Source organism: Wyeomyia smithii, chromosome 2 (assembly GCF_029784165.1).
Source record: "Wyeomyia smithii strain HCP4-BCI-WySm-NY-G18 chromosome 2, ASM2978416v1, whole genome shotgun sequence".
NCBI lineage: Eukaryota > Metazoa > Arthropoda > Insecta > Diptera > Culicidae > Wyeomyia > Wyeomyia smithii.
In genome coordinates this window covers 202,419,710-202,708,067 of record NC_073695.1, presented here as the reverse complement: position 1 = coordinate 202,708,067, position 288,358 = coordinate 202,419,710, and the positions used below count along the sequence as shown (strand labels likewise).

General features: G+C 38.5%; 3 protein-coding genes and 1 long non-coding RNA gene across 7 annotated transcripts in view; 2 read left to right on the top strand and 2 right to left on the bottom strand.

The window, feature by feature from the left end:
- Window positions 1-57,424: 57,424 nt before the first annotated feature.
- LOC129721297 (protein CBFA2T2) lies at window positions 57,425-260,925 on the top strand. Of its 3 annotated transcripts, none has more exons than XM_055673723.1 (11): window positions 57,425-58,071; window positions 105,180-105,300; window positions 154,224-154,302; window positions 234,929-235,410; window positions 235,495-235,641; window positions 251,195-251,361; window positions 251,451-251,625; window positions 258,363-258,782; window positions 258,844-259,011; window positions 259,091-259,198; window positions 259,277-260,925. In XM_055673723.1, the coding sequence occupies exons 3-11, from the start codon at window positions 154,224-154,226 to the stop codon at window positions 259,418-259,420; spliced, it is 1,890 nt and encodes a 629-aa protein (XP_055529698.1). In that variant the 5' UTR covers window positions 57,425-58,071; window positions 105,180-105,300; the 3' UTR covers window positions 259,421-260,925. The 3 variants fall into 3 exon arrangements, with proteins under 3 accessions (XP_055529698.1, XP_055529696.1, XP_055529697.1); XM_055673721.1 differs by having other exon boundaries at window positions 258,844-259,023; XM_055673722.1 differs by lacking the exon at window positions 105,180-105,300 and having other exon boundaries at window positions 258,844-259,023.
- LOC129721298 (uncharacterized) lies at window positions 243,946-267,263 on the bottom strand. The gene is made up of 6 exons (XR_008727383.1): window positions 267,115-267,263; window positions 266,989-267,055; window positions 266,819-266,930; window positions 266,566-266,739; window positions 244,154-244,278; window positions 243,946-244,079 (listed from the first exon to the last, which is right to left on the bottom strand). It is a non-coding gene; the product is annotated as an uncharacterized LOC129721298 (long non-coding RNA).
- A 15,583-nt stretch (window positions 267,264-282,846) lies between these two features.
- On the top strand, window positions 282,847-284,323 carry LOC129722789 (6-phosphogluconolactonase). Its single transcript, XM_055676543.1, has 3 exons — window positions 282,847-283,148; window positions 283,206-283,702; window positions 283,772-284,323. The coding sequence occupies exons 1-3, from the start codon at window positions 283,025-283,027 to the stop codon at window positions 283,907-283,909; spliced, it is 759 nt and encodes a 252-aa protein (XP_055532518.1). The 5' UTR covers window positions 282,847-283,024; the 3' UTR covers window positions 283,910-284,323.
- The window catches only part of LOC129722788 (sodium-dependent nutrient amino acid transporter 1), a 45,974-nt gene continuing 41,854 nt past the window's right edge, over window positions 284,239-288,358 (bottom strand). For both annotated transcript variants that reach the window (XM_055676541.1, XM_055676542.1), the window contains exons 5-9: window positions 285,805-285,920; window positions 285,117-285,742; window positions 284,777-285,053; window positions 284,623-284,717; window positions 284,239-284,560 (exon numbers count right to left, since the gene is read on the bottom strand). In XM_055676541.1, coding sequence (XP_055532516.1) covers window positions 284,468-284,560; window positions 284,623-284,717; window positions 284,777-285,053; window positions 285,117-285,742; window positions 285,805-285,920 — 1,207 coding nt within the window. In that variant the 3' untranslated portion in view covers window positions 284,239-284,467. The remainder of the gene's footprint in view (window positions 284,561-284,622; window positions 284,718-284,776; window positions 285,054-285,116; window positions 285,743-285,804; window positions 285,921-288,358) is intronic.

The following is a 288,358-nucleotide window of genomic DNA, read 5'->3' as shown; positions in this document are numbered from 1 at the left end:
ACTCGGAAAGTTGATAGACGGATCGGTGAACCAACTGGAGTGGACCTGAACGAGCAGTGGAAGCACAACCATGATGCGGTCAGCGAAACAGCGCGAGAAGTGATAGGCATGACAACGGGAACCACGCGTAGTGGGTGGTTCGATGCTGAGTGCCTAGAGCTGACGGTGGAGAGAATCCGAGCCTACGCCAACATGTTAGTAGCAGCTAATCGTGTAACGCGTTAGATGCGGGAGAAATACCGGGAGGCAAAAGCTGCCGAAAAAGGCTTCATCGCCGTAAGAAACGTGAGCACTACGATCGCGTCCTCGCGGAGACGGAGAATTGCTTCACCAGGCACGACACGAAGAGCTTCTATAGAACGATCAACGGAATCAGGAACCGGACTGTGCCAGTACCAGCGATGTGCAATGACAGGGAGGGGAACCTGATTACCGATAAATCGCAGGTGGCCAGGCGTTGGAAGCAACATTTTGAAGTGGTGTTGAACGGTGAGGAAGGTGTGAGAGTCGTCGAAGGGAACAGGATAGAAACCGGGGAGGACGGACAAGAATGAAGAATGCTTGCAAAAAGCTAAAGAACCACAAAGCCGCTGGGAAGGACGACGGCTTACCGGCCAAACTTTTCAAAGCTGGGCGCGAGCGGCTGTGTAGTGCAATTCACCAGCTAGGATAAGGGCCATTAGAAGCTATGTCAAATAAAATTATCAACAATTTTCGACAAAAATCGTTGCAATCCTCAATTGCTACGATAAGCTCTCTCTATAGCCAATAACTTAGCAATTAAGTTAGTTATAAATTTACTTCCCCTTTTCTGACAAGTAGGTTTAAATCCCTACGAATGATAAGTCCTAATTGCGAAAGCAAACAAATCCTAACAATTAAAATTAAAAATTTCTAACAGTGTTGAGAAGTCACCATTTGTGATTGGACACACATATTCATTATTTACTAATATTTACAATAAATACTTAAGGTACTAACAAATCCTCCAAAAAAAAAAAGCGCATCCTAAGGGTATGGTCTGAGGAACAACTACTTACGGACTGGTTGGAAGGACTCATATGCCCTATCTACAAGAAGGGACATAGGCTCGACTGTAGTAATTATAGAGGCATAACCCTCCTCAATTCCGCTTACAAAATTCTCTCCCGTATCCTGTTCCAGCGACTGAGGCCGTTGCAGGAAGCCTTTGTTGGAGAATACCAATGCGGTTTTCGTGTGGGGCGATCTACAACGGAATAGATGTTCACCTTGAGACAGGTTCTCGACAAGTTTCGCGAACACAACTTGCAGACGCATCATCTGTTCATAGACTTTAAGGCGGCGTACGACACAGTGAAACGCAACGAGCTTTGGCGAATAATGCTAGAACATGGTTTCCCAACAAAACTAATTAAACTGTTACATGCGACGCTTGACGGATTCACATCATGCGTCCGAACAGCGGGCGAATTTTCTGACGCGTTTGTGACGTTGGATGGTCTGAAGCAAGGTGACGGGCTCTCGAACTTGCTGTTCAACATAGCTTTGGAAGATGCTATACGAAGGGCAGGTGTGCAGACGAGCGGCACCATCTCATATGCTTCTTGGCTTTGCGGACGACGTTGATATGATTGGTGTTAACCGTAGAGCAGTTTAGGAGGCATTCACGGCTCTCAAAATGGAAGGTGCGAGAACTGGACTCACCATAAACACTGCCAGAACGAAGTACATGGTGGCTGGCAGAGAGCGTGGTAGTTCTACGGGTGTTGGTGCTGCGGTGGAGATGGATGGAGATACTTTCGAAGTGGTCGACGAATTTGTTTTTTTTTTACTCTCGTGACATGTGACAACGAGGTGAGCCGCGAGGTGAAGAGGCGGATTGCGGCGGCGAATAGAGCTTATTACGGATTGCGTAGCCAGCTTAGGTCCCGTAGCCTACAGATACGTACGAAATTTGCGCTCTATAGGACTCTGATCCTCCCGGTGGCGCTCTACGGACATGAATCGTGGACGTGGAAGGAGGCCGATCGACGAGCGCTTGGGGTCTTCGAAAATAGAATCCTGCGATCAATACTAGGAGGCAAACTAGAGAACGGGGTGTGGCGCAGACGCATGAATCACGAGCTGTACGAAGTAAACAAACACGCTGATATTGTCAAGCTGATAAAACACGGTAGGTTACAGTGGGCTGGCCATGTAGCACGGATGGCGGATGAGCGACCGGCCAAGATAATATTTAGTAGAGAATCGGATAGAGGCCGACGACTTCGAGGCAGACCGCGCACGCGTTGGATGTATGCTGTCGACGAGAATGCCAGAGCAGCGGGTGTAAGGGGAGACTGGAGAGTAGCAGCCCAAGACCGAGTTTTGTGGAGACGTATTCTGGATTCGGCTTAGGATCTTAATGATCTGTCGCCATAAAAGTAAAGTAAGTATTGGAATAAAATTGTTCACATTGGAGGGTGTTTTGAGCAAGCAGAACGATCGTGTGTATGGAGCATGTCTCCGTGATAATCTCATCGATAAAGAGGAGTGAAACCATTCCAGAATGCATCAGCTATGATGGTTTGGGGAGCAATACCCGAACAGATGAAGGTTGCCAATGCTTTTCAATTACAGTGGTGAGAAAATTATTTAAGTGTACTATCTTCAAAACGTCATTTAGACCATTTGCTGTCTTGTGCCAAGGCATAACTAAAGATATAAAAGTGGTCCGAATGGCCGAATGTTATATACCAGTCGACTAAGTTCGACGAACTGAGCATTTTCTGTGTGTGTGTGTCTGTGTGTGTCTGTGTGTGTGTGTGTCTGTGTGTGTGTGTGTGTGTGTCTGTCTGTGTGTGTGTGTCTGTGTGCAACTTTTTTTCTCACTCACTTTACTCTTATTTTGGCTGAACCGATTTTCACAAAATTAGTGTCGAATGGAGATCTAGTTGCCATATAGGTTGCTATTGAAATACATTGAAATCGGACTATAACTTTGTCCGCTATTAAGTAACATGTGAAATCACGTTATACAAAGAAACACATCTAAAGACTGCATAAACTCACTCATTTTTCTCAGAGATGGCTCGCCCGATTTTCACGAAATCAGTTGCAAATGAAAGGTCTAAGGGCCCCATAGGATGCTATTGAATTCCATTGTCAATGTACTCTTAGTTTAGGCACTGTGTTTCGAAATGTGTAAATCGCGACACTTCATTATCTCCTAAACTTCGTTACCAGTTTTTACAAAACTGGTGTCAAATGAAAATACTAATGAGTGACTTTAATGAAGGCTAGGAATGTGGTTCAAAAGTTATTGAAAAGAACGTGTTCCGGAAGCTGTTGAAACTTAAAGTTATTGATGTTATTAAAAGAAACGTGTTCTGGAAGCTGTGACTGCATCGATTTTCACAAAATAAGTATTGGATGGAAGGTTTAGTTGCCCATAAGACCCTATTGAATTTTATTGTAATCGGACTGTAAATTTGTCCGTTATGTATGAAAATGTGAAATCACGTTTTGGAAAGAAACATATTCCAAAGACTACTTAAACATATCATTTTTCGTTTTCGGTTTTCGGTTTTCGGTTGGATCGATTTTCACAAAATTAGTGTCAAATGAAAAAGGTCCAGCTACTCCATAATACACAATTTATTTATACTGTAATCTGACTGTGACCTTGCTAACCGATGGTTGAAATACATTTGATTTACTAATGACTGATTCTAAAATGGAACAATCAACAATTCTTTTTTAAATTTTTCATAACTAATTAACATTTCAGTGGGTAGAACAAAAACATTTTTAAAATATTTAACCCATTCCCGCGGGGATCCCATATGGCATCACCCGACATATAAACTTTGGTAACAGCTCAACAACTGTACTGTACTACTACTTGTAATTTCTAATGATAAAAATAGTCTAAGCAGTTGGAGTACAGATTGATCTTCACCATGCAATATAGTTTGTTCCAATAATGCATGCAGTTGAATGTCATTTTTCGATGTAAAAAACTGATTTCTCTCCGCGGGGATAGGAATAATGAAGTTCAATGGAAATGCGCCCTAACTTTTTCCAGCAGATGATTCTATTTCTTCGTATTTCAGCAAAAAAATCACAGGAGGGTTGTGTGCAAAGCCACGACCGCAAGGTTGAAGTAGAATACTTTATTTAACCCCTAACCGTATTGCGGCTTGTAACATCAAGCGATTGCGTGTTGCATCATGTTGCAACTTAGCAGCTGGGAGACGACGAAATTCTGTTCATGCTGATTGATTGAATCGACTTCATATTAGTTCTGCATAGTCGAACTAACTGCTTTTGTGAGGGCGTTCTAACAGGGCAGTTTGTTATTCAATGTCGGTTATGCTGATCACAGCCTTTGCGCTGCCCTTACAGTGGGGGGTTAACTCGATAACGTAAAAATTATACAACTGCAACAAAATTTGATTGCATCCCGCACAGAATGTCTGCTTGTGTTGATGCCAGAAAATTATTAACCCTCAATTACTTGTTTATTTGCCTTCAAATAGGTATTTTGCGGTTCAAAATCGGTTAGTGATCGCAGCCATTGAGCTGCCCTAACAATGGGGGAATTAAGATACACGGACAACATGCACTGTGGAAGCTATTTCACATTCAGTAAATTAGACGGACGCGACAGACTTAAATTGCTAGGATTCCAACACAGAACGCTTGCTTGCGTTGTCAAAAATTCAATTCAATGCAATCTTCATGCTGCCCCAACACGGGGGGAGTAATGGCAGTCTGGCGACACACGCTAAGAAGGACCGCGCTGCTCCTGAGACGTGGTGACCAACCACAGGGCTAGTGCTGCTGCTAAGGAAGGACGACTGCTGTTGTCGCTGTCTAGAACTATTATGAGCGACTCCGGCTGAAACAGGCTCTTATATAGGCCAAATAGCATGTTTTCAATTGCAAGGTATATGATTCTGTCGACCGTGCTTGAGAAGCAATCATATAACTACCAATCAGAGGTCGATTTTTTTGTTTTAACAAGGCTTGACTATTTTAAATAGTACAATAGTGTGAATAATAAAATTACAATTATCTGCTTTTGGGAAGAATCTTAGAAGATTTTCCAATCTATTGCTGCAAGAACGAAAAAAATCCATCGAATACTAACCGATTTATTAGCATTTGAAATTGGACATATTAAGATTTTAGATTTTCATTTCACATCCCTATGTAACCGAACTTCCTGAGAGAAGTATTCTACTTCAAAAGAAAACGGTTAAACGTGGTATTGATTCGATCCAACCCACCACACGGTTGGTATCTCTGTCCCCGCAGCAGGGCAAAAAGGGCACGTGGAAATCAAGCCGTGTACTTGGCCACTTTTCGCTGCTTTCAAATTCTGGTGTTAACATTTTGTAGTTCGATGAAGGATTTCTGTCTGCATTTGACTCGGTTCAAGATTGTGAAAACTTCCCAATCTTCCCAGCTTCTTCCCGTTGGCCCGACCGATTCAGTAAAAGGAGGAGAGTAGTGGTATGTACAGCATATGAACATGATAGCGGTGCTGATTGTGCCCTTAGCGCCCTTACAAAGGGAAGGATAGAAGGCTTCCTCCCACCCGTCAGCGGCGTCGTCTTGTTCGGCATCACTAACGAAACCGGTATCGAAGAATCAAGGTTTTCCTGGAACGGTTTTCCTATTTTGCGCGCTGTTCGTTGCGGTACGGGAAATCAACGCGCATCGCTGAAGGGCGCCTTCGGATTGCAACCCTGTCTGCAAATCAGCAAGAAGGAACCTGTCAGTGGCAAGCACGGATGTTACCGTCGTTGGCGCTGCGTGTCTGGTAGAAATTAAATAAGGATCACTGCGGAAGATGTATTCAGAATGGACGGGCAAGGTATACATGATTGCTAAGCTTTCGTTCTTGCGTTCACAAGTTGAATCAAAGAGACGAAGGTTATGACTTGTGTTCAGCCTGTTGTTATGCGAGGTTGTAAACTTTCTACTTAATGAGATGTTAATTGGTGAATCACCCAACTTTATGACTAAACAATGATTTGAAAAAACGAAAGGTACTAACTCTGTGAGATACGAAATGACCAACTTGACATGCAGCTGCACCCAGTGTTCACCGAACCGTGTGGCTGCAGCGATGAATCCATCTTAGCCAGTGATTTCCGAACGCACACTTGGCTGTGGCTTGCATCGGGCGAAGCTGGTCCTTATCACCGCCAAAAGGACAGGACTGTAAAGGGGCCGTGTCAGATACTTACCGGATCTAATTGAAGACACGCACTAACTCACACGAAGAAGAACGGGGGCGAAAAGGATTCGACTTGCGATGACGGGCTGCTTGTTTAGCCGGCTGGCGCCGAATGCACGCACATGCACGGATCTCACTTCGAGGGAAAATTCCAACCTGTTGCTTACTGTTGTAACTGGCTCGAGAATCCACCTTTCAAAGATGTCACGAGCAAATGTGCTCTTTCTAAATTGCAGCAGGGCATCTCAAGCGGATGAAGGACTTTGAACTAGTCATTGTCGAATCGATATATGCACACACCGAGACCCGCTGTGAGTTTGGTTGGCTTGGTAGATTTTGTGTGGTGTATTGGCAGTGAATGCGAACTGAGGTTTGTTCGTTGACAGATGAACATTACCCGGTAATAGATTTCAAAGATGCAGTGCATGACTTGCAATTTGAAAGCATCAAAAGAGACCCCCGAGTGATACATTTCAGATACACCACTTGCTTAGTCATATGAATATTTTACACTACTAACAAAGATTTCACTGCATCAGGACAGCACTAATAGTGATGTTTCAATAAATTAATCTACTTCCTTCTTCAATCGTCTTCAATCCGATTATCAGGAGCAAAGAACCTATTAATCGTAATACGTTCCGCAATCCTACTTGTCAGAGTTGTGATAAGCATCATCGATGGAACAGAAAGTACACATGTTTTTATCACAATGACAGATGTTCGAATAAATTTGCTTGTCAACAGCGGAGTTCAGCTTCCCATCCGTGGTCCGAGTAGCAAATTTATGCCGCTCTCGAGTGCATGCTTGTTGTACTGTTACTGTGTGGTCGAGTCCTGAAGTTACACACTTGGGCAGCAGTAATTTCCGGTGGTCCTTCAGGCTGGCTTTATCGCCGTCCCGCGCTGCCCAATGCGTATGCGAACTCATTGTTATGTTTCCGTCGGGAAATTAGACATTATACGTCAACGAAGGCACAGTATTACGAGGGAAATAATTGCGGGATAGGCCAGTGGCACAGCAAGTAGCCGCTGTTCAACGTTGGCTGTCACATTTGGATCAATTTTATTTCGAAATAATTTCTGCTCACTGGTTGATTTGGCATTTTATATCAATTTGTTACATAGAGTAGCCAGGGTTCTTCTATTTTCTGTGTGATTTAGATGAAGAAACGATTAAATTTTAGTTTTTCAAACAAAAAGTACTTTTTAGCGACTGTAAATTGTTAATTAAGCATTTTCAACCAGCGTTTTTAAAATATCATCGTTTTTACTATCATGTACCTATTCGCCGCATAGAAAAAGTTCGACTTGTTTTGTGATATTTTCTATTCAAACAAAGTAAAATTATCTTTAGATTGTGTGTATTCCTGAGTTGCACTGGGAAATGTGAGACTGAACTGGAAAAGTTGAAAAGCATTCTAGGGTAACGGGGGTATTTTGGCCCACATGCATATTTTGGCCCACCCGGTAACATTTTACGCATTTTATCTGATAAATTCAATGAATATTAGAAAACTATGCATGCAACATTGAATAACACACCTAAGAACCATACTACACTATCATTTTCGGCGAAAAACTGGCTCACGGTAGTGTTGTTTTGGAATTAGTTCATACATATTCAAAGTCATGGCTGCGTCAACCCAAAGTCAAAAGGAAGTGGTAATAAACAAGTCAACGTCCGGAAGCTATTGTAACAAAAAAGTATGCTTATGAAACAATTCGTTGTTGTAGTAACATCAATAAAATGTCATAGAAACAGTTTAAATACTCTAACATGTTGGAAAAAGTTGAAAAAGTGGTTGAACGCATGGCCGAAATATGTTTGCCTTTTTCTGAGGTAAACATATTTTGGCCATGCCAAGTTTTGACATCTCTTTGATTACCGTTCGGCCGTTGCAGGTGAACAAAGAAGCAGCTTGTGACAATTTACAGGTAATAACCTCTTAATATATCACATTTAAAGATATGAAATTAGATGAGAATGCCTGTCAAACCGTTATAAGCCAAATCATTTCATTTTTAGATGCCTAAAATTTACAAAAACTCACAGCAGAAGGATGTTCTCCTCAAACCCACTATTTTTTGGTCTAAAAATACCGATGATGATCTTAAATATAAATAGTCCGAACTATTTCCATGTACGTCTGTAGATATAAAGGTGGGCCAAAGTAAAAATTTGGAGGACCAACATATGTTTTTAGTACTTCGTAGAAATTTCGATATTTCTAGGATATATTTCAATATATTGGATTTTTTTTTTATTCTCGCTTATTTTCCGTCGGTCTAGTTCCGCCACTGTTGTTGTGCCAATCACCGACGCCCAGGGAGGCGACTCCACCCAGGACCCTAGCTTACGACCCGTTTATTAACGGACCGGCGCCAACGGCTTTACTTCCTCATGCGATAGAAGGCGTGATCCCAGAGATTTTTCGCCTCAGAAAATCTCCCGGTGCCGGCTAGGATTGAATCTAGACCAGTTGGGTTGGTTGTGAGTGGATCACGCCACCTCACAACCATCGACACCTATGTCGGCGGTGGAATTCGAACCCAGGCGTCGAGCGTGGTTGGCGGAGACGTTACCAACCACACTAGGCCCCCGCATTGTTGAACGGTGTATATTAAAATAGACACTTAGCTTTTAACAATGATATAATAGAGTGAGTGTTTATGTTGAAACATTGTATTTGTTTTTAATGAACTGTGCGAACACTTCCCAAAGCTGGCCAAAATACCCCCGTTACCCTACTTACTGCTTTCTTTTTCAGAATCACCGTATCATCCGCAGATCAGAGAGGCAGGGCTTCGTAAAATAAATCTTGAAGATCAAAATTAGAGTAAATATTTATAAAAGTGCTAGATGATTTTCATTATTATTAAGGTTATCGAGCTTTTGTATATTACATTGTCAACTGCATCATTATAATACTAAAAAAAATCTTGATTTTTTTACCCTCTCATTTTTGAATCTTCTCTATTATTCTGAACCTAAATCAGTTGTCTATTTTAAGAATTCGAATCTGCTAACCTTTTTCATGACTTAGTCGTCTATCCGCTAGCTGATGACAGAAGGCGCTGTAAGAGCACCTAATTTATCGGTGTCTTTTCGTGTTCGGCTTGACCGACTTCAAAATAAATCATCCTGCTTAGAATGGTCCGCTGGTTGACCAACATTATTTAAAAAAAAATCTCACGGCTTGGGGCATCGCAGAAGTTTCTCGGTTGGCTTAGCTCATACTTATGTGATAGAGTTCTACGAGTACACTTGATTTCCTGCTGTTCGTCACAGTTTTAAAACACCTCTGACGTTCCACAAGGTAGTAACTCAGGACCTTTGCTGTTTACGCTGTTTTTCAATGACGTTGGCGTTGGCTGTGAACTAGTATACGGACACGATCTTAAGCTGTATTTGATCATACGCTCTATCGACGACTGTCGGCGGGTACAAGGGCTTTTGGATCAGTTTGTTTATTAGTGCTGCAAAAACTGGTTGATGGTTAGCATTAGTAAGTATTAAGTGATGACCTTTCACCGCAAAATGAATTCAATTGTCGCTAAAGTCACGAGGCAGTTTGGTTTCGATTCGAAAATTGCTCGCAACTTTATGGATCGTCATTGCATGAAGGCGTTGTATTGTACTTTTGTACGGCCCATCCTCGAAAATGCTAGCTTGGTTTGGTGCGAGCAGATTTTAAAATATATTTTGTATATCATGAATGCAAATATACGCTGCATATCATGAATGCAAATATTACGCTGTTGGCAGCTTTTTCACCGAAACCATGTTTTTCAGCTGGTGGTAAGTTTTTCACAGCATCTACTGAACCGATTTGGCTGAATTTTTTTTTTGGGGTGTAAAAACGGATTATCTAACTTGTTGGGTACTGATTAAGAGAGAGCACCTTTTCAGCTCCCAACAGCGTAATATTCAATATATTTGCATCCACGACATGGGAAATATATCTTCAAATACACCCTAATCAATAACCAAAAGACTCGAACACTTTTACTCTAAATATAAAAAAAAATCACAAGAATTCATTATTTTTAACCTTTAGAGTAGGGTCCCCCCCCCCTAAGACATATAGGTTAAAACTTTTGTTAGTTGTATTTTACCAGAAAACATTATTTTAAGAAAGCATTGGGGCATACAAAACACAATTTTTTGTCGAAGACTACACACCTTGAGGACTTTTCCTAACATAGTTAACTCAGATTCCAGCGTATTTTTTCGATAACTTCAAGAACGTGTAGGGTAAAAAGTGGGTGGACTGGGACAAATGGAACATATAATAGTTTATAGTACTTGAGCTAAACTTTGAGGAAAAGAATTGACATCATGATTCCACTTGCTCCTTTTTACCCTACACGTTCTAAAAAAAACTCTTTGTATATTGTGTGTTTTTGTAGTTTTTGTAATTTTTAAAATTTTTGTCATTTTTCATTGTATTGCTCATTCATTTTCATCATTCATTTTTCATTGTATTGCTAGTAAAATTCAATGGTGAGCCGTCCGTCAGACATTCAATCAGTTTGGGATGAATAGCTGTTTCTACAAGCATCGTAGCGCCTTACGGCCTTCGGAAGAGTTTTTTCCAGGAAAATTTCCTACAAATATCATGTATCGATATATTTTTAGGACTCAACTGGGAATTTCTAGAGAATAAGTTTTGAAAAAGTGAATTTTCCCATATAAAATCGTATGGAAACTTTAAAAATCGGGCGCAAATCGGGCGTTTTACCGATCGATCTGAAAAGTTACACAGTTGTTATAGGATCCATAAGGAACACGAAAAGTGCATGGGAGCGAAAAAATAACACCATCGCTTTTTTCCCATAAGACCGTGTCCCAGTCTAATGTTCATGTTCTTTAGCTAAACTTGCATTTCTTGTTATTCGTTCTAATATGCCACCAATTGCATCACATGGGCCTTTACCATGTGAAGTTGCAAAAAAATGCCACTCTGCATCGACGTTATATTTTGTTTTGAACTTGCAAAGACTTGCAAAGTTTTTTTCTATTTTGTATATTGTGAAGCAGCTCCATTAGACATAAATATCGCTTTCTCCAACTCTATTGTTGTTTCCAAAAATTTATTAATTTGGCAATGAACACCTTAACCGCAACAGTATCATGATGGAGTACTTCCGATATTGTGATGAAGCTGATATTCTTAAGTGTTCCAGATTCTGAATAGTAAACAACGAAGGGATGAATGGTGGCTTGACTATTATTCCAATAACTACACGAATCACAAATTGATAAAGACGTATTAAAATGAGCTTGACTGTTCAATATTTTTAATTTTGCAATAACGTTTTTTTTAATTTGCGTAAGCTTGATGAGCACAGCATTTGGGCTTGGTGTATTCCATTTTCACTTTATTAATCTTCACAAAATGCAAACTGTTACTAACACATCTGGAGTAGTGCACTCGTGTTTATATACGAAAACAGATATTATAGGTAACCCAGTAGTTATTGGTTGCGTACTTTACAAACAGTTATTATTAGTAAACAAGTAGGTAGTGTTGCACGACAAACATATTTTTTGCCTTTCTCCTAGAAAGGTATAGCAATCACTTGCAAAACCGAAAGTATAAAAGTGCTCCAAAGGGCCGAATGGCATATATCACTCGACTCAGCTCGACGAGCTGAGCATTTTCTGTATGTATGTGTGTGTATGTGTGTGTGTATGTGTGTGTGTATGTGTGTGTGTATGTGTGTGTGTATGTGCAGATTTTTATTCTCACTCACTTTTCTCAGAGATGGCTGAACCGATTTTCATGAAATTAATTGCAAATGAAAGGTATGTGTGTGTGTATGTGTGTGTATGTGCAGATTTTCATTCTCACTCGCTTTTCTCAGAGATGGCTGAACCGATTTTCATGAAATTAATTGCAAATGAAAGGTCTAGTAGCCCCATAAGACCCTATTAAATTTCATTGTAATCGGATTTTTAGTTTAGAGGTTATGTATCAAAATGAAAAATAATGAAACATCATAATCTCAAAAACTACACAACCGATTTGAACAAAATTGGTTTCAAATGAACGGGCTACCTAAAATACTCTTAACTTTTGAATTTCATAAAGATTGAACTTGTGGTTCAAAAGTTATGACAAGAAACGTGTTTTGAAGACTACTTAATCTCATTCATGTTTCTCAGAGATGGCTGAACTGATTTTCATAGAATCAGTGTCAAATGGAAGGTCTAGTAGCCCCATAAGCCCCTATTGATTTGTTTTGCAATCAGAGTATTACTTTGCCTGTTATGTTTAAAAATGTGAAATCCAGCTATGAAAAGGAACATATTCCGAAGACTACTTGAACTCACTCACTTTTCTCAGAGATGGCTAACCCGATTTCCACAAAATTAGTGTCAACTAATAAGTCTAGCTGCCTCGCAACACCCTATTGAATTTTACTGTAATCGAACTGTAACTTCGTCTGTAAAGTACCAAAATGTGAAATTCACGAAACTTCATTATCTCAGAAACTACACAACCGATTTGATCAATATTATTATCAGATGAGCGGGCTAGTTAAGGGTTAACTTATGAATTGTGATTGAACACGTGGTTTCAAAGTTTGGCTGCCCTATACGTTCCCATTTCATTTGATTATAATTGAGCTTAAGCCACTGTTATGTATTAAACTGTTATTAAAACAACGAAAGTCAATTATTTCAAAGATTACATGACTTATTTGAACATAACTAGTGTCATACGAACCAGTCATCTCTCAAACTTACAAATAACAAACTTCATAACAATTTGATATGTGGCTCAAAAATTATGGAAAGAAAAGAAATTCGAAGGCTATTTAAAACTATACCTGCTTTGATTGATATATGTGGTCTCAACATAATTTAAATGTGGTTTTGTATTATCTAAACGTTCCAAATTCATTGATTCCTTGCGATGTGTTTAAAGTCTGCAAATGCACGACGAATCGGCCATAGGATATGATCAAAGTCAAAAGACAAATCGTTTGAAGTGATTGGTTTTATCGAAATGACAGCATCCTCGACTTTTGGCTTCTGTACATCGCCCTAATTCTGAATATATTCATATTGGGTGGTATTCGGTCATTTTCAGCAAATTTTCTGGCATCAATCTAATACCGGAAATACCCATATTGGAAGGTATTTAGTTATTTTGGTTGTTTTCCAGAAACTAACAGTGGTCGTCTTTAAATTCAAAATGGTGTCAAATTTCAATGTTTGGTTTCTACGCATCATCTCGATCTCGATTAGTAATATTTGGTCATTTTCGACTGTTTCTTGTAAGTTGCCATTTAGCGATTCAAAATGGTGCCTGAGGTCAATTGTTAGCTCATTGCATCATTCTGGTTCCAGAGATACTCATATTGGATGGTATTTGGTTATTTTAGGCTGTTTTTCACAAACCCGAAGTCGCCATCTTGGATTTCGAAATGGCATTCAAGACAATTCTGGTTGAAGAAACACCCATATTGGGTGTAATTTGATCATTTTCCGCTGTTTTCCAGGAATCGGAAGTCGCCAACCTAGAATCTGAAATGGGGTCTGTGGTCGAATTCAGCTCCTGTGTATCTTTCTTGTAGTTCCCGAGGCTCTCTGGTTAGCGATGTCGGTCGGCTAGCTCTCCCACACGGTTGTGATATCGGGTTCGATTCCCGATCGAGTCGAGGATCTTTTCGAGCTCGTAATTTTAATTTTCTCGACTCAGCACTGGGGAACGGTGTATCGTTGTACTTATCCTACACATGCAAAATGTGCCAAAAACAATATCCAAAATGTTGCCTGAGGTCGATTATGGAACATATTTGTTACCACTAAAAACATTCACCTGCCAAATATGGTTCCATTTAGTTGATTAGTTCGCGAGATGTGCAGAAATTTGTGCAGAAACATGTGCTTCCATAAGAGGGAGGGCGTCGAACCATTATGGACATATTTATTACCCTTTAAAACATCCACCTGCCAAATTCGGTTTCATTTGCTTGGTTTGTTCTCGAGTTGTGCTGAAATTTTTGTTTCATTTATATTGGACCCCTCCTTTCCAGAAGAGGGAGGGGTCTCAAACTATCATAGGAGCCTATATCAGGACCAAAAACCCCTACATACAAATTTTCACGTCGATCGGTTCGGTAGTTTTCGAGCCTATATGGATCAAACAGACAGACAGACCGGACTACATTTTTATATGTATAGTTTACAACATCAATATTTTAGAACCTAAAGAGCGAATATACATTTTTTGGATTGAAGCGTTCATGTAAATCTTTTTTTACAAATAAAAGTTTGAATGAGAAAGGCTGGGTCTGACCGCTAGGTGGATTAATTTCGGTTTTTGTTTGGCTTTCAGTTAGGCCTGAAACAAGCTGTACGCCAACGTGAGGGATCGGGCGAGATTCTTACCGAAGGTTAATAAACAGCCGTGAGTAGAGTTGTTCATTAACCTACGGCAAGAATCTCACCCGATCGGTCGCGTTGGCGTTCAGCGTGTTTCATGCCTTAGTATTGAATATTCCGGCGAAGTGTTTACTATTTCATCTCGTCCGTTGGAACAGAGGGCCGATTGCTGATCGCTTTACGCAAGGTGCATTTTCCAATCAGATTAAACCGACGTTTCGTGAGCCGCGTCTCCTAATCGTCACTGATCCATTGACTATTCACCAGCCAGTTACTGAAGCATCCTACCTGAACATTCCTGTTATCGCTTATGTAACACCGATTCTTTACTGAAATTCATCGATTCTGCCATCCCATACAACACCAAGGCGTCGCATTTGATCGGTTCAATGTGGTGGTTATTGCCCCGAGAAGATCCACACCCAAATTTCTGGATATTCGCTCTATACATGCTGTCAATAAAAATGGAAATATGGCAACCATATTTCTGTGGAACTGCTTACATTTTCCATCTACCACTGATTGATTCTAGTACTAACAATTCTGGTACCTACTTTTTAGTTGGTTTGCCCTAAAATACCTGAAATAGAGCAAACGTTCTTTAATTGTTATTGACCTATTTGCGAATAAATATATTTATCAATGGAGAAACCAAGCCTTGACGTTTGTTTTCAGTACAATGTGCACTTTTAATGAATATCTTATATTGTGTGTAAGCATTTTAAATTTAATTTTGATGCCATGATGAATTTATGATTGGTAGGCAAAATTTTGCGGCAGCACTCCCCTGATGGCAACCGAGAATATCGGACAGCAATATCGAGTCGCAATATCAAAATATCGATAATATCATGTGCAACAGTATCGGTCAAAAATATCGATACTTTGAACAGCAAATATCGATAATATCAAATATCGATAAAATATCAGCAACCCTATTAACAACATGATTATTAGTGGGTTTGAGAAAAAAAAAACTCTTGGTTTATGAGGAAACATAATTAATTGTGTTTTTGATGCACTAGGGGAAATCTTCCATTTCTGCAAATATGAAGAAAATATATCTAGACTCTTTTGCAGCCTACTGCATGTGACACGAAAGGCTTTTTCCTTTTATGAAAATGCTTGTATAGTCACAAAACAGAGATTTTTCACGTCCTGGTTGTAAACCAGGAAGATCAGAAGTAAAAATATTATATAAGACTGGGCCCAAGATACTCCCTTGAGGTACACCAGCTCTAACAGGCAATCTATCAGATTTACTATTCAAATAATTATCCTGACGAGTGCGGTCTGTCAAGTAACTTTGTATCATTTTTGTGATGTAAAGCCAAGCGATAGTGAAAGTAAAACCGCTGCTGCTAAATATAAGTATGGTGATCCCCGTGGCTCTGTGATTACTTCCAAAATTGTACTTCATCAATTGAAAGTAACAAGCAAGAGAAACGTCAAGCGAAAAAGTTGCATGAAAGGTTGCATGCACGGTTGAATGGACAAACAGTGCAGCCTTTTTCACCGTAAAAGGTGTAAATGCAATGGTAATAAAAATAGTTTTTTGCTTGATGTTAAATTGGGCCATTGCTATAATTTGTTTGTCTCTTTGTAATAAATTTTTATGTATTCATTAAATTATTCATTCCTGATTTTCTTTTGATCTTGCCATTCCTCTATTCAGTAAATAAAACATAATATGGGTATTCATTTTGAATATTGAGCCGTAAAAATACTTACCTCCATTACCGAGTAATGCAAGATACACAGTTTACGACTGGATATTAGCGTACGAGCTTGTTGTGAAGACCTCTAATATGATCATTAAATACTGGTCAATTTGCTTAACAAATGAATTGAAAGTCTGAGTATAATAACAGAATTCATATGATTCTAATATTATTTTGAGGTAGAACCGAAAAGAAAATGACTCCGGAATGTACTGCAAGCACTCAATCATTCTATAAAGGATCTCAAGAAAGTCGGTGGAACTGATATCTCCTAGATCTCGAAAAAAAAGGTGTGTAACTGTCTTCTTTTAACCCTCTAGTGCCCAAGTTAATTTCTAGACGGACTTCGGTAAAATCACTATGAATCATTATAATCACTTTTTAAGTATTTATTGAAGCTTTTTAGAGGTTTGACTGAAGCCCAAAAAGGCGGCATTGGGCACTAGAGGGTTAATAATATTACTGCAGACAGTGGTATCTGGAAATAGGTTCCTATATACACACGCGCGCGCACACACACGCACACACACATGCACATACACTGTCTATAAAGTAGGTTCCTCATTCTTCGCTCCTGATTTCTATAATTATAAAAATATACATGAGCCTGTCTCATGGTGGCCGAATATCCAGAGATTAGGAGTAGGTGATTTTTACTAGTTCGCGTCAGTTACTTTCCTCTGTCCCTAGCTATGAAGAACTCGCACCCATGGGTTTCTTTAGCTGGCGCTTTTTCTGTACTACTTGGAAGAAGCAAAATTGTTATCTCATTCGGGACCTTTGATAGCAGCCCTTTGAATGGATAGTTTCGTCGGTCTAAAAGTCGGTCGTGCTAAAAGTATTTGAACGCGATCTGCAACTTTATTGGTCCTGAAAATTGAATATCAACTAAACACTGGTCCACCCCGTTGTCAAACAAGTATGCCGCGTCTAATCGAGCATAAACATCAACCGCTCGAGCTGAAATGCAATATTTTCGTATACGGTTATAAATGTTTGACTTTCGGCGAAATATCTAGAACGTCATTCAACAAAATTCCCAACACAAGCGGACAGAGCGCTCGGCTGCGATAATAATCATCGGCAAGCAACACAAGTTTGTGCAAATCTGTGCATTCGGCTAGGTCAAACAATATCCAACTTGGTGCCACTGATCCGACATGAGCGCCAATCTGCAGGCAAATATTGATATATGTTGCGGCAATTGAGCGGGTGTGCACTTTCGCGATATGCATTTCCGGGGTGACGTTTGCGAGCTATCTGTATCCGGAGCAGGCACAATTGTTGGCCGATTTTCTAAAAGCAAAAAGTCGTCTAAATATATTCTATACTATGAAATTATGAATCTAGTTTATCAGATAATATGCCTACCTGGCAAAGCAAAAAAGCGCAGCCAAGCTCACCATTGACGAGATGTTAATTTTGGAAACGTGAACAATGACAGTTTTGACCGAAAGCTGGAATTTTTGCGCATGAAATATCTAGAGTTTGAATTGTATTTTTAGACGTGCGTTGCGAAGAGATTAAAATGATGCCGTCAATCAAAGCCGTTTTGGCTAATGCATACATGTTGTTGGTAAAGTTCCTTCGAATACGGTATGGAAATTTGCTATGTTTTTCAACCGGTTGACCGTAGTTATTTGGCCATTTTTTGTTGTTTTTTTTTTTGCTAGTCATACCGTGTTCAAAGCGAAACGTAGTGTAGCGTGCACGAGACGGGTTACGGTTTGCTCTATCAAATAATAATAAAATGTGTCAGAAGCAGCCAGCTCGGACGGAAAAATGTAATTTTCCTTCCGTCAGTCACCGTTTGCCAAAAATCACATCACCGCTCTTGCAAACAAAAGCTGCAATCACCTCTCGAAACTTTCGTTAGCAGCTTTGAGCTCTAAATTTTAATTTCCACTGGGTGGAACTAACATTTTGCTTTTTGCACATGGGAATAGTTTTGACGTAGGACTACGTCTAACCGCACTATACCGAGATACATTCCGCGAAAACTAAAACCAAGATGTAACGACGGAATGAAAGATTTCAAACGGTTATACTGATTTAACCACATGATGGACCACAATAATCGATATGTCGTTGGATTGATAAAATGATGGACAATTTTGTGATTCTTCAATTTTCATTATCACTTCATTGTTAAACAGTGAAAATTGAATAAAAGTTTCAAGGTCGAATTTTCACCAACAATGTACCAATCATATGCGAGCACGCCTAGCACAGACTTCATGAATAGACACCAACTGCCTGCAGTGATATCCTGTATAGCAGTGGCAAAAAAAAATTTGACAGAATCTCCCCGTCCCAATAGGTCAACTAATGTTAGCTTCCATCAGCCTAGACTAAATTGATGTCTTGAAGGTAAAGCTTTTTCGGAAAGTTCGTAACCACCTCCACTACAAGACAGTTTTACGTTCTGCTGTTAACAAATATGTTAATGTTAATAAAACTGATGTCTTGAAGGAGAATATGATGGCACAGGCAACAGTACTGCACCAAGTAATGTATGAACAGAGCCCTGGTTACTCGTCGTCTATCAGTGCAGGAAAACTTGATATTCATTTTTGTGCAGTCAAGCCAAGTGAAAACTACATTGCCACTGTTGACGCACAGTGGGGCGTGGAACACAATCGAATTGCCGTTTGAATTGTCTTCTTCTTCTTCTTGTTTCGTATAGCAGCAATAATCAGAATTCAATATGATTTTTCGGATGTCGCAAAATAGGCTGCGCCGCCGGGGACAACAAAATGCGTTGTTTATTTTTGAACTCTACACTCTGCCTTTTTTTAGATTTATTTAAATAACTAAATATAAGGTATTTTGAAGACAATAGAAAACCAAAATGCTCCGTAAAGATCTTTGAATAGGTAGTTAAACGAGCTGTACTGATGATTATATTTTACTAGCTAAATGAATTTAGTCCAATATGACAATACTAGTTGCATCACGCGGTGGCGGTTTAGAGAAAAGCCAAATTCATTTTATCTTGATATTAGAGTTCCGACGTTAGTGTTTGTATTTTTCAATTGAAATTTTTTTGAATTAGCATTTGCAAGAAAATATTACTTTCCATAACCTTACTTGTAATTGAACAACGCTATGCAAACATTAATTGCTGAGGCTAATGTTGTGCATCACTCTAGCCCAGTTTATTTTCGAAGATAACGGACATATAACTTTCAAATATGGTATCTTCGTTGTTCTTTGGTATCTTGAAACTGATCAAATTTTTTTCTGATTGATACTGTATACTGGTAAAATGTTTAAATTGACCTGAATTGAATGTTAACATGTTCATAAAACTCTATGTCAATTTCAAATTTTCTGTTAATATACATTTTTTACTAAAACTGTAATTCGTTATCGATATTTTTTCCACGAGCTTGTAATTAATTGTGATCGGTGATTGAGCCAACTTCAACAAGACAAATAGATATAGAAGGAAGTTTAATTTCTACTAAATCGTACTCAATTAAATATTTCATAGAAGGTTGCCTTTTCGCGCATTAAAGAAAATTCGCTGTATTAGAATGAAAGGTATTCATCAATGGTCCAAAAACCAATTTTAGGGGAAAATCAAGTATCTAACTTTTTTGTTTCTGTAGATCGAAAACCTTGTTTTACAATTTTATAGCTCCAATAATTTTAAGTAACTTTGTAAAATAAAGTTTTTTTCTAAAACATTGCTATAGAGCTCTAGACCCAAATTTTCTCCTAAATTTGGTTTCTGGACCATTGTGAATGTTAAAGAGAATATTTTTCTTTCTAAGATAGAGTGCTGCAAAGAAATAATCAAAATACAGACCCCGTTCGATTTTGGCAACACCTCAGAATTTTTTCTGTTGCCAAAATCGAACCATGCCAATAATGAACGGTTTTTTTCATGACTTTTTTGACTTTTTAAATGGTCAAAGACGACCTTAACAGTAGAAATGGTCACCAATGAACTAGTTTTAGTTCCAAGTCGTTTGAGGTGTCGCTTGATGAATTTGGGCTGACGACCAAGATACTTGATATTACAACCAGAACCAAAACACCTTCCTTTTGGAAGATGTTGAGCTTAAATTGGTTAAAATAAATCAAGCGAACTACGAAAGTAAAACGAGCTCAAATCAAACATAAAAATAAAATTATAAAATTATTGTAGTCCTACGTCAACTATGCGGTCGTGTCTTGGTTACCACCCTCCTACTATTTTTCCCTCCCCTTTTCCCTAATTTTGTTTGATGAATTTTCCAAGACGACGATAAGACTCTTGGGTGCAACCCTCTTTTAATAAATATATAAATATAAATGCTTTGCCAGTGTGAATAACGGAGAGGTACCGAATGCTATTCGCAGCTGCACCGAATGGCTTTGATCCACGCGATGTCTTGGTCGACGGTGGCGGTAACCACAGTCAGGGCGCGTAAACGAATGGAGCCACATTTGCGTGAACATGATCCAGCCGGGCACAGCCGGTAAACCGACGCGGCGCGGTGGCCGATTGAGGTTGTTTGCGGAAAGAGAAGATTTCGCCACCGTTCGGAAGGCGCCTGCAGTCCCACATTCTCTGATGGCCAGGACGACTCAAAACAATGGCCGTAGCAGTGACGGCGGCGGCGGTGATGACATAAATAGTCCTTCTCTCCACTGTCGGGCGCGATGCGCTCGGAGAGTTGGGAATATAACATGTGTTCAGCATTATACATTTAATATGAATAAACGACGACGTGGTTAGTGTGGAAAATGTATAATTATCGGAATAAATTAACGAGCAAATATGTTGATATTCGCACAGATTTGCTTAGCGCCGCTTGTCGCCGGACGGAAGCTATACAAAGCAAACAGAGCGGACCAGCTTTCCGAAACTATTAAACAATTTAATAGGAATTTGGCCATGAGCTAGCCTTTATGACTGATGGCACTAATTATATTAGTTCTAATCGTAGTTTAACTTAAGTTATAGGTTGCAGGTTGATATACTACTTGTGATAATAACTGAAACTTTTTAGTTTATCATAAGAAATCGTAATCTGAAGAATACTTCATTAGAACTCTTGTATATGTTTTCTATTTAATTCAAGTTGATGGAATACACATTAACTTTGAATGATGAGTTGTAAATCTAACGTGATTTTCAGTTATTTTCACCGCCAAGTTCCATTATCGGCATCAAGTGCCATTCCATCTAGCCAAAAATACTATAACATATTCGAAACTACACTAAAATGTTTCATTTATTGCTAATTTTCAACGGATTTCTTTCTTTATTGCAGTATTAGATTGGCAAATTAGTTATCGCCCAAAACAAGAACATTGTAATTTGGTTGTGCGAACTATTGTATTATTGTTAAGCCTTGTTAAAACGCGGATTTGATCAATCTGAGCAGAGTTGCTTACGCTAGTATGGTTGACAGAGTATTAAACCTAATACACCGGAAATGCACACAATAGACTCTACAATAGGCTCTCCCAAAAAAAATCGATGTTGAAAAGGTCAAGGTGCTCAGCCTTTAATTGATATATAAAAAATTTCTAAAAAATCGTTTCCAAGTTGCTAAAAAATTTCTAAAAAATCGTTTCCAGGTTGCCCAAACGTGATTAATGAAAAAATGACTTTTTCAAGCTACAAAACCACTCTACTGCACTTTTTTCCAATCTGTTCGATTCCTAAATTTTGACATATATTTTTTAATTCTTGTGGGGCTGTTTTTGAATATTTTGCGTGATTTGGTTCAGCATCGCATTCAATTATTTGACTCACAAAGCCCATTGAACATCACAAAAAAGTGAATTTTTCTAATAATTTTCAGATAAAACCCTTCAAAACACATAAAGAAAAAAATTTTGATCAAGAACTGAAATTATTACTGCAGAGCGGGATTCAGGACGAAAATTTACATGAAAAAAGATCCTTGATATCTTATCGGGGGGGCTGCGATATTGGCGTTTTTACATGTGATGGAAAACTTTGCATTTTGTCAAAAATGCCACTAACGCTCAATATCTTCATTGCACAGTATTTTATTTCGCCGTTTGTGCGTATAATTTCCTAAATAGTGATTCAAATATTGATTATAGCCATAAGGTATGTTCGGTGAAGTTTCAGAATATTCAAAAATGCATCTTTTAATGTAAAAAGATGGGTGATCAATCCACCTATGAGTGAGATAAAAAATTTACCTTTTAATCAGAATAAGAGAGATGCAAGGTGTCTTCAACAAAGTTTTAGGTTATCTTAAAACAAGAAACTTCACCAAAGACACCATGTTTCTATCTCTTACATATTAGGAGTAAAATCAAATTTTCTATTAGAAGGTACTGAAAATCACAATTTCCGTTGTATCTTTTTTCACAGATTTTTCCGAATTTTCAAACCTTCTACTAAGTTATCAGCGATCCAAAAATGCATTTGTTTTCTGAACATTGTTATATTTCATCTCCCAAAATAAAACAGTTATTTAACATATTTGTTCAAATGCATAGTTCTCTATCACATAGAAAAATACCAATGTCTCAGCTCCCCGATAAGATATCAAGCATTTTTTTTCATGTAAATTTTCGTCATAAATCCCGCTTTGTAATGAAAATTTCAGTTTTGATCAAAAAAATTTGTTTATTTGTGTTTTGAAGGGTTTTATCTGAAAATTACGAGAAAAAAAAATTTTTTTTGTGATGTTTAATGGGCTCTGGGAGTCACAAAACTGAATGCAATGCTGAACTAAAGCATGCAAAATATTCAAGAACAACCCCACAGAAATAAAAAAAATATATGGAAAAATTTAGGAATCGAACAGAATTGTATAAGTGCAAAAGAGTGGGTTTGTAGCTTAAAAAAGTCATTTTTTCATAAATCACGTTTAGGCAACCTGAAAACGATATTATAGAAAGTCGAAATGTTCTACAAAAATGCTATAAATAACATTATATTTCAATTTAGGGCTGAGCACCTTGACTTTTCCAACATCGATTTTTTTTGGGACACCCTACTCTATAAGCATCTGCTCCCGATCCAACAAATCAATTCACTAGCGGACGGTGTGACAGACCGTCACATTTTAGCCGTAATTTCTGATCTATGAATTTGATTTCAGATGAAACAATAAACTGTCCTTTTCAGGACAACCAAACAACGCATCGAAAGAGCAGTGAATTTTGACGTTGAACTACGTCTTTCGGAAGGCTTCTGAAAATGGGCGTGAAATAATAATTCAAAATCCGAGAATCAGAATGAAAACCAGAAGCCGAAAATCGTCGCCAAACGCTATTTTAAAATGAGAGATGGTAACCTCTGGTGTCTGGAAAATGGCACCAACAACCTATATTTGATATTAAAAACAATTTCTTTCACTTTTAATTAAGTGATGGCAATATTTATTTGAGTATTCATTTGATTTATTTCAGTATCAATGAACTGTGTCGCAATACTTCTTTAAAACTCGCTGTGCATAGTTTTCAAAAACATTATACAAGTGAATTAAATTCACAGGTTAAGTTCTTCACAGATATTGGTATAAAACTATTTGAAAAAACATTGATACTCAAAAACATTCGAATAATTGATTCAGTTTTTGAGCAAATTTGTTGAACTTAGCTTAGGTAGATTGCCCGTAATTTGTAATTTGCCCGACAAAATTGCAAAATGAACCAGTTGAGCGATACTTGCGATCTGGGAGAGAGAAACGGATACGAAGCTGTGTGAGCAGGCATGTCTAAACCCACCACACCACCCGCGTGTGTGTTTCAAGCGATGCCACGGAGAGTATTTAGATTGCCCTTCAGTGCGTATACAAAACGGAAAACCCGCAGTGTTCTAGATAAAACAGCCCTTCGAAAGATCCGGCAAACACAAACCCGAGTGTTCTCAGCTTCGTGAGCCCTCGGGAGCCCGCATATCCACACGTGTTTTCACAAACGCTTCATTTTTTCAAAAGTACGTATGAAAAAAATATTGCAGGTGGTTGTATGCGATGGCTAACATCCAACTATCCATTATTATTCCATTGTCAATCTGTTCGTGGCGACTAATGCTTATGTGTTCCCCGAAGCTGCAAGCCCTCGGTTGCCTTATGTGCCTAAGTTAAAAATCCTCGGTTGGCGTGTTTACGAATGTCTCTCCAGTGTTTTGTCTTGAGCTCGCGACGAAGGGTAAGGGACCATCCATTAATGATGTCACGCGTTTAGGGGGGGAGGGGGTTTCGATTATTGTGACATTTTGTGACATATGGGGGAGGGGGGGGGTTAGCTTGAGTGTGACATCACATTTCAACTCAAAAAAAAAAATAAATAAATGAGAAAGTCGCATACCTAACCACAGAGTTTAACTCAGAACTATAGTTATGATATTTGCATCATTCATTTATAGTTCTACGATCCCTTTTTTGCTTAAGATTTGCTTAAGATAAAATAAATGAATTTTTTTTTTCTCGTTAAAAAGCATAATGTTCGTTAGTTCTGTTTTACCGTTCATGTTCGTTTATGAATGACAGCGTAATTTCATCAATTTTTAGTGTCTCTCAATCCAATCAATACAAAAATTGTGACAAAACGTAAATAAGAATGCTTGGCTATTGTGACATGTGGAGAAGGTTTGAATTGCGAAATGATTGAAGAAGGGGAACTAAATATTGATGGTCTTTCAAAAATCAGCAATGATGCTGCAGTTACTGTCTCGGCTTTCTATGTCGTCGACATGCGACTCTATCAACAGCATCCTTGTACTCAGAACTAAACGCTTTTTCTAGTTATCTTCTATAATCTTCTTTTGCTTTTAGTTTAAGTTTTTCTTTCAGTAAAATCGTTCTTATTAAGAAAAAATGCATTCCTAACAAATTTCTCGTTTTCAATCAATTATTACCAAAGAAGGGGGAGGGGGGTATAAAAACGTGACGTAATTAAGTGGGGGGGTCAAGGAAGTTGTGACACCTTGTGACAAGGGGGAGGGGGGCAGTTAATTTTTTCCAAATTTTGCGTGACATCATTAATGGATCGTCCCTAATACGAAATGCCCTGCGTGGTGTGTTTGTTGGCAGATGGGCCACATGCGCTTTTGAGTGCTGTGGTTTCCCCATGCCTGTGTGTGAGTGTCAAAATGAACCAGAATGAGCTGTCATTGATTGTCAATTTGAACCAAGGAAAAAAAAGCATTTTTTGCGATGAGTATTGTTATCCCTTTCAGTTGCTCGAAAAAATATTTATCGCAAACAGTTTTTGTATTCATTGTCGTTTCACAAAATATTTTGGTTTGTTTTTACGTAAAGAACGTAACGTAACGTTTACGTAAAGAAGATGGTTACACGCTATCAGAAAACGATGCATGTGCATGTTCTCTGTTTTGAGTGTAGTATTCGTTTCTCCCTCCCAACTAGGGTTTGCAATCCCGGGAACGATTTCCCGGGAATTGCCTTTTCCCGGGATTCCCGGATCCCGGGAATAGGAATATTGATTCCCGGGATCCCGGGATTCCCGAGCTCCTCGGAAAATTTTCCATACAATATTGCAATAAAACTAAATATCGTTTCAAAACATGAAACTTACGTCATAGAAGTGTAGAGCAGCTCAATAGTGTGCATTATACGAAGCAAATATTTGCTTGAAACGACGATCAATATTTGCTTGTCGTGTAATATCAAATTATTTGCTTAATTAATTTGTCACAAATATATGCTGTCTTATTCAGTAAACGATAAATTAAGAAATATTTTCTTCGTCTCATGTCTTTTTTTGCTAGTGAGTTCACTACTAAGCGGATAGTTGCTTGATTTTTTCTTTGTTTATTGACAAAAAATTTTGAAACCTGTAAATTGATAAAAAAAAATTGAAACCCGTTAATCAATGCGACCAGAAATAAATAAATTAATAAAACTCAGTCTGTGTAACTTGGGTCGTGGCCGCGATTTCACATTAATTACGAAGGCATTCAAATGCTCTAAAATATGGTTGCCAAATACTCAGCTTTATCTTCAGCAAACTAAAAGTATTGGACTCTTCAGTTTCTAATGAAGTGTAGCGAGAGCTGCAATCGGTGATTTAGAAGTATTTTAGAAATCAGACACTAGCGGTGATTCAGCGATCTTAAGCAAAGTTTTACAGAAGGGAACTACATTATTTGGGCCTAACGAAAAATTGTCAGCGGAACTAAGGCGATTGATAGACGATTGCTCATGAATTTCTGGAGTGAACTTGAATGAATTTTGTTCTTCAATTGATAAGAAACTGTAATCGATTGTTTGAAACTTTTTATTAAAAAACTTTATTTGAAATCTCATTTTTGCTAAGGATTTTTACCTTTCCCGGTTCCCGAGAATTTCCGGGAAATGGGGTTTTTCATTCCCGTTTCCCGGGAAATCTATTCTCGGGAATTTTGCAAACCCTACTCCCAACTTTCGGATCGATTGTGCAATATTCACTGGTTCACAAGATTTCAATGAAGGGCTACTTCAGAAGAAAAAGGCTGATGACGCTCGTTTAGTTTAGAGACCGCAGGTTCCATTACATCTATACGAGTATCACAGGATAGGAATAGTTTTTAAATGAGTGCAAAGCTCATGATCACTTTTTAGTAAATAATGCTATTGAAGACCTATCGTTCCAATAAGCAATATGTAATATGCCAAATATTCAAATTCCTATCTATATTCTAGGACTCTTGCCGATGTCTGGAGATATTTTATATCAATTTTAGATAAACATTTCAAAAGGTCCTATCTGCCTACATCGTTTTTCCGGAAGGTCTTTTCATTTTGGTAATGGTTCAGCATTCACAACTCTCCCAAGCGTGGTTTACATTCAGAAGGCTAGAGTGATCCCTCCGCTATCAACTTGTGCAAATAACGTGTCATAAAAGGTGTTTAATAAGTTGTGGTGATTGAATGAAAGTGTTCGACCAAAAATCGATCAAAGCACATAGGGCCTTTTGAAATGTTTCTCTAGAATTTTTTAATATTATAATAAATATTCCGTGTATACTGCAAATGCGAAATATCTTAACATTCGAATGTGAATCGTTTTCTAAAATTTCGTTTATCTCGTTGTCTCCCAAGTACTTTGTGTCCCAAAACTAATTACGATTGGTAAGCGATGCAACCAAATGTTTTTTATTATCTCGGTCGAATAATAAACTTTAATCTCTTCAGTGAAGCTATAAAAGCTAAGCGCAATTTGGTGTACTAATTATCAGTCGATTTTGTAACAAACCCGAAAACCATAAAGACAATTAATAAACACGAGAATAAACAGATATCCCTAATGCTGCCCTTCATGTCAGGTTACTGTACGGTATGCGATCGCGACTCCTATAATCTTCTATACATATAAAAATGGAGTTTTGTCTGTCTGACTGTCTGTCTGACTGTCTGTCTGTATGATCCATATAAACTTGGATACTACTGGACCGATCGACATGAACATTTGTATTTAGGGGTTTTTTGGGCCGGGGAAGGTTCTTATGATAAATTAAGTCCCCTCCCTCCTCTGGAAGGGAGGGCCCCCAATCAAATGAAATACAAATTTTTGTATGACTCGGGAACTATTTGAGAAAATGAAATTAAACTAAGCACGTTGATGTATTAAAAAGCAAGATATATTGCTGTGGTAGTTTGACACCCCTCCCTACTCCAGAAGGGAGGGCTCCCATACAAACTGTATAGCTCGGGATTTAATTAAGCAAAAAGCGCCAAATTTCTCGTGTGGTAATTCACGAGAGCAAGAAATATTTATGTGGTAGATTGAGACCCCTCTTTTCCCTAGAAAGATGGGCTCCCAAACAAGTGAAACACAAATTTCTGCATAACTCATAAACTAATCAAGTACATGGAACCAAATTTGGCATGTGGAAGCAGAGCCTAACAAAGTCATTTTTAATTGACAATTATCAGGTTATAGTGACGCTTTGACCCGTCGCTTTCAATTGAAAACCTGTTGTATCATTTTCGAGCACTTCGTGAGTCACATGACACCTAGTCGAAAGTTCTTGCTGTGATTCTGACAACTGAAGGACTTGAAATTGATACAAACGCTTTTCAATTGAAAGCGGAGATTATCACCATCACTCTCAAATGACGATTCTCAATTGAAAGTGACGATGAGCGCTGACGGAGTCGGAGGCTTCCATACAGCACTTCTAAAGAAAAGAGGGAGGAAATATTAATCGGAACTTGCGTAACGTATTTATTGGATGCCATTGCCGTTCTAACTGTGGCTTGCGGTATTAGAAAACTACCATCAAACGACGCGATGCGGTGCTGATTTCAATTGAGACGCTGAAGGAAAGGAAAGAGTCCCTCTCTCCGTCACTCTCTCCGTCGATTGAAATAGTCATTAGTTGCATTTGAAATGATCCGAAAGAAGAATGAGGGAAAGAGAAAAAGAAGTGATTCGTTGACAGTAGTCGAAAGGAATCAAGTGAAAATGAAACTGTTCGAATCGAAATGACAGCTCGAGTATATCAGTTTCATTGTTTTGTTTCGAAAATGTAGAGCCCTGTGTGGAAGTTTTGGGGGCACAAAACATTTTCATGGTGGTTTGACACCCATCCCTCTTCTAGTAGGGTGAGTTCCCATACAAATAAAACACAAATTTCTGCACAACTCAAGAACTAATTTACCCTCTAGTGCCCAAATTAGTTTTTAGACGAACTTCGAAAAAATCACTATGAAGCTTTATAAACATTTTTGAAAGTTCTTATTGAAACTTTTTAGAGGTTCAACTGAAAGCCGTCTAAAGGCGGCATTGAGCAGTAGAGGGTTAAGCTAATGAAACGAAATTTGGCATGAAACAATTTTTGGGGGCAAAAAATACTTTCATGGTGGTTCGACACCCCTTTCTCTACATGGGGGTAAAAATGTTTCTATGATGGTTGGATACCCTCCCTGAAATCAACCACAGACAGAATTTTGAATTCAAAAATGGCGATTTCTGGTGTCTGGAAAACAGCCGAAAATGACAAAATATGGTATTTCCGTAATTATGATGATGCATAGATACTAAAAATCCATCTCAGACACGATTTTGCAGTCTAGAATGGTGACTTACGGTTTCTGGAAAACAACCAAATATAACTGAATATCATCCAGTATAGGTATCTCCGGTATCAAACTGATGGCCAGAGGCCAGAAATTGATTCCACACGTTATTTTGAAAGCCAAGTTGACGACTTCCTTCTCTGGAAATCAGCCGAAAATAACCGGATGTCATCCAATATGGGTATTTGTAGAATTGACGACGCTTATAGAGTGCGAATCCGTTAACTCTACCTTTCCGGAGGACTAACCATAAACCACTATAAAAAATTTAAACTTTACCACTTCGTCATTAAAGACATTCCATTACACCGGATCCAATATGGAGCTTTACTAAACCCCTGCAGTGATTGAGACACCTCTCTGACCCTCATCTGTGCTGTAAATATAAAAGGTTGTAGCATTTCGGTTTGCAGTCTAATGAAAGGCGTTAATCGCTATCCGCTCACCGCCGACGTTTTGATTTTGTTATGTGACCATTCTCAGAGTCAACAGATTATTGGACATTTCACGTTGCAGTTTGGTCTTACACGAGAAAATACTACAAGGAATAAAGCCCTAGGGTTGTATGAAATGGTGACGTGAGACTAAACACTGAAATTAGGGGATTTTTTGTTACTAAAGACTGCAGACAGAATCAATGTGTTTGCTAAGCGACAGTACGTAGTTTTATTTTCAGCCACCCCTGGAAATCAATTTTTGAAATATATTCAACAACACTCGAAAGAATATCGTTTATATTTGGCGATATTATGCCTGTAGTATTTTTTGTGTAAACAACATGTATTTGAAAAGTCATAAGCATATCGTGCTTGTTGAAGAAGCGCCAAGAATTTCTCCTAATGCGTCAAACTCAGAATGAACTCTATATCCTCAAAAACCAAATCCAATAATACTAACGTTATCATAATGAATGGATTTGTCTTATTTAACTCTGATTAAATCAAATCTATAATATGGATCTTTCAAAATAATATGGAAGCCCTTTCAAAGGTTCACTTATTGGCAAACATAAGAAGAAGATTTTAAACAAAATTGTTAACAAGTTTCATAAAAAAATCGTAGCAATCTACAATTCCATTTTTGTTTTTTGCTTGACAGTTTTCTTTCATTTGCCTACAACTACATTCGCTGTGTTACGAAAACAGCCATTAGGCGTCGTACACAAATTACGTAACGCTAAAAACCTAGATTTTAGACCCCCTCCTCTCCTATGTAACAATAAGTAACGTTCGATATGACTCCCTCCCCCCTAAAATTACGTTACGCTGGACAACCTGTCCCCCCTCTCCAAATTTGCAATTTTGAACATGCGTTACGTAATTTGTGTACGACGCCTCACACGTTTATTATGGTAAAGCTTAGAGTAATAATTTAGATACTATCCGGACACGATTATTTAGTGAATATCGAAGATAAAATAAATAAATATCCGTTGCAAAAATTTACAATTCTTGTTGAGTAATTTATGGTGATCAAATTCATGAGATAAACTTTCAATCACCATAAACAGCCGTATTGCAGTTTTTCCTCGATTGCACACGAATAGAAATGTACGAACAAAAGTGTACCACTGCAATACGAATAGAAGTGTACCGCTGCAATCATAGACGAATAGAGACCTACGGTTCTTTACTCCACTGGTACTGTTGCTTTTACCGGCATGTTTTCTTTCAAGACATCAGTTTTTATTAGGTTCTGAAAGCAGGTTTAGAAATTGTTCAAGAATGGGGATTGTTTCAAACTTTTCGGAAAACTTTTACCTTCGAGACATCATATTAGTCTAAGCTCATGAAAGCAGAAATAAATTGACCTATTGGGTCGGGAGACTCTGTCAGTTTTTATTTTGATATTGATACAGAGAATACCACAGGGAACGGATGGTGTCCATTTACGTCGTCTGTGCTAGGAATGCTCGCATGTAATTGGTTTATTGTTCGCGTAAATTTGTCATTGAAACTTTTTATCAATTTTACCGCTTACACACTCACAAAGTTGTTCTCATTTTTATCTATTCAATAACATATTGGTTATTGTCATCCATCATGTGGTTATGCTGTTATTAACGTTTGAAACCTGACGCAACATTTGCCACTTTCATTTCCAATTTTACAGAATGCATCCCAGTATAGTAAACAAAGACGTAGTCCCACGTCAAAATGCATTATACGACATTTGTTATATTGCCCAGGTGTTTTCTGTACTCCGCACTTCATATTATTAGCAGTAACACTATTGAAGTAAGTAATACGCTTGTCATTCATATCAGTGCTTATGTGTAATTATCTTTCCGTTTCAAGCTTACTGCTCTACTATACCAAGCCTCTGTCCATCCTAACAATATCGCCTAGTTACAATTCCCTGGAGAGAACTTTCATATGTTACTCACACCAGTCTTATTATAATAGGGACTCATTTTGTTAGAAGGAGAGTCAACAGGGGTACGGTAGAATTCAGATTGAAGTAAGGGTACGTGGTGGGGAGCCTGAGAATAAACCCATGCTTAAGGTCCTTTGACAACCAAATGGCCTGATTCTACTAAGATTCGAACCAACGACCACCCACCTACCAAAGCGGACTCTGTAACCTTGCGGCTATGGAGCTCCCCTATCCATGGATATAGATATCTGATGGGTTTTCCACAGGTTGTCTCTGGTAAAATCCAACCAAGCGATACAGTTCGCCTGCATCAACAGATTACTTATCCAAACTGCCTAACTCTGCCCAAACACAAACACAGAAAATAGAAATTATATATACTAAATAGAAGAGTCTAGGTATTCTGTGCAATTTTGGTATCATCTGCTTCGCGGTATCGCTCTAGAGTTGACGATGTGTTTCTAGTCTTTCCGCCCACAGGTTCCCTAAACTTGTTATCAAAACGACTCTCAGAAGGGAATCTGCGAAAATTTACCTTACTATTATAGTGTGTATAATACACACTTAAAAAAACAAAGCACATGGTCGCTGGCAGGCAGCGTGGTAGTCCTACAGACGATGAAGACGGATGGATAATTTCGAAGAGGATGGTGGACGCTGATGCTCCCGGTGGTGCTCTACGGACAAGAATCGTAAACGTCGAAGGAGGCTAATCGGTGAACGCTCGGAGTTTTTGAGCATAGAATCCTGCGATCAATACTCGGTGGCAAACTGGAAAACGAAGTGCGGCGCAGACACATGAACTGATAAAACACGGCAGATTACAGTGAGTTACTCACGTAGCACATGTGCCGGATGAGCGACCGGCAAAGATAATATGTACTGCTCAACACAGGTTTTACCCTAGAGCTCAAACTGGAAAATAGTTCAAGAGTTGAAGGTTAACATAGCATTACAACAGCTTTATATCAATGTATTTTTTGCAATACATTTGATTGGCCTAATAAATTCGATGGAGTGAAGCGGTAAATCAGTGATAGCTCTCTTTCAACTCTATTTTTTGAATAATTGATGGATAACTTTGAAGAGAAGCGTTGATTTTGAATTGCCAATTACCGATGACGCGGGATGATTCTAGTTCTCTTATTATTCTCCGCTCCACACACACTACAAGCAAACAAGATATAACGATTATATACACACGCTACCGACACACTCACAGCTTTTAGCAGTAGTCAAATGGCTGAAAGCAAACGCAAGGTGACAGATCCGGACAAAATTACTAACATGTCCGGACATGTTCAGTAATGCCGTGCAATACTGTAAAGCACCTGTTTTCCGTTCTTTTGCTGCACTAATCGGTTTCACAATGAAGGCTAAATTTCTGTATGCTAGCTTTTATACGTGACTACTGAGAGTCAAACTTCCGGTAGGCGTGTCTTTGTGGACTACCGCGAGTAAATACACAATAACAACAACAACAAATCGGTTATTAAGTAAAATCGTTTGTATATTGAGCATCGGTTGTGCTGAAGAAAAAAGTATTGTTTCAGCTCTGATTGGTCGAACAATTGGCTGGATTGGACAACAAGGCTCTTCATTTTCAATAGTACCATACAATCACAATGTTCTGCATTATGGTGAACGCACAGCAAATCCTCCAATCGATTGCTGCTGAAATGAAAGAAATCCCTTGGAAATTGACTAAGTTTTATCCATTTAAAAGTGTACAATTTTCGTGACATTCTTGATGATTTCGACTTTTTAGTTTGTACTCATATATATATATATATATATATATATATATATATATATATATATATATATATATATATATATATATATATATATATATATATATATATATATATATATATATATATATATATATATATATATATGTTACCGTAAAACGAAATTCTACGTCAAAAAAGAAAGATTCTAGCTTTTTAACCATTCCTGATGATTTTGGTGCTTCTAGTGAAGACCTAACTTTTTTTAGAGGCTTAAATGAGTGATACATTCTTCTTAACTCAAACTTGCGAGCCAATAAATTTGTTAAAATAATCAAAGTGGTTCAACATGTTGTAAATGCTTTGATAGCTAGAAGTTTGGATAACTACTCTTCCGACAGTACTACTATGGAATGTTATTTTTATTGGACAAAAAACTTAAACTCAAAAAAATTTGTTTGAAAGATATTTGCAAATACTATTTAGCCAGAGTATTCATATTAATGATTTCTCTATTGAAAATTATTGATCTAGTTATCAAAGCACAAACAATTGCCGTAAAGAACCAGAAGAGCTGAACCCGAACGTCTACGGTTATCGTTATGAATTTATGTCGTTTGTTATGTTCACACGTTGTTTATCGGTCCCTCTATCCCATATTGCGTACATAACTATCTCAACCTTCTCACCTTCATAAGGTTGCTCGCGTTGCATGGTGCGTACCTGCAGTGGGGTGGCACTCATACTCAGCTTTCCCTCCCGGCTCTCTCTTCCTCTCTCCAACCACTCATTCTCTCGTTCACCGGCATACCTTTACGAACCCCGAGTGAGATACCAAACATTTTCTTCTGCGCCACATGAATTTATAAAAATGCACATGCCTTTCGTTCTATCTCTATTTCGACGCAGCTGTTTCCGAATGTTTCTTTCCCTCCCCGGCCGCTGTTCTTTCTCAACAGTCCTGCCAGACCCCGACCCCGACCCCGACGTCGTCGTCGTCATCGTCCAGACTCAATGCAAAAGAGGTAAGCGGAATAAAATTGTTTTCGCTGCTGCTGTTGTTAATGACGATGATGAAGATGATCGTGGCTGATAATGGTTACATAGTGCCTGCCTACATTGGTACATAAAGGGTAGGTGGTCGAAATGTATGTTTTGTGTACCATTCGCGGAGGTTAACCATGTGGATGCTTCAATCCGTCGATTCGCATACAAATATACACAGACGGACAAACACACAGACACAGCGTGAACCGAAGCGCGCACTTGTGCCCAAACATTCAGCAGCACTAACAGTGGCAGTAGCAGCAGCGGCAGGAACAGCAAACAGGCGAACGCCGTGGCCCTCTCCAACGCATCATCCGTCGGGTTCGCGCTTTCCCGACTTCTGCTTCATGTCGCATTTCGCTTCGATATTTAATACGAACAGATGTAACGCAGATGTTACTTTTGCTAAAAATATTTTAATAAAACTGATCGGAGAGCAACTGTTTGTGCGGTGCTGCCGGTGCTGCTCTGGGGAGTGCACTGCCAAAATTTCATTTTTTGGATGGTGTTTTTTTGTTGTTGTTGTTGTGCCAAACATTGTTTTCAAAGATGAATGTATTTACTTGTCACTGATGTTACGGACAGAGCTGGAATTTCATCGACAGCTGATAATTTTTCCTTGTATACTTTATCGTGGCTTTTCAGTTATATATAAAAACAAGTCCGCACATTTTATTAAATTATACAATAAATATTACTGAACATTTTAACATTCTAACTCTTCAAAGCACCTAGCCGCAGTTTTTAATTACAAAAAATATGCCGCAAAGCGTGCCCAGATTTTCAGCAACAACTCTTCTCAATCTAAGGATCTGTCAAACTTCATAGTACTGCAAATTGAGCCGTTGATTCAGTAGTGTGCCCCGCTAATCGCTGAAGCACTAATCGAAAAGTATACACCCTCTGAAATTTTTGTGTCTAAAGTTGTAAACTCAGAATCTTCGAAAATATACTCTCAAAAAGAAATTCTCGCAAAAACTTGGCGTTTTGTCCTATGATGGCAATGGTAAGAGTTCCATTATGCTGAATCGCTAGCGAAGATGATTTTTGATAATTTTTTTGAAAGGATAAGGTATCTGGCAAGATTTAATTCGTTCTATATATCTAGATTATCGTATATCAATCTAATAAAATATCCACCGTGACAAATATTTCCATTAATTGATCATCCAGCAAATAATTTACACATACTAAGGATCACCACATGCATACGAAGTTTCCTGATAGAATGTTAGTTGTTAGCATCTCCTAGACAGGTTATACTTTGTTTCGTCATGAGATATATTGGATCCTTTTGGACATGATGCTAGACCGACTTACGTTCGGTATTTTTCCTGTTCCTTGGTATCATTTGGCTTATTCTAATCAATAGCATCAATATTGCTTAGGTCATTTTTTTATTGTCGGAAGATGTATTCTCAAAACCGTAGACATCTGCCTCGCTAATTTTGGTATCATCTTGGCCATTTCTGTTGCTGCTCTCATCATCATCGCTGTCCAGGCCTTCGGAAGAAGCGTAATCGTCGTCTTCATCTGATGCAGTTAAAATGGAAACGCCATCAACACGATTTGTTGGGAGAACGTCAAAAAATTGATAACAAATGATGTCTTCCCGAACCTTTCGATAGGTCAGAAAGCGGCAATTACCACTCGTGACCAACTTGCACGTGTCAAGATCAATAAAACGAACTTCAGTTGGTCTGATCGAATCACATTGAGCGGTCTCTTGTATCGATTCTTCACAAAATGCAAGTATTCCTTAATCGTTTCAGCAACTTCCGACTGCTTTTTTAGACAGTATACCACAATACAGTGGGGTTGATCATCGGTCTTAGTTAAAAAGCAACGACAACCCCCTGGTGTTAACATGTTCCTCGGACCCCGCACGTCAGTATGGATGAGGTTCATCGGTTGTTCTGACTTCTTGGTAGACATGCCAGTTTCTCTTCAACGTAACACTCACAAGATACGTAGCATCCGTAGTCCTTGATGCGAATTCCACTTTCCAGACCTGTTTTTTTCATGGGAGGGGAAATCTGCTTGCTAGACGAATGAGTGACCAACTTCAAATAGTGTAGGGTTCGATCCACTAAAACCCCTCCAGTCTCCAATTCATAATACTCCCCAGCACCACCGTTAGGTATTGCTTCGGGGAGCGGCTTCTATGCGCTGAGCATCCTCCTGACTTTTTGGAATCTCTTAGCTGACTACCTTGAGACTGGCAGTTAGCTTACGCCGGCGTTTTGTTGGTCAACCTGACGCCTGTTTTGCAGCTCTGATACTACTCGGGAGGCGACCGCACTTACAGCCCTCCATGTGTTCGGATCTTCGCACATCCTCCGCACTAGGTTGTCCGGAGTAGTGTTGGTCTCACTCACTGCCGTCATGTCGCTTCTCGCGCGCCAGGCGTGGGCATACGAAGAAGACGTGCTCAGCGGTCTCCTCCGTGTCTACATACTCGGGGCACATGGGGGATTTCATGAGCCCGAGCCTATGCAGATACAGTCTAAAGCAGCCATGGCCTGACAGAATCTGTGTCAGATGGAAGCTGACCTCTCCATGGCGTCTTTCGATCTATTTGGATAGCGCCGGGATCAGTCGGTGCGTCCATTTACCCTTCGTGGAAGTGGACCACTCCCGCTGCCACTCTGCCATCGAGGATGGTTTTATGCTACGTCGTATACCCCGCGGGCCGTGTAAGCCGAGGAACTCTACGTCCTCCTCAATAATAATGCTGATATGCATCATGCAAGCTAGGGCGCATATTGCCTCGTACGACGCTGTGCGATACGCGCTCGCAACCCTCAGACACATGAGCATGTAAGTACTTTCCAACTTATTTTGATATTTACTAGTACCTAGTGCTTTGGACCACGCTGGCCCGCCGTACCTCAACATGGACGAAGCCACGCTAGCTAGAAGTTTTCGCTTGCTGCCATGCACCGCTGCACTATTGCACATCATACGAGATATTGCTGCAATAACCATTGAAGCCCTCTTACAGGCATATTCGACATGGCTCCCGAAGGTGCGCTTGTCGTCGACCATCACCCCAGCAGCTTCAGGGAGCGCTTAGAGGCGATGGTGCATGGTGATCAACGCTTGTTGCTTCGATTTGCGGTTATTAACAACTATGACCTCCGTCTTATGATGCGCCAGCTCCAGTTCCTTGAAGCGCATCCAGTCCTCGACGACGCCCATAGGGCGCAAAGTCGTCAACTCAATTTCCTCGATCGATACGCCGTAGACCTCAAGTGTGATGTCGTCCGCAAAACCAACGCTCACGACTCCTGAAGGAAACTTTAGTTTCAGCACCTCGTCGTACATGACATTCCACAGTACCGGGCCCAGGATGGAACCTTGCGAAACCCCTGCGGTAATTGGGACGCATTTTTGACCCTCGTCCGTGCTGTAAACTAGCACTCAAGATCTGTGATTTGCAGATATCAGATAACATCTAGTTCAGGATACCAAAGAATGCGGTACCACGTGTGCAAGCGGGCAAGATTATGATTGGCCTTACTTAGCCGCAGCGTAGCATTAGCTGTCCGAAACTCCCATAGTTCGCATGAAGTGATTGTGTCTCGAATGACCTAGTCATCCTCGGAAATACTGCACCCATTCGCATCGAACACGAGTTTTACTCCTGTTGACAGCCGGTTTCTTCACCGAATTAAGCCGAATTAAGTGTGAACAACAACCCACGGCTTACGCCCACACACGTAATGCAATGCCACGAACAAATAATCCGACCTCGAATGGTCCTCAGATTCCTCGCTAGTTGTCATCGTACTGAGGTGATTCCTTTTTTCATTCTGGTCAGTCAATCTCGCCTCGCGGGTTTGCTTTTCCGTCAGCACCCAGAACTATCACCGTTGGTGGTAGGGTTTTTGGCAATTGAGATAAATCACCGTCTAGTTCTGCTTCTCGCCGATCCTCAGCAAGGATTCGCAGCTCTTTCTGTTTTCTTGTTCTGGTACCTTATTCGTTATCTTGAACTTAATCAGTTCGAGGATTAACTCAACGTCTGACCATGCCTTCAACGCCATCGTGGGTGTGTTGAACGTTTCTGATAGACTTCGCAGCAAAGCCACCAGCAGATTCCGATTCAATACTTAGCCCGCCACCGATAGTCACTCGAAGAGTTCTCCCAGATCAAACACGGGCCGTTCGATATTCTCGTCATCAGTGTACCGTTTGTGGAAGATCTGCTTCAGCAGCGAAATCTTTGACGTTGCTGTAGCTCTCTCATAATAGTTTCGGAGAGTGTCCCAGGGTTTCTCCGCCGCCTTGGAAGTCTTAATAAGGTTCAGCTGGTTATCATCCAGAGGCAGCCAAGTTGTGGCTGGGAATTGTGCTGATGCTAAATTCAACATCAAAATCGGATTACGTTATAATCATGTTCATCATACTTTCTTTCTGTTAATCTCAATAATTCCATTAATAAAGTGACCGTTCTCGAAAAATCTGCAGCAGACAAAAATAGTTACTAAAATTTTATTAAAAGCCGAATTTTTTTTTTAATTTATAAAAATGAATGAACACATAGCAAAGTTGGTTAAATCGACTTCCTCTCCTGGGCTAAAATCCTGCAGCTTGGACCTAACGCTACCCATCAAATCCTGTGCCACACTCGCGTCATCTTTCTGACATATCTTAATCCATAACAGAACTAAAATAGAGTTTAATCTTCGTGGGACCGAAGAAAGAGCAGCTGACGCTTTTGGAGGCATTCTTTTTCTAAATATTTGGTCATTATGGTGCCGGTTCACTGAACTTACCACACTTACAGATCGTCTGACACCCCAACTTCTTGAGCAAATTTGTCGTTCTTCTTCTTCCGGATCTTTTTCTACTTTGCCGACGAAAAGGTCTGCTTAAATGTACGTCTCATCCCAATTACGATGCATTTCGGCTACACCGACCGTTCGCGGAACAGCTTTCTGGCATGGGATTTGGCCACCGGTATTTTGTTTCTCGTTTCGGTAATCTTGAAGGCATTCGGCCCGCTTCATTGTTTGCTGGGCGAACCAGACGGAAAAATTGACGTTCTTGGCCACGTTCTGAATCGAAAATTTTGGATTGCGAAAACGACGCTTTTCTTCCGCTGCCAGCTCGCCGCTGAATCGTCTGGGTCTTCTCAAATAAGGTCGATTCACAACTATTTCACGATCCACCTGTTGGACTGGCTTCGATTTTCCATGACTGCACTCATGTTTTTGTGTCTAAACGCTTTTTTCTTGGAAGCCATCTCGATAACCACTTGTCAGATTGTGCGGAAATTTTTGTTGATATGAACATTACACTCTCAATTAGTTTACCCAATCAATTAAATCAATTTTACTCATACAATGAAAAGTTTTACACGAAAACAAAATGTTGTTTTTTTTTCAGGCATAATCTATATTCCAGAGTACCGTATTTTAAATGTGCGTGGAATGCTAAAGCCATCCGCAGTATCGAACATTTCCATACAAGCAAGCGGACAAAAATATTTTCATTATTTTTCAGCACTTCTGGTTTTTTTCTATGATCGAAACAAATTCTTCAATATCATTTGTGACTAAATTACGATCTAATTTTGATAGAAGCGCGTCCATTTACTTTTAAAAATAAGAAATCATACATGGATTTGTTCGGGATTCCGTCTCTTCCTCTTCCAGTGACTGCCTTCCCAATTCTGATACCTTTTGACTATCTCTAATGTATAAGAAGTATGTATGTGAAATTTGGTGAATATCGGTCAAGGCGTTCCAGAGATATGGCGGAATATTTTCATAGATTCAATTATACTTACAGCGATTCTAAGACAAACAATATTTCTTCAAGTGCTTCAATTTTGCTCAAATTCGCAGAGACGCAGAGAACCAGCCAAAACATGTATGCCCGTATTTTCGAACGGCCCAGGTTTCTAGGGCCCTGTCTTCAAAAGGGTGACAAGAAAAGGTGCATCATTTGACGTTTTTATTTATTTTCAACTATTTCAAACAGCAATTTAAAAAATGAAATAATAATTTTAGGACATAGACTATGGGTAAAGGGTAGGGGGTGCATCCCATGAAGGAATAGGTACTTAAGACTAAATCAAAAGCTGACAAATTCGGCTAGTATTTTGCAAGTATCTCTATGATATAAAAATAACTTTTTTGTCATGTATAACCGTTGAAAGTGTTTTCGATTTTGCTCCAAATTGCATGGTTGCAGGCGATCGCAAAAAAACTCTACAGAACCTGTTAGTAAGTACCTCTAACTTGGAAAAAACGAGAACCCAGCTCCTGGGAGTAAATGGATGCCGACCAATAAAGTTGAAATCCATGATTTTTCTCATTTTCTTCTTTTTTTATGCTTTATCTTCAAAACCGATGACACCCCGTTAAGCATACAGACGTGAGGCCGAATGGACGCAAGGCCATATAGACGCAAGACCGAGTGGAAGTGTGGCGGAATACGGATTTATCGTCAGTATCATCACAGCCCTCTTTCAATAAAATGAATTTCGCATCAGAGTGTCAATTGGAAACACACTCGCGACCTTTGGCCAACTCGCTGTTCGAGCGAATGCTTTACTTATTCGCTACCGCTCGTTCGGACTTAACTAAGGAAAAGAACCACTTTTTGAGTAGACCTAGCAAACCAGTAGATCAGTCGTTTGTGTGTGAGAGGCCGCCTCTTCCGGCGGCGGGCCGGCGACCGGCTCGGACTGAGGAAACCACGGCGGCTTAGTGCCGTCTCGGTTCATTGCCCTCGAATATGCGTCTTCGCTGCATGATTCAAAAGAAGTATTATTCACAACCTTAACTATTTAGGAATACAGTGGGTAGACGAAATGATTGAGTCAGGCAAAATTTTGTCAATTTTTAAAAAGCCAGAACTTCACGAAAAATGAATCAATTTTGATGAAACCGGTTTCATTTTACTGCAAAACTATTCTAGTTTCCTAGGGAATTTGACGGGACAAACGAACACCGGGAATAATCCAGATTATAGAAGTGTGTGTTAAAATGTGGATTATCGCAACGCTTGTAACTTTTTGTGACATCTTGTTTCTTTTAAGTTGATATGTTTACAATAAACTAGAGTTCATTCCGAGTTCATTGGTACCCAAAGGTTGAAAATCTGTCGAAGAACCATCGAGATATGAATTAATTAAGTATGGGTGTTGTTTTTATCAATTTTTTTCTCTTGTTGCGTACCATTTTCCTTGGGCACCCTAGCAGAACCCAATGAAACTTTGTGGGTGTGTAGGCCTTAGTGAACGAAGCAACTTTGCAAACATTTTTTTGAAAATTTATCTGGACTAGCATTAGAAAAGGTTTGAAGTATTTAAACCTCCTTCTTACAAATCAGCATATCTAAATAATGACGAGAGATAGAGAATAATTGTCAAAGGATAACTTCCAGAAAATTAACTGTAGTTTTATTTAAAAATATAAAAAAATGAAGTTAAAAAATATAAATTTTTAAAAACATAGTGATTTTAAAAATTTCGGTTATTTGAGATTTTTTTAAAATGAAGGCTTTTAGACAGACAATTTAGTTGCCTAAAACTCTTTAGAACAAACCACAAACTTTTTCGCGTACTATGTACCCGACAACAGAGAAACTGAAATATACATTCTCAATTAATTCATATCTCGATGGTTTCTCGACGGATTTTCAACCTTTGTGCAACAATTAACTCGGAATGGATTCTAGTTTATTTCAGATTTCAACCTAGTTCGATAGTTAAAATGTAATCGCATTCAGTGAAAAACAATTTTATCGTCACTGTTCAATTTTTCGCTAGAAATAAATGTAGAAATGCATATATCATAAATTACAGAAAAAAATAGCTTTGCTTCAAGAACATATTTGTGGCCATGATAAAGGCCAATTGTTATTTTTATTTGGCAGGAGGAACGAAACAATTCACTTTGCATTTCGTACTAGCTTTAGCTTGGCTAGCTCTCTTGGTAACAGCAATAGTACGGGAGCGTCACGGACAACCGTGTTTCACTGGTGTTCTCGACGCCATCTTAACGCTATCCCCGCGGAGAGAAATCAGTTTTGACATCGAAAAATGATATTCAAACTCTTATTACTTAGCAACCTCATGCATAATTGGCACAAACTATATTGCATGTTTGATATCAATTTTTTCTCTAACTGCATAGAATATTTTCAAGAATTAGAAGAGAATTAGAAATTGCAAGTATAGTTGTTAAACTGTTATCAAACTTTTTATGACAGGTTTGCTGATGGTTGAACAGTTGACAGAAAATTAATGCACTTTGTGCGCAATGTTTGTTCTTATACCTAAAAAACAACGCGCAGCTCAACCCAACTTTTTTTAACTTTTTTCCCTAATACCGTGTGCGTGGCCTCGCCCACTAGTCGCGTTAGCGTTAAATATAGAAAAAGACGCAGAGCCAGTTTTAAGGCTGCCTACACCACGGCCAGTACCCGTTAATTATGCAAGTTATTACACGGGTACCTATCAAACTAACAGCTACAATTTACCTTGTTGTGGAAGTGTTGGAATTTGCGGGGAACGCTACTAGAGATAATAGAATGAGAATCATCCTGCAAGTGGCAATGATGAAAAAACTGAACGAATCTTTATCCGGTGTCACCAATTATCTAGGGAAGTTCTGCTCTGGAGAATACAGGATAAAGGTATTATTAGATTGATTCCCAGCTTCGTAGAAAATTAATCCAACCGTCTTTTTAGGGACGATCACTTGCTTTCAATTTAAGAAGTTGATGAGTTTTACACATCTCAGTACTATACAGTACACATGAATTTACTATCAATATTCACTAACTTATACTACTGCTTATACTTAAAAAAAGTGAATTGAAAAATCATTAATACCTATAAGGCACAATAATAAATATGCAGCCTGCGATAATTTTTTTTTGAATGAGTTTATAGATTTCTCATGCAAACTTGTCAGTTTGTTTAGGAGAATGGCTTGACAGGTTTTTTACTTTAATAAAAAAGGGTTAACACGAATTTTGCAAAACGCAAAAGTTTTCTTTGATCTGGCAACAAGAACACTATTAAAATGTGGAACCGAAGAGAACCTAAACATTATATGAAGCTGAATTATAAACATGTGAGTTCCTTTCACAGTTTTGCTAATCTTCATTGTTCAAAGCGTTTGAACTATTTGCTACCTCTAGCGAAACGAAACGGGGTTTTTCGGAAAGAAAATAGCCATATATTTTTAGAAGAAATGTTTATTATACTTCGCAAGTATCAGTAATGTGCTTTGCGAAGTTATTTTCAAAAGCATAAAAATCCAAAATTAATTAGATTTGCGATGCATTTTTAGTTTCAAAACAAATATACATGATTAGTTTTAACTAAAATGGTTCAACATCCAAGCAAACAAGGTTGTAATTATTTTCTTATTTAAAGCATTTTACTATTTGCTTCTCCGTGGTGGATCTGAGCTAGTGAAGTTTCACAAAAAACCATCGTAAGATGTTTGATTTAGGATAAATTTGCCAACAACAATTCAGTAGTTTCCCGCTTTGTATAGATCACCGTGGATTTTCATTTGTTCAACAAAGTTTCATATTTTTGAATTTTCTACAACTTTGCTGAATAAAATATTCTTCTATCTCTTAACACAAAAAAGTTAATTTTTTAGTTTTAGTATAGTAAACTTTTCATATTTTTTGACAATTTGCAATTATGCGGGTCATTCATACAAACAATTGCTCTGAAGATACTATTAAGCTAGGATGAAGTTGAAAGGCGCTATGGAATTAAGTTCCACTTTTTGCCTCATTGGACCACTGTGCTTGAACAGCGTTTGGAAAAATATTTCTGGTTGATGACTTAGTCGTATCACATCACATAATTTGAAATTATCTATTAAATCAGCTTTTCGCGCGGGACTTCAATGATAGGTATCTAGATATACATAAGGTGTTTTAGCAATCTTCAAAATTGCCGTAAACTTTTTCCACAGTGTGCTCGTACGCACAGACGGAGCCTATCAGAATGGTAACATAGCAAACAGCACACCAAGCGTAACACAATGAACGAAGAACGGTGAGATCGTGACAAGTGTGCCGAGAGGTGCCTGTCTTTTTATGCGATAAATAAAAATATGAATTTCCATCGAACTCCTCCCCCCTCCCTCAACGGTTGGCGGCTTGTCAGCGACATTTAAGCATTTAATGCGTCAGCCTTGAGCTTCCACATTTCCACTGAAACGAATGGGAAATCTCCCAAAATAGTAAGTGAACGTAAAAAAATACGCCAAATCAGGAAATGCTGGCTGCGAAGCGGAGGAGTAAAGATACTGCTGATGATGCGGATCCCAGCCCCGGAAAGGCTGAGATCCCACAGCTGTGTGCCGTATGGTACCGAGTGATAAGGGAAATTTGACAGTCGAAATGCTGCAGGGCTGGCCGGGCGGATAAAAATCATTATAATTAGACGATTCGCATTTTGCCGAGCCGATGGAATTTGTTTTGGGTTTCACGGAGAAGTTTTTTTACACCCCCCCCCTTCGCTTGTCAGTGTGTAAACAAAACTGAAACTCTCTGCACGGGGTGCCGTCCGGTACATTTCCACTATTTCCCGTTCGTGTGTTTGCATGTTTTGTGCAGATGCCCGCCCCGTTTGTGGTGAGAACACCTAAGGATGGGTCTGATGTTTTATTTAAATTGAACTTTTGGGTTAAATTTTGCGCTGGAAGGAAACAAATTGAAATAATTAATTCGTTCGCTTAATTTCTTTTAAGAGGGTGGAAGCTGATGGGATGGATTATCAATAAAACTACTGAGAACATGATAGTTAAATAACATTAATGTTAAAAAACAACAATGAAATTTTGGTGAGATAAGTCTTGAGGTTTTTGATTAGTTCGTTTCTAACGACCCCAACGTTGTTATTGCGAATGTATTTCATACATTCGGTTAGGTTCTGTACAGTAAATCTTCCGATTTATCAGGATCCCGGTCAGCACTCGCTGCTCTTCTACTCACGCAACTTATTCCTGTATGGATCGTGTGCTTCCTGCCGCTTTATCTAGCCCATTCATTCCTCAACTGCGGAATACCACCCAGGTCAAATTGATTACCCTGAAAACCGCACATAATCGATTCCCTACCACGCCACAGAGAGTGTGGTGCAGCGCACTGGGGTCGCACGTATCCGTATCCAGCCGGGAGGCGGAAAGCGGCGGAATCGAATCGGGACCCAGATCAGCTGTACAAATAAATCATCGCCGTGATAAATTATTCACACCGTTTACCGATTACCACCAATTTCAACCCCATTTGTATTAGCCTTTAAAACAATTTTCGCCATAATCCCTTCGTTCGTTTGCAACTGGTGCACTTTTTCACATAGCGGCCACTGAACGAACGACGATGGAAGCGCCGCTGCGATGGCATAGAAGAAACATGGAGGTGCAAATACACATACACACCCCTATCACGGTCGCCGACAGAAGAGGAGAAGAACCACCACCGAAAGCAACAACAAAAACATCATAATCTCTCACTGGCTGCTTCCACCCTCTAGCATCGTAGGCCACAATCCCGTCGAAAGGAAGTTCCTATACTCTGTCCTGGCATTGGCATCGGCACGGCAGACAGTCTCTTGCTGAAAATGCTTGGTGGTTGCTTGCCTGTCTGCTGCTTTCTCAAACTACGTCCGCTTAGCACATGTGTGCGATTGTTTGTGTACGGGACTGTTGTTGTTTCTGGAGAATTTTCCGTTTTCCTTCCAAGGCGACGTTTTTTCCCTCCACCACCCACCATCACAAAGGAGCCAACGTACGTACCCTCATCGGTGAAGCTTCGATATGGGTCTTAGGTAGAGACGGAGAGAAATATCGTGTCACGTGCCGTTGTTCTCATGACAAAACTAAAAAATATTGAGCATAGGGCACTGAGCAGAAACCCGGCTCCAGGCATGCACCTACTTACGTCGTCGTGCGGTTGCTGTGATGAAGTTTATCTTCGGTCCACTTGGTCACTCACTCTCCGACGTTTGCCGGTATTTCGGTTGGCACAAGTACGCGACGGTTAACTATAGTGTCAGCATGTGGTGGGAAGGTGTTGAGTCCTTTTTCGAAAAGAGGATACACCTTTATTGGTACGCTGTTGTTTACTTATGCATATGAGGTAAATTTTCTAGCGCTTAGTACTAGTTTCACGTCGGTTTTAATTCCGCACGGTGAACTTAGCGGTATTTAATTATTGATTGTTGGCTGGCAACGTGCAAAATGCACCTTGCTTGTCATGAAGTGCGGCAACAAACGTGTAATTACATATCTCATCTGCTATGTAATGAAGTAATGTAAGCGCAAATACGCACTTTGCTGCTAAATATGTACATAATTTTTATTTTGAAATGAAATTTGTGCTTGAAGATAGGAAATAAATGTTACTTTCTATGCCAGTTTTTAACAAAAATTTGAAATGTCTCATAGCAGACAACATAATTGTTAGCTATTGATAAATAAATAATGAAAGTTTATATGAGTATAGAAACCAAATTAAATATGACAATGAGATTTGTAAAAAACGGTGCAACCAAAATTATTTCTCTGAAATTTTTGGTTATTATCAACCTTTTAATGATACGTGTCCAAATTTAACAGTCATCGGACGATTAATTCTTGAGTTAAAAGATCTCGTGTGAAACTACTTTCCGTGTTAAAAAAATGTGAAAAATTTCCTTTTAAAAGGTTGTAACGTCAGAAAACTTGAAAATCCCACAATACAATCTATACATATAAAAATGCAGCTCTGTCTGTCTGTCTGTTCCATATAGGCTTGGAAACTACTGAACCGATCGGCGTGAAATTTTGTATATAGGGGTCTTAGGGGCCGAGAAAGGTGACTAAGTAGTTCGAGACCCCTCCCTCTTCTGAAAGGGAGGGGTCCCATACAAATGAAACACAAATTTCTGCACATCTCAAAAGCTAACCAAGCAAATGAAACTAAATTTGGAACGTGGATGTTTTAAGGAGCAACCAATATGCTCATATAGGTTTGACATCCGTCTCGTTTCTGGAAGGGAGGGGTTCCATACAAACGAAACACAAATTTCTGCACATCTCGAGAACTATCCGAGTAAATATAACCAAATTTGGCATGTGAATGTTTTTAGAGGTAAAGAATATGTCCATAATGGTTCGAGGGAGGGGTCTCTTCTGTGAACAAACAAATGAAACACAAATTTCTGCTTATCTCGAGAACTCACCAACTAAATGGAACCAAATTTGGCAAGTGAATGTTTTTAACAGATATATTCGTAATGGTTTTACACCCCTCCCTCTTCTATAAGGGAGGGGTCCCATACAAAAAAACACAATTTCGCACAGCGCTTTCGTGCGTGGACAAAATCCAAAATCTTGCAATTTTGAAAATGCTGTATCTCTGGAACGCTACATTTTGTTTTTGCTGATAAGTGATACCTATGTTAAATCGTCTGCTAAACACATTGGCGTGGTCAAAATCAAAATCGAAGGGGGGGTATTTTGAGGAAATTGCAAGTTAAGTTTTTTATCGAACAAAATGCAATGTTGGCAACACTACAGAGAAAAATTGATCACGTAGTTCGATTCTACATCTAAAACCCTTCAAAATGATATATAATTATCACCTATAGCTCTTAAGGGTCCCGAGATATTCACAAAATAAAAGAGGTGTTTTGCTAAATTCGCAAAAAGTGGGGGGGTCCACCAACGGTACAACACTTTGTACTTATAAGTTCCGGCTCGAAATACATCGACTCACAAATTTTAGTCGAAATCGGAGATGGTCGATGCATTTCCTCGGACACTTGACATGGAATGACCCACGGTAAATTTAATCTATAATCGATGTCAATACATTGAAAATTGATCTCATATTTCGAAAATGCGACTCGACATAAATATTTTAATTACACTCAGAATCAAAGGTTTCTTTATTTTCCAGCAACAATGCGGGCGCGCAGCTATACAGTTCTTCGATGAAAATCGTCGGATGATGGAGAACCTTCATGTTTATTAACTGAAATCCCCATACAAGATGCTGTTTTTTTATCAATGGAGATACCAACTCCAAAACGGTGTGGAATTAATTGTTCATGTGCAAGAAGCAATAAAAAAAAGTTTCCCCCTGAAAATTTTTCCCAATCTCGAACCAGTACGCATTCAAACAACCTTCTGGTTCTCGTCATTTTTTATGGCAATTTACCATGCACGAAGGGCAAACTAAAAACACTTCCTTTTATTTACAATGGGCAAGTGTCACTCGGAACCAAAACAAAAAAATTACATTTTCTAGTGGCAGATAAAATGGGGGGTTGCTCCATTACTCATCTCATGAGGCCGATATTCACGAAGAATGCACGGATTAAACACCAAATTTTCACGAAATCATTGAACAAATAAACAAAATACGCTTACGTGCTCTTATGGAATCGCCCAGCATTGTATATTTAATAAACTTAAAGCTAGATTTATCCTGAATTTCGTTTAAAACAATTTTTCACAACGAATATGCATCTAAAAGTTTAAATCACTGCTCAATTATTCATCTCACGACGCCCCCATATTCATCACACTGTTAATCATGAATGGATCACATTCTCCTGAATGAACATAGCTGCAGCCCGTCGTAGTAGGTTATCTAGATATCCGCTGTAGTTGTTCACGTGCAAAATCGGTAACCTAAGTAACCACTGCAGTGCTGTCGATTTATGCCAATTATGTCGAAATAATTATATTTCTGCTAATTCAAGCTTGTTTTTGGAAATTTGAGGTGAACATTTCAAAGATTAAAGATTAAAGTACACTAAATATTGAGTGATTTTGTTTAGTGATTAAAATAAAAAGCGGTCCGCTAGTCATGAAAAAAATTTTAGTTGGCTGCTGAACGAGTCCCGTTGTAGCCGTATAGAACGTTGCGCAGATTTTGTTTTCTGAGGTAGGTGATTGAATTAAATGAGTTTTCGAGTGCAGATTCCCGACTATAATATCAAATTTAGAGCTTTTAAGTGAGTTTTTGAGGATTCTACTTCATGAGAAATCCAAAGTGATCTAAGAAGAATCCATTCCATGGATTAGCAGATTGGTTTAGTTGGAAAATATGCGTTTTTTGCTGTTTTTAATTGTGTTTTCATATTGTATGAGATGAATATATGAGCTTAGATGAACAATGGAGCAGTTCTCCTATTGTTAGGCAATGGAAACTAGATTTGTTATATCTTCCACGCAGTTTATTTTCTGGAAATAATTTGCCTCATGTAATAGCACAGCAAACATATTTGCAAAAAATGAGCGAAAAGACTTTGATGCCATTTAAGCAAACAGAGTTTTGCACAAATATTTGTTACTGTGTAATAGCGTAACAAATATATTAACTCGAAAAAAAAATTTGCACAAATAAATTATATACCAAATACTGCAAATATGTATATGCCACATATTTTGATTTTGTTATTATTATAATTCATACATTTAAAATGTTGTTGTGTCGAATGGGGCGTGTCTGATCATCGGAGGATTTCATCAGCTTATGTGGATACCATTATAATGCTTGTCTATCTTCTTTCGTGCATACATTTGTGCACCTGGTAATTGGTTTCGTTCCTTTGGGCACCTGGTAGAAGGTTTGGTAAATGCCAGTTCCCTTAGATTGACGATTTTCTGCAAGGTCGAAACCTTTGTCGCGAAAGAACACTTCGTAAAATGCTGCTGAAGTGTACCCCAATTTTTTTTTCATTATAACTTCCGAATTTTTGACTATCTGAGCCCCAACCTCTAGGAAGTAGACATAGATTGTAAATAGAAGACATCTTTCTTTTATATATCGTCTGCCGGGGCGAGATTGTGCCAAAAAAGGACACGTTTTTGTTCCTTAGCTTGTAATGCACACATTTAGGCAACGAGTTTGATCCAAATCACGTCAATGCACAGTTGAATGTTAAGTTAACGACTGCCGCAAATATGATCAAGTTACAATAAACTATAATTTTGCTAAAATTGAATGAACTTTGGCCTAATCTCACTTCTTCTATGTGCCAAAAACAAAAATTTGAATTTAATACCTGTTTAATGAACAGTAGTGTATCTACGAATAATTCACATGAATAACATAAAGAACAGTAAGTGTAGGGACGACCCTAAACAACATGGACTATTAAGGGGCTGCAGGGGGTTGACCAGAAATTACGTTTCATATGAATTATAGAAAAATGTATGACTGGATCAAATCAATATCTTGAGTAACCAGTTATGAGAACGTGGCTCATTGACAGTCTCTAATCTCATAGTGGCGTCTCCAGGTAGCTTAGAAAGGGAAAACATTAGGACATAAAGCCTGAGAAGACTTTTCGTTTCAATTCCTTGCTTTAAAAGTCATCAGTTTATATAGAATAGGTGTACAAAGCTCGATGCATATGTAACAATTTTGTTACATTCCATAAGTAATTTCAGTCATTGTAAATTTACATCTAACAGTTGTTAGCTTACTGTTCTCAAGCATTTAGTCATTATTTCAAATAATACCATAGCTAGATAACATACCCTATGTAAACAATGCAAGCGTTTTGGTGTATACTGATATAATTTTGTCGTGAATATGAATATCGCACACTGTACCGTTCATTATAGCTTGGCACAATCACACCCCAAAAGGGCTCGAAAAGTGTACAGTTTGAAATAACATTTTTTTCTGAGCCATCACAGGTTCAATGCATAATATTTCCTCAACACATTGGAGACGACATCCTAACGTACCATCTGAGCAGTAAATTGATGTAATTTCTTGATCGGGTTGGTTTGCATGGGACATTTTTTGGTAACGTTATTTGCGCATGTTTTTCAGCCTGTACTTTGGAACATTATTTAAGTAAAACAGTTCTCTAATATTATCTATATTCTACTTCAAGTTGTTAATAAATATGTCATGTTTCATATAGTATTGAGTTTGGGGCATTAGGTTCTGGAAATCTCAAGTAATTTAACATACAAACATTTCCCGTTTTGGCTCAATCTCACCCCCGTGGCTTAATCTCACCCCGGCAGACGGTAGCAACATCGAGTAAGTGATTATTGCTTGATTGTTCCTTGCTCGTCGCGATGTCCCACACAGAGACCAATGATCGACCATGGATGCCAAGATGGTGACTTCCGAATTTTTACATAAGCCTAAATTGGTCAAATACTATCAAACATATATAATTTTCTGAATCCAGGATAAATTTCAGCAACTAAGTCTCAACTCAAGATGCCATTTTGAAAATGACAAGTTCTGTTTTCTAGAAAACATTCTAGAATGGTTTAATAATACCCGACTTGGGTGTTTGCTAAACCGAAATGATGCCCAGAGGCTGAAGAGAAACCACAGACATTGTTTTAAAATCCATCATGGAACCTCACGACCCTCATTTTTTTTTCGAAAGCACCGCATTCTTTTCATCTTACTGAGGGTCCGCAAGTTCGACAATGTTGCACTGCAAGAGGTATGCTGGAAGGAAGTATTTGTGGATACGTACCAAAATGGTTACACCATCTACCAGAGCTTCGGCAACACACTCGAGCTGGGTAGGCACATCTTCCATTATGATGGGCAAAATGCAGGAGGCCGTGATTGGGTGGTGGCCAATCGACAACAGAATGTGCACGTTAAGAATTAGAAGCCGTTTATTCAATGTTAGCATTATTAACGTGCACAGCCCTCATCTAGGAAGAAGCGCTGGCGATAAGAACATCTTTTACGCGTAGTTGGAGCATGCATACGATAGCTGCCCAAAACGTTGTCATCGGAGATTTCAACGTTCAGGTAGGCCTATTGACTCCTAACAACTTACAACATACTCTCCCATAACGGTACACCACAGCAGATCGAATCGTAAATCAATCACGTTTTGACTAACGGAAGGCACTTATCGGATATTATCGACACCCGAACCTACTGTGGCGCAAACGTCGATTCTGACCACTATCTTCTGATGGTCAAAATGGGCCAAGGACTTTCGGTTGTCAACAACATCCGCAACCGTTACCTGCAACAATATGATCAGGAATGACTCAAAATGACTTGAGTTGCCAGATCGAGGAGAGGTCATCGGAGCCCCACTAGAGGACTGCTGGAGTAATGTGCAAGCAGCCGTTGGCAGCGTTACGGAAGGTGTTATTTGGTTCGTAATGGCTGTTTCGACAAAAAGTGTCCAGCGCTGGCATCGATGCTGCAGCAATGGATCTGTCAAAACGTGATACGATATAAACAGAAACGAAGACAGCAGACCCATCTTTTCCGGGACAAAAAGCGCCGCCTGGAAGAGCTGGAGTGTGAGAAAATGTGGCAGCTGTATCTTTTTTAGAAAACACGTAAATTCTACCAGACACTGAACGCAACCCACGCAGGCTTTGTACTGCGTGCAGAAATGTGTCCGGATAAGGATTAAGGAATCTTGACGAATGAACGTGAATGGATACTTGGAAGGCACGATAGCAGGAGGAATGCCTTCGCCAGCACAGCGGATGAGGGAGACATACAGCCCTCCACTGTAAGTGAAGATAAGGAAGCTATCAAGTAACTCAAGAACAACAAATTAGCTGAAGAAGATGGTCGTGTCGTAGTGGAGCTTATCAAGAGCCCCGGATAGGTTAGCTTCCTGTGTGCATCAGCTAATAGTCATGATTTGGGAAACAGAATAGCTACCGTAGCAGTGGAAAAAGGGCGATAAATTGGAATGTGCGAACTACCGAGCGTTCACGATTTCCAACGCAGCCTACAAAGTGATCTTTCAGATCATCATTCACCGTCTCTCGCCGCTATCAAGAAGGTTTGCGGGATGTTATCAAACCGGTTTTGTGAATAGGCGATTAATAGCGGACCAAATCTCCACGCTGCGGCAGATCTTCTAAAAGTGTCGCGAATATCAAGTCCCCAGGCACCACCTATTTATTAGTTTTAAGGCCGCTTACGATACTATCGACCGTGTAGAGCTATAGAAAAATATTAACAAGAATGCTTTCCCTACGTTACTTACAAGACTGATTAAGGCCACGATGGATGGTGTACAGTGTTTGGCGAAGATTTAGGATGCGTTATGAAGATCGTTTGGAACACGCCAGGAACTTCAACGAGGCAACGGTCTTTAATAAATCCATCCAGTTCTTCTGCTTCGCTGACGACGTCAACCTTGATCGAAAAACATTCCAGGTTGCTGAGCACTAGCAGTGCACTAAGCTGAAACGAAAAGTAGAAAAGATTGAATTGAAGGTAAAAACGTCAAGGACCCAGTATCTGCTAGCAGAGGGGACCAAGTGCCTTAGGCCTTGCATAGGCAATAGCGTTGTAATCAACTGCAGCAGAGAAATCCGCAGACGTATTGCAGCTGGAAATTGTGTCTACTACGGATTTCACAAAAGCTTGATGTCCGGTAAACTTCGCCCTCCTACCAAGTACACCATGTAAAAGACGTTTGTAAGACCAGTAGTCCTCAACGAGCATAACAGCATAGCAGCATATTTTTGAGCGTTACAATTTGTTACACACGGGTGAGGTTCAGCGTAGCGTAACGAAAAATCTCTGGAGGACTCTCCACAACGGGCATTTTCATCAAGAAAATCCTTCTGCAGCGTTACGTAATTCTTATGGGGGGGGGGGGGGGTAGATGTTGGCGTTATGTTTCGTTACATATGGGGGGTGGGGGTCCAAAAATCGGGTTTTTTGCGTTACGTAATTTATGGATGTCGCCTTATGAAACTGGAGACAAGCTACCACGGATCGAATTTGTTGGCGTGACATGTGACGCAGGTGAAAGTAGTACCATGGAAAATGGTCAATTTTTATAATTTTCCCGAAATAGTTTATATTTAAAACAAGTACTAGTAGTTCCTCAAGGAAACCTGAATGGCTTTTGGTGAAATTTCTACAGTTTGCTCTATGAAATTGATTCGAGAATCAGGTACTATGAGATAAATCGGGGTGAAATTGATCAAGTCATACATTTTTTTGGAAAAGTGTTTTGATTCGATAAGTTAAATTGATAAATGATGATTTCTGAACTGAAAAATATCAATCACAACTAGTTTGGAAAAGAAAATTACGGTGTCGATTTTCATTCATTTTGGTTCACGAGATGCAGTTAACTAAATTTGTTCTCATTTGATCATCGTTAGACCGATTTCAATTTTTTTTTGCATAAGTTCAAAAACTAGCTCTGGAAGTATTTTTTTTAATTTCTTGCGAAATCATCAGTATTAAATTAATTTTATGGAAAAATCATAATTGAAAATTTAATTTTTCGAGCTTTTATTAAACTTCACTCACTTCTTAAAATTTAACGCAATTTATCCTTAAATAAGATTATTACAAGCAAATTCCATTTTTTTTTGTTATTTCAAAACTTGTTTGACGAAATATTATTGAGTTTTGACTGAGCTAGAAGAATTTTTCGCAATTATGTTGAACTGCATAGGGCATGCAAGAGTTACCTTTGAATGGTACATGACTCTTGCAAAAGATGCATTTTAGGACACGGAAACATTGCCTGTGTTGTAAGATCAGTATTTTTTATCATGAATATTCAGCAAATCAACTTCACTCCACTGATCAATTTTGTCCCATTACACGGTAAGTAAGTGAGTAGTAAAATTTTGTATCAAGGAATGACAGAATCTGTTCAAATATGACTAATTGTATAAGTAATAGTAGTGAAACATCATACTGTGGTTACACTAACGTCATTTTTCATCACCCAAAAATTATTTGAATTGCTGTGAGTGTCGTTCCGCATTGATTTAAGAGCAAGATCGCGCCAAATGACCTATGGTCGAATATCGACCATTTTTAATTTGAATGAAACTTTGCGCAGGTATTTGGTCTAGCAAACTGAGCATTTTTCATAGATGGAGAGATTTTTTACACCCATGAGTTACGTTCTAAAAGGGCGTATGCCTTTTGGCATAGGTTTTATTCGAAGAATTGTAGCCCAGAAACCGTTGGTTGTACAGAAAAACTGTCTGAGAATGAGTTGTAGCAAATCGAAAATGCACCATTAAAAAAATATACACTGTACAAAAAAAATTTTTTGGCCTAAAAACAAATTAAGAAAAACGTGTATTTTCCGAAATAATAATAATTTTTCGAGCTTAAATTTGAAATAACTCGAAAACCGATATCTTTAGAATGTTTACTACCAAGAGCTTTTGGATTCAAAATGACTCTCTGCATCTTTTAAAATCATCAGAATACAAATATTTTGAAAAATGTTTAAATTAGAATTTTTATAAAAAAATAATCTATCACAAAAAAAAATATTTTTCATTTATCCATCCTGGACTTTTTTTTAAAAGTTGCGTATTGACGTCAAGTTTCTTCAAAAATAAATTCAATTTTTTTTTAAATTGCAATTTAATGTTTATTTTTAATTTTTTTTTTCAAAAATTTTTTTTTTGTACAGTGGTTATTTTTTTATAATGCATTTTCGATTCGCTACAACTCATTCTCAGACAGTTTTTCTATGCAACCAACGGTTTCTTTGCTACAATGCTTCGAATAAAACCTATGTCAAAAGGCATACGCCCTTTTAGAATGTAACTCATGGGTGTAAAAAATCTCTCCACCTGTGAAAAATGCTCAGTTTGCTAAGCCAAATACGTGTGCAGAGTTTCATTCAAATAAAAAATGGTCGATTAAATTTTCGCGTATTTCCAGGCGATTTGAAATGATTTTGCTCTTTACTTGTTAGCAGGAGGTTTGTAAAATTTGAACGCATGACTGCATCTTCCTTTACCATGCTCTGATACATTTTGAAATTATTTCTAAAAAGATTATGAACTAACATTTTTGGGGAAAATTCGAATGTTAATTGCTTTCAAATAATTGTACCTATTTCAATAATCAATGTTTCGTTGGATAACCGAAATGTTCAAGATTCTACAGCGTATCTGAATGAAAACCCACGAACGTACAGATGGTATAAAACTCCCTGGTATGTACATTTTTGGTAGTTTGAGCCTGTCGTCAGTTGACACGTACGGTTGTATACGGTCTTTGTAGTAATCATTCAAGCTATTTGTTGTATTGAGTTTTATATAGTAGATGTTAGAAAATGTTCAAACACTGAATTTGACTTCTACATCAAAATTCATTGTCTAAAATATTTCTTATACCATTCTACGTCTCACGTTGAGCTAGCGTTTGTGCTCTTTATAAAAAAACTGACACTAAAATAACTGAACAGTAAACACCACATATTTTTTTTGTCTGTTAACTGACAGAGTATCGATAAACAAGGGAAAGCAGACGTTCTATACACGGCTATGCTCTCATCTTCATCATCATAAAAATGCGATAATTTTGACCGATAAATAAACACTGGACTTAAAATATGCTGGTTATAGCATTGAAAATTAAGATGAAAAGATTGCATTCGGCCAGACTCATTGCTTTCGCGAAGATCAATTTCTGGCATGAACCCTTATGATTAGAGTAACATGTCTCAAACTAATTACAGGTGTTTTTTTTTAGTTTCAACTGTACTTGAGGTGCCAGATGTTGGCCATCTGCTGCCGCGAAGCTGTTTCCATTCGATACCATGTGACGGCCATCTGGCACAAAAATCACACTCAATTTCTATTCAGAGGAATCTGTTTTTGTTTGCTTTTTTCCGTTTTTTTAAATTCGTCATTGCCGTATATCACACTCCCGCCATCACTGAACCTTTGTTGTCCTACGGCACTTTGCATTCTAGCCGACTACGTATCGGCCCATAATACCCCAGCATAGCATTATCGCATTCTTCCGACCGAGAGGCATCGTGAGAACCGTCTCGTGCACCTGTATGATACGATGAGAGTGAGTGCGCGACTGAGTGCAGCATCTAACACCAGAGTTATGTGAGTGTCGAACTGAGTGTTGTGAGTAAAACAAAACGACAGATGATTATGACCGTTCCTGGCATTCCATTTGCGTTCGTTGTCCGTGACGGTTCGGTTTCTAAGCAGCAGCAGCAGAAGCAGAAGCAACAGTAACGCCAACAACAGCAGCAGTAGTACTGGCAGCTGGCATCCTGTTTGACTCCAGCCAGTGAGTGTAGCAGTAAAGTTCTATTATCTTGCCGCAGCAGTGTTGTGGTTTGTGTTGCAGTGTTTGGTACCAGTGCGAAATTATTTCCCCATTTTTAGCGTATACAACACATACGGTGGGCGGTTATTATTATTTTGCGAGATACCAGGTGCTTTTGTAATCGCCGGACGTAGTGATCTGTTCAGTGATTAGTTTTGAAAAAAAGAAAAGTTTGGTTTATTGTATTAAGATCCCGAGGCAAATGAGGTGGCGAATCCGGCGATGTTTGCCAATGTGAAATAACTGTAGATGCGAAGATTCGCCAGTGCCCTGAATTGATTGATGGTCTCAGCGGTGTTGTTTTTTTGGCCATTAAAAAGTAGTAAACCAACCGCAAAGTTGACAGTTTTATCACGGGCAGCCCGGTGGGGATTAGCGTGTTCTGTGTCAACACCCCGAAGTCATAAAGAATTAACGATCATTAGAGCGAGGTGCTTCTTTCACCTGTCCTCATCGTCAGCTGGATATAAATAAACACTTTAAGGTAAGAGGCTGCCTGCTTTACATGAACCTAGAAAGTAGTTCGTACCTTTTTTTCTCTTGCGGTGAGGGGGGAAACTTCGTGACGGGACGAATGCAATTTGCCCGACAGTTTAAATGAAAACACACATTAATACCAGAGATCACCGAAAGCAATAGGCGTAATAAATCAAACCTAGAAAATTGCTTCTGGCATAATTCGAGCGTGGCTGGCCGCTTGCCTGCTGGTCGGTCTAGGCTAAACCGAACTTCGCCACGCCGGACGGTTACGTTACTTTCATGGCGCTCCTGGGGCGGACCAGGGATCGCCAAGGAGGCAGCCGCTCGGAGGACTACTGCAGACACTATCTCGCAGCGTAGGTACATGATAATAATTTGCCATGAACACATCAATTCCCATGCGCTCTTTCGCTCCAATCCGATGATTGCTCCGAAACACGCAACCCAAAATAAACATTGGAGCAGCGAACTTCGTATAGGATGTTTATTCTGGCTTCTACATCGATACATGGCTGAAGATGCACAGCGGGGCAAGCGAGTGGAAGAGGTGGCCAATTTCAAGTATTGCCAGTACATAATTTTTACTCATGCTTATTTTATTCATGCTTATTGTTTGATTTTCACACAACATTAATAGTAAAATGCTTAAACTAAGTGAGAAAAATAGTAAAAGGGAGAAATCTGACGAAATTTGACTTTTCAACTATATTTTCTGTATTTCTGCTATTTACTTTTCGAAGAGTATATCATACAAATGTTGACCACGTCTACGTTAGTCCATAACGAAGGTTTAATTTTAAACCAAATTTATTCCTTGGAATTTCCATTGTCTAATTCCACTAGCCAATAAACTACACCAAACTGTTGTAAATTGATTGTTCAATGTTCAACAAAGTAAATTTGGTGCGAAATGTGGTATTAACTCTAGAGGATGGGTTTTACTAGGTCGATTATGACGATCATAAAAGAGCCGTGACATGTAGAAGCAGTAGCGTAGCTAGGGGGGTGCGGTTGGTGCGGTCCGCACCAGGCTCACTGCTCAAAGGGGCCCCAAAATCTTGCGAACACCAAACCGGTCAACATGCCCATCTGAACTTAACCTTATGTATTTGTGCTCGCCACTCTGCTATCGTGATCCACACGGACAAAGTATACGTGATACCGATGTTCATTTTTACCATGATTCGTGATTCGACTGACGCAGAAGTTGAATGTTTCGCGATCGCAGAAAACATTCGATGCAACGTGGAAACACGCAACGAAGGAAGTATTTTTTTACAATGTTGAAAACCAGACTTGGTAAAGCACGCACCGCACTAGAGGCGGAACAAAGATTGAGTTCTTGCTTGCTGGGTATCACGCACTTGAGCTGAGTGCTTCGGTCGATGATTAGACACGCGAAGAATGAAGAATACCACCACAGAACGGATATCTCTTCGTTGGTGTTTTTCTAAAGTTACATAGAGCGCACGGTTCAGCCCCGAATCATTTTGCTTGCTTTTATGCTTCGTGGCATCTTCGTCTCCTTGTACTCTGCTTCTCTTTGGTATATATATTACACGCGCTGACGACGTATGCGGGTGAGTGGGTGAGTATATATTTGTGTTGTTTTTGAATTTAAATGTCATGGATTCAATGAAATGAAATTTAATGTAATGAAGCAAAATAATGCTCTGTTTAATAGGTTCAAAAGAACACACCGTGAAACCTTTTACAGTTTTTGCAACAGTTGCAATTACTTGGATTTGTTTGTTTTGTTTAGCAATTACTTGGATTTGTTTGTTTCGTTTAACATAATTTGGCGATGTCACCGAGCGGTTCGGAAGGGTGCTTTTACCAAGTCTGGTAAACGCTGTCTATCTGTGGCTAACTTGAAAACATGAAACAAAGCGAGGGAAATAATTTGCGTTAACGCGAGACTATATGCACCCGAAAACAGTTGGCTCTAAGTTAAAGTTGATCAAGTTTCTTTAAGTTAAAGTTGATCAAGAACTATTTGAGGTCAACGATGAGTAACTTGAGATTAACAAACCTTGCCATTTTATCAATCGAACGTGAAATCACTGATTCCATTGATTTTGAATCTGTATTTCTGATTTTGTCAACCAAACGGCTAGGAAAGTGAGTATCTAAATACCTAATTATTGATTTTGCGGACAACGGAATACCCTTACTAACACGCAGAGAATCCTGAGTAAGAATCCCCAGGATACCGATTAACACGGTGACGGAATCGTGAAAGGAATCGCAAACACGATCCGGAGGATTCCCACTCACGATTCTTATTCAAGAATCCTAGAGCAACATACAGGGCATTCCTGAGGATTTTTTTTTCAGGAATCCTTTTCAAGGACGCGCACGAATCCAATGTGAGGAATCCTAGAGAATCTATGCGAATCGTATGTGTTCGTCCGGGTAAATAAGTAGAAAAATCTAATTTTTTTGTTTGTCTCGATTCCTTTTATGGAAGAAAAAACTGCCCAGTCATTTTCATTAGGGGCCCACATTTTTGTTACCGCACCAGGCCCACCAAACCATAGCTACGCCACTGTGTAGAAGTTTGAACATACATTTTGAGAATAAGCTACACTGAAAGAAAAAAATTGAAACATTATGAAGTAAGCATTAAAGCACTACATAAATGCGAAAAAAGTAATTTATAAGATGTGCTCTTTTGTTGTTTTTGTTGTTGTTTTTTTTTTCAAATTGCATTTTAAAAGACTAGTTACCTATAAATCATTAAAAGTATTGCCCATCGCAAAGTATTGCCCATCGCCTTTCGAGGCTGTCAACAAATCCAGTCGTTTTTCGACGCTTTGATATTAGCAGAACAGTTGATCAACCAGACCCTGTGCCATCGAACAGAACAAGTAATATTCGAACCTAACACATGGGAAATTGGTGAGGTAGTAATTTCCATTTGAGCATTTCTGTGTAAGTTTTAACATCTTTGGTAGTATGAGGTCGAGCATTGTCATGCAGTAAAATAATTTTTTTATGCCTCTGGTCGTATTATGGCACTCATTTTTCGCCCAGTGCTCGGCGCAATCGCATCAATCGATATTTGGTACTGTCCCTAATAACTGACATTGTTGATACAATTTTCATCACCCGTCACGATGCGATGAAGAAACCCCTTCCCTTTTGCCGCTGGAGCAATTGTTCACAGGCGAAAAACAATATTGAACGTCCCTTGATTTTAAATCATAAGGAACCTAAGTTTCTTGTTTTTGAATCATTCCAAAATATAATATATATATATATATATATATATATATATATATATATATATATATATATATATATATATATATATATATATATATATATATATATATATATATATATATATATATAATATATATATAAATAAATATATATATATATATATATATATATATATATATATATATATATATATATATATATATAATATATAATACCGAAATTCCTGCGTTTGGCATGGATTCTCGCCGAGTAATTACTCCAGTACAGTGTTTCGGAAGGCTTGAACTCTTCATTAACACGAACAGTCGTCAACATGGAAATTCCAGTCTTTAAAGCGACAGAACAAACACGTTTTATACTTAGAACAGCGTTTAAGTAACCTTTTTCAACCCTCGATGCGCTTCAGCTACTGTTTTCTTTCGATCAAATGGAAAAGTGATACTTTCCGCAAATGACGTTTATTTGGTATAAAATCAGACATGACAAAGCGGAAAGCTATACATTTCAACTTAGTTCATAACGTTCAAAACTATTTTCAAGGACATCTTGAGCGAAAGATTTTGATTTGTTTTGAAAAAGTCAAATGAAATTTCTCGTATCCTAGATGACGAAACATAAAATGACGTTTTCTATAAGTTTTCGAAGCTTTCTAGCCACCCGATTAAGTATTTTATAATAAGCACTCGCATTTTAAACATCCTCTTGCACTTTTGTATAGTCATATTTTAAAAGAATAATTTCAACTAGCAATAAAAATAAGCTTTCACCGCACCACTTTAACCCACTGTGCACTGGCGAGGCCACACCGCGTAACCGGACGACTGCAAACGATTGGCGATGATTGCGCTGCACATGTTTCGGTTCACGTGGTTGTGATTTTCTAATCTTTTATTCAGCAACTTCTTCCAGTTAATCGAACGCGCTACAAAGGAAGTCGTGCGTTTTTTTTTTGTTCCCGTACCCTGCTTGTTCTTAGCTTCACTTGCACCCTCGTACCGTAAAGTAACGCACACGGTACATTATGGGAAACCCGTTCGCTATCACCCTTCACTGGACGACTGCGCCCCGGCGGAAACTAATGGCCGGCGCTTAGGAACCCGCCACAGGATAGTTTCGCTATTTCGCCGTCGTAGCAGAAGGGATAGATCGAGTAGCGAAACCATTTATTTACACCTGTCACACGAATCAGTCTAAATTTATGGGATCATATGTTGACATGGTAGCGGTATTTGGTGCCGCCAAGGAGAGCAGCATTATTCGTAGACGCGCTCTCCGCTGTCGTCATCCATGAGTTTTCTTCCCGGTTCCACGGCGGGATCCTCCCGTTGTTGCCGCATCATGTTTCGGTCGGTTCCGTCGTCTGCTGACGCGGGCATTATGTGTGTGTGCATGTGGTGTGGAAGAAAAGCGAAAAGCAGCACCCGGACAGCATGTGTAAAGACAAACGTCTGCCACAGCTGTTTTCCCAAAACATACGAAGCAAATATGCATACAAAAAAGAGCGAGCAGTCCGCCGTAGTGCAGCAGAAGGTGAGGGGTGAGGGCTGCTGCAGGAAAATAAGTTGAACTGGGCGAGTATTGACTTGAATGCTTGTTTTCCATGGAGAGCAGTTCTTGGCTAGTGGCATCTACTTTGTCTTCTACTTATTTTACATTTGTGAAAATTCATGTACCCATTCGTCTAATTAGTAAATGTTTTCAAGACCTCTTGTATTTTTTGACGGAAAAATGCGTTTCTTTGCAAGAAGAGTACCTAAATTGTGCGGCTAATAATATAGAATAATTTAGTTTATGTCACACCATCAAACACACAAAATCAGAACAATATAATTTTTTGAATTTGAGTGAGCAAAAAAAAGTAAATCTCATCAATATTTATAAAATATAGAGTAATGCATAAAAGAATGATTATAATTATATTATAATTATCAGTTATTACCTTGCTTTTAGCTTCAAAAAGTCCTGCCTCAGTTTTTCCCAATCGCTACTCAGTCTGTTCATAAATATAAGTATAATCGAAAGAAACCTAAGCAAACATCCATTTGAAAGCTTCAGTCCATCAAATACTCACAGCTCACAGCGAGTGCGATAAAATCCTCTTTCTGAACATTCTCTAAATTTTTACGACATATTTTGCTCTCACGGCATTACTTATGTTTATTTTTGAAAGGTGATGAAACAATCACGCTACGGAATTTAGTCACAGGACTAGGTTCATCTTCGTGCAACTTCGTTTTTATTCTAAAAATCGCTTTAGTTCAGTTTGGGGGTAAGACTAACGCTTATCTAATTTCATGATTGCATTTCACAGTAAGTTTCCCCAGTTTAGCAATAATGGCCTTAAATATAAAGCCGTTGATTTAAAACATTGTCAAAAACGCATTTCAAAATTAAAGATGTTGGCCAAATTTTTTGCTGAGCTCCGGAAAGCGGAAGCCCCGGTGAAACTGGTTACATTCACAATGGTTCCGAAACCAGGTTTGCGGAATATCGAAGAGCTCGGTCATGGGCGGCCATAAGACGTCTAAGTGGCCAAATACCGCTCGCCAATAGTGTTGTATTGCAAAAATTTGAAGTTTGATATGTCACAAGCAAAGTATCGGTATTTTGAATCTTACCTGTGTCCCCGGAAGAGTACTTATCCCACGGTTCTGCTTTGATAATTACGTAACAACGGAAAACTTCGAAATGTCCTCTACTGTCCCAAAAACTGCGATCTTGTGAAAATTTCGCATTAGATCTTATGAATTGCAGGTAGAAGGATTCGAAATTTTTCGGTTCTGCAGTGGTCAGGTACACAAATGTTTGTACGATTCATGTGCATTCGCCAACATAAACTGTTCGCGTGAAATGTGAATGACTCCAAAATTGTTTTCCATTTTTAAAAACTTATTGAAATCGTTTTAGGCTATTCAGTTTTGTTAAAGTAGCTAAGTTTCACTTCAAATTCATCCAAACAATGATGTGAATCACCCCGGGATGATTGGCGTAAACTTTTTGGAGTATATTCAAAAACAGTAGAATTGTTGCTAGACTTTTGAAGTAGTGACTGGATGTCGCTCAACGCTTGCCAGTACTCATGTCGAAAATGTTAAACAATTTTGTATTCAGTATGATCTTGACATATAACATGTACTTAACATTAATCAATCAAGAATTTCGGGAAGCTAATTTACTTAAACTTGTGAGGCATTTATGGAAAAAAAGAAATTTTGTTCACATTACGGGCAGCCAAATTATAAATGCTAGGCGTTGAAATGTATCAATGCCCAATAATCCCGTATTATTGTTATTATTTTTGCCAGAAAATTAAAGGAAAATTCTCTAAACTTCAAATCCAGCCTAAAAATGATGCAGGAACAATCAATAGTAACTGAGATATAATTCGAAAAATTTAAGTAAATTTATAATCAATTTCCAATTTAAATAATCGAAGAGGTTGTTTATAAGACACGACCGAAAGTTTAACGTTGAATTTCGATAGCCTGTCTTATGCCAATGTATTTTTTGCAATTAGCTTGAGAACACACTCGATTGGAAGAATACACTGCAAGCAAACAACGAGACGATCTTACACACCACCGGCACACTCACAGCTATAAGCAGTGGCAAAATGGCTGAGATCAAACATGACGCAACAGATTCGGACATAATTACTAACATGTCCAAATACTGTGCAGTGCTGCGGTCCGTCGGTTCGTCCGGCTCTAGTCAGTTTCCAGTAAGAGTCAACCGTCCTCTTGGTGCAGCAATCGGTGATAAAATGAAGACTGAATTTTGGCAACAACAAATCGCTTTTGAAGGCAAATCGTTTGTATAGTTTAGCGTCGGCTGTGCTGGGGAAGAAGGCCTTGTTTAAGCTCTGTCTAGATGAAACATGTATTCAACAAGGTTCTACATTTTTCAATAGTACAATACAGTGGCGTAGCCAAAGAAAGGGTTTTAGGGTTCCTCCTCCAAGAGCCTTCGATCTTCGGAAGCCTGATTACACAGGCTATATTAATTTTCTAGAGCTTAGCCAGAAACTTGTAATACATAATGATGCGGTCGTCATTGTTTCTCTAGCGAAACAAGGTGTCTAGTATCAGCACTTTATTCCGGCGAAAAAATGTCGAGAAAATATACTATTTCATACAACGCAACCGAAAGCTACCTAGAAAGTTTGTCTGTGAAAACACAATTTTGTGACTAAACCTGGTTCTGGGAAAAAGGCTGCTGCACGATGGAGTTGGAACTTAAATGGGGTCTTTTTTTCTAGAAAACCAAACTTTTGATACCAACCACTGAACAAAATTCGGAAAGTCGATTTCCATTGGCTCCCTTCTGTTTATTTCAGTCAATAAACAACAATATTGTTCTAGAATTGACCATAGAGTGAACTACGCTACGGTTTATTCAAACAGCCAGTGCGTTGCACGGTTAGCGTTATCACTGCAGATAGTAAGGAAACACTTCATCTTTTACGTTGTTCTTTCTTATTCTCTCTCTTGAATATTCTCCCGCACTCATATATCTACTAAAACGCAACCCGTATTGAGAGTAAGTGATATGAGCGTGCAAAACCACCGTTTTTCTAATCCTGTTTTGCTGCATTATAGTCATTGATTTAGGTTACTCTTATTTTAATATCATAAAAAATCACATTTTTAGTTAAACCAGAAGGACCCGGAAGGAGTTTCTGGCTACGCCACTGGTACAATAATTAGAATCAAAAAATCAGAATTTTCGCATTTTGTTGGACGCAGAGCTTATTTTTCCATCGATTGTCTTAAGAATGAAGAACATCCGTTGGAAAGTGACTGAGTTTCGAATGCTTGCTCAGTGGACAATTTTCGTAAAGCTCTCGATGTTTTCGGTGGTGGTAGTAGCGCTGTAGTGGTAGTAAAAACGAAATTTACATGAGCATTTTGCTTAATTACCGGAAAACTGCTATTAGTTACCCTGTTTTAATTTTTTTCTAACTTTTTAGTACTAACTTTTATCTATTATTATACTTTTATCTATTATTATGCAATCTATTTTTATCAAAAAACTTGATTTACCCATACAACTGCATTGAATCAATAGAATTGTATAGGAGAATCAAGTTTTTTGATAAAAAGAGATTGCACCATTTTAACAACATGATTATTGGTGGGTTTGAGAAATGAAACTCTTGGTTTATGAGGAAAAATTAATAATTGTGTTTATGATGCATTAGGAGAAATCATCCATTTCTGCAAACATGAAGAAAATATATCTAGACTTTTTTGCAGCCTACTGCATATGACACGAAGGCTTTTTCCTTTTACGGAAATGCTTGTATCGTCACAAAACAGAGATTTCTCACATCCTGGTGGTAACTCAGGAAGACCAGAAGTAAAAATATTATATAAGACCGGGCCAAAGATACTTCCTTGAGGTACACCAGCTCTAACAGGCAATCTATCAGATTTACTATTTAAATAGTTAACCTGAAAAGTGCGGTCAGTCAAGTAACTTTGTATCATTTTTGTAATGTTAGAGGAAAACGGAAATTGGACATTTTAGCTATCAAAACTTTATGCCAAAAACTGTCGAATGCTTGTTTTATGTCTAGAAGAGCAGCTCCAATGGAATAATCTTCAGGTTTATTAGTACGAATCATATTAGTTACTTTAAGTAACTGGTGAGTAGTCGAATGCCCATGGCGAAATCCGAACTGCTCATTTGCAAAAATTGAATTTTCATTGATATGTGTCATCATTCTATTGAGAATCATTCTTTCAAAAAGTTTGCTTGTAGAAGAGAGTAAACTTATTGGACGATAACTTTTGCTTCAGCTGGTTTTTTTTAGGTTTAAGAATTAGAGTGACTTTGGCATTTTCCATTTTGAGGGAAAATATGCTAATTCAAAGATTCTGTTAAAAATTCTCACCAAAAAATTTGAAGAGCTTTCGGGAAGTCATTTGAGGAGGATCAAAAATTCTCATCATCTCCTGGTGCTTTCATGTTTTTGAAGTTCTTGGAAGTAGTTCGTATTTCATTCAAGTTTGTTTCCAGTATCTCTTCAGGAGAAAATTCTTGAGTGGTGATCCGATCTGAGCTTTTTGTTCATTCGTAAGAAATATGTGGTCACCATTTTAGAGAGCTGGAATGGGCTTTAAAGTAATTTCGAGAAAAACGAGTTCGAAGTTTACTACTCTGTAAATTTTGAAGATTTTAATATTTCTGCATAATTTTGGTGTTATAAAGTAGAGTTACTCTTTGATAATGTTAATTACGTTTTTTGTAGAATAAAAAAAAAACATCAGAATACGTTTACAACAGTACTACTTTTGAACATTCTTACTTCCAAAATGTCATTTTTTACATTTATTTAAACAGGTAAAAACTATATCTAGTCGATAATTTTCTCAGCTTTCAAATGAAACCAATATAATCACTATATGTCGTACTTAAAGTTAGAGTCACTTCTTGGAAAAGTATCCAAGGAACATACAAGTTAAATAACTCCGAGTAGATTAACGTTAACTCTTTCGTTTAAGTGTTCTAACTTTAAGTGTATTCAGAGCAATTTCATCGGTTCCATTGAAAAACTAGTGAAATTTTCTTCTAGATTCAACTTTTACGTGTCTCAGTAAATGTGAAAAATAACATTTTGAAGGTAAACATTAGAGTGCTAATGAGATGTAGAAATAAAATTGATGTTCGAATATCGTTTAGCGGTAGGGCTCAAAAGTTTCGTCCCCATGCAAAATTTCAGCTCGATCGGACATCGGGAGCACGTGCCTCGAAACGGTCAAAGTTTCAACTTTATTATTTCATTTTGGAACTTTGTCATGGAAAATAATCATGAATGTATTGATGAAAACAACACTCGCGGTGCCAATTTAAAACAACAGAAACGTTTCTGGTTTCTCCTATAAATATCACCAAGTTGAAAATATGTAAATATAGAATGTTTCCAACAAACCACTTTGTGACTATTACTAAAGATTGTATAAGGCTCTAAGCCCCGACTTTTCGACGCTTTTTAAGCATTCCTGACCATTTCTAGAGAAACATTTTAAAAGGTCCTATCTGCTTTGATCGATTTTTTGATCGACCACTTTCATTCAATCACCACAACTTATTAAACACCTTTTATGCTACGTTATTTGCACGAGTTGATAGTAGAGGGATCACTTTAGCCTTCTGAACGAAAACCACGCTTGGGAAAGTTACTAAAGCTGAACCATTACCAAAATAAAAAGACGCTCCGAAAAAACGATAAAAGCAGATAGGACTTTTTGAAATATTTATCCAGATTTACAGAACATGTTCTTCATACGAAAACGAATCTTCTCTTAAAGGTCACCAACATGTCATTTGTGCGGACTGGGAGTCATTTTCCATTAGGGTGGTCATTTTTGTCAAAATTTTGAGAAAAATACGGGAAAACCCGCATTTGAATGGAATGTTTAAGAATAAAGATGCTACTGTGTACAAGCTCGGAAATTTTCGAAAATTACTACCTGTTCTTTTTGTCATCGATGTTTTTCGTGAAATTTTGATCGCTTTGAGGCACGTGTTCCCGATGTTTGGGACTTTTTCCAAGAAGACGAAGCTTTTGAGCCCTACTGCTAAACGATATTCGAAAAATCGATTTTTATTGGCACTCTAGTAAACATGTTTATAAGCAATACTGTTTTAAACGTATTCTGGTGTTTTCTCGCTAATAAACGTGGTTAACGTAATGTTTTTTTTAGCCCAAATTGAACATTTTCAATCGCTCCACAGTTCGTTCTGTGATATGAACTCTCTATCTGCTTTACCCTTCTGGAAACTATCCCGGAATATTTTTTCACACCAATGATCATAAGAAACTTGCAAACGCCAGTCGCAAAAAAAAAACATATTATCTCTTCAGCTCAAGGCAGTCAGCAACAGATTTTTAAACAAAATATAATATTTATGTAATATGAATGCTATCGACTGTGACGTGTATCTATTATTGCTTGGATTTTCGGCTCATCAGTCTTTAAGCTGAACTAAACGAAGTACTGCCTCTTTTCCTTCAACGTTTCGACAGTATATTTTGTCTTTATCAAGAAGTCTACAAAAAACAAAGCAGAGATGTGTTTTCCCTATTTTAAAACCTTTTCCGAATGTCTGTTACTTACTAAAGCTTTTCGTTTTGTTTTCATTTGTAACTTATATAATACATAATTAACTGTGGTCTGTTTGCGTTTATCACATAAAATGGAACTATTTTAAATAATTTTTGTCATTGAATAATCTAGAAAAACTTGTACTCGGAAAAACATTATTTATGGTCACAATTGTTAATCTTCTACTAGTGTGTTGTCGAAATTTTATCTAGATCAGATTGTCTGAGTGCACATGATTGTCAGTTTCATGACGTCTATGAATTTTATGTTGTTTATTATTGTTTTTTACTGTGTTAAACACACCTGCATAGATAGAACTTAACCCGTCTGTATCACTTTTCTTGTTAACTGTATTGTTGTTCGTTGCTATGTGGCATATTTCCAGAATCGGTAGTGCTGTTGTGTTTCTGTGTTGGTCGAGTATTTTAACATTGTTAAGATCAAATGTGTGTTGGGTTCTAATACAGTGGTGCAAGAGTGCTGTCTTTTCACTTAGTGTTGCGAACTGTGGATCTTCTATGTCGGTGCCTGTGTCAACAAGTTTCTGCAGTGCATTCAAGTTCGATCTGGTCCCAGTAACAGAATTATTCAAAATTCCATGGATAGTGCATACAACATTAAAGATTCCTTCGAGTTTTGCGATTTCATCAACACTGTCACGTTACCTGTTGGATATTCGTTGATTTCATTGGATGTGGTTTCATTGTTCACATGCATTCCAAAGGAACTAGTAGGCCATGACGTAATTTGTTACTGGGACCAAATAAGACCAAACGCTAAGAACATTTGCTTGGACCTGTTTCTGGAGCTGGTTGAATTTTGCATCGACGCTAGTTTCTTCAAATTTGATGGACGGTACCACCAACAGGTCTTCGGAACAGCTATGGGCAACCCTTTATCGCCAATTGTAGCGGAGCTTGTCACAGAGGTATTGCTTGATTGCGTACTCAAACAGCTTAAAATCAAAGTGCCGTTCATCAAAAAATATGTCGACGATTTAGTCACTGCCATTCCACTCGATCAGCTTGACTACGTGCTCAAGATTTTTAATAGCTACAACCCTAACATCCAATTTACCTGTGAAACAGAGGAATACAACCGGTTACCTTTCCTTGACATGCTACTTGTCAGACACGATGATCAACATATATCGACGGAATGGTACCAAAAACCGATTGCAAGTGGCCGTTTTCTAAACTATTTTTCGGCGCATCCACCTCACCAAAAGATAAACATAACCATCAATTTTGTTAGTAGAGTGAACAGGTTGTCCACTGGCCTATCGGAGTCTGCAAAAGTCAACATGATGGACCAACATTTGAAGCTGAACGACTACCCTTAGACACTGCGACATCGCCTGATCAACCAGAGAAACTGTAGGAGTACCGAGCAACATAGTTCCAACCAATCGCCGAGTGAACACCTGGAATACACTTACCGGTCAATAGCATACATTCCGTATCTCACCGATAAGATCAGTAAGTTCCTGAAAAACGATTACAAAACAGTTAAGTTAGCCACACGAAAGACAAACATGGCCAAACAATATTATACACAAACAAAAGATAAAATAGCAAAAGACGACCACACCAATGTTATTTATAGTATTTCATGCAACGACTGCAGTTCACAATATATTGGCATGACTACAAATAAGTTAAAAACACAAATTAGCGGACACAGATCAAACTTGAATGCACTGCTGAAGCTTGTTGACACAGGCACCGACATAGAAGATCCACAATTCGCAACACTAAGTGAAAAGACAGCACTCTTGCACCACTGTATTAGAACCCAACACACATTTGATCTTAACAATGTTAAAATACTCGACCAACACAGAAACACAACAGCACTACCGATTCTGGAAATATGCCACATAGCAACGAATACAGTTAACAAGAAAAGTGATACAGACGGGTTAAGTTCTATTCATGCAGGTGTGTTTAACACAGTAAAAACAATAATAAACAACATAAAATTAATAGACGTCATGAAACTGACAATCATGCGCACTCAGACAATCTGATCTAGATAGAATTTCGACAACACACTAGTAGAAGATTAACGATTGTGACCATAAATAATGTTTTTCCGAGTACAAGTTTTTCTAGATTATTCAATGACAAAAATTATTTAAAATAGTTCCATTTTATGTGATAAACGCAAACAGACCACAGTTAATTATGTATTATATAAGTTACAAATGAAAACAAAACGAAAAGCTTTAGTAAGTAACAGACATTTGGAAAAGGTTTTAAAATAGGGAAAACACATCTCTGCTTTGTTTTTTGTAGACTTCTTGATAAAGACAAAATATATTGTCGAAACGTTGAAGGAAAAGAGGTAGTACTTCGTTTAGTTCAGCTTAAAGACTGATAAGCCGAAAATCCAAGCAATTATAATATTTATGATCATCTGTATAAATCAACCTGTGTGCTAGCGGCAAAACAAGTCAGACATCGTTGTAAAAATAACAAGAAAAGCCAATGGACCAAGGTGTTTCTGCGATAAAGGTCGATCTTCAGATAAGAGTTCATCCGGTCAACAAGAGGAGATGCAACTACAAGTCTTTCGATTTTCGCAAATGATAGCATGATCGTAGCATGTAATACACTAAGGTCGCTTTTTACGCGGTTTTTTTTACGCGGGTTTCTTTTTACGCGGCTTTTTTACGTGGATTCCGGAATTTACGCGTTTTTTTTTTACGTGGATTCCGGAATTTACGCGTTTTTTTTACGCGGCATGTATCCCCGCGTAAAAAGCGACTTTAGTGTATTTGTTTCCGAATAAGATTTCAAGCAGCTTGGAACCTGTATATAACCTGTTATACCAGGACAGTTTAGAATGTTTTGCTTGTCGTCGTGCTTAAAGACAGGAAACAAAAAATGAAACTCTGACTGTGCCAATGAGTTGTTGAATATCTATACCTATAAAAATGCAGTCCGGTCTGTCTGTCGGTCTGTCTGTCTGTCTGATCCATATAGGCTCGGAAACTACCGAACTGATCGACGTGAAAATTTGTATGTAGGGGTTTTAGAGACCGAGAAAGGTTCCTATGATGGTTTGAGACCCCTCCCTCTTCTGGAAGGAAGGGGTCCCATACAAATGAAATACAAATTTCTGCACATCTCAAAAACTAACCAAGCAAACGGAACCAAATTTGGCATGTGGATGTTTTTAGGAGTAACAAATATGTTCATATTGGTTCGACATCCCTCCCTCTTCTGGAAGGGAGGGGTTCCATACAAATGAAACACAAATTCCTCCACATCTCGAGAACTAACCAAGCAAATAGAACCAAATTTGGTAGGTGGATGTTTTCAGGGGTAACAAATTTATCCATAATGGTTTGACACCCCTTCCTTTTCTGTGAGAGAGGGGTTCCATGCAAATGAAACACAAATTTCTACTTATCTCGAGAACTAACCGACTAAATGGAACCAAATTTGGCAGGTGAATGTTTTTAGGGGTAACAAATATATCCATAATGGTTTGACACCCCTCCCTCTTCTATAAGGGATACCATACAAATGAAACTAAAATCTCGCACAGCTCGAGAACCAATCAAGCAAATATAACTAAATTTGGCAAGTGAATGTTTTTAGGTGTAACAAACATGTCCATAATGTTTCGACACCCTTACTTCTTCTGGCATATCTCCAAATACCATTTCAATATCTAAGATGGCGACTTCTGGTTTCTGAAAAACAGCGGCAAATGACCAAATACCACCCAATATGAGTGTTTCTTTAACCAGAATGACGCTCAGAGGCTAAAAATTGACTCCTAATGCCATTTTGAAATTTAAGATGGCGACTTCCGGTTTCTGAAAACAGCGGCAAATGATCAAATACCACCCAATATGGGTATTTCCGGAATTGTTATGACGCACTGAGACCACAAATCGACCTCAGACAATATTTGAATTGTAAGATGGCGACTTCCGGTGTCTGGAAAACAGCCGAAAATGACCGAATACCACACAATATGAGTGTTTCTTTAACCAGAATGACGCTTAGAGGCCAAAAATTGGCCCCTAATGCCATTTTGAAATTCAAGATGGCGACTTCCGGTGTCTGAAAACAGCGGCAAATGATCGAATACCACCCAATATGGGTATTTCCGGGATTGTTATGATGCACTGAAGCCACAGATCGACCTCAGACAACATTTTGAATTATAAGATGGCGACTTCCGGTGTCTGAAAAACAGTCGAAAATGACAAAATACCACTCAATATGAGTGTTTCTTTAATCAGGATGACGCTCAGGGTTTCAGGAATTGTCTCCAAATGCCATTTTGAAATCCAAGATGGCGACTTACGGTTTCCCAAAAATAGCCTGAAGTGACCAAATACCACCCAATATGGGTATCTCCGGGACTGTTATGATGCACCGAAGCCACAATTCGACCTCAGACAACATTTTGAATTGTATGATGGTGGCTTCCGGTGTTTGGAAAACAGCCAAAAGTGACAAAATACTACCCAATATGAGTGTTTCTTTAACCAGAATGACGCTCAGGGGTCAGAAATTGTCTCCAAATGCCATTTTAAAATCCAAGATGGTGACTTACGGTTTCTGAAAAATAGCCTTAAGTGGCCAAATACCACCCAATATGTGTATCACAGGATCCAGAATGATGCAAGGAGCTAAAAATTGACCTCAGACACCAATTTGAATTGTAAATGCAACTTCTGGGAAACAGCCAAAAATAACCAAATACTACTACATATGGATATTTCCGTAATCGAAATGATGTACAGAAGCCAAGCATTGACCCTGGACATTATTTTGAATTCGAAGATGACCACTTTCAGTTTCTAAAAAACAACGAAAATAACTGAAATGCATTCAATATATTTCCGGAATAGAGGTGATGTACAAAAGCCAAAAGTCGAGGATGTTGTCATTCCGATAAAACCAATCAATTCAAATGATATAAACAAATCGCATGAAATAAACGAATTTGAAATGTTTAAAATTATTAAATTGAACACTAAAATAGGCGAGACGAAGTTTGCCGGGTCAGCTAGTAATAAATAAAGATACGCATAGCAGTGATGCACATATTTTGAGTACAATGACTGAAATTGGATCTGATCCAGGGGATGAAGAGGACTTCAGTTTTCCTAGAACTGTCAAAACATCCATGTCAGAAAATTGCACATTGGACAGACTAATTAGGTTAGTTGGAACGTCTTGAGAAATGTTTGGCGAATAAATCACATTTTCCATCAAGTGAGCTGGTGAATGCGTTCTCGAGAAACATGGAAGGTGATTTTGCTATATAATAATATTCCACCACACAATAGCACAACCGGTGAAAAAAATGGCTGGAAACGTTTTCACGTTAGATTCAAATACTTCTGAAAAAGTAGAAAAATTCTTTTAATGATTGATTTGTTTTTCTAAAGAAACAGTTCTTTTGACATAAACTTTACATTGTCTACAATTTGATGGGAAAAATGTTTTTATCTTTTCAGGGTCGAAAAATGCAGACACATTTTCATTTGGTTACTGTTTTCTTGCACAGGCCGCTCTGGGCTGAAGGGAGGATTCATGAACGTTTGTCTTTCTTAGCATGTTTTTACAGAGACCTAACTAGGGGCTCTGTGATTCAAACTCAATTTTATTTTTTACTGTCCACTTGTGCGTGAGTATTTAGAAAGCAACCTCTGGCTATGCTATACTGCCCTAAAAACTGTTCACGTATAAATCTCTACAAATTCGAAAATTGGACAGCTAAAGGAATCTTGTCTTGGTTGGAACGATGTTCCTGCCGCAGCCGCTATATTTTAGTCGGTTTCTCACGCGCGCCTGTCTGAAAGACCATCATTCTTCTGCTGCCTGCTGACGACGCTGTACGATACTCTTCTGTGTATACCGATGACGAACCATTTAAAAATAAGGGTTGATGTTGATGTTGCTGTGGCTATCAAGCAGATTGTGCTGCATCAGGATGCGGCTAACTTAGTTCCCCTCTATGTGGGCTGCGGTGCCGGTGTATACATCGTTCTTTGATTTACTCCCGCATTTTCGCAAGCAAATGACGATGCTCCGTCGACGAAGTTTGATGATCTCGGCATCGTCACCGACAGGGCTCGGGCCAATATAGTTCATCCCGTTCACATGTTATAGAAGGGGCGAGTTCTTCCAGACAGTGCCGAGTGTTTCCTCCAAAATGCGAATGCGATATTATTTCATGGAAAGAAAAACATGTGTGCGCCCTCTGCTTGCAGTTTTTCGGTGCAGTAAAGGTTTGTGTTTGCTTTTTCTCCGGTCCCCGACCGAGTGCGTCTGCGACGATGTGCCGGTACATGCTGTTATGGTTGCTGCAGCATAGCTTACAAACACACGCACGTGCACAGTTTGCATAATGCATTTTGGCAGAATCTTTCCACTCGGTTGTGCAAACAGCGTTTTGTGATTGTACCCAACTTGGAGGAAACTCGGGCTGCATCTTTGTGGTTGGGCTGACCTGGTTCAGTGTTCAACCTGGATGGTCACATCTCGGGCTCCGGCTTGGAACGTTGGTTTGTTTGGTAAATTTCTTTCTCTTGGAAGTGTGCACCCATCGAGGGCAGCTGTTGACGTTCGCAATATTTGCTGGGTTTCCGTTCTTTGTTTTGCTGGAATTTCAATTTCCCGATGTTATTATCACTAGATTGATTTATTCGATTCATTTGTTTTTTCACTCAACTAAATTTCAAATACTGCACTGAAAAATTGATTAAAAACTTTGTTTGAAATATTCAGGAGAGGTTTAGGAAACTAAATTGTCTATTTAAAAACTTTAATTCAACGAGCTTTTGATATTACTCTATTTTTCAATCAATTTATGTTTTTCAAATCAATATTTCCAATGTACAATTAAAAATGAAACTTCAGACAATTTCCCAAAAGCTTCCTATTATACTTGTCGATTGTTTTAAAGCACATTCAAAAATTTTAGACCTTCTCAAATGTTAGTCACACACTCACAAAGTTTCACTAAATTCTGAGAGAGGGCTGTCAGTCTCTCAGCCGAGTTGGCGGGATATCCGATAATTCATCCTGTGGCCGATAATATAATCGGCGCACAACTCTAAATCCAACACGTGGACTGCGTGGGCCGCTACCATCAAACCCCGCTCGCAAGCGAACACCTAATGATGGATACAGCGGAGAAGTGGTACACGGCATCAGCATGTGCCAGCAGCTGAGACCAACCCATTTTGTTCTGGGTAAAAGTTTCACTCATCCACGGCCAGCAGCAGCAGTAGCAAGGGGGTGAATAACGACGAGGACTGTCGTGAACCAGAATCGAGAGCTTACACCAATCGGTGCACACTATTGGGCTTTAGTTTTCACCCCTTTGCCCAACTGTTTGCCCAATATATATAGCAGAACCATGTTGGAGAACCATTCGGTAGCCGCTGTTGCTGACGCTGATGCTCGGGCGATCGCATTCGACTCATGTACATAGCTACAGAACTGTGCGGTGCGGTGCGGCGAAGGCAAACCGGCGCTCGAGATTGAGTCTGCCAAGAGAGTTGAATGGGAGAAACACCAGATGCATTGTATGTTCGAGACACCTGTGACCACTAAAAAATTGTTAATGGAATTGGAGATTTTTGTTTTCCTTCCACAGTCCGGTACAGCTTTTCAAAACGACTCTCCTAAGGGTCGGTCCGCCCGGCTGTGAAGAAAATCCTCCGCTTCAGTCAGTTTGCTATTGCTGCTTGTGCCTCGAGTGTTTTTGAGCTTTAGGTGGAATGGGGATGAACGATTGTTAGAAATTGAGTTGCCTCTGCTGGTGCTGCTGCTGCTACTACTACTGCTACTGCCGTGGGGGATTCGTTTCATGTGTACTTGGCTAAGTGTGCTGCCTCGAGTCGCCTCAGAGGCATTATCGGTACAACTTTGGCTATATGGAGAGCCGTGCAAAGAAAGTACTGTTCTTGACAGGTGTGCAAGCCTTATGACTCCAATCTGGTTCGTGTTCGTTTCTGGCCAACTGGTGATGATAGATAGTTATTAGAACTTTTTAGGGTGGCTGTCCACACCACTGTACTACATTTTCCACTGGCCAGTAGAACCCGAAATCAATCGTTCTGATGATGTTGAATTACTGAGCAAATCAATACAATACATTTGTTATCGAGAGCCGCCAATTGCAATTGTTCGATGGCTCACTTTCGTCACAACAAGAGAAGTTAGTGGAACCGAGCAGGCAATTAATCATCGCCCATATTTCGCACACGTGCGGCACGAAACCGCGCTGCATACTCAATATCCTGATGGAACCACATTTTGGCGCTTCTGTTGCTGCTGTTGCCCCGCCGGAGTTCTGTTGTGGCAATATATAAATTGCTTCGGCATGCTGTAACATTCGTGCAATACAGATATTTATACGGTGCATTTGTTCTGTTGTTGCGGCCAGACTGGCTCATTATGTTCAGCAGATGCAATTCCCTGCAAAACCTGGGGGCTCCCGCCGCGCCCCGTTGCAGACTAGTGTGCGGTTTCGACTGCCGGAAGCGACCGCTAATCGTTTTCCAGGGACCGCATGCTGTTGTCGAATCTGGAATTAGTGTTGTCGAAGGCGCACTGCAGCTTACAATAGGCGACCATCGACCATCGGTTTCGATTTTCCAAGTAACTAATGTGAAGCGGATAATTACGTGTTCGAGGCTGCATTCTATCAGCAAGATAAGTACGTCAAAAGCATTGTTGTGTCCGGAATGATAGTGCTTTCGAAACCAATTGGTGGTAGATGAAGTCGGTTGCTCATTGGAGTACTGCTCATTGGAATAATATGAAATATTACAGTGTATAAAATTGTTAAGGTTCCGCTTGTAATTTTCGAAGTATAAATATGTACAATTTCTCGATAAGAAATTTCTAGCAAGGTTCTTCAAGAAATATTGCACCACATTTCTGAAGAAGATGAAAACACAATTTAAAAGAAATTATCCTGAGTTCTCGAATGTTATTTGCGTAGACCATCCCTGTGTGCAGTATGATTTGTACGTGTTAAAAAATTAGATAATTACCCCGGACGGTCCTGGACTGATGACTTCAGTATTCATGACTGCCTCTTTGTTTTGGCTTTTTAATATGTCGCAGTAATTTGAAAAATTCCAAAGAAAAAAGTTAAAGGGTATGTGCCTGAGTGCACAAACGTAGGCTTGCCGTGAGACTATGATGGGTGTAAAGATTTAATTCTGCCATTGCCATAGCATATAACACACACCAAAAGTACAAATACCATACACAATAGTCCATGCTAAATTGATTAGAAAAATATGAATTTTGGTCAGTCCCATGTTACAAATAAACGCAAAACAAGCTCAGTTCTGAAAATGACTAGCATAAAATTATGGTCACTATCATAGAAATACCAATTGAAGTACTAATAGGAAAAATAATTAACTTGTTGCCCATACAAGTATTCTGTCATAAAATATTTACCTCGGATAAATGCATTTTTGCTCATACATACAGGTACACGTAATACACACACACGCTATACACACACAAACACACACACACACACACACACACAAACACACACAACTCACACACACACACAACTCACACACACACACACACACAACTCACGCACACACAACTCACACACACACAACTCACACACACACACACAACTCACACACACACAACTCACACACACACACAACTCAAACACACACACAACTCACACACTACTCACACACACACACAACTCACATACACACACAAACATACACACACACAAACACACACAGATACACATACACACAACTCACACACACACACAACCCAAACACACACAACTCACACACACACAACTCACACACACACAACTCACACACACACACACAACTCACACACACACAACTCACGCACACACAACTCACACACACACACAACTCACACACACACACACACAACTCACACACTACTCACACACACACAACTCACATACACACACAAACATACACACACATACACACTACTCACACACACATACACACACGCACACACACATACATACACACGCACACACACATACATACACACACGTTACTTACACTTACACACACACACACACGTTACTTACACATACACACACGTTACTTACACATACACACACACACGTTACTTACACATACACACACCCACACATACTCACCCACACGTTACTCTGACACACACGCTCGATATACGACACACTGTACCTACACTATCGGCAGTACCCAAACGGGTTCCAAGTCTTCCAATGGTCCTTTCCAACGGCTTCCAATGGCCCCAGGGCCGTTCACGTCTAATTTCGGGCTGTATTCCAACAACGATATCTGAACTAGATTACCACTGGTGGGGTCCAACTAAGATCGAAGGGAAGCCGAACTGTTTGCCTTGACGGTCGACCAGGGAATGATCTTCTCTCAACACGAAATGTCCTTTTATAGCGTCACTCAGTGTGGGGAACTTGGGTGATTGGGAGAAGAACCAATCACGTGGAAGCATCTCTGCTTTTCTTCGTCGTTTACGTTGGGTGATGAATGCGATACCAATTGGCTGGCATTGCTAGTCAATGACTAAATGCGTGCGTTCGTCTATGTTTCTGAAGTCTGCGTTAGGGAAATATACCAATCGTATGAAAAATGTATGTGGATATTCGACCTTTAAACTTTTCCGCAATTTTTACGGAGTCATAAGAAAATGGTAACTAAAATTATCATGTTATGCAAATCTTGTATATTTTAGCTTTCCAACGGTATATTAACTATTGAAATCAGAACAGTTGTTTGAGCGCTATTAGCATCTGAAATCTTCCATTCCGCCAACCAAAAACGTTACATGTTCAATCCAGTTTTCACAGAATGTACCTTAGTATAGTGAAGAAAGACGTAGTCCCACGTTAAAAGCGGAATCTCTGAATCTAACAAGAAATCTGACAGATTTATGGGTCACTCTTGGGAAAATATGTCTACTCTCAAGAAATCGAACAATTTTTATTAGTAATTGCATTTTTCATAAAACGATTGAAATCTTATCTAGGCTCTTATTTTATCTCCAAGCATCTATAGTTCTGAAAACCGCACCATCGGTGCGAGACCACGCACGATAAAGTTTGCTCTCCGCTGTGCCCTCCAGTAGCTGTGCCAGCAAAATATCCTGCAGCGAGCGATGTTAACTGCTGCTGCCGTATGCAGAATAAAGGTAACATGCTCCGCAGTGCCTGGAAGTTGACTCATATGTAGCTCTCGTTTCTCAATGTCGCGTACCTCTAACAGCTGCACTGCACTCGCTATTGTGTAACAAACTAAACTGGAGCTGAATTTTCTACACGCAGTCTTTTGTATCGAGTTCAGAATAGATTTTGCCATTAGGGCGTGGCCACGCAGCTTAGAGAAAGGCAAACAAACCAAAACACTTTGTTGAGTCAGAATATGTAGGCAGTGGAATTTATTTCGTCCATGTTATTGTTATCTGTGCTCGGGAAGCAAACCAATAACGAGGGAAATGTATGAGAAAGCTTGACCTTGGAACTTTTCACCTTTTTCCACCATTAAGCAGTAAAGCAACAATGTTGAACATTATATCAAACAATTGTTACACATTTTATCTATCCACCGACATATAAATGACTAAGATGCATTAAGTCGTTCGCTTGCTATAATCGTTTGAAATCTAACGCAACATTTCATTTTCAATTTCACAAAGTGTAATATAGTATAGAAAACAAAGGCGTAGTCCTACGTCAAAAATCTAAACATTTGCTTCATCCACGCATTTTCTGCTGTGTGCAGGAACCATTTTGGTTTCAATTTTTTTTGGGAATATTTTTAATTTTTTGGTCCGCATTTATTCATGAACAAACAATTATTAATGTCCAGTTTTTCTAGTAAAGTTTTCAGGGAATTTTTTTTTTCAAATAGAGCTTTTTTGAGATAAATAATTATATTTTGTTTTATTTTCTTCTATAGTAAAAAAGTTTTTTTATGATGCATATATTTTTTACAAAAAAATATACAAAAAACACTTGAGAATTGGTTTTCAAAATCGATTTGATTTTGTTTCAATGCTTTTGTTGAAAACACAAATTGTAATTTTTCACGGTGTATTGGTTTTTCAGAAAGACAAAATAATTATCAACAACTTCACTGAAGCAGTCACTCCGTTCAAACCAACCGTTCAAGCTCTAACAATATTTGTAATCATCAATACGCTTTTTACATAGGCCCTTTTCAGAAATTTACATTCAAAGTAATTACCAACAGTACAGGATGACATCTTTAGCTTATAAGAATATCTGTACAAAGTTTCAGCCAAATCAAAAATGACAATTTTAAAGATATATTAAAATTGAGATGTGGCTCTTCTCAAAAATGAATCGCGAAAAAAATATAACACAAAATTACAGCTCTACCCTAAAGAAACATCTTTGAAATGTTCCAGACAGATAAAAATGGTTTATCAAACTCGTTGTCCTATGTTGCTTGGAATTGGTCTATGTAGGTATGTAGGAAACTGTCAATCTGCCATTTTTTCCAAATTGTTCAGGAGTTCCGCAAGGCAGCAATCTTGGGCCACTGTTATTTTCCATCTTTATTAATGATGCTGCACTGTTACTCAACTCAGAAAGGAAAATGTTTTTGATGACGAATTCAATTTTTTTCCTAGTCGTCAGGTGCCTCGAGGACTACAAGGAGTTGCAAAACTTATTGAATTTGTTCAGTGACTGGTGTTCTCGAAACTGCTTGTTGTTGAGCATTGAGAAATGCTTTATTATCAGCACACGAAATATTTTGGTCCTATGATCACGAGATTTAAAACTCGATGCTCCAGACCTTCGAGCAAAAGTCGGATTCTATGCGCTATCCAGAACGTTACGACCCAGAGCAAATGAATTGCCAGCCAACACAGTACGCCGCAAATTTCCCCATCACATCTATGATTCACCAATTCAACGATTTCAGTGAAATGTTTACCTTTGACGGATCTTCACCGTAGATTAGTTTCCAATAATTTGTCGTGATCATTTTATGTATTGATATTTTCTAGTTTGGTGAAGTATGTTTCACACTAAAAGATGTTGAGGTTTTTACGCACATTTGAGGAAGGTCCTCGTGACCACCTCAGGTAAGCATTTCCTCACCCAACATTCGTGGGGACCAATATTGGTCTGATGATAAAAAACGAATAAATATAAATTAAAATAACAGTTTGCATTCCAATGAGGTATATCACACGAACCTGTGCACCCCCAGTAGCATTCTGTCGATCTCAAATCAGGAAATTCAACAATACTTGTGCGTGGCCCCAACAGCATTTTTACCAACAGACTTGTTAGTATAAACCGGAACCAAATTTATTATTTATCTAACTGTGGTTGTCTAATCCACCGAATGACCAGAGAATAAACAGGAAAGAACTAAATAAAAACGAATAGGAACTATATATATGATCGCTTTATTCATCAAGGAATCTTGATACAATGTAACCTTTCCCAATAATAACAATCTCCTTCCTACGATTAACACGGTCTTCGTCAAAAGTCACGCTCGTGACATATCTTAAAATTGGTAGATTTGTATTGTAACTTCAATCCAAAATACGCTAAAGTCGCTTTTCTTGCGGTTTCTAGGCAACCCTTTAAAGTGGAAAATTGTTTTGACGTGGTATATTTTCGATGGAATATAATTTACAAATCTGAAAATGTTTGCTGAGCGTCTTAGTAGAATGATATACGAAATCAGAAATAAGAGCTTTTTTCTGGTTTTCAAAACGTTTATACAGAGTATTAATTGGATTTTTTAAATTGAATTTCCAAATATTATGTGATTTTGCCTGACCATTGGCCCTACTCCAAACACTTACTTTGGCAGAAGTTGTTTTTTACAAGGATTTTGAAAGTTACGTCGATTTCAGAATTCAAATATTGTAAAAGCGATTTATAATTGCAACCGTTCGCGAAATAATTACAAATATATTTCGAATTTATCAATTATAGTCTTAGGCTTACTAAAAAGAAAACAATGTTGTTATAACGTATTCATTCATTCGTGACGTAGTCTCCATGTAGACCAACGCCAAATGCACTGACGAAACTATCCATGCAACATCAATCATAGTAACCCATCAGTTGACAGCTCTTCTGACGAACTCTAACCGTGATGGAAAAAACAGTGAAGCTACTTCGTGCAGAAGTCGTGCACTCAAGGAACCATACCCCACCGCGTCGAAGACGGACTACGTGCGGCACTTCGTGGACGCCGGATACGTCCGTTCTGGCATCAATAACATTTTGACATTATTGGATAACAATCAGAGCATCGAAAGAAAGCCAGGTTCCGGACGGCCAACGACCCTGAGCGACAAGAAACTACAAAAGATGCTGGAGAGGAGGGCTGAGAGAAAATTGGCTTCATCACTGCGAGCGCTTGACCGGGAGGTCGGCAACCGGCCAAACAGTGAAAAAGTAACTGGCGAATGGGGACATACATGTCAGGAAGCGGCTGTCTCGTCCACTGGTCTAGGAGTTGCAGGTGACGCAGCGGCAGCGATTGAATAAGTTGTTCAAGTCGATCTTCCCGGCGAATCGCTACGTGGCTGTGGATGGTAACGACTGGCAGGGCACTTCGTATTCTACTTCCTTCACGAAAGAAGTGATCTTCGAGGTGAAATTTGTTTCACACACCAAGTTCTGTGGCTGCCAATCAGTGAGAAGGGGATGTCAAAGCCGCTCTTCTTTCGCTCCAGAATGACCGTGAACCGAGAAATTTATAGTACGAAGTGCCTGCGGGAAGCTGCGTCGTTTACCACGAAACACCATAAGGACGAAGATGCGGTGTTCTGGCCGGATCTGGCGTCGGCCACTATTCGAAGCGATCGTTGGAGAAGATGGAGCGGCTGAATATCGGTGTGGTACTCTAGTCGGTGAACCCGCCTAACGCTCCCCCAACTGCGTCCCATCGAGAATTTCTGTGCTAACCTGAAGCGTAAGATCTCCAACAATTTGACGCGAAACCTGAGTAGCAATTAATTTCTTGGCTTCAACCAAGAAAGAGCTCAAAAATATGCCTACATGCATGTTAGTACACTTATTGTTTTACCTGTTAAGAAACACTGTCTAACATTTCGGTGCCAGTTTTGTAGTGCTACGCGTCAAGTCCTTCGAAACAGTCGTTTGTTTCCAACTGTACCTCTTCCTTCGAGTGGAATAACTATATTTTTAACCGAAAAACAGAAACAGAAAATAGTCGCTCGGGGTTGAATCTCGCTAATATGAAGGGTGAAAACCCAGTTCGAGTGAACAATTCTTCAAATTTTTGGTCGTATCGCGAACAAGATAGGCGAGAGTGTTGTCTTGGTGAACGAGCCCTTTTTTTACACCTCATTCGGCCATTTCACCTTGGTCTCAATGTCCAATCGATCCAATAATGTATAATCATACTGTTCATTAATCGTTTTACCACGTACAAGGTGTTCTATGAACATAAATCCTAGGGAGGAATCCATGTTTCATTCATTATCACGCCAAAATTCCTTCCTATTGCGCGTAAATTATACCAGATTCTCCGACGAAAATTTGACAAGTTTATGTTTTTGTTTAAAACGCGGCTCCCGTTGTGCGTACAGCTTCTTCATATGTTAACAATTTATTGGTCGCAAGGATGTAAAACAGTTAATATTCATCCTACAATTTTATCAGATTTTTTTTATTAGGAAAGAAAAGATAGAAAAGCAACAGTAAATTACATCTCGTTATCATATGTTTATTTTGCGGTTCTAGGATCGTTATATTTTATCTTTTTCCATTATTTTCCTTTAGTACCAAGTGCAAATTTCAATTACCATTTCCCATACAGAAAATATTAGGAATTGAACAAGTAATTCATCATTCAACTCAGATCTTTCTATCCAAATCCTATAACTTGAAATGCCTCGAATCCCTCGATCCGCATGCGGTACTAATCAGTGGATCAGATATGTTTTACTCAAATCCGCCACCCTTCTGGTATGATGGAATGATAACAACACACACACACACACAGTATATCGTCGTCCGACAAAGGTCCCCTTTGAATTCGCGCAATTGCCGCTACCGTATGCTCTAGACCCATTAACGATGGATAAAGATTTGCTCCATCGCACCGCCACGAAAATTCCACGCTAGCGCGCGAACGTGATTATGCGTAAATGTTATCATTGATAACACCGGCGGGAAGTGCTTTCCGTTAAAGCGCGACAGGATGTCATGAAAATGTACTCCGAAAGCCGATATAGTGCTCCGCTCTCCCGGCAGCTAGAATTATCGGTTTCCCTTTACCACCCGATCTGCGCTGCTGTGGCAGCCGGAGGGAATCTGTTCGCATATTATTTCCTAATCAATCAGATGCCATCATTTCCCGTGGTTTCGGTTGTAAGCCGATGGTCGATATATTAGAGCAAGTTGAAGCTGGAAAGCGAGGCCCTGGGGGGTGAGTAACATATGTGCGATTTTAGCGCGTAATAGTTTGCATCCGCACACGTTTAGCTCAGACCAGTGTTGATGGGCTTTCTAATTCGATGTTGGATGTAAAAGTATGACTAACGTATGTTCTTGGTTCTATTATTTTCTTTTCATTCCGTAAAACATCTGTTAGTGCTGGTCATTCGGCTCTTGATATTGAAAATTCCCGTAACATGACTGACGAAGATTTTTTTTTTCTAAACTTGATCATGTGAGGCTGCTGTAAGAACTTTCTATTATACTATATTTTTAGTTTAATGAAAAAAAAAACAATCATTTCATCAACGTTTGAGCCATCCTCAAATGGTCAAATTACAAAGCAGAACTGTGCAGTAACCAACCTAAAATTTGCAACTCAGCTTCTTAGTTTCCATCACCATTACGTCAAGATGAACTTTTCGGCCATTCATCTTCGTAGGCACAGTTGGACAGCGTAAATCTAGCAGAAGCCCGCAGGTGCTTGAGAGCCTTGGCTCTAAACTTTCGAAGTTGGTAAGCTTTGGTCAGATAGTTTGCCATACGTAGGAACAAGTACTCAACTCGCAAGATTTTATGCTGATGGACGGAACGACGCAGGTGTAAACGTGACGATTGTCTTTCGTTCGTATCTTAACAATCGCTTCAACACATGGTGTAGGCTTCAAAATGCTTTGAGTTATGGGTGAAATTTTTCAGGCAATCCTATGTGCATTTGTGTTTTTCCTGTCTTATCGGAAGTATCTACTTGAAAGAATCAATCATAATCCAGCTAACAGTGAGTTATTATATTACAATACATGAAGCGAATTTGCAATTCAGAGATATGTTAGCTATTAAAGATAGTGAAACCAATAATGAAAGAAACAGAAAAAATCTTTTTATATCCCACAAACCTACCTTCGAAAGAAACAAATTTAAATTGTACAGAATAATAGCTACCTGTGAGTTGAACCGCCAACAAATAATTGCGAGACAAAGTTTAATAACGCCTGCCAGGCCAGCCAGGCTTTCCCTTAGGTAAACACACCGGTGGCTCCCCATTTTCCGGCGGGATTTGCGGATCGGCAATAAATCAAATTAATCACTGGTAACGCGAGCGAACCTGTATCATCATCCTATGAATTTCGGATATTCTTTTCTCCCACCTCCTAGGGGCAGGCTTGGAAAGGCAGACAACGAGCGGTCTGTCCACAATATTTTTCCAAATATAAAACTGTCAAACTACACCATTCCGCGCAAACAAGCTCGGCGATAGGTCTAACTGGCATCGGCACGGTGGCGTCCTTCTTCCTCGCGTATTCCAGCCATCTCTGGCCGGTAGGAATTGACGGTGCGGTTCAATCGGGCGGCTATCAGGTTCCATTTTTTGGTTTCGACGCCCAGGCATCAGCTGTTGTTTGGAAAAAAACAGAATCGTTTGTGTATCCGATTTTCATGAATAAATGAAATCGCTATTATACTCGATTACCCGTACAGAACGATTACGAAGGATTGCGCACCGGGTCCGGCGGGCGGAGGCTCAGGATTGTTTGTACGGAACTGGTTTAACCCGGGTCGGGTACGGTATTTGACGAGTTATGACCACGATAGCAGGGTAAACATTGAACCCGGCAGAAAATCATTGATTGGCTATGAGCGAGCGTCGTTCGCCTAACGTTGCGCCATTCTCCGTGTACAATTTATACATTGTGTAAATTCGTTTTGTTTTAGATAAACAAATTGAAATTCAATCGATTGTGGACAAATATTGGTGCGAGTTGAATTAAAAACCTAAGGTGAAACACTTGCAGGGCGTTCTAACTTTGTTATATAGCAGTTCACTGCCAATATTTCTTTGTCATTATTATATCTCGGTTTTTCAATTTTGACTTTTGTTTCCTTTCAATTGGAAAAAGTAAGCATAACATTAATAGTAGAGATTACATACAATTCGGATTTCCAGACTTGGATAGACGACGTAATCCATTTAAACATATATTTTTGAATAACAATCTCATACCCCAGTTTTTTCATAACCGACATCCGAATCGGCAACCAGACGCACTGGTCCAATTTCGGATTTTCTCCCAGGCCGGAACATGTAAAGCTATTTTTCTAGGACACTGAGGGGGCACGTAAAAAGTTTGCATGCCCATTGCTATGGCTACAGCTCGGATACAGCTTCCCAGTTTTAGCCGTACGGCGGTCCTTGTCGTTTTTCATCGTTCTCATCAGTCTGGCACTTGTTCTGCCATGTTCAAATGTTTGCCTACACATGTTCGAAAATGTATTATCCAACACACCCCCGCGAGACGCTCGCTTCTTCGCCATGAAGTACGGATTCTGCTAGTAGCAGCATCTCCGCATGGGACACATATGTGTGCATTTTCTGTTTCACCCTCTCCCGCGCTCGCACTCTGTCTTGCTTTCAATTATGCTGTACGCCTGCTACCGATCACTCCACAAATGTATCTCCCATTTATGTTTTATTGAATCAAAGGCTTATTATTTTCTGGAAATTGTTTCTTTGTCTCTATTTCTGTTTTACACGTTAAAAAAGAGTGGAAAGTGGAAGGAGAATCCATTCTGTGCTATGCACATGTGAGCGAATTTGGTAAATAATTCAACTCCACCCAATTGCCAAGCAGGAGTAATTGCGGCACAACCGGCGCAGATTCCGCCGCCCTGCCTGAGAACTAATGCAGACTGGCAATAAATTGTCAATTTACCCCATTAACATTTAATAATGTTGTTGTTCCATCGAAGTCATTACGCGACGAAAAGATAATATTCCTATTCAAATTGAGGCACTCCGCATTGCTAGGTCGGGTATTGAAAATATAACAAGGGCACAGACGAGGATCCCCAATGGAGTGAGAGAGACCTATACACTGCCGGATCGGTATTATTTGACGTTACCGAGCGAAATGATCCCTTTTTTCCGGGAATAATAACCGCTGAACGAGTAAGGCAATCGCTGATATAATCAATAATTGTTGTATGTACCTTATATTGGTTCCACTCAGTCCCTGAGATTGACAGCAATCGATTCGAACTGTGGCCCTGCAGCGTTGAACCCACACGGAAGTACGGTTGCCTAGGACTATAAGTTATGATAATTTTCTTTACGTCTTACTGGAAATATACCTATTAGCTAATTGATTATCATTTTGGTTCTCAAATATATGATTTGTTTTTTTTTTCTACATTAAAACATTCGTTAATTTTTGATCCGTTTTTGATAAATTAATTTTTCAAAATTTAGTTCTTAACCTACAAGAAGAATAAATTTCTTCTGTATTTAAAATGACTGTTGTTTGTTGTTGCTACTTTTTTCAACTATTTTGACTAAAAACTAGCATCTAGGTGTCTTAGGGCTATTCCGAATAGAAATTACGATAAGCATTAAGTTTTTAAATATGAAAGAATTATGCTTGAGATTGACCGTTGTTGTGTTATCCGTAATGGATCTGAACTAGTAAAGTTGCACAGAGGACCACCGTAACATGGTAAATTTTGGATTATTTTACCATATTCATTGTACAATAATTCAGCAGGTTCTGCTTTTTATAGATCGATAACGACGCCGGTTACGTCCACACGGTCGGGTAAGGGATGGAAGGAGGAAGTGTTATAACCGTTGTTGGCAGAGATGAAAGTTTCTCGGCCACCGAACGTTCTGATTCTACTAAGATTCGAGCTTATGACCGTTCGCTTGTCAAAGCGAACTTTGTAACCTGGAGGCTACGAGCTTCCTTTTTTAATTTGAAAGAATTATGCTTGCGATTTACATCCAATACTTTCTCTAATTTTTTGGGAGTTCTAGGTTTTTTCTGACGACTGGTGACTACATTAGATTTTAATATGCGACTTTTGAAACAAATCTGATTAACATTTTACTTTAAATCGGACGTTTCGGCCGTTGGATATGGCCTTTTCAGAAAAATTTAAAATGAATCAGTTTCTTGAAAAACATACTGCGAGTGAAAAAAATGCATTTAATCGTTCACCTGCAAAAAAAAGTGTGATACTGAAACTATTAAAAAAAGAAAAAACTATCGATGCACCAAAAGCTAAAGCACAGTAAGATAATGGTAGCAGTGGTAGCACTAAATACAAAAAAAAATAGCAACCATTTTTAAACAAAATTCCTTATCTCAACAATTCAAACCTAGGTTTTAAAATCTTCCATGTAGAACAATAATCGGCAAAACTAATACGTTAAACAAAAAAAAAAACGCTGTCTTTGTAAGTGTAAAAATCACATTTTCCATATAAACAATATTATAGTACCCACTTACTTCTACTTTTGCGGCGACAAGCCGATTATCGATCCAGTGACGAGTAAATATATGGTCGCATCACTTATCAAGGTGAATCCTGATCCAACGTACCCTTCCCAACTAACAAAACCTTCTTCCCGTGACCTTTGTGGAGATGCAGAGGTTAACACGGCCACACTAACATCCCTACCCTCTTCCTACCTGATTGCAAGGACATGGCCGGCGTCGTTATTGATCCTTTAAAATATTGAGTCACTAAAACCTGTACAGTGAGAATGGTCGGTGTCTTCCAGCCCCATTCAGTTGATTCACTGTGCAATTCTACTGATGCGGATCCATCACGGAGTGCAACCATTGATATGTGCAGTCAGTCAAGCTAAGCTAGCTAAGACGGGCCGATTATCGATCCAGTGCCGAACACAGAATACGTGTCGCCATATCACTCGATCTTGGGCTGCTATACTTCATGGCTCATGCTTCTGCACCATTTTCCAATTTGCCTCCATGGGTTATGCGCAAAATTATATGCTCAAAAATAGCAAGAGCTGGCCAATCAGCCTCTTTCAGTGTCCATGCGCCATATCTATAGAAGGCCACCGGGAGAATCAGTGTTTTATGGAGTGCTAGTTTTGATTGTAGGTTGCGGTCAATTGATTACGTAGTCCGTTGAAGGCCCTGTTGTGGTCGGTATTCCCCACTTTATCTTACGGCTTACCACATTTTCGCACGTCATCAATGCACCCAGGTAAATAATTTCGTCGACTACATCAAATAATTCTCCATCAATCACCACCGCAGCACCAAAATCTCACGGGCTACCACGTTCACTACCAGCCACCATGCACTTCGTTTTGGTAGAGTTTATGACAAGCCCCATTCTCACAACTTCCCTCTTAAGAGGTCCAAGACCTTTTCACCGCCTTATGGTTGATACCAATCATGTCGATATCGGCCGCAAAATCTAGGAGCCTGTAAGACTTCGTCTTGATGGTGTCACTTCTCTGCACGCCAGCCCTCCGTATAGCACCTTCCAATGCGATGTTGAGCCCCGTCACCCTTCTTCAAACTACCTACCTTAACAATCAGATGATAAACGTGGTTGCACGTGCTGTAACAAAAAGTTGTCGCCATATTGTTCGGTTCTGGACCATGTTCGGAAATTACCCAGGCGTTTCATCACCCGGAAGTCTCCTTCGATGTGATCGAGCCATCGTGAACACTGCGACCCTGTATTTCTGGTTCCGGTGTGGATGCTAAATGCTCGCGACGTGGCCGGGTCACCGCAGCCCATTGAACTTCGACAGGTGTACAATAGAGTTCTTCTCAAGTATCGGGTTCAAGCAGCTCCGCCATTCTCCATTGTCCGTCTGTACTCCACCGTTTTGGTTCGAAAAAAATTGAGAGCGCTCAGGTCCCTCACGATAAGCGTTATTGTCTCGATTTCGTAGAGGACTAACGGTCTGATAAGGGTGTTGTACAGAATCTGTAAATCTGTGTGTCGTTGCGCTTGAAGGTAAACTAATCTTGTGAAATTCGTGCCCTTTGTGTCGCACCCTCGAAGGCGATGTTAGACAGCAAACAAAAACATCGTTTTGTTACAATGCTATGCGCGACTCAAAGGGACTCTAGAGTATCCTTGAAAGACCTTACTTGCATCTTGGTGGCCTTGATCAATAGTTCATCCGGAAAATCATTGTCATGCATGATTTGCCAGAGCTGTTTCCGATCGCTTGTATCGTAGGCAGCCGCGAAGTCAATGAAGATGGGGTGTGTGGGCACGTTGTAATGCAGCGACTAAACAGAATCTGCGAGAGTATTGTGTAGGCGGCATACGAGGTGCCGCAGTAGTTACGGACTGCAGCTTGTCGCCCTTTTTGTAAGTGGGTCAGACGATTCACTCAATCTACTCGTCTGGTAGCCTTTTCTCCTTCCAAATCCTGGAAATGATTTAATGTAGCGCGCTAATCAGCGCCTCTCTAAAATACTTGAAGAGCTCCCTCGGTAGTTCGTCATTACCGGCGGTTTTGTTGTTCATCGGTTTCCCGTTCGAACACCTCATGTTCAAAATCCTCTAGCTGGAGCTTCATTCATCTAAGAATCGTGGTCATGTCGTTCCGTGCCCGTTTATACTTGGCTTTATTCTCCCTCGTCGACTTGCCCTTGTATATCTCCAAGGTCCGGTTCTTCTCATTCTCCGCTGCCTCACATTCCCTGTTGTACCAGTCGTTTCCGCCGATCGGTTTCTAAAAGCTATGCGAATCCTGCATCAGTCGTCATCTAGAGACGATGCACGTCTTTAGAGCTAAAGACGATCTAGAGTCTTCCTTCGTGAGGGTATTGCACGTTGAGGATGGTGTGGTTGTAGAAACGGCTTTTTATTTTCACCATACACATTCTGTCGCTGATTGCCTGCAACTTGATCATATGACTCTGCATTCTGCTCAGAACTGTTTGGCCGGTACCGAGCTTGTTTGGTGGTACCGTCAGTCTGGAGTGCTGTGCTATGCGGCCACAAATCCATACATACTCCATACTTTCTTTCTTTTACTGCGAAGTTCCTGGAGCGCTACAATATCTACGGTTTGCAAGGTTCCAGCTGATCCAGAAGGATGCAGTCACCCGATTCATCCACGTACCGTTCCATGTACCGAGCTTCCAATCGTCGTCCTTCTTTCGTCTCCTAGGTGGTCATTTTGTTTAAGGACTGAGGATGCTCAGTATCGCGACGGAGATGCCGTCTTGAATATAGTTGGCGAGTCACCGCATTTCATAGTTCAGCCGTCCGCTCTGGATAGGTCGCTGTTTGAACCGCTCCTGACATGGAGAATAGACTCTCAGACAAACTGCTCTCCAAGGAGAACAGCGCCCTTGACCTGTCAGCTTACGACCAAGTTCCTACCGATTTACCGATCTTTCTTGGGTCGCACTGTCGTAGTCAGTACCACGTGAAGGCATGGATAGAAGTTGTTGGGTAATATACCCTGGACAACACTGAAGTCTATTTAATGCCAATTAACACGGGTTTTACAGCTGGTACGCTCCGCTTAACCGTTCACCAACCAAGAAACGTTGGATATGACACACAATGTAAGCTATAGTCTGTAATCTATCTTTAATCAGTCTATTCTATCTATAAAAGACAAGTTTCGTATGTGTTTTGAGCTTTAATCAAACTTTACTCACTTCTCCAAATTTAACGTAATTAACCCTCAACTAAGATTACTTTAAGTAAATTCAATATTTTTTTTGTTATTTGGAAACTAGTTTGAGCAAATTTGATTGAGTTTTGACTGAGTTAGAAGATTTGCGGACAAACTAACGCGACGATGGATCGAGTAATGTGTGTAGTTCGAGTGTCGGGGGCACTCTCGAGCCCCTTCGAAACCCGTAGAGGTTTAAGGCAAAGTGATGATCTCTCGTGCCTACTGTTTAACATTGTCCTGGAAGGTGTCATTAGAAGAGCGGGGATTAACACGAGTGGCACGATATTCCAAAAGTCGGTTCAACCGTTTGGCTTCACCGACGATATCGACATTGTGGCTCGGACCTTTGTGAAGATGGCGGATACGTACATTGGATTGAAGACTGAAGCCAAACGTATTGGACTGGTCATCAATGCATCGAAAACGAAGTGCATGAAAGGAAGGGGTTCACGAAAAGACAGTGCTAACCTCCCACTTCGAGTTCAAGTTGGTGGTGATGAAATCGAGGTGGTCGATGAGCTCGTGTACCTGAGCACACTGGTAACTACCGACAACGATACCTGCAGAAAAAATCATCGGTGCATTGTGAAAGGAAATCGTGCATACTTTGGTCTCCAGAGGACGCTCCGATCGAGCAGAAATCATCGCCGCACCAAGTTAACCATCTACAAGACGCTGATCAGACCGGTAGTCCTCTACGGGCATGAAACATGGACTATGCTTTAGAGAACAAACGCGCCCTTGCGGTTTCCGAGCGGAAGGTGTTGCGTACCATCTTCGGTGGACTGCAGATGGAGAACCGAACGTATAGAAGGCGAATGAACCACGAACCGCAGGAGCTGCTTGGAAAGCCATCTATCGTCTACACCGCTAAGATAGACAGGTTGCATTGAACTGGACATGTCGTAAGAATGTCGGACGACAGCCCGGTAAAGATGGTTCTTGAGACCATTCGTCAGGTACGAGATGGAGAGGTGCACAACGGACAAGGTGGATCGAGCAGCTGGAAGTCGACCTACGGACCCTACGCAGCTTGCAGAGCTGGCGAACTGCAGCCATGGTCCGAGTGGAATGGAGATGACTCTTACGAACAGCAAAGGGACTGTTTGGTGAGGTAAGGTCTTTCAGAGAAGTCTGAACGAGAGGTAGTGAGTTAGGACGGTATACACTTGAACCACCGGTTAGTCGAAAGTTGCGAGTAATTTTTGTCATATCACTTTGAAACAAAGATATTCAGAAGCCAAAGTGTAAGGTTTCTCAGGCTTGTTATACTAAGAATGAAACCTGTCTTGATGCCGCAGAACGAATGAGAATATTTTCAATAAATATTCAACCAAGCAAAATGCATCATCATATATATTGTGTAACCATCATCTTCTTTTATATTGTTTCCTTCGTGTCTGATATGAACATTTTCGACTTTAGGATGGCCAAAGACCACCCAAAATGTGTATTTCCGGAACTCGGATTGGGCCCAGCGAAATCGACTTCAGATATCATTTTAAAATTTAGGACGGCTATTTCCGGTTATTGAAGAACTGCTTAAATGGTTGAATGCCATTAAATTACGATTTCTAATAAACAGCCTAAAATGGCCAAACACCATTCAATATGAAAATTTCCGGGAATGGGATGATACCCAAAGGCCGGAAATAATCTCTAAACGCTATTTTCAAATCCAAGATGGCGTATTACGATTTCTGGAAAACAACCTAATTGGCGAATAGCATCTAATATGATCATTTTCGGAAATAGGATTCTATTTAGAGGCCGAAAATCATCACCAGACTTTTTTGGAAATTCGAGCAATACGAGGGGATCACAGACTGAAGAGCTGCAAAGAGATAGACCATCATTTTCTCATCGCAACCATTAAACCATTGGTACCGAATAAGGAAAAAAATTAAGTCACAATATTGACCGATTACAAGATACCCTTTTCGATTAATGCAGAGTGGAAGCAGATTTAAACCTACACAGGATAAAAGAATGTCGAAACGCAAAAATATATTGGGAATGGTTAAATGAAATATCGAATCTCTCTTTTAAGAATCCGGAAGACTTGCTGTCCATGAATATCGATGACAAGAATTGTCAGCTAAAGCAGCTTTTTGGTTGGTCGTGTATACAATGTCTTTTTAATTATCAAGATTTCAGAATGCAACTTTATTTGAACTAAAAAAAGTATCATTGAATGGAGATGGAATAACAGATGATGGGTGAGAAAACAATTAGGGTAGATGATCCAATAATTGTGGTAGCACCAATAGTTGCGGCATCGCTTTTAAATTCATCGTTTAAACTAATTAGAACCGAATTGCTTATGCTACATGTTGAAGAAAAAATAGATTAAACATAAGTACATATGTTACTACGACAATATATACTGAAAATATCCAAATTACCTAAGAATACTGTATTTTTCAGAAACTTACCCGGAAGGCACCACTCACTACCCATTTTCTTATTTTGACCACGATTGTTTTAGGATATGTGTGTGGTTTTAGTACGATTATTACTCATATAATTATTTTCCCAGATAACAGTTTATTATGGAAACTGTTGCACAGTTGAAGTTCGTTAATAGATGATCATATTATTTATAAATTACTTCCTTCACTATTGGATCACAGGATACACTATGCTCTTATAGTTGCGGTATGTTTCGCAATTCTGATTTAAGTTTATCAGAACATATGTTTGTGGGATTACTTGTGTATATTAGGGACAAGAAGGTACTAGGGGACATACCTAAATGATGTAACTTATTACTATTCAATTGTTGAACCCCACCTTCCCCTGCCACCGTGTATTTACCGATACTTCATACATGATCGGCCACAAAAGCTATCGCTCTCACCCCTAAAATGCTGTATTATGCATTTATGACCTCTTAATCTATGCTTACCCACTGCTTTTGGTCTTGTAATTTATTTAACGAGCCTTTCACACCTTCAGTCGCTCTTTTAGTAAACAGTAACGTCAACAATGTTAGCGCAAACATGGTATGAAGCAGAGGTAATAGACTCTAACTTCCAGTGTTGAGAAGTCACCATTTGTGAAAAAAAATTCTTCTGAATATTTCAAAATGAGTGCCATTGGTCTTTCTCTTCAGCCAATTTCAGCCCTTTTCAAATGTTAGTCTAAAGACATTTTATAAAAAGTATGCAGAATATGTTTTATTTTAATAAAACCTACATACCCTCACTGAATTTTGCCAACATCTGACCAAATTCGCGCAAAATCCGTCTCTTAGTTAACTTCGTGCATTTTTGTATTCACTTGCAAACCGACTTGTCAACCCATTAAAAACAATTTGTTAAATAGTAAAACAATCAAAAACCACTTCAAGCGAGGCAAATACCTTCATTTAACCAAGCAAACATGAATGTTTTATATACCGCAACTACAGGAACACCCATTCACAACTATAGGAACTCTACCGCAACTATTGGAACAAAAGCGTGCAACTTATTTTAGTTAATTTAAACCCTCAAAGCGGGTTTAAAGTCAATTTTAAGGTGCAAATAGAACCCATTTCAACAGAAAATAGCAAAACGAACCAGCTAGATTCGTTTTTCTTAGCTAAAACATGGCTAAACATGCATAACTCGTGCTTAGCTCCTCCACTATTGGGTCATTTACCCTAATAGGTTTTTTTATACAATAGTGTAAAATGTAAGTTTGATAATGTACACATAGATAACCAATGAATAAAGAGCAAAAATTTCTGGAAAAGAGCCTGAAATGGGCATATACTACAAAATGGGGGTGTTTTTGGTAGTCAGAGACCAGAAATTATTTAGAGATGTTTTTCATGTTTTTCATTTTATAATGCGACTTTGATTCGTGAAGAACTGTCCAGTATGGACAAATACCATATAATACAAACATTCCGAAATTGGGGTGATGCTCATAAACCGAAAAATACCTCCAAACGCTGTATTGAATACCAAGATGGCAACTTCTCATTTCTGGAATACAGCCTGAAATAGCTAAATATCATTCAATAAGGGAATTTTGGGAATCTGCCATATCAAACAATTTGTCTTTTGTGGTTCATCCTTTTAAGATTCTACCTTTCGTGTTGCTGCCTTTTGATTTCTTACTTTTCATTGGAGACCCTTAAAATTCATTAATTGTTATGATTACTCTCATTTGCTGATTTCAATAAACCATATCGAAATTTTGTATAGTGGCAAGTGTAAAAACCGCAAACAAATAGCCCACAAAATTTTCAAAAACACAATAGCAGTGAAAATCTAGCAATTTACTTCAAAATATGTGATCAACTGAACTTTGCAATCAGTGATGCATTTGAAGAATTCAATGCAAAAACTGAACTAGAAATTAAGTCTTGTCCAAAGAACTTCTTCAATTACGTCAAAACAAAACTAAAATCAGACAATTTTCCACCAATAATGCAACTCGATGAACATGTTAGTGATAACTCGGAGAAAAATTGCAATCTCTTTGCAAAATTTTTCCAGGAAATCTATACCACATTTTCCGAAGAAAATCGCGACCGCGATTATATTGCATTTCGTCCAGAATATCCAAGAAACGTTGGTGTCATTGGTGGATGTTTTGCAGGTTCTGAGAAAATTAGACCCTTCCAAAGGACCTGGACCTGACGGAATACCTCCAGCACTCATGAAAAATCTTTCGAAGGAACTTACATCTCCTTTGTTCTGGCTGTTCAATATGTCGTTGGAAACTGGAGTCTTCCCAAATATATGGAAAAGCTCATTTTTAGTGCCTATTTTCAAATCTGGGCGTATATCTGACATACGTCATTATCGTGGAATCGCTATTATCGCTTGCATTCCTAAACTCTTTGAGGCAATTGTCAATGAAAAGATATTTGCTCAAGTCAAAAATCGAATAACTGACAAACAACACGGATTCTTCAAAGGCCGCTCTACATCCACAAATTTACTTGAATTCGTAGATTACTCATTGAATGCAATGTTGAAACCATGTTGAAGCTCTCTATACAGACTTTAGCAAAGCATTTGATCGTATTGACATACCAATGCTACTTTTAAACTGCAAAAAATTGGAATTGAGTCTGGTCTCCTGAAGTGGCTCGAATCATATTTAACAAACAGGCAACAAATAATAAAATTTAATGGAAAAAAGTCAAATCCCATTCAAGTTACTTCAGGTGTTCCCCAAGGCTCCCACTTAGGACCCCTTCTTTTTATTTTGTACGTAAACGACATTTCCTTCATCCTCAAAATATTCAAGTTCTAATATATGCCGACGACATGAAGCTGTTTTTGGAAATAAAAAATCAAGAAGACATCAATGTTTTTCAGAATGAAATCCACACCTTTTACATCTGGTGTAAGAAAAGCCTACTTGAAATAAATGTAAAAAAATGCAATGTAATATCCTTTAGCAGAAAACTAACAACGCCCAAAATTGTAATTGCATTAGGGGATCAGAACGTGAAGAAATGTGATAAAGTTAGGAATTTAGGAATAATCTTAGATTCTAAACTTAATTTCATCGATCACTATAACACTATCATACACAAGGAAAACAACAACAAAATTAGTCAGTGCGTCTTGAACTGTCCTACAGATCAGACGTTTTTTCGGTTGCTTGTGGACTGGTCTTTGACTGCCTATAGCTTCAAAGTTTGTGTTTTGTCAGTGTGTCTTTTAAAGACTACCTGAAAGTTATTTCCCATCAGACTTTCTCAAGACTACCTACTTTTGAATTTAACATTTGTTTTAACTTTTTTCGTATCACCTGAAATGGCTGGACGGAAAAAGAAACCTCGCATCGCTGCGGGGAGGAAAAGAGAGGCATCTCTTTCTGACACTTCGAGTGTCTGTAGTGACAATCCTTTTGATATTTTGCCTGAGCAAGAAGCTGGTGAAATGGAAGTTACCAATAATGAAACTATACAAAATATAAAATCCTTAAAAAAGGAGAAAGTTCTACCTATTGTGGTAACTATTTCTTCTGAATTTAATATATTCAAAAAGGAACTTTCAACGTTTGTTTCTGACGTTAAAGTTACCTATCAAATTGGCCGTAGAGGTGAATGCCGCTTATTAGCCGACTCAGTAAAGGGTCGTGATCGTCTTGTTCAGTATTTAACTGACAAGATGTACAAATTTTTTACATATGACACCAAGAACGCCAAGCCGTTCAAGGTCGTATTGAAAGGTCTCACCAACGATCAAACCGTTGATGAGATCAAACTTACTTTAACAGAATTACTTGGCATAGCCCCTACCCAAGTAATTCTAATGAAACAAAAATCACGAGGCGAAAACAGTCAGAGAAATGGAATTTCCCTTGTTAATTATTTAATTCATTTTAACCGCAATTAGGTTAACAACTTAAAATTTTTTGAAATAGCACATGCTTTGTATAATGTGCGTGTAAAGTGGGAAATTTATAGGAAGTATGGCGGAGGTGAAAAGCATATCACCCAATGCCGTACTTGCCAACGTTATGGCCATGGTTCCAAATTCTGTAACATGGACCAAAAATGTCTTAATTGTGGAGACTCTTCTCACAAAAAGGACACATGTCCTGTGAAAGAGAGTAAAAATTTTCGCTGTGCGAATTGTAACGGCAACCATATGTCAAATTTTTATCAATGCCCAGTCCGTTTAGCAATTATTAAGGCAAGGCAAGGTAAACAAAATTCAATTTCTCAATTAAAACCAACTTCAAAACAAAATTCTCCAAGCGTACCAGTGACGCATAGTTTACCTACTCCTTTGCATACCCGTTTAACTTATGCACAGGTAGTTCGAACATTATACCGCCTAGTGTTGGTAGTTCGAAAATGACCGTTAATATGGGTAAGCAAAACACGCTAGAAAATAATTGTACACCTATTACTCCAGCTAATATTGCTGCCGAAAATATTTTTTCTAATGTCAACTGCCTGGGGCCTATTACGGCAGGTAAACTTTCTTTTTTGCAACAGGCAATGTTCGATCTTATGAACGCCATGTTGCAGGCAAAATCAATGTTTGAAGCCATTCAAATAGGCACAAATTTTACTATTAAAATTGTTTCTAATTTAAAATTTAGCAATGATTTTAAATAAAACAATTAAAATATTAAATTGGAATGCTCGCTCATTGAAGGCCAATGAGAATGAGCTTTTTAACTTTTTAACAGTAAATAATGTGCATATTGCAATTATTACTGAAACATTTTTGAAACCTAACATAAAATTAAAATATGATCCCAATTACGTGGTTCATAGATATGATAGGATTCAGGGTTCCGGCGGTGGAGTTGCAATTGTTATTCATCGCCGAATCAAACATCGTGCTCTTCCCCATCTTGAGACGAAAGTTATTGAAACTTTGGGAATTGAAGTTCAAACTGAACTTGGGATTTTATTTATTGCCGCAGCATATTTACCATTTCAATGCACACGCGAGCTCAAAAATTGTTTTAAACGTGATTTACAAAAACTCACCAGAAATCGTTCGAAGTTTTTCATAATCGGCGATTTTAACGCTAAACATCGTTCATGGAATAATTCTCAAAGTAATTCCAATGGCAAAATTTTATTCAATGATTGTTCTTCAGGATACTATTCTATTTTGTCTCCGAATAGTCCTACATGCTTTTCTTCTGTAAGAAACCCTTCAACAATTGATTTGGTGCTGACAGATCAAAGTCATGTATGTAGTGATTTGATCACACATGCTGACTTTGATTCTGACCATCTTCCAATAACTTTTTCTTTATCACATGAATCAGTTTTAAACCCTATGAGCTCTGTTTTTAATTATAACAAGGCTAATTGGGAGAGATACAAAACTCATATTGAGAGAAATTTCAATAATGAGCTTGATTTGCAAAACGAGGTGAATATTGATTCCGCTTTGGAAGCATTAAAATGTGCAATTGTTGATGCCAGGAATTATTCTGTTCCAAAGGCTCAAGTGAAATTTGATTCATCAATAATTGACGAAAATCTTCAACTTCTAATTCGTTTGAAAAATGTCCGCAGACGTCAATATCAACGTTCTCGTGACCCTGTTTTTAAAACTATTTATAAAGATTTACAGAAAGAGATTAAGCATAGATTTACTCTTCTGAGAAATCAAAATTTTGAGACTAAAGTTGAAAAATTGAAACCATATTCAAAACCATTTTGGAAGCTGTCGAAGATTCTTAAGAAACCTTCAAAGCCTATTCCAGTTTTAAAAGATGGTGAACGTTTTCTTGTATCCAATGAACAAAAGGCTCAAAGACTTGCTCAGCAGTTTGAGAGTGTTCATAACTCAAATTTGAATTTTGTGAGTCCAATTGAAAATGAAGTCACACGTCAATTTGATTTAATTTCTTCCCAGAATTTTTTACCTGCAGAAATAATTGAAACTAACTTGAATGAGATTAAATCAATTATTAAAAATTTCAAAAATATGAAAGCACCTGGTGACGATGGAATCTTTAATATACTAATCAAACATCTCCCTGAGAGCACAATGGAATTTTTAGTGAAAATTTTCAATTGCTGCTTCAAAATTGCATATTTTCCCAAATTATGGAAAAATGCAAAAATTACTCCCATTTTAAAACCGGATAAGCACCCAGCTGAAGTTTCAAGTTATCGACCAATCAGTTTGCTTTCTTCAATAAGTAAACTGTTTGAGAGAATTATTCTTAACAGAATGATGTCACACATTAACGAAAATTCAATTTTTGCAGATGAACAGTTTGGTTTCCGCCATGGGCATTCCACAACTCATCAATTGTTCAGAGTTACTAATATGATACGAGCCAACAAATCTGAAGGTTATTCCACTGGAGCTGCTCTTTTAGACATAGAAAAAGCATTCGACAGTGTTTGGCATAAAGGTTTGATTGCGAAATTGCAAACTTTTAATTTTCCAATTTTCCTAATCAAAATTTTAAAAAATTATCTTACTGATCGAACTCTGCATGTTGTCTATCAGAATTCAAAATCTGATAGATTTCCTGTCAGAGCAGGTGTACCTCAAGGTTCAGTCTTGGGTCCAGTCCTGTACAACATATTCACTTAAGATCTTCCTGATTTGCCTCCAGGATGCACAAAGTCATTGTTCTGCGATGACACAAGCATTTCCGTAAAAGGAAAAAGTCTTCGTGTCATATGCAGTCGATTGCAGAAAAGTTTAGATATTTTTTCTTCCTACTTGCAAAAGTGGAAAATCTCTCCCAATGCTTCTAAAACTCAAATGATAATTTTTCCGCATAAGCCTAGGGCTTCTTTCCTCAAGCCAAACAATAATCACGTTGGCAAGATGAATGGGGTTATTTTAAGTTGGTCCGACAAGGTTAAGTACTTGGGACTAACTTACGATAAAAAACTTATTTTCAAAGAGCACATTGAGAGTATACAAGCCAAGTGCATCAAATATACGAGATGTTTATATCCTCTCATTAACAGGAATTCTAAACTTTGTTTGAAGAACAAACTTTTGATTTACAAACAAATTTTTAGACCAGCAATGCTTTATGCTGTACCGATCTGGTCAAGTTGCTGTTCAACAAGGAAGAAAACGCTCCAAAGGATTCAGAATAAAATTCTGAAAATGATTTTGAAGCGTACTCCTTGGTTTGGTACGCTCGAATTACATAGACTTACTGGTGTTGAACCATTAGAAGCTATGTCAAATAAAATTATTAACAATTTTCGACAAAAATCGTTGCAATCCTCAATTGCTACGATAAGCTCTCTTTATAGCCAATAAGTTAGCAATTAAGTTAGTTGTAAGTTTACTTCCCCTTTTCTGACAAGTAGGTTTAAATCCCTACGAATGATAAGTCCTAATTGCGAAAGCAAACAAATCCTAACAATTAAAATTACAAATTTCTAACAGTGTTGAGAAGTCACCATTTGTGATTGGACACACATACTCATTATTTACTAATATTTATTATAAATACTTAAGCTACTAACAAATCCCCCCTTAAAAAAAAAAAAAAGGAAAACAACATGTTAGGGTTTATCAAACGCTTCTGCTACAATTTTCAAGACCCGTACACTATCAAAACTTTGTGTATTGCCTATGTGAGGTCAATACTGGAATACTGTAGCATTGTGTGGTCTCCTCGTCCTGGCGTACATGAAGAAAGAATAGAATCAGTACAAAAGCAATTTCTATTATATGCTCTTCGTAAGCTAGGTTGGACCGCACATCGTCTTCCGTCATATGAAGCACGCTGCATGTTGATTGACATTCATACATTAAAAGAACGGCGAGAGTACGCGATGGCTTCATTTGTAAACGATATCGTTTCGCAGAACGTTGACTCAGCAGTACTACTTTCTAAATTGAACTTTTATGCACCCATTCGACAACTTCGACACCGTAGTTTATTTGCTCTTAACCATCACCGTACGGAATACGCAAAAAATGGACCCATAAATAGTATGATGAATTCTTATAATCAACACTGCGAAGCCATTGACTTTACGATGTCCCGGTATAAACTGAAACAGTATTTCAAGTCCTTGAGGCTGAGGACACAAAATTAATTTGTTTTATGTTCGTGTATAGTTTAGAAATTATTGTAACCAGTCTACATATATGATTAACGAAATAAATAAATATGTTCAACTTCCAAATATCGCAGTTATGCTGATTCAAAACAATGTAGTTTAACAATAACTAGAGAAACTTGAAGTTACTTTTTCACAAATATATCTAGTTTAAGGGAGAAACGAACGCCGACCATAAATTTACATTATATTCAGATGTTAAGATTTCAGGTTCATAACATTCACAAAATTAATCAATACAGCTCCACTCAGCAACAGCCCACAGTAAATCTACCATCTGATGGTTGCACCATGAATGACATAATTTCTTTGTTGTAATAACGTGCTTTATATCGATATACCGTTTCCGCTGATGAATAAAGCGAAACGAACGCACCACAGTGAAAATACTTTCACCCTTCGTGGGAAATTGTACAAGCATCCAACGAAATCTTTCTCCTGGAGCCACGGCACTCCCGCAACCGTCTACAGCTGCTGAGTTGATGAATGAACTGCCGTGGCTGCAGTAACGACACAGAAAAAAAGGGGAAATCCCCGCGTCACCAAAAGGATGCCAGTTTCTGTTCGCTCCGTTTCACGCTTACGATTCTAAGACTAGCGGTTGCGTTTGTGCGCCTCCTTATCATACCGTACCTCTTAGATACGAGTGCGGTATGAAAAATGGACTGCCTTTTGGCGGAAAATAACACCCGGGAATCGGAACACTTGTAGTAAGTATTTGTTCCCTTATGCCTTGAAGCTATTCAAACGGGTTTAGCGAATTGTTCGAAACTTTGAAGGTTCTGAAAGTTTTCTTTTTCCAAACGATTGTTCAATTACATGAAAAATCTGGAAACCGTCAAACTAAATTGAGTGCTCTTCTCGACAATACTGCAAGCTTCTAGTAGACGAAGATGAAGACGACGATAGGAAAATGGTTTAGCTTTGGGGTATGACGCGATCCAGAAAAGTAACAGAACGCGCTTCCTTCGCATTAGACAACATCAGAGCAGAGGCTGTGACTGAAACAACTTGGTTTGAAAGATCGCACCATTTGGCTTGTGTAGTGTGATCACTTGGCCGATAGATCGGGAAACGATGGCAGACCAAGTGACAAAGACGCGTTACCGGTTCGGATGGATGCCATACTGTTGACCTTAAAAACAGAGACGCGATCATCTCTCTATTCCAAGCTGATGGAAAACTTCATTCAAAATATTTAGTGATTGTGCGCGCTCCGCTAGAGAGCACTGCGCGGAAAGTGGAAACCATTTACAGGATGTTTCTTCTCAATCTATTTTCAGGTACGTCGTCACTGTGCCGAAGCAAGGCAAGCTTCTCCATTCGGGTAGCCTGGGCAGAGGGACGCTAGGCGTCGACTTGTTCTGCCGCCGCGCTGCGCACCGTCACGCGGTGGAAAGAAAGGTGAGAGCAAACATTCGTCCAGCACAGGCAGGAATTACTTTCGAGTACCATTTAGAAGTCCCACCGGGGGGTGAATTGATGCGAAACAGTGGGAATAGTGTTGAGTTGTTGTGGGTAACATGTCACATCTGGGCCGACTCGGTTCGTAGTAGGTAGTAGGTTTGCCACTGCTGGCGAACCAATTAGTGGCCCGGGGTAATGATGGATGCAAGCTGTTTGTTTTGCCGTTCGACATTCGACTTCGGAGCTCTTTTAAAGCTGGGGAAGCTTGAGATAAGCTGGAATGCAACTGTTTGCTCTTCATTTGTTTGACCTGGAAGTACGAGAGGGTAATGATGAATAACTCTTTCAGTTGGTTGACAACAGGTTAAGCAGATTATCCATGTCTTTAATAGTCGATATAGCTGACAGAAAAAACCATGGCGGATATCTTTTTTGAGACAAACTAATTCTGGTTTTAAATTAGTTTTTTTTTAATTATTTTGTCGTTATTCAATAGGGTAAAAAAATTGTAAGTAACGGTGAGGCTCCCTGTCATCCTCCTACTTGACACTTCTTTCACGCTAAAAGCAAAGCAAAGCCTTGGTGCTACATTCCGATTCGGAACTTGACCTTCTGTTTACTATACACAGACTTCGCAGCCAACCGTTAAGCGTACAGGACAATTGCGGGGCTAGCGCTACGATCCTACTGACACTAACAGTCTCTCCCGAGTCAAGACTCGAACCTTCGACGACTGACTTGTTAGGCCAGCATCGTACCTCGAGACCAGCTGGGGAGGCGTGATAACTTTCACGCTAAATTCCAGTAAAAAGTCACACACAGTTGAATGAATATCTATCCAGGCAGTCAGAATTGCCGATATTTGGCAGGGTACCTAACTCTTTAAGGAGCTCGATAAAAAAGGCCAGAAGAATCTATATATAACCGTGTAGAAGAAAGGGTAAAAGTATGCAAATCCATGCTGACAAAATAATTACCATGGTGACAAAGTAACTTTCTTTCCATAACAGTCGTTAGAGATGCAGAAGTGAACTCGGCCTCTGGAATTTCCAAAATTTTTACTAGTTGCTTTTTGTTTTGGTTGTGCTCTGTTTCCGTGTATTCTTTTACTATTCAACAACAATATTGGATATTGGCTGAGTTGTACCTAGTCGTTTCTCCGAAACTTTTTTTCTTGGATAATAATAAAACCATGGAAAAATATTTTCAATTTTATCCTTAAGATATCATGGCACACTGTTAAAACAAGCGTTTTTACTCCCGCCTCTGTGAGGAAGGAGGAGAATTTACGGCTATAAGCATAGCAGAATCATGCAGCAAAATTGAACTTTGACAGTTCAAAAAAAAAAAAAAAAAAACAACAACCTATTACACAATTTTAAAAATTATGCACAAACATGTCCTTCATCCGAAGTGTGAAACGAACGGGTAGCAAGCAGGAAATATGTTTACACGCACCAATATCCTAAACAAACATATTATCCCGAGTGACACACACACGCGCGTTCGTCTGTCTTATCGCTTCACCCGGATCGTTGAGTGCGAAAAGTACCACCATTCCCGAAAACATCCCGCCTTCCCCTCGCTGTGGCAATTGCCCGGTGAATGTAAACCGACAGTCGATTAATCTTGCGTTTCACCCCCCAGCAGTGTAATCCCGCCGCTACTGGCGAAACACAATCCAGAAGTCCCGGCAACCACCGCCGCACCAATCTACTGCCTCGTTGCTCTACGTACGTTAACAGAGTACACGCCACTCGCACCCGCACCCAAGTTAAAAGTTTCATTTCCAATTCCATCGATTCTCACCCGGCCCAAAATCTGGATCCTATCCCGGATCTGGGATGCTCCAGCAAACAACAAAAAGTTTACCAAACATTTTAATTGAGTTCAACAGTTGAAAAACTCCAGAGACTGGCCGCGATCAACGGAATCGTAACCCTTGCAAAGTGGTTGTGGGAGGGAGGTAGCGGGCGGTAATGCCGCCCCCTGGAACGACTGACTGCACTCTTGAAGAATGATGAAGTGCGTTGCCAGCGATAGGCCCTAGTCTTCGCAACGCAAAAGTTTGTTACCTCGTTAGCAAATCGCTCTTTCCATTACTTTTAACCGTAGGGAGTTTGGTTAGGTGGAAAGAATAACACCGCCGAACAAAAGTCGACGGCAACGCGCTCCCGACCATTCGTCCGTCCGTCCGTCTGTTCTTCTCTCTGTACCCGAACCGTTTAGGGATTGCCAATATTTACTTTTTTTGCGGCTGCCACAGTGAAAAAATATGACTGTACAGCAATAGTATCACTTGGGTAAACAACAATCGGGTCAGTCTTGGCAGCGAGGATGGGTGGTGCGATGCTGATAACTGCATGAAGTGGCGGAACGAGCGGCGGGAGTACAGAACATGGGAATCCAGAAGCAGTCAATTTAAAAACAATTAAATGTGTATAGCTTCGAGCGGCGATTGAGGGCGGTTTCCTTTTCCTATATCTGGCATTTTTTCGTCAGTTGCTCTGGTTTCTGTCCATTGATAGAAACGCGCTCAAGAGGGGCACACTCCAGCCGGTCCTTGCTCTCTTTCCCTTGCTCGAATACATACAAATCGCTGGTGTTTTGCCTTCGTATGGTCTACGGGTATGTGTTTTCGCGCATTCCGAGGATCACACGCACTTATAGTGGCTGCCAACGTTCCTACTTATGAACGAATTGAACGGAGATCTGTCTTTTTTCAGCCTCTAGCTACTCGCAATCCGGTGCCGGCCGTCCGGTCAAGTACTGATTTGTTCGGAATGTAGAATAGATTGATTTCTACGTGTGCTCTGGAATTCGTTAAAATTGCTTCCGTTATTGCGATGCAAGAGAAATGCTAATTGTATTGCTATTTGTGTAATGCTTATTTAAAGTGAATACATTGCGAAAAAGTCAGATTTTGTCTATCTTTTTCGGAGTATTTTTGAGCAAATTGACTATTGAGAAAACACACAATTTTTTGCTTTTTTTTTTTCTACACTGATTTTTAATGTACCTGTTTTCAAATAAAAATTTATAACTCTTCACTGGCATGTCGGGTGGAAAGGCATGTTTTTGCGGAGCGTGAAGACATTTCACAATTTGCAATAAATTTATTGTAAGAACCTCCCCCCGAAACAAAACTGCCCCGGTCAACCCAACACTAAAATCCGATCCTAATTGTAGCGTGAAGAAATTTTATCTTGAGTTTCTTTCACATCAAAACCTTGGGTCATCCAGAATGCCTGGATGAGTAGACACAGATCTCCCAGAGACCGCCACTAGCCTTTTTAGATTTTACTAAAGTCATTTTTACCCTATTTTTTAAAGAACTCGATGAAGTTTCGGATAGTTTTAAGCAGTGCTTATATTTATGTATACAAAAATACATAAACAACACAAACGTGATCTCCTCCTCGATCTTCATGGACTTTTGCCTAAACACATGTTTGAAAATAGCCTCTCTATTTTCCTATGAGTCAACGTAATGGAAACATTATTTCATCGATTCACCTATTGGACAGCAACAAAACCTCTGTCCCTTTTTATTACCTTTGTTATACTATTACCTTTGTTATACTATTACCTTTGTTATACTAAACAAAGGTTATAAAATCGGTCGAAAAACGCAAAATAGATCCATGATCCGGAGGGCCGAATCGTATATACCATTCGACTCAGCTCGACGAACTGAGCAATGTCTGTTCGTGTGTATGTGTGTGTGTATGTGGGTGTGAATGTATGTTGTCTGTATGTATGTGCCGCAAAATACTAACGCACCTTTCTTACAGAACACAATATCCGATTTTAATGATCTTATACGCAAACGAAAGCTACTGTGCTCCCCCAGAATGCTACCGAGTGGATTTTTGATTAGTGGCTTAGATTTTAAAATATTGATCAAAGAGTATTTTTATATTAGACATTTAACTTTATGGGTAAAATTAATGGCACGGAGGGCCATGTGTTGTATACCAATCGACTCAGATCGACGAACTGAACAATTTCTGTTTGTATGTGAATGTGTGCCTGTATGTATAGATGTGTAAATATGTTGTTTATATGTGTAGTATATCAAAATCGAACAAAAAAAAAATAACAAAAAAAACACCCTTTTTACAGTACGCATATTCCGATTTTGATGTTCGCATGCTCAAATGAAAGCCCCGGAGCTCTTTGAAAATCATACTGAGTGCGATTTTTTATTGGTTGCTTGAACTGTAGAGTTTTGACCAAAGTACATTTTAGACATGGGATATTTTACTTTCTGGATAATTTATCTCTCTCTCCATGCTTTTCCTTCTTCTCTATCCCTCTTTTTTCGTATCGCTATTTGTTTCTCAAAGGAAAGCAACAATCATCGACAACTTTGCATAATTTTTACACTTTCCGTAGTGCGTCTTAACTGGTGTAAATAAATTAATTTTAGAGCCAATTGCAATGCTTACTCAGCTTCTTTTCTTGCTTGCGAAGCTTCCGTCCACACTTTCTTTAAAATATATAATCAATTGTACGTTGAACCTAAATTTGCGAAAAATAAGAAGCTTTTACAGCTTTCGGGGAGCTTTGAAGCAAAACCGGATCCCACAGTGTGCAAATGTAACACAATTAGCGATACAGATATTGCAGATGCAGAAAACATAAAAAAATGGGATGTTTTACTTTCTGGATAATTTCTCTCTCTCACTGCTCTTCCTTCTTCTCTATCCCTCTTTTTTCGTATCGCTATTTATTTCTCAAAGGAAATCAACAATAATAAACAACTTTTCATAATCTTTACACTCTTCGTAGTGCGTCTTAACTGGTGTAAATAAATTACCCTTTAGCTTTTTCTTGTAAATTTGAACCAGATTTTATAGAAAACTGCAATGCTTACTTAGCTCCTTTTATTCCGAAGCTTCCGTCCTCACTTCTTATAAAATATATACTAAATTGTACGTTGAACCTAAATTTGCAAAGAGTAAGAAACATTTACAGCTTTCGGGAGCCAAGCATTGTAGCAAAATCTGATCCCACAGTGTGCACATGTAACACAATTAGCGATGCAGATATTTTGAAAAGCTTCACCAAAGATGTATAGATCTATTTACGTACGAATGTGTTAGTGCCACCCGTTGAGAAAAATACAAATAAATCGCTGTTTTGTTTGCAATGCTACGTTTTGAACTGCTGGAAAATTTTTCAGTTGAATACTTATTTTATGTTTTAAATTTGTGACCAGGAATCTAAAGTAGCTGGTGAACGTAATCGGCAAGATTAGGAAAAAGTGTTGAATCAACCCTACATGGTTATACACGTTTACTAGTGTGCGCAGGTGAAAAGTAACTTTTCTCTTTGAATGATACAATATGCTCATGTAAGATTATAATATTTCTTTCTAATTTAAGACTAAGTGCAAACTCTATCCATGTTATTCCACTTCTCGTTATCGCAGCAAGATTTAAAAAGTCTTTATTTCGGATTTTTTCACACAGCATAGGCCTTCGAAAACAATAATGTTCTCGTCTACACTCTGAAAATCCAAAATTCTCAAAGATCGTGGAGAACCTTCATTTTCAGATAATGCATTTGAGATAGAATTAAATTGACAACTTTCATCAATAGCTATATTTTTTCCCTGTATAATTCTAAACTATATTTCGAGAGCAGGTTTGTAGAAGTTTGCTTCGATTCGTAAAAAAAACTTGATGCTGATTCATAAATCTAGGTCCAGCGATTTCTGAAAACAAAGCGAATAAGTTGAACCGCATTAAACTAACATACATGTTTGCTGTTCTAGTGTGAAATCAGCATCATTGTTATCTATTACTGTTTACCAACGTTCGATTATCTAGAAAAAAAAAGTTCAATTACTTCTAGCCAGCATTTAAAAATTGGTTTGTGATCGAAAAAATAAGACTCATGTACTCCAGTGATAACATTCATATTATTTGCAAAAAACACGTCGAGCTTTAACTCAATGATCGTCTTTGGTTAACTCTCTGAAAACTATCTTTTAAATTCATTTCATTCATTATTGAAATTGGACTTATGATGGTATACGATTTGTCTGGCCAAATATGTATAAAGTAATAGTTAGTATAACAAAAGTTTCTGCACCACTATGTGTATTATTTCAGTTTTTTTTCCTTTGATATGTTGGCATTATACTTTAGATAATGGATATGTTTTCGAAATCGTAGAATCAGTCCAGAAACGCTGTCTATTTTGGCATTCAAAATACGTAAAAAAAAATTTCGGCCATTTATTATTTCAATGAAACTTTGAACACGTATTTGATTGACCAAAGAGAATATTTTCCGCGAATGGGTTAGTTTTTCAGACTCAAGAGTAACTTTCTAAAAGAACGTAAGCCTAAATTTTCTTCTAAGCATTGTAGCTCAAAACTCCTTTGAACTGTGGGGAACTAAAAATGCTGTACGAAAAATATAAACCGCGAAGAAAATTTTCTACCGTGGTAAATTATAAACAAATACTTAAGACAAAGGAAAAAAAACAATATTTTACAATTTTTATGCTGAAGGAAAGCTGCTTGAAACTGTCGGAAGACTACTCATAACTTCAAAGTTTGTGCTTTTTTGACGGTATGTCATGATATTGAGTGACGCTCTCGAGTAAATCTGTTTCCAATTTTTATTGAATTTGAGTGAGTTTTCAAGCTCTTATTGCCATTTGAAATTTGTGTTTGTGTTTGAAGTTTGTGCTTTTTTGACGGTATGTCATGATATTTAGTGACGCTCTCGAGTAAATCTGTTTCCAATTTTTATTGAATTTGAGTGAGTTTTCAAGCTCTTATTGCCATTTGAAATTTAGGTCAATAGTCATTTTAAACAGACATATCTTCAAAAATATTTCATCGAATTTTATGAAATTTTCACAGCAGATGCATTCTTAGTTGAAGTTTATGAAGGAATTCATCTCATATATTTCTGCTAATTCAAGCTGGTTTTTGGAAATTAAAGGTGAACGTTTTAAAGAATAAAGTATTCTTAGTGTAGTGAGTGATTTTGTTTAGTGATTAAAATAAAAAGTGGTTCGCTAGTGATGAAAGAAACTTTGGTTGGCTGCTGAACGAGTCCCGTTGTAGCCGTATAGAAAGAAACGCGGATTTAGTTTTCTGAGGTAGATTATTGAATTAATTAAGTTTTCGATTACAGATGCCCGACTATAATATCAAATTTAGATGCTTTTAAGTGATTTTTTGAGGATTCTACTCTATGAGAAATCTAAATTGAACTAAGAAGAATCCATTCGATGGATTAGTAGATTGGTTTAGTTAGAAATTATGCGTTTTTTCCTGCTTTCAATTGTGTTTTCATGTTGCTTGAGATGAATATATGGGCGGAAATGAATAATGGAGCAGTTCCTTTATAAGGCAACTTTATTCTTATTTTCGTTACTTTATATCGAGTTACGTTAAATCGAAGCAAAAACCTATTTTCCATTACGAATCAGTATTTTTAAACCTTTCTTATACCCATTTAGAGAAAATTTGAGTAAGCAAAAAAAATATTTTTAATTGATGCAAGGTTGTTACTGAAGGAATTAATTGGTTTCAAAACATACTACACACATTTTTTGAAGCAATTTAATCTCCAAAAACTCTTGCTGTATCATTTATTTTCAATTTCAATGCATCTTAAAAAGTTACGTTATATCGAAGTTGCCTTAAATCGAGGTTGTCTTATATCGAGGGTTGACTATATTTAAAACAATTTGTTGAAAAATTATGTTCTGGCGTACTGAAAAATCTGAAAAAAATCATAAGCATTTTTGATTTTTTTTTTGATAGAATGATAGAATGATAAGAAAGTGATAGAATAAAAAAGTGAAGTGAAATAAAAGTGTAGTGTAAAAGTTATATTTTGCTCAAAAGATATGAGCTATAAGTCTACCTACACACTTAACTAAAAACAATACAAAATTTAATTAGAGGATAACCGTTTAGAACGCACTATCGGATTACCTATGCTATTACTTTTAGTCATTATGGTGCACTTTTTGGTATGAGAACTGAAGAAAGCTGGGTTTAGGGGTGCTCGAAAATGTGTTGCGGCACAAATTTTGAAAGCCCATATCTTTTGAACAAATAATAACACCAACGCGAAATTTTCAGGAAAGTTTCGGAATTTTGTCAAAAAAAAACTTATGTATTTTTATATTTTTCAGAACCATCTATTATCTTCAGAATACAAATATTTTGAAAAATGTTTGAATTAGAATTTTTATAAAAAAATAATCTACCATAAAAAAATATTTTTCATTTCTCCATCCTGAACCTTTTTTTAAAGTTTCGTATTAACGTCAAGTTTCTTAAAAATTAAAAAAATTCAACTCTTTTTTTTAAAATGAAATTTAATGTTTATTTTTAATTTTTTTTGGTCAAAAAAATTTTTTTTGTACAGTGTATATTTTTTTATGATGCATTTTTAATTCCCTACAACTCATTCTCAGACATTTTTTCTATACAACCAACGTTTTCTGGGCTACAATGCTTCGAATAAAACCTATGCCAAAAGGCATACGCCCTTTTAGAATGTAACTCATGGGTGTAAAAAATTTCTCCATCTGTGAAAAATGCTCAGTGTGCTAAGCCAAATACGTGTGCAAAGTTTCATTCAAATCAAAAATGGGCGATTAAATTTTCGCGTATTTCCAGGTCATTTGAATTGATTTTGCTCAATAACAATTTGAAAACTTATTCAAATTCAACAAAAATTAGAAACTCAACTTCCCGAGTGAAACTTTTGAATTTTTTAATACTTATTTGAAAAAATTAGGCATCGCGATTTTTACTGATCTGTTTCACGAATCCTGACTCATGGCCTGATTAACAAAGATTCTCTAATTCACTTGGTTACTGACTGCCGCTCTCTAATCCCTAGGACACCTTGTACTCCCCGCCAGAACTCGCATCACCTGGTCTACCCATCTTACCCGCTGCGCTATTGGTCGTCTTCTTCCTACCGGATTCAAGGCAAACACCATATTCGCAGGGAATTCAATGGACCCGACAGTCCACTCGAAAACGGACATAGCACTGCATCCCATCCACCGTAGCCTTTATCAGTCTAATCAGTTTTCCCGGAAAGCCGTTTTGGGGGTTCTGTATTCACGGTATTTCTGGGGGATCTGCCGTATGGTCCGTCGTAGACCGTCCTTTCACGAAGCCGGCCTGATGACCTCTCACATATCTATTGGCTAGTGGTGAGAGTCGGCGGAAAATGAGTTGGGAAAGCACTTTGTAGGCGGCATTCAGGATGGTGATCGCATGATAGTTCCCACAGTTCAATTTGTCACCTTTCTTACAGATAAGGCAGATAACCCCATCCTTCCACTTCTCCGGTAGCTGTTCTGTATCCTTGCAATCAGTCGGTGCGAACAGATGACCAGCTCATCTGATCGGTCCCATTTTTATAAGCTCCGATTCAAGGCCACCCTTTCTACCCGTTTTATTGTTTTTCAGCTTCTTGATGGAATCTCTAACTTCGCCAATCGTTGGGCCTGGTACGTATTCTACGTTTGTCGCACCAACGGGATCGCTTACTCCGCCGCCATGGTCCTCTGCCTGGGCGCCATTCGGGTGCTCGTCAAAGTGCTGCCTTCAACTTTCGGTCACCTCACGATCGCCCGTCAGAATACTATCATCTTTACCCCGGATATTTGGGCTCGCGGCACAAATCCTCTGCGGGATGCGTTGAGATTCTGGTAGAACCTTCGCGTATCCGGAGAACGATGCAGCGATCCAGCTCTACATACTCCTCCTTTTCCAGGCGGTGCTTTTTCTTCCGGTAGATTTGGGTTCGCTGCATCTTCTTCTATCTGCGAGTGGCACTGCGCATCTTAGCCGCCCGCACTGCGTTCTCCTCATCCTTCACCTTTGTACATTCGTCGTCGAACCACGTGTTTCGTTGGGTTCGTCTCACATGCCTAATGACGTTCTCCGCTACGCTGTTGATGGCTGTTTTGAAGGTGTTGCAACAGTCCTCGAGAGGAGCTTTCTCAAGCTGGTCTGCTTCAGGCAGTGCAGCTTCGAGCGAATGCGCGTAGTTTTCGACAATGTTAGGCTGCTTCAGTCGCGCGAGATCTAACCAGGGCGGGCGTCTGTACCGAATGTTGTTAACAACGGAGAGTTTTGGGCGCATCCTAAAGTTTTGGGCGTTGAAATCCCCGATAGATGGCATCACCATTCCGGAACGTACGTACCATTGAGCCATTTCAGCAGACCTCCTGCAATGCTACGACGTCGAACCTGCGGGATTTCAATACTTCAGAAAGCACTCGTGTGCTCCATTGGAAATTGAGAGATCGGCAGGAACACGTCCCTAATTTGCAATCGTTAATTCGTTTTCGTCGCGTGGGTCTATGCCGATTGTTCCAGTCCGAATTTCTTTGTTTCTTGTTCATTACTTGTAAGTGTTTCAGAGCGGTGGAATGTAAGGCCTGCCCACCAACCCTCTGTTTCGCCGAAGGACCATCGTGCACAACACTGTTTAGAGTCATGCGTTGGCACGAGGACGGTAATCGGCCGCTATTAACCTGGAGTACAGACGCCGTTTTGAGCCGTTTATAACATGGAGGACAGTCCTCCTACTCTGGAAGATTGAAAATTAATGAATTTTCTTGATTTGTTTCTCAGATGTTTAGAGTAAGGAGAAGTGTTCGGGTATTTTGACTATTGATTAAGGTATATTTGAAGATGTATTGATATAGTAAGTATTACACGGTTAGCAGCGTTTTTCTCGAAACCATGTTTTTTCTCAGTATCTGCTGAACCGACTTGGCTGAAATTTTGTTCTAGCATGTAAAATTATCTAACTTGTTACATAGCCGTTTTTTAATATCTGAATTTTACAATTTTTCTTCAAGATTTATTCAAAAAATTAGGTGAGCATTGAGCTTACCTTACCATCACTTTTTGAAATCGAGCTTCGAATAGTTCAACGGCTGACGCGCCATCAAATCAAATCAACGCAACATGATAAGGCTGTGGTATCCCTTTCCGACCGAGCCCACACAATTGTGTAGGTAAAAAATTACTGATAACAAAACCTAAATCGAAGCAAGTCCTATATAAAAACACTTGCTTGCTCCTTTTTTTTATTTTTCGTAGCAGCTGCGATGTTGACACTAGCGGTGTGAAAAATAAAACAACGAATAGGACGTTCAAAAAGCGTGAGAGAAGGTTTTGTTTAAGTCACCTTAAATAGGCCCGGTCGGAAAGGGGTATGCGTAGATTGTCTTCGGCAAAGTTGTAGACAGTATTTTTTTCTTTTCTCAAAAAATATACACTGTAAGAGGATAAAATAGAAAAAAAATCGAAAATATTAATATAAATTATATATCTGAAAAACACACTACTTTAAAATCTGAATCTGAATCTGGTAACCATATCTTCCGAATAACATATTTTTGAAAGGAAACTTTTAACTATCCGTCATTTATGTAACCTATAAATTTGGTCGTAAAAGCCAATTCTACATTTTCTACGCATTAATGGAGAATAATAATCGTCTCATCCTGTCTTCAACTGCAAAGACTTCGAATTTTTTACCCCATAAGTACTCGGCAGAGTACCCTTGTACCCATCAAAATGAAATTTTTGACCGATTTTCGATCTTGGCCTGTCAAAAGATTGGAAAATTGTGCCGTGTCAAATAAATGTTGTGTGAACAAAAAAAAAAAGATTGGTAAATCTGTCTACTTTTAGAATCCGGGACTGACATGAACCTATGACCACATCTGGTTCCTGTGAATCCGGCTCTTTGGGAGCATGTTCCAGTGAGACAAATTAGTAAAATTGTCAATTAAACCGAACAACATTGGTATCAAAACTCATGAAATCACTCCAGGAGTTGATTTTCATTCATTTTGAGTCCATCTGCTAAGTTGTCCGAAATTGCCCGGAGCAGATTCCCGATCTTTAACATGGTCCCGAAGATCCGGATTTACGGGAACTTTAAAGGGACCAAGAGCTTTTTAGGTTTCGTATACTAAAAGCACAGTGCAGCAAAAATTGACTTTTTTTCTGCCTTGGCTTCTATATATAATTTTTTTGTGTATTTTTATGCAAAACTAAATTTCCCCGAGTTTGAACATATTTCAACTTAAGGGGCAACAATGGCGCCATTTTGAATTTTTGAGAAACCGGTCAATTTTGTGGTTTTTTCGACGCCATTTTGTTTTGAGGCCAAATATCAAAATTCGTTTTAGTATATTTCACAAAGCAAATAATATCGAAATTTCTGAGTATCAATGGTAATTCGCTAGTATCTTAAAGTGGTAGTCAAATTATATCTTGTTTTGAGTAAAAAAGTCTCAGAAATCGAATGGTAGGTGTCTGATCAACGTAAAAAGTCAGCAGATAAACCTATTTTAGTATTGTGGGGGAATTGGGGCAAAATCGACATTTTGCTGACATTTTACGTTGATCAGACACCTACCATTCGATTTCTGAGACTTTTTTACTCAAAACAAGATATAATTTGACTACCACTTTAAGATATTAGCGAATCACCATTAATGCTCAGAAATAATCGAAATTATTTTGCTTTGCGAAATATACTAAAACTATGCCAAACCCGGTTTCGTAGAGTCACCGTTTTGAGCTCAGTTTTTGTCCGATTCAAGATCTGTTTTTCCCAAAAGATGGGTAAAAAGATGCTAAGATGTGGACAAACTCTTAGAATTTTGATATTTGGCCTCAAAACAAAATGGCGTCCAAAAAACCACAAAAACTACCGGTCTCTCAAAAATTCAAAATGGCGCCATTGTTGCTCCTTAATTTAAAATATGTTCAAACTCCGGGAAATTTTTTTTCGCATCAAACTTCATCAAAAAATCATACATAGAAGCCAAGGCAAAAAAATTGTTGCACTGTGAAGTAGCCAAATTTTTCAATCTTCGGATCTAGATCGAAAATCGGTCAAGAATTGAAGAAGTAAGAAGCAATTCATTTTTATGGGTACTTACGAGTACTTAGGTGTGTGAAAATTGTCAAGTACATAACGGTTAAGTTCGGCAAATGTTAACTACAGCTAAGTTTTTTAATGATATTCCCCATAAATATTTATTTATTTTCATCAACCAAACAAAAATACAAAAAATAATCAATGTTGTGTGCTTAGCTCCAGGGACATAAAATTCTATTTCATTTTCTAGCGGAACATTGTAAAGTCAGTGATATTCTTAATAAATGAAGCCATTGCATACCCTCACCGTTCTCCTAATGTTTAAATGTCACTCAACATGCAGCGAGATTCATATGATGGAAGATATTTTGAGGCCTAACCTAGCTTACGAGGAGCATATAAAAGAAACTGCTTTTGTACTCTATTCATGTATTCAAAACTTGCAGATTTTTGAGGATGCAGAAAAAGCCGTTTACATATAAAATAAAATAAAGTTGTAACTTGTCTGGGATTTGATTTCTTTCCATTGATTTTCAGTACTTGTAGGCCAATTCAAGCAGATTTGTGGATGTTGAGAAGTCGCGTTGTTTGTCTGATATTTAATTATTGATTTGAAGGTTTATCTTTTCGTAATCCGTCGAGGTACGATGCTGGTCTAATAAACCAGTCGCGTATGTTCGAATCCCCCGCAACTGTCCTTTATACCAAAACAGTTCGATGCGAGAGATAATATCGATTCCACAATAATTATGCTTGTCGAATTTTTGCGTGAATTCGAAAATAGGCGTAATAAATAGGCAACAAAATTAACTTTGCCATTTTCTCGAAAGGACTTCAATTCCCAGTGTTCCATCGCACGATTCTTCATTAAAATTGAAAATTCAAATATTTCCTTAGCGAGAACTCACATTAAAATGGTTAGGTAAATTTTTGGGATGTGCTAGACTTTTAAAACCGACATAACAAAAGCAAAAAAAAATCTCATCAAAATAATGTTATTGTATAAATCGAACAGGTTCTTGTTTCAACTTCCTACGCCCTTCCACTTTTTATTCTTACTTGTTTCAAATTAAACCTAAATGTACTTCCGAAACACCAATAAAAAGCCTTTTTCGTGCACCACTCGCCATATTTTAACGGCAAAATATAATCAGATCCGCTGGCAGCTTTACAAGCCAATACCGTCTGGTAAATCCTCAAACGGGAAACACATTCCACCTCAGTTCGCGAATGGCCAATCGAACACGCACCCGGAGCGGGCGGCATTCGCTGGCTCCGAGTTAATTGAAATTTTAAATTAAAACTTATCAATTCCAATAAATTGTACAGCCTGAGCGCCTAAGCAGACATAAATTGCAACTGTCTTGCTACGGCAGGCCAGAACCGTGAGCCCAGGCACCATAAGCTGCGGCAGCCGTGGAAAATTGGTTCTATTTGAATAAAAAAAAAAACAGAAACTACCGACGACGGTGGCATCGGTCTGCATCCGGTGTGTTTTTCCCGATAGGCTTCGGCTGGAAAATAGCGGAATTCTCCAGCGGGGGATGCCAAGCCGCGGTTGGTTACGGGCGGCGAACGGGGCTTAAATAAATAAAAACTCAAACTAATGTCGAACAGTTGCTGCCAACCAGCCGCTAGCATTTCAACTGTGCCTGGAAACGGAAAACACTGCCAGACATTTGCGACTTATACTGCCGCTGGCATTACCACCGGTGGAAACGGAGGGCAGAGCCCACTCCGAGGACTGGTACAAAACAGTGGAAAAATTTGCAGTGTTTAACGGAATAGAAGTATTAGCGATTTCGACTGAAGCAATACTAAGCTATGTCTTGAAAAAAGTATTTATACTTACAAGGTTTGATTACAAACACCGTAACCAAACCAAATCCGACACTGTTGTTGAACCGTAGGAAAATGCCACTTTTTCCCAAAACCGTCCTTCACAAAAGCTTGTTTGGAGCGCACACCAACTGTTCCAGCTTTCGCCCGGTTTTGCGAGGACTTAACGTTAGCTGCCTGGCTATATACCCACACACACACTTGTATTGGTTTTAAAATTTTCCGAATTTGGTCCTCGTCTATATCCGTGTGCTGTTTTTTTTTATTTCATTCTATTCTCAAGAAAAACAGACGATTGAAAACACGTGCCCCCTCGGGCTGTCGCATAAGGGAAAACTTCCGTTTTCCTAGCTTAGAATCGCGTGGAGATGCCAGCGTGCGAAAATTTTTCGTTTTCCTTTTGAAGCAAACGCTTCCCTCACAGCTGTCGGCATAAATTAAGTCGAATTCGAGCGGTGTAATTTTCGTCCTTGAGATTAACGATATTTTTCACAATCACTAATGCAGGGGGGCTGCGACTGACCTCGCGAAAAACCGATCAATCGGTCACGAGCGGGAGTCGTCTAACAAAGAAAATAGCAAAAACGTCGGTCGGCCACTCAAAAACACCTGTTCAAAGTCGAAATTCTTCAATTGGGTCTTCGCCAGCAGAAAAGGGAAGCACACACGCAAGCCAGCCAACCTTTGCCAGCTGAAACTATATGTTGGCATCTGCTTGAGAAAGTGCAATGCAATGTGTGTTGTACCTAGCCTACATCTTGGAACTGACGGGGAACGGAAGATGTGCTTCGCACTTGCTGCCTAGCGTCTACACGGTCCATGCATGCGCGGAGGGTACACTTAAGGAAACAGTCTACAGCCGACCCACAGAGAGCGGTGTTGGATCAGTTGGGGTACACAACAATTGTGCTAGCAAAGGCAGAAATAATTGTGGCTATTAGTTTGCGCTTGTGAGTCACACATTTCGAACATTTCCTCCAGCCAGTGACGAAACCTGTACCTAACCGTCTCGTTTGTGGTAAGGAAACGATAACGAGACGATCGTTAGACCAAAGTTACACTAACTGCTGGGAGTGACTCGATGACGGATGGCAGCGGTTTGGGATTATGAATAAGTTAGAACCATAATTTCATAATCGATGCTGTATATCGGATATTGGATTACGAGTTGCACACAGTAAATCTTACATGCAGATTTACGCATTTGGTATAGCTATCGTTAACATAGGCTGTCCACATCATAACTAGTTAAAGCTCGTATTGTAATAAATGATTAGGGGTATTTATGTAGCGCTTGTATACAAATGCCCAGCCGTAAACTGTACATCTTCCAATTGCATCTTGAGTTTTATGAATTTTTTTCATAGACAACCATTTTCTGCTTCCCTTTTAAAACCAGTTTATAAAGTTTTTTACCAACAATTTGTATAGCATATACCTATACAAGCCCTATTACCACGCTTACTCTTGGTCTGTTTTTATTTCATGTTCATTACATATGAATCTCGTGTACTTAATGATACATGATTACTAATTTTTTATCATCTTTTTCATTTCATTTATAAAATCAAAATTTCTATTTGCTATAATATATATATATATATATATATATATATATATATATATATATATATATATATATATATATATATATATATATATATGTATATATATATATATATATATATATATATATATATATATATATATATACATATATACATATATACATATATACATATATATATATATATATATATATATATATATATATATATATATATATATATATATATATATATATATATATATATATTATCTAAAAGTTTTGAAGGCTTATCACTGTATCATACTTTAGAAGAAAAGCAGTTCAGTTAATAAGTTTTTCAAGTGCGTACATTTTGAATAAACTGATTTAAAAGTTCATACGAAAACGACCGATTTGTTCTTCATTTAGCCTGAACATTCTAATCATATACAGGGTGAGGAACAATCATCCGTGTTTTTTGTTTCAGTGTATAGCTAAGATTTGAGAGATGTTGAAATGAGCTTACCTATGCAATTATTACGCTTCGTTATATGTGAACAAAACCACGAAATCTCCTTTGAAACAGTGTGCATTAAGTGTCATAATGAAGTCAAGTCCATTACGCAGTGCGGTGATCAAGTTGTATAAACAAGGAAAGCGTCCAGTAAATATCGGTAGTATGTTAAAAATACCCATACAAACCATTAGAGACGCTATAAAACGATATAATGAGCTGTGAAATTCAGAGGTCCGTTCAGGAAGAGGCAGAAAAAGAACCGCTAGGACCCCTGAGAACCGGATAATTATTCGTCACCGGATTAACCGTAATTCCAGAAGGTCAATTCGAAAAATGGTAAAATCATTAAAAATTGACCCGAAATCTGTACGAAATATTCTTTACAAGGATTTTGGATTACGTTCTTATTAATTTTCAAAAAATCATTACCCAAATGACAGGATGAAAGCAAATCGGTACCGAAAATCGAAGATTCTGTTGAAAGAATTTATCGATGGACGCCATCGCACAATTTTATTCACCAATGAGAAATTTTCACTGTGGAGCAATTTCATAACAACCAAAATGACCGTCAGCTTTTGCCTAAAGGCTCTTCTAAGCGTATGAACGTAGCGCGATCACATCATCCAGTTTCGGTGATGATTTGGGCGGGAATTACGGCTACCGGTAAATCCCCCTTATTATTCAATAAAAAGAGTGTTAAAATCAATCAATTTGTTTACCAAAAACTTTTAACCACAGTGGCACCTTGGGCACATGTTCATTTCGGTAGAAATAAATGGATAGAGCTGCATATCACCGCGGGTCGAAGTTTGGCGATCGTCGAGGGCGCACAACACAAGTGTGACCACTGACAGTACTCAACAGTCCCGGACCAGCAGAGGGTCGAACCAGGGACAGTCGACTCCTCGCAAAAGCCACTCCCAACACCCAAAAGCACTAACCCGTCCATCGGGACTGATACTGGTAAGGTCCCAATTATGGTAACTGGTGGCGTAGTAAATGGATATGTGCTGGATTTCGTAATGGTATCACGTCCTCAGGCTGGCACCTGCATCGAGCTCCCTTAGTAAAGTCGTGTGACAACGGATTAAAACGGCAAGGTGGTACCCGGTGCAGGGGTCTCCGTCCCATAAAACCTGGCAGGCCTTTCAGTACGTTCCGAGTCCATTGCCTGGTGGGAATCAGGCAGGAGTAAGATCAGATGGCTGTTCCTAACTTGCGCCGGTCGGTGGCGCCATAGTTGCCTATGATGCGCTATGACTGCTTTCCTTAGCCATGACTTCACTACTTAGGCATAGACCACCATGGGACCACTCAGGCGATTACTCCACCATGGACAACGATAGCGGCTGGGAGGGGGACCCAATTAACTGAAGATAAATCCTTCAAAAACAAAAGAGACGGGTGCTGAGGGATTATCAAATCCCTTCGCACGAGGTGGCATCCAGCGGTCTCCGCAGAGAAAGGCGGACACGGATGCGGTAAAGCCTGGAGGTGGAAAAACGGTGAATCCGTCCGTGTCCACACCAGACATCTCGGTAGACGGTCCCTTGCTAGTCAAGGCCGTCGAAAGATGCATGAACACACGGCCAAGAGTGGCGGCGTTGTCTGAACAACTCGACGCCATAATGGAGCTCTCGGCGAATAGGCGGAATATCGCTGGCGACCTGAAGCAGAGTCTCCTCCGGCTTCGGAGCACCATTGATAAAGCCAGAAAGGAGCACGAAAATCTCGTAGCTCGGGTGAAGGCGGTCTATAAAGCGGCCAGGACCAGGAGGGCGACTGCATCCAAAGAGGTGCAGACAGACGCCCCCTCGTTCGCGGCGGTTTGCTCTACGGGGCAGGGTGCTAAGCGAACGAGGCAGTCCCTGGGGGAAGCGGCTTTTGGGAACGGTATTGGGAAACGGTTGGTCGTGCTACTCCCACGGGAGACCACATCAACTGGTTTAAGGTCCACCGGGGAGCCAGCAGAGGTGGAGGCTAAGGGCTACCCTTGGACTACCGTAGAGGTTATGAAGCGTCGGGAAGGTGCGACACGCCAAGATGTCGGAGCGGCCAGATGACCAAAAAAGGTCAAAGGTGCGCGGAGAAAGGGAAATGCCCTCATACTAAAGACGGACGGGTCCAAGTACTCAGAAGTCTTGAAGAACATGAGGGGGGAAACCCAGTTCAAGGATCTGGGGGCGGATGTGCGGAGTATCCGCTGATCTCGCACTGGTGAGATGATACTTGAGCTCCGGAGGGACGCCAAGGACAAGGGGGCTACCTACAAAACAGTAGCGAAACGTGCGGGCACTCACCTCAGAGGTGACTCTCCAGCTTGAAAACCTGGGTGATATCACTGAGGGGAGCGACATTGCGAGGTGGAAATGGCTAAGGAGTCGATCCGCCTCCGCAAAGGTCCGGCGGGGACCCACCTTCCGATTACCGTCGGCGGACGCTAACCTGGCCCTGAAAGAAAGCAAGTTGAAGGTCAGCTGGTCTGCATGGCATCTGAGCATACTACAGCAACCGGACATTTGCTTCTGGTGCTTCGAGGGAGGACATAAGTCCTGGACCTGCAAGGGGCCCGATAGGAGCCAGTTGTGCAGGCGATGTGGAGGTGCAGGCCTTTATGGCCGAAGGACTGTGGAGAGTATCCCAAGTGTATGATATGTTTCGAGAAACGGGACGCCAAATACTTTATGGGAGGCCCCAGGTGCCCAGCCAGTAAGGCTGCGAAACCATGGGCGTAAGGGTGACTCAACTGAACCTGAACCATTGCTTCGCGGCCCAGCAGCTGCTACACGAAGCAGCCCCTGAGTCGTTGTCGGACATCGCCATCATATCGGACTCCTAACGCATCCCTTCCGGAAACGGCAACTGGGTTGCGGATAAGTCCAGTATGGCGGCCATATATACGACAAGCATGTTCCCGATCCAGGAGGTTGTCACAACCTCAAAAGAAGGGTACGTATTTGCCAAGGTGAACGGAGTGTTCTACTGCAGTTGCCATGCTTTGTTGATCTACCGAAAGGATCACCCGGATGGTCGACCTGTTATCCATGGAGCTAACGGACCTAACGCCCTTGGTGGTGGCAGGCGACTTTAACGCTTGGGCTTTAGTGGGGAAGTCGCTTCACGAACCAAAAAGGTCAGACCTTCTGGAGGCTTTGGCAAAACTCAACCTAGATCTGGCCAACGTTGGGAACAAAAGTGAAATGGTGCAAAGTTGATTATTGTCGTGACGTTTTCCTGTCCAGGACTGATCAACAACTGGAGGGTAGACGATGGCTACACTAATAATGACCACCAGCCGGTCTGCTATAGTGTAGACAACAACGAGAGGCGACAAGTGACGGGTAGAGCCAACACTCCGACCGTCCGTGGAAGACATCGCACTTCGATGCCGAAGTATTCGAAGAGGCAATGAGAAAAGAGCGTGAGGGTGGCAGTTGGCTCCGCCCGACTGCTGACCAACTAGTTGTCTAGGACTCGCCAACCTAGGAATGGGAAGCCACCTGAACCTCCGTGCGAGACGGCCCCCGGGCTGTTTAGGGCAGTCATGCAGAGGTGCCTGGATGACTGTCTCTTTCCGGACCGGTGGAAGCGGCAGAGACTGGTCTTATTGCCGAAGGCTGGGAAACCGCTAGGGGACCCATCGGCATATAGACCAATCTGCCCGCTGGCCTCCGCGGGCAATGTGCTTGAGAGGATTATCCTCAACAGACTGGTGAGGTACACGGAGGGTGTACACGGTCGGTCGCAGAAGGATCTACGAGTCGTCGGAGTTTTCGAACGACGAGTACTAAGGACGATCTTTGTCGGCGAGCAGAACATGGAATATGAAGGTGGAGGATGAACCATGAGCTCACGTGGTGGCCTAAGCTGGACGGATACGCTGGGCAGGGCATGTTGCAAGAACGCTGGACAACTACCCTACAAGAAGGTGTTTGCCTCGAATCCGGTAGGAAGAAGACGGTCAGGGGAGTAGCGGGCAAGATGGGTAGACCAAGTGGAGTGAGATCTGGTTGAGAGTACACGGTGTCCTAGGGACTGGAGGGCGGCAGCCAATAACCGAGTGAATTGAAAAAAAAACTTTGTAAATATGGCCATGTCTCTATAACGGAATGTCCAATCAATGTCAAATAATAACATTAGTTTCAGTTCGGTTTCCTTTCAGTTGCAGGTCAATTGGAACTCAGTTTGCGTTCAGTTTCAGTTTTGTTTCGATTCATTAGCAAGTCTGATCCTGCTTAGTTTTAGTTCAATTTCAGTTCAGCTAAAGTGTAGTTCATGTACAGTTTCAACACAGCTTCATTTCAGTTCAGGTTGGGCTTATTTAGGTTCGGTTTCAGTTGAGTATCAGTTCAATTTTAGTCTAGCTTGCGTTTAGTTTCTATTTATTTCCAGTTCAGTTTTAGTAAAATTTCAATTCCGCTTGAGTGAAGTTTCAGTTCAGTTTTAGTTGTGTCTCAGTGCAGTTTTAGTTTAACATTCATTGAGTATCTGCTCAGTTATAGTTCAGTTTCTGTTCGGCTTCATTTCGCTTTTAGTTTAGTTAAGCCTTATTTCGTTTTCAGTTCAGTTGTCAATTAGTTTCATTAAACTAAAAGAGAACTGAAGCTGTTATAAGTTCAGAATAAGTTCAGCCTCAGTTCGGTTCCAGTATAGTTTGTGTTCAGTTTCCTTCAGTTTCATTGATTTTCAATTTAGTTCAGTTTAAATTGAATTTCAGTTAAGTTTCAGTTCAGCATAAGCTCTGTCTCCATGCAGTTTTAGTTCAGCTTCCGTTTATTTTCAGTTGAGTTTAAATTTATGTCAGGCTTGGTTTTATTTCACTTTTGGTATCGTTGCAGTGCACATTCCATTTCAAATTCTCAGTTCAGTTCAGTTTAGTCTTAATAGAGAACTAAAATGAAAGAAAAAAACTTGCTCTTATAAATAAATGAGAAAAGGCAAGCTTTCACAAATAAAAAAGCAACTCGAAAATACGCTTTAAAATATTCGAAAATAAAAAATTTGACCAATTTTTTTACTTCGACATTATCACTCTTCCTTATTATTTGATCAATCTATGCCTTGTTGGCAACAATGGCAATTTTTTTACCATAGGTTTTTGCCGCACAGATTTAAGGTACAAAATCATTCGAAAGTTTGTACACAGAAACATAGAACAACGAAGATGGGTTTTTTTCCATTATCAGTTCATCGCCTTCGAACAATACTATAGTTTCACACAATGTTGCCGTGAAACTGCGTTGATTTTGTAGTATTAAAAAAAAACAGAAAACATTTTTTTTCATAAAATAATGTTTGGGAACATAATAATAAAAATGCCTAATGGCCCCAAGCCATTTATTCTCTGTTTAGTTTTAATACAGTTTTAGTTCATTTTAAGTATATTTTCAGCCGAATTCTAGTTCAGTTTTAATTTAGTTTTAATTTAATTCAGTTCAGATCAGTGTCAATTTTTCTTCAGTTTAGTTTTGTTTGAGTTGAAGTTAAATCAATCAAATTTAGAATCTCTATTCGTATCAATTTCAGTTAAGATGAATCAATCTTCATATATCTTTGCCCAAATCAGTCAGCATGGGAAAAATTCATAAGAATCTTTTCAAAACAATTCATTCCAAGCAACAAATCACGAATACAGTTGGCACCGAGAAAAAAGAATATATGTTTAGCATCAGTTCCGTACAAAGCAACGGGCGCTTCAAGAACCGTCGAATGCTGGGCTGCTGCTGCTGCTGCTGGTTCGACTGGCCGGCATTCGTTAGCAATGAGGCTCTGATGATGATAACTAACACAAACGCTACGTAGTCCGATGCGGTACCGCCATGTTCGACCTCAAACGCAGTCTCATTCCATTCTCATCAGTTAAGCGAAAAGTTCACAACCTTGCTGTAGGAATGAAATAAATGTGCCAACATTTTCTGTGCTGTTGTGTGAGACATGAGGGTTGGCTGATTTCATCACTACCAAGCATCTTGTGCTGGTAGGACATTAGACTATGATGGGTGGTAGTGGTGGAAATATACGAGAAGCAAAAGCAGCAACAGCAGAAGGAATTATGAGGGTGGCTTTCCAATCGGTGCGCTCTGCCGTGGTGCCGTAAAGATGCTCTAACCCCAATTTCGAGCGCGGCACCGCGCCGGTGTTACCATCGGTCGCCAAACATAATGGTGCAGCATAAAACATCGATATGACAGCATAGGCGACCGTCGTAAAAGATTCCGTTGCGATTGGAAATATTGCACAATCGCGGTTCCCAGCGGCCGGACTGTTGTTGGCAGTCAGTCGTTGGTTAGCGAATAAAGATTCATTGCTTTTTATATATAGAGCACAGATTGATTTTGGACATTTTTTTTTTGGGATCCATTTGATTAGGCGAACAGGCGGAAACGACACTGGGCTTTATGTGCAGATGTAGCTGGAGAACGGCTCTGCCAGCAGGTTCCGAATAGGATAGGATATGTAGGTCGTAAAAGAGGCGAATAAATTAAAAAGTTTTATTTCGGTTCGAAATGGTTGGCGAACTGTTTGATTTAACGGTGCCCACCTTCGCAACTGCAACGGATCCTTGAAAATCGGCAAAACTAAATGGTCTCTTACGCCCTTTAGTGGAGAAACCTTTTGTAGAGAAAATAATTTTCAGTTTAAATTTTTTTAAAGTATTCGACTCTAGTATTCTTGCAATGCTCGGTACAGCATCTTTCACAAGTGATTACTGTTGCTACAATTGAGTAAACTCAACCGTTTTCCGTTGAATAGGTATGCGAAATGTGTCACTTGCCAAAGAACAACTCAGTGGATGCGCCTTTCGGTGTACGCATTTCAGGAACTCGTGTGCTTGTCTCCAACCAAACAAACATACCAAGTCGAAAAAATAGTAAAATAGTAAAAAAGAAACACATTTACCTCTGTCTCTGTACTCTCACATCCGATGCAAAATCGCTGACAGGCGAACAGCAGCGAGTCCCCGCATTTCGAGAATAACATAAAAACAATCTCGAAACCGAGAAAAAAGTAAAAAAAAAATGAAATTATAAAAACATGTCACAAACAGTCGTAACATTTGGTTTTTAATCTAATTCGAATGCGCACAGATTTCGTGTGTTTTTTCCCCATCATGTATCCACCCACTGGCTGTTGCTGCTGCTGAATGTTCCCCCCTAACAACCAATCTGCGGTACACCGCCTGCACCGCCCGCCATGCCGAGCTAAGTGGTACACGAATGCTATTTGTTGCTGAAGGATTTTTTATTCATTCTACTCTCGCTGCCTACATTTCTGCCCCTCCATTCAAATACTCGCTCCTGAAACAGACGGACGGCTAGAGACACACACATAAACACAGATTGCTCTTCTGCCCGGTGGCCGGTCTAGGGCTCAGGTTAAATAGCCTTTGGAACCGAGGACATGTACTATACTGCTCGGATGGATACGCGATGGTGATGTCCTTTCTGCATCAACCACCGACTGAGCGAGGGTCTGTCATTGCAGAGCATGTAGAAGCAGCAGTTGAGTCGTCATACGAACTCACACACTACCGGGCTGATGATGACCCTTTAGAGATATATTCCAACTTTGAGTCTAAATGCACAGATAGCGAGGTTGTGGATTGATATTGAGCTGCTATATGACTTAAGGCTGGCGTGATGATGCAGAGTAGAAAGAAATAATTAAATTATTTTATTTGTGATGAAAGCTATATGAGAGGGGTCGATAAGTACTTAGCCTACAGATGAACAACGAAAATTTTGGAGAAGTGGCGATTTATTTTATCATAAAATACCTATTCTGAAGGTCCACAGTAGGTTTCTCTGGAAGGTCTAATTTCTTCATTCGACCCAAATTTCTACTCGGCGATTGACTGTGTCAAGTTTAGAAACAAAAAGACGACACACGGAGTCAAGTGTAGAAAATGCGGTGAATGAGGCAGCAGTTCGGAGCTCCATAAGATCAATTTGGCTGTGGCGACGGCAGAGCTGTGAGCCAGTGCGTTGTCATTGTGGAAAAGCATTTGCTTCTTCTTCAAACGGGGTAATTTATTTACAATTCGGCATCGAATCGGGTCACTATTTCGGCCTAGAAGAGCTTTGTATTCGTTATACCTTTTTTCAAGTAGTCGATGTGGATCACGCCGTGTAAATTTCGAAAAAACGGCAGTCATTACTTTGCCGGCCGATGGGACAATCTTCATCTTCTTTTGGAGCAAGCTCGCCGGGTGAAGGTCACGGTTTCGACTGTTCATGGATCCATGTTTCGTCGGCGGTGACGAAACGACGCAAAAACTCTTCCGCATTGCGTTTAAACAGTGTCAAATACTATTTCATGCAAGATATGACCACGTGGTCTGAACCTAAATTTTAACTGCACTGCAACAGGACGGATACTGAGCTAGAACTGGGCTAAAAATGAGCTTGAACTGAACTGAAATTGGACTGGAAGTGAACAAACCTAAACTAAAACTGAACTAAGAACTGAAACCGAACTAAAACTAAACTCAAACTGCATAGAAACTTTGTTAAGCTGAACTTAAACTTAGCAGAAACAGAACTGTATCAAATTTCAGCTAAAGCCTAACTGAAACAAAACTGAAACTAAATAGAAACTTAACCTAAACTGAATTGAACCTTAATATATATTAAACAAAAACTGGACTGTATCTGAACGAATGTGGACTGAAATTGAACTATGAATAAACAGGAACTAAACTAAAACTATACTAAACCTGAACGGAAACAAAGTTAAAACTGCGTTTTGTTGCGTCGATGCTGAGCTAGAGCTGGACTTAAAATGACTGAAGCCTTTTCAGAATTGGAATGAATTCCAACAAATCTAAACTAAAACTGAACTGAAATTTGACTAAGGCTAAACTGAAACCACACTGAAATCATCTAAAACTCAGCTGAAACTGGACTTCAACTGGACAGAAATAAAACTGTATCAAACTTTAGCTGAATTAAAATTTATCTGAAGCCTTACTCAAACTAAACTGGAACCAAATTAAAATTAAACCAAAACCGAACTGGAACTAAATTGAAACCTAACTTAAACTGAACTAAAATTAAACTGAAACAGAAACTTATGTAAACTGAACTGAAGTTTAACTGAAACTTACCTACAGATTCAGTGAAAGTGAAGTGTAGAAACTAAAACTAGGCTCAAACTTTATTGTACTCAGAATGAGTTAATACAAAAGTAAAATTGAACTGCAAATGAAATTGTTATCTTACCTTAGCAAACAGTCCAAAGTCGTGGCGTAGCCTTTGCTGTTCGTAAGAGTCGTCTTCATTCCACTCGGTGCAGCTGGCTGCAGCTCGCCAGCTCTGCAGTCTGCGTAGGTCGTCTCCCACCTGATTGATCCACCTTGCCCGTTGTGCACCTCTCCACCTCGTACCTGACGGATTGGTCTCAAGAACCATCTTTACTGGGCTGTAGTCCGACATCCTTACGACATGTCCAGCCCACCGCAACCTGCCAATCTTAGCGGTGTGGACGTTAGGTGGCTTCCCAAGTAGCTCCTGCGGTTCGTGGTTCATTCGCCTCCTCCACACTCCGTTCTCCAGCTGCAGTCCACCGAAGATGGTACGCAACACCTTCCGCTCGAAGACCGCAAGGTCGCGTTGATCCTCCACTAGTATTGTCCATGTCTCATGCCCGTCTGATCAGCGTCTTGTAGACGGTTAACTTGGTGTGGCGACGAATTCTACTCCGGAGACCAAAGTATGCACGAATTCCTGCCATAATGCGCCGTTGAATTTCTCTGCTGGTATCATTGTCGGCAGTTACCAGTGAGCCCTGATACACGAGCTCATCGACCACCTCGATTTCATCACCACCAACTTGAACTCGAGGTGTGAGTTTAGCACTGTCTCCTCATGAGCCCCTTCCTTTTATGTATTTCGTCTTCGATGCATTGATGACCAGTCCATTCCGTTTAGCTTCGGCGTTTAGTCCGATGTACGTATCCGCCGTTTCCACGAAGATCCGAGCCACAATGGCGATATCGTCGGCGAAACCAAACAGTTGAACCGACTTTGGAATATCGTACCACTCGTGTTAATCCCCGCTCTTCTAATGACACCTTCCAGGGCAATGTTGAACAGTAGGCACGAGAGACTATCACCTTGTCTTAAACCTCTTCGGGTTTCAAAGGGACTCGAGAGTGCACCCGATGCTTGAACTACACTCATCACTCGATCCATCGTCGCTTTGACCAACCGCGTTAGTTTGTCCGGAAGTGAGCTCCGTAGCCGCGAGGTTACAGAGTCTGCTTTGGTAAGCGGGTGGTCGTGGGTTCGAATCTTAGTAGAATCAGGCCATTTGGTTGTCAAAGGACTTTAGCATGGGTTTATTCTCAGGCTCCCCACCACGTACCCTTCCTTCAATCTGAATTCTATAGTACCTCTGTTGACTCTCCTTCTATCAAAAATAAGTCCCTATTATAATAAAACTGGTGTGAGTAACATATGAAAGTTCTCTCCAGGGAATTGTAACTAGGCGATATTGTTAGGATGGGACAGAGACTCGCAGTGATGAGTCCACACAGAAAAAAAAAGTTTGTCCGGAAATCCGTAGTCGTGCATAATTTGTCATAGTTGGTCTCGGTTGATTGTGTCGTACGGCGATTTAAAATCGATAAACAAATGATGTATGGGCACGCTGTGAACTTAAACGTACTAAATCTGAGAAGAAATTGAATTGAAACCAAATTCAAACCAAATTTTAACTGAACTAAAACTAAACTGAAACAAACTTCACCTTGAACTGAACTGAAACTGAACTAAAACTGAACTGAAACTGAACTGAAACTGAACTTAAACTGAACTGAAACTAAACTGTACCTGAACTAAAACTAGGTTGGAGCCTAACTTAAACTGTACTAACTGTAGCGCGCACACCCATTACCGTTTTACGAGAATAAGTTAAGGCAATAAGCTCACATGGAGGCGCATGAGTGTAACGTTTCGAGTAAGGACGAATATTTTGCAGAATTTTTTCCCGAAGAATCACGTCTATTTGTCTGTGGCTGAACTAAAACTGAGCTGCAAACGAATTGAGTCTGAACTGAAACTGAGCTGTAACTGAAACGAAACTGGAAATGAACTACACCTGAAAGTTGGATGGTGTGAAACCAGTACAAAATTGTTCGTTTTTAGCGCAATTGTTGATGTGATTCGAAACCAGTACAATGATTGCGTGTTGGGCATAACGCAGTTAATGCTCTAGCGTTTTTTCAATGTATTTGTCACCTCCAAACTATTACACCTAAACAATTTCAACTGGTATCAAGCAGCATTGCAAAGCGAGCGAAAAGCAAAACCTTCCTCCTTTTTTCTTCTTGAGAACGAGACATATGCTACATTTCTCCAGTCTTCTGCACACACGCTTTCAAGATACTCTTTCTTCTTCATGCATTAGCCTAAGTAGCAGCAAGCACGCACCGACAGCATGAGTGAGACTAACAACACTGGTATCAAGTATGCACTGCACTGGTGTCTCGCTCATTTCGTAAAGCGACGTGACATCGCCTTGCGCGTCGCAATCCGAACCGAAAGAGAAGCGAAAAAGCAACCTGCAAATTGTATGTGATGTGTCTAGTCTCGTCGCACGTACATGGAAATCATGTGTTACCATAAAAAATCGGCAACGCTTTTGTGGCTTTGTGGAATGGAGGGTTTTGCTAGTTTTAAGGTGAAGCTAGTGTTGATTACAAAATGTTGTGAATAGAATTTTGTTTCGTTTTTTTTGCAAATCATTCAATGGTACTTTTTAATGACCAAATCCATCGAGATAAATCGATCGAGTATTATAGCTATTAAAATCTAGTGAGTTAACAAGTTGTTGTTTGCTGCTTGCACTGCTCCATAGGTAGCAGTCACTAATACACTCGCCGTGAGAAATAAAGTGTCGGTATATGATACATATTTTGATTTCATTATATGTCAATGTAATCGCAGTACAACTGTTGCGTTATGCGTTTCACACATTTATTGTGCGATTTCTGTGCAACATTTGTGCGAATCGGGAAGACACAATGATTGTATAAGACTTCAACTTTTGCGTGTATGAACAAACTAAAAAAAATAATCTGGATCTTAACTGAAACTGAACGCAAACTAAACTAAAGCGTAAAATAAACTAAAATAAAAATGAGTTGCAATTGTACTGAAACTGAACTGGAACTAGACCGAATTAGAATTCATATTAGATCAGTATAAAAAATTAAATTCCAATCAAATTTTATTCAATAAGTACAATTTTTGACATTACCACCTAAGCTTATTTGTAGTTTTATATGCATTTGCTTTTTCTTATTTTTAGAATTAATTTATGAACATTCAATTCTTCGCAAAATAATAGTTGAAGAGGTTGTTTACAAGACAATATCGTAGAATTACGACAGCCTGTGTTATGTCGATGTTTCCCTTGCAACAGGTTTGGGAATACGATCGATATGTCCTTATGTTGACCCTGTTGAAATAGAGATAAAAAGAAAATACAATTTTTCCACAATTATAATTACGAGTGCACAGATGATTTAGATGAATTTCAAACATTTGATGGTTGAAAATTTCCGTCACGCTCTCGATGTTTTCGGTTTTCAATTTTCACCCCTATATGTTGCTGTCAGACGTAATGCTACGTCAAGAATTTCACGACCGATTGATTTTGATTGCAAACACCCCCGTTAGTATGTTGCCCAAATACGGCAGCTTTTCATTAGATGAAGTACTGGCCAATGTAACTTTTTACAAGAGAAAGTAGCCCCGCTGCACTGCCACAGTCGCTATGCCGCACAAAGGAAGCTCTTTACTAGAGGCAGTGATACCACTGCACCCACACTGACATTTTCACCACTATTACTGCTGATAGCCGCTGCAGTCACCGCTGCAGCTATCCGCTGTTACTCAGGACCGTAGCCATTCACTAGTAAAGTTTTTTTTCACTTGATTTTATCAGAAGCAGGCTCGTTATAGAGCTGCATAAAAGTGCATTTTATGCTAACTAGGTATAATATTGTGTCGACCGTGTTAGGGAAAGCAAGTGTTAAGCGACCAATCAGAGGTCGAAATCGTTGTTTCAACAAGGTTTGACACTTTCCAATAGCAAAATAATTTAAATAATCAACCTACCGTTTTCTGCATTTTGGGCGGGTGATAATTTTTCACTCGATTATTGCTGTAAGAATGAAGAAAACTAGCTGGTACAGTTTCCAGCCAATTTTCGGGTTTTCAATTTGTACCTTTATCCATGTTGCCGTAAAACGTAATTCTACGTCAAAAGATCAAGAGTTGCTCAAAATACAACTTTTCCAAAAACCATCTGACTCCTCGGTGCCCGGGAGGTCAACAATATGAACTAAACCAAGTGTTTTTTTCATTTTTTCCCTACTTTCAATAATATAGACACAACAATATCCTTTTTTTAAGACCTCGTGTCGCCAGTGGGACGATTTCAGCGAGATATGCTCATTAGTATTCAGTTGTAAGCATAAGTTACAGTTACTATTATTTATTCTTCCAATATTGAATATAGCTAACGTTGTCTGCTATGTAAAAGTTTGCATTCAAAGTGTTCTTTCACAAGTATTCGTAAATCACAAGATATTGTTTCAAATTTGTGACGTGTTAACATTCGAGTATATACTCAGTAAGAAAATATATTCAACGTCCCATCTTACCGCTGCACTGACAACGTAGGAGTAGATGTCGCGATATGGACTGCAATATTGTGAATTTTTCAAGTGTATTTTTATTACTCTTCATATATTCTTTATGCGTTTGCTGATAAAGATAAGTGAAATTTCCCCTACACACACTGGCAAACGTTTGTAGCCGTGTTATTTTTATTTCCCTCAAACTGTGAATCGTCGCATCTCGTTGGTCCGACTTTCCGCCACTTTTTGCTGATAGCGAAATGTGTGAAGGCGTTGATGCTCTGTTTGGATGACTTTATGCGGTGAATGGCTGTGGGAGGGAGCGACTCGTCTAAGCAAGCGCTGCGATGTTGTTTTGCATGAGCATCGGGTAGTTTTATTGTTTCAAATTTTATTTTTATTTAGGCACAACATAACGAACACATTCCAAATGTTTTTCTAAGCTTTTATTATATTTTTTTCCATGTTTTACGTTAAAAATTAGAAAATTTCAGCTAAAGAATGCATTCACCCGAGATCTCCTGTACATGTCCTTATGATTCTTTTTGTATTTTATGATTCATTTTCATTTATCGCACATTAAATATACATGATCATGTCTATATTGTTACATTAATCCAATTACGTTATGGTTATATCATTTCTTAGAAGGAATCCTGATCGAATATCTACTCCATTGACAAAAACTCTCTTCCGTGGTCTTCGTAAAGGTGCAGAGATATACTCAGTTTTAGAAAGCAAAGAATGCACTCCGGCATTCCTTCCATATCGTCGGTTTCGTGCAGCACTAGTGCGACTCAAAGTTCACAGCATGCTTGTCTTTTCTCCTCAGAAAACCTCTAGAGTGCAGGAGAACATCTTGCACTGCGAAAACAACTGCTCTCACACTAAAGAGCAAATCAACGCACATGCTAGAAGAGAACGACGCACAGAGGAGTAACTCGGTTGAAAACCTGGCCAAAATTATTTTCGCTGCTATTTAGCAATATTTTGGGAAATATTTAAGTGAGAAGTGGAAGTGGCTGGTTCGAGTATTATATCAGAAAGTTACTCTGAATATCACACACACAACTTAATGTTTACATTTACATAGCCTATGTGTCTTCATTAATGTTAGTGAGCAGATGAAGTAATACGCTCGAATGATTTGTTTTCGCAAAACGGGCAGCGAAACAAATTGAAGAATTTACCAGAAAAATGATGTAGCAAAATATCTTCATTTAGACCTATCAATTTGATGCTCACAAATTATATGATGCCTCAGCGGGGGCCTAGTGTGGTTGGTAACGTCTCCGCCAACCACGCTCGACGCCTGGGTTCGAATCCCACCGCCGACATAGGTGTCGATGGTTGTGAGGTGGCGTGATCCACTCACAACCAACCCAACTGGTCTAGATTCAATCCTAGCCGACACCGGGAGATTTTCTGAGGCGAAAAATCTCTGGGATCACGCCTTCCATCGCATGAGGAAGTAAAGCCGTTGGCGCCGGTCCGTTAATAAACGGGTCGTGAGTTAGGGACCTGGGTGTGGAGTCGCCTCCCTGGGCGTCGGTAATTGGCCACAACAGTGGCGGAAATAGACCGACGGAAAATAAGCGAGAATAAAAAAAAATATATAAATGATGCCTCGTGGAACCTACGTAGGTTGAAAAAAGCCTTTTGTACGGAGTGTTATTTACCTGGATTACTGATTCTGTGCATCAAGCTATTTCTAAGTTAACTTAAATTAGTTAAAATTCATTCACTAAACTAATCTCATTTCATCTTTGTTGAGCTGAAACACTGTTTTAAGCGTGAGGCAGGCTCCCATCAGGTTTTTTTTTTAATTTCCCGTGTACGCATGAACACTTAACGTCAAAATTCGTCATAAACAACATTTTTTGAACGGGTCGCAATTGCCAATCCGGACGTTACCGGATGAGATATTTGCGAGGATGTGTTCGTGATGTTATGAACTTCCATTCCTCCGATGATTATATGATCGGATTCCACGAGATTTGATAACTTTTTTAATATTGGAAATGCTCGAAAATACGTAAAAATCACTAATTTCTGAAACTTCTTAAGAGTAACTATAATTTTGAAATTTCGGAATTTCTATCAACCGGTTTATTAGCATTGAATATAAAGAACTCATTTGCTGCAAAATATTGATCAATTGTCATTTTTTTAATGCCTGGCACAACTTGTTACTATAAATGGTTCGATTCCCAAAAAAAAAAATGGTTGAAAATTTGTCAATGTTTACAGCGCTCCCAGCATATGATAATACCGCTTAACGTTCATCGAGCGATGGCATTTTGTGGAGTATTTATTCAAGCTGCAGGAAAAAATATAGCGGCACCAAAAAGCGACAAAAAACTTTTTTCTCATTTTGGCCAGCTTTTTGTTCTAGGTACTCCTCTGTGCGACGGACGATTTTTATCTGGTGAGCTTCCTGAAGACACCGTGGCGCAATCTAAAATCTCTCTTTTGCGAGACAATGATCTATGGTGTACTTTCTCACACGTATGGACATCACGCACAATATTTACACAGCAGAGCTATCTGCGGTGCGTTTTACAGTTTGTTTCTTGAACATGGCAGAAGAGGAAAAGAGATTGGGAGAAAAAAAATAGACTGCGTTGCTCGTGCCGGTCGAATTCGCTTTCGCGGTGTAGCTACATGAGGACTACACTTTTGCCCGGTATGTTTTTTTTCACTTTCCGGACTACTCGCCAGTGGACACTGTGGTGTACTTCTGCGTTTTTTCTGAAGAGTGATTCACCCCTTTTTGTTTCTATCAGATGTGAATTGAGCTGGAAGTGTGTTTGTCTCTCTGTAAGTTGGTTGAGATACTTTGGAGTGGAGAAAGAAGCAGTGTGGTGTTAGCATTTGCCACACGCAGGCACATACTGAAAGGGAAGTGCGTGGTGAATTTTTTCTCCGCTCTTTTCACATACTGAGGAGAATGACAAGCAATAATTTACCTAGCGGTCAGACCCAGCCTTTACCATTATTAAATTAAAATTAAAATTTTTACCATTATTAAATTAAAATTAAAAACCTAACATTCACACACATATGAGCATACATTAAAACATACATATGCAAATATAATGAAATAAATATGTTTCGAATACATCACGCAAAAATCCAGATGACTACTTCTGGTTACCGGAGTACATCCTAAAATGGCTAAATTTTGCCTAATCCGGATATTTCGATTACGAAAATGCCGACTTCATCCATTATGAGTATTGCGGAAGCGGTACACCCAAAGGTCAGAAATCAACTTAGGACGCCATTTTAAATTCCTAGATACTTAGTAGCTTCCGATTTCTGGAAAACAACCTTAAAGGGACAAACATTACCAATGTTTTTCAGGAACATTACCCCGGGCTCGAAAGCCGGGAGTGAACCCCATATTTCACTTTGAAACCCGATTTTGCAGCTTTCGGTTTCTGGAAAACATCCACACACGTACACACCCTCACACAAACATATACACCAATACATGCACACATGCAGAAAATGCTCGTTTCGTCGAACTGAGTCGAGTAGTATATGACATTCGACCATTTGGATCACTTTTCTACCTTTTAAGTAGCCAGTGATCGTTATGAGAAAGTCAATATGTTTACTTTCATTATGTGATTTCACATTTTTATGAACAACGGACAAACGGATCCTATGGGGCAACTAGACCTTTCATTTGACACTAATTTTGTGAAAATCGGTCCAGCCATCTCTGAGAAAAATGCGTGAGTTTAAACAACCTCAGGGTAACTTTTCTTTACATAACTTTTGACCCATATGTTTAATCATAACGAAATTTAAAAGTTAAGGGTTTTGAAGACAGCCCGATCATTTGAAACCAGTTTTATTGAAATCGGTTATGTGGTTTCTGAGATATTGATGTTTCGTGATTTTTACATTTTGATACATAACCTCTAAACTAAAAATCCGATTACATTGAATTTCAATAGCAACCTATGGCACAACTAGACCTTTCATTTTCAATTAATTTTATGAAAATCGGTCCAGCCATCTCTGAGAAAAGTGAGTGAGAAAAAAAAGTTGCACATACACACACACATACACACATACATACATACATACAGAAAATGCTCAGTTCGTCGAAAGGGGTCGAGTGGTATATGACATTCGGCCATTGGGACCACTTTTATACCTTTGGTTTTTCCAGTGATTGCTATACCTTTCTAGGAGAAAGGCAAAACATGTTTGAAAATTACTTACGCCAATTTTAGGACTTAACAATCTCTACTGTCATTCTGTGTCCACTAATCTGTTTCGGTTTTCGTAATCATCGAAATAAAGCTGGTCAAAGTTTATTTTTTTAAATCAAATTATTCCATTATTTTAACAATTGGCTATTGATTTTTCAACTAATGTTTACTAATGTTTAAAAATTTTACGTTTATTTTTTGGATTTAAAGTTTTTTTTAAATATATATAAGCAAACTCATGCTCTAACTTTGATTCTACGGTTTATCGTTGATTGCTCTCAGTTTTTGAGGTTGGTAATTGCTATAAAAACGTTTCTAGTACAAAAGTACTAAATAGTAGAATGGGATTTGTTTGAGAAAAATCATATTTAATGATTGTCAATAGAATCCCCATAAGAAGAGTATAATTAAAACATTACAGAATTCTCTTAACAGGAGATACAAATAGTATTTTTTGGTACAACTTTGAGTTTTACTCATGATATTGATAACAAAATTGAATCTAAATGAGTTTAAATAACAAATCTTGAAATGAAGTAATTCCGAAACAAGTCCAACAAATTTGTTATTTCTAACGTTGGCTATTATTTTACTGGTCTATATGCTATCTTGTTTTGTAAGAAAGCTGATACGTAAGTAACAAAGTTAGATATGGGTTTGATACTAGTAGAACCATTTTTGTTATTTTAATCAAATTGAAAACACATGTTGGCGGTTTTGTCTTTTTGGTCGCTGTGAGAGATACCTATAGAAAATTTATTATTTTAGCTTTGAATATGTTTTATCGACCAGTTTTTATATTGACTTATAAAATACAACGTCTTTTGTAAAATAGTTAACTTAATGTAAATAGTTGGCGTTCAATTAATTCAACTATTAATATACAACTGGTGATAAATCTGGACAGCACAAATCTTTTACAGTGAATTTATAAATATTGTAAAAGAACTGAAAGTAATAAATACTGTAGCAAAGTCCTCTTCTCCCGTCAGCGTGCCCAGAATCTTCACTCCAACATCGTTTTTTCTCTCTTTTCGTCTGTTTTACGTCAGCCGAAATAAAAAACGGAACACTCAAATCCATCAGATCCCAATTAGGGAACAATCGGAGTGTCAACTACAAACAGCATTTCAATCAAAAGCAGCCTGCGGAGTCAATGCCAGACAAGGGAACGAACGGATCGGCTGCGGGCTGCACGGAAAGTGCAACATCAACAGCAGCACAACGCGCCACCGGCCGGTCTGTGCCGTATCGTCTGCTGCAGTAAGGTGGAATGGGATGGTAATTTTTCGCCCTCTCCCAGCAGCTTTCCCGCATGTGGTGCGCCGTAATCTTGCTTGACTTCTCGATTTTCCCGCGGGGCTCGGCTTGGCAGTTTGCGATGCTCGCCGCTATCGGGTTAGGGTAGAGTGCCGAAAGGGGGTGAGCGTGTTGTTGCCTATCGCCAGAGCGCGCGTCGCTGGCATTGCGTTTACCCGGCAAATGACTGCCACTGATTGCCAGCATGCTGCTGCTGCTGCTGTTGGTCCTACTGTGAGAAAAAGAGGAGTGCACTAGAGCAAGAGTGTCGTTTGGAATTATGTTGTAACGTACTTTACAATAGCTATTGACTGATCTGGAAATCATAACATGTGATTTGAGTTTAGATGGGTGTTGAGGTGTTTTTATACCATTCTTTTTTAATTATTGAAAAGAAATTTTGCCCTGACGAACTGCTTGAAACTGACTGTTGCTGGTGACGGAAATTACATGCTTTCACTACTGCATACACAAATATAGCTGGTTTGGGCTTCTACTGTCAAAAGCTAGGGATATCTTCGACTACGTAAACTGCTAATAGAATTACAACATTTCAACTTTTTATTATGTTCTGATGTAATCTAATCTTGTATTGACCTAACTAACTGGATAATTTACATCCTCGCCCATGGCACGAAATGAACCATTCTAGAGTTGCAACCATTGGCAGCGGCGGCGGCTACTAGGGCATTCCGATGTGATCCCATGCATCGCCACTCGAGCGAGTGTTTTTGATTTCTTTTGTTTCAGACAGCCGGCATAGCATGGTCTGGTCTGGTCTGGTCTGGCCTGTCTCAGTACAGCCGGTCACACCATGGGCGCATACACACACCAACCATTCGTGTCCGTTCGTCCGCGGAAGCACTTCAGCGTGTAAATCCGCCTGGCAGTGGCGGAATTGGCTACTGCTGCTGCCGGCAGCTTCGGTGTTTGGCTTTCAAGGCGAAAAACAGTCTTTTTTTGCCGTGGTCTGCCTTGGCTCCGCGGCTGCTAGTGACACTTCAGCTGTGGACTTTTCTGGCAGCTTGTGCAGAAGTGCCAACACCAGACGTCAGTGCGACTGGGGCTCCGTAGTTGCCTGTCGGATTGGAACTTCTAGAAGGGAACCGTGGAAGGCCAGCGCAGTGCCGTGACTTCACATATCTGGCGAAGACCAGTCTGATCGGTGCTGCTGTTGTATGTTACTGCTCTAGAGGGGGTGTTTTGGTAAAACAGATTTTTATTCTCATTTTATGCTTAACACCAATTAAAAGTGCTCGCCAATATTCAGGGTAATACTTTTTTGAGGAAACTAACGGGAGAATAATTTGTTTGTTTGAACGTTATTTTGATGAAAAAGTTATTTCAACGCATAACACTCTTATTTTATTAAGACCACCTGCATGAAAATTCATTGAGAACAAATTTCCTCCGAAATAAATTACTCCAACTGTTACGTGAAACTAATTTATAAACCTTAACGAAATGATGTTTCTAGGATACAAGCCAGTTTAATTTGACAAAAACATCACCCACAATAAACTGTTACGGTAATTGTGCACCCGATTGTTGCCACAGTCACAACACATGTTTAACTCCCCTGGCCAGCCAAGGACTGAAAATCTCGGCGCAGAAAACAATTTCACTCACAGTATCATCGGGCTTTCCGGGCTTCCGACATTTTTATTTTGTCGTAGCAGCAGCGTGCTGTGCTGTGGATAGTTTTAAACATTTGAATCTTTTCCACTGGTCTGGGATGCGCTATCAGACTAAGCTCCCAAAGCATCAACAACAGCTACTACCTCTTCGAATGTTTCCAACATTTGCGGTTAATGTGGTCTCGAACAACGACTTTCAATTTCTTTCTCCTGTTTGCTTTTTCGGGGGTGGACGAAATGGATTCCCTACTACCGCGCCGTTGTCGTTGTTGCTGCTGAATGGTGTCATCCTGTGGTGGATTTACGTTCCATTTTTCACTGGTTCAACATCCTCACCGCGCCCACATGTTCCCGCCGTATTTTGTCGAATGCCAATTTCGTGCACATTTCGTCCCCGCAAGGATGATGCTGTTGTTGTAATGGCATCAGTTACAACGTTCTTCTCTCTCGCCCAAAACCGGGAACCGAGCATACCGATCGGTGTGAGAACATTACATGGACGACCACCACGAGATGAAATACTTGCGCTTCGTTGGCAGCAGAGACCCAATAGAAGCGGCGAAGGCCGAATGGAGCTTGTCATATGGTTTTGCCTATCCTTTCCATTTGGAAAACAAACAGGCAAGGTACGGTCAGTCCGGGACCCAGGATTAGTGTCCACAAATTCATCTGGTTTTGTAATGCGCGGGAACATTGATGTGGTATTGTGAACTTCGGGCAAAACACAAGCATGTGGATTGTTGCCCTAAATCCTTAAATCCTTTAAGTGCGTCATACTACTGGTTTAAAAAATTTTAACTGTCAAGATTCGAGAGTAATTAAAATTTCGTCAATATTTCACGCAGTGCGATTGTACTTACAATTACTATTGCTGACGATAGAACCTTTAACTGAACTCCCACCAGCATTGGAATCGATGGTTCCCACAAACCCTTCGCCACTCGTCGGTGGCAGAACAGGTGGCAAATGGATTGAAATGAAGGAGTTTTCTGCGGCAATCATCCTTCTGTTTCACTTTCCGGTCTGTCCTCTGCTAGCGGAGCTGTACGCGTAGGTGGAGGTGGAGGAGCGACAGCCCTGACCGTACTCTAGAAAGCCGATTCAAGCGCACTGAGCACGGAAAAACTTCTACATCCATTTCGATCCATTAATATTACGACGCCACCGCCGGAAGACCGGACCACCACCAGCTAGTGGGACCCAGACTAGCGCATATCTTCTACCAGTCAGCGCAAACCGAGTTCCGAGCTGAGTGCGGGCGCATATGTTCTATCTGTCAAAAACTTATGAAGAACGATATTTTAATATAGGTTATGTTCAGGCTCCGGCTGCTGTTTCAGCGTCGGCTGATACCGCTGTCCCAGCGAACGCGAGGGGGAGCTTCGACGCCATATCCTTTTGAGTAAGCAGTTCTTCAGAACCAGCGACGACACTGGCTGTTGTAAGGTTAGCGCACAATTTTCCTTCCCTATGGCACAGCCAACCTTCCCGGTACCCCAAACCGTCGAAGGTAAGTACACAGAGCAAGTCGAATAAAGGTAGCAGGTGACACGTGGCAGTTTGGATTACCGAAAAAATCCAAAACCGACCAAAGTGTATGTGGCACACTCAAAGTTTGTGCTTGTTTAAAGGGAACCTGAAACCGACAGGCGACAGAATTGAGATGGTTAGTGCGGAGGAAAAAAGTTGCACTATAGCAGGAAAAACATGCCGTAAATCTTGGTTTGCGAATTTCCGGGTTCGGCAGCCAGATGGGTACAGAGTTTTGGTTTAATTCAATTTTGCGCGGTTTAAGTTAAACGAATTGATTAATTGAAGGACGAGTTTCAAGTGGCAGAACTGTGGTGTGTCCAAGATAAACGAAATTTACATTATTTGTGCTTATTGCTGTAAAATAATGCAGATAATTTCAATCATAAATTTCCTGAGATAAGAATAAGATGAGATTAATAGTACACATGTAAGAGAAAAGACAATAAACAATAAACAATAAACAATAAACAATAAACAATAAACAATAAACAATAAACAATAAACAATAAACAATAAACAATAAACAATAAACAATAAACAATAAACAATAAACAATAAACAATAAACAATAAACAATAAACAATAAACAATAAACAATAAACAATGAACAATAAACAATAAACAATAAACAATAAACAATAAACAATAAACAATAAACAATAAACAATAAACAATAAACAATAAACAATAAACAATAAACAATAAACAATAAACAATAAACAATAAACAATAAACAATAATCAATAAACAATAAACAATAAACAATAAACAATAAACAATAAACAATAAACAATAAACAATAAACAATAAACAATAAACAATAAACAATAAACAATAAACAATAAACAATAAACAATAAACAATAAACAATAAACAATAAACAATAAACAATAAACAATAAACAATAAACAATAAACAATAAACAATAAACAATAAACAATAAACAATAAACAATAAACAATAAACAATAAACAATAAACAATAAACAATAAACAATAAACAATAAACAATAAACAATAAACAATAAACAATAAACAATAAACAATAAACAATAAACAATAAACAATAAACAGAAAACAATAAACAATAAACAATAAACAATAAACAATAAACAATAAACAATAAACAATAAACAATAAACAATAAACAATAAACAATAAACAATAAACAATAAACAATAAACAATAAACAATAAACAATAAACAATAAACAATAAACAATAAACAATAAACAATAAACAATAAACAATAAACAATAAACAATAAACAATAAACAATAAACAATAAACAATAAACAATAAACAATAAACAATAAACAATAAACAATAAACAATAAACAATAAACAATAAACAATAAACAATAAACAATAAACAATAAACAATAAACAATAAACAATAAACAATAAACAATAAACAATAAACAATAAAAAATAAACAATAAACAAAAAATTGAAAATTATAAGTTAAGAGTAGAACAAAAAAAGTAGAAAAAATATAAAGTTTTTAAAGTAACAAGAAAAAAGTAAAAAGTAAAAAGTAAAAAGTAAAAAGTAAAAAGTAAAAAGTAAAAAGTAAAAAGTAAAAAGTAAAAAGTAAAAAGTAAAAAGTAAAAAGTAAAAAGTAAAAAGTAAAAAGTAAAAAGTAAAAAGTAAAAAGTAAAAAGTAAAAAGTAAAAAGTAAAAAGTAAAAAGTAAAAAGTAAAAAGTAAAAAGTAAAAAGTAAAAAGTAAAAAGTAAAAAGTAAAAAGTAAAAAGTAAAAAGTAAAAAGTAAAAAGTAAAAAGTAAAAAGTAAAAAGTAAAAAGTAAAAAGTAAAAAGTAAAAAGTAAAAAGTAAAAAGTAAAAAGTAAAAAGTAAAAGTATAAAGTAAAAATTAAAAAGTAAAAAGTAAAAAGTAAAAAGTAAAAAGTAAAAAGTAAAAAGTAAAAAGTAAAAAGTAAAAAGTAAAAAGTTAAAAGTTAAAAGTAAAAAGTTAAAAGTAAAAAGTAAAAAGTAAGAAGTAAAAAGTAAAAAGTAAAAAGAAAAAAGTAAAAAGTAAAAAGTAAAAAGTAAAAAGTAAAAAGTAAAAAGTAAAAAGTAAAAAGTAAAAAGTAAAAAGTAAAAAGTAAAAAGTAAAAAGTAAAAAGTAAAAAGTAAAAAGTAAAAAGTAAAAATTAAAAAGTAAAAAGTAAAAAGTAAAAAGTAAAAAGTAAAAAGTAAAAAGTAAAAAGTAAAAAGTAAAAAGCAAAAAGTAAAAAGTAAAAAGAAAAAAGTAAAAAGTAAAAAGTAAAAAGTAAAAAGGAAAAAGTAAAAAGTAAAAAGTTAAATGTAAAAAGTAAAAAGTAAAAAGTAAAAAGAAAAAAGTAAAAAGTGAAAAGTAAAAAGTAAATAGTAAATAGTAAATAGTAAATAGTAAATAGTAAATAGTAAATAGTAAAGAGTTAATAGGTTATAGTTAAAATGACTAGTTACTAGTAAAAAGTAAAAAATTAAAAGTAAATAAAAATTAAAAATAGAAAACAATGAATAAAATTAGAAAATAGAAAATAAAAACTAGATAATAGAAAAAAGAAACCAGAAACTAGAAACTAGTAAGTAGAAAAAAGGAAATAGAAAATAGAAATAGAGATTAGAAAATAGTGAATAGAAAATAGGAAATAGAAAACAAAAAAAAATAGAAAATAGGAAATAGAAAAAAGAAAATAGAAAATAGAAAATAGAAAATAGAAAATAGAAAATAGAAAATAGAAAATAGAAAATAGAAAATGGAAAATAGAAAATAGAAAATAGAAAATAGAAAATAGAAAATAGAAAATAGAAAATAGAAAATAGAAAATAGAAAATAGAAAATAGAAAATAGAAAATAGAAAATAGAAAATAGAAAATAGAAAATAGAAAATAGAAAATAGAAAATAGAAAATAGAAAATAGAAAATAGAAAATAGAAAATAGAAAATAGAAAATAGAAAATAGAAAATAGAAAATAGAAAATAGAAAATAGAAAATAGAAAATAGAAAATAGAAAATAGAAAATAGAAAATAGAAAATAGAAAATAGAAAATAGAAAATAGAAAATAAAAAATAGAAAATAGAAAATAGAAAATAGAAAATAGAAAATAGAAAATAGAAAATAGAAAATAGAAAATAGAAAATAGAAAATAGAAAATAGAAAATAGAAAATAGAAAATAGAAAATAGAAAATAGAAAATAGAAAATAGAAAATAGAAAATAGAAAATAGAAAATAGAAAATAGAAAATAGAAAATAGAAAATAGAAAATAGAAAATAGAAAATAGAAAATAGAAAATAGAAAATAGAAAATAGAAAATAGAAAATAGAAAATAGAAAATAGAAAATAGAAAATAGAAAATAGAAAATAGAAAATAGAAAATAGAAAATAGAAAATAGAAAATAGAAAATAGAAAATAGAAAATAGAAAATAGAAAATAGAAAATAGAAAATAGAAAATAGAAAATAGAAAATAGAAAATAGAAAATAGAAAATAGAAAATAGAAAATAGAAAATAGAAAATAGAAAATAGAAAATAGAAAATAGAAAATAGAAAATAGAAAATAGAAAATAGAAAATAGAAAATAGAAAATAGAAAATAGAAAATAGAAAATAGAAAATAGAAAATAGAAAATAGAAAATAGAAAATAGAAAATAGAAAATAGAAAATAGAAAATAGAAAATAGAAAATAGAAAATAGAAAATAGAAAATAGAAAATAGAAAATAGAAAATAGAAAATAGAAAATAGAAAATAGAAAATAGAAAATAGAAAATAGAAAATAGAAAATAGAAAATAGAAAATAGAAAATAGAAAATAGAAAATAGAAAATAGAAAATAGAAAATAGAAAATAGAAAATAGAAAATAGAAAATAGAAAATAGAAAATAGAAAATAGAAAATAGAAAATAGAAAATAGAAAATAGAAAATAGAAAATAGAAAATAGAAAATAGAAAATAGAAAATAGAAAATAGAAAATAGAAAATAGAAAATAGAAAATAGAAAATAGAAAATAGAAAATAGAAAATAGAAAATAGAAAATAGAAAATAGAAAATAGAAAATAGAAAATAGAAAATAGAAAATAGAAAATAAAAAATAGAAAATAGAAAATAGAAAATAGAAAATAGAAAATAGAAAATAGAAAATAGAAAATAGAAAATAGAAAATAGAAAATAGAGAATAGAAAATAGAAAATAGAAAATAGAAAATAGAAAATAGAAAATAGAAAATAGAAAATAGAAAATAGAAAAAAGAAAATAGAAAATGGAAAATAGAAAATAGAAAATAGAAAATAGAAGATAGAAAATAGTAAATAGAAAAAAGAAAATAGAAAATAGAATATAGAATATAGAAAATAGAAAATAGAAAATAGAAAACAGAAAATAGAAAATAGAAAATAGAAAATAGAAAGTAGAAAATAGAAAATAGGATATAGAAAATAGAAAATAGAAAATAGATAATAGAAAATAAAAAATAGAAAATAGAAAATAGAAAATAGAAAAAAGAAAATAGAAAATAGAAAATAGAAAATAGAAAATGGAAAATAGAAAATAGAAAATAGAAAATAGAAAATAGAAAATTCAAAGTCTTCAATTCAATTCAAAGTTCAAAGTTCAATTCAAAGTTCAAAGTTTAAAGTTCAAAGTTTAAAGTTAAAAGTTTAAAGTTAAAAGTTTAAAGTTAAAAGTTTAAAGTTAAAAGTTTAAAGTTTAAAGTTTAAAGTTTAAAGTTTAAAGTTTGAAGTTTAAAGTTTAAAGTTTAAAGTTTAAAGTTTAAAGTTTAAAGTTTAAAGTTTAAAGTTTAAAGTTTAAAGTTTAAAGTTTAAAGTTTAAAGTTTAAAGTTTAAAGTTTAAAGTTTAAAGTTTAAAGTTTAAAGTTTAAAGTTGAAAGTTTAAAGTTTAAAGTTTAAAGTTTAAAGTTGAAAGTTTAAAGTTTAAAGTTTAAAGTTTAAAGTTTAAAGTTTAAAGTTTAAAGTTTAAAGTTTAAAGTTTAAAGTTTAAAGTTTAAAGTTTAAAGTTTAAAGTTTAAAGTTTAAAGTTTAAAGTTTAAAGTTTAAAGTTTAAAGTTTAAAGTTTAAAGTTTAAAGTTTAAAGTTTAAAGTTTAAAGTTTAAAGTTTAAAGTTTAAAGTTTAAAGTTTAAAGTTTAAAGTTAAAAGTTTAAAGTTTAAAGTTTAAAGTTTAAAGTTTAAAGTTTAAAGTTTAAAGTTTAAAGTTTAAAGTTTAAAGTTTAAAGTTTAAAGTTTAAAGTTTAAAGTTTAAAGTTTAAAGTTTAAAGTTTAAAGTTTAAAGTTTAAAGTTTAAAGTTTAAAGTTTAAAGTTTAAAGTTTAAAGTTTAAAGTTTAAAGTTTAAAGTTTAAAGTTTAAAGTTTAAAGTTTAAAGTTTAAAGTTTAAAGTTTAAAGTTTAAAGTTTAAAGTTTAAAGTTTAAAGTTTAAAGTTTAAAGTTTAAAGTTTAAAGTTTAAAGTTTAAAGTTTAAAGTTTAAAGTTTAAAGTTTAAAGTTGAAAGTTTAAAGTTTAAAGTTTAAAGTTTAAAGTTGAAAGTTGAAAGTTTAAAGTTGAAAGTTTAAAGTTTAAAGTTTAAAGTTTAAAGTTTAAAGTTTAAAGTTTAAAGTTTAAAGTTTAAAGTTTAAAGTTTAAAGTTTAAAGTTTAAAGTTTAAAGTTAAAAGTTTAAAGTTTAAAGTTTAAAGTTTAAAGTTTAAAGTTTAAAGTTTAAAGTTTAAAGTTTAAAGTTTAAAGTTTAAAGTTTAAAGTTTAAAGTTTAAAGTTTAAAGTTTAAAGTTTAAAGTTTAAAGTTTAAAGTTTAAAGTTTAAAGTTTAAAGTTTAAAGTTTAAAGTTGAAAGTTGAAAGTTTAAAGTTGAAAGTTTAAAGTTTAAAGTTTAAAGTTTAAAGTTTAAAGTTTAAAGTTTAAAGTTTAAAGTTTAAAGTTTAAAGTTTAAAGTTTAAAGTTTAAAGTTTAAAGTTTAAAGTTTAAAGTTTAAAGTTGAAAGTTGAAAGTTGAAAGTTGAAAGTTTAAAGTTTAAAGTTTAAAGTTTAAAGTTTAAAGTTTAAAGTTTAAAGTTTAAAGTTTAAAGTTTAAAGTTTAAAGTTTAAAGTTTAAAGTTTAAAGTTTAAAGTTTAAAGTTTAAAGTTTAAAGTTTAAAGTTTAAAGTTTAAAGTTTAAAGTTTAAAGTTTAAAGTTTAAAGTTTAAAGTTTAAAGTTTAAAGTTTAAAGTTTAAAGTTTAAAGTTTAAAGTTTAAAGTTTAAAGTTTAAAGTTTAAAGTTTAAAGTTTAAAGTTTAAAGTTTAAAGTTTAAAGTTTAAAGTTTAAAGTTTAAAGTTTAAAGTTTAAAGTTTAAAGTTTAAAGTTTAAAGTTTAAAGTTTAAAGTTTAAAGTTTAAAGTTTAAAGTTTAAAGTTTAAAGTTTAAAGTTTAAAGTTTAAAGTTTAAAGTTTAAAGTTTAAAGTTTAAAGTTTAAAGTTTAAAGTTTAAAGTTTAAAGTTTAAAGTTTAAAGTTTAAAGTTTAAAGTTTAAAGTTTAAAGTTTAAAGTTTAAAGTTTAAAGTTTAAAGTTTAAAGTTTAAAGTTTAAAGTTTAAAGTTTAAAGTTTAAAGTTTAAAGTTTAAGGTTTAAAGTTTAAAGTTTAAAGTTTAAAGTTTAAAGTTTAAAGTTTAAAGTTTTAAGTTTTAAGTTTTAAGTTTAAAGTTTAAAGTTTAAAGTTTAAAGTTTGAAGTTTAAAGTTTAAAGTTTAAAGTTTATAGTTTAAAGTTTAGAATTTTTAATCTCAAGTCTTAAGTCTTAAGTCAAAAGTCTAAATTTTAAATTCTAAATTTAAAATCTACAGTCTTTAGTCTAAAGTCTAAATTATAATTTCTAAAATCTAAAGTCTAAAGTCTAAAGTCTAGAGTCTCAAGTCTAAAATCTAAAGTCTAAAGTCTGAAATCTAAAGTTTAAATTCTAATATCTAATGTCTAAAGTCTAAAGTCTTAAGTCTAGAGCCTCCAGTTGAAAGCTTCAAATCTTAAGTCTAAAGCTTCATGTCGAAAATCTAAACTCTAAAGTTGTAAATCTAAATTCTGAAATTTAAAAATCGAAAGAGTGAAGTATTAGATATGAAGTCTAAAGTCTTAAGTTTCAATTCGAAAGTCTGAATTCTAATGTCTCAAGTTGAATGCCTCAATCCTGAAGTCTTAAGTTTGAAATTAAAAGTTTTAAGTTTTAATTGCAAAGTCTGAAGTCTAAAATCTTAATTGTTTGAGGTTTTAGTCACCGTATAATTTTATTCCCTTTGGATGGTTGATCTTTCTCGGTGAAAAGGTTCACCGAGAAAGATCAACCATCCAAAGGGAATCTAAAATCTTAAGTTTTGAGTTTATTGTCTTAAGCCTAAAATCAAATTTTAAACCAATAAAGCGAGTATCACGTCAACATTTTCCTATACATACTCCTTCTTTGACCTGCATTCAAATGCGGCCGGCGCTTGTATTGCCTAATATAAAGATTAAGGTCACCAGTTTTTTCACATTGAGGATGAATGCTAATCCCAAGCATCATCCATTGGTTCTCTGTGTAATTACAGCTGATCTGGCAATAACGGAGTAGCAACCGCGGACGGTCAATCATGCTCATGCTCATGCCCATTAAGCCTAAAATTAAATTTCAAAGTCTAAAGTCTAAAATCCTAAGCTTAATGTTTAAAATTGAGAATCAAGGTCTTAAGTCTGTAATAAGTTCTAGTTATATTTGGGTTTCATGAAATACTGCATCTCAGTAAAATTATTCAATTGATGTGTGTGTTTTGTACCTCGTATGATATGCAAAATTTATGACACAAGTTCGATTGTCCACATAAAAAGAAATTTTTCAGCAGAACATCTGATAAATTAATTATCTTGTAAATGGTAAAATTTGTGGCATTCTACCCCTTCAGTACATTTTCCTAGGTAAACATTTATCAAATTGTCAAATAATGTTTCTTTTAAATAACTAGAAGCATTGTATTACCAAAAAATCACACTTATTTGGCAAGCAATTGAAATTGATTCGAATTTCAGAAAGTTTATTCACTTTATTTATTTACATTTGGTTGGCCACCAGCACAACTAGAGCTATTTCAGAAAGTGGTTCCACCCCATGCAACAGGTTCATGATAGACCGAGCACAGACCCATTTTGTTGCTAGACAACACCATTCATATTTATATGCGACATTGTAAGCAAAACTATTGAGATTTTCCGTCCAACCAGCAAAACGCTCGCGAAGGTTTTCCCGCGCATAAACGATCCTTTCAACCGCGCGGGAAAATGCCACACCTGCTACCGAGAGGCTCCTTTTCGCCAGACTGTCGTTGTTTTGCTAGCAAATCGGAACATGCTTTAAAGGAGGAGGAAACATCGAAAAGAGGATAAAGGGTTTTCCTTTGCTTGTGCCAGAGCGGGGTGGGTTGAGTTGAGTGCCCGCGCGTGAGGTGAGAGTGAGTGACAGGAAAGAGTGAGAACGAGAGAAGCGCTATATCCGAAGTGTGGGAGGAAGAGTGCCTGGGAAGTTCGTGCCGGCTTGCGGCAGTCAGTTGTCGGTTCGATAGCGCTAATGGTATGAGTGTGTTTGTTGAGAAGCAACACATGTTGCAATTTTGAATTTTCCGAATAAACACACAGAGTAAAGCGGTGAATGGAATAAAAGTTGCACGTGAGAAGGAGCGCCTGCTGCTGTCGCACATCGGGTGGAAAAAATTTAATTTTTTTATGGCATGGAATGGATACAAAAGGAAACATTTCCGATTGGGTCAAGAGGGAGAAACTTGCCAATCTGAAAGGGTTTGTTTCGTAATAATTTCATGAAAAGAAACAGTTAGTTGCTGATTAATCCAAGGTCATGTTTTATAATTTTTCACTATCAAGCACAATGATAGTCAATCATCCTTGCCACCGTTATTTATTGCATATTAAAATCAAACAATTCTCTATCTTTTGCCATAACCAATTCAACTTCGAATCCGCCGAATCTGCAGGACGCGCCTGTGAGTAGCATACATCGAAGCAAGTGGCAGAAACAGCGGTATAGACCACAGCACAGCCCGAGGCAGGCGTCGTCGTCGTCGTCATTGGGCAGAGTGTGTGGGTGGTGGAGTCGGTAAGGCTCGGTGCGGCGCGCGAGTGTTTAGGGAACACCGACAGCCGGTGTTTGGCTGTTGGCCGTGCTTGTTGTTGATGTTTTGTTGCCGCTGCCACTACCGACACCATCACCACCACTCTGATTGGCCCACCGTTTGGCGGGCCTGGCACTGGCACAAGTGGAAACATTCTGGTTTGATTTGATTTTGACGGTTTTTCGTTTTGCTCTGCTGTTTCTTGCAGCTGCGAACTTTTTTGTTTTTTCCCCAACGCGCGCCCAATCTGCCCCCAAACTTTACCGCCTCGCTTTGGGACTTTGGCAGGGGCGCAGCGCGCTGTGCCTGGTGAGCGCGTTTTGCCGCTACTGCTGCTGCTGATATCATGACGAAACGTGTCGCTGACAGGTTTTCTAATTGCAAAAAGGGGTTGAATGTCAATTTAATCGGTTCGGATTGTGGTGCCGTTGGCGAGGCGATGAACGGAATGGAAATGACGCAGGACGATTGGGATGAGAAACTTTTTCTGCCGCTCGGTTGTTTTCACTTGGGTCCGGTTTTGTTTTTGGAAGGAAAGCGTGGGAGAACTTGCAGTTTGCAGAGGAATTAATCAATTTTTTTCTAACTATTTTTTTTTCTTCTGCCACGCGATCGACTGACAGTGCATGGTAATGAAAGTTTATTTTTTGCTCTTCATTTTACAGATGGCGCTCGATGCAAAAGCAATCAAGGAAGAAATACCCGACAAGGACACATATGAATCCAGCGCTCGCAAAGTCAAAGGTGAGTTATGTTTTTCGAGGCTAAGTTTAGTTTTTATAGCAATTTTTCATCATAGAGAATATTTATAACCAATATATTGATAAATTTTTTATTGCAATTATCACTGGTTAACCTATCCAACATGCCAGAGGTGAATTATTACATATTTTTAATTAAATGCAGCTGATGAATAAATAAGATTGTTTTTCAATGTCCGTACTCACCTTCATATAAATACATAAGAACAAAATCTACTGTAAATTTCGGTTCTGGTGGAAGAGTACTGTTATAAAATTCCAGTTGATATACAATGTCGGATAAAACGACCACTGCTCAAGCAAAAATAATTATATTTATTGCTTACAGTCAATTTATAATAATTTATGTGCATTGTTCGAAGAAATTTATAGCATCTTCAGTTGAAACAATAGTCATTCGTTAAAAAATGCGTTGTAATGGTAAAAAATAAAAACAAGAAAATTCATAAGCTTCTAGGGTTAGTAAAGTACGTTCTCCCATAGATTCTCTTTAGGGTTCAGATCTGGTCTCTGTGCTGAATTTGTTATCCTGGAACCACTTTTCGAGGGTCTTGGTGGTGTGCTTCGAATATCTGAACTGTTATTTCAGGGGCATCTCCCCTCCCTGTACCAGGGGAAGCACCCTCACACCATAATGTTCGCTCCTACATCCTTGAATGTTTTTGCGGTACACTGTGGCATGTAAGCGCAGCTCAATTTTTCCATCCAAGCCTATGAGATTTACCTTTGTCTCATCCCACCACAGTATATTTCATCCCTGCTTTTCCTTCTCCGGACCGATTCAATCAAAGTGATCTTTTGCCAGCTTCAGCCGCGCCTCCAGATGCTTCGGCGTCAACATCGGGACGTTCCGGGGGCTTCTATTGCCTAGCCCCTGCTGAACTGTTCGGGAACTCACAGACAAGTTCAGTTCGTCCCGGATCTTTTTCGAGCCTTGAAGGAATTATTCTGGAGGCTCGCTTTATGGTAAATCGAAGTCGTTTTTCTTGGGAGTTGATCCGTTTCAGATTTGACAGGTTTTGAATCGTCTCAAGTTCTCTGCGATTTTGCGTTGGCTGCTGCCTGCCGTGGACATTTTGCTAATGACCATCCGCGCTTTTTACTATCATTTATGCGCGCGACCTATTTTTCGGCGACTGTAACTAGAATTGGAGAATTTAAACCTTACACACTTCTTTTTCACATGATAAATACTTTCCAGGATCCGAAAAACTTAAAACATCACCAACAAACTATCAATTTTCTGTAAAAACCGGTCCAAACGAGAAACTGGTCTTAAATATTGTCGCACCGGTTCTTTACTTTTGACAGCAATCAGTGCGCCTTGCTAAAATCGGATGCTTTGATTGCGTTAAACTTGCGGTCTTCTACTAGTAGAAGTGCTCGCCGCGAGATTTCGCATATACGTTATTTGAATTGGCCATTGAAAAGCTAATTTAATTTTTTTTTTTTGCTTTAGAGTGGTCTTAATGTTTTGTATGACACACATATGAAAAAATGCATTGTTAAGGGACTCAATAGCATTACTATGTAAGATTTGTCAGTTTTTTTGCGTAAATATTGTTATCAATGAAATTAGGTTCGATTGACGGAGTAAATTGAACACTGTTATCAATACTGTCATCTGTTTTATTTTCGACCATCATTCTTATAATTTCACGACCAGACATACTTTTGTTACATATTCGATAGTAATTGTTTATTTTCTGATTATTATTCCTATTTTGCCTTGTTACTATGCAGAATATCTCAGTGTTTTTGCGCTGATTTATTTGTATCCAATAGTTTTTCAAAATAAATGAGTAAATGAATATCTTCTCTAACGTGTCAACCAATTTCTATGTAAGTTTTTTCCTGCTTCTGCTGGATTTTTTCCCTACGTCGTAGTCACATCCAAATAGTAGTAAATCGTTAAAAATCTGTCCACGTGGTATGTGGATGGCCCCTAACTAACTAACTATATGGCTAACTGAGTACTAATTTTTCAATTCTTTTTTTCGGGGGGCATTTTTTTTTTTGAAGGACAAAGTTCTACAATCTACAAATTTGCCGAAGACACTATGCCAATCATTCAAACCGTTTTGGCCGTAGAAATATTTTAACTTTCCAATAGTGCACCCTATAGGGACCACAAGTAGGCGGGACCACGAATATGGTATTATGGAAGAAAGTGAAAAAGGTTGCGCATTGTTTTGTTTTTCAGGTATAAAAACAAACGTTGCGCGCGAAGTTTAGCTGTTTGTCAACTGTTCAAACGTCAGCAAACTCAACATTCAGATGGCATGGAGGACACAAGTGGGCCACGAACAAGTAGAGTGCAGCCAAGTTTAGTCTTCCGTACTATTGGTTGATATTGATACCAGGAGATGCTAAAATTGTTACGAAACAGCTTAAAGTGAATTGTTCCGTTCCTCCTGGCAAGTACAAATTATAATCGACCTTTTTCAAGGTCACATATTCTTTTTAAATTCACAGCATGATCTGGGATCTGCTCTTGTGAAAAACACAATCAGTTGTTTTCTCGTAGGCGGAGGCAAGCCATGTTGAAAACATGCACTTCATCGCGAAAAAAAATCATTCGGACCTCTTTGAAATTACAAAACTTGTACTAATCTAGGAAACCAATTTAACATTTCCGGCAACTCTGATTTTAAATTATTATTATTTCAAGGGAAATATGGCTTTTTCATTCTTAAGGTTGTATCAAAACGCTACTATGTCTTATGTCCGACGTTTCGGCCTTTGAACTTGGCCTTCCTTAGGAGATCTACAAATTTTAGCTCCAACACCATCACCACTCCGGCTACCATCTTCACTAGCCCAATCCACAATGGTCCAGAAACCGATTTTAGGGGGAAATTTGGGTCTAGAGCTCTATAGCAACATTTTAGAGAAAAACTTTCTTCTACAAAGTTGTTACATATGATAAAGCGCTCATTGAAAAATTATCAAAAATTAGGGTGACCAACATTTTCGATGCAATCAAGTATCTAACTTTTTTATCTTTGTAGATAGAAGAAAAGTTTGTTCTACAATGTTATAGCTCCATTAATTTTAAGTAACTTTGTAAAAAAAGTTTTTCTCTATCTATGAAAACAACCGATTTATGTTGAAAAAACATATTTTACGCTCTAACTTATTTATTTCAAGTTTCATCTCAAAACTGCCTTTGAACGACTTTTAGAGCTTTTCAAGAGAAACAATTTGCAACGCTGACATCGTAAATATCTCAATTTTACTCAAAGTAATTAATATTTTCCATCAAAAAATATGCGTTTTTCATTTGTATGTCATTCATTTTGGGGCAAACATAAAAAATATCTCTTGGTCTCATTCTCAAAAAACGACTGTGTTCGATGTATTTAATTTTTAAAAAATTCATAACTTTTGAACCAGTAGATCGATTTTCCATCTTTTTGGGTCAAATTAAAGGTAATTACGTCTAGTTATAAAAAAAATACCAAAAAATTAATCTGGGTGCTTTTATATGCATAATGCATAAAATTATTGAAATTTTCGGCTTGTTTTTAAATTGAATTTACTCAAATTTAAAAAATAACATATTTCTAAAAGTTCCTTCATTTATAGAGTCAAGTATGCCCTTCAAAATGAGACCAAGAGATATTTTTTATGTTTGCCCCAAGAAGAATGACATACAAATGAAAAACGCTTATATTTTGATGTTCAATATTAATAACTTTGAGTAAAATTGAGATATTTACGATGTCAGCATTGAAAATTGTTTCTCTTAAAAAGCTCTAAAAGTCGTTCAAAGACAGTTTTGAGATGAAACTTGAAAAAAAAAGTTTGAGCGTAAAATATATTTTTTCAATATAGATCGGTTGTTTTCAAAGATAGAGCTAAACTTTTTTTTACAAAGTTACTTAAAATTAATGGAGCTATAACATTGTAGAACAAATTTTTCTTCTATCTATAAAGATAAAAAAGTTAGATACTTGATAACATCGAAAATGTTGGTCACCCTAATTTTTGATAATTTTTCAATGAGCGCTTTATCATATGTAACAACTTTGTAGAAGAAAGTTCTTCTCTAAAATGTTGCTATAGAGCTCTAGACCCAAATTTCCTCCTAAATTTGGTTTCTGGACCATTGTGCAATCTTTCCCAATACAGCTTGGGAAAGATACAATATTATCTCCACTGAGCAGGAAGAGTGAGCGGGATAGAGTATCTCTTTTGCCCTATACTTATCAATCACAACAGTATTGTTTTCATGCATTTATGTAGACAAAAACATAAACTATAAGTTAGAGTCCATCTTAGTGTCATCAAAGGTGCGATAAAAAGCTCGAGAAAATGAATTGAATTCACCAACGCATCGTGCTTTTTAATGTGGTAAGAGTTTGTGCGTAGCTCTAAAGCTCAAACTCACTCTAACGTTCCAATATAGGTACTTTGAAGGAGAACCTATCGATAGCTATGACAACCTATCGTAGAGCTTTGTACGCTGAACGAAAAACGGTACAACTTTATGTGAGTTTTTTGAGAAAAAACAATGTTACAGTTTCTGAAGAAAAAAAATGTACTAGGGTAATCGCTCTTATATTCATCTCAGTACCTATATTCATCTCATCACGCCTTTTTGATCAATTTATCGTCAAATTTTACCATATTTTCAGCGTAAAACTTTCAATCACTCGACAGAATCGAGTAGCAAATAGATTCACTTTTAAAAATTTGTAGAAATTTGACGGTAAATTGGTCAAATGAGACAAATAAGATGTATATAGCTACACCTAGTTGTTGAGATGAATAATGGAGCAATAACCCTATTTATATAAAATGTTCTAATAAATTTGTAGATCCCTTGATGAAGGCCAAGTCAAAAGGCCGAAATGTCGGACATAAGAACGGGTATCAACCACCACAACGCTTTTTTCCCTCAACGTATTGTTACATTGTGTGCGGAGGTTATGGAAATTATTCATATCATTGGTTTTGGAATAATATTTCTCAACAGAACTAAAATTTGGCTGAAACTTGGGGATTTGGCTGAAACTTTGCATAGACTTTTCTATAGGCAAAATATGCCATTCTGTGCTATTTGTTTAATTTTTTGAAACATGGTTCATTTTTGAGAAGCTATTGAAAAATGCTATTTTGCGAAGGTATAGATGATTCTAATATTTTTGGAGCCAAAACGGTTTGTTTGATCGGTATGAAGTCCTTAGCAAGGTTGTAGATAACAATCTTGTATTTACGAAAATAATATATGCTCTAAAAAAATTATTTGTTTTGTGGAAATATGTTAGAAGAAAAATTAAAATTGATTATCTAAAAAACCTCATTTTTTCAAATCTAATTTATTTTTATAAAAACTACAAATAATTATCTATACAATAAAACCGAACCGATCATGGAGAAATCAAGAAAAAAAAATATGATTTTTTGAAAAAAAAAATGAAAAAAAAATTATTTTTTATATACCATAAGTATACCTTGAGTTTACTACACGAATATTCTTGGCGATGGGTTTTCTGAAGAAAAATAGTCAGTCTATCTATCATCGGAAAAGTGACCAAGTTCCATCACATGGGACACAATATATGAACATATGCAGCACATGATGAGCATATCTTTTATCTAAACTCCCAAGTTGTACTCTTTCGGAACATACCTTCACAAATTATTCACAACAACGATGTACTTGGCGATGTTCAGAACGATGTACTTGGCATCTCCATCGATTCAACAGTGAAAAGAGGCGCACGGTTAACGATCACGTTGGAGTGAGTGGACGATTTTGACGCGTTTTTGGAATAGCCAGGGGCACCAAAACTCAAAGGAATGGGTAAATAGCCATAATCTATAATTTTTTCCGGCTTGAACATCCGTAGTTTTGTTGTGATGGGCTTTGTCCTGAGGTTTCATAGGACCTTCCAGAAAACCTATTTTAGTTGCTCAATAACTGTTCCTAATGCGTTTTTGAAACCAAAAAAATAACTACTTTGTTCCAACTTGTCACACTATAAACAAACTGGTCAGTCATCGTAATTCAATGTTGGAAAAAAAATAAAAAATTCATCACACCCACATAGCTCAGTTTCCCTATCATTATCGAATAAACAAGCGACGATAACACCGTTGTCGTCCTAGTAAGTGACCGATTAGAGCCTGCCAATCTGTCTACCTTTAACTGCACCGACTGGATTTACATGTCGACTACTGTGAGCACTGACTGTCTACCCCATCTATCTAGACTGACCTGTACTAATTTGTCGGATACACTGGTGAATCCAAGCTCTACCATAAAAGAGCAATGAGATTGAATTTTACATATTGATGGCGAATCAGGAGCGCTGGGAATGAACGACCCCTCGTAACAACTGATACGGACAGACGGTAAAGTGGCAACAACGCTGGTTGGTGTGACGATGATGGGCCCGAGTTAAATTGCGCATGGAACCGTTCGGGGAGGAAGTGTTAAGTGTTATGTTTTAGCAGATTGTAATTACAACGTGGTTGCATTGAATTAAGCGAACGTGCGTTGCAACACCGACCGTGGACAGTTGGTGTCTAGCGTGAGTGGGAGGACGTATGTATTTGTTTTTGCTGATGCGGTGTAGGCAGGAATATGTTTGATTCGCGTCTGGTAATCTGTTATCTGGCGACATTCGAGGTTATTTTCATTCACTTTGCTTTAATCAATAATTTGTCAGCATTTCGACAATTTTATTACTTAGTTTCTGAAAGTTTGGACTCGTTTGATTCGGTATCAAACTAGGAAAGTATTGCCCAGCTATCCAGCTATAAATACGGTGCCATGCTTACGCGTAAGCTGCCGAGTGCTAAATTTATTTTCTCGTTATGTCAATAATAGTATGACGCCACAATCACCAACCATCCGAAGACCATCTGCTGCATGATCGACATTTTCTCGCGCGAAATTAACAGCTGTTCGCTACCGTTGGGCTGCCTGGTACCAGTTTTCCTGCCGGCAGCACAGTACAATATATGGCAAAAAGCTAGTTGCAGTATTTATATTGTTTGTTAGAACAGTTTCAGTCGTTGTTTTGGATTATATTTTCTCAAAAATTATTTCAGAATAATTTCGAAATAATTTCAAGCGTAATGCAAATAAATAACATTAAAATAAACTAAAGAAAAATCTTGTGAGTTGAACCACACTAATATCGATTCGCTTGGAAGCAGACGTATTTACAGATCCCAACCAGTGCAGTGTAACAGTAAATTGCTGAAAATTGAATCAAACTGGTGAAGAAGAGTGAAGCAGAGCAGACTACTGACTGGGCAGCAGGTCCACGTTTAACATTTGGCAAAGTTTCTTGCCGAGGGCAAATCAAAACTTGCGCATGTGAAGCGCGATTGTAACGTGTATTCGTGTAGCACCGTTCTCCCGGTGGATGTCTGCTGGAGTGATCGACTGTCTACCACCCGCCAGCTGCCCGCCAGCCAAAGAGTAATTCAAATAATTATAGTTGATTTTGCCTGATGCGCACCAGGCAAGCAAATACCGTGCCTCCGGATGAGTCCTACAATTTGCATAAATAGTTTTGTTTACATTTCAAATCGTGGGAAATGCAGCACTCATTTGCTTGCTACTCCACAGCCAGTGGGCTAACGGGAGGGAAGCTAAAAAGAAACAATGTTTTGTAGAGTGTGTTTGAGTTGTATCAAATATTAGATTGTAAAAAAATAAATAACAGAATTTGTTGCGAGGTAATGTAACCACGGATACTGGAATCGGAAAAAACATTGCTACTTTTGAGTAGGTACCTTTCCTACAATACAAACCGACCTTACTCAGATTTAAGCTTAGTTGAAGTATATCGGATCAGTGTGGTTCGGAACAAAATTAATCACGAGCACGTTCCAACTTTTACTTTCGATGGCTGCTGCTTCTGCTGCCAGGGCTTCCGTACCGTACCGATCCCGAGCTATCATATCTACTAACCACCCTCACAGCCTAATAGCGAATTTGCAAACATTTGCTGATTCATGAACTTTCACCCGACCATCTTTCTTCGATATCAGCAGGAAACCAAACACAGTCGCTGTCGTCATCCTCGGTTGGGGTTGCACGGGGAAAAAATATCATCCTCTCTAAATTCGGTCGATTGCCCTCCTGTCTTCCTGTTTGCCTTCCCCGCAAACTGAAGGAAGCTTCCGCCAAAGATAAGCCCGGCTTCTGCAGGAGTGTCGTCACACACGCTCGGGGTGTATTCATGGAGGAGTACGAATACATTTCCGAATTGTTGAAACTAGCGAAATCTTTGATCAATTCCCCTGGATTTTCTTGCTACGCTCGTGAGGCACACAAAAACGTCTACAAGAGCATACTACCATATATTTCAAACTTTATCATTCCAGTACAGCACGTTCGCATACAGCCACAGATTATGAATTTGAAACCGGGAGAGAGCCAAGACAATTTTTACCGCCAGTTCTATGCAGTTAATGGGTTCTTCGTAGTATTTTTGTCACCGCCAAACGTGAAGCGTTCAGTTTCGTTCTTCCATAGAGTTTGCTTTGAATACACTGAAGTCGATTTTTACGCGGCTATTTTTACACGATTTTCGCAATTCACGCAGTTTTTTTACGTGGATTACCCTGACAAGGTTTTCCAATGACTTTTGACGTAGAACTGCGTTGTTAAGTATGGAACTGAAAAATCTAAAATCGAAACAAAAGACGATGCGCCATAATTATTGCAACAAAATGCGAAGTTGGTTCGCAGGTCGATGTTTGCTGGGCCCAGAACACGAATAACAACCAAAACTGGATCTTCATGCAGAAGGTGGCCAGGCTCACACAAAGAATACCGTGCCAAACTGGTTCAAGTCCAACTTTCCCTCTGTCACCACTAAGGATGAGTAGCCTCGAAACTCGCCAGATCTCAACGTGATGGACTTCTCGATTTGGGGGATGTTTGAAGCAAAGGCTTGCTCACGAAAACACACAAGTTTTGACGAGTTGAAAAATTTGTTGCTCAACTTGCTGGAAGGAAATTCCTCAAAATGACATTCGGTCTACGGTCAAGTCTTATCCCAAGTGTCTCCGAGCTGTCATTAGAGCTAAAGGAGGACACATTGAATGAGTTTGTTTTTTTATGTTTTTACTCAATAAATTATTTTTATTTCAAAAGTTTTTTCTTACTTGCTGAAAACATTGTTTAACGGTCCTTTGTTCCTTGTCGCAATAATTATGGCGCACCCTGTAGTCAGAGTTTCACTTTTTTGACGATGATAAACATGAAATTTACAAGTCAAAAGATCATTTTTGGTGCCAAATGTCTTAGAAGCGTATATACAGGTCGGACTCGATTATCCGGAGACTCGATTATTCGGAAACTCGATTATCCGGAATTCGATTATTCGGAATTTTAGACTCGATTATCCGGAATTTTATTTTTTTGGTGTCCTTTTTCAATTTTTATTGCGAAATTTTGCCTTTACCCTCCCTTCTGACATATTTGTTACCATATAAGTCACTTCCAGCATGTTTGGGACATGTTCGAATTAAGTGAAAATAATCAATGTTCAATTTTTTTTTTTGCTTCTCCAGATTTTATTACCCCCTTTCGCCTCAGAAATAACTTCTGGTTACGCCGCTGCATCATACAAGTAAAATAAAGAACAGAAATATTTATTTTATGTTAGTAATTCGCAAAATTTCAGTGTTTTTGTGTGATTCGATTATCCGGAATGAAAAAAATTTTGATGTTCCGGATAATCGAGTCCGACTAACGTCGAGATCTTGAGATATTGAAAAAAAAAATTTTTTCAACTAACAACTAAAACAAATTTCGAGGTGGGAGAGTTTCCCAGTCCCAAGTTCTAGATATTTTTGCAAAAAAAAAAATCTAAATAACACCAGCTGACTTTTCTAAGATATTTGGCATCAAAAAATTTCGATTTTAAAAGTTTCAGTGCCTGGTATTTTTAAGTTTTACGTGGAGACTTTCTTTGAGAAGTTGAAATTTTGAAGACCTCCAGTTCCTGAATGACTATTCGTCTTCGACTCTGCTTTTTGACATTGGAAATAATTATAAACGGTTTCAAAAAACGTTTAACCTGTTTTTTGTCGCTTTAATGCTTTTTTATGAATTCTAATTATTAAACCATTCTTCCTAAATTACTCCTAAATGACAAAAAAAAACAAATCGAATAAACCGCGCTTCTTTAATTTTATTTTCCCCGTTTTTCTCCTATATGACAACAATAAAATAAAAGACGAGAGAGTGGAAAAACCCGCATTGTGTAGACGCTTTGTTTACAGCGTCTTCAATAATCGCGTTTAATTGTGGTGCATAGTGCGAAAAATTGTGAAATTCGAGTGATAGTTGCAGTGTAATAGCGAACCTATACATTAGAGAAATGACATCTGAGTGCTTTATCCGAAAAATCTTCTCAGATTACCTTAGTGTGGGTCCCTTCTCATTGTTCCATTCCGGGCAATGAGAAAGCGGACACTTTGGCTAAGGTGGGCGCAACAAACGGTGATATTTATAACAGGCCAATTGCCTACAATGAATTTTTAAAATTTTCACGTCAGAGTACACTTGTCAACTGGCAGGCCTCGTGGGATAAGGGAGAACTGGGGAGGTGGCTACACAGCATCATCCCCAAGGTTTCCACCAAATGAATGTCTGCCGCATGATGTCTCGGATTATGTCCAACCACTACGGGCTAGATGCACATCTCTTGCGTATTGGGCTGGCGAGCAGTAATCATTGCGTTTGTGGATTGGGGTATCAAGACATTGAACACGTGGTTTGGGTGTGTGCTGAATTCTGCGGCGCCAGATCTCTACTTTTGGATACCCTCAGGGCCCGAGGAATACAGCCCTATGTGCCAGTTCGTGATATTCTCGCTCAGCGAAACTTGCCATACATGCTACATGTTTATAGCTACTTGAAGAGCATCAAGGTGCCAATTTAACAGCGAAACAAAAAAAACCATGTTAGTTTTAGTATTAGATTTAGTTTCAGCTCGTAGTCGGCAGCGAGGGTAAAGAATTTGCCTTTAGATTATAAGATATTCTAGACCATAAGGCATTAGATTTAATTGGCTCCGTAAAACATTAATTTGTATTGTGCCGTATCAAATAAATGTTGTGTGAACAAAAAAAAATTAGAGAAATGACAAGACACTCGCCGTTAGGGCAACTGTCAACATCAAAACGGATAACGGCAATGCGAATTTATACAGCTCGCCCGTTTTGATGTTGACAGTTGCCTTAACGGTGAGTGTCTTGTCATTTCTCTAATGTATAGATTCGCTAGTTGTAGTTGAGGGTACCCATTGTTGATTACAGTATGTTTAAAGTGAATTACGAGTGAGAGGAACTCAGGAATTAGAATTTTAATACAGTTTTCTTGTACAGTTTATCACTCTGCAAATGGCTGTCTTAATAGCGCAGTGTTGTGTTGGTGATATTTCTTAAACGCGTTCGTGTTCATGCGGAGAGTGTATTGTGTCTAAAACTCATCGCAGTGAAACCTCTTCTCCAGTGCTACGCTGTACATATGCTTGTCGCCGATGGCAAGTTCTGCTGAAAGGCACGAGCCGAGAGAGCGGCAATTGTAATCATGGAAACGGTTTGTTTGTGCTCGAGTGCGAGCGCGGCGGCGTGCTTGACTCACTGAATGCTGCTTCGGTGTCTAAGATAAGTGCATACATTTACAGAAATGTTAATTTAAACTGCTGATCAGCGTTGCCAACCCTCCAGTTTTTCCTGGATATCTCCAGTTTTTTTGAAGATCGTCAGCGAAACAGCTGAAGGTTGAATATTTCCAGTTTTTTGAAAATTGTTCCAGTTTTATCCAGTTTTCTGTACATCACCACATTATTTGAACTCATTTCCATTACATGTATGGTCTTTTCAGTATTTTGTGCATTCATGCGCCTCGGTTGTAAGATTTTATTCGAAATCTACTCAATTTTAAGTACGCTAGTGACTATAATCTTCATGGGTAAACAATTTTCTTTCAGCCTTTTTGGTTACATGCAATAATACGGTGCAGCATTTTTGAACCGAAAATCAAATAAATTTATGTAAAAGCTTCAAATTTATATATCCAGTTTTCTCCAGTTTTTCATTTTGAATTCTTCCAGCTTTTCATAAAAAAGGTTGGCATCGCTGCTGCTGATGGCTTCCACCGACATGAATCAAATACTTATTTTTAAGTATCCGCGTGTGTGTTTTATCCCACGATTTCTTGGGCTGATTGTGTGCTGAGGCTAGACGGCGCAAAGTGCAGCGTTTTTATATATTTTCTAATTGTGGATATATTCATATTTCTTACCTGAGAAAAGACGCGTACCGCAGAACTTGTCTGTCTGTTTCATGATATTTTTGAATTGTTAAAATGTTTTGAAATTTTGAACTTTGAATTTTTCCAATTACTTTGTTCTGATATTCATTGTTTTTTCTTTGCTGTTAATGACTTCTCTGGCTTTTGAATGGTTGGTTTTATCTCCAACCTAATTAACACAATTAATTTTGGACGTTCTGGTTTAGGTGTGTGTGTCTCCTTTTTTCTAAATTTATCTCTTTATCTTTTACTAGCTGACCCGGCAAACTTCGTCCCGCCTATTTTAGTGTAAAATTTAATAATTTTGAACATTTCAAATTTATTGATTCCTTGCGATTGGATTATATCGTTTAAAAATGATTGGTTTTATCGGAATGGCAACATCCTCAACTTTTAGCTTTTGTACATGACCTCTATTCCGGATATATATTGGGTTCATTTCAGTTATTTTCGTTGTTTTCCAGAAACTGAAAGTGGTCATCTTCTAACTCAAAATGGTGTCTAGGGTCAATGCTTGGCTTCTTTACATCATTTCGATTACGGACTTATCCATATGTAGTAGTATTCGGTTATTTTCGGCTGTTTCCCAGAAGTTGCCATTTTTCAATTCAAACTGTTGTCTAAGGTCAATTTATAGCTCCTTGCATCATTCTGGATCCGGTGATCCGGAACCGTAAGTCGCCATCTTAGATTTAAAAATGGCATTTGGAGGCAATTTCTGGCCCCTGAGCATCATTCTGGTTTAAGAAACACCCATATTGGGTGTTATTTGGTCATTTTCGGCTGTTTTTCTAGAAACCGGATGTCACCATCTTCGAATTCAAAATGGTGTATGTGGTCGATGCTAGCTCCATTCTGGTTCTGAAGATACTCATTTTGTATGGAAATCGGCCATTTTTGGCTGTTTTTTAGAAACCGGAAGTTGCCATCTTACAATTCATAATGGTGTCTGAGGTCAATTTTCAGCTTCATTCTCGTTCCAGAGATACTCATATTGGGTGGTATTTGGTTACTTTAGGCTGTTTTCCGGACACCGAAAGTCGTCATCCTGAATTTCAAAACAATTTCGAGCCTCCGTGCGTCAATCTGGTTAAAGAAACGCTCATATTGAGAGGTATTTGATAATTTTAGGCTGTTTCCAGACACCGGAAGTCGCCATCTTACAATTCAAAATATCTGAGGTCGATTCGTGGCTTCAGTGCATCATAACAATCCCGGAAATACCCATATTGGGTGGTATTTGGTCATTTGCCGCTGTTTTTCAGAAACCGGAAGTCGCCATCTTGGATTTCGAAATGGCATTAGGAGACAATTTTTGGCCGCTGAGCGTCAATCTGGTTGAAGAAACACTCATATTGGGTGGTATTTGGTCATTTTCGGCTGTTTTCCAGACACCGGAAGTCGCCATCTTACAATTCAAAATGTTGTTTGAGATCGATTTGTGGCTTCAGTGCATCATAACAATCCCGGAAATACCCATAGTGGGTGGTATCTGTAGTCCTGTGCGCCGCCACGCCGCGCCGCCGCCGCCGACACTTTTACGCACGCCGCCGCCGCCGATGATTTGGACTCGGCGCGCCGCCGAAGAAATTTTTGGTGCGCCGCCGAGAAAATCTTTACCGCGCCGATAGTGACTGTGTATGCTGGATTTTTTCCTGGTTATAGAAATACCGCAAATCACAGCCGATAAGGGAACACTCGTATGGGTATTAGGTAATGCGGAATTAAGAAATTCTCAATACCCTTTCACCCCTACGTAATGCAATTTTGCATGGTGGCCCCAAGCAGTGTAACACTTCGTTAAATATTTTCCCTCTCCTGAGCGTGTATTTACGAATGTACCTAAGTGTATATTATTTTAATATGTGGAAATTTGTTACAATATTTGACAATAAATATTCAGACTTTTTTATCGAATGAAATCAAAAATATCAATGTCATTATCAGTGATTTGCTTCGTCAGTTTGCTTCGAGAAAAGTGTTTCAGTTATCATAACATTTATTTTTATGCAAATGTATTTTTTATTTTTATGCAAACGTATGAGCAGTCTTAAAATGTTCTTTAGAATACAAAGTTTTTTTTGGAGATCAAAATGCGGGAAAAATTTTGCGCAAATTAAATAGTTGATCATATTGCGCTGAAACAGACATTTTTGTAGATAGTTTTTCCGTCAACATTTTCAAGCACGACTACATTTTTTGTTGATTTCTCGTTAACTTTTTTTTTCCTCTGTGCGGACTCATCACTGCGACCAGAGACATTTGATCTATTGTGACATTGGCCAGGTGTTTTCTGTACTCCGCACTTCATATTATTGGCAGTAAATGTACGCTTTCCATTTATATCCGTGCTTGTGTGAGAGAGTTTACCCTTTCGTTTCAAGCTCACTGCTCTACTATAACGAGCCTCTTACTATTCTACCAATATCGCCAAATTACAATTCCCAGGAGTGAGACTACACCTAACGTTCCCCTCTGGCCATTATGTCAAGATGAAGGAACCTTATCGAAACCTCGTTCCTCGTGCCCATACCGCCAATTACAATTCCCTGGAGATGATTAGTATTCCTCAGAACAGTTTTATTGTAAGAAAGACTTATTTTGACAAGAGGGAGGAGTCTTAACGGAACCTCGTTGCTCCTACCAACACCGCGTCACAATCACAATTACCCGAGGAGGACTTAATGCTTCACCTCTGGTCAGTTTTATCCCAAAAGTCGCAATAGAAATGAAGAAACTGTGGTGTTTACCGAAGAACTCTATTCGATTGAAAAGAGTTTCCCATTTTTTCAGTTATTCCATGGGTAACCTAACAAAATATATGAAAGTTAAAAACGACTCTCTAACGTAAGATTTATCGATTTTTCCCAAAGGTCTACGGTTAATCGAAATCAACATATCAAAAAACTATCTATCTTTTTTCCTAAATTGAACGTCTCTGGGAACAGTATTCCATGTAATTTTTTGTTGTGGGCTCGTTGATGATTTTTTTTGGAATTTACACTTGTTTGTACTTTCTCTGCTTGGTTTATTATTTTCTGGTTATTCAATTGTTTTTTTACTCGATATCTTACCAATTTTATTTCTATTTTTGACATTCTTACAACTCTGACGCATACATTTTTATTTATGAACGTTCAATTAAAAAAATCGAACATGAGAGTACAAAAGCACACATTATGCGCAATATTTTATAAATGGTAATTAGTGTCACGCCGATACACGCCGCCGCCGCTGATAAAAGCTACCGGCGTCACGCCGGCGCGCCGATCGCCGCCGAGGTAAAATGTTTTCTACGCCGCCGCCGCCGGTGATATGGTCGGCGCACAGGTCTAGGTATCTGGTCATTTGCCGTTTTTTAGAAACCGGAAGTCGCCATCTTGGATTTCAAAATGGCATTTGGGAACAATTTCTGGCCTCCGTGCGTCAATCTGTCATTTTCGGCTGTTTTCCAGACACCGGAAGTTGCCACCTTACAATTCAAAATGTTGTCTGAGGTCGATTTGTGACTTCAGTGCATCATAACAATTCCGGAAATACCCATGTTGGGTGGTATAAGGTCATTTGCCGCTATTTTTCAGAAACGGGAAGTCGCCATCTTGGATTTCGAAATGGTATTTGGAGACATGCCAGAAGAAGGAAGAGTGTCGAAACATTATGAACATGTTTTTTACACCTAAAAACATTCACCTGCCAAATTTGGTTAAATTTGCTTGATTGGTTCTCGAGCTGTGCGTAATTTGAGTTTCATTTGTATGGGACCCCGCGCTTATAGAAGAGAGAGGGGTGTCAAACCATTATATTTGTTACCCCTAAAAACAATCACCTGCCAAATTTGGTTCCATTTAGTTGATTAGTTCTCGAGATAAGCAAAAATTTGTGTTTCATTTGTTATGAACCCCTTCCCCACAGAAGAGGGAGGGGAGTCGAACCACTATGAACATACTTGTTACCTCTAAAAACATTCACATACCAAATTTGGTTGTATTTGGTTGATTGGCTCTCGAGCTGTGCGAAATTCGTATTTCATTTGTATGGGACCCCTCCCTTGTAGAAGAGGGAGGGGTGTCAAACCATTATACATATATTTGTTACCCCTCAAAACATCTACCTACCAAGTTTGGTTAGTAACCTATTTACTTGGTTAATCCTCGAGATGTGCAGAAATTTGTGTTTCATTTGTATGGGACCCTCCCTTCCAGAGGAGGGAAGGGTGTCGAACCAACATGGGCATATTTATTACTCCTAAAAATATCCACTTGCCAAATTTGGTTCCATTTGCTTGGTTAGTTTTCGAGATGTGCAGAAATTTGTGTTTCATATGTATGGGACCCCTCCCTTGCAGAAGGGGGGGGGGGGGTCTCGAACTATCTTAGTCACCTTTCCTGGCCCCTAAAACCCCTATATACAAAATTTCACGCCGATCGGTTCGGTAGTTTCCAAGCCTATATGAATCATACAGACAGACAGACAGAGCTGCATTTTTATATGTTTAGATTAGGTATTTTTTGCGTTAACAATTGATATTAACGGCGAAAATTTATATAGTTTTACTTACACATGAGCAGGCTGGATGCGACAATACCCGCGTTTGAAAATAATTTAATTTCACAACTCACATTCGAATATAAGTCACATCTCAAATGTGATAAAGATAGCAACTTTATACCGTATAGTGGCCGCTTCAAACAACGATATCGCGATATATATTGAATGTTCACAGTATTAATTTTTACTATTAAGTATATCAACTTTATTGATTCTAAAATAACAAAAAAGAAGGATAGGTTTTGTTTTGGTAAAGTGATTAATCGTTTAAGTTCGGTTTGCTGTGACTGGTGATCGGTGTCTGCGAATCAGCCCGTTGATTCACGCTTAGCTTTTGTATCTGACGATTCATTATTTGGTTCAAAAAATTATTCTTCGCGCGCGGGATTTAAAAATATCTGATCCACGGCCTACCACGGCGAATCCTGATCTTTCCTATCCCATCATACTAACACAAATAGCCTTCCTGTGACATCCGTAGAGATGCAAAGGTGAACTCGGTCTCATAACAACGTTTGTCGAACTAACAATCCTCTTCCTATTTTTTCCCAACGACTGTAAGGACGTGGACGGCGCCGTTATTGATCTTTTTAAAGTGAGAGTTACTGAATTGTTGTACATAAAAGATGGTATAACATCCCAAAAACTATCTATGTGATTCTTTGTGCAACTTTACTAGATCAGGTCAATCACGGAGGTGCAACTACGATATGTACGGTCGTCAATGCTCATGCTCATGCTCATGACAACAATAAAATAAAAACTAAAAAAATTACCGCATTTGTATGATTCTTTGGAGGCTTTGTTTCTTCCCAAAAATTTACCGAAATCACATTTTTGTTTCCTGAATCCTGGGAAGCTGAAAACCGTCGGGAAATGTACGCACTAATTGTATAAATATTGCATAATGCCTTTCACGCAACTGTTGTGCTAAATCAATGCAAACGTTATAGGGGAACTGCTCCATTATTCATCTCATTAAGCCGATATTCACGAAGAATGCACAGATTAAACACCAAATTTTCACGAAATCATTGAACAAATAAACTAAATATGCTTACGTGCTCTTATTGAATCGTTTAGCATTGTATATTTAGTAAAATTAGCTAGATTTATCCTGAATTTTGAGAAACAAACCATTTTTCACAACGCTTCCATATTCATCTCATAACTTGAATCACTGCTCAATTATTCATCTCACAACGCCCCCATATTCATCACACTGTTAATTATAAATGAATCACATTATCATGAATGAACGTAGCCGCAGCCCGTCGTAGTAGATTACCTAGATATCCGCTGCAGTTGTTTACGTGCAAAATTGGTAACCCAGGTAACCACTACAGTGCTGTAGATTTATGTCAATTATGTCGGAATAATTCAACATTTTCAGTATGATTTTTTCGTATTAACAGAAACTGATTTTGCAACTTTTGATTTTCTTCAACGCATTGAAAACAGATGAAAATACATACAGTTGAAATTTAGGAATTGTAGAAATTCATCTCATATATTTCTGCTAATTCAAGCTTGTTTTTAGCAAATTTGAGTTGAACATTTCAAATATTAAAGTATTCTTAGTGTAGTGAGTGATTTTGTTTAGCGATTAAAATAAAAAGTGGTCCGCTAGTGATAAAACAAACTTTGGCTGGGTGCTCAACGACTCCCGTTGTAGCTGTATAGAACAATGTGCGGATTTTGTTTTCTGAGGTAGGTGATTGAGTTAAATGAGTTTTCGAGAGCAGATTCCCGACTATAATATCAAATTTTGTGCTTTCCAGTGGGTTTTTGAGGATTATACTTTATGAGGAATCTAATCTTTTCCTTTTTTCAATTGTCTTTTCATATCGTATGAGATGAATATATGGGCTGAGATGAATAATGGACCAGTTCCCCTACAAAATGATGGCTACTTCCGGTTTCCGCAAATTACCCAATACCATCCAATATGGTTATTTCTGGAAAATGATACTTATATTTTGATATCCAAGATAATGACCTGCGGTGTCTTGAGAACAGCCAAAAATTGAAAACTTCCCGTTGGGTCTACCTTCTAAAGTCCCTTTCCTAACAATACTAAAAAGTAAATTATTGACTTTTTAAAAAGATATTGAAAATTGGTTCAGGTGGTGCTTTCTGGTTCTCGAGACTTTTTAAGTAGACAGTGAGCATGCTAACAGGACCAGCACAACATGATAGCTTCAACTTACGGTTAGCTTTCGCAAAATCCTTGTCCGTAATTCTGTAGTGATGGTATTTTCACTCATAAGAAACTATACAAATCCGCTCTTATAAAACCAAATGGAATCAGTCTATAAAAAACAAATTCAATATTCTCAATGATTTTGAATCTAATGTCGAGTTAGAGCAAAATGCAGTAACATATTTAGGACAAAATAAAAGCGCTAAATCAACACACCATCACCACCGGTTTTACCTCTCATCAGTGAAAGCATCTTTGCTTTGCTGGATGTGGCAATAACGACAACGAGGGCGATGACGACAACGACGATGATGACGATGACAACTAGAGCTAGCCGTTCACCGGCAGTGCAGTAACGCGAGCGACAGGCCCCAGCCAGGCACCCGGCACTGGCGACGGATGTGTCCAGTTCGACCGCGTGTAACTGTGACCATCCCCGCAGGATACTACAATTTACCATTATTTACCCACCAGCAGCTGCAGCGACCGAGATAGCAAATTCCACTCAAGCTTTGCGACACATCCCCCGTGGGTGGCGTGCCGCAACGTACAATAAGCAAGAGGAATGGACTGATCCTGTCCGCATTCAGTGCCACTCGCACTGCCACTACCTGAAGGACGGAACAGTAGCACCATCAATTGTGTAGACCTTTTCGGGGTGACCCCTATCTCGGTTGTGCCAATCCATTACCGTCCGGTAACAGCAGGTACCTTCCAGAGCAGTACGCGCCGGGTGCCCAGCGCACGACGTCCATGAGCGATGACATGGTGTTTTGGTGGCCTCCGGCCAATTGAATCCCCCCTCAGTCCCTGTGTCATTCCGCATCACCCACACCCTCCCCCACCGGAAATAGTCTCACCGACCGACGATCATCATGGCGACGGTGCGGTGGCGTGTGTAAAACGTGAGATAGTGCTAAGACGATAGATTGCACTGGAAGCACGTTTTGAAATAATTATCATTATTCTTCGGTCGGTGTTTCGGTGTTTGGGAGATCCTTTTCAAACCGGAAGGTATATCGTTCTAGGTTGGTTTCCTTTCCGTTCGTAAATCCGAGTAGACCGAACAGTTATTTTCGGTACATAGAATTTTTACATTTTTAGGGGATTAAATGGACATTTATGGTGAATATTTATCTGCATTTCTGCAAAACATGTGTCCTACTTAAAGTGAAACCGACTATCTAATTTTAGTTCTATTCAAAGTGTGAAGGTGAAATGGGTTGCAAGCGGACTGCTTTAGCTGACGAAATATGTCAGCCTAATAAATGTCAGCGTCCAGCCCATCGCAATGACGCATTTGACCCAATTACAACCCACATCCAATAATACCTAAAGCATGAACTTTCGCGCTCTAAGCAGTAATTAGCCTTGTGGTTTTGAGCTGTATTTCGGAGGCCTTTGTCGAAGCGATGCCAGTGTGCGTGGAATCTTTCGTTAATTGTTTGTCGATTTTCCCTAAACCGGAAAATTCAGCTGTTTAATTGAATTCATTTTCCCACCGGGTTTGGGTTCGTTTTCTTTTTTTTTGGTCATTCAACTCTCAGTGCTTTCCAACGTAGGCGACCGCATTCACCATTCTCCCACGTACCTTTCACAGAGGAAAAAAATTTACGCTACAAAAAAAGAACGAAATAAAATAACAGTCGATTCGATAAAAATAATGAATAAACGCGCAAACGTTGAAACTCTCTAAGTCCGATTTAAACATTTGTGCACAGGATACCACCACCACCACGGATACAATCCGACTGCAGAGCGTTCGGCCGGCACCGTGGGAAGCGAACCGTTCAGCTTCCTTTCGATTGTTGTTTTATTGGTCGCATCGGTAGATTTGTTTTATTCATTGTATTTATTTTCATCGGCTAGCAGTAACGTAAAAGCTGGTTTTCAAAAATATTTTAAAGTTTTCAAGATGTGAATCCAATGACTCATTTAATATTATGACCAAATATTCTCTTATTATTACTTTCTTTATAACACTGGTCGACAAAATAAAAAAAGAGTGCATTTTAAAAGCTCAAACCGGAATAAAATGAAAGATTATAGCTATTCAATTATTGCTATGAACTTTGGTACCCCTAGCCATTACTAGAACGCGTCAACTTAGGTTCCGTGCGTCTTGAACTGTCCTACAGATCAGACGTCTGTTCGGTTGCTTGTGGACTGGTCTTTGACTACCTATAGCTTAAAAGTTTGTGTTTTGTCAGTGCGTCTTTTGAAGACTACCTGATCGTTACTTCGCATCAGTCTTTATCAAGACTACCTACTTTTGAATTTAACATTTGTTTTTAACTTTCGTTTCAGCTGAAATGACATGGCGAAAAATCCGCTCATCACTACGATAAGAAAGAGATAGCATTCTCTCTCGGAAAATTCGAGTGTATGCAGCAAAAATATGCTTGATATTTTGCTTGAGCAAGAAACCGGTGAAATGGAAGTTATTGCTGATTAGGCCATACAAAATGTAAATTCTTTAAAAAGGAAAAAGTTCCGCCTATTGCGGTTACTATTTTTTTGGAATTTAATGTTTTTAAAAGGGAACTTTGTCTCCCAGATGGTCCCGAGGTACGATGCTGGCCTAACAAGCCAGTCGTCGTAGGTTCGAGTTTTGGCTCGGGAGAGACTGTTAGTGTCAGTAGGATCGTAGCGCTAACCCCGCAATTGTCCTGTACACTAAACAGTCGGTTGCGAAGTCTGTGTAAGAATAAACAGAAGGTCAAGTTCCGAATCGGAATGTAGCACCAAGGCTTTGATTTTTTTTAAAAAAAGGAACTTTCAAAGTTTGTTTCTGAGGTTAAAGTTACCTATCAAATTGGCCGTAGAGACGAATACCGCTTATTAGTCGATTCAATTAAGGGACGTAATCGTCTTGTTCTGTATTTAACTGGCAAGACCACTACGACCACTGTTGCCAACTGTACAAATTTATCTGAAAACGTTCAGATTTTTACCGGTTTTTCGGTACAGATTCTGTACCGTACAAATTACAGATTTTTGTGAAAAGTACATATAAATATAGGGTTAGAAAAGATGAGACAAAACTTTGTAACAGATTCTGCAACAATACAGTGAATGCGATCTTGCAGTCCACACTTCGAATTTACTGCCGAATCTCAGTAGTTTTTTGCCGTTAATGCCACCACACTGATTTCTCGGTTAAAAGAAATAGCAGCTGTTACATTTTCCGTAAATCTCAGCTCTGAAATTTTAGCACAGCATATTCGAAATCTTAGTAGTGTTGCTGCATCATGATTTTCATTTTGTTTTGGTGTATTCTCAGTTAAACGAGAATAAACCAAGATGTCTCGGAAATATGTATTAACGGGCTCGAGGATCTTTCGGAAGTGTGTAAAAGTTTTATTGACAATCGAGTTAGCCGTTCTTACTAATATTAACAGAGCCAATGCAGTCTAATTTTTTCAACCGTATGTCAAATTTTTACAAATGCCCTGTGCGTTTAGCAATTGTCAGGGCAAAGCCGGGTAAACAAAATTCAATACCCCAATCAAAACAAACTTCAAAACATTCTCCAAGCGTACCAGTTGTACCGCCCAATGTTTCTACTTCCTTGCATACCCGTTTAACGTATGCATAGGTCACAAGTAGTTCGCACATTATTCCGTCAAATGTAGGTAGTTCGAAAATGACCAGTGATGTAGGAGGGGGAACAAAAAACGGTAGAAAATAAAAATACATTGATTACCTTAGCTAATATTGCCACCGAAGATTATTTTCCCAATGTCAATGTCAACTGCCTAGGGCCTATTACGGCAGGTAAACTTTCTTTTCTGCAACAGTCACCGCAGCTAACGGCCAATAACCTTTTTTTTTTGTTCCGTATAGCACAAGGTTTATGTACCTGTTATGTTATTTATTCATTTATAATTTCATTTTCAACACAGATAAACATCGTACAGATAGTTTAACCTATGTACCAATTGTCAGTCTGAACAAATATTTCGACACACCAAAATAAACCATACCACATCATTAAACTAAATACAACATGCATCCAACGTGTTCTTTATTCCATAGAGAGTGTGATAATTCGATCTGCGGAAAAATTCAGGTTGGCAAAGTACTCAAAAGGCTGTGTTGAATCGAAGTTTTCAGGAATGTCCGCACAATCAATTCGACCTGCTAACATATAAAATATATACATACACCAAAGGAAAACTCGTCTACTTAACAATGCGGGTAGATGAGTCAGCATGAAATAGATTTCGTATAATAGTAGCTTTGAAGTTCTAAGAGGTTATCAGAGAAAATGTTTCTGAATTCGTTCGATCCAGTTGATATGTACTCTTGATTGAGTGCCCAGACTTGCACCGCAAATCCCGGGATACTGTGCACGAACGAACAGCAGAGTATTTTCTACGTGTAGATACTGTTGAAAAAGTTTGAGTTTCGCTTCAGGGATCCCAGTAGAGAGTAAGCTTTGGCCATAAGGGGCCGTTCAATAATTGCTTAAGCATATTTTTCCACTTTTTCGTGCAGAGATCGATTTTAAATAGTATGAACAACAGAGAGCCTAGAATACTGCCTTGAGGCACTTCTGAAAGAATCTCAAAAGGCATAGAACACGTTTCACCTACCTTTACCGAAGACCGAGTGAGATAAGACATAATCCATCGCGTCAGCCATTCTGGAAGTTCTATCAGCTTAAACTTTTCAACAGCTAAAGTAGGTGTCACCTTGTCGAGTGCTTTGCCAAAGTCAATATATATTACATCATCTTGCTGTTTTTTCTGCATCCTATCTACAAGAGTTGAAACATAGCTTATCAGATTTGTTGTTGTAGAACATTTTTGTACGAATCCGTGCTGAAAAGTTGTGAATGATGTGTTAGTATGGATTAGCTACGCAATCCATAATAGACCCTGTTCGCTGCCGCAATCCGTCTCTTCACCTCGTGGATTACCTCAAACATAACCTAATTCATCGACCTCTTCGGAAGTATTCCCATCCATCACCAATGCACCACAAAAGCCTGTAGGACTACCATGCTCCCAGCCAGCCACCACTTTGTTTTGGCAGTGTTAATGCTAAGTTCAATCTACGCAGCTTATCAACTGATAGCCGTAAATACTTTCATCACAGCTCTACGATTAACACTGATGATTTCGATGTCGTCCGCGAAGCTTAGAAGAACGTTGGACTTCGTAATGACGGTGAGGCTCCTCTGCACTACTTGTTTAACACATTCTAAGTCTATGTTGACTAGAATGTTCGAGAGCCCGTCCGTTTTGCTTCGAACCACCCAACGTCACAAACGCGTTCAAAAATTCACCCGTTGTTCTGACGCTTTATGTGAATACGTCAAGAGTCGCACGAATCAGCTTAATCAGTGTTGTTGAAAAATTACGTTCAAGTATAATGTGCTTGAAGCTTATTACATTTTATAAATCGTACGCCGCCTTGAAATCCATGAAATCATGATGTGTCTGCAAGTTGTGTTCTCGAATTAGATTACTTATATTAGAGAGTATTTTGTATCTTCAAGCTGTTCCTCAGAAACCGAGACCGCCATATTGAATTTCAAAAAGGCGTTTGAATTTGATAGTTGATCTCTGCGCATTAGTCCAGTTCCGGAAATAAACATAATGGATGGTATTTGAACATTTCATTTTATTTGTATAATTGTCGCCATATTGAATTTTAGAATGATGTCTGGGGTTGATTTCCAGCCTTCGCGCGTTATCCGAATATTCAAAACTGAGCGATTTTTTATTGACAATGTCAATAACGAACATAAAAAAGGTAAAGAAAATCGGTTGAATAGTTTTTCGGTAATTGTATACACGGCAAAATCGTTTAACGTAAAACAGTATGCCGAGATAATCGCGAATAACGTTCTAAGTTTGGCTTATAGGGCAGTGATAAGGCGCGCCTCAAATTGATCTAACTCACTCTCTTTTGCTCAAAACTTTAAAAAATTTGGTAGAATGTTCTCAAAAAATTGAGCTAAGTTTTTCTTCGTGTTTTTTTGAAAAATGAAATGATAGTACACAACATAATAAATTATGTGCATCTTATGAATTCTTGAAATTCTCTCAATAATACATATTTAGGTTTATTCATTTTTACAAAATGCATATCAACATTACGATTTCATTTTTTCATACAAATTGCTGATTTGAAAGCATCTATCATTAACAACGCCATCATCACAAATCAATAAAGTTTTGATGGGTTACATGAGTTAGAGTAGGCAAAATCCATAAATCTTTAAATAAGCCGTAAGGTGAAACGAGTAAGGCATATATATTCAACTGTATTCTCTGAGCGAGTTCGGTTAATGTTTGCATTCTAAGTTAGTGAATTTCATATATTTATTCTTGAATACCCAGTATTCAGTATGTGAAATGGTGTAGAATGTGAATCGATCGTATTGTTGATATCGGGTTATTTCGAAGAAGCGGCCTTGCAATTTTACCTCAAATTATTTGATTTTGTCCAACGTTTCGACACCGGTTGGTACCTTCCTCAGGGAAAGTATTATATATGGTTTAAAATGATTTGTTAATAATACTCCCAAGTAACACAGGTTGTTATAGGATAGTTGACGCGACTCATTCCATGACATCTCTTTCACCAGAAAAGCGCAAAAATTGAAGGCTACTATAGAACAAGTACCGATGCTTTATGAAGTATTACATAACTGCATGAAAGCAAGCCAATTTGATAGAATGAGGTAGCAAAATACATATCGAGTACCTACTAACCTACGGCAATGCTCAAACTGTTGCTATGGCAACTGCTAACCAACGCATGCGAAAATGTGTTGTTATGCGCAGTGCAACTAGATCGACAATAGCTGAGGCGAATGACCACCGGTTAAAACCTCAATAAAAAATAAATGAATAAATAAATAAATAAATAAATAGATCGACAATCGTTTTTATCAGCGGCAGTTTTAATAGATTATAAATTGATGTTAAAAAATAATATTCAACCTTTCAAACTGAGTTGTTTTTTTCGCTTGAATATTGAAATTGTTTTCGCGTAGCATCAACATTATCTGGACATAAAACCTAACAAAACTAGAAAACATTGTTAGATACCTACGATATCAAAAATTGGAGTGATATTGGTTACACTGCAAGCGTTTTGTTCATCCTATGATGGCGTATTCTACGTTTGCTGCTGAATACTACGGCCTGTGTTCTAAGAACAAGCACTTTACAAGTACGTAGAGTTGTTATTAGATAATGCAATGTCTTACGAAAGACGTAGATATTGTTTGTGTTGAACTCATGTCATTAAAAACAAAACCAGAAAAAAACGAGCTTGTTTTCAAAATACGCTTGTAGTACACTTATATGACTATTTTTATTGTAACCTATTTTCTAACATGTTTTGTGTGTTACTTGGGCTCTTTGTACTCTGCACAACTCTAGAGATTGATATGCATGTCAGAAAATTATGACTGAGTTAAAATTTCCAAATGAATATAGGGGTAAGCGGGGTAAGACCGCCCGCTTAAGCAATTTTGTTTATAGAAAAAAAAAGTTGCGGCTGCAATTTCAGTTTTTCTTCGCTAAGAGGTTTTTCTATTCAATACCCGCGTTTAAAAAATAAGAACTGAAATATTTTTGTTTATTTTCCAGGTTTGTTTTCAATTTTAAAAATTCATTGAAAATATGAAGATTTTTTTCACGCGGGTTAAGATCACCCACCATTTTTTGAGGATAAAAAATATTTCTAGAGCCAAAACGGTTGATTTTATCGGTATAGTGTCTTTGACAAAGTTTTAGCTGGATTTTTTTTCCTTTTGAATAAAATATACACTGTGAAAAATCTGAAAAATTTTTTTTTCTTAGTTCTAACTTATTTTGTATTTTGATTATCCAACCCATTGATTTAAAATGTTTAGGTAACTTGTTGTGGTTTTCAAAATAAATTGATTTTTCAGAGTTGGGGTTTTCCAAGATATTTAATATATAATATACCTGTCTTTAAGCTAAAAATAGAAACTCATTAAACCTGTATGTTATTTTTTGAGGACTTATTATGTATAGAGTAATAATAATAATTATTAATTTTTTTATTCATATTTTCAATTTTATGTTTTTTTTTTGGAGAACAAAATAACAAACGACTCTATACATCAAACAAACCGCCCAAAATAAAATTCTGTACAAAATTTGAGCTATTAATATTTCTATTACTCCATGATCCAAAAACCATTAAATTTTAGCTTACCTTTTGTAGATTTTTTAGGCAAAAACATGTTTTTTAAATGAATTTTAAAATAAAAAAATATTTTCAATTCTATTTTTATATATTTTTTTTTTAAGTTTTTTCACAGTGTGTACTTTTTTCGGAAGTAAAAAACTAAAATTTTCAACTCTGCCGGAGACGTCATACCGATCAAACAAACCGTCCTGGCTCTAAAATTATTTTTGTTCATTATTATCATTTTTACACAAGTTCACTTTTTTCAAAAATTAGTCGCGTCAAGAAAAATATTACTAGAAAAGCTTCAACCAAATCAAAATGGTCGATTAACTTCGTTGTCTTATGTGGCTTGAATTTGCTTTACTTGATCCTGTCAATATTCCCTTCGTAGTGTCGAGGCATTTGGGTCTTGAAGTAAAACATCAAACAGTTGTATACGTGGCGGTTTTACCCCCAGTGTAACATTTTCATATTCCACCGAAAAAGTAGTCATAATTACAAGATTACTCACGGCCTTCGATATTTCCAAAAGAAGACGATTCAGGCAAGCGATTAAACGTATATTCACGAACAAAACAGTAGATTTTAAGACAGAAAAACCTTAAGTTCCGTTGCCGCTAAACAATAGCGCATGGACTGTTTGCCAGCTGAAAGTATGTTTTAGATTACAGTCAAACCTGTTTTTGTGCGACTCTTTTTTGTGCGAAATTTATTTTGTACGACTTTTTTATGCGATTATTTTTTTTGTGTGATTTTTTTTGTGCGGCATAAAAAAGGACCACTTCCGACAACATTTGCAGCCATTTAGTTTTTTCGATTCTTGGAATGAATTCCAACGCATTACAGAAGTGTTGCGTCCAAAAATTACTGTTTGAGCCAATTTTACGTAGGAAAAGTCACGAATTGCTTGCCTACGAAGGAAAGCGGTTGAAAGGATTAGCATGTTTAAAAAAGTTTCGTTTATCAATCCGATGTTTTAAAATTGTTCCAATAGGTATTCTAAATCAGAATCAATAACTTTCGAGTTATTTTTAATTGAAATTTTTTTTATGCGGTCCCTATCCACCGCATAAGAAAATTTTTTTTCAATAATGCTGTGGAAATATTGTTTTGTAGCTGCACGTGAAGTTTCATTTTTTATTTCGTTTAATCATCGAATTCCTAAGACTCGATATATTATCCCTGTGTTATTGAAACACGTAAAGAATGTTTCCCATATATCACTTAGTTTCAATCAAAATTTAAATAATAATTCCATTTTGTTTCAACACCAAAAAAATTTGCATTGCTCTCCTTTCGATTTATTTTAAAAATTAAACTCAAATGAAAAGTTTCATTTCTCACAACCGAAGTAGTATTTCACTCACCAACTTCAAACGGTTTTGTGTCAATCAATAGATCGAAATCGAATATTTTTATTGTGAATTGTTACAATAGAAATGTTACGGTAACGTAGCGTCATTTATTCCAATATGAGCTTCAATAAGCTAATCTAGTAGTAGAACATATTTGAAAGGTAGTAATGTTGCTATAAAAAATTGATTTTACTTCTATGAATTTGGACCATACAATGATGATCGTCAAAACAAGCGGTTTGAGTTGCAATGATTGTTTAAAATGTCTAGCAGGATACCAAATTTTTCGAGAACTTAAAACAAGTCACTTTGCTAACCGATGCAGTATAATAACGCTGAATGATCAATAAGACTGTCTAGAGCGAAATTTGAGTGCTGGAGCAAAAAAAATGTTTAGAGTTGCAGTATGTTTGATTATATATTCTAACAACTAATACAGTTTGTTTGTAAAAAGGCCAGATTACACCTTTACGTGAATTTATTCATATTTTTTTATCATCATTAACATCACAGCATTCGCTTCGCAGCGAACAAAACAAAACACAGCAAAGAAAAATCTGCATCTCTCCTTCTGCGGCATTCGTTGTTCAAAAATGTTTTCATAACATTTCAATTTTTCCCATCAACTAGAGCATTTAAATTTTAATTTAATGTGTGTCCTCTCGCCTCGGTTGAGTGAGCTTTCACCGCTTCCAGGTACCATATCCAAATTATTTAAATGTGCATGTGCGTGTGCGTGTGTGTGTTCGTGTGTTCGACGCGTGAACATCCATGCTTGCAAAGGAAACATACCAGGGAAAAGTGTTTGGAGTGAGGGCCGACGTCGGTGACGCAGTGTGTGTGTATGTGAGTGAACGCACCGGTGTTACGATACGAAAGCATTCAACCGAAATTGAACTGTACAAACATTGGACCCACAACTCCCCCCGCTTCTGGCCCAGGAGCTGAGGAAAAATAAAGCCGGACATTTCCAAATAGGTTTATCGTTGCTATCGGTAATAACAAATGTGAATACCGAGCGCGTGGAAATCTATTTGAGCTTAATGGTCAGCAAAGGTTTTTTTTTGGGTCCATTTTTCGGAATAACCCTCACTACACTACTTCACCAACAAACCCACTTTAAACATATAACATGTATAAAAAAAACACAGCATCGGGAGGGCACAGTTTCCCGATAGCAGCCACCTATCAAAGCTTTGCGTTGTTTCAATTTTGGTCCGCTTATTTTGAGAAGGTACTGGTGAACCGACGACCACCACCGCGGGACCCCATCTTGTCGCCGTCCTGTCCCGCCGCTCGACTCTGTCCCGGTTGGGATTTTGAGTGGAGCTAAAATATTTATTTTTCTATTTTATATAAATTGTGCAAAAACAAGGGCCCCATATGTGGTGCGGTTATTGCGAAGAGTGATGTTTTCTATCTTTGGTGAGCAAACATGCTGGCGGCAACAACTGGCGCTGGCTAGAACTGGCGCTTTGGGCGTCGGATGATGATGTTGGTTTTGGTTTGCAGGGATGGTTGCTGCGGCAAACTGTGGAAGGAGGTGGAAGGAGTAAACGTTGGCAAAGGAACATTTAATACTGCATTTCATTAGTGCAAAGCTATTTTTGGCTGCAGCAATAATATTTGCGATTAATAGAAATTGTAGAATTAATTATATTTTTGCGTATGCAATTTACGGGAAATGATAAAACGGAATTGACTTTCATAACAAGGCAAGCATTGATGTTTTTGTGGCTGTAATCTATTATTACGCATCATGATTGGTTTGAACTTTATTTAAAGCCTTAAACTAGTTAATAAAGATAATTTTAATTTAAACATTTTATAGTGGGAATCTAAACCATTTCATTAATGTGAAACTAAATTTTTATTCTTAGTCGATTCGCAGAATAACCGGGTTCCGATCGTGTTACGCCGCATTGAAACCAACCTTGCAAACGGAATTAAATTTGTGATCCATATATGAGCGCACACCTCGTTCGCTTCGATGGCTGGTTATTTATGAATACTTCAGAAGGATAGGAGCAGCCCGAATTCTATGCGCCCCCTCCCAGCCAACCAGTACCGAAGCGATAAGCGCTTCTACACGTTTCAGCTGTCGAAAGGACACGATGTTCGCAGTTCTGATCGGAGAAAAACCCATCACATAGCCAAAGCCGGAGCTTTATATCTACGGGTTCGGTGTGAAAGGTGTGCAGCGCATACATAGCTTAGCATTTGTACATTTTCACACGCGGGATTCTCTCGGCTCTATAAATCCAAGTGAAATGTGAAAATTCAGCCCGGCAGCACAAATGCCACTCCCTGCCCCATCTTGCCTTTCCTCTAATAGCGATGGTGTCATGTTCAGTGGCAATCGTTTTAATACACTTGTCTAGTGCCCTTCGCCTGTGCGCTCTCTTGCGGCAAGTTTTGCCACCTCATTTTCAACGACGAGGAGATAAAACGCATTCGAGGATCTTCACGAGCAGGCTCGTTTCCTCCGGGTGCCTGCACCTGGCCGACGGATGGCCTTTGCAAGCCAGAAATGATTGCGAACTCAAATGGTAAGCAGCCCCGTGATTCACCACATATCGGAAGCCTCGAAGCGATCGGAATTCACTTTGCGCTGTCGTCATTTTGTACCTTGCACTGCACTGAAAGGATCAAATCGAAAAAGCTTTCTCGTTGATAATCGCACCTCGTCTGCTGGGGTCGAGTCGCTCTGATTGGCTGACATCATCCTGAAAATCGAATTGTTAGCAAAAAGAAATCCTTCATCATTGCCGGTGGCACTAACTGTGATGCTATGCAACTGCTGGCTGCTCTGCTCTGATGGATGTCACTATCACGCAGCACATCATCGAAACAGGCATCGAGCAGCATCGTCATCAGAAAGCTTGTTGAGTTGATCCGCCTCCTTCCCGACAAGAGCGCTAAACAGCGGGAGGCAAATCCAAACAAGACGGGATCGTTTCGAATGACACACATGAACACTGTTTCCCCACCCCACCCAAAACGACTCACGGGGACAGCGTCAAAGCAAGACCGACTCCAACCAAAGGGCAAAGAGATGAATCTCTATCGTTTTGTGGATTGTGCCCCATGCCTGTGTGGGAAATTCACCTGTCAGCGGCAGATGAGTAGTGGTGGGATTTTTGCCTCAATTAGGGCCGTTTCGGGTGGAATGTTCAATCACGTACGTGTCTTCCGGATGGCAGAGATCGGCCGGGATCAACGACGCTGTCTTGGAATTGGAAATCGAATGCTTTTAGCCCCGAACATCTGAACACACACACATCGAGGGAATAAACCTTGATTGTTTCTTTGGATGGGAAGCAAACAGGATTTTTTTTTTGCACATCGATGACAGCCAATCAGCTGGATGCAACGGCGTATAGTTTTTTTTATTATTTTTTTTTTTTTTCAATATAATGGATCTGAAAATTATCGGAACTTAGTTCAAAAATCAAAAGAAATTAAAACATATATTTTAGAACTTGATGATATGAAAATTTATGCGATATGTCGAATTCCGTCTATAAACTATCAAATGTACAATCCCAATAAGAAAGCGTTATCTCTCCAATGAACTTATAATGATGAAAAAAAGCACGCAGAGTATTGCAGAGTATAGGCTCAGTTGTTGGCGTTCTCACACCGAGCTCATTCCCACTCCACCACCTATTCAACGGGCATCCTCGTCGAAAGCACACTTCCAACTAGTGCGAGATCTAGCCCGAATTCGACAAGATCTATCGGGATTCCTGCCAAATATAGCTTTTGCTAGTCGATTCTATGGCATTCTAACATTTCTAACTCTGTTTTCAGCCCACTGAAGCCTGTCGTGTTTCATCCACTTGTCTATATTCGTATAGTATCACCGAAATGTTTCAGTTCAAACCCGCAAAAAATATCCGTCAATTTGTATGCCTGGTACACTTTATGGTTCATGCGCCTGCGCCAGACACCATTTTCCAGTTTGCCATTAAGGATTGAACGCAACATTCTACGTAAAAAAACATCAAGAGCTCGCCGATCATCCTCTCTCAGAGTCTATGCTTCATGGCCATAGAGAACTACCGAGAGGATCGGGTTTATAGAGTTCTTGTTTTGTACTGGTTCACCGGCTCCGGTATCTCAGCTGGTTACGCAATCCGTAGAAAGCCCTGTTTGCGGTCGCTATTCGCCTTATTATCTCACGACTAACCTCATTGTCGCACATCACCAATGGCTCCAGGTAAATAAATTCACTGACAACTTCAAATAATTCCTCATCTATCACAACATTCGCAACATCCGGCGGGCTGTCACGCTCTATACCAGCCACCGTGTACTTCGTTTTGGCAGAGTTTATGACAAGTCCTACTCTCGTAACTTTCTTTTTGAGATGTTTAAAGGTCTCTCCCAAAGTTTTACGGTTAATGATTCAGTTTGACTGCCCGTCACCCCGCTTCAAACCATCTAACGTCACCAAAGCGTTCGGTAACTCACCGGCTACCCTGACTGGGGACCCGTCAAGGGTTGCACGAATCAGTCTAACTAGTTTCGTTGGAATATCATGTTCGAGCATGACTCATTTCTCTTAATTGAGTAGTACGCCGCCTTGAACTTTATGAACTGCATCTGCAAGTTGAATTGTCGAAATTTATCGAGGACTTGTCGCAAGATGAACATTTCTTCTGTCTTAAGCACCCGTTCTTCAGTCACCTCGTACACATTATCATATTTGTATACCTGGTGAAACTCGTGACTTATTCGTCTGCGCCACAAACCACCCTTCAATTTACCACCAAGTATCGATCGCAGAACTTCACGCTCAAAACTCCGGGCACTCGACGATCAGCGTTCTTCATGCTCGTAAAGTGCCACGGGGAGGATCAGTGTCCTATACAGTGCTAGAGTTTGCCAGCTACGACAACGTAGTCCGTAGAAGTTTGCAGCTGCAACACGTCGTTTCACTTCACGGCTCTTATCGTAGTCACATGTTCAGAGTATACCAAGAGAAACATCAACATTACCGGAACTCCCACGCGCCCTGCTTAGCTAGCATGCTCTTTGTTTTGGCAGAGTGAATGCTGAGTCCCAACCTTGTCGCTTCTCTCCTAAAAGACCTGAAGGCCTCCCTCACGACCCTACGGTCGATACCGATGATATCAATGTCATTCGCAAAATCTTCGTACTGCACCTTCAAGGGCGATGTTAAACAATAAGTTGGAGAGTGCTGCTTCAGTCTATCTAACGTTACAAACGCGGGATACGGATACGGGATACGGGAAAACATTTTGTATGTGGAGTTAAGCGTTGTTTAATTGACGTAAAGTCATTTAAAAATAATGTTGAAGATTGCTGGAACAAAGTTGTAGGAATAATACCCACTTCACCGTGAAAATAAAATATCAAATATTAAATTCAAGTTCGTTGAGGTTGTCCTTAAAAGGACGGTTGATTTAAGGGGTTATATATCTTTTTATACGAGAAAAACGAGGGAAGTTTGAATTTATTTTTAAGTGCTACATTTTTATTGCTTCGAAGTGATATTTTTCTGAAAGTACAGTTTATCAGCAACAGAAAAATACGTTTAATTTTGAGATATACCAATTATTACTGGAGTAATGGCCGTTTCCCTGAAACGCTTTTTTGCAGGGGCTTGCGGTAACCCTGATAGAGACTCAGCGGGTCAACCGAAATAAAAAAACTCATATTATTTCATTAGTTTAGAAGTGTGGCGTGTCCTTGAACGAGCGCTTCTATGAGTATTTTGTTTTTGGTGCAAACGGGAACGTTTTTCCCAAAAATACACGTTTTGAGCGCCAAAAATTGCATTATTTTTTTGCGGCAAAATGTGTATGTTTCAAAAAGCGATCGTTCAAGAACCGGCGAATTTAATAACGAAAATTTAAAAAAAAATATGAAGGAAATCGGCTTAGTAGTTTCCCGCAATCAGGATTTCGGCAAAGTCATTTTTTGAGAAACACCATTCCGAGATAAACGCGTATAAAGTTTCAAGTTTGGCTTATGCGGCCGTGGTGAAGCGCGCTGCAAACCACTGTAACTTTCTCCTTATTGCTCAGATCTTCATGAAAATTTGTGAAAATGTTCTCAAGATGTTGTACTTCAAAATAATGCAATAAAAAAAAATCGATTTTTTGGAAACTGAAAAGGTATATAACCCCTTAAGTTTCTTTTAAGCTTGGAATTAATCGAGTTATGACTTATTTTCCGTTTTTTTCGGGAGCAAAACAGCTAGGATGTTCAAAGCAAATGATGAATTCGCTATACCACGAATTACAATCCACCACGTGATGAACGAAACTTTGCCTTTCTTATGACTTTGCTTTCTTTGCCATGACCGCACAATGTAGGTACTCGCAAATTTGATTGAACGGAATAGCGATGTGGCAAAGAACATAACTGCTACCTATAGCAAGGAAAGGTTTGTGTGATTGTTTCAAATACCTACGGAGAGGACTAAGGCATCTACTAACGCTGCACCCTTTTTGTAGGTATACAAATGAACGTTGTGCGTCAAGTAAATTAGTGTTTTGTCAAAAAGGCACCAAAGATAAGTGGCAAAGCAGCCAAGTTCTGACTTCCGAACGTTCGCTGTGGCCGAGAGAGCTATCCAAACACGTTTGGTCCAAAGCTAAACCAAAATAAAGCTATTACAAAAGACACTGGCTCGGAGTAACTTATCTCATTCCTTCTATCAAGCACTAATTACAATAGGCCCTGCTCAGAGCCATCTTGTCTTGCATATTATGGAATGTGTGACAACAACAATGACACTCATTAGTCCCCAAAATCATTTATTTAAAGTTGTAAAACAGCGAGCGTGGAACTGAATTCTGCTTTGAAGAAGCAAATTATATCCAAATTAACTATTTCTATCGCTATTCGCAACGTTTTGGCGGGTGTCAAAAAAAAAATAACTATTTCAATGAGGCTTGTAAATGGTCATGGTAGAATGACATTTCACTGCGATAACCGTCTTCTTTTTTTTCTGACGGTGGCAAGGCAATACCTATGTCTAAAAACATTCTTAAACAAACGAGTACTCGCCACCACAACGTTTTTTTCCTCAAACGGACTTTGACATTTTTTCTAGAAATAAGAATTTGAAAGATTCTGGAAATTACTTATATCATTGATCTTGTAATAACATTTCTCAACATTAATAGAATGAACTAGACAGAAATAGGCCTAAATAACATCACCAAACGAATGGCAGTGTGCATCTCTTCGATGCGCGAGTGTTAATTGACCATCTGTTCTTTGTGTGAAAGGCTACGGTTGTTCTACATATACGAGCAAAAGTTTCCTGCGACGCACACTAAGGAAGCGAAATCAAATAAAAGTGTTAACCGTTTACAAGCCTGACTTCAATTGAATAATTTTGAAGTGCTGAAAAGTGATACCGGCAATTTTGTTTAATTTATCATCATTGCGGATTACACTTTGCCGATGGCACGGGATCATTCTAGTTTTCTTATGAATTCTTCACACACTATACCCTAGTAGTGGGGGCTCCGTAACCGCAAGGTTACAGAGTCTGCTTTGGTAAGCAAGTGGTCCTGGGCTCGAATCTTAGTAGAATCAGGCCATTTGGTTGTCAAAGGACTTTAGCAGGGGTTTATTCTCAGGATCCCCACCACGTACCCTTCCTTTAATCTGAATTCTACAGTACCTCTGTTGACTCTCCTTCCAACAAAAATAAGTCCCTATTAGAATAAAACTGGTGTGAGTAACAAATGAAAGTTCTCTCCAAGGAATTGTAATTGAGCGATATTGTTAGGATGGACAGAGGAATAATGCATCAATTTGCGTAAATTTTTGAATCCCCGTACTTAAATTTTACTTTTAAAGAGTTTTCTCAGTTTTGTCAAATACTACTTACAGTGTTACTTCTACTTACGGAACAAGGTTAAGATCACGAGAAACATAAAAAGGTCAAGTAGAATCAGTTAATTTTCAAGAGTGAGATTTTGGAAACTCAACTAAGAGCAAAGAACAAACCATTTTTATCGATAACACTTTTCTAGAAAATCCATGTAAAAGAAACACGTGAATTCCTAGATCCTCGTAAACAGCGACTTCAGTGGTGTATATTGATGTTGTGTTAAAGGTGTAAACCTGGCAAGAGACGAATAATCAGTTTTATGTCGAAGAATAGATTTTAATAAGTGTTCTTTCATAATTTATCCATCGTCAAGTAAAGACATATTTTCATTCAGTAGAATATTCGATCTACGGTCACCATTCTCTAGTGCAATAGGTTGTGGGCCCAGCGAAGTAAAAGATGGTAAGATCCGGAATTACGAAACTGACGAATGAAAACTATGAAGCATGGAAACTTCAAGTTGAATTTCTGTTGGTACGCGAAGCTAAAAGAAGCTGCAAATCGAGGGAATGCGACATGGCTAGCTGCCTGAGGCATATCCTCCGGCGGACGCAAACTGCGAAGGAAGCATGGGAGAATCTCGAAAAGCAGCATGAGAAAAAGTCGCTGACGGCCAGGGCGGCGGTTGATGTGGGTAGTATGGGTAGTAGTACCCACTCGGAAACTATCCCTGTGGGTACTTACCTACACGGAAATATCGGACAAAACTAAAAAAAATCAATGTTCTCTATGTTCGAAACTTAAAATTGCCGCGCGGATGTGCTACCGACCGCTTTTTAATAAATATCGTTGAGCGAGAGTTTATAGAGATACAGATTTTATGCATTTCGAAACGATTTGCTATCAAACAAAATTTCGATTTCGAAAACTTGAAAAAAGTGAGACTTTCACTACTGTATGTGAAGCCTTACCAGAAGGCCACTTAAGTTTAAATTTCAGATGGATACTTTTTTCGAAGAGAGAAAACTGTTGAGCCTTGACCTTTGCATTAACCCTTATTGTACACGCACCAACGAAACAATCCATGCAGCATCAATCATTGTAACCCATGAGTCAGCAGAAAAAATTAACCCTAACTCTAACCATGATGGCGGAAACAGTGAAACTACTTCATTCAGAAGTGTGCGCGTTCAAAGAACGGTACCCCGCCGCGTAAGAAACGGATATCGTACGACACTTTGTGGACGCCGGATACGCCCGTTTCAACATCTACAATATCTTGGCACTAATAGACAAAAATCAAAGCATCGAAAGAGGTTCTGAACGGCCGACCACTCTGAGCGATAAGAAGCTCCAAAGGATGCAGAAGAGGAATACCGAGTTATGCTTGGTCGGGAGGTTGGTACCACCGGCCAGACTGTGAAAATTACCTGGCGAACATGGATGGCAACAACTGGCAGGGCGTATTTTACTTCCTCCACGAAGGAAGTGAGCTCTTAGTTGAAGTTCATTTGACACCAAGTTCTCCAAGTGCTGCTGTGGTTTACAATCAGCCTCCTTTCGCTCCAAACTGGCCATGAACAGGAAAATTCATAGTAAGAAGTGCCTGCCGGAAGACGCGTCGTTCAACAAGAAATACCATAAGAGCTGGATCTGCCGCCTGCCCACTACTCGAAGCTGGAGAAGATGGAGCGTCCCCTAGCGGCGCCCCATCAAGAGTTTCTGGGCGAAACTACAGCGTATGATCTACTTAAACAATTCTGTCGTGAAAATTGGTAAATAAAACGAAGAAGAACTCGAAAAAAACGCCTACACACATGTTTTCGTCCGCCATGGCGATTGTTCCGGTTAACTGCTGGAAGGACATCGATGAATCTTCCCAATTCCTTACTATCCACTCAGGAAAATAGAGTGACGCGGGCACTGCTGACGGCAAAGTTTCATCTTCTGAAACGAATTTGTGACCTGCCTTTTTTATAATGGAGATGACATCCAAAATCATCTATAAGCATTCGAAAGCCTGTTTGACAAATTGGCTACTGGATATAACTGTATAACGATTTGCAGGTAATATTAGTGTTCCAAAGTCTACCGAGCTCTTTTGATGCTCTGACGGCTATCCTACCGGTCGGAATACAAGCAAACTGTGAAGGATGAAATCATTAACGAGGTTCAGAGACGAAGCGGAATGGTTTCGACTGATTCGACGGTGTTGAAAGTGGACGGCAAGATGAGAGCCAACGTTTGCCACCACTGCCAAAAAACCGTTCACAAGAAGCGCAACTGCAGATTGTGGTAGATGCAAAGCCAGGGCGTGTTTTCTCAAAGCGAAAAATCCGTTGTCAAGGAAACTAAAAAAGTTGCTAAACAACCGGCGGGGCGAGAAAGCAGAATTTGCTCATGATTATTTTGTTTTTACTGTAAGTGAAGCACCAGCAATCAAGTTTTTCGCGTCTGTCAAGGACCCACGAGATAAGAAGACACCGGCAGCACTTGCGCCGCACTGATAGTGTAGGAAATTGTCGCGGGTTGTAATATCGGGGTTCTTCCTGCTTTTGACGTAGAATACGTCTTACGGCAACATATGTTTTTCTTGTAGAAGACTGAACCACTGCGACCATTGTTTGATCTATTGTGGTATGCTTCACCTTACTCTAATTGCGTACGAGCAGGTACATCACTATTTGGCGTGTTGATGTCCTTGCTACATTGCACATTTATCCCAGTTGGGCAACGCACTTCGTATGAAGTTTATTACCTCACCAGGACTTTCGCTCCAAATTTCGGTAGGTTCTATGTGTCCCTTACCGAAGATACGCAATCTGCGTTGTATTAATACTCGGCATTCGCAGAGTAGATGTTCTGAAGTTTCGCTTTCGATGCCACACAGGCGACATTTATTATCATCAAGTTTGCCTATCTTCTTGAGATGATACTTACTCGGACAGCGCCCTGTAATAAGACCTGTGAATGTCCTCAAGTCTTTCTTATTTAATCTGAGCAGCACGAGGCTCTTCTCGCGACTTGGCTCTATGAATCTTTTCGATTGTCGTAATTCACGTATGACATCCCAGTTTGCTTTGATGGTCGCTTTTTCCCATTCACCGAGTTCAGCTTTTAGAGCGCTCGGGGAGATTCCACAGAAAGGTTCTGGGCCAACGAAGTTAGTAGATGACCCTTGTCTGGCTAGTGAGTCGGCCTTCTCGTTTCCTTCGATTCCACAATGACCAGGAACCCAGATAAGTTCACCTGGTTTTTCATAGCTAACTTTCGGAGCGACAGGATGCATTCCCACACCAGTTTAGAGTGGCAGAAAGGAGAATTCAGGGCTTTAAGTGCTGCCTGACTATCACAGAAAATGCATATATTTGCGTGTCGATAATTTCTTTACAGACACGTATTCGTGCATTCTATTATCGCGTATATTTCCGCCTGGAATACTGTTGGCCAGTGTCCCATGGGAAAAAATCATACAGGGGTTCAACTTCAATACAAGGACCCAATTTCGAAAACCGAAAACATCGAGAGCGTCACGAAAATTGTCCAATTTCAAACGTTTTAAACTCAGTCAGTTTGCAACCGATTTCCGTCATTTTCGCAGCAATCGATTGAAAAATCATCTAAGCACCCGTCCAGATGCAGAAAATTGTAATCTGATTGTTCGAACTATTGTTCTATTGAAAATTGTTGAACCTTGTCGAAACGTAAATGTCGACTTTTGATTGGTCGCTTACTGCCTTTCCCTAAAAAGGACGGCAGAATGGTAATAATTAGCTGACAATGCACTCGTTGGGTCATATAAAAGACTGATTATCCTCAAGCAAGCTCAGTTCACTAACAGCGGGCAGCAGTGGCGGACAGTAGCAGCGATGGCAGTTGGCAAAGCCGGCGTGGAGCAACAGCGGGCAACAGCGGCGGTGGTAGTGGATAGCTGCAGTTCATACCTTTTTTAGCTCGGCTCCCTTTCGATCTAAGTTGAACCCCACCAGCTATACAGCGTGTGCATGTCTATAGCGTGTCTGTGCATGTCTTTAGCGTGTGTGGCTTGTTATATAGCGTGCGTGGCTTGCTATATAGTATGTGAGCATATCTACAGTGTATGTGGCTAGCAATACAGCGCTTAAAATTATCATATATAGTTGCAAATAAATCACCTCATGTTGATTTTAAATATCACAGTAAATCATTCAGAACTAAATCAAAAACTTGTCATGTTGAAAAAACAATATTCAGTTGTCAATAAATGGCATTGACAAACATTATTAACCTCTTATGACTCCAGCTAAGCCTCAAAGTTTACTGAGTTTACTTTAACATTTATTTGAAGAATGTTTGAGCCAGTGAGCCTGAATCGCATAATTTTTTGCTTAAGTCCTACTATTTGCAGCAATCAGTTATAAAATTAGCTACGCTACCGCAAACTGCAGAAAATTGTTCGTAATAAATCTAGTTAACCGGCCATGCACTATTGGCCCTCGTCTATAACCTCTTCGTAGCCACTGCCTAAATTAAGCTATCACAGTGCAATTTGGTACAAAAGACAGCTTCAAAATTAAATTTCATTCTTATTTTGGATACGGCAGCAGGTAAAATTGCATAGCTGTACATAGCTTCTGCTGTTGTTCATTGTCGTTACCGGTGCCGTCTGAAGAGGTAAACGTTATCATTAAATTGATTAACCCCATTGAGGGTATTCCCAAACCTGTTGCAAGAAATACGTTGACTTAAGACAGGCTGTCGTATTCTACGTTAACTCTACGGTCGTGTCTTATACACAACCTCTTCAACTTTTTTCCGATCTTAATCATACATTCTTTATGCGTTTACTTATAAAGATAACTAACATTTTCCGTTCATACACTGGAAACGTGTATATACCACTTTACGAACTGATACACGGTATTTGTTGTTGTTGATGTTGCTTTTACGTGCGTCATGCCAGCGGTTACATGTTTGCTGTTAAAATTTTATTAACGAATTGAGTTCTGAATCTTCTCGTATAATGCCGTGTAGGGTCGTTTTTGTTTCGCTCGACTTGTGAATCATCGCATCTCGGTGCTCCGATATTCCCACTTCCTGTCCATAACGTTCGTGGTTGTGATAGATGCGTGAACGTGTGTATGATCTGTTTGAATGACTTTATGCGGTGAATGGTTGTAAAAAAGAGCGACTCGTGTTTGCAAGATTTTGTAATTGTTGATTCCTAGTTTGTCCATCTTCAAGTAAGACGTATTTTCATTCAGTAGAATATTTTATCTACGGCCACCATTGTCAAATACAATATGTCGCACTAGGCTCTTAGCACACTTACGCGCACGGGTAACCGCACAATAAAACTGGGGTTCTACACGCAATACGCTGATGCCCGGGGTGTAATTTTTCAATTATTCGTAAAAACATTGCACCAAAAACACTAGATATATCGAATAAAAATATTTAATAAACATTGAAAATGAATAAAATTTCACTGAATCCTTCTGATAATCTGAACCATCCGCAGAAACGACGTATGTTGGTTGTGACTTACAAACATCATCAGTGTTTTTGTGTTGCATAACTCAATGAAAAACTTCTTTTTTTTTCAATATTCATTTCAACTCTGCTGAGACAATAAAAAGGAAATTATTTTTAAATATTTTATAAACTACGCAATTTTCATCAATTATTTTTCTTGCTTGCATCATACCAGATATCAGACCATTTTGGGTTTTTTCATAATTATTTAGTTTTCAATACTTGCTTATGGTTACCGCTCCTAGTTCATCTGGATTCGTTTTGAGAATGTGTAATTTATCACACAATGTTCCTATTAATTTTATCTGCTTGATCTCTTCTGAAAGCAATATTGTTTTATTGGTTGGGTTCTTAGGTTGAAACTCTGTAACCCTGTCGCACATTAAATAAGCCGCATTTCTAGGAATCATAGAATGTATTATTTTATCGTTTTCCAACAAGTTAACCGACAACACAGTCGCCATGTTCCACTCATCACCGTTGAAAATATTGCTTAAAAGCAGTGGCATCCTTAGCATGTCTCCATCATATCCTCATTTGCACCTCGTTCTGCATCAAACAGAACCGCGCCTGGCTGTTTGCCGAAATAAAGTGAATAATTGCACGCGGTCCAAATTATGAAACATCGGAATCAATTAGTATAAAATCTATAACCCCTCCCCCATTGCCCTGTTGGAGAGCCTAGCGCAGCCAGAACGGTAAGCAGAATTCCTAAAAAGCCCATAATTTATTCAACTCGATAATTTTGGGCGGCAGCTTGGAAATTATTTCGACTCCTAAAAATCATTCACCGTATGTTATGAACGAGCAAGTAGGTGTGTTTGTGTGTATGTGTATGTACATGCGGATGAGATAGCCAAATCCGAAAAGTGGCCAAATACAGTTCACAGTAGAAGTCTAGTCTACCGGAGCCACAGTTTTATGCTGCCTGCCTGCCAGTTAGGATATGTTGGAGAAGCATAAAAACTAATAATACGCCTCAGTGATTACCATATAGCAAAAGTTTTCCTTTTTCACTGCCCAATTTGCCGGGTGGTATTTTTTTCCCCTTCCTCCTCTTTTTTCGAAATCATAGTCTACCTAGCCGGAGTCAGTCAGGGTGAAATCTCGTGTGGAAAAGGACCGACTGCTTGTTTGGAAAAGCTTTTAATAAAATGTATTATTTCTGGCTGTGTTTGGTTTAGATCGGAATTGGCCAGGGCCATTTTTGTGGGTATCCGTTCCGACTGTCTAACTGCTTGTGAAGCGCCTGTGAATGATCGGCACAAGCAGCAGCAGTGGTAGAAGCAAGTGGTTAGTATTTCGATAATGTATGCAGCAAGCACACGTAGGTAATTTTCCTAAAAGGCGACAGTTGAAACTATTATGGCGAAATCATCGCTATAAACGGTTAGAAAATTAGCGCAATCGATGAACTTCTATGATCAGTTGTAGTTTCAACAGATACTTGCTAGTTTTAATTATTAGACTTTCAATCGAAAAGATTTTTTGAAGTCACACAAAAACCCCTATATGTAGTAAAAGTCATTACAACATGATAGCTTACAGAAAAAGTTGTTTTTGAATCAAAAAACAAAATCGCAGTATATCAACATGACGACTGAAGGTAATGCGAACCTTATTATATAAATTTACTCACGATAAATGTACTTTATGGTCATTGAGCATACGATCTCCGGGGGTTGACAGATCACAAACCTTATCCTAATCTATGTCGCATTACTAATATACAGGAAAAATAGTGAAAAAGAAGCGAATTGGCTAATATACGCACACGAAAAACGCGGTTGAGCTTATTTATTCAAGAAGTACTAAATGTTAGAATTTTACAAGCAAACTTGAATAGGGTGAGTGTAAAAATAGTTGCGCATTTAGTCATCACAATCGAAGAAAACAGTCAGAATCTATCAAATTGTCCATATAGCATCACAGCATTAGATCTTAAATTTAATAGTAAACTATTTTTAACATCAAGAATGCGTGAGCCAGTGGTGTCCAACTCCGATTAAAGGGAAACCAAACAGTTTACCTTAACGGTCGACCAAAGAATGAGCTTCTTTCCTATCCACATGTCTTTCTATAGCGTCACTCAGAACGAAGAAGTTTGAGGGGGAAGGATTGGTCCTTTGGTAGCAACTCTGCTTAGCATTTGACTGGCATTACTAGTCAATGACTGAACGCGTGGAATCTGATTATCTGATGTATGTGTTAGGGCAAAAAACCAATATGGAAAATGTAGAAAAATATTTGACCTTGAAACTTTTCCTCAATTTTCACCACGTACCAACACAATAATGGTGATAATTATCATATCACAAAAATCGTGTACATTTTAGCTATCCAACGATACTCAGATTGTTACATTCCATGGAATTGTATAGAAGTTATTTGCAGTTGATTCGCATTTGATATTCTCCCCCCATAAACGTGCTCATTGAACAAAATATTATGTTTTCACATAATCTTTTCAAATTCTAGATGTAGAATGCAAAAGAATAGTAGAATATCAGTTTTGTTTTTTAGTTCCCGTCAACAATAGTGCACCTGACAGCGTTGGTGAAAGTTTCCTTCGGCAAAGTGAAGTGACGCCAGCACGAAACTTTCTGTTCTAGTGCTGCATAGAATAAAGGAACTACAAGCTATGGTCAAGGTGTTTGCTAGAAGTTTTCCTTCACGTTTTCCCACTGCTGCTGCTAACAATTAGTCCAGATTACGCAGCAGAGTAGCAGATGCTCTAATATCCGGTGGTACCGTTGGCTTTCTGGTTTTTTTTTTTCATTCAATGCTGTTTCCCAGTACCGGATTCCATGCCGGTTTCGCTGCACTCTACGAACGGACGTCTCCCGCAGTCGTAATACGAAAAATATTATTCACAAATCATTATAAATTGGTATTGTATGGTTGGACGTCACTTGCAGAACCCCTCCGCTTCTATGTGTGGGTTTTGCGCTACTGATTTGGTTTGACCATCGGCACCGGCATCGGGCCTCTGCTACTGGGTACAGCTGTAGGTGTACAACAGAGCACAAGAGCACATGCCGGCGAATGGCAGCACAAGCGTACATAACTCAAACTCCACAGGATGGCCAGACCACCCGACAACCGGCCAGATGCTCCTGAAGGCAGTATCTCCTCTAGCTCTTGCTCTTGGTCCAAAAGTCTTCTACACCACGCCGCATAGGATAATCAGCAGACATTCTTTCCGTGTCTGGTTCTTTCTGTCACATTGGGAACTACACATCACCCACACGCCTCGCCGCTGCTGGAACGATAGCTCCCTCGTCAAGAAAAACCGGACAGGACCCGGATCCAAAGCGAACGGAACCAGCGTAGGTTTTTCATTATGGCAAAGTTCTGTTTTCTATTACCGTTGTTCGCACTCTCCTGTGCAGGCGTTTCGTAAAATATCTGGTGTCGGGCGAAAGTCTACCGCTGTCATCGCGTGGCAGTCGGTCGATTACTGCTGCTGCTGGTGCTGCTGCTGCACGATGCGAGTGTGCGAGTGTGTTTTATGTCGATGGGAACAATCGTTAGACGCGCAAGGTGTGAAGATTAGCCGACCACCGACGGCACCTCTACGGAAAATGACAGACGAACTCATCGTCGTAATTGATTTTCCGTGCAGGGGATTTAAAGAAGTGAAAATGCTTCGCATTTTATTAAACCACTACCATTATGAAGCTTATCAATGCCAAACTTTTAATAAGGTCAGGGCATTTTCGAATTGAGAAAATGAACTGCGTCTAATAATAGCGACCACGCGATGGTATCTATTCCGGTCTCCGTACTAAATATAAACCAACTTCAATTCTCTAAATACTCTCGAGCAAAAGCCCAAAAGCCCAAAGGAAAAGTTCAAAACCAGACAACCGAATAGCAGCCAGCCAGAATGTCAGCCCTTGGTTTGGTGTCGTATACTTACACCCTCCTCACTATCATCATCGGTACAGTCTAACATCAACTTGGCCGCTCGAAGATTGAAGATTGTCGGTGCTAGGTGAAGGTGGCAATCGTTTCGGTTAGGTAAGCGATAATAATTGCTATAACTATCAGCTGTTGCCACCGTCACCACCTGTTCTCCTTTTTGTGGCACGGTCCACCATCCGTCTCCATTCATCATTTAATCGGCATAGAAGACGGCAAATGTCTGTTTGAACAAGATGTTGAATTGCACAGACAGGGGTAAGTCTTTGCTCGTTCTACTCTTTACAGAGACAAAGCCTGCTAATAGCACACTCCCAACTTTGCTGGCTCCGAATCGGCCTTGGTTTAACTCTGGCTCCGACAAAGAAAATGCTTTCCTCAAATCGCTCACGCTGTGGTTGCGACGACAGGTGTTAATGTGAATTCATCATATTTCTTCCTTTCGTCATTTGTCGCCCCGGCCGCAGCCACCACCACCACTTAGCCAACCACACCCGACCTTGTGGTCGTCAATCATTTATGCACGCTAAATGAGGCAACCTGTGAATTTTTAATGCTCAATTAGAATCACTTGCAGGTTGGTTGGCCGGTCGCAAATGAAGCGTTCCGGCCGACAGGCATATGACTTCTCGTCGCTGTATAGGTACTTAAGTGATTTGTAATCTGTAAATGTCAGATAAAATATCAAACCCCTTGGTTCAGGTGTCTCGGTTGTTTTGAAAAGCTGAATAATTACAGCGTCATGTAAAACGAGAAAAAAACGGGGCCAACGGAAAGTGGACCGGCATCGAGACGACAAATCTATACAGTAATTTAAAAAAGTAGTCTAAGGTGTCCATAGTTTAGTCATTCCTCGTCGTATTGCAAAACGATCGCAATCGATCCTTTACGATTTAACTGCAAGTTTATATAGTTTGAGTTTACTTTTGGTTGTGGTCTAGATGTCTTATTATGTCCCTTTTTTCACTGCGAAAAAATGAGAAAAACCACTGATGAGGAGACTCTTTTAATAAAAAGACAAATAAAAATAGGAATTAAATAAAGTCAAAATATTCCCCGCTGAGGAAAACGGCCAGATTCTCCAGTTTTTATTATGTATAATGGCTTTAATCATACTCTCCCAGGTACGATGCTGGCCTAACAAGCCAGTCGTGTAGGTTCGAGTCTCGGCTCGGAAAAGACTGTTAGTGTCAGTAGGATCGTAGCGCCAGCCCCACAATTGTCCTGTACACTAAACAGCTGGCTGCGAAGTCTGTGTATAATAAACGGAACGTTAAGATCCGAATCGGAATGCAGCACCAAGGCTTTGCTTACTGTAAACAAGAGTATTTTTTTAAAATTTGTTAGCTTCTCGGAGTATCTTTAACAAACATCTTTTTTTTCTTTACAGGTAATTTTGCATCATCAAATAAACAAAGGTTTTTGCCAGGTAATTTGTTTTTTACGACTTTATATCTGAAAAAATAAAGGTAAAGCACATATTTTGTTTGTCTGGTAATTATTTGAACGTATTTGGTCCAGAAGAAAACTTGTAAAAAAATATTAAGTATTTGATACCATTATTAATTACATAGTAATAGTACAGTAACATGATATATTTTAGGCATAAGTTTCTGCATACACGTATGTATTGGGATGGCAATGACATGTATGGGAGAAATTTGACCTATGAATTTGATTTAGAAGTAGGGCAAGTTTCGTATTCTCGGGGAGGGAATCAAAATCGTTAAAAACTGTCCACGTGGAATGCGGATGACCCCTTTTGGAATGGGATCATCTCCAAACGTACTATTTTTTTTTCTCGAAACAAGATCTCAACGTCTAATGCATTTCTGAGACATTTGGCATGAAAAAAATAAATATTTTACTACCTGTGCATTTTCTTCAGCGGTCAAAAAACGAAACTTTGCTTTGAGGCACGTGCTCCCGAAGTCCAATTGAGCTGAAATTGGGCCAATAATAATTCTAGACGTTAAATTGAAAAAAAAATAGAGCTTTCCAGCTTTTTAACCATTCCGGTGAATTTCGGGGCCCCTAGGCAGGTCGAAAGTGTGTCAAATAGCAGCAGAGTATTTGCTCACCGGGTTCGTCGCTTTTACGTTTGCTTACAAGAAAACATCATTTTAGTCTCAGAAGACCTGAAGACCTGAAAGATTTCCAACTTGATTGGGAGCACCAAAATTCACAGAAATCAAACCAGAAAAAAGTGGAAGATCATAGCTTTTTAATCGTTTTTGTAAATTGTGATGCCCTTAGACAGCTCGGAAAAGCGTAATGTCCTATGGAGTTGTCCAAAAGCAAACGTAGAAGCAACGAACCCGGTGAAAAATCACTCTACAGGCTTTTCAACGCACTTTTGTCTATGCTATGGGCACCTATATTTACAGGAATGGATTGAAAGCAAAAATTTGTATTTTTTGTTCATTTTGCGTTAACCAGTGTTATTTCATACAATCGATCTGTTTGAACACAACAACTACTTGTGATTGTCTTATGCCCCTCCGGAAATACTTTTGCGGGCCCCCCAGGACTCAAATACGGCCCTGAGGGGTAATAATTTATTTTATTTTGACGTAGAAATACGTCTTTCGACAAGCTTACAGGAGAGGGTGTAACAAAAAAATTCGAAATCGAAACATGTACAGGTATACCTCGATTATATGCACCCACGATTTTACGTACTTCGATTCTACGCACATTTTACCTCGGTTTCATGCACACTTGAAATAATGTGGTTTTTAGGCGGATTTTCGAATTAGGGTTAATTGGGAACAAAACCCGTCAAAGTGTTCACTGAGTAAAAGGCTTAGTAGAAAAACTGTCTGCGTCACTACGTCAAAAAATGCCGTACATCAACCACGCCAAAAAACTCTGTAACACCGAAACAGAGAGGTCACTTTTGGGAAGTGCGTAAGGATTATGATGAGTTAGGAAAGTAGTGAAATTGATGAACAAATGAATAAATGAATAAATGAATAAATGAATAAATGAATAAATGAATAAATGAATAAATGAATAAATGAATAAATGAATAAAGGAATAAATGAATAATTAAAAAATGAATAAATGAATAAATGAATAAATGAATAAATGAATAAATGAATAAATGAATAAGTGAATAAATGAATAAAAGAATAAATGAATAAATGAATAAATGAATAAATGAATAAATGAATAAATGAATAAATGAATAAATGAATAAATGAATAAATGAATAAGTGAATAAATGAATAAATGAATAAATGAATAAATGAATAAATGAATAAATGAATAAATGAATAAATGAATAAATGAATAAATGAATAAATGAATAAATGAATAAATGAATAAATGAATAAATGAATAGATGAATAAATGAATAAATGAATAAATAAATAAATGAATAAATGAATAAATGAATAAATGAATAAATGAATAAATGAATAAATGAATAAATGAATAAATGAATAAATGAATAAATAAATGAATGAATAAATGAATAAATTAATAAATGAATAAATGAATAAATGAATAAATGAATAAATTAATAAATTAATAAATGAATAAATGAATAAATGAATAAATGAATAAATGAATAAATGAATAAATGAATAAATGAATAAATGAATAAATGAATAAATGAATTAATGAATAAATGAATAAATGAATAAATGAATAAATGAATAAATGAATAAATGAATAAATGAATAAATGAATACATGAATAAATGAATAAATGAATAAATGAATAAATGAATAAATGAATAAGTGAATAAATGAATAAAAGAATAAATGAATAAATGAATAAATGAATAAATGAATAAATGAATAAATGAATAAATGAATAAATGAATAAATGAATAAATGAATAAATGAATAAATGAATAAATGAATAAATGAATAAATGAATAAATGAATAAATGAATAAATGAATAAATGAATAAATGAATAAATGGATAAATGAATAAATGAATAAATGAATAAATGAATAAATAAATAAATGAATAAATGAATAAATGAATAAATGAATAAATGAATAAATGAATAAATGAATAAATAAATAAATGAATAAATGAATAAATGAATAAATGAATAAATGAATAAATGAATAAATGAATAAATGAATAAATGAATAAACGAATAAATGAATAAATGAATAAATGAATAAATGAATAAATGAATAAATGAATAAATGAATAAATGAATAAATGAATAAATGAATAAATGAATAAATGAATAAATGAATAAATGAATAAAGGAATAAATGAATAAATGAATAATTAAAAAATGAATAAATGAATAAATGAATAAATGAATAAATGAATAAATGAATAAATGAATAAGTGAATAAATGAATGAAAGAATAAATGAATAAATGAATAAATGAATAAATGAATAAATGAATAAATGAATAAATGAATAAATGAATAAATGAATAAATAAATAAATGAATAAATGAATAAATGAATAAATGAATAAATGAATAAATGAATAAATGAATAAATGAATAAATGAATAAATGAATAAATGAATAAATGAATAAATGAATAAATGATGAATGAATAAATGAATAAATGAATAAATGAATAAATGAATAAATGAATAAATGAATAAATGAATAAATGAATAAATGAATAAATGAATAAATGAATAAATAAATAAATGAATAAATGAATAAATGAATAAATGAATAAATGAATAAATGAATAAATGAATAAATGAATAAATAAATAAATGAATAAATGAATAAATGAATAAATGAATAAATGAATAAATGAATAAATGAATAAATGAATAAATGAATAAATGAATAAATGAATAAATGAATAAATGAATAAATGAATAAATGAATAAATGAATAAATGAATAAATGAATAAATGAATAAATGAATAAATGAATAAATGAATAAATGAATAAATGAATAAATGAATAAATGAATAAATGAATAAATGAATAAATGAATAAATGAATAAATGAACTAATGAATTAATGAATAAATGAATAAATGAATAAATGAATAAATGAATAAATGAATAAATGAATAAATGAATAAATGAATAAATGAATAAATGAATAAATTAATAAATGAATAAATGAATAAATGAATAAATTAATAAATGAATAAATGAATAAATAAATATAAATGAATTAATGCGATAGGGTAACAACGCATATGCACATTTTTACGATCTGTGTAGCGTTTTTTGACAGAAGTGGTTATCAACATAACCACTTTGCGATGTTCAAATTCACAAACTTTGTTTGAAAATAACAGAACCAAAAATTACAATACAAGAAGACTGGCAACTCTGCCGACAACCGGGAGACAGTAACTACAACACGTACGTGTGAAATATTTGATGTACGCACGTAACCCTTGAGAGAGTATTTAACTATAAAATGTCTACTTTTTTCACCGTAGTTCGGTGTTAGTATGGGCAATAAAAATGTATGGGCCAAACTTGCACATACACGCCCATATTCATTGTTCCAAGAAACTCCTTCAAAGCATTTTCCACATGTTTTGGATAAGTTCACTGCCATACACGGCTCATTAGAGAGCGTCTATTTATTACGTAACGCAAACAGTTTCCCTATTCTACCTCCTATTTTTTTTAATAATTGGATGTTCCCATGCATGTTTATTTGAAAATTTCCGAACACGAAAAATAATTTTGGGTTAGAAAGAATATTGAAAATCTTACTTTAGTCTTATGAACAGGCACTGCCAAAAGAAGTACTACTTTTATTTTTATTTTGTCTGAACATGTCTACAATTCCGGTTACAAAAATTTTAATTAACGTCAATATCTCAAGCAACAAATCCTATGAAATTAGTTTGATCATTATTTGTTAGTTTGAAGCTTTTTGTGAGTGGCAAGAAAATGTACAACTTTCACTGTTGAAAGTCAAAAGCAAAATATGTATTCAAATAAAACGGTAGCTGAAACGCACCGAGAGTTAAAATACTTACTTTGCTTTTACGGCGACAAACCTATTATCGATCCAATGCCGAATCCAGAATACGTCGCCATGTTATTCGGTCTTGGGCTGCTATCCTCCAATCTCCCCTTATTATTTTTTCGCGAGCATCCTCGTCGACAGCAAACATCCAACGGGTGCGAGGCCTACCTCGAAGTCGACGGCCTCTATCGGGATTTCTCGCTAGTCGTTCTTCCGGCATGCCCAGCCCCCTGCAACCTACCGTGTTTTATTCGCTTAACTATATCCGCCGATTTGTACACCTGGTACGCTTCATGGTTCATGCGCCTGCGCCAAACACCATTTTCTGGTTTGCCGCCCAGGATTGAACGCAAAATCCTACGCTCAAAAACACCAAGAGCTCGATGATCGGCCTATTTCAACGTCCATGATTCATGGTCGTAGAGGCCACGGGAAGAATTAGTGTTCTGTAGAGTGCAAGTTTATTACGGTGGCACGTCTCAGCCTTTGCTGGGAAACCATGTTCAAGCATCATTCGCCATAACTCATTTCTCTTAACTGTATTGTAGGCTGCTCTAAAGTCAATGAACAGATGAGTTCACAAGTTAAATTCTCGAAATTTTTAGAGGATCTGTCGCAGGGTGAACATTTGGTCCATAGTGGAGCGTCACCCATCGAAAACCACATTGATAATCGCCAATAAAGGTCTCCTGCAACGGCCTCAGTCTATGGAACAGAATACGGGAGAGAATTTTGTGAACGGAGTTGAAAAGGATTATACCCCGATAATTACTACTGTCCAGACGGGGGCCTTTCTTGTAGGTCGGATATATGAGACCCTCCAACCAGTCCGAGGTTAATTCTTCATCGGACCCCACTCTCAGCATGATCCGGTGTAAAGAATGATACAGCTGCTCGTTCCCGACTTTAACAAGTTCGGCTGGAATGCCGTTCTTACCAGCTACCTTGCAATTCTTCAGCTCTTTCACTGCTTTCTTTGCCTCGTCCATGGGTGGTGGGTCCACAGCTTTGCCATCTTCCTCAATCCCAATCCTGCTCCTTTCGACTACGCTGTTTTCTTCACCGTTCAACAGTACACTGAAGTTTTCCTTCCAACGCCTGGCCATCTCCGTTCTATCGGTAATCAGGTTCCCCTCCCTATAGTTGCACATGACTGGAGCCGACACGTTTCGGTTCTTGATTCCATTAATCTTCTTGTAGAAGCTTCTCACATCGTGGCTGGAAAAGCAACCTCCCGCCTCCCCAAGAATACGCTCCCAATTATGTCGTTTCTTCCGGCGATGGAGTTTTTTTTTTCAGCAGTTCCAGCTTTCCTGTATTTTCCTATGCTCTGACGAGTCACAGCCGTGGCTAACATGTGAACTCTGACGCGGTTCTTTTCATCCGTCGTTCGCTGGCACTCAGTGTCAAACCACAAATTGGACGTGGCTGTCGTAAATGTACTCAACACTTCTTCCGCTGTGGTACTGATTGTACTGTGAGTATGCCTCCACTATTCATATTGGTTACCTCCAACTTGATTCTCGATCCGCTCATCAACCTTCCGCAGGTACTCTGTAACCACTTCTCCAGTTGCTAGCCACTGGATGTTCAACTGTATTCTCCATGTTGTACTGGATTTTAACACATTAGACAACCGGGCGCGAATCTTGTATACCACGAGATAATGATCCGAGTCAACGTTTGGTCCTCTAAACGACCTCACGTCTGCAACTTCTGAAAAGTGCCGACTATCAATCAGAACATGGTCGATCTGAGCCTTCTCCATTCTGGGGTATCCGGCGTATATTCCGGCGTGCAAAATAAGTGCTACTGATAGCTATACCTCTGGATGCAGCGAAATTGACAAGCCTCAGGCCGTTGTCGTTCGTAGTAGAGTGGAGGCTTTCTCTACAGATCACGGAGCGGAAGAAGTTCTCCTGCCCGACCTGCGCATTTGCATCCCCGATGACAATATTTATGTCGTGTCCTGGGCACTCATTATACGTTTTTTCCAGTAGCTCATAGAACTCCTCCTTCTCTTCATCGGGTTTATCGTTGGTCGGTGCGTACACATTTATCAGGCTGTAGTTGAAAAATTTGCCCTTATTTCTCAACACACATATACGCTCACTGATCGGCCTACATCTAATGACACGCTTCATCTGTTTCCCTATGAGCACAAAACCGACTCTTCTTTCTGCTTTCACGCAGCCACTGTAGTAGATGTGGTGCTTGAATTAGGTGGCCGCAATAGGATCTACTGCCTGGAATTCGCGCTCTCCCGTTTTCGGCCACCTCACCTCCTGTATGACAGCAACCTTCACATTCACCTTCTGCAGCTCTCTAGCCGGGATACCTGCACGTGCCAGTTCGAGTAGAGTCCTTACATTTCAAGTACCGAGTTTCCAATAATCGTTGTCCTTTTTCGTTCGCCTAGATCCATGCCGATTATTCCGTTCCGTATTTATATCTGGATTATTCTTAATATTTTCTCTTCGGTATGCTGCTTTACTAGGGCTGCGATACCTAGTCTCGCGACGGGGCTGCCGTCTTAAATATAACTGGCGAGGCAAGGCGTTTCGTAATTCAGCCGCCCGCTTTGGGTCAGACGCTGTTGCACACCGGCAACATCACGGCTTTGTCATATCAGATCTTGGTTGTGTATTCGGCAACCTTAGGACCCACCGCAACCTATTGACTTTCGCCAGGTGTGCAATGGGGTTATCTCCTAGCAGCGCGTGAAGTTCATGGTCCATGCACCGTCGCCATTCCTCGTCGTCCGTCTGTACTCCACCGTAGATAGTTCGCAGCACCTCTCGTTCGAAAACTCCAAGGGCGTTAAGGTCCTCTGCAAGAAGCGTCGTTGTCTCGGTTTCGTAGAGGACTACCGGTCTTATCAAGGTTTTGTACAGCGTCAACTTCATGCGTCGTCGAACACGACTCGAACGAAGTGTCATTCGAAGTGAAAATAAGGCACGATTTCCAGCCTGGATGCGGCTCTGGGTCTCTTTATTGGTGCTATTGTCGATGGTCACCAGTGACTCCAAGTACATGAACTCGTCGGCCACCTCAAGCTCATCGCTGTCTACAGAGACTTGAGTTGGGAGGCTGATGCTCTTCGCTTCTCGCTCGCATGTATTTCTCGCATGTTTTTCGTTTTCGATGCATTTATTCGCAGTCTGCGTGATCATGGTGTTGAGATTATTCAACCGGTGATGATCTATGGGACAACCGTGGTTGTATAGCGATGGCCCTAAACCTAGAGTGTAAACGAACAAAACATATTGATATCAAACACTATTTTGTTCGTGACCACATCTTATATTATGAACATATGCTGAGCGCATACAGGTGGAATCAGACAAAACAAGCAGTTGGCGGACATCTTCACAAAGGCGCTGGACGTTAGATGATTCGAAGATCAACGACGAACAATTGCGTGACGTTGGGTGACGAAGTAGGCACTGCCATTCAAGCCTTAGGAAGTTACCAAGCAATCATTACAAACGTTCTCCAATAAACTGTTTCTTGTCCATTAACGTTTGTCTGAGTTTATCTTATTCCGTCCAAGTCAAAGTCCAATGTTATCCTGTAATTTTTTATTGATACGATAATTTTTTGAAAATATTCGCCAAAAAAAAACAACTGAAACTTTTGAAAATTCAAATTACTATTATGGTGAGTATTTTTATTTTTTGAATTTTTTCGACCACTCTTTTTGTGCCCTTCAATGATTGGCGAGCATGCTTAAGATTTTTGGTAACATAATTGAATATATGCTACGTTTTTTGTATAGCATAAAAATGAAAATTTGTTTCAAGAAGTCGTCGGGCTTTCTTAGGATCTCTGCTGACTATGATCTATACCGGGCGTTTATCCCACCCGCGGCTATCTTCGTTATTACATGTTACGAGTGTTCCAAGATAAATAAACTCATCAACCCCTTCGGAAGTATCCCCATCCATCACTATCGCAGTACTCACGCCCGTAGGAATATCGTCGCTCGGCCAGGCACCATATACTTCGTCTTGGTAGTGTTTATGGTGTGTCCAATTTTCGTAGCCGTACAGGGCACCTACATACTTTTCAAAGCTATGTTGAGCAGCAAGTTGCTTCTGACGATCCAAAGTCACAAATGCGTCAGAAAATTTGGAAACACAACCGAAATTGATGTGCCACCGTCAAGAGACGCTCGTATCAGCTTAATCAGTTTTGTTGGAAAACCATTTTCAAGCATGAACTGTCACAACTCTTTGCGTTTAACTGAATCGTACTACGCACACTGTTTCCAAACCTGCAAAAACGTGATTGAAATTATTTTGACCCAAAAAACTTTATTTTAGAGCCATATTGTCTCCAGGAAAGTTGATCCATTTATTATTCTCTATTTTATAGAAGTTGCAATTTTGTGATTAATCCACTTAACAGTGAGAAGCGAATTCAACTTTTTTCATTTTTGCATATAAAAATTCACTTTGTTCGGCAAAGTTGTTGCAAATTTTATAAACAACAACTTTTTCAAAGGTACCATGCTTCTATCTGCCTTTTTAAATGGACCTTTGTGGAGGTTTTTACAGATGGCCACTAAAAATCATTTTTTTAATATAACTTTTAGTGGTGATTTTCTACAATGTTTCAATGTTTTACATTGTTATTTACTATCAAAAAATACACAATTTCATCCAAGAAAGGTTATTTTTATCTTTCATATTTCATCGGTTATTGACGATTTTTATTGAAACAATCCACTAATTCACTAACAGATATCTTTGGAATCTGCAAATATCTGCATACTAAACCTTTTCTATATTTAAGTATAAGCAAAACGTCATTTAGTCCAGATATAGGCGTTTGTCTCTCGCTGTCTCCTGTGCAGATATTTGTAAATTAATAAGTGCATTATTTTAATAAAAATCTTTTATAGCTCAATAAAGTTGTGAGATAAAAATAATTTTTTCTCGGTGAAATTGTGTAATTTATTGTATTTAACAACATTGTAGAACATTGAAAAACTTTAGAAAATCACTATAAAAAGTTATACTAAAAGAATGATTTTAAGGGGCATTCTAGAGAAAACTTCACAATAGTTCGTTTACTAATTTATCTATTAATTGATTTATTCATTTATTTATTTATTTATTTATTTATTCATTTATTTATTTATTTATTTATTTAATTTTAATTTAAGGAGTAAACGTAGTAATGAAGATAGAAAATTAAACTAACTGAAAATATGATTGAAGAAACTACGAAAAATATAGTTTATTTATTTATTCATTTATTTATATGTCAACAGATAAAATAACTACCCCAATGACAGATTAAAATTAAGATTACTAAAGTTTAATTAACCCTCTAGTGCCCAGTGCTGCCTCTAGGCTTGTTGTAAACTTGTTGTTTATAACAATGGTTGTTATTATACTGTTCTATGTGCTATCTAATTTTGTTAGAAAGCTGATACGTTAGTAACAAAGTTTGATATGGGTTTGATATTAGTGAAATATTTTAAGTTATCATTTCTGTTATTTTAACACCTAACGGGATCAAAATTAAAACATAACCTGAAAGGTTTTTCACGTTACAAATTAACAGCCTCTGTTACATTTTTGTTTTGTCTTTCTGATCGGGTACTCTTATTCCTAGCACGAAAGACATTAAAATCAAACACAAAATAGCAACGATTGAACACACGAGGCATACTACGCATCGGTTCATTTAACCCGTAATTGGTTCTCGAAGGCTGGATGTGAAGGAAGGTATGAGAGCGAGTATTGCGACGTCGTGTGTTTATGTCAAGAAGACAGAAGATTTTTATATGCAAAAATGAGAAAAATAAAACTCATTTTTCACTTTTTGGTAGATTAATCACCAAATTTTAACCTCTACAAAATGGAGAATATTTGATAGAACAACTTTACTGAAGACACTATTACTCCAAAATCATAGTTTTTTGAATTAAGAGTAATTAGTGTAAATTAGCGCATTATTCTAGTAAAAATCGTCAACAACCAAAAATATATGTGAGATAAAAATAAACTTTCTTCGGAGATATTGTTTGTTTTGTTGTAGCAAACAATTTTGTAGAACATTCGAAAGTTTTAAAACATAACGATAAAAAGTTAACCCTCTAGTGCCCAATGCCGCCATTTGGCGGGCTTCAGTCGAAGTTCCGAAAAGCTTCAATAAATACTTAAAAAGTGTTTATAATGGTTTATAGTGATTTTATCGAAGTCCATTTAGAAATTAATTTGGGCACTAGAGGGTTAAATAGCAAAAAAAGATTTTTAATAGCAATCCATAGAAAACTCCACAAAAGTCCATTTAAATAAATAGTAAGAAGTATGATGTCTTCAACAAAGTTGTTTCTTTTAAAATTTGCTACAACTTTGCTGAACAAAGTGGATTCTTATATTCCAAAATGAGAAAAGTAAAACTCGTTTCTCACTGTTGAGAGGATTAATCATGAAATTGTAACTTCTGTAACATGGAGAATAATTAATGCAACAACTTTGCTGAAGACGTTACGGCTCTAAAATCAATGTTTTTAAGTCGAAATAATTTCGATCACGTTTTTGCAGCTTTGGAAACAGTGTGCACCGCCTTGAAGTCTATAAACAGATGATGTGTTGTTCGTTGTTGATCGTTTTTTTGCGGAAATGAAGAAGGTTATGCCTTGATAGTTGCTACAGTCGAGTACCTTCTTATAAATAGGGTTTATGATTCTCCTTAGACCATACCCTCAAAATAATCAGGTGAATTGCACTATACAATCGCTCGCTCCCGACTTTGAAAAGCTCGTTCGATAAGCCGTCCTTCCCAACAGTTTTGTGCAGTGGTGGGCACCGCTAACAGAAAATTTAGCGACGCTAATCGCTAAGTCGCTAACCGGAAAATTTAGTTCGATAATCGCTAAACGCTAAACCCACATTAGCGGAACTTTCGCTAATTGCTAATCGCAAACTTTTTAATATGTAAATAGTCATATCGCTATATTTATTGCTCGTGTTTTGTAAGATTTGGACCACTTTGATCTGTTATGGTTAAACAAACGAAAACAATTACTTTTTAAAGCTATTTACAGTAAGAGGTTCACGAAACGGTATTCATATTTGATTTTGTTAAAACAAGAATAACAAAAGTTATTGAGCTTGCATTGAAAATATTTACTCTTAGGAATGTTTTCATAAAAAATTCAATTATTATCTGAATCGAAAAAGTAGAACCAAAGTTGTCATAATTTCTAGCGCATTGCAATTTACCAAAGTTCTTGGTGTGCCGAAAATTCATTCTAGACCTTGTGATTGTTCTTCAAAATGCTCCTGTGGCTTGTACGATAACTGGAACTCCATTCTAGGGTAAAAAAAACTGACAAAAGTAACTTTCGCAGTAAAGTATGTTTATCTTTCGAAGCAATTTACGTACGCCATCAGCAATTCACAGTTTTTCTAAATATTTCTATTGTCGCTTCTCTACAAAATTTAGCGAATTAGCGATTAGCGTTTCGAAGGACAAAATTTTAGCGACGCTAACAGTTTCGCTAACCAGCTCAAAAATTAGCGAAATCGCTAAATCGCTAACTGAATTTTAGCGTCGCTAATTAGCGAATTAGCGGAATGGTGCCCACCACTGGTTTTGTGGTTAGCTCTCTGCTGACTTTACGTATATGCTCCCTGCAGGTACTGATAATTTTCATTCATGCAAACAAAAAAATTTCAAGGGTGAAAAAATTTTTATTCAGTTTCAAAGTTAAATGAAGGCAAAGGAGTGAATCAAACTGAACCGTCCGATAAATAATACATATCTTCAGCCATGTACATTTGATATTGGAATATAACAAAGAACGTGAATGCCTATCAATGCAGTATTTTTCTTTGTAACTCGCATACGTTAGCTTCTTTCCAAAAACCCTTTCAAATTTTTATGGCACAGTTGCAACCTACCGAAAGCTGTTGGTGTGCTAAACAGGTACGGAGCGTGCATATATGGAAAATGAAAAAAAAAACTGTTGATGGAAAACCGCTCTTGCCCTTCATCCGTAAACTCAAGCGAAACCAGGTGCTGCCAGACATAAAAACCATCCGCTCCAAAGCCTCTGGTGCTGCCACTGCTGCTGCTTATGCTGCTAAATACGTGCCACCGCTTCAGTCAGCCAACAGTAGCAGCAGCAGCACTTTTTCCCATATCCAATCATATGTAACTAATAACTGTCTGTATCTGTATGTAACTAATAACTGTCATAACCAAAACTTTGCGCTGAATAAATTCACTATACTCAATTCCAGTACACCTCCACTACTATACTTACTACCAGCGTCAGCCGGGGCACACAAAAAAGGTCAGCACATTTCGGCGACGGCTACCGCGGGGAGTAGATAATACCGACGGTGACCGACCAGCGAGCGATCGGAACCGATGAATGAACGTCGTAGCCAGCAACGCAGCCAGGTTTCAATTAAATTTTAATATACTTCCCAAATAGATTTCCGCTATAATGACAGCATCAGTCACCTGCCAGCAGGAGCTGATCACAATCGATAATGCCATCGGAATGTGGATGAAATACGGTTGGCCAGGCGCAGGAAGAATTGCTCAACAATTCAGCCAGTAATTTAAAATATCCGATCTGTTAGTTCTAGTACAAATATTATTCTTGTTAAAAAATAATACCCACCTGGTATAGCGACACCAGCCACAAGAAGTAAGCAAATAAACTTGCTAAACTTGTTCGCACATTTCGCTACAATTCTTTCCATCCTCTCGAGCACAGATAGAGGGAGGAGAAAAAAACACCTCCAGCTGCTGTTTCCGGGCAGCGCAGCTGCAAAGTTATTTTTCTTCAGACCCTTTCAGTTGCAGAAATCTTTACAAATTTCAAACTTTTTCCATTTTCCTCCTAGCCCGTAGGAGAACACCTGTTAGGATAAAAGATTTACAGGCTCCCCCCATTCGAGCTCTGACGTTTTTTTTCAACCGCAAATGCGACGAACATTAGCGTTTGCCTATTGTCTCAAGAAGTCCGGTCAACTTCGTGTTCTTCTATAGCACGCAGCTTTCTACTCCGGAAGGCAGTTTTTTCAGTTCCATTCCGCCTACCTACTTCCGTCCTTAAATTGTGTTTCTGTCATGCTCATGCTGATGATTGTTTTCCCACTCATTTTTCACTCACAAACTTAGTTTCTTAGAATAAATTATTAGATAACATTTTACAATCTAAATGAATATCGTTACCGTCACATATCTGCGCGATTGAACATTGTGCAAAACTATCAACAACCCATCCTTTTTTCGGGAAAACCCGGTAGCACCCTGTCAGGCGTGTAAACATTTTCCCTGCCCAGCGGAAGTGTGGCGGTGGTGTTAAAACGATTGTTGTTTTCCCTCCCACCCAACGGTTGCTTTCTCCCTGGTGTGCCCGCATCCGTTCTGCCCGGTTTCAAGTTTCTCGTAGCGCGTGGGAAAAGATTCCCGCTGTTGCAGCAGAATTCACGTGGACTCGCTATAGGTACTTTCTATACATCAAGCACTCCACAATCTTGCCTTTGTTTTCCCTATTACGAGTACGGTTGCATTCTGCTTCCACAGCCACGCAATCGGAATTACAGCTTAGTTTTTAGAGTTCTGTCAGCCACCCCCCACTGCTGATTGCGATGGCCAAGACGATGGCAACGACGAGAGCGGCGGGAGGGGAGGTGTGCAAAATTTTCTTCTCTTTTCTTTCCCATCCTCTAGCCGGATCCGGTTCGATGTTTGTTCGTGACAGTTTCCGACGGAAATGCGGTGTTAAGAGTTCCTAAGATTTTCCTTTTGTTGTTTACTTGCCAAATGCACACTTGCTCTTCCCGCGGTAATAACGCAGCTCGAAAGTTCGTTTTTCCGGTTTTGGCAGCTTGCGTTTACCTAGAGCGCCATAGTCTGTGCGAGACCGGGGCGGCGGTTATGCTTCTGATTGAGAATGAAAACGAAATTATTTTCCATTTGTTCGTGCGTCCCACTCCACGTACCTACCAGGCCAGAGCGCTAGAGCGGAGTACGATGCGACAATGGTGATTGCCTTGGTCAGAATCGTATGGTATTTAAATATCGTGCGTCACGGAGGTTGCTTACTATTGAGTAAAACTTAGGGTGATGATAATCGTTCAACCGGTGTGGAATCGAAAAACATTCCGCATGAGTAGCGTTGCGGGGTTCTGAACTCAATTCATGCAAGCACTTTGTACAAAGCAACTTGTTTACATCTTGACAAACAATCAAGAAAGTTAGTTATGTTGATTAGTTATTCAATCTCTGTAATTAAATTATTTAATTTATTTTTTGGAAAAATCATTGAACTTGAGATATTCCACTGGGAGGCAATATGTATAAAAATAGGTACTGCTGTACCAGTGTACAAGTAAATTGTAGTGCAATCACAAGTTATTGCATCATAACACTGGTCGACAACATAAAAAAGTGCACCTCAAAAACTCAATCTGGAAAAAATGAAAGAATATTGCTATTCAACCATTCCTATGATTTATGGTGCCAACCCAAAGCGCGTCAACTTACATGAAAGTTCGCATATTAATTGCTCGCCGGGTTCGCCGCTTCAACGTTATGTTTACGAGAAAACTCTTTTAAGTCTCTGAAAAAAAGTTAGTGGCTGGGGACACCAAAATTCACAAGAAAAGTTGAATAGCTATGTTCTTTAATTTTTTCCCGGTTTAAGCTTCTGGAGTGCATCTGTGTTGACTAATGTAATCATCAATTACACTGTGCTACAAATGAAAAAAAAAATGCAAGAACTTCTGAAGTGACCTAGTGTAGGTTGTAGGTCTTGTTGAGTGTAACATTCGCTCATACTAGAAATTTTCCAAACACCCCCAAAATCTGAAGTTATGGTCAAAATACGGTTTTTGGACCTCAGTGCATATAATTTTTTTAACTCAGTCATTTCTCAACCGATTTTCGATATTGAGGCAGTTTTGGAAAGAAGATAAACAGAGCTTTCAAAACATCTACTAGTTTGTACTAATATCACTGAAACATGTTGAGTTATTAGAGTTTAAATATAATTTTTTAGTTTTTTTCACGCAATTTTTCAATTTAATTTGAAATTTGCCACCTGTTTTTGTGAGAAAGATACTACAAATACACTAAACTTTTGAAATAATATTCAATGACGAAACAAACAAAAGTGATTTTGTGAAAATCGGTGAATATTTGGCTGAGTTATATATTCTTTAAGAAAACAAGAATTTTTTGCTTCTATCCCACAATTATTTCGCGGTATTACAAAAGGTTAAAAAAACACAAGAACTTCTAGAGTGACCTAGTGTAGGTTGTAGATCTTGTTAAGTGTAACATTCGCTCATACTAGAAATTTTCCAAACACCCCCAAAATCTGAAGTTATGGTCAAAATACGGTTTTTTCGGACCTCAGGGCATACATTTTTTTAACTCAGTCATCTCTCAACCGATTTTCAATATTTAGGCAGTTTTGGGAAGAAGATAAACAGAGCTTTCAAAAAATCTACTGGTTTGTACTAATATCACTAAAACATGTTGAGTAATTTGAGCTCGGTTGTCGGTTGAGAAATGACTGAGTTAACAAAAATTGTAAAAAATAGAAAATTTCTAGTATGAGCAAATGTTACACTCAACAAGACCTACAACCTACACTAGGTCACTTCAGAAGTTCTACATCGCTGTAGCACAGTGTTATCATCGGCCATCAAAAGTCAATAATCCAAATACAACGAAAGCACGAATTTTGCATACATTTACAATAAATTCCGTAAGGTACCTATCTATCATTTGTAATATTGTTCATCGCTTGCTCCAACTTTGTCTCACCTTGCTGACAGAGCTCGAATGTTGTTACGATAAAAGTGTTCGTTTTTTGAGGCTATCTTGAACTGCTGATAAGCCAGACCACGTGCTATCGTACGAACTAAGTGATAATCGGATGGCGTAATTTATGGGAGATATGGCGGGTGGGGTAGCACTGTCAATTTGTGCGTTTCTATGCAAGTTTTAACGATTTTGGAAGTATGAGGCCGAGAGTTATCATACAGTAGAATCACTTTCTCCGAAATGAGTTGGTGGATATCTCCTAATACCGAAGCAAGCTCTTCCTGCGTTTTGCATGGATCCTCGTCGAGCGGTTCCTCAAATTCAGCGTCCTCGAAAGTTTTTAGTCTTGTTTCACACGGACAGTCTTCAACATCGAAATTACAGTCTTCAATACGACGGTTTCAAGCATGGTAAGTGAAACAACAATTAGAGCAGCATTTCCGTAATTTTTTTACCTCCCGATTGACTTCAGTTGCCGTTTTTTTTAATGAAATAGTTGAAGTAACAATTTCTGCAAATGACGATTATTTGGCATAAAATAAGACATTTTTACATAACGACTTATTGCCACTTTGGAACGAGAATAGCGATACTTCAAATTAAAATGTATTCGTTCTGGCTAATTTAACTATCATTTGATCATCGTTCGACCGATTACATTTTTTTTCTTATACAAAGGGGTTAAAAATTTGCTCTGAATCGATAATTTTGTCAATTTCTTAGTAAATTATCTGTAAAACAGTAATGGTTTTAGGGCTTTTATCAAACTTCAGTCAGTTTCCCGAATTAAACGCAATTAAATCTAAATTCTACTGTTGCAAAATCAGTACGCAACTATCGAGGCATGACCTAAGCTGAGTCGTGCCCGTGCGACCCTTGATGGTTTCCCAACAAGCGTCAGGACAGTGGATGAAATTCTGAAACAGTTTTTAAACGGGGCTGTCTCGAATATTAGAACTGAAATTTATGTTACTAGTTAAGGTTATTGTTAGTTAAGTTAATTGCTGTGAAAAACTAAGTAACGCGCAGGTAGCAAATTAAAAAGGTTCGCCTTTACGCTATTAGGTAAATTAATAAATTGAAATAAATTGAAATTGAAATTGAAATTTCGGACGCGTTTGTGTCTGAAGCAAGGAGACGGACTTTGGACGACATCGATATCATCGGTATTAACCGTAGAGCTGTGAAGGATGCTGCGCTCTACAGGACGCTGATAACTTCGACTCTATAAGATACTGATACTCTCGGTAACGCTCTACGGGTATAAATCGTGGATGTGGAAGAAGACCGATAGACGAGCGCTTGAATCCAGTGATCAATACTCTGTGGCAAACAAGAAAATAGAGTGTGGCGCAGGCCCATAAATCACGCGCTGTACGAAGTATACAAACACACTGATGGTTAAAGAGTAGGCTGGTCACGTAGCACGTATGGCGAATGAGCGACCGGTAAAGATAATATTAAGTAGAGACCCGGATAGTGGTCGACGACTTTGAGGCAGACTCCCTACGCGTTAGATGTGTGCTGTCGACAGGGCCGGATTTAGGTACTGGGAGGCCCCAGGGCAAAAATTTTCTTGGGGCCCTCTTTTCTTAAAAAAAATTAGGAGTAACAAAATTTCAAATCTAGAAATGCATTCCCGCTTTCCTGGAAGGTGACGAGCAAAAAAAAGGTCTCCACTCTGTCTTTCCATCTGACCCAGGACTAGAGGGGCCCCTCGTGTCGGAAGGCTGTCCTATAAATCCGGACCTGGCTGTCGATGAGGATGCCCGAGTAGCGGGTGTGAGGGGCGACTGGAGAGGAGCAGCCGAATATCGAATTTTAGGAAGGCGTATTCTGGATTCGGCATAGGATCTCTACAGTCTGTCACTATAAAAGTAAAAAATAAAAAAAATACTTTTAAGCTCGTGTTTTAAGATGTTCAATTTCAACCCATTCTGCGATATTTTCCAGAATAAGAGATAATTGGAATTTATTGTTTGATGCATTTATTGAGTAAATCTGTTCCACTGGAGGACCTGGTCCACTCATGGTAGTTTCACCCTATAACGAAGCTGGCATCGAACATTTCTCTTCATGTGAAGAAATTGTTGTTCTTCTCTGTAGGGTAAATTAAGCTATAGTGGACCGCTTTCTTATAGCTAACTCAATTGCGAATATTCGAGGAATTTTCAGAAAAATTCTATCGAGAAACTTATTATCCAACCAATCGACATAAGAATCACAAGAAACTTTTATATAAGAGAGCTTCGTAGCCGCAAAGTTTCAGAGTCCGCTTTGATAAGCGAGTGGTCGTGAGTTCGAATCTTAGTAGAATCAGGCCATTTGGTTGCCAAAGGACTTTAACATGAGTTTCTGGCTTTCCGATCCAGAAACTATTCGCATAACGAGCCAACTACTCGATTTATGAATACCTTCAACACACTGCAGCAGATCATCAGTATCGACATGAGTACCTCAGCGTTGAAACATAGGCTTAGTTTATACTTTAAAGGACAACTGTTTTAGTGTTTTCTTTCAATGTTTGACTAGTTTACGTAATTTTATGAATCTTATATTTATATTTATGGATGTAACTAACCAGTATAAGTGTATCGTGAAATTTATTATTAAGAATGGATTGTAAAATTTTTTATTAAGAATAGGTAACGGGCTTTCATCCTATATTCGAATTTCAAATAAACAAATTCTCAGGCTCTCCACTATGTACCCTTCCTTCAAGCTGAATTCTATAGTACCCCTGCTGACTTTCACCCTAATAAAAAAAGTCCCTCTTATAATTAATTGGACTGAGTAACGTATAGGGGAAAGTAGGTAAAGACGGACACTGCGGGTAAGATGGACACTTTTAATATTTCACAAACTAGAATGTATTATGATAGTTGAGTGATGCGAATACCTTCTTTATAGTGTGTTAATGCTTTTGAGTTGCATTATCGGTTTTCAGCAAGCAAACTGTCAAATTTGTAAGTAGAATAAAGAATATTTTCGTGAACGCGCAATTTGATGTAATTTTTATTCCACGGAAAATAGTGAAAAACTCGTGAAACTTACGTGTTTTCATTTGTTCACAATAGTAAAGTGATTAATTAGTCTTTCCTCGGTTTTCTAGTGGAAATCCAGCAGATTTTCGTTGTTCCGATGAAGAGCTACGATCGTTTGGAAAATTTACAACCAGATCGGGCAAGACGGACACACTAAGGTAGGGAAAGATGGACACACGGATTTTCCAAGAATTTTCATATGTAGCATCTGTTGTGTACTACAGATGTTCACATTGTTCACCCGCGAGAGAAACCAGCAGATATTAATCATTTAGCAGTTAGAACAGGCCATATAGGCGGAGAATTTTCGCCTTCTCAATCTGTGCACGTGATGTATAGATGGACTCTAATAACGGAGAGTAATGTATGGCCATCACTTAACACATAAATCAAAAGAATACTGAACGTACTACATCTTTTTTGTGATTGTCCACCTTTACCTTCGTAGTGTCCATCTTACCCACCCCAAGTGTCCGTCTTTCCCAACCATGACAAAAAAAACAGCAATTTGTAGTCTTATTTTTGAAGACCCAAAACACATGAAACTTGAAGGAAGTTCACTAAAACCAAAAATGGTTTTGAAAACAAATGACCTTAAGTTTCAATTTGTATGACTACTGCGATCTAAATAGCAATACCTAAGTAATTATTTAGATTAAATCTTAGGGTGTCCGTCTTTACCTACTGTCCCCTATTAGTATATTAGTTAGGGATTGTCTTGGCTGGAGGAACGAGATTTCGATAAGACTCCTTCCTCTTGACAAAATAAGTCCTTCTTATGATAAAACTGATCTCAGGAATATGTATCCTCTAAAGGGAATTGTAATTGGCGATATTGGCATGGTGAACGAGGTTTCGATAAGACTCCTTCCTCTTGACATAATAAGTCTCTCTTAGAATTAACCTGGCCAGAGAGGAACATTAGGTGTAGTCTCAATCCAGGGAATTGTAATTTGGCGATAATGGTAGGATAGAAAGAGGATCGGTATAATGGAGCAGTAAGCTTGAAACGAAAGGGTAAAACTCTCACACACAAGCACGGGTATAAATGAAAAGCGTATCATTTACTTCAATAGTGATACTGCCAATAATATGAAGTGCGGAGTACAGAAAACTCCTGGCAATATCACAATAGATCAAAATGTCTCTGGTCGCAGTGATAAGTCCACACAGAAGAAAATTTATAAAAGTCCGATTTAAGTTGAGAGAAATTGAGTTAGTTAGGGTCCACCATAGATTAATATACCCTATTTTACTAAAAGGAATAAATCGACAAATTAGTGCAGCGCAAGCTATAGGACCCCTTCCCTATAGTGGACCACTCGTACAATTGACTCATTTTTTCTCAGCACAGGGTAAATCAACCTACAGTGAACCCTTTTCCTTTATTACCCATAGTGGACTAGTTAGATTAACTAAATTTTTCTTAACTAAAATTCATAAATTTTTGTGATGCAGATAGGCATGATAAGATGTGTTCTCGATGAAGGTTTTCTAAAATACCCTCGAGTTTTCGCATAAAGTGAGTTAACTAGTGAGTAGTCTCCTAATAAAAAAAGGTCCGCAGGTTATTTAAATCCGACTTTTATAGAAGACTTCGCGATTCAATGCAGATTGGCCAGATAAGAAAATTCCCGATGCAAGTTTTCTGATAATCTCTCGCGATTTTGCATAAATTGAGTTAATCTGGCGAGTGGTCCACTGTGGGATAGGAGTCCACTAAAGGTTAATCTACTTTAGAATTTTTCGCTTTTCCACGAACAAGAAGGTCACGTAAAGTAACAACACATAACGCTCAAAACACAATATTTCAACCAACGACAATCATAATATTCGACATTGACTGATGCTTTTCATGAAATAACGCCAACATTATAGACTTATAATGGTTTTACCTAGGCAGGTATCGTTTTGCATTATAATGATAAAAATCTCGAAAACTAATAATTTTCAACATGCATGTGAACTAAGTCGGCAGAGCTGGTAGCAAAATGTTTTTTTTTGTGCGAGACGACGGTCATGTGAATCGTTGTAGAAGTATTTTTTAAAATCATTTCTATTCAAAGTGAGTGGCAAATTGATTGTGCTTATTTTACATGCTGGTCACTTGCCTAAATAACTCTATAACAGAACACTTTCTTTCTTATTTTTATTTTATATTTTTCTTATTTTTATTGACAATATCGCACGCTTAGCCTTGGGGCTAATAGTGGTCTCGATCAACTAAGATTAGTTGAGAGAATTCGTTATCGATATTGTTTTTGGCACATTTTAAATGTGTAGGAAAAGTACAACGATACACCGTGCCCCAGTGCTGAGTCGAGAAAATTTCCAGCTCGAAAAGATCCTCGACTCGATCGGGAATCGAACCCGATATCACAACCGTGTGGGAGAGCTAGCCGACCGACATCGCTAACCACAGAGCCACCGGGACCACTTATTTTTATTGATTGTAATGCAAATCAAGCTATTTTTATTTCTAATTCAAGCAGTAAATGTGGGGTTGACGATTGAAAAATATACTAACTGCGGAAATATCTAGTTAAAGTGAAATTTTTTTCTAAAAATGTAGTCCAGCAGGTCAACCCATGATTTACTGCGTGAAATAGAACAGAGTATAATAGAAAACTTCCATCAGGAAACATCTTATCTAACCAATCTGTATCAGAATCACGAAAAACTTTTTTAAAAACCGATTTATGTTGAGAAATATTGAATTAATCTGACGAGAGGTGCACTTTAGGAAAAGGGTCCTATAGGGGATGTATTATTTATGTAATTAATCAGATTCATGTCAGGTACGGAAAATCCACCGAGAGGGTAGCAGCTTGTTTGAGAAAAGCTAAAGAAATTTGGTTCAGAATCCTGAAGGAGCAGTTAACCACACAAAGACAGCCTGATCATAATCCCTCAAGAGAAGGTAGTAGTCACAAGGTTGCAGGGAATTGTTGAAAAAATTATAGGAAGTATTTACAATAGATTTGGAAAATATCGTCAAGAAGGGATAAGAAAGGAATCACTGCTACAGACGAAGCTGCCGCCCTTTTTTTTGGTGCTTGGAGGTGTTAGGATTGCGATCATTATGAAGCACGGTGAACTGGTTTCCTAACAAATGTGAAGAGCAAAATTAGTTGTTAAGCCATGATTAAGTGATGACAATCAGGTCATAGTTTGATTTGGATGCGGCAAGAAAGAAGTCGTCTGCTTCAGTTTTCAATTATCTAGTGTTTTGATAGTACATGATGAAGCTGCTCTTGTTGGTATGTGCCGAAGTTGAGTGTGGGAGATCGTGGCATGAAGATGTATCGGAGTTTGCAGCATTGCACAGTGGTCTAATCTCGAAAAATCATGATCGTTTTAGATTTGACTGTGAAATATTAATTTTATGTACCCAGTGTCTTCAGCAAGTTTTTTCCATATAACAAGGCCTTTATTTTCGCGTTTTCGTTTTTTTGATCAATCCCCCTAGTAGTTTGATAAGAAAACTATTTTTTCTCATTCTCAGAATACCAGATTTTAGCAAAGTTGTAGGAAAATCTATAAGAAAAAGAATCGCTGAGCACTGTAATCTTCTATCTGCACGTCTGATATGACGAAATAGAGTTTTACGAGGAATACTCCTCAAAATTATTTTTTCGTCCATAACTTTTTCTGTAATCGTCGAAACAATTCAGGATGTACTGAGACTTTGTTCATTCTGCTGAACCTCGTATTTCTGTAGAATATATTGGTTTGATATTTTTATTTGTTGTAAAGATATTTCTAGTTTTTTGCTGAAAATGGCCATATTTCGAGTCCAAATTTCTCCATCCTTCGAGCTGTTGCTTCAATTATACGGGAAAAAGGTGAACATAAAAAGAGTGGTCAGCAATCTGTGCACCGTTAATTAGTATTTTGTGTACCGACGCAGGTAGATAGAACCATGGACATTACTCAACTAATTTTCGCGCCGTGTCGATGCAATATCTATCGAATTTTCCTGTGTTCAACTTTCTACCAGAAGCAACAGCTTGAAGGATGGCTCCACAACGCTTCAGTACATTTACATCAAGTCCTGTGGAAAAAATACCGGTTTATAAATGCAAGCAAATTATCAGCAATCTTCGGAGAAATATGGACTCGAAATATGGCTATTTTCAGCAAAAAACTAGGAATATCTTTACAACAAATGAAAATATCAAACCAATATATTCTGCAAAAATGCGAACAAAAACTTAGAACATCTTGAATTGTTTCGACGATTCGACGAAAAAGTTATGGACAAAAAACTAATTTTGAGGGGTGTTTTCCTTTCATTCAGTACTCGGTTGGATACAACTAGAAACAGTTGAACTCTTTTGAGTAATGCAGTTCTTTTGACAAACTTTCAAATGCATACAGTTTGGTTTGCTACTATCTGCAACCTTCGGAGAAATATGGACTCAAAATATGGCTATTTTCAGCAAAAAACTAAAAATATCTTTACAACAAACAAAAATATCAAACCAATATATTCTACCAAAATACGAGGTTCAGCAGAATGAACAAAGTATTAGAACATCTTGAATTGTTTCGACGATTACAGAAAAAGTTATGGACGAAAAAATAATTTTGAGGAGTATTCCTCGTAAAGTTCTATTTCGTCATATCAGACGTACAAATAGAAGATTACAATGTTCAGCAATTCTTTTTCTTATAGATTTACCTTCTTTGCTGAAGAAAGCAATTTGGTATTTTGAGAATTAGAAAAAATAGTTTTTACATCTAACTACAAGGGGGATTGATCAAATAACCGAAAATGCCAAAATAAAGGCCTTGTTATATGAAATAAACTTGCTTGAGATACGGGGTACATAAAATCAATATTTCACAGTCAAATCTGAAACGATCATGATTTTTTGAGTTTAGACCACTGTGCATCGAGAGCATTTCTCCCGTATGGACTCACTCACTGCGACCAGAATCGTTGATCTATTGTGAGATGACGCCCGGGTGTCTACTTTATCCCGAACATCTATTATTAGTATCCCCGCTATTGAGAAGTGTCATATTTATTATTTCTCCTTGCTTGTGTGTAATATGATTTTACCTTTCCTTTTACGCTTACTGCTCCATTATACCGAGCCCTATTTCTCCGTAAAATACACTGGTCGACAACATGAAAAAAGTGCATTCCAGAAGCTCTAAACGGGAAATATGAAAAATGTTAGCTAAATCAAAGCACGTCAATTTACGTGAGGGTGACGTAAAGCAATTACTCGCCGATTTAACGTTGGCGGTAGTGGCTAGGGTAAACAAAATTTACAGTAATGGTTGAGTAGTTATAATCTTTAATTTTTTTCTGGTTAGAGCTTTTGGAATGCACCTGTGTTGATATCGATATCGGTGATATCGTCAAATATAATTCCCTGGAGAAGTTTCTTTGTGCGCCCTTCTGGCCAGTGTTATCATAAGAAAGACTTATTTTGTTAAGAGAAAGTCTTCGAAGTATTTTGTAAAATTCAGTGTGAAGGGTAATTGGGAGGCCTGAGAATAAATTCATACTCAAGTTCTTTTGGACAAACGGCTAAGATTGAAATAGAGTTAAAACTGTATACAAATTGATTTAAACTGGAGTGGATTCTAGCGTAGATTGTATCATCTCAGTGCTGGGGCCCAACGCCGACATAGGTGTCGATGGTTGTGGGGTGACGTAATTCACTTACAACCAACCCTACTGGTCTAGATTTAATTCCAGCCGACAACAAAAGATTTTCTGAAATGTAACATTTTTTTTTCTTGGTAAATTTGTTACCTTTCTTCCGACACTTTGTAGAACTAACAATTTCGAGCTAGTTCGTAGAAGATAAAAAGAAACTATCTCTTAATCTGACAAAGTTATGAATTTTGGAGAACACTTCCAAAATGAAAAAGTTAAGATAAGGAAGTTATCATGTAAAAACACAAACAGGTTAAGAGATAGATCTCGATCTTCTACAAACTTGCTAGAAATTGTTGGTTTTACAATGTGTCGAAAGAAAATTATCAAGTTTATCAAGAAATAAAATAGTTAGTTTGTTCATTTTAGTGTAATTAGTACTTAACAAAACTGTAAAAAACCTAGAACGCTAAAATCATGCGCTTCGTCTCGAACAACGATGTCCCATTATTTTTTATTTCGTCCAACTGTGCGCCGGGTCGTGATTCAACGGGTCGTGAGTCAGGTTCCTGGGTGGAGTCGCTTCCTCAGGCGTCGGTGATTGGCACAACAACAATGCCGGAACTAGACCGACGGAAAATAAGCGAAAATTAAAAAAAAATATTTAAACTGAAACCGAATTTAAAGATATTTTATGATAACATAACTTTCGAATTTATCTCGGACAATTTGCCTAATCGTTTATCAAACTTTTAAAGTAACAAAACGAATTTCATTAAGTTTTACTACTCTGAAGCAAATTGACCCTAACAAGCCAGTCCTCTTATGTTCGAGTCACGGCGCTAGCTCCGCAACGAACAAAGTTAAGTTTAATCTGATCTAGATATGAATTGGATATAAATTTATTCAGATTTAAATAATAATAAAAACATTTACGTTGAATAACAAAAAATGAATCGGTAAATACCTTCAATATTGCTGTTGAAAAAATTAAAAATAATTGAAAATGAACACAGTGATGAATTCATAAAATCACAAAACGGATAGCAAACTGTATTTCAAATTTATATTAGCAATATATTTGAAATGATCACCATGCAGCAGTGAACCGACCTTTTCCGGTTTTTTTTTTTTCAACAATATCAATTTCAACAGCATTTGGAGCAAAAATCACCAATCCTGCAAAACAAGTCAAGTTGACGATTGGCGTCATTTATAATCGACGAATAATGCTCCGCTAATGTCATTCGAGTATTTAAGAAAATTCCTAGTTCAGTAACAACTTCCTAAGGGCCCCAATTTTTGCGCTGGAAGCTGATCACGGTATACTTAGGAACACTTATCTAAAAAGTCAAGGTCTTAATATACTACCTTTAGGAACAGCAAAACTGTTGCTAAACCAATCCACTTGGTAGCTTTCGTTCAACTTAACAGCTGATTGACTCTATTTTTCAACCAGCATTATTTTCTAAAGCATGATAACACTTAAAATCTAAGCTCTGTGTGATTTAGGTTCAAATACATAACCGTGCGAAAACAATCCCACATGTCATCACTTATTCTATTTCAGGGTTAGCCTCATTAGTAGGAATTATTGGTTGTTTTCAATTATGGAGAAGTCGCAATAAACATTTTTGCACTATAGGAGTGAGCTACTACTGGCCTTTCCGATAAAAAGTACTAGTAAACAATTCTAGTACGCAGCTACTACCGATGTTGGCTGACTGCTAGACTGGCACAGCTGCCTCACAATGCTAGTTGCCTTCTCTAAGTGTCCTCCGCCCCGACAGGGCGCCAGCCATAAATGTATCCCCGGCAAAACGACACGACAATAAGCACAATTTGCGGAAATGTCGCAGCTGCGTTATTCGCTTATTCGATCATAAATTCCGTATATGTTTGAAGGAAGGATAATGCTGTACCCTGTAAACTGCTAGAGTGCCAGCTCAAGACGCCCAATTCACAGTGCCGTTTTGGGTTGGGGGAGGACAGAAACTGACTGCGGGATGAACGACGACGAGTTTTGGATTCAATCGTAATCTATTGTGACAGGAAATTTGTCGGTGAAGGATAAGTTTCAAAAACATCAACATTTGTTCGGACGAGTCTTGATTGGCGTGTGCATGCTGTACGAGTGTGTACACTCGAAGCTGAAATGCTAACAGACGGACACAGAAGCACACATTCTCGAGAAACTCAAGACGAACAAATGTTGCTGCTGCTGCTACAAGGATTATTCACACGATGTAGCCAGCAACGGCTGGATGGCGATTTTCTGCTGCTGAAAGAAGGATTTATTCCTCATGCGAATGCGGATACACATCACATCAGCTAGTAAGCAAACCGGCAGCGATAAATTGTGTACTTCGTCCAGTTGTGTGTACGTAGTAACACAGGATGGATTTTCGGACACGTCCGTTAAGCTGAAAATGCATTCTTGGATGGATTTCGCCGGCGATGTACCTATTTCCTGGTCGACCACCACCCAAATGGGGGGATTTACGAAACTGATGGAGAAATGCAATATTTACGATGGATTAAAAGAATATCACCGGCTAGGTGGAAGCAATAGTAATCTCGACAAAAATATACTTTACCGGTCAGGAATTTTATCAAATAAATTTGTTGGATCAGTTGGATTGGCGAAGCTGGCAAGATTTCGATTTGTTAATAGTTATTTTAGGTGTGAAAATCACGATCAATGTCAACTTACTGGGAACTAGCCACAAATACTAAACTGATTTATCCTAATTAGATAATTATTCCTGGAAAGACATAATTTCAAAGCCAATATCTTTCCGCGACTGACTTTAATTCTAATGCCATAGCAAACGGTTCCAAATCACGCGATCAGTTTTCCTGAATAACACAAAAAATTGATCTGCCAAAGATTTATGGCAAAACAAAAGTAGATTCAAATAATTTCTAACTTCCTAATTCCAATGTAAATTATGATCTCGAAGAGAGAGAATTATTGGTTTCACACATATTCTCTTACTTCGAACGTCCATGAATGATTACTTTATTTGCAGCTTAATTTTCGATAGGTGAGGAAACAATTTCAGGCAGCTTATGCAGCCTCCTGTGTATTAAGACGAAATACTCGAATTATGTAAGGTGGAATACAAACACAAGTATATCACGGCTACTTGTTGAATGCTAGCACCATGACGAGTGTTGCAAGTTTTGACGCACTAGTTAATTGCTTCAATTGTTGTGTACTTCAGTGTCATCGTTCTGATACATGTTTAATAGGATTGTTAATGTTGAGGATTCTTTGAACGCTTTTCATGTTCTTTCCGTTGGCAACACTGTTAAGTGCAGTTCGCTTCCAAGTACCGTGTATTATTTTATTAAACATTTTTTCCGTATCCGAGTGTAATATTAGTTACTAGTTCGTTTCGCCGTTTTACTTATTTATTTATTATCACGACATTATCAAGTTTTGTGTTAGAAACGTGTATTTGTCGCAAAACAACAACTTTTATTTTCCGCTTGAAGAGTGAAGTGGCTTTGTTATTGTCAGTGAGATCTATCGCTCATTCGCTTCTGCCTACCTACAGCTGCTGTTCTCGCTACTGCAGTAAACAAGTTCCCGCCGCTGTGATAATTACTATGGCTTGTCGCAGTTGTAAGAAGACGGTCGCTGTTTCTGATCGTATAGTTTGTCAAGGATTTTGCGGAGCCACCTTCCACGTAATCTGTGCCAAAGTCGACGATCCCGTGCGTGAGGCATTGGGTATTGGCGGAAACAATATATTCTGGATGTGTGATCCGTGTGCCGATTTATTGTTGAATGGTCACTTTCGCGCACTAGTAAATGTTTTTGATGAAAAATGTTCTTCGTTTATGCCCAAAGCGATACAATCGATGAAAGAAGATATTAATAAATTACACACTGCTTTAACTGCTCTAACCGCTAAAGTCGATGCAAAACCGAATGCAAATACACCGTATGCTACTCCCAGCCCGTGGCCTAATGTCGCTCGTTCAACTGGTCTGCAAAGTACACCAAAACGACGCCGGGGAAACAGTGGCAATCCTGTTAGTCCATCCTCTTTGCGTAATGCCAACTCGTACGGGACCAAAGCAGTTCACACAATCAGAACTGTTAATCTCGGCCGAAAACTAGATAAGGATATTGTGTGGATATATTTATCTGCGTTTCATCCTTCCACCACTGAAAATGAAATCGCCAGTCTCGTCACTGAATGTCTTGGGTTGGATGCTGGAGAGCCACCGAAGGTTATAAAACTGGTCCCTATGGGAAAAGATCCTGCAACACTAAATTTTGTGTCTTTCAAAATTGGTGTCAAGCTGCAGTTAAAAGAAAAGGCATTATGCTGCGAAACGTGGCCGGAGAATGTACGCTTTCGTCTGTTTGAAGACAATCGAACAAAAAACGCTGCACGAATTGTGAGAATTTCGTCGAAGGAAATTTCATCAGGAATGCAGCCTACAATCTCAGAACCTGTCTAACTTGTGCAAGTGAACGAAAATACATGTCCTTTTTGATCATCGTCAACACCGGGATGCACGCAGCACAGTATGATGGAAGCCCCTCCCGGCCCCGTTACAGTCGAGCCATCAGTCGTCGTTCATGATTCTGCTAGCATCAATGAAGAAGTATCCTGCCTACACAGTCATCCCGGCCCTGTATTCGGTGGTTCGGAAGGGGTCTTCCAGCCTGCTATCTCAGGCAAGTATCCGTGCGCTCCCATCTTTCACCGCCCTGATGTTTTTCAAAATTTCAGACCCTCTGTACACAACATTGTTATAACTGAAGCACCGAACGCCGAGATAAATGCTGCTACAACGGCTTTGAACCATTTAAGCATTCCCGATGAGTCCTTCCGCATCTTCTATCAGAATGTCCGAGGGTTAAAGTCCAAGATTTCCGAAGTTTTCCTGAGTACATCAGAACTCTCGTACGATGTGTACGTCTTCACTGAAACGTGGCTCGATGATCGTATTGCCTCTCCCCAATTGTTTAACACTGATTATAATGTCTTTCGAGTTGATCGGGGTCCATATAACAGCTCTCGGCAACGTAGTGGTGGAGTCCTGATAGCCGTTTCATAGAATGTCAATGTTGCTCCTGTAAACCTCTCCAGCGGACATACTGTGGAAAACTTGTGGGTGAAAATCACTATCAACGATAAGACTATTTTCCTCGGTGTTATCTATATTCCGCCAGACAAAAGTAAAGATTGCGACTATGTGCGACTGCATTTGGCTACTGTTGATAAAATAATGAGCCGCTCTGACCGTGCCGATATAATTCTCTCTGGTGACTTCAACCAACCTCACGTTGAATGGAGTGCAGCTTCAGGCGGTTTCCTATTCGCTGATCCACTTTTGTCGTACTTGACACAAGCTTGTCGCACATTACTCGATGGTTTGTCGTTTTGCAGTTTGCGACAACGTAACGGAGTTCGCAACTTCAGGAACCGAATTCTTGACCTTATTTACACTTCTGATTCTGTTACTACTATCAGCACTGCTGAAGAGGCTCTCGAATCCGTTGTTCGCCCAGATCCTGATCATCCGGCTCTTTCGCTAATCGTTAAGTTTCCTCCTGCAGTTGCTCATTACGACGACGATGTCGGTTTGGAAATGGATTTTCAGAAAACTGATTTCGATGCCCTAAATAGATTGCTCTCCCAGATTGATTGGTCGGACATATACTCAAGTGTGAATGTTGATGAAGCTGTTAGTGCCTTCACAGCCAAATTGCATAGCTGCTTTTCTGAGGTGGTGCCTCCGTTCAGACCTCCAAAAAAACCACCTTGGTCCAATGCGCGATTGAGAATTCTGAAGCGACACCGTTCGAAAATGCTCAAACTATACTGTCGACAGAAAAACCAATTCTCAAAACATCAATTTGAGGAAGCGAGCCGTGTATACCGATGCTACAATCGACTGCTCTACAGGCGACATGTAAATCGAACAGAAAACAATTTACGCAGGAATCCGAAACAGTTCTGGTCATTTGTAAACAAAAAGCGGAAAGATTATGGTCTACCTACATGTATGAAGCTGGGAGATTTGACCGCTTCTACAGCTGATGAAAAGTGCGAACTTTTCGCATCACATTTCAGAGATGTTTTCAACTCTGCTACAACACGCCTTGATCCTGATACTAGTAACGCCACTTCTAATGTTCCTGTAGATGCTGTTGACTTCGATGTTTTCACTATCAATGCTGATATGGTTGTAACGGCTTTAGCGAAGTTAAAGTCTGTACCATTGCTGGGCCAGACGGCATTCCCTCATGCGTACTGAAAAAGTGCGCTGGTGTTCTAGTTGAACCTCTTCGAGCAATTTTCAATCTTTCCTTGCAAAGTCGAACGTTCCCTACAATCTGGAAAAGCTCATGCATGACGCCAGTATACAAAAAAAGAGACAAAACGGATATTACCAATTATCGTGGGATAACTTCACTGTCTGCTGGATCGAAATGCTTTGAGGTCATTCTTAACAAAGCGATTCTTGAAGCATGTAAATGCTATTTCACGCCATCTCAACATGGATTCTTCCTCAAGCGTTCTGTTGAATCAAAGCTGTGTGAGTTCACCTCCTTCTGCATAAACAATATGGACAGTGGTGCGCAAATTGACACGATATATACGGACATTAAAGCTGCTTTTGACACGGTAGACCATGAAATATTGGATGCCAAATTTCGACGTCTCGGCTTCTCGAGTAGACTATGTGACTGGTTGAAATCCTACTTGACAAACCGAAAGCTATACGTAAAGATAGGATCGGCTGAATCGGCAACGTTCAGTCCGCAGTGTGGTGTTCCTCAAGGTAGTAATCTGGGACCAGTTTTATTCGCTCTTTTTTTCAACGATGTCTCTCTGGCTTTACCGAGCGGGTGTGTGCTGATCTATGCGGATGATTTGAAAATTTACCTCGCCGTTCGCAAGTTGGACGACTGTTACTATCTACAAGACATGCTCAACAGCTTTACCAAATGGTGCCAACTAAACCATCTTGTGATAAGCATAACGAAATGCTGTGTAATATCATATCGGCGAGTAAAAATTCCTGTTCTGTTCAATTACTCCATCGACGGAATTATTTTGAATCGAGTCGAGCAAATCAAGGACTTAGGTGTTCTGTTGGATTATCAACTTACCTTCAAAATGCACTATTCCTCAATAGTAGAGAAAGCCAACCGCCCACTCGGCTTCATTTCCAAAGTTGCTGCTGACTTCACCGATCCACTATGCCTACGCGCATTGTACTGCTCTTTGGTTCGGTCCATTCTTGAATTCGCTTCTATTGTATGGTCGCCCTATGAGGAGGTGTGGATTGCCAGAATTGAGTCAGTGCAGCATAAGTTTGTCCGATACGCGTTACGAAATCTTCCCTGGAGGCGCCCTCACGACTTGCCTTCCTATGAAGATCGATGTGCATTAATTGGCATCGAAACATTAGCCAATCGTCGGAATGCCAACCAAGCAGTTTTTGGAGCTAAAATTTTACAATCTGAGATCGACAGTCCCGTGTTGCTTAGTCAACTTCAAATCTACGCACCTCAACGCATTCTAAGGTCCAGGCAATGGCTACGACAACCATCTAGGAACACTGTATATGGCGACAACGACCCTATGATCAGTATAAGCCGACGATTCCAAGATGTTTACCATTTGTTTGATTTTAACGTGTCTACAAAAACCTTCCATCGGCGTATTCGAGGCAGAATGTAAATTATCACATGTGTTTGACATTAGATCATTAAGACCATGTGTAGTCAGATGATTTTATACAAATAAACAACAACAATAAACAACAACAATGTTCTGCCAATTGATTTCAGTAATGATTAATCCATTGTGTCAGCATTGTTTTTCTGTGGATAATAAAAAAATAATAGTTCTTGAATTGAAAGAAGAGTGCTTGATGACAATAAGAAAACCCTCTTGAACCCCTTCACTAACGCACACGATGCTAAACAAGAATATGCAAATTGAAGAAAAGTACAAAAATTATAACCCAAAGAAACATTTTTTTTACTACTGCGTTAGTAAATTTCATCCTGGGAACTGGGATCGGCAGCGACTCGCTCGTTTTTTTTTGCTTGCCGTATTTTTTTGCCCACGCCAGTCGAGCTTCATTCAGCGGGAACAACTGGAGAGCACTACAGTGAGATTGATTGAAATTTCAATTAATTTCTCTTTATGCTCCTGTTGTGCATACCTTATATCCCACTCGTCTGCCCGGGAAAGCCGGCGAATGGCAGCATCAGCCAGTTCATACACAAAGCTTGTCACTTGTCACCAGCATTAACTCATTATTCCGTTTGTCTCCATCGTTTCGTCTCATCCGCCCCAGGTAAGGAACAATGTCGAACGCCCGATTCACCGGAAGGAGCCCGCGTGGTGACGCCACGTTCACCGATTTCACCCCAGGTGTCACAGCATCACAGCTCGCTAGTGCCCCAGCCGAGATCTGGCGGCACCGGTACCGGAGCGTCATCACAAGTCGTCACCGGTCGCAATGGGAGCTCTTCACCGCCGGGGGAAACTCCGGCGACGCGGATTCTCAACGGAAGTGTCACGGGTAACGGCAGTGGCGGAGGAGGTGGTGGCGGCGGTGGCGGTGGTGGTGGTGGCGCTGGTAGCCTAGGATCAATCACACCCCCACCGGCTATCACTCCTGCTTCGGCAGCAGCAGTGGCAGCAGCCGCCGCAGCACAGCAGGACACGGCAAAGCTGCTAAAGATTCGACGCTTCCTTGGCGCGCTCGTGCAATTCGGACAGGATACCAATGTGGATATTGGCGACCGGGTGCGCTCGCTAGTGCTGTCGCTGGCGGTGAGTGACTGGATTTGAAGTTTGCTGAAAATTAACGAAATTAAGCATTTTGTTTGTATTTTCTTTCTGCTCTTCTTTCTCCAGAGTGGCGGTCTCACGGTAGATGAGTTTCAAATAGCCGTCCAAGAGGCAACAAACTTCCCCCTTCGGTCGAACGTGGTTCCCTTCCTGAAATCGCACGTCCCGGTTCTACAGAGGGAAATTAATATTCTTTCGAGAGCCAGCAAACAGGTGAGTAGGATATGTTTCTATTCTTAAAAGTATTATTCGACAATGAATCGACATTCGAAGCCCTCTAAAAAAGAAAATAACTCAAATTTGAGATTTCGAGTGGTTCCGAGAACAAGTAAAACGCGAGACAAGTTTCCCAGTATTGCCTATAGCAGCAGCACTTTGGCAAGAGGTTTTGTACGCACTCACTGACGACAACAACAACGGCGATGACGACAGCACAGGACACTGCGTGGGAAAAAGCACCAGATGTCACCGAACTTTTAAGATCGGATGGTGTTCAGTGTTTTTATGCGCGCTCTCTCTCTCTCTCTCTCTCTCTCTCTCCCTTCGAACGCAACTGAATACAGTTTGAAAAGAAATGACAGAACAAAGCCTAAGCAACGCAATGCTGCGAACAGAATCCGGTTTGTTTGTCTTTAGCTGCAAACAAAAAAAAAACAGTCGGTTGAACAAAAAACCGTTCGCACTAGTGCGGACTGATTCGTGTGCTCGCTATCCAACACGAGAAAATGTGGATTTCAGAGTGTATCGAAACGGCCAGGGTTAATAGTTTTACTTTTTTTCTGTGATTACCTTGAATTATGATTTCAGCCCAGTTGTACTGTCTTTAAAAAATCAAAATACTGAGGTAAACCACTTGTCACCAGACATATGTCCAATTTATCCTACTTTACCACAATTTTTAAGCTCATGTTTGAATTATATCAGCCATTTTGATTTGATTCTCTATATAGAGTTCATTAACCCTCTAGTGCCCAGTGCCGCCTTTAGACGGTTTTCAGTTGAACCTCTAAAAAGCTTCAATAAATACTTGAAAAATGTTTATAAAGTTTCAATGTTATTTTTTCGAAGTCCCTCTGAAAATTAATTTGGGCACTAGAGGGTTAAGCTGCGCGTTTGTTGTACAATTTAGCAAAGCATTTCATATCTTTTTGTGTGTTTCCCCTTGAATTGCTTTTTCAAAACTATCTTTCTGTACCAAGTTTCTAATTTACGTCATGTGAAAACTATATAAATTGAATTTGTACAAAACAAAAAGAGAATTTTTTTTCCAGCAAGATAAAAAAAAGAACAAAACATTGTGAAATAACAATTTGATTTGAACAGCTGAACTGTGAAAAGGTTTCTGTATATGTTTCAATGACTTTGGTAGTATGAGGCCGAGTGTTGTCATGCAGTAGAATCACCGTTTTCATGCCTTTGCTCGTACTGTGTCCGTTTTTCGCGCATTGCTCGGTTCAATCGCATCGTCTGAAGTCGATACCATTCTCCAGTGATAGTTCCGTTCAATTACAACAGTTGATAAAAGGTAAAACCAATCTGGTCCTAACGAACGAAGCATGACCGGACAGTCCCCATGACTTTATTTTCATTGGGTGGTTGTAATGAATCCATTCCCCATCACCCGTCACGATGCGATGAAGAAAACCCTTCCTTTTTGCCACTGGACGATCGACGCTCCTTCCCAAGTACCAAATAGGTTTTAGTTTTTTCAGTGCTAGATACAACCAAAACAGCACGCGGTTATAACATTTTGTTTACAACAGCTATTTACATGTGTCGTTGCTAGTTGCCCAGGTTGTTTGCAGTCTTCAATACTTCATATGCGCTCCATCATAGGACCAGTTGTTTTCAGCAGGCAGATTTGCTTGCCATAGAATGGCCTCGCAATTTCAACTGAGAACTATTCTCCAAACTAAGCGTAAAGGAATAAATTTTATCCTGGTTTCATTTCTCAATGACATCGTTATATTACGACAGTGTCGTGAAAACGGAATTTCGTGAGTTTTCTTCCTATATTGATTGATTATTATTGTCATGTAAATCGTTTTCGTGCATGTAAAAACACATGCCGTCCAATAGTTATGGTGAAATCGGCGACGAATTTTATCGCAATTACTGCGCGCTGCCGTAATTCTGTAGAAAATGTATATTTAATCGAAAATATATTCTTCTGAACTACTGTGGTGATTTAGCAAATGTCATGATTTGTTAGATATCCTTTTTTTCTTTGTATGGTCCTGGATGTTTTTCCGTGTTATATTGCTTTTTGTCTTCTCATTCAGACTTATTCCTTTACCACAAAAGATCAAAACAATGGTCGCAGTGGTCCAAATCTTACAACCTACTTCCTTCCTTATCGACGCTATCATATCTTCCTGGAAGCTATCATTCTAACAGCGTATAGCGTGCTATAGTCTATGATATTATCGAAGCTTTAGACCAGTGGTTATTAAGTCTGGAGGGAAGATTTTACGTGGAAGAACCCGAGAATAAACCCATACTTAAAGTCCTTTTGCCAACGAATGACTTGGTTCTGCTGCGGAATCTGTAACCTTGCGGCTACGAAGCTCTACAAATTTATTTTGTTAAAAAAATAGCTTAATCTGGCATTCGTATTTCAAAAATACTTCGTGGGGCCGATAATATTGTAAAATTAAATGCTGAATTAGGAATAAATTTCATAATTTTGCATTTTTTTCATTCAAGACGACATGTTGTTTTGCGATGAACCCTCGAACATATCCAAAATCCTTCATCAGAACCGATTCTCCTAATTTTATCAGAACATAGCACATTTCGAACCAAACAAGCCTATCATGGTATTCATCTTCCTAAGTTATGATCATCAAGTTTTATTCTAGCTGCAATTAAAACCTGCAGGTTTTAAGTTCTATTTGGTCATCAGAGGAAACTATCATACAACTTGTTGCATATGACGGTTGGCCTAGGATGGCTACTGAGAATAGTTGGGGATCATACCTAATGACTACCGAACAAAACCAAAATGTTATTAGAGACTTTAATGCAAATCAACATGACACAAAATCAAAATAATCCTAAACCTTTGAAGCATTTTGATTGTTTCTTGGGTTGGCTTTAAAACACAAGAAACTCAAGTTCTTTGTATTTCAATCATTCCCGGAGCATATGATTGTTTGGAAATAGTTTGGCGAGTAACTCCCAATACTGAAGCGAGCTGTTCCGGCGTTTGGCAAGGATCCCCATTCATCCATTGCTCCAATTCAGCGTCTTTAAAGGTCTTTCATGTGCGTCTTTCCTCCACACTGTCGTCAACATCGAAATTACCGTCTTTGAAACGGCGGAGTTAATCACGTCACGTTGTTTCACTCAAAGCAACATTTACGTAAACTTTCACTAACTCTCGATGCACTTCAACCGCCGTTTTCTTCAAATGAAATGAGAAAAGTAACACTTCCCGCGAATGCCGATTTTTTGGCTCAAAGTTAGACATTTTTACACAACTGAAAGTATTTGACGCTACAATAAAATCACTAATGTGTCAAAGCGGTATGTTTATCTTATGCCTCAGTTTAGTTTAGATATTTCAAAATCGACCAGCACTTGCTGTTGGATTCATCTATTGACAAACAGCAAGAACTTAGTTGCGCATCGAATACACATCGTGGAAAAATGTTTTTTTTTTTTAAATAAATCTGCAATTTGTTTTTTAATCAAAAGTTTAAAATAACCCACTTGTTCAAAATAAGCATTTATTCATTTTTTACGAACTGTTGATAGAATTACTATACTTACATCACAATCTACTTCACTTTTAATACTATCACAATATGCAAATACGTATTTTGGTACCTACCTCCATTAGTGTGTAGGTAGAGTGTGAAGGAAATAGCGGAAAACCCACATTTTCAAGGCTAAGTAGATAAACAATTGAGACAACTTGAGTTAAGTAGTTCTCAGCCTTTTATCATCAAATATGACAATCTGTATGAATTGCCCGACGTTTCGGCCGTTTTAGAAGCCCTTTTCAAAGGAAAGTTATATAGTTGTTTTCCAAAGGTAGGAAGACCTGTAGTACTGTGTGGGGTATTCTAGTGTTCAGACGATGTAAATTTGGTAGTGTTTTTCGTTAAAAAGCTATTAGCTTTGGTCACTGGATAATCGGTCGTTAACTTAATCTTACGTTCAGGTCAAAACCCGTTAAGAAAATTAACGTCAACGTTACCTAAAGTACACGACCGATTTTCCTGTGTCCAAAATGAGCAGTTTAGACTACTCCACAGTTGAAAAACATCTATCCAGACAAATACGACAGAATTGAACTCCCTTGAAAAAGCACCATCAAAAAAGGCCGAAACGTCGGACAATTTATATAGACGGTCGTACAATATTGCTGATAAAAGAGTTAGAGAGACAAAAAAGACTTACTAAATTAAAATCAAGAAAAAAATGAATTGACCTTCTTCTTATTATTTTAATGAACTTTAAGATTGAAAAAAAACTTTGCTAATATGTTTAAAATAAAATGAAAAAAAAAGACAGGTTTTTAAGGTTCAACCAAACTTTTACTCTCGAGTCCTCATTCCACGTGGACAAAAAATGGTCATTTTAGAAATCCCAACCCCCTCCCTCCCCGCGTGTACAACCGATATTGATAAAACGTGGACATTGATTAAAAAGGAGTAGAAATGTTGATCTCATATAGGTTGATGCAAAAAAAAAAAGTAGGAGGGTGGTATTCAAGACACGACCGCATGACGTTGGACTACGGTATTCTTATATTCCATTAAAACAAATAATAGAGAGAATTGCAACTCTAGTATTTGCTGCAATTTTATCTTACAGTGCATTTCTGGATGCTGAGACGTTAAAACGTTATAAATAATAATATATACTAAAAGAATGGATATCTTTTATTTAATCGCTGTCATTTCATACATATTCGAATCAACCCTTTGTTTGCTGCACTACCAAGACAATCTTTTAATTGAGCGAATTGGTAAAATTTTCCTATCCAAGCAAAAAGCAAACTTTACGAAACTATCTGAAATTGGAGCCCAGAACGATTCAACCGAAAATTTTAAATTTGAAAATTGTTTGACATTTAATCGATAAAACTCATGCTAGATTAGTTCCAGCCCAGCATATAACTTCATGTATTTGAAAAAAAAAACGTTTGGTTCAATAACTCAATATAGCAAGAGCTCAATCACACGTTTTTCGGTAGTTGTTATCAAGGTTTGGGCGAGTGACAGGAAAATATCTTAACTTCTTCAGTTGTGATTTAGAGCATTTCTAATTGTTTTGTTATTTTTCACGATAGCGACAAGTTTGTTTCTTTCTCTGTGTGCGAGAAACAAAATCAAAACCGCGCACCGAGAAACAAAAACGAAAATTTAATGAATGCTCATTGAGAAAACTTGCAACTCTTTTCACCAATAACTTATGATACTCAAAAGAACCCGTTTTGATCTAAATCAAATTTCTAGTAAATAAGTGTTGATCATTCATAGGTAGTAATTTTTCCTCGATGAATAAAGACTGACTGAAGAAGTTAAAATCGCTGCTGTAAAATCAAATTCACAACTGTGTTCGTTAAGACGTTTTAATATTTTCAATGACAATAATAATCTTCGATAAACACCCGCTATAGTTATTCACACACATGCTATAACTATCTAAACACGCGTTAAAACTATTCATACACACGCTGTAGCTATAGCTATCCATACACACGCTATTCCTTTCCATACATCCGATACAACTATCTATACACACGCATAAGCTATCCAACCATGTGCTAGTACTATCCATACATACGCTATAACTAATCATTACACACGCAGCAGCTATCCACACACAAGCTATAACTATCCGTATACACGCTGAAGATATACACGCAATAGCCATAATATGCTACACATGCTAGTGTCTTACACACGCTATAGCTAGCCATACACACGCAACAGCGCCATCCCTATCATCGCAAATGTCATAGCAATACAGATGCACATACGCTATATGTGCACACTGCACACACACCCAACGTTTTCACCCAACGATATCTGAATTGGATTACCGCTGGTGGGGTCCAACTCAGATCGAAGGAGCACCGAACTGAATGAAGAAATGCAGGTTCCCACTACCTCCGCCGCTGCTGCCTGATACCACCAGCTCTGCTGCAGCTCAGTTTGGCCGCTGGAATCAGCCACCGCTGCTGATTATACAATGACTGCTATGAGACGACACAGGCTATTATATAGCCCAAAGCAAAAATCCATCCGCGAGCAAACAAGAAGCGAGCTTGTGATTGGTTGGATGTGCACGACTTTTAACACAACTTTTAACTAGTTTAGTATCGAAAACATATTTAAATTATTATATGACAATCTTGCGCAATATTTCCCCTATCAATCAAGCCATTGGTGTTTAGAATCTGTTCAGTGGTAATGATAAAAGAAGCATTTTAAAACGGTGTTGAAACACCTGTTGCAGCTACCGAAAGCGAGCTCGTTATTGGTTGAAAGCTGTGAGACTGTTTACAAAGTCAGATCGGTTGTATCCGTTAGTGTCGACTGTGCTTGTGAAGAGAGGTGGTGATTGGTTGCTCGGTATGATTTAGACAATCGATGTGATTTATCAATTTTTCAATAGTGTATCTCGAACAATAGGTTATTTTTGTTACATAAATTCAACCGTAAAAGAATTTCTGATCGGTTGATGCCAAAACCTCGAAATTCTGAAAAGAAATGACTGATATATAAGCGCTCAAAACCTGACCACTTTTCTCTGGTTTTCCCCGGTTGAATTACTAGATTTTCAAATTCAGGTGCCTAACTTCGATATAGACGTTAGTCCAACGTCAAAAAATTACTCCTCTTCAAACCAGCGGAAAAATCTTAATACCCGGACGAACACATACGATGCGCATAGATTCTCTAGGATTCCTCACATTGGATTCGTGAGCGTCCTTGAAAAGGATTCCTGAAAAAAGAATCCTCAGGAATGCCCTGTATATGGCTCTAGGATTCTTGAATAAGAATCGTGAGTGGGAATCCTCTGGATCGTGTTTGCGATTCCTTTCACGATTCCGTCACCGTGTTAATCGGTATCCTGGGGATTCTCACTCAGGATTCTCTGCGTGTTAGTAAGGGTACTTGCAAACGCCTTTATAGTCTAGAAGAAACTAAAAGAATTAATCACAAGTTATGCTTTCAATTATTGCTAACACTTCTGAACGCGAGCAAAATATCACAATACACTCCAAAATCTACTCTAGAATGACTTTTAACAAAAAAAAATTGGAAGCCAAACAAAAAATAGTCAAAACATAATTCAAAACTCATGAAACCATGAGATGGCCAAAACAAAAATAATTTCTCATAAAGTTTTAAACCACTCAAAGAATTCAAATAAAAGATCAAAAACAAAAAGGCTTCAACAGTTAGTTCAATATGGCTGAAAGCTTCTGTAGAAGCTGGAAATATAAAGAAAATTATACAAGTTAGAAGAGATTTAGAGAATAACAAATTCACAAAATTTAACTCTATATGCATAAAAACGTGTCGACAAGTAACCATTATAAACAGAAAATAAAAAAAAAAATTTTCAGTTTCAGTTTGACAAGTTCTGAGGAGAATAGGAAAATTCAAAAAATCAGCAGCATCAGGAAAAGGCGGAAAATAACTATCAAAAACCTATCTCAAACTTAACTCAAAAAACTTTAAAGTATCTCTTAAGAGAATAGCTTTTATACGTGACTACTTAGAGTTAGACTTCCGGTGAACATGTCAAGCGAGCAAAACACCCAATCGTAGACTAGAAAATTACAACGAAAATAAAACATTCTCGATGGCCGAACCGGTCACGGTCGGAAAATGAACACTAAGATGAAAGCAAAGTTGCAACGTTGTAGTGTGAATGGCAGGAATAAATATCAACTTCTTCATTTGAATGTTTTGAGGCTCTTAAAAGTACCAATGATATTTGACAACAGGAAAACTTGCAAGCTTTTTTAATTTATCGTCATTTTAGATTGCCGATGAACAGGCTTGGTATTCTCCTTAATATGTGAGAAGAATATAAGAAGAATATTCACCGTTTTTTTCTTGCCCAGAATAAGCGCTGCATATAGCAATTTTTTACACTACAATTTATTCTGTGTTTTAATGTGTTTCTGCTGCTCGCAAAAAAATTAACACTCTTTGCTGCTTACACCACAGTTGAGCGAAACAAGATTGGTGTATCACTTTACAGATAATACACCAAAGTACGCTGCAGTATTTACTGCTGAGAAAAATTCGAAAGCGTTCGAAGAGCAAACATGCGTGACGGGCGGCAGGATTTTTTTTTACAGTTTCATGAAAAGCAAACAATTTACTTTTCTCTATTGATATAAGACTCACAGTAAAAGCCCTGCATTGAACTCGGTTGTGTAGTTATTGAGCGTAATGTCCTTTCGTGTGAGAAAGCTTACAGCAATTTATTATCTGTCTGGAGCGATATTCCAGATTCCACTGCGGTATTCTTCGCATGCTCCTCAGGTATACACGATCCGCTGTTTTTTTTTTCAAGCCAGAGCGTCGCTGTGCCCCCTAGTGCAAGAGCAGTTGTTTTCGCAGTGGAAGATAATCTCTTACACAGTAGTGTTCCTTTGAGGAGAAAGCACAAACCTGCCGATAACATGTTATAATTTTAGTTTTCTTATTATTTTCACTGTAAGCAAGTAAAAACATATGTTACGTACCAATAAATGTCCAATAAATGTCCGGACATGTTTAGCAATGCTGTGCAGTGCGGTCTGCCGGTTTCCTTTGTTGGTGCGTCTGTTATATAAGGCTGGGATGGAATCAGCGTACACTGTTTCCAAAGCTGCAAAAACGTGATCGAAATTATTTTGACCCAGAAAAGCTAATTTCAGAACCGTAGTGCCATTTTGATCCAATAATTACTCTCCATTTTATAGAAGTTGCAATTTCGTGATTAGTCCTCTTAACAGTTGGAAGTGAATTCTTCTTTTTTCATTCTTGCATATAAAAATTCATCGTGTTTGGCAAAGGTGTAGCACATTTCATAAGAAACAATCTTGTTAATTATGCCAATCTTGTTAATTGTGCCTATTTAAATGAAATTTTCTGAAGTTTTCTCCTGACTGCCACTACAAATAAGTTTTTAACTTTAACGATATAACTTTGAGTAGGGATTTTCTACAATTTTTCAATGTTCGATAATATTATTTGCTATGACAAAACAAACAATTTCTTTGAAGAAAGTTTATTTCTATCTCACATATTTATCTGGTTGTTGATGATTTTTATTAAAACAGTGCATTAATTTACTAACAGATATCTTCAAAATCTGCAAATATCTGCAGACTAAACCATTGCCATATTAAAGCATAAGTAAAACATCAATCAATCTAGATATAGGCATTTGTCTCTCGCTGTCTCTTGTATATCTATCTGTAAGTAACATGGTGCATTATTTTAATATTAATCTTCAGAAACAAAATAAATATAAGAGAAAAAAACAAGCTTTTTTCGGTGAACTCGTGTGTTTTATTATACTGAAAAAAATTGCAGAACATTGAATAATTTTAGTAAATCGCTATAAAAATTTATATTGAAAAAATTATTTTTAGGGGCATGCCAAAAGAAACTTCAAAATAGTTCATTTGGCCGATAGAAATACGGTGTCGACAAAGTTGATTCTTGTAAAATGTGCAAAAACATTACTCAGCAAAGTGGATTTTTATGTGTAAAAAATGAGAAAAATCATATTCTCGTTTCTCTCTTTTCTTATAACTTCCATAAAATAAAGAATAATTAACAAAACAACTTGGCTGAAGACATTACGGCTCCAAAACCAATTTTTTTGAGTAAAAAGTAATTAGTGAGTAATTGTGCATTATTCAAGTATAAATCGTCAATAGCCAAAAAAATATGTGAGATAAAAATAAACTTTCTTCAAAGAAATTGTTTATTTTGTTTTAGCAAACAATATTGTAGAACATTGAAAAATTGTAGAAAATCACTACTAAAAGTTAACCAAAACTAAAATATTGAAAAAAAAAATCTTTATTTTTGCCTCTCTCCTAGAAAGGTATAGCAATCACTTGCAAAACCGAAAGTATAAAAGTGCTCCAAAGGGCCGAATGGCATATATCACTCGACTCAGCTCGACGAGCTGAGCATTTTCTGTATATGTGTGTGTATGTGTGTGTGTGTATGTACAGGTTTTTATTCTCACTCACTTTTCTCAGAGATGGCTGGACCGATTTTCATGAAATTAATTGCAAATGAAAGGTCTTGTTGCCCCATAAGACCCTATTGAATTTTATTGTAATCGGATTTTTAGTTTAGAGCAATGAGCAATGAATTCTATGGAGTCGCGAGCAATTTTCGATACGAAACCAAGTTGTCTCGTCGCTCTAGCGATTATGTTGGTACGATGTAGATTGAATGTAAGTTTGGTATCCAATAAAACTCCGAGGGCACTAACGCGGTCAACTCTTGTTAGGTCCCCGTGGCTCTGTGGTTAGCGATGTCGATCGGCTAGCTCTCCCACACGGCTGTGATATCGGGTTCGATTCCCGATCGAGTCGAGGATCTTTTCGAGCTGGAAATTTTCTCGACTCAGCACTGGGGCAGTTGGTTGATCGAGACCGCTATTTGCCAGGCTAAGCGTGTGATATTGTTTGTAAGATTTATTTTAAACCTCTGCGATGCACCAAGCCGTAAGTTTTTTTTTAAGAATAATTTATGGTCAATCCGATCAAACGCTGCTTTTAAATCTGTGTAGATTACGTCGATTTGAGCTTTTTGTTCGATGTGCGATATGCAAGTCGACGTTAAGTCAAGCAAGTACGTACTTACTGAGCGACCAGGCATAAAACACGGTTTTATGCCTGGTTCACTAGCAATATAACTCTTAGTGCGTAAGGCAGTATCCATAAATTACGTAACGCTATGAGGGGGGAGGGGGGGGGGGTATCCTTTAGCGTTACTTTTTGTTACACAGGGGTGGGGAGGAGATAAGTTCAGCGTTACGTAACAAAAAAAATCACAGGAGGGTTGTGTGTAAAGCCACGACCGCAAGGATGAAGTAGAATACTTTTACATGAAAACCCGGCTGCTTTCGTGCCAGTCATTTTTTAATTTGTTGTTCAATTCAATATCGGATAATATACCAATCACATCTTGGCGTTATCGCTGGCAGTGCGAATAAAGTATTCCTTGTGATAAACAGTGAAAAGCTGATTTAACATTCAAAACTAGACGGCTCACGTGTTGTCGAAATGAGTCAACTTTTCATTGAATGCATTTACTAGTGCCCGCTATCGCACAGAGACTGCATTTCACTAAAGTGCCTCACTGCATCAGCTGCTATCGATGCTAAACCCGCTGCAACTGCTACGCTATCCGTAGCCATGCTAATGTTTTGGCCGCTATACGCTGCTATTGGTATCCGCTATTCCTACATCAGCTGAGACAGCTGCTATCAATGCTGAGATCCGCTGCAACTAGTGCACTATCGATTGCCATGCCACAGCTGTGGCCGATATCCGGCTGGTATCCACTGCACTGCTACTGCTGCTGCTAAGGGAAGACTGCTGTTGTCGCTGTCTAGAACTATTATGAGCGGCTTCGACTGAAACAGGCTCTTATATAGGGATGAAAAACCTATCGATAGTAGTAGGAAATCATCGATAACTATCGATAGCCATTTCAGTCGATAATTCCCATCCTTACCTTCTACAGACAAATAGCAAATTTAAAATGGCAAGGTCTATGATTCTGTCGACCGTGCTTGGGAAGCAATCATATTAACGACTAATCAGATCAGTCGAATTATTCGCTTCAACAAGGATTGACCATTCTCAATTATGTAGTAGCTTGTCATGATTTGGACTTGATAATTTTTGAATTTTAATTATGCGAAAAAATATTTTTTATGCTGATAATGAAAGCTTTTCGGATGTTGTGCTCATGACTGAAGGAAAAGATAATTTAGTTCGTTCTGAGACACGGAGATGAAACCAAATATATATCTGTTCCAAATTTCTTGAAAGTGTAAATTGATTTAAAAGAAAATATTAACTCTTCAATTAGGTTTTCATTCCATCCTGAAAAGGACAATTTGTTGTTTAATTCAATGTTTGATAAGATGCCGATCACATCTTTGCGTTATCACTGGCAGTGCGAATAAAGTATTCCTTGGGGGAAATAAACACTGGAAAGTTTTCCACATACTTAGATTTTGTTGCCGAGAACTCAACAGCTGACATTTGGTTAAAATTTCGCCAAGCTCCATCACCTGTTGGGAAGTTTGCCGAGATAAATTAAGTGTGCAGAACGTTCTTTTCATTGGATGCATTTGCTAGTGTGCCTGCTATCGCTCAGAGACAGCATTTCACTAAAATGCCACACTGCATCAGCTGGCCCTGCTTATATAGATGCTGAGACCAACGTCAACCGCTGCGCTATCCCCGTTGCCACAGTAGTGGACGCTTCCGTTGCCATTGGTATCCGCTGCCCTGCATCACCTGGTCCTGCTATCGATGCTGAGACGCGCTCCGCTATCCTTTGCCATACCACAGCTGTGGCCGACGGCCACTGGCCGTTGTCCGCTGCACTGCTACGGGAGGACTGCTGTTGTTGCAGTCTAGAATTAAAATGAGCGGCTTCGGGTGAAACAGGCTCTTATATAGGCAAAATAGCACATTTCAAATGGCAAGGTCTATGATTCTGTCGACCGTGCTTGGGAAGCAATCATATAACGACTAATCAGAGGCCGAAGTTTTCGTTTTGACAAGGCTTGACTATTTTCAATAGTACAATAGTTTGAAAAATAAAACTACAATTATCTGCACTTGGGAAGAATCTTAGAAGATTTTCCAATCTATTGCTGCAAGAACGAAGGAAATCCATTGAATACTAACTGATTTATTAGCATTTGAAATTGGACATATTTTTCACTTTTTTCGGTTTTAGATTTTCATTTCACATCCCTATGTAGCCGAACTTCCTGAGAGAAGTATTATACTTCAAAATCTCTGGAGAGACTCTCCAAAAACGAGCATTTTTATCAAGGAAATCCTTCTTCAGCGTTACGTAATTTTCATGGAGGGGTAGATGTTGGCGTTACGTTTCGTTACATATGGGGGGGTGGGGGTCCAAAAATCAGGTTTTTTGCGTTACGTAATTTATGGATGTCGCCTATGCTCTTAGGCATAGTACGTAGACATAGTACAACGTACTCACAATTATTTCGAATAATTTTGATGCAGCAGAAAGACTAGTGATGGCACGGTAGTTCCTAACGTTTCGGCGGTCCCTGTTTTTAAATATCGGGAACATGTAAGAATGTTTCCAAACTGTGGGAATCTTGCCTTGCTCGATAATTCGTTATAAATATGGCAAAGGGGTTCGGCTAAAGCGTGTACACAACGACTTTTTATAACTGCCGGGATTCCGTCGGGTTCTGCAGAGTACGAGTGTTTTAATTTATTTTTGCAGCAGCTTTTATCATGTCAGAAGAGATGTGAAATAAATCCAGGTCTACCAAATCGACAGGAACAGACTCAGCAGCAGCCTCAGCATCGAGATCAGATGTGGTATTATCAGCGAACACAGAAGCAAAAAATTGTGCAAATATTACACACGTGTCAGAAACGGATTTAGATTCTAAACCATCGAGGCATACGTTTGTGGGCATTGTAGTAAATTTTCGTTTAGAATTTACGGAACTCCAAAAATCTCTGGGATTTCTTCGAAGGAAGGGGGTGTAAATTCTATAACATGGAGAATAATTCATGGAGCAACTTTACTGAAGACACTGTGGCTCCATTGGTGGAAAATACTAAAAAATACGAGAGAAACAAACATAAAAAAAAACATTATTCAGTTTACGAACTAATTTCATTTTTGTCATATGACTTACATTTAAAATTTTAGTAAAGCGGGCAATGTATGCAGTTTGCGAGGATGCGAAAATGAACGGGAATAGAAGGTGTGACTTTTGAGCTTAGAAAATTTTTTCCCTCGTCCAGACGGGACTCGAACCCGCAATCTAATTTTTTCTAAGCCTAAAAGTCACACCTTCTATTCCCGTTCATTTTCGCATCCTCGCAAACTGCATACATTGCCCGCTTTACTAAAATATTATTCAGCTTTTTCAAATCCGTGACAAAACCATGATGTTTATGAGCTGTATGAATATTTTTTCAAATGTAATATATCGTTTAGTCGAAATTAAAATTACCATTAAGATGTTCAAGCATTTAAGCTCAATATATTTCTCAATTCATTACATTTTATCGCTATTGTACTCTTTACATTTTATCGCAGGAAATAGAATGGATAAGCTTGAAAAAGTATATTTATGTAATAATGTGTAAATATTTTAGTAAGTTTAAATTGATTTTTTAATTGGTTTATATTTTTACGCAATTTTGCCCGACCCAATTGTGTCAACACAAAAATGAGTGATTACGAGAACAACTGCTCATTCAAAGTTTCTAAGAGTGAAAACGGTAAAATAATCTTATGTGTTGTTATTTCAAACCATACTCAAGTATTTAAGCTACTTCAAGGTTATGTAATCAGCTTTTTGCACTGCATTAGGTGAAAAAGCTCGATAAAAGATTTTTTTACTAAACTACAGCTATTGTGCTGTTGTGTGTGAACCGAAAAAGCTGAACGAAGGGGGAGAAATACAATTCATTGACTTCACAAGAGAAGTCTTTTGTGAAGATTAAAATGATTCTATTTTTGTTTGGCTACTTACAACTTTCATCAAAAAATTTTTTACATCATTTTTTGCAATCCAAATCAATGTCATTTTTAACTAAACTTTGAAATCCTAAATCATTGTTCAATTTAAATTCGCATACAATGCGACTATCAGGAACCTACTCAAACGACAACAACAAGAAGCAACCAAACTTTCGGAAGAAAGCATTTCGATTCGCCCTGTTACGCTTGTGACTGACGAGACGAATGCAGTCCATTGAAATCCAGATGATAAACTATCCTCTGTACACGACGCTGGTGGCTATTTGATCGCAAGAACCAGTTTCCACCCCAGGACACCGACCGGTGCATATCCGAAGCACAGCTTGCCACCTACCGGTAACGATTTCTACGATGTGTTGGCGGTGTGGTGGCGAAATATAAAAAGCGATCGGTGGGTGATTTTTCTTCACTCTCCAGCGTTCACTTAGCGCAGCGCGTTCTTATCCTCCCGCTCGGGTGGGAATGGAAATTGTTTTTCCTGTATGAGCAACGGCATGCACAGAATGTTTAGACTTCCTCCTGCCAGTTAGCCCTTCCGGTATTTCAATCTTTTGGCAACAGCAGACGCGTCCACTTAGAAGCTCAGAAATGGGGGAGTGAGGTCCCAACAGACGTTCGGTTCCGATGTTATTTCGAAAGCACAGCAGGCAAAGCGGCAACCGACAGCAATAGGGAGAGAGAAAGAGAGAGACAAAAAACGAGAATGCATGTGCTGTTTTTAAGTGCCATTCTTTGTTCCAGCCAAGCTTTTGTTTCACATGTGTGCGAAATATTTGGTATCCGGGAAAAGTTGGGCAGCATAGAATTAGCTTTGACAGCACTTCATCATTATCGTGTACCAGCTGGTTTTGGTCTATAGTTTTTTTTGCACTCCAACCACTCGCACCACAACTCTGGCGAATAGTGATGCGTATCAGTGGGAGTGTATGTGGAGCGTTCTTGGAACTGATTGGATCCAAAATGTTTATTGGATATTTTCGTTTTGTTTGCAGACTCCCTCCCAGTATGTCCGATCGAACGAGACCAGTGTGATGGAATACGTTCAGAACCTAGCCGATACCGCCGACATCTTCCTATCGCACGAAGGATTTGGCTCCTCGACACCGATCCCGACACCTGCCATCAACGGACTGAGCCTGAAACGACGCGCCTCCGATAAGTACGCCATTTCCCTCTTTTGCCATTCCGAATCCAACCAGAGATGGGTCTTAAATTCTTACGCCTGTTTGCATTTTCTCGTCCCGACAGCTTATACGATACTCATCCTGCGGGTCCGCCCGAATGGGGCGATTATATACTGCCGCCATCGAAACGTCCACATCCGTCGCTTCTGCTGGCATCCGGGACACCACAGCTCTATCCCACGCATCCGGCACTGTTCGAGTACCAGAACGGGGCACTGCATCCACATTCCGACGGACTGGTGAGTAGACAAGGTGTACAGCGTTGGCACTTAAGCGATGCGGAACGCTTTACTCGTACAGCATGCTTTCAGTAATGTTTCAGTTTTTTAGTTATCATATCAGTTTTGTTGGTGTTTCCGTGGATAGCGAAATTTCTTTTTATTTAATCTGAAAACGACAAAATGTAATGCCTTTGAGTAAATCTAACCTTCAATTATGGTTTGAATCTGTAAATAATATATTTCAAGAGTCAACTAACATCTACTCAAGTCAACAGGTCAATCTTCTTAGGTTTAAATTCAAATTGTTCCTCATGAAACACCATTCTCTCTCTACTTTTCAAAAGCCGATGAGGCAAAGTGTTGTTGGATAGCACTTTTACACAAAAAAAAAATGTTTTCTTGATGTTGAACTCTCCAAATTCCTTGACATCTTAGCCCAGTACGTGGTACTCCATCTCTGGCACGTTGACGTTTAATCAGGATCAATGATATGTTTTCCTCCGAATATGTTTTGATCGTTCCTAAACGGCAATCTCCGTCTTACACTACCTACCAGTCAGTTCCCCTTGTTGGCCGTTGGCATTTGTTGTAAAATGTGTTACCTTCTTTTCGTTGAGTGATTTCCAACTTTTAACTTCTGGTTTTATTCTGTGCTGTCAGGCTGTTCGAACTCAAATGACTTTAGATCTCCATTCTCCTGTCGTACTCTACCTAGTGTCGACTTATTCTCCAAGATAATATGTATATTAAAGAAATAACAAGACACTCATCGTTAAGCAAATTTAAAAGACTCTCGAACTTAACCTTGTTAGCCTGTGCCCCAATTCGGAACTACATGGTTGATAAAACCAATATCTGTTTAGGGATTGGTACTCCATACCTGGTATAGAGTTGAGAGATAACTTCCGAACTAGTTGAACCTTTGATTATGCTGAGCTTTCAGGTGCAGCCACAGACAGACGTCCAAGTAAGAACAAAATTGATCGAAAATTCCGTGTAAAATTTCAAGGAGAATAAATCACTTGTATACTAGCGCCGCCTGGTGACCTTATCGCTACAATACATTTTTTTTCGCTGGTGTATGAGGCTGGCGTCACTGGTAGCGCTATCTGGTTACGAATTGCTACTACAAAAATCTTTACACAAGTTTGGAACTCAGCTTGGACGTCTGTCTGCGGTTTAGCATTGCAAAAGCGGCAGTTATCGGTGATAAAGAGCAGGACAGTGTAAAATAAGGAGTCCCGTAATGCTGCGTAGCTTTTCCCTTGTACTTAGTTCGCTTTTAATGGCGGATGTGGAGGTACCCAGAAGCAGTTCGAGTCCAATGAATTGCTGGGTATATTCTTGTCTTGCTAGGCTGTCGGAAAGTTCATTTCCCGCGATTCCGCAGTGACCTGGTACCCAACGTAGCAAATCTTCGTTGAGGCGGGAAAGTTCCCTGAGTGTTGCACTGCACTTCCAGGCTAGTCTGGTAGGGTTGATATTTGTTGACACTCTTGAGTAAAAGTGAAAAAAAGCATCAATAAACGTTATTTTTTTACAATCCTTTCAGAGTTCTCCTTTCCCGCTTTTTGCATGGAAATGAACTGTCAAAAAAACCTAAGTATATTCAAAAAAACCTAAGTATATACTGGTCTGAAGACACATTTGGCGGACTTTAATGCCAGTAGTGTAGCCTAAGAAAAGATTCAAATTCTTGCATTTCTTTAGTTGCGCTTAGACATATCGTAGCACAGATGTATATTGCATATAATCCTGCTTGAAAAACGGTTGGCCACTTGTCCAAAGAGATAGTAGCCTTCATACCGTAGATTCCTGATCCAATATGGGATCCGATTTTTCAACCATCCGTGTAGAAACGGATGGTGTCCGATGGAAAACTTTGTATGGAACGTCTATGTTGGGCTTCCATACAGTCAAAGACTGTTGTTACTGAAGGTGTTAGCTTGAATTCCCTTAGGATTCTGAGATGATCCGTTAGGTCATCTTCGAGCATCGCTGTATTTCTTCGCCGCCTTAGTGCGCCTTGCTCTGACTCCTTCTTCACATGGAGATGTAGAGTCAGTAGGCTGAGCATGGCTTCCATGGCTGCAGTCGGCGTTGTGCTCAGGGCACTGGTTACTTAAAGACAGACCAATCGATAAATTATGGTAAGTTTCGCCTGGGCTGTCGTTTCATGTACCTTGTGCCACCCCAGCCCCTGTGGCTGCGTAGGTTATACGAGGCCGAGCAATAGTAATGTAAGAAAAGAGCGCTAATTGTAATTTTAGCCCACAGGTCTTGCCGAACAGTGTACTGCAAGCCCAGATAGCTGATGTTGCCTTCTTGATATCTTAGTCTAGTTCAGGAATCCAGTTCAGCTTCTTATCTAGAATGGTTTCAAGATATGTGGTTTCGTTGGTAAAGGGTTCGCTTGGTAAAGGGTATAATGTTTTAGTGAAGATAATGTTCAGCTCTTCTTCTGACACCACTGAAGACTTTGTCATCCGCATAACCAATGACTTCGTAGCCTAGCAGCGATAGCTTGGTTAGGAGAACGTCTGCCACCAATGACCATAACATTGGAGAGAAAAGCCCGTGAGGACTCCCTTTCACTGTCTGTACTGTGACATACGTATCTCCCAATGCAGCTGCTCGAAAACATTGCTTAAATCCAGCTCATTTTAGTATTGTGGACTCCTTTACTTTGTAGAGCCGTATAAATTGATGCAAAGATCGTGTTATCGGAAGCTCCCTCAATATCAAGAAAAGCGCAGACCGCTATCTTTACATTCAAGTGGTTTCTCGATCTTCGTCACTAGGCAATGCAAAGCGGTTTTAGTATATTTACTTTGTCGATAAGCATATTGATGCTTATGCAAGGGTAACTTCTTCAGAAACTCGCTATGGATAAAGTTGACCGTTTTTTTTCCACCAACTTAAGAAAAGTTGAAGTTAGACTTATAGGTCTGAAGGCTTTGGGCAATGTTTGTTTTTGCCCGGCTTTGGTATAGGCATCAGCTTAACGTTCCGCCAGATGACCGGGATATGTCCTAGAGTAAAGCTTGCTCTAAAAAGCCTGATAAGTTTCCGATTTTTGCAAAAAGATTGTTAAAATGCCATCTGGACCTGGTGATTTCATAGGCTCGAACGAGCTTAGTGCCCAGTTGATAAAAGTCTCCGTGAACAGTCGACGAGCGAGCACTGCGGAGTCACGTAACGTCGTGCGTCTGGATCCGAGGCTCTGTAGTTCTCTAACGTTCGATTCGGAGGTCACTGTCGAGCTAAGGAAATGAATGTTAAGAACATCCACTTGTTTTTTGGCTGTGACAGTCATACTTCCATTTTACTTTTTCAATTGCTCAAGACCATTCGTATGATCTTTGGACATCGCTTTTTGCAGTCGCATTGCCTCAGGCAGAGTTTGAATGTCTTCACGTAATCAAACCCTAAACCCTATTTGGCTTTGCGTAGCTCAGCGTTGTATTTTGTGAGGGATAATCTATAGGCTTCCCAGTTGGTCGTGATTTTAGACCTGTTAAACAAGCGTCTAGCTTACCGACGAAGGATGCTGAGAGTTTTGTTAAACCAGGGCACATCACGACAGACTGTCCGTCGGTGCACTTGAAAGCGTACCGAATGTTAATTTGGAACATCTATTTCGAAAATTCGTTACCTGAGCAGATCGCAAAGTAGATGAAATTGGCTACGGTCAGTTACCTTTTGCAGCGTTCTCTAATATTTCCTTGAACAGCATACTAGCAAACGATAGGATCACAGCAAACGGTGTAGCGCAACTGAAGATCAGAATTTGCATTTAAAGTAATTGAGAACGCAATCTTTGTGCACTTGGATTATGATATCACCATGACATTCTATCTCCAGCAAAAAGGATTCGGATTCAATGTTTTTAGTAAACATCCAAACCGGACACTGAATCACAATTTATGGGCCAAAAGCATCCCCGGACGTTGTACAATGGGATTTTTACGAAGTACTAAAAGTGAAGTTTTATGAAGATACTGGTCGATATTCTAGTTAAAATTCGTTTCTGTTGATAAATCCGTAAAACAGCCTATGATCTGGCTGAAGTTCTTTGCTGCTGCGGATAAAAAAACTAAGGTTGTAGTGAACAGAGTGTCCAAAATACGATAATTGGTGAAAGTTGCGGATTTCCTCAAAATAAATTGAAACAATTTTTTTACTAATTTCCTTAAGGATGTCATAAATAGTGACGGTGCTAAAGAATTTTCTTTTAATAACATGGTTCCGAGATAAATCCGTTCAGATATAAACTGACTCGAGCTCTATTTCGCCAATTGGATGATATTAAAGGGTGTTACGGTCGAAAATGGGTCAACTTCATTTTACCGTGTTATTTTTATCGTGTATAAAAAATCCTGGACACCCATCATTTTCAAGATAAGTGTGTTTGGTATAACGTCTTTTGTTTGATTTTGACATTTACTCGTAAGTTGTGAAAGTGGCGAGAAACTGGCAACAAGGCTGATTGTTTGTAAGCGTTTTTATCTCCACGTAATTCCTTCATTACAAGTGTGTTTTGCGCGAAAATAAATGGTGAAATCAACTAAAATTACTAGTGTTGTTGTTCCAAATAACAGAACTATCGGAATATGCAGCCTTAGGAGGATTTCGTGCGAGATAAGTGATACCTATTATTTATTTAGATTTTTTTCTGTTCGAGTTGTTTGCGTTGGCATACTATATGCTCAATTGCAATTGTTTTTTGACATGTAGGCGGCGTTGTATTTCTTTGCTTTGATCATCGACGTGTAGAGGTAGAATAATACAGATCTGTTTCGTATGTATTTTTGGTTGAAGGTAGAGGAAAAATAAACTAATTATTACTAAAATGCCTATAAATAAACAGAGGATGTCTTGTTCATACGATTGCGTCACTTAGCACATATTTTTAGAGTTTCGGGTTTATGTTTCGGAGAACATTGGACTTTGTTCGCGTTGGTCTTATTTGACAATGTTCAACTAAGAGGTGAAGGCCCTTTAGGTTGGCTGACTAAAGATTGCTACTAATGAAAGTTACGTCAAACCGGTGGATAAAATTAAGCGTATAACTAAATTATCAAGAGTCTAAACTCTACGTATTCATTCACCCACAACCACAAAACATAAGACAGTAAAAAGGCTATATAAATTCTAAAAATTCAACTGATAAAATACAAATTAAACTAAAAAGTCGGTAAATCACAATAGCTTCAGCTCTTCGTAGCTCTCAAAATTCATACCTATAATATAATCAACTATCGACCCGCAACATCTAACAGATGTATCCCAGGGTCTCCCTTTCCTACTAAAATTTCCCATCTCACGTAACATTTATGAGGGCACGTAGAGTTTTCTGCGGTCCTCTTAAGTAAATGTTGGACTAACATTCCTTTTCCGTTCCCCAACAGTTGCAAGGACGTGGCCAGGGCGGTAACAATTCTCTGGAGACATCTGACCTTTGTTTAGCAACATTTGATTAGATCCCAAATTTCATGTTGCTGCTCACAAACGAGGGTAATTTGTTCTCGTGAACAGAGTATTGTTGCTGACACCACCCACGAAGTTGTGCAGCTGTTTATGCTATGTTATGATATGCTACTCTTAAGTTGTGAAAATGGCGTCGAAGCAAGAGAGAATTTTGCTCGCGCATCACGAAAATTCGAACTACTCACACGCCGACTTGGCAAAATTGTTGAATGTGGCCAAATCAATCGTCAGCAACGAAATGTAAGTGTTTGGAAAACGTTTGTTGACTGTTAGGAAGACAGTATCGGGAGGAAATCGACATCCGAAGGGCGCGAAAACGACGAAAACGAGTGGCCAGCAGTTTCAAGCGAAATCTCAACCTTTCCGTCCGAGATGTAGATGTGGGAGTATCGTGACGATAAGCAAAACAAGTCGACCAGACAACGATCGAAAAGATTATAATATGGTAAATGGAAAAGGAAAGGTGACAGAGATTTTCTAGCACATTAAAACTTCGAAGTTTGCAAAGAAATATCTCACGTGACAGGCCATCTGTTCCTGTGGTTTGAAGAGCATCGTTTCTAACGCGAAAAGTTCCGTCAACCAGGAAATTTATGTCCGGGAGTGCCTGAAAAACGTGTGTTGCCTTTTTTCAAGCAATACAGTTGTTCCGTTCTGTTTTGGCCGGATCTGGCATCTTGCCATTACGGAAAAACGGAACCCTCCAAAAATACTAGGCTACCGTGAGCGGAACCTCAAAAAACACGAAAAACAGTTGTCAACGAAATGCAGTTTAAGGCTAACTGGTGTTTTACGGCGATCGAAAAGTCACCAAGAAGGCTGATGGAAGGAGCCAAGAGAAAGGTCCCATAACTCGCATTCGCTAAAAAGGAAGCTTGAATCAATATTTTTCTTTATTCTGTACAAATTAAACTCGAAAGAAACATGATTAGATTTTGTTAATGAAAAACTGACCGATTTACCCATATTTCTGTTTGATCAACCGCAACACCCTTTACTGTCCTATGCACTTGAAATCGTTTCGTCTACCAACGTTTTGTCTGCTCAACTTGAATTAGTTGAATTTCAACTCAACTTCTCGCAAAATTATTATATTGCGAAGTAGTTTCGATAAGCAGAACCAGAATGTAATCGGTTTACTGTTTTTATAAGCTTCAAGTAGAAAAAAATCTTGTTCCAAGAAAGTGAACACTACAGCAAACATATTTCACTTGTTAAAAAAAGATTATTCTATTAAATGTTACTATTTTATCTCACCCCTCCAGCATTCCATTCACCGAGACGATCGGGACTTGCGGGGACCGTCCAGCGAAGCCCACCGGCCAACAAGGATTCCACCGGGTGGAGGCAGCGGTGGTGCTACTGGTGGTAGTAGCGGGGGTAGTGCCAGCAGCATTGGAGCCGTTGCATCTGCGAACAGTATTGGCTCTGGTAACGCCGTCAGCAGTATCGGCGCGGCTGCTGGAGGAACCAGCGGAGAGGAAGAGTGGAAAAACATTCACACCATGCTAACCTGCATTTCGGCAATGGTCGAAAAGACCAAACGCGCCATCTCGATCCTGCAACAGCGGGGCATCGAAACGCACGCCCGCGACCATCAAGATAATTCGATAGCGGACATGAAACGCCAGACGGAGGAGAAGATTGCCGAGTTCCGGCGCAGTGCGGAAGAGTCTGTGAACCAGGTTAGTCTACTGTATGCATTTATCGTGTTCAATTGCATATTAACTTAACTATGATCAACAGGTCAAACGTCAAGCAGTTATTGAAATTCAGCGGGCAGTGGCAGCCGCGGAAGCAAGAACCATTGAAATGTTCGCCCAGGAGAGGCTGAAGATGGAGAAAATGTTCACGGACATTCACCGCGGGAACGCGGATCCCGATCCGGACGGCTCGACAGGGGGAAGCCAGAACGTTAGTACTCTTGTAATGGCGCCAATACACTCACGCAGATGACGGTGAGACTAACTACTGCTACTACTGTCTGTTGCAGGCTTGCTGGAACTGCGGTCGGAAGGCGAACGAAACCTGTTCCGGGTGCAATCTGGCCCGGTACTGCGGATCATTTTGCCAGCACAAGGACTGGGATCAGCATCATCAGGCAAGGATATCGGTTCCCTGGAAAAGTTTGATATATTACTAAAACCCAGTTAACGAATGTATCCCTTCCATACTGCAGGTCTGCGGTACATCCCGAGCGGAAAACGCCTTCCAAAAACACGCGGCCAGCGCAAGAGCGGCTTTATCTTCCCGTTCCACGACTCCACAGCAGTCCCAAAGTAACAACAGTACAGCAAATGGAACGACGGCCGCTGCAAAATGACGGACTAAACCATTGAAACCGAAAAAGAAGTATCTATGCTAGTCAAATCGTTCAGCACCACACACATACACCACATACAGAAACACACACACACAAAGCTGTTCCTCTATCAACAAGATAGTCGAAAACAAACCATTTCTTATTTTGAGGTAGAACTTAGAAGCTGCATCCTACTAGTACTATTAAGTTGTGTACAACCGTAAGCTTACGACTGGGACCACAACGGCTCAGTCAGATCGATCGTTATGAAAATTCTGTTTCGAATGGGGAGAATAACGAAACATGACCATTTAAATGCTAGCGAGCCTCATTTTCGACGGTGAATAGATATATAGACTTTCAAAACAGTGCAATAGCAATTTTAGATGTAATAAAAACCGCCGACCGATTGATCAAACCTAGTTGAGAGCTAGTAATTTTAAATAAAATAACTAGATGTAAAGTTGAAACACGGAAAAAGCTTTTCTCTAGCAAGTTTGTCAATTTACTCCTAGAACACAGCGTACTGCGAAATATCAGTCAGTAGAAAGCTGATGGTGGTGGAATAATACACTCCCAGTATTGCGTTTTTCAGACATCTCCAACCAACCGGCATTTACAAAGCACGTGTTCTCAGTCATACTGCGCCGAATCCTGGTCTGTGTCTCCCCATCATCATCAAAAACCGAAAGCACGTGCTTGCTCTCTCTCTCTCTCTATCTTGTGTTTGAGTAGATTCACATAAATACTACAATAGCCAAGTTGACGGTCAGTCAGTTAGTCAGTAGTTGTAATAAATCAGCACACGTACACGAAGTTTCCTTTCATCACAATAGTAGTAGATACGTAGTTATACTTTAAGACCATGCACTTTATGGGTACCAAAACAAAGTTGAATCTTACAAAGAAACCACAATTTTGAGGCTACTAAACCCTTAGACAGCGTCTCCAAAGATTGATAAGTGGTCTGTTTGTGTAACATTAAGCTTTCGACTCTAGACGGTACGTAACAGAAAGATCTACTCACCAGTTCACCCCTCTTAGTAAGGCATCCATGTAAGGACCTACCTAGTAGTTACTATCGCAAGTTGTTGACTAATTTATTGCCCACTTAGTTGATATTGATCTGAAAACCAAACCTGCGCATGATTTAATCACACGCATAAAAACGTACGACTGCATTAGCGCGTGCAATCCAAAGCAAAGAAAAACGTTCGAATTGTGTAGAACAAATTTCGAATCTCTAGCGAAAGAGTCAGTAGAACAAATATAGATCATCTCTTACCCTACAGGACAAACGCGGAATCCCAACGGTGGACTCACTGTAAATAAAATCGAATTTAGACTCTCCCCCACCCAGTCGGGATCGGGATTAACAAGAATATTAGCAAGCACACACATACACATTCTCACTCACCCCACAACCTGCATCCCGAATCAAGCTAACTTATGAAACTGATTAACTCTTGCAAAAACTAGACAACAGAACAGAAATAAAGTCTCATTTGTTTGTACAACCGAAAAAACTTTCGTTACTGTAAAATTCCGAAAAACAATTTTGAGAAACTCCACAAGCTGTTGTAATAGTTCTTAGCTAACTAAATCATGCTAACCTGTACTGAAGAATGGACATGTTTCGTGATTCTTATGTATGGTTAAAATATTCTAACGTTCTTCCTCCTCTTTTTCTATTTGACAGCATTATTTTCTTACAAATCAACAGTGTAACTCAAATCATATTTTATGTTTTAAGCTGTTCCACAAGCATACACGATTTGTGTACCACTACTGGGAAGCAACTTCAAACTTGTATTCCTTTTATTGGTTCGCGCAGTGCTACTACTTCTTGTTAAATTAGGCTTTTTTCATTTTATATATTTTTTTGTAAGTGGTCCCCGTGGCTCTGTTTTCTTTTTTTGACGTAGAACCACGTTTTTTTTAGCCTACCACATAGGGATGTAAATGGAAAAACTATTAACGAAAAGGGGACGAAATATGACCCTTTTTAAATGCTTATAAATCAGTTTGTTTTCAACCGATTTCCTTCATTTTTGCAGCAATCGTTCCGAAAATTATACACGCATCCACCCAAATGTAGAAAATTGCTGATTGATTATGCAAACTATTGTACTATTGATAATTGTCAAGCCTTGTTTAAAGGAAAATTACGTCCTCTGATTGGTCGTTATATGATTGCTTCCCAAGCACGGTCGACAGAATCATATACCTTGCAATTGAAAACATGCTATTTGGCCTATATAAGAGCCTGTTTCAGCCGAAGCCGCTCACAATAGTTCTGGACAGCGACAAGTTGTCAATAGCAGTCGTCCTTCCTTAGCAGCAGCACTAGCCCTGTGGTTGGTCACCTCGTCTCAGGAGCAGCGCGGTTCTTCTCAGCGTGCCTCGCCAGACTGCCATTATTCCCCCACTATTGGGGCAGCATAAATATCGTCATCAACAAATCCAATTTTGAACAGCAAAATGCCTTTTTTCAAGGCAAATAAACAAGTCATTGAAAGTTAATAATTTTTGACAACGCACAGTGGGGCAAATTGGTCCGTTGGCGCGACAAAACCTCATAAATCCTTAACAGTTGTTTTCACAGTGTTCATATTTTCGGCAATGTTGTTCACCATAAAAACATCTTCTTGAAAAATGTATTCAGGCAGCTTTAATTTTTTTTCTACAGATGGCGCTGACATCTATCTTATGAATAAATGGTGCTAGCCATTTTGTTTCTTCGGGAAAGTTGTTCATATCATCAATTGACATGAAGTTGTCGAACATATTACAACTGTAGGACTGACCGTTAACGAGATAAAATTATTTTCATTATTCATAAACCAAAATTCCAGTATTTAATTATAACTGGGACTTAAGTACATATATTTCAATTTCAGATATATTCGAGCTCTCGAGTCATCATGAAATGAATTATTAAAGGTTCGTAGTTGCCTTTGTATAGTTTTTTGTCAACCTATGATGTGTCATCATATTTGATAAAGAATATAAAATATAATGTTAATGTTATTGTTTGTGATAAAATGTTTCAAATAGGAACATTGTTTAATTAAAGATTAGTTGGTCATGTTCCCTTTCTAAGAGTTCCTCTTGTTTAATTTTATACCATTTAATCCTCTAGTGCCCAAATTAATTTCTAAACAGACTTCGGTAAAATCACTATAAACCATTATAAACACTTTTCAAGTATTTATTGAAGCTTTTCGGGACTTCGACTGAAGCCCGCCAAATGGCGGCCTTGAGCACTAGAGGGTTAACATGAATACTAAACGCTTACTTTTGTTTAAAACACTGTTCACCCAATAACAAACTGTTCCCTAATCATTTCCGAGGGGTCTTAATACTACTGGACATCAGTTTCGAAAGACCCCCCAACATTATCATGGTCGTGTTGCATACACCGGCATTCAGCAATGCCTATTGTAGGAAAAACATCGATACGGACACTGCTGAATGACGATTTTTTACATGAATTGACATGAAAACAATCGTTGCGAAAACTCGAATTACTCGGTAAGTCGCAACTAGTAGCAGCTGATTTTTGGTTTAGTACTAGCCAATACCTTGTATTTTAGTACAATAATAGTGTCATAGCAAAACAACGTTTCATATTGCCGAAAATGAAGAAAAAAAAAACAAAAAAACTTGTTTTACATACTATGCCTCCTTCGAACCTATTTTCAACAAAACTGTCTTAATATCACATTTCTTATTCGTTTATACTCTGTTTTATGAGGATCATATGAGTTAGCTAATTAATTTCTAAGTATTTGCATGCCCTACTGGAAAATATCTAAGAAATTTTTTTCTTCCATTTTACATGCCTTGTAAATCCTCACTTCTACAATATTATAGCACATTTTCTAAATTATTTTTCAAAGTGAATTATCATGATTTCTAGTCGATAACATGTCTACTGCAAGTAGAAAATAAAATGAGGCATGAAAACTGAATTTCATTTTTTTTAGTTTTGTCGCGACTTTTCTGGGTTCTGCCCCACAGTGCAACGTAAGCAAGCATTCTGTGCGGATTCTAGCAGTTACATCTGTCGCGGTCGTCTAATTTACAGAAGGTGAAATAGCTTCCACAGTCCATGTTGTCCGTGTATCTTAACTCCCCCACTGTTGGGGCAGCGCAAAAGTTGCGATCAGTAACCGATTTTGAACAGCAAAATGGTTATAGGTCGGTTGATTTTCAACCGATTTTCTTAATTCTTGCAGCAATCGATTGGAAAATCATACACGCATCTGCCCAAATGCAGAAAAATGTTGTTTGATTCTACGAACTATTGCTTATCGATATGTTTCGTTGGATTCATCACCGCTTAATTCAACAGAAATAAAATACTATTGCACTATTGAAAATTGTCAAACCTTGTTGACATAAAAATAACGTCCCCTGATTGTTCGCTTGCTTGCTGTGTGTGTGTATGATATGGTATGATGTATGTATGGTATGATGGTATGATGTATGTATGGTATGATGATATCAGTTGAATTCAATACTGGCACAACTCAAAATTTTTCAGTTTTGAGTTTTTGATGGCAAACGATGCCAAATACTATAAAGTTTCATCTCACAAAGACCCGTTTCAAAACTCACAATATTTCCAGAAATATAAGTAGATGTGCTCTTATTGCAAAAATCGAAATAATCCCTAAAAAGACAGAAAAATGAGGTTACAATTCTCATAACTTGTTCATTACATACACATGATAGACCCAAACAAGTTCAATAAAAATGGAAAGTCTTAAAGTTGGAGTTTTTCACGAAAATGAAAAAAGGAATTTTTGACGCAAATTTTCAAACGTGTTTTTCTCGAAACTATGAATTTTGAGTTGTGCCAGTATTGAATTCAACTGACGATATGGTATGATGTGTGTGTGTATGATATGATATGTGTGTGTGTGCGTGTGTCTGTATGATATGGTATGATGTGTGTGTGTCTGTATGATATGGTATGATGTGTGTGTGTCTATGATATGGTATGATTTGTGTGTGTGCTGTGTATGGTTTTTAAGGTGGAAGTGCGTCGAAGCCATAAATGGCCGACTTTAAGACACCACGTGGTCAACTTCGAATTTTCAAATGCTCACCACTCGGTAATAGTCAATGCATCACTTGTAAAAACATATCATCATGTTTGTTATGGTGATAAAAACATAGAATAGTGTTTTCATAGATAACACATTAACTATTCCCGAGTCTAGTTAAGCTGAAAATTCGTAGTTGACCACGTGGTGGCTTCTACACACTACCACCTTAACTCGGCACGTTCTGATAACTGCTAAATCCGGTTCACGAAATTCACAACCTTTCATTATTATACATTGTAACTCATTACCCAAGTAAAAATATCGGTTTTATCAAAGTTTTATAGCGCTATAAATCTTTGATAAACCCAGTTGTGTTACTAGGGTAATGAAACACTCAATGCATTTGTTAATAGTGTACGTAGTTCTACGTCATTTATGCGGTCGTGTCTTGGATACAACCTCCTACTTTTTTTTTGTTAGGGAATTAGGATTACGTTGTCAATTGATGTGAGCTTTCGTAATATATCTCAGTCAATTGCTATATGTGTCCCTTTGCAAAATACAATGACCACTATTGTTGTGACTGATCAGGTACCTGCACCGACATGCTTCCAGTCAGGTAAAAAATGGTTTATGAAGCTAATCACCTTTCCAGGATTCAAAGACCAAATCTCTTTGGGCTGTAAGAAGCCACTGCCAAGAAGCCTTGATCTGCGTTTAAATAATGCACCACAACTGCAAAGCAGATGTTCCGATGTCTCGCGTTCCGTATTACAAAAGCGACAGATATCATCCTGAACCCGGCCAATGGCCTTCAAATGATATCTACTCGAACAGTGCCCCGCTAGGCCGACATATGTACAAAGAGCTCTTTTGTTGAGCTCTAGGAGCTTTTTTGAATGGTTTTCGTTTGGTGTTATAAACCTTTTAGATTGGGAACACTTTTTGACATCCAACCAAAATTGGTTATCACTTTTTGTTTCTCCCAGCGTTTAAGCTCCATTTCCACTGCACAGTGTGATATACCGCCGAAAGGTTCTGGGCCGATAAACTGTGAGTTAGATCCTTGTTTTGCAAGTTCGTCTACCCTTTCATTCCCACCAATCCCACAATGTCCTGGAACCCAATACAAATTTACTGAGTTTGTTTGACACAGCTGTCGCAACGTGAGAATACATTCCCAAACAATCTTGGATGTACATTTATAAGCATCAAGTGCTCAAGGATCGCAAAAATCTCTGCTTGAAACACCGTTGGCCAGTGTCCCATTGCCACTGAAACATTAATTCCAGGGCCGAAGATTCCGGCACCAGTTTTTGTACCTACTTTTGAGCCATCTATGAAAAATATCGTTGAACCGGGACGGACATCAGGAACTTCGACTTCCTAGTCTGTACGCGAGGTTTCGCATACCTTGTAGGGAAAATCATGATTATCCTGAGGTGCCATCCAGTCTCCATTAATACTCATCACTGGCCCTCTTTTGGAAAAGTCCAGTATAGTCAGGTGACCCCCAAGATCACCTGACAAGATAGTTTTTGTTCGTTTGAGCCTCAATGCACTCTTTTCTGCTTCTAGTTGCACGTACTCGTACAACGGCAACAGTTGAAGAATTGCATCAAGAGCACCCCATGCTGCTCATTGCTCCTGTTATAGCAATGCACGCAAGTCGTTGAACTTTATCTAGCTTTGTTCTGGCGGTGGATTCTTTGGTTTTCAGCCAACATACTAACAAAGCGTAGGTCAGTTTTGGACGTATAATCGATGTGAATATCCACATCACCATTTTTGGTCTCAAGCCCCACTTCCTTCCAACGGTTTCGGAGCACAACCATAATGCATTACATAGTCAAGTGTTGATTGCATAGTCAAGATGTGCATTCCAGTTTAGCTTGGCATCAAGGATAACTCCTAAGTATTTAACATGTTCACTGAATGGAATTTCTACTCCTCCAAGCTTGAGAGTTTTTAGATTGAATTTCCTCTTTCTAGTTAAAGGTTCGATTACAAAGGATTAATGCTGAGACCCTCCTTTATACACCAAGACTGGGTATACCTCAGAGCCTCCTGCATTCTTTCCGAAACTATGTTGTCAAACTTTCCTCTTACCAAGATGACTATGGGTCATTCCATATGAAGTGTACATGCCACTTGGACACGACCTTCACAGATTTTGCTCAAAGTTGGGAGAATTATTCATCTACTGTCTCTTTGGAAAAATCCCAATTGTTCGGATAGAATCGAACCACTTTTTTGCAGCAGTGTTGATTTGCACAGCTCAAACTAGAAGAGAATTTATTTACAGAAGTTTGACCATTAGTGTTATTTTTAGTTTCCATTTTAAATATTTTCTAAAGCTTACAATAAATAGTTTCGCCTATATTTTCCTTTTTGCACGCCACAAGTTCCTCTACCAATTTGCGATCTTCCAAATTGCCTATCTCAGCGCACTGTTTTTGCCTGCTATTCGAATCCTGTTATAGTGCACTAATTAATCACTGGTTTTTATTTCAATTATTTCGGTTTACTTACGATCGTTTGGGTTTTTTTCTATTTTAATCTCTTCTTTTCAGGTTACATACAACAGGTGCTGCGGTCGCTGTGGGTAAGTACACGCGTTTGTTATTATGTATCTTCTAATATTTTCTATCTACTTACAGGTGAATAAATCTTCGACTACTATTAACTATGTCTTCCGAACTACTTCTGCTTTGCAAACTAATGTGTTTTAATTTTAATTTGCACTAATAATTCGCAATATAAATTTGGAAATCTCTAAACTTTCTCACTCACTAATGAAAACTGGTTGTTTATCTTCCTCCCTATTGTTCAAATCTCGCTGTCAGGCAGCTGCCAATCTAGAGGGTACATTCCGTCTTGCCGTCGGCGCTTACACCGTCGGGCCGCACTGTGGGCGCAACACCAATTTTGGTATCGATTGGAATACCCCCCGCTCTCTAGGACCCTCCTCATTATTGCAAAGTCACGCAATTTTTGTCAAAAATTTCTTTTTTCTTTTTCTTTCAATTCATAGACGCAAAATCTTCGAAAAATACTGATAGATGATTTTTAAAGAAAATAAACCAAGGAACCCAGAAAAATGTAAATTTTTACCGGAAGTGTTGCCAGATAAATTATTTTCGTATTTGAAAACTAAATTTACATTTTTCGGCAAATGCAGCCATTTTTATTTCAAATTTGATAATTTCATCGTGTTCCTTGGAAAATTTCACATAAGAAACGACTATGAAGTTTACAACTTTTTTCGTAAAATTGTTATATCTCGAGATTGGCTCATATTAGGGGCCATCCACATACCACGTGGACAGATTTTTGACGATTTTGACCCCCCCTCTCCCTCCGTGGACTACTGCCCATATAAATTCTACAAAAATTGTATGGACCGTGGACATTACCCAACCCCCCCTCCTCCAAGGCTGTCCACGTGGTATGTGGATGGCCCCTTACCTCGGGATGATAGTTGTTTCTTATGTGAAATTATCCAAGGAACACGATGAAATTATCAAATTTAAAATCAAAATGGCTGCATTTGCCGAAAAATGTACATTTAGTTTCCAAATACAAATATAATTTATCTGGCAACACTTCTGGTAAAACTTATATTTTTCTGGATTCCTTGGTTCATTTTCTTCAAAAATCATCTATCAGTATTTTTCGGACATCTTACGTCTATGAATTGTAAGAAAAAGAAAAAAAAGATTTTGAACAAAAAATGCGTGACTTTTCAATAAATAGGGGGGTCCCACAGAGCGGGGGGTATTCCAATCGACACCAAAGTGTGTCGATAGGTGACAGTAGATGAATAATAATTCTCCCAACTTTGAGCAAAATCTGTGATGGTCGTGTCCAAATTTGTGCTTTTTCGTGGTCACTTCGTATGGAATGACCCCTATGTCATCTGCAAAGCCCACAACTTCGAAACCTTTTGCTTCTATGCTTTTGAGAAGATCGTCCACCACCAAAGACCACATAAGTGGCGAAAGAAATCCTCCTTGCGGACATCCTTTCGTTGCCCTTATCGTGATAGACGTACCTCCCAACTCAGAAGTGATTTTTTTTTTGCAAGCATGGTATGAATCCAGTTAACAATACTCGTGTGAAATCCTTTTTTCCTCATTGCACTAGACATTAAAGAATAGGACGCGTTATCATAAGCACCTTCAATGTCCAAGAAAGAGCACAAAGCAATTTCTTTAGCTGAAAGTGACTTTTCAATTTTCATAACCAGATTTTCCAGTTTGATTGGCAAACTGGAACTTTGAAAGCGGTTTTGTTGCATGTAAGATGTATGAATGGAATTCATCGAGCCCAGTTCATTGTCTTCAACAGAACCGTAGAAAGACTAATAGGTCTGAATGATTTAGGATGCGTCTTATCACGCTTCCCAGTTTTAGGTATGAAGATTACTCTTACTACCCTCCATTTTGATGGAATATGATTCAACCTTAAACTGGCCTTGAAAACCTCAATTAGAGAAGGAATCAGTATTGCTTCACCTTTTTGAAGCAATGCTGGAAATATTCCATCTACACTTGCAGACTTGAAAGGCTCAAAGGATCTCATAGCACTTTCCACCCTGGTTCTCGTAAAAATTTCATCCGCCACATCTGATACAGTACTTTCCGTTCTAGTAGACCCAGAGTTAGTCTGCGTAGAACAAATTTCAACTTAATCAGAGATGGCTGAATCCGTCTTTTCAATAGAACCGGGAAAATGCGTTTCCATCATTAGATTTAAGGTATCACGAGGACCACTAGTATAGATTCCGTCATGACGCTTTAGATTGCCAAGCTCAACGGTATGATCTTTGGCAAGAATATTTTGTAATCTGGAAACAACAAGAGTTCTTCTTATAGATTCACACATTTGAACCCAAGACCTCTTTTTAGATTTCCGGATTTCATTGCTATATTCAGTTAAGGCTTTTCTATATTGAGCCCAGTCTGAAGTACGTTTTGCTTTATTAAAAAGTTTCCGACTATATTTTCGAAGACTTTCAAGCTTCTTGTTCCACCATGGCACGTCCCTAGTTGATGACGATTGTTTGGCGGGACAACTGTATGTTATTGTATGCATTTATCACCATTTCATTTAGCTGAGTCATAGATTCCAATTCTGAAACTGTTTCAATCCTGCTACAATTTAAAGGTAATTCTTTTCGCAAATATTGTGCATATGGATCCCAGTCTGTTTTTCTAGGATCTCTGTAAGTAACAAATGATGGTTTCCCACCAATCCATCCAAACAAAATGTGCTTGTGATCAGAAAGTGAGGTTTCATCCGATACATGCCAGTTAGCAATTTTCTCAGAAATTGCTGGACTGCATAGCGTCAGATCCAAAACTTCAGCTCTGATAGCGTTTGTAAATGTTGGTTTGTTACCTTTATTGCAAATATCTATATTATTCGACGAAAGAAACTCCAAAAGGCACTCAGCACCTATAATTCTGCTGAGTTCTGCGAGGAGATTGGCAATGTAAGATGCAGGAGGATAACTTCTTTTCAGAGACATAAATGAGTTTTCTCGTAAACATAACGTTGAAGCAACGGACCCGGCGAGCAATTGCTATGAGAACTCTCACGTAAGTTGATGCGTTTTTGTAATGGCTAGGGGCACTAAAATTCATAGTAATGGTTGTTGAATAGCTATAATCTTTCATTTTTTTCCGAACTGAGCTTTTGGAATGCACTGTTTTCATTTTGTCGACCAGTGTTATTGAACAGTTGTGAGAAATGGACACCTAGATCAACCTTAATTTGTATCTGAAAGCGATAAGTTTCTGTTTAGAACCTATTTATTTTCAGTACAAAAGTCAACACTACATACAGATCTACGGAACAGTAATGGGAAGTCCTCTTTCGCCAATATTAGTAGATATAGCGTTAGTTATAGAGGCCCTAACTGAACTGCCATTCATCTTCCCTGTAATCCGGAAATACATAAACGATTTATTCCTGGTTGTTTCAAAGGATGCGCTATCTACGGTTCAAGAGGTGTTCAACTGGCAGACACCGAGGCTACAATTCACAGTTGAGGTAGAGGAAGACGGTAAGCTAGACGTGGTCGTGATCGATGACACCCCGTTAAGCATACAGACGCGAGGCATATGGACGCGAGGCATAATGGACGGTAGGCATCGGACACAAGGCATATGGACGCGAGACCGAATGGACCCGAGGCCGAATGGACCCGAGGCCGAATGGACCCGAGGCCGAATGGACCCGAGGCCGAATGGACCCGAGGCCGAATAGTGCCTTTCGGTATTGCTGCAAGAATTCATTGATGTTCGTTTGCAAAGTGTCGTGTGTTGTGTTCATCGCCTTGAGTGCCCTTTTCACTGTTTGGACATATCGCTCGGCCTGGCCGTTTGTAGCTGGGTGGTACGGCGCTGAAAGTTTGTGAAACTTTACTCCACTTTTATGCAGAAAATTTCTAAATTCTTCAGCCGTGAATTGGTGGCCGTTGTCGGACACTATGGTAATCGGTGCTCCGTAAGCAGAAAATACTTCATCGAGAATTTTTACAGTGGCTGCGGTTGTCGTCGAGTGGATAACTTGTACCTCGAACCATTTACTGTAGGCATCGACGGCTTTCATCAAGCTGATACCAAGAACCGTTCTAGGTATTAAGAACCGATTCAGAAAACTAAAAACCACTTCAACCGTCATGCCAACACACAATTTCACCCACCATAGATAAAAATACAGCTAACCCGCCACTGGAAAAGTAGCAAATGCTAGAACCACAAACAGACGTCACTTGTACGCTAGCGCCGCGTGGTAATCTTATTGCTAGAATACATTTTCTGACGTAGAACCACGTCTCTCAGGAAGTTCGGCTACATAGGAATAAAGAGAGAAAATTTAAAACCGGAAAAAGTGAAGAATATGTCCAATTTTAAATGTTAATAAATCAGTTAGTTTTCGTTGCACCCAAATGCAGAAAATTATAATTTTATTATTCGAACTATTGTTTTATTGGAAATTGTCAAGCCTTGTCAAAACGCAAATTTCGATCTCTGATTGGCCATTATATGATTGCTTTCCCAAGCACAGTCGACAGAATTCTAGCAGTGCCGTAGCTACTACGTCTTCAGGGATGCCAGATTTTTCTGTATTTTACAGATTTTGGAACTGAAAAAGCAATACAGAATCTGTAGTACAGAATTACAGAATATTGCCAAAAATACAGATTTTACAGTTTCTTTTTTTTGTTATACCGACGAACTGAAATCAATTTCAAAGGTAGGATTCGATTATACGATTTTCAGAGTTTTGTAAAAAAAACAACATCAGAATTATGTAGGTATCGATGAAGAATAAATAGAATGTGACTTTAACGAAGCGCGAAAATTAACGTTTCGAAATATTTGTCAGGATTTCAATTTGGTTGTTTAGCTATTCACGGATTTCTGATTTTTAAATATCAGTAAAAAGAGTATAATTTTCTGAGCAAAACATGATTTAAAAAAAAATATCATCGTCCGTCGATTTTGAAATTTTTTGCCCATATATCAACTGTCATTGTAGCGATTTCGAGCAAATTTCGAGCAGTTTTAATTCGTGATTCAAAAATAAAACGATAGAAAATTTTTCAAAATCACATTTTGCTTAGAAAATGCAGCTCTTTCAGATATAATAAAAAACTGGTATAGCTAAACAACCCAATTCAAAGTTCGTAAAACAAATTGCAAAGAGGTGCGATTTCACCGATCCTGTTGTAAAAATGGCAGTTTTAAGTAATCTTAAATCGTTCGAGAAATTGGAAAAGTTAAACGATTTGATGCGACAATTCCCCAAATTCGTAAGCTAATGATCTCAATTTTAAAAGCTGAAAGCTACGTTGCAGACCAAGGAGGAGATACTAATATTAAATAACGAAAACTTTAAACAATAAATTTAACAAAAACCTGTATAAACATCACAAAGAGAAGAATGAATTTGTTTAAATATGTTCTGCAAGTAAAAATTTCTCCATCCAACATTTTGAGTTTGCTCGATACAGATTTTTAATACAGAGTTTTTGGCCCGAGATACAGATATACAGATATTTTCAATGAAAAATACAGATATAAATGTGGCAACCCTGTCCGTCTTACGTGGTGGGGCAAAGAAATTTTGCTGATGTTTTTTCATAAAGGAAGTAATTTGAAAGTAATACAATTGGCTTAAATATACAGCAGCTAATCAGAAAACTATGAATAGTTAATGAATTCGCTGCATTTATACGAAATAGGAAAACTGCGCAAAAGGCAATGCAATCACGTGAGGAGAGGGAAGAGGAGTCTAAGCGTAAAACGTTTTACACTCCACCCACAATTATGGATCTCCCACAATTAGGGATCATTTTTGTGTCACGTTATTTAACTCAGTTAAACTAACGGTTCGAAGGCATGTAACATTTTTGCAGTAAAATATGCCATATTTGCTATCTTTAAACACACAAAACATCGTTCTTATTCCTAGATTGATGTGTTTTTTATAAGCGTGAAATATTGTCTTCCAATATCTGAAAATATTTGTCGTTTTTCTCAATCAGCGTAGTAGCAAGCTCATCATTCATAAGGTTCATATGTGATATAATCGCTAATTCTCGTGCAAAAATAACTCATACACAAAGTTAGTTCTTCACGAGTCATCAAAATGTTGATGGTTGATAACAATTTTTCTATTGTAACTAGTTATTTTCTAAGTGTTCCACAATAGGGCCCGAGACAAAATAGTTCTCTATAAATGTGGATCACTCCGATTCAAATGTGATTTTCACCAATTAAAACACCCTCTCAACTTCTATTGAGCTCTACACGGAAGCTAAATAGTGCTGAGTCTTGAAAAGTATTATTTCCAATGCACGATTTAAAATATTATTTCCAAGGCACGATTTGAAATATTATTTCCGAGACACGATTCAAAATGATTTGAAACGATTTAAAATGATAATGATTACTGTACACTTCAGGAATGGAGGAAATAATATCAATAAGGTCAAGCACTACGGAATTCCATGTTTGTATAGTAGCAAAGACAACTAGAACAAGATACCTAACTTCCAGGTTTTTCATACATTTTGAACACGACCACTTTCCGACGGTTAGAGCTGCCATCTGATGACTTAAATTCTCATAAAATTAACACTATGAGCAAAACCGATTTACCGTGCATAGTCCGTCATCGATTGTTGAGCTGTTCAAGATTGTATATGAAAAAAGTGTAACAGTTTGGTCAGCTCGTCAGAGTGGGGTTTATATTGAGGGGTTATATTTATTTTCAGGTCCCATTCTACCAAAACTTTAAGTTTGATATGTCGCAACCTAGGTAACATGGGAGTCGTGTTTATAGTTCTCGACTGGGAGGGAGAAACGGATACGAAGCTGTGTGAGTGTCAAAATGAACCAGAATGAGCTGTCACTGACTGTCAATTTGAACCAAGAGAAAAAAAATCGTTGTTTTTGTAAAGAGTATTGTTATAACTGAACGGTATCGCGTTGCTTGAAAAATTATTCATCGCAAACAGTTTTTGTATTCATTGTCGTTTTACAAAATATTTTGGTTTATTTTTACGTGAGGAAATAAATTTCATAAGCTTTAAGTAATAATCATGTTAGCGAACCTCGAATCTTAAACTTGCGTTTTTTTCTGGATTTAAGGCTTTGGTTAATATTTCGAACACAATTCATCACGGCCGAATGTTAATTCTCGTTTCACAAAATAGTGAGATGTAGGATTGTAAAATTTTTGAAACTGCATGAAAACCTGAAAACCCTGCCTCACAGGTTACGCACTCGTACACATTTTCAGAAAGTCTGCGCAAATATATATAAAAAACAAAACCCAAAACTCCGAAGAAACTTTTATACAACGGCAAATTGAAAAAACGCAGACTCGAAAAATTTGTGTTTTACAGACAAATTTGCACATTCAGTATTTCTGATGTTACTAAAAACTTCGTTTGAGTCATGCATGCGTTATAGCAAGAAGATTGCTACACGCTATCAAAAAACGACGCATGTCTGTGTTCTCTGTTTTGAGTGTAATCATCACAGAAAATGCCCCTGGGAAATTGTAATTTAAAGTAGTGTAGATGATACTTCCGAAAGTAGCGAGGACATAAATTATGTACAACACTCTCGTCAACACTATTTTGTCATATATAAACATATCATTTTCTCACATTTTTGGTTGTTGTTAAAAAGAACACAATATACAAACCCGGTACATATTCATATAAATATGAAGCAAATGTTATGGTTTGTGTAAAGTAGCACAACAAACTTTAGCTAATTTGGTTGCTGTCAAGCAATGATAAGTTAAATTGAATTTATTGTTTCTAGTAGCAGAGCGCAATGACTTGATGTCGCTCTAAAAGAAGTAATGCCATCTGCCAATAAATATGAGACGATTTCCAAGTGCTTCTAGAGCGGTTTTATTGTTATTATTATGATTGCCATATCAACCTAGGAATTTCGCGTTTGGTTTTTGGTGCAAATATTTGTAGAAGCTTTATCGTTAATTATTAACTTTATTCACCTCGGCAAGAGTGGAAAACTTGGCTGTAGACTGTGCTGATAGCTGTTATCAGAAAGTTTCTGATAGTACGCTTAATTTTAAATGATGCGCTGATACTTGATTCTACTGGAAAGTTTCATGTTTGAGAACTAAACATTCGTACACGTTATTATCATTTTTAAGATGGCAGCACCGTATAGTCGTCCACATGGATACTAAAAAAAATGTGTCACCTTTCAGCAGTCATGTCTTGGCTTTGTCGTCAGTTGACTTTGACGTCAAGTCTACATCAAATTAACAGTGTATAAATTAGTTCGACTTTTGCTCACGCACAGCGACAATCATGTCCGATGAATTCTGCAAGAGTCAGGTATCTTGTTCTAGTCATCTTTGATAGTAGATAATATTTTTCATAATCACGCTTTTTTCAGCAAAAAAACTCTTCAATATAACAAAAACCGTATGTAGCTAAATGACCCAATCATATACGCAACGTATCTAACTAATGCAATGCCACATTCCCTAACACAGACATCAGAAATGTAGACTAGGTAGCAAGTAGCTCGACTTTTCGTTGCATTTGCCTCGTGTGTTTTGAAGAGTTGATTTTTGATTTCAGTGGTCTTGCGTTCGCATTCGTAAACTTGACTGCTATAAAAATCCTTCACAGTATGTTCTTATAAGGATATGGTTAGTGCATTAGAAATCAAATCGTCTTCTTCTGCCAGTGTTCTATTGGTGAGTTTGAATGAATCTTGTATGTTCATTGAAGTTGCTTTCCTAACACAGACAATTTTTGAGCTACAGTGCGAGAAAGAATTATACCGTAAAACTATCATGCATTATTAGAATAATGCACAAGGTTAATTCTAACAACATTTTATGGTGTTCGGTACAGCATATGTAACTTACCTTCACCTCGCTGATGAATAGGTTTGGCCTGTTTCTTTTATTGCAACGCTTGCAAATCTGTAAATAAATACAAATAAATATATATATCATTCTGTGCCGAACACGCATCAGTACTGGACGTGTTTGGTGATCGGTCCGATAGAGTATAAAACAAAAGACGTGTGAACAAGTGTTGGCATTGTTTGCCTGGTCGAGTGAAATAAATCCGGGTTCAAGGTCGTTCCTTTGTGCAACTGTTTCGCATCGTGACTGCCAGCTGGTGCGTAAGCCGATTTGGCTGCTGGCTGGATTGTGCTACAGCAGTGGACGAGACACAAACGAGGAAAAAGAAGAAGCCATCAGTGTCAGCGAGTCGTATCGCTGTGTGGAGTGATCTCACACCTGGCTCGCTGCTGGTGGCTGTTTGGTGCTGCTGTATTGGTGCTGCTGGCTGTAACGGCTGCTACTTCGAACGATCGGACAACCAACCTTACTGGAAGGGAGAAATAAAAAGGTACGTGTTCTTGTCAGCGCTAGTGCGCTAAACATAGCGCGATGGATGTAGATCCCTCGCCTCCCGCGCCACCATCCCCGAACCCCTCTGACCCTGACCCTTCTGTTACCCCCTCCCCTGTTCATTCTTCAGTCCCCCCTCGCCCCAGGCTTTACCCAGACGGAGCCCAGGGCAGCTATACTGTTTATTTTCGGCCAAAGGCAGGACCGAAATCGAAAAAGTTGAACCTCTTGCAGATTTCTAAAGACCTGACGAAGGAGTACAAGGGCGTGACCGAAATTTCCAAGGTCCGGCCTAACAAGCTCCGTGTCGTGGTCGGTAACCTGAAAGAGGCCAACGATATAGCTTGCTCTGAGCTCTTCACACGCGAGTATCGCGTTTACATACCCGCACGAGACGTGGAGATCGACGGTGTCATAACCGATTCGAGTCTGTCCGTCGAGTGTATACTGCAAAGTGCCAAAGGGTGCTTTAAGAACAAAACGTGTCCCGAAGTAAAGGTGCTCGACTGCAAGCAATTGCGGTCAGCATCGATCATCGGTGGCAAAACAGTATACACTCCGTCAGACTCGTTTCGAGTTACGTTCGCCGGGTCTGCACTACCAAGCCACGTCTCGATCCACCGGGTTCGTCTCCCTGTGAGGCTCTACGTGCCCCGCGTCATGAACTGCCTGAATTGCAAGCAGTTAGGCCATACAGCCGCCTACTGCTGCAATAAGGCACGTTGTGGCAAGTGTGGGGAGTCTCATGCGGAAGATTCTTGCAGTGTTAACGCTGAAAAGTGTATTCACTGCGGAGAAAATCTGCATGAGCTCTCGACATGTGCGGTGTACATGCAGCGCAGGGATAAAATAAAACGGTCTCTCAAAGAGCGTTCAAAGCGTTCCTACGCTGACATGCTGAAGAAGACCGTTACCACTTCTCCCGTTACTTCGAACCCCTTCGATCTGTTGCCCTCTGAGGAAACCGATTCTGACGATTCACCAGCGGGAGCATCTTACGCCAATCCTGGGGAGTCTAGAAAGAGGAAAAGTGTTTCCTCTCCTAAACTTCCCAGAAAAGGTCCTAAGATTTCTCAAAGTGAAATGAAGGTTACAAACAAACCAAACAGTGCTGCGGAAAAACCGAAGCAAACTCCTCCTGGGCTGGCAAATTTAAAGTCCCAGAAGGAGTTCCCAGCACTGCCAGGAACATCTAAAACCCCAGTTGCTCCTTTTACACTCCCAGTTCATGAAACAAACTCTGGATTAGTGAAATTTTCTGACATTGTGGACTGGATTTTTGAAACTTTCAATGTACCCGATCCAATTAAAATTTTTCTTACAGCATTCCTCCCAACAGTTAGATCATTTTTGAAGCAGTTGACTGCCCAATGGCCTCTCCTTGCAGCGATTGTATCCTTCGATGCCTAATTCAACTGCGTATATGAAGGATTCTATCTCTGTCTTACAGTGGAATTGTAGAAGTATTTTACCAAAAATTGATTCGTTTAAAGTTTTGATAAATAAAAACAAATGCGATGCATTTTCCCTTTGTGAAACTTGGCTTACTTCAAATATTGATCTCAACTTCCATGATTTTAATATTATTCGCCTTGATCGAGACACCCCATATGGAGGAGTACTTTTAGGGATTAAAAAGTGCTATTCTTTCTATCGTATTAACCTCCCCTCGATTCCAGGCATCGAAGTTGTCGCATGTCAAATGACAATACAAGGTAAAGAGCTTTGTATTGCCTCAATATATATTCCCCCCAGAGCACAGGTTGGGCAACGGCTGCTCTTTGATTTAATAGAACTTCTTCCCTCGCCACGTTTGATTTTGGGAGACTTCAACTCTCATGGCGTGGCTTGGGGTTCCCCATACAATGATAACCGCTCCTCATTAATCTATAACCTTTGCGATGACTTCGACATGACTATTTTAAACAACGGTGAAATGACACGTATCCCGAAACCTCCAGCGCGCCCAAGCGCTTTGGATCTATCCTTATGTTCGACGTCGCTACGGTTGGATTGCACATGGAAGGTAATCCTCGATCCTCACGGTAGCGACCATCTGCCTATTCTTATTTCAATTACTAACGGGTCAACTCGCATGCGACCAATTGACATTCCGTATGACCTCACACGAAATGTCGATTGGAAGTTATACGAGGAAATGATTTCAAAAGCGGTCGAGTCGATTCAACATCATTCACCACTTGAAGAATACAACCTCCTCGCGGGCTTGATTCTCGACGCCGCGTTGCAAGCCCAAACGAAGAAATATCCCGGCGTAACGATCAAAGAACGGCCTCCCACTCCGTGGTGGGACCAAGAGTGCTCCGATGTCTACACGCAAAGATCCGACGCGTTTAAGGCCTACCAGACGGGAGGTATACCTGGCGACTATTTACGGTATTCGGAGCTTGATACCAAGCTTAAAAGCTTGGCTAAAGCAAAGAAACGTGGATATTGGCGTCGGTTCGTGAACGAGACGTCGAGGGAGACATCGATGAGCACTCTTTGGAACACAGCCCGAAGAATGCGGAATCGCGTAACGGTCAACGAAAGCGAGGAGTCTTCAAGTAGGTGGATATTTGATTTTGCCAGGAAAGTATGTCCGGACTCTGTTCCTGAGCAAAATATTGTTCGCGATGCGTCTCCGGGCCACGACGCGATAGAATCACCTTTTACGATGGCAGAACTTTCAGTTGCCCTCCTGTCCTGTAACAATAACGCGCCTGGATTAGATAGAATCAAATTCAACTTGTTGAAGAATCTACCCGGCAATGCCAAGAGGCGCTTGTTGAACTTGTTCAATAAGTTCCTGGAGCAAAACATTGTACCGCAGGATTGGAGGCAAGTGAAGGTGATCGCCATCCAAAAACCAGGGAAACCAGCTTCTAATCACAACTCTTATAGGCCGATTGCAATGCTATCCTGTATCCGGAAATTGATGGAAAAAATGATACTCCGTCGTTTAGACCACTGGGTCGAATCAAATGGTCTACTATCAGAAACTCAATTTGGCTTCCGCCGTGCCAAAGGGACGAATGATTGTCTTGCGTTGCTTTCAACAGATATTCAGCTGGCGTATGCTCGTAAAGAACAAATGGCGTCTGCGTTCTTGGACATTAAGGGGGCTTTTGATTCCGTTTCTATTGACATTCTTTCGGGTAAACTTCACCGACAAGGATTTTCTCCAATTTTGAACAATTTTTTGCACAACTTGTTGTCCGAAAAGCACATGCATTTTACGCATGGCGATTTGGCAACTTTTCGCATTAGCTACATGGGTCTTCCCCAGGGCTCATGTTTAAGCCCCCTTCTTTACAACTTTTATGTAAATGACATCGACGAATGTCTGGCAAATTCATGCACGATAAGACAACTTGCAGACGACAGTGTAATCTCTGTTACAGGAGCCAAAGCTGCCGATTTGCAAGGACCATTGCAAGATACCTTGGACAATTTGTCTGCTTGGGCTTTACAGCTAGGTATCGAATTCTCTCCGGAGAAGACTGAGATAGTAGTTTTTTCTAGGAAGCATGAACCTGCTCAGCTTCAAACACAATTAATGGGTAAAACGATTTCTCAGGTTTTGGTACACAAATATCTTGGTGTCTGGTTCGACTCTAAAGGCACCTGGGGTTGTCACGTGAGGTATCTGATGAAAAAATGTCAACAAAGAGTGAATTTTCTTCGTACAATAACCGGACAATGGTGGGGAGCCCATCCAGGAGACCTTATAAGGCTTTACCAAACAACGATATTGTCTGTTATTGAATACGGGTGTTTCTGCTTCCGCTCCGCAGCAAACACACATTTGATCAAACTGGAGCGAATACAATATCGTTGTTTGCGTATCGCCTTAGGTTGCATGCAGTCGACCCATACGATGAGTTTGGAGGTTTTAGCTGGAGTACTACCATTGAAAAACCGCTTCTGGAGCCTGTCTTCTCGTATTCTAATCAAATGTGAGGTCTTGAACCGTCCCGTGATTGAAAATTTTGAAAGGTTAATCGAACTTAATTCTCAAACCCGTTTTATGACATTGTATTTCAATCACATGTCCCAAAATATTAACCCTTCTTCGAATATTCCAAATCGTGTCGACTTATCAAATACTTCTGATTCTACTGTGTTTTTCGATACATCCATGATAGAAGAAACTCGTGGAATCCCGGATCATTTACGCGTGCAGCAGATCCCTAAAATTTTTTCCAATAAATATCGAAACATCAACTGCGACAATATGTACTACACTGACGGATCACTTCTTGATGGGTCCACTGGCTTCGGTATCTTCAATAACAATTTAACCGTCTCCCATAAGCTCGATAATCCTGCTTCTGTTTACGTCGCAGAATTAGCTGCAATTCAGTACACCCTAGGGATTATCGAAAAAATGCCCACGGACCATTATTTCATCTTTACGGACAGTCTCAGTTCCATTGAGGCTCTCCGATCGATGAAAGATGTTAAGCACTCTCCGTATTTCCTGGGGAAAATACGGGAACATCTGAGTGCTTTATCCGAAAAATCTACTCAGATTACCTTAGCGTGGGTCCCTTCTCACTGCTCGATACCGGGTAATGAGAAAGCGGACTCTTTGGCTAAGGTGGGCGCAACAAACGGTGATATTTATGAAAGACCAATTGCCTTTAATGAATTTTTCGCACTTGTACGTCAGAATACGATCATCAGTTGGCAAAATGCTTGGACCAGAGGGGAATTGGGAAGGTGGTTACATTCCATAATCCCCAAAGTATCGACGAACCCGTGGTTCAAGGGGTTGGATGTAGGTCGGGATTTCATTTGCGTGATGTCCCGGCTTATGTCCAATCACTATAGATTTGACGCGCTCCTCCGTCGTGTTGGGCTCGGGGAAAGTGGTATCTGTGCCTGTGGTGAAGGTTATCACGACATAGAGCATGTGGTTTGGTCATGCCCTGTACACCGTGACGCCAGGTCTAAATTAATAGCTTCCCTGCAGGCCGAGGGTAGACAGCCGGCTGTTCCTGTTCGTGATGTCTTGGCGAGCCGTGACCTATCCTACATGTCCCTTATATACGTTTTCCTGAAATCCATCCACGCCCCAGTCTAGTCCCGTTCCCCTCCGTCTACACCCAACAAAACGACAAGAACACGTTTGAACCTTAAGCACAAAACCAGCAACCAGACCCCGCACAACAGAACCAGGACCCAAGGACTACGAGCCTCTGTCCCAACTCACGACATCGTGGCTCAGCAGAACGAATCCATACATGCCATTCGACGATTATCAGACGACCATTGAACAACAAAACACTGATTGGAAATCCCATGCTAGTTTTAAGTTAGACTTAATTTCAGCTCGTAGTCGGCAGCGAGGATAAAAAATTTGCTTTAGTTTTTAAGTCATCAGATATAATTGGCGCCGTTAAACATTAAATTGTATTTGTGCCGTGTCAAATAAATGTTATGTGAAGAAAAAAAAATATATATATATATATCAATATAAATAAAAGAATACGTTTAAAAGAATACTTACATCTGATTGCTTTTGTTTCGGGATCATCGTTGTTTTGGGTATGGGTTCTGAAAATTTAATTAGAAGCATCCACACAGGGAGAATGGCGCACAGAAAATGACTTCCATAGTCAAGTCATAGTCCGAAAGCTTTTTTTTTCGAAATTGGATGTACAAATGTCGAAATAAATGGCAGCACGGTAAATTAATACTTTTCTATCGACACAACATAGCATATAAAAATAAACAATCATTCAAAAAAATTGACTGCTTTGATGAACGTTAAAGAATTAATTGGTAAGCATTAGTGTTTGAAGTAGTGATTTTTTTCTTGCAATGTTGAGATGAGCAGAAAGACTCTGAAAATTGACAATTTTTAAAAGGATTTTCTTTTCCTTTATTTTACCTTATTTACCATACATTGTGACCATTCGTTTCGATGTACCATTAGTGTAGAATAATAATATAAGTTCTAGCGAAATCCATAATGTGTAGTAGACATTATTGAACTTTTCGTGATTTGGACGTCTAATCCACACAACTCTAATTACAAAATAATTAAAATTTTGCAATAGGCAAACAAACGCTGAAAATTTCAGCCCAATCGCCTCTCAGGAACTGATTCTTAATTTCACAACCATGTTTATGAATATCTTCAAGAACTCATATTTTTCGTTCGTCTTGTTCTTTTTTTTGAAAAGTTGTGCATTTAAGACGTAATTCCACTACAATAAAATTGCATAAGTATTCTGAGCTACGTTAGTCGCAACGCATTGGCATTGTTAATAATATTAGAGATATTAAATTCCTACATTTAACAAAAAACGTTACATAGACATCTCTATTTCAAATACGGACAATAGTTGCACGCAACCTTGTACACAACCATCGCTTCGCATAACCAAGCTTCTGTTCAAGTGAGTAAGTGTACTCAACCCTGGAAGCTGCGGCAGTGACGTTTGTTTTGTTTTGTGTTTTGCTGCGCTGCATAACCGAGACGCACTTCTAATCGCTGCTGCTGACATCATAACTGTTGTCTTTCTCAAGAACGTTCGAGTTCGGCTATCAGAGTGCTCTGTGCAATTGATATTTCGCGTGTGCCATCGCAATCAGCTGCGAATTCAAAGAAACACTGTCCACGATGAGTTCCACCTTAAGCTACTACGTTGTCGGCGAGGTCATCTGCGATGAAATTCTGGGCTTACTGGAGAAATACGCCAATGAAACACTGCAGAAGCAGGATTACTTTCGCGTAGGCGTGTCAGGTAAAGTTATAAAATTGGCAATGTTTTATTTGGTGGCTTATTTAGTAATTATTTTAGGTGGATCTCTAGCAGATATTGTAGCGGAGGGCTTGTACGATCTTCGAACTGACTTTAACAAGTGGCAGATTTTTCTCTGTGATGAGCGTATCGTACCTGTTGATAGCAAAGATTCCACCTACGGAATCTATAAGCGTGATCTTCTCGATCGAAGAAGTGAGGTCCCTAAATCGTCTTTTTATCCAGTCAACACTGCACTGAGCCCAAAGGAAGCGGCTGCAGATTACGAAAAAACTATCCGTAAGGCTTTCGGTTTGGAGAAAAGCAAGGAAATTCCGTCTTTTGATATGTTACTGCTTGGCATTGGGCCCGATGGACATACGGCTTCGCTGTTTCCCGATCATCCATTGTTGGATGAGAAGAATATGTTGATTGCTCCGATAGAAAACTCGCCGAAGCCGCCTCCAAACAGAGTAACGATGACGTATCCGCTTATCAACAATGCGAAAGTGTGCATGTTTGGTGCCCAGGGCAAATCCAAAGCGGAAATTTTAAAGGTAAGACTTTATGAACTATTGGTTAAAAAATAAGGCGAACGTTCTCGATTGTCTTTTGTTTTTTATCAGAGAATTCTTGTGGACAAGGACCAGTCACTGCCGGCAACTCGTGTCGACCCGGTGAATGGACATTTGATCTTTGTGGCCTGCGACGAAGCCGCCTCTCTGGTCGATATCGATCCAACACGCGAAAAGGACGACGATTAGGGTACAGTTTTGTGTCCGCAAGAAGGGTGTATCACAAAGTGCATTTCACCGTCACAATGGGTGTCTATATTATATGGAAGTGCTTTGGCATAATTGCTTTAGATGGGAATGTATTGATATTATCAATTTAACCTTCTGGTGTCCGTCTTGTGCCTTATCCAGTGAAACAGTTCGCTCGCATTGTATATCTGTTCTCATACTGATTTTTGTTAAAATTTGTTTTATTTTTTAGTAGTTCATCTTGTAATATTTTACTTTCGGAGCATAAGATCATGTACATCTCATGCAATGTTAGCTGACTATTTTTGATTTTGATCGACAGTAAATGTGGACAACAGGGGGTTTCCAGGCAAAGATTGTAAACTATTTTATTTACGAATGTTTAATCAATAAAATCATTTACACAAGTTTAAACTATCTCGTACAATGAAATCACATCGTCACTGATTGTAATACTTTTTTACACTTGGGTCTACCGTTACGCCATTCCGTTGAAATTCGGAATTAAAAAAGTACCGTTTTCATAATATTGCACCGGCTCCATTGGCGGATGCGTCATCAGTCTTCGTTGACAAATTTTTTGTACTCTTGGTTCAGGGCTGGTTCGATTGGTCCCCAGTTTTGAAGCGGTCGGAACGTGTTCATGATTTTCTAAAAAAAGCCATTTGAAAGTGTTGAAAAATTCACGTCAGTAGTAATGTTTAGGTACTAACCTGCGAAAAGGTTTCTCCATCTTGTTTTAAAACCGCATAGAAACCCCAAATAGGAAGCTGCAGAAGACCAAACGCTGAAATACACCAACCTAGGGCTGGGAATAAAAACATTCAAGCATACATCTCTTGATGCCAAATTTATCCAGTAGGTTACCATATGCAATCGACGGATAAGTATATCCTTGATAGGTGAGTGGTTCCAGCGTCGCTAAGCTATATATTAAGATAACGATCATCAGTAATGGTGTTATCCATCGCCAGCACAATCGCCAGTAAATGTTTGGCCGAGATCCCAGCATGAATTCAACGTCCTTACAGAACCGCTCGACTCCATAGATCCAGCCAATGGCGAGAAGTTCCGCAATTGCCAACACCAGAGCTATAAATGAAGCACCGAAATGATCTACAAGAGTAAGGATATACTGACCGCCCTGAAATAAATAAAAACACGTCGATTGGTGATCTTCACAATCTTCATACAAATTAAATCTTACCGGTGTCACATAAATGCTTCCGAGGCAGACTCCACAAACTGCAATTACGGATGCTGCCTGCCAATTCTTTACCCTGGGAAACTGATCTCGGATGACGGTCATTACACAGGACGTCATTGCCACGTTGCTGCCAATGCCGAGTACGAACAGCATCAGGAAGAACATAACCGAGAAAACTTGTGGCACTACATCAAATTTCGCGATGGCCTCGGGATAGGAAATAAACGCAAGTCCAGCACCAGGTTTCACGACCGTTCCAACCTCGTCGGTGCCAACCACGTGCGCCAGATGTCCCAGGATGCCGAAAATTGTACAGCCGGCTAACAGCGACGTCAGGGTATCGATAGATGTGACAATCGTAGCGTCCCGGTGAACGTTGTGGCGGAACTTGTTGTACGAGGAGTACATGATAATGTTTCCGAAGCAGATCGACAGCGAGAAGAAGCACTGCGTCACGGCAGCGTACCAAACCTTAGGTTCCAGAATTTTATCCCATTGAGGTTTCAGAAAATACACGATTCCGTTGACAGCCCCCGGCAAGGTACAAGCGCGCACCAGCAGTATCGTCATCACCAGGTAGGGGAAGAGAGCAAGAAAGTACGATGCCTTTCCGGCGGATTTGACACCTGTTGATGCAGTAAACGTTTGCTATCTTAATGAAGCGATAAGAAACCTAAAGTCTACTTACCTTTGATAAGCGTGAGTAAAACTATTGACCAAGATAGACACAGGAACAGGGTCAGTTGCCAGTCAGGGTAACCAATGCCGTCGTCTATGCTGCTGATCTCTTTGAGCACAACACGCCTTGTAATGAGGATAAATTTGTGGAATCAATATATTTAGTAATTTTTGCGAGAGTATACACAAGCAGATTGTTGTTATGAAGACAGTTAAGGAAAAAAACTATGTTTAACAAAACCTTCACCGTTGCAAAACTGTATTAACATGTCTGGAAAGCACCTACAGTTTAAAAGAATTACATTTTATTAAGTTTTGCACTTGCTTAGTTGTGTTTAGTACCGAATTAACGAAAGTATCGTAAAGTATCGAAGTAACGAAAATTTTTCAAGTAAAACTACTCAAACAGTTCATTTTCCATTTATGGATATAAATAAAAACTAATCAATGTCTGTATGCCAAGGGTTCCTCAAGAACTGTGAACATCGCGAAGCTGACGGTATGGTCAAACCATAGTTCACGACCTGGTTCAGAAAATCCCACTCCGTCTTTAGAATATAAGGACATGACACATCACCTTAGCGCCGAATACTCGCTGCTGAGAAAGAATGTTTCTTCTGGAGTCGTATTGATCCGTGCCCTCTTCATTTCTTCGACATTCTTCACAACTTTAGGTCGTTCTAGGTGTCCTTTAATAATGACTCACTACTTCTTGACCGGGCACAATTCCGGAGTCTTTGGAGGGTTCAGCTTTTTTGGCACAAAATCGACTCCGTTCTCCTTGTACACCTCTACCACCTCCTCGGAGTAGTGGCAGGATGCCAAATCCTGCCTGATAAGCGTCGAACCATTGTGATGCTTGAGGAAAGGAAAGAGCCACTTCTGGAGGCACTTTCTCAGATACACTTGCCCATTCATAGAGCTATCGGTGACGAACGGAGTGCTCCGATTTCCGCATGTGCAAATGGCTTGCCAAATTAGAAACTTCTTGGCGAATTTCGAGACCTTCTGCGACCTGAGGTCTTCGGGAACATCGAACCTTTCCTTGGCCGTGATGTACAGGTTTGCAAGTATCTGCTTGAAGTCTGCCTTGATACACGTCTCATCATCCATCACGCAACAGTGTGGCTTGGTCTACTTTTGATCGCACAGCTACCGCGCACGACTTTTCGCGGTCGCATTTTGCTTCCCGTCTCGGTTTGGGGATTCTTGGACCTAGGTGAATCGGGACGTGGTCGCGATCAACTAGAATTTTGCAATCTAATTTTTCTTGATTTATGAAGACTACGTACATGAAACTTTGATCAATTGTTTTCACAACTGTTGCATGCCTGAAGTAGCAATTTGAGTGCTGTTTATTTAGTGGAAGCCGAATTTTTTACGATCAAAATACAGAAGTAAAAAAAACTCTAACCTCAAAATTGTATAGGAAAAGGCCACAATCCCGTTTCACCTCAACGAACGTAGTCCGGTTCGTGTTTTGGTCCTCTGCACGAAAGACGCACTCAAGTGAACCTTCATGCCACATCTCGAGCTTCCAACCCACACTCAGACGTTATTTGAAACGTTTTACTATACTAGACACCGTAGAATCCACGATTCTTAGCTTTATCCCGATGTTGCGGTGCGACAAATGCTGATTTTTGAAGTACTCGTACAAAACTTTTTCACGAACGCACTGCTCTTTCGACGACATTTTGAAAACTTTTGCCACCTGATGAAATCAACTGACAGCATTGTATTGTTTACTATTTGTACGTTAAATATCATTTGATTTTACCCAATTTTTCAAAAGTTAGGGCAATGTCAGTGTGAGCAGATTTTAATTGAAACACCTTTTAGACAAACACTATCCTACGATGCTAGATTTACGTCAGAAAATATCCGCTTCCGCCTATTGAAACGTTCTCCATCGGCCCACATAAATCCTAATGCACTTATTCAGTGATTTGACACAGTACACGTGAAAATGACTATTATAATCGCAGGGATTGGCCAAATCACAAGAATCAATGAAAGCGTCCCACACGTACTAGTTTATAACAACGAATGACATTTATTTTGCCTTTTCTCTTCACTTTAAATAAAAATCACGTCGGAGTAAAGTGATTTGCTGTTGAATTCGCAGTACTTGCCTAACTCTTTCGAAATATATTAATAACTCCTAAATCTTTCGAAATATATTAATGCAAAGAACGATGAAATCAACAGCAAATCACTTTATTTTTTGTTGTTATGTTAATCTTTGTTGATATGCTTATGTTTGAGATACGTGATGTTGGTCAGTTGGATAATTATATAAATTCACAATAAATTCAAGAAACTTCTTTTTATTTAAGATTTCCAATTTTTATTTTATTTTAGATTTTTAATTTAATAACAAGATGATCCTAGAGATGATCCCTGTCACTGTATCGATGCAATCGATTTCAGGATCTGTAAAAGAGTCGTTTAATTGTTATTTTAATTTAAGAGATTCATAAAACTTACGCTCAAATAAAATTTTGATCTCTGGGTTAATGTGCTGCTTTCGCCGTTCGCCATCGTCACTATTTTTGTTTCGC

What these genes read in the sequence shown, in the direction of transcription:
- LOC129721297 (XM_055673722.1), top strand. Translation starts at nt 154,224, where the DNA reads ATGGCGCTCGATGCAAAAGCAATCAAGGAAGAAATACCCGACAAGGAC. An exon ending in AAACGACGCGCCTCCGATAA is followed by an intron (nt 251,362 to 251,450) that starts GTACGCCATTTC and finishes TCGTCCCGACAG; the next exon opens with CTTATACGATACTCATCCTG. An exon ending in ATCCACATTCCGACGGACTG is followed by an intron (nt 251,626 to 258,362) that starts GTGAGTAGACAA and finishes TCACCCCTCCAG; the next exon opens with CATTCCATTCACCGAGACGA.
- LOC129722789 (XM_055676543.1), top strand. Translation starts at nt 283,025, where the DNA reads ATGAGTTCCACCTTAAGCTACTACGTTGTCGGCGAGGTCATCTGCGAT. An exon ending in CTTTCGCGTAGGCGTGTCAG is followed by an intron (nt 283,149 to 283,205) that starts GTAAAGTTATAA and finishes TAATTATTTTAG; the next exon opens with GTGGATCTCTAGCAGATATT. An exon ending in CCAAAGCGGAAATTTTAAAG is followed by an intron (nt 283,703 to 283,771) that starts GTAAGACTTTAT and finishes GTTTTTTATCAG; the next exon opens with AGAATTCTTGTGGACAAGGA.